General features: G+C 50.0%; 11 protein-coding genes, 1 long non-coding RNA gene, 3 other non-coding genes and 1 pseudogene across 16 annotated transcripts; 8 read left to right on the top strand and 8 right to left on the bottom strand.

The window, feature by feature from the left end:
• Positions 1-1,560: 1,560 nt before the first annotated feature.
• MRPL4 (mitochondrial ribosomal protein L4) lies at positions 1,561-8,769 on the bottom strand. The gene is made up of 9 exons (XM_016207952.2): positions 8,465-8,769; positions 8,313-8,379; positions 8,076-8,226; positions 6,439-6,490; positions 5,354-5,471; positions 4,099-4,205; positions 3,887-3,996; positions 3,731-3,807; positions 1,561-2,435 (listed from the first exon to the last, which is right to left on the bottom strand). The coding sequence occupies exons 1-9, from the start codon at positions 8,519-8,521 to the stop codon at positions 2,290-2,292; spliced, it is 885 nt and encodes a 294-aa protein (XP_016063438.2). The 5' UTR covers positions 8,522-8,769; the 3' UTR covers positions 1,561-2,289.
• Positions 8,770-20,193: 11,424 nt separating this feature from the next.
• Positions 20,194-27,547, top strand: S1PR2 (sphingosine-1-phosphate receptor 2). 2 transcript variants are annotated; one of them, XM_016207956.2, is made up of 2 exons: positions 20,194-20,331; positions 25,043-27,547. In XM_016207956.2, exon 2 carries the CDS (start codon positions 25,085-25,087, stop codon positions 26,141-26,143), a length of 1,059 nt encoding a protein of 352 aa, XP_016063442.1. In that variant the 5' UTR covers positions 20,194-20,331; positions 25,043-25,084; the 3' UTR covers positions 26,144-27,547. The 2 variants fall into 2 exon arrangements, with proteins under 2 accessions (XP_016063442.1, XP_016063443.1); XM_016207957.2 differs by lacking the exon at positions 20,194-20,331 and adding an exon at positions 24,280-24,413.
• A 13,326-nt stretch (positions 27,548-40,873) lies between these two features.
• DNMT1 (DNA methyltransferase 1) lies at positions 40,874-83,134 on the top strand. The gene is made up of 40 exons (XM_016207954.2): positions 40,874-40,990; positions 47,498-47,534; positions 48,239-48,346; positions 48,541-48,760; positions 49,853-49,928; positions 51,228-51,303; positions 54,476-54,510; positions 54,884-54,968; positions 56,398-56,429; positions 57,415-57,499; positions 59,168-59,202; positions 59,706-59,787; positions 61,328-61,362; positions 61,689-61,734; positions 61,830-61,910; positions 61,986-62,095; positions 64,982-65,100; positions 65,400-65,492; positions 66,119-66,270; positions 66,431-66,618; positions 66,723-66,906; positions 68,663-68,760; positions 68,969-69,116; positions 70,149-70,264; positions 70,449-70,653; positions 70,734-70,867; positions 72,287-72,460; positions 72,650-72,871; positions 74,263-74,455; positions 75,709-75,793; positions 75,990-76,118; positions 76,270-76,552; positions 76,876-77,017; positions 78,327-78,493; positions 78,838-79,015; positions 79,694-79,889; positions 80,222-80,388; positions 80,607-80,723; positions 82,241-82,331; positions 82,780-83,134. The coding sequence occupies exons 1-40, from the start codon at positions 40,911-40,913 to the stop codon at positions 82,809-82,811; spliced, it is 4,836 nt and encodes a 1,611-aa protein (XP_016063440.1). The 5' UTR covers positions 40,874-40,910; the 3' UTR covers positions 82,812-83,134.
• On the top strand, positions 47,613-47,776 carry LOC148093347 (U1 spliceosomal RNA). The gene has a single exon (XR_015714524.1). It is a non-coding gene; the product is annotated as a U1 spliceosomal RNA (small nuclear RNA).
• Positions 83,135-95,730: 12,596 nt separating the features above from the next.
• On the top strand, positions 95,731-100,029 carry EIF3G (eukaryotic translation initiation factor 3 subunit G). The gene is made up of 11 exons (XM_016207960.2): positions 95,731-95,797; positions 95,936-95,982; positions 96,507-96,590; positions 96,701-96,789; positions 96,923-96,982; positions 97,800-97,904; positions 97,991-98,180; positions 99,033-99,140; positions 99,269-99,405; positions 99,484-99,590; positions 99,902-100,029. Exons 1-11 carry the CDS (start codon positions 95,778-95,780, stop codon positions 99,915-99,917), a joined length of 963 nt encoding a protein of 320 aa, XP_016063446.1. The 5' UTR covers positions 95,731-95,777; the 3' UTR covers positions 99,918-100,029.
• Positions 99,923-102,183, bottom strand: P2RY11 (purinergic receptor P2Y11). The gene is made up of 2 exons (XM_087816165.1): positions 102,178-102,183; positions 99,923-101,389 (listed from the first exon to the last, which is right to left on the bottom strand). Exons 1-2 carry the CDS (start codon positions 102,181-102,183, stop codon positions 100,229-100,231), a joined length of 1,167 nt encoding a protein of 388 aa, XP_087672291.1. The 3' UTR covers positions 99,923-100,228.
• Positions 102,184-102,899: 716 nt separating this feature from the next.
• PPAN (peter pan homolog) lies at positions 102,900-106,393 on the bottom strand. Its single transcript, XM_016207822.2, has 11 exons — positions 106,244-106,393; positions 105,623-105,724; positions 105,382-105,432; positions 105,104-105,274; positions 104,476-104,552; positions 104,179-104,286; positions 103,966-104,089; positions 103,805-103,883; positions 103,568-103,697; positions 103,335-103,498; positions 102,900-103,253 (listed from the first exon to the last, which is right to left on the bottom strand). The coding sequence occupies exons 1-11, from the start codon at positions 106,271-106,273 to the stop codon at positions 103,045-103,047; spliced, it is 1,245 nt and encodes a 414-aa protein (XP_016063308.2). The 5' UTR covers positions 106,274-106,393; the 3' UTR covers positions 102,900-103,044.
• On the bottom strand, positions 104,362-104,441 carry LOC148093345 (small nucleolar RNA U105B). Its single transcript, XR_015714426.1, has one exon. It is a non-coding gene; the product is annotated as a small nucleolar RNA U105B (small nucleolar RNA).
• LOC148093344 (small nucleolar RNA SNORD105) lies at positions 105,494-105,580 on the bottom strand. Its single transcript, XR_015714476.1, has one exon. It is a non-coding gene; the product is annotated as a small nucleolar RNA SNORD105 (small nucleolar RNA).
• A 359-nt stretch (positions 106,394-106,752) lies between the features above and the next one.
• LOC148093343 (uncharacterized) lies at positions 106,753-108,917 on the top strand. The gene is made up of 3 exons (XR_015714373.1): positions 106,753-106,866; positions 107,666-107,781; positions 108,831-108,917. It is a non-coding gene; the product is annotated as an uncharacterized LOC148093343 (long non-coding RNA).
• A 1,754-nt stretch (positions 108,918-110,671) lies between these two features.
• ANGPTL6 (angiopoietin like 6) lies at positions 110,672-114,359 on the top strand. The gene is made up of 5 exons (XM_087816705.1): positions 110,672-111,256; positions 111,936-112,095; positions 112,651-112,838; positions 112,918-113,188; positions 113,689-114,359. Exons 1-5 carry the CDS (start codon positions 110,675-110,677, stop codon positions 113,877-113,879), a joined length of 1,392 nt encoding a protein of 463 aa, XP_087672831.1. The 5' UTR covers positions 110,672-110,674; the 3' UTR covers positions 113,880-114,359.
• SHFL (shiftless antiviral inhibitor of ribosomal frameshifting) lies at positions 113,020-118,588 on the bottom strand. The gene is made up of 8 exons (XM_016207961.2): positions 118,443-118,588; positions 117,843-117,966; positions 117,601-117,650; positions 115,991-116,029; positions 115,688-115,837; positions 115,183-115,286; positions 114,905-115,059; positions 113,020-114,389 (listed from the first exon to the last, which is right to left on the bottom strand). Exons 1-8 carry the CDS (start codon positions 118,461-118,463, stop codon positions 114,166-114,168), a joined length of 867 nt encoding a protein of 288 aa, XP_016063447.2. The 5' UTR covers positions 118,464-118,588; the 3' UTR covers positions 113,020-114,165.
• Positions 118,589-129,619: 11,031 nt separating this feature from the next.
• On the bottom strand, positions 129,620-153,396 carry LOC107533248 (complement C3). Its single transcript, XM_016207849.2, has 41 exons — positions 153,326-153,396; positions 152,978-153,185; positions 152,332-152,506; positions 152,115-152,185; positions 151,929-152,017; positions 151,750-151,832; positions 151,422-151,509; positions 150,496-150,598; positions 150,275-150,395; positions 149,890-150,005; positions 149,090-149,230; positions 148,800-149,009; positions 148,383-148,592; positions 147,940-148,101; positions 147,548-147,677; positions 146,583-146,660; positions 145,071-145,268; positions 144,771-144,882; positions 144,407-144,495; positions 144,171-144,310; positions 143,554-143,760; positions 142,865-142,916; positions 142,606-142,692; positions 142,231-142,434; positions 141,144-141,219; positions 140,732-140,900; positions 138,381-138,476; positions 138,075-138,228; positions 137,069-137,241; positions 136,740-136,898; positions 135,544-135,603; positions 134,535-134,625; positions 133,237-133,282; positions 132,129-132,216; positions 131,746-131,832; positions 131,440-131,545; positions 130,914-131,003; positions 130,531-130,617; positions 130,358-130,447; positions 130,114-130,252; positions 129,620-129,752 (listed from the first exon to the last, which is right to left on the bottom strand). Exons 1-41 carry the CDS (start codon positions 153,394-153,396, stop codon positions 129,620-129,622), a joined length of 4,989 nt encoding a protein of 1,662 aa, XP_016063335.2.
• LOC107533212 (cytochrome c pseudogene) lies at positions 138,585-139,272 on the top strand (annotated as a pseudogene).
• Positions 153,397-159,951: 6,555 nt separating the features above from the next.
• RDH8 (retinol dehydrogenase 8) lies at positions 159,952-164,327 on the bottom strand. The gene is made up of 6 exons (XM_016207824.2): positions 164,225-164,327; positions 162,500-162,661; positions 161,740-161,919; positions 160,696-160,789; positions 160,302-160,485; positions 159,952-160,200 (listed from the first exon to the last, which is right to left on the bottom strand). The coding sequence occupies exons 1-6, from the start codon at positions 164,325-164,327 to the stop codon at positions 159,952-159,954; spliced, it is 972 nt and encodes a 323-aa protein (XP_016063310.2).
• A 1,760-nt stretch (positions 164,328-166,087) lies between these two features.
• On the top strand, positions 166,088-200,832 carry COL5A3 (collagen type V alpha 3 chain). Its single transcript, XM_087816020.1, has 67 exons — positions 166,088-166,175; positions 170,019-170,180; positions 170,274-170,463; positions 170,538-170,694; positions 171,364-171,468; positions 171,796-171,951; positions 173,663-173,776; positions 173,867-174,010; positions 175,216-175,263; positions 175,337-175,378; positions 175,692-175,754; positions 176,311-176,385; positions 176,475-176,558; positions 176,719-176,775; positions 176,864-176,917; positions 177,105-177,158; positions 177,719-177,772; positions 177,853-177,906; positions 178,094-178,147; positions 178,289-178,333; positions 178,442-178,495; positions 178,654-178,698; positions 178,854-178,907; positions 179,040-179,084; positions 179,997-180,050; positions 180,150-180,194; positions 180,331-180,384; positions 181,736-181,780; positions 181,889-181,942; positions 182,088-182,195; positions 182,876-182,929; positions 185,204-185,257; positions 186,123-186,167; positions 186,396-186,449; positions 186,718-186,762; positions 187,162-187,215; positions 187,313-187,366; positions 187,457-187,510; positions 187,637-187,744; positions 187,911-188,000; positions 188,267-188,320; positions 189,179-189,286; positions 189,373-189,480; positions 189,562-189,615; positions 190,168-190,221; positions 190,872-190,979; positions 191,057-191,110; positions 191,316-191,369; positions 191,480-191,533; positions 191,663-191,716; positions 192,236-192,343; positions 193,024-193,077; positions 193,314-193,367; positions 193,656-193,709; positions 193,987-194,040; positions 194,237-194,344; positions 194,513-194,566; positions 194,956-195,009; positions 195,151-195,258; positions 195,464-195,517; positions 195,599-195,634; positions 196,065-196,118; positions 196,685-196,901; positions 196,985-197,097; positions 198,553-198,621; positions 200,162-200,401; positions 200,491-200,832. The coding sequence occupies exons 1-67, from the start codon at positions 166,088-166,090 to the stop codon at positions 200,635-200,637; spliced, it is 5,250 nt and encodes a 1,749-aa protein (XP_087672146.1). The 3' UTR covers positions 200,638-200,832.
• The last annotated feature ends 13,458 nt before the right edge of the window (positions 200,833-214,290 follow it).

The raw sequence follows: 214,290 nt of genomic DNA, 5'->3' as shown, positions 1-214,290 counted from the left end.
AGTATATTCACTATCTTGTACAACTGTCACCACTATTTAATTCCAGAATATTTCCGTCATTCCAAAAAAAAACCTAGTACCTCCCATCCTTCCTCTCTCCAGCCCCTGGCAACCACTAATGTACTTTCTTTCTCCATGGATTTGCATATTCCGGTCATTTTATATAAATGGAATCAAACAATATGTGCCTTTGTGTCTTTCACTCAGCATGCTGTTCAGAATATTTAACATAAAGATTCGCCCATGTCATAGCATGCATCAGTATTTCTTTCCTTTTTTGGCTGAATAATATTCCATTGTAAGGATATATAACATTCTGCTTGCCCAGTCATCTGTAGATGGCCATTTAGGCTCTTTCCACCTTTGGCTATAGTGAATAATGCTGCCATGAACATTGGTGTGCAAGTATCTGTTGAAGTCCCTGTTTTCAATTCTCCTGTGTATACATTATTCCTATTTACAGTTGAATAATATTCCATTGCATAGATATATCACATTTTGTTCATTCATCAGTTGATAAAAATTTGGGTTGTTTCCACCTTTAGGCTATTGTGAATCATGCTGCCATGAATATTCATGTACAAGTTTTTGTATGAACATGTTTTCAGTTCTTTTGGGTAAATACCTGGAATTGAAATTTTGGGTCACATGGTAACTCCATGTTTAATTTCTGAGGGACTGCCAGACTTTGCCACAGTGGCTGCACCGTTTTACATTCCCACCAGAACTAGACAAAGGTTCAAGGGTTCCCATTTCACCACATCCTTGCCAATACTTATTTTCCACTTTTTTATTATTAATATTGCCATCCTAATGGGTGGGTAGTATCTCATTGTGGTTCCCCAGTCCTTCTGACTTTCCAGTGTACAAGACTAGCATGGTCCTGCAGCATAGGAAACTGGGTGTACCCAGGAGAGCTAATGCCAAGGGAATGTGGTTGATCAGAGTGCTGAGAGCACAAGTCACAAGCTGTGACTTTGAGCAAACCACTTCCCCTGTCTGTGTCTTAATGGCCTCAGCTGTAGAATTGGGATGGTAACACATACCTCAAAGGGTGGATATGAGATTTCAATAAGACAATTCTTGTGCCAAGTGCAGAGTGAGAACAGATAGTAGTATGCACTGTTTGTTTTTTTAGAACTCAGCTCTGAGAATCTCACTTAGCACTTCCTAGGTAGAAATGTGCTTCCTCCTCTGGGTTCCCACAGATCTTGTTCAACTGGCATTACAGCTCCCCTAGTGGCCCTAGGGTGCAAAGCAAAAATTCATGAAGTTTGGATGTCATCAGAACAACTTTGCTTTTCCCTCCACTGCTTTACTCTGTAGTAGAATCTTGCCTTACCCTGGCTGAGAATTCTCTCTGGGACTCAGGCCCAGATCATCATTACATTCAAATCTCTAAACTTAACTTGGTGTCACTGTGGCTGCCTGGCCCTGCACACACAGACAGTTCTGGGTGACTTCAAAGAAATCGGCCATATTATAGTCTGTATTATGACTATTAAAAAAATTAACTTGGGGGGCAAATGACATCAGCAGACTCAAGAATTAGGATACCAGTTTAGTGTTTTTTAAAATGTGTTTATTCTCTCATTTATTGACCACATTGTTTCTGACTCTGCATTCAGGGCAAATCATTGTGATGGAAGCTCAGGTTTGCATACGGCACCTACTTGTGAAATCAAACCCGCATGGCGGACTGAAGGACCATAATAAATGGGACCCCAAACCCTGTCAAGAAAGCAAGTATACAGTGACAGTGCCTGGAAGCCAGGAGGTGCCAGGAGCAGGTTCCTAGGAAAGGGCAATACTCCCCCTCTTCTGTGAGTTCCCAGAGGCTAACTCACTCTAGGGAAGCTGACTCTGGGTCATTTCTACAAACAGCACTGAGGTCACCCCTTGAGGAGAGAGGTACTGGAGCTGCCCAGCACCGAGGAAAGAGCCTGACTTGCTGGATGGAATTATTCACAACATAGCAATGAGCTATTCTGTTTCTCCTCTGTAATTAAAAAATAAAGCTTATCTTGAAAACAGAAAGGAGAACTGGGCAGGAGCTTGATCAGGCTCTCTGTTGAGTTGCCCCTTCCCAGTCATGAAGCCTGCCCAGCCACTCCTCGTGGCCTCAGCTTCCTACTGGGAAAAGGGAGTCTGGGCAGTGCTGCACTTGCAGAGTGGGCGCACGGCCCCCAAACTGGCCAAGGGCTTAGCCTGGCTCAGAGCAGGCACCTGGCATGGAGAGCAGTGCAGAAAGGAAGGCAGCTGATGGTCCCTGAGGCACAGGGTTGGGGCTCAGGGGAAGTCACAGTAGGGTAGGCGGAAGGGGTAGAGGGGTGTGTAGCGTGAGTCCTGCCAGAGCAGCTTCTCCTCCAGAAAGGCAACAGTCCGCAGGGTCAGGACCAGCGTTTGGTGCTTCAGCATGCTGTGCACGTTCAAGCCTGGGGGGCAGGAGTATAGTCAAGGCAGGGCTGTATCCCACATCTGGAGACCCTTTCCCTCCTCCCAGGAGCACTCCCCCTTACAGAGACACCATGGTCTGGCATGGGGTCAAGAGCCCCTGAGCCTGTTCAAACCCTGGCTCAGTACCTCACCACTGGGGAACCCTGGGCAAGGAAATGTCAACACATCACCTAAGAGCCTCCCACGTGCCCGGCTCTGCCCATAGATGGGAACAGACCACAGACAGTGCAAATGAATAAAAACAATGTACTGAGGGTACCCAGTGTGGCTGCAGTTAGTGAGCAAGGAGAGAGGGAGGAGGGAGGGCAGGGATAGGACAAGGCAGGTCTAGCAGGGTCTCAGGGAGGACTTGGGCTTTTCCCCCTGAATGTAGTGAGAGCTGTGGAGAGCTGGGGGCAACAGAGGGATGTGCATGGACTCAGTGCTCACAGGTATCCTCTGGCAGCTAGAGTGGGGGGATAGACTGTGAGGGTGAGGGCAGGAGAGGCTGTGTTGATCCAGGCAGGGGGCTGGCCCAGGGTGGTAAGAAGTAATTGGATCCTGGGTATGTTTAAAGACAGAGCTGCCACTCAGCCGGGCATGGCTTAGCGGTTGAGCATTGACTTAGGATCCAGGAGATCACGGTTCGATTCCCGGTCAGGGCACATGCCCAGGTTGCGGGCTCAATCCCCAGCAGGGGGCGTGCAGGAGGCAGCTGATCAATGACTCTCTCATCATTGATGTTTCTCTCTCTCTCTCCCTTCCTCTCTCTGAAATCAATAAAGATATATTTAAAAAAATAAAAATTAAAAAAAAAATAAAGACAGCTGCCAACTGCATTAGCCGACTGGAGTGGAGGGTGACGGAGTGATGTGGCGCCTAAGCCACTGGAAGGAAGGATGCTCATGAGACCCCTTTGTGCAGCTACTGAGAAGGCAGCAGGACATGCAATCAGGAGACTGGGAGAAAGCTCTGGGAATCAGTCAACACAGAGAAGGGTGTGATGTGCTCAGGACAGATCTGATCCACCTTTCTGAGTGAGGAGCCAGGTGGGGACAGCCAGTGGGCCCTCACACTCACTCCACACTCAGCACTGTGACCGGGGCTTGGACAAATGTGGTATCAGAGCATTTATGAAAGACATCATTCTCCCAATGCTCCGTCTGGGCCAGCTGAGAGTGGGGGAGGGTGGTTACTGTCCAAAGCTACTTAGTGATTGAGAGGCAGATACAGGATTTAAACTGACCCGTGCACTCCCTGGGGACCTGGGGGTGGACCAGTGCCCTTCACTCACCCACAGCTGGGACCAGGTTGCAGGTCTTAAGCCCCAATGTGGCTGTCACAATGTTCTGAGGCATATCCTCATATGCTCTGAAACAGAGGCCAGGAGGTGAGCCCTGTGGAGGATGAAGCTCAGCCTCCCTACCCCCACTCTGCCCTGCATCCTCACAAGTCCACTAGGAGCACGGAGTCCCCCCAACGGCGGTAGCAGGCCAGCTCTGTTAAGTACTGAGGGTCTGCGGTTGGCAGCTCCAGGGAGTCCACAATGTGCAGGTTGTCCTGGTGGGGGTAAGGATAGATGGTCTGAGCCATCACCTCCCTCGCCCCCACAGCCCACACACCCCAGGACCCTAGTGGCTCCTGCTGGGATCAGAGCTGTACCTGGGCCAGCTTGATAGTCAGCGCCACTTTGAGGCCCTGCACCCGCACTTTCATGGGCAGCATGTAGTAGTAGCTTGTGGGGCCCCGGGGGCCATGGGCAACGCCTCCTGTGGGAATAGAAATGTGTAAACAGGTGAGGGCCCCAGCCAGACCTGGAGGTCAAAAATTAGCCCCAGTGGCTGGTGTGGGGGTAGGGAGGCTCAACTCCAGCAAAGAGGGCAGGGTCTCAGGTAGGAATAGAGAAGGGAGGCCTGATTGGATATCACCTGAGACTGGTGACTTCACTTCCCTGGGCCTCTGTTTCTTCAACCATCAAACCCTGAGTGAGGACTGTCTACCTGTGGGTCTACCCTCTACTGGGCCCTAGGAGTACAGCAGAGAACAAGATGGAAGGATCCCTGCCCTCACGCCATTCATATTCACAGAAAGGCTTGACTACAGAGGGAATCAGGGCTGGGCAGGAAAGGGCAGCAAAGGAGTTGGGGGGCACCAGGGAACCCAAAGGAGGTCAGGGATGGCTTTCTAGAGGAGGTATAGCCCCAACACATTAGAAAGAGGAGCCCTAGCCAGTGCTGCTCAGTGGTTAGAGAGTAAGCCTGAGGACTGAAGGCTACCCGGTTTGATTCTGGCCAAAGGCACATACCTTGGTTGCAGACTCAATCCCCGGCCCTGGTCCGGGTGCATGCAGGAGGCAACCAACCGATGTGTCTCTCTCACATCGATGTTTCTCTCTCTCTCTCCCCCTTCCACTCTCTCTGAAAAGCAATGAAAAATATCCTCCAGTGAGGATTTAAAAAAAAAAATGAGCAGAGATGGCCAGGCAAAGGGGAGATGACCCTGAGTCAGTGCTATCTAGGCAGAAAGGGTGTGAAGGGGACATGGGGAGGGGTGTGCAGCCACCAGTGGCTGGAATGCCAAGCTGAGGAGCTCGTACAAAGGCTGCAGGAGTTGGGAGGTTTAAGAAGATCCCTCTGAGTATTATGTGAAGTGTGGGCAAGGAGAGGTGAGATGGGAGGTAGGGCCAAAAGGGGCTATGGTCATAGTCTGATGAGGAGGCCAAGGCCAGAGCTGGCAGAGGGTGGGTGGAGTTGGGGAATAGGGGGATGGGAAAAAGTGGATGACTCTCAGATCTCTACCTGCATGTGAGCAGTGAGGTGGAAGGAATGGGGCCGACAAGACATCGTGCCAGATATGTGTAAAGAAACACCCAGATCCCGAGTTAGCCCAGAGCCTCCTCCTCACCCTGCCCACTTACCTCCTCGCCAGATTGGGGAGCGGATACTGCCATGCCTTGCGCGTCCACTGCCTTTCTGTGGCCAGGGCTTCCGGCCACCACCCCGCACCTCAGCTCTAGTCTTGGTCTTGGCATAGCTCTGTGGACACAAAGTGAGGAGGGGTCAGGTTCATGAGGCAAATGTCATTGCAGCCCCAAAGCACCAAGCCCAGGAATATAGCAGTGACCTAGGTGGACTGGGCCTGCCACTGGGGAGCCAGACAGGAGACACAGAGATTGGGATTCCATCAGGACAAGTACAGATCACTTTTGGAGGGAGGGAAGGATAAAGAAATCAAGAGTTCCCTCCTCCACTCCAGCATTTCAGCCTCAGAAAGACAGGGGCTTTGCTGCCTGGCATACATAGTAGTTGCTCAGTATTTTTTTTAATGATTTCAATGTGGCTGCAACTGAAAGAAAGGCAGAACTTGGGGAAAGACATGGAAAGAGGGAGAGGTGCAGGGTAGAGAATCATGAGGGACTATCAATGCCAGGCTGGTGACTTCATTCTAGGGTGACAAGGAGCCAGGGAGGGTGTGGGCAAGGGGAGAACTCGCCAGATTCTGAGGTGGGCAGATGGAAGGCAGAGATCTTGATTGATAATGGCTTCTTCAATGATCTTGGCATAAATTCCAAGGTCCTCACCATTGTTCCTGCTGACCTCTAAGCCACACTGGCCTGTTTTTGGTCCCTGCCACAAGGCATCTGTATGTGTTGTTCCCACTACCTCCACCCCAGCCTCACTATCCTTCACCTAGTTACTTTTATGCACACCTGAGGTTAAATCCCCCCTTTTGTGGGAAAACTTCCCTAACTATACATTGACAGGTATGACTACTTGATTCACATTCATGTCTCCAACCAAACTATGAACTTCATGAGAGCAGGTATCTCTCCTGTCTCATCCTCTAGCACAATGTCCAGTGCATGGTAGATGTTCAGAAATTTCCTGGCAAACGACTCATCAGTGAATGGTCAAAGAGAGAAGATGGACCCAAGCCCAGTAGTCCAGAGACAACATACCAAGGGGCTTCCTCTGCCCACCTCACCCCACTCAGGAAACTCACAATTCTCTTGAAGTTCTTCTGCCAGATGGCGACCTGGTGCAGGATATCCAGCCTATGGAGGAAGGAGACATGAGACGTCTGCCTCAACTTAAATCTCTCCCATAGTCCCCACCCCACTAGATGAAAACCCAGGTTCCTCCCTTCTAGCACCGCCAGGGCTCTGTGTGATCTGCCCAAGCCTCTCTTTGACCCCAGGTCTCGCCACCTTCAACCCCCCTCCATTCCATTCTGTGAAATGGAGTCTGGCTTCTAGGCCTTTGCACTTGCTGTTCCCTCTGCCTGAAATGCTCTTCCCATGACCCGTTTCTTCTCAGCCTACAGGTCTCAGCCCAAACATTATCACCCAGAGGAGCTCCCTTGCAAAAGAGAGAGTTATACCTTCCTCCTTTCCTTCATTACAGCTTAATGCCACCTTCATGAATTGGTTTGACTCCTTAGCCCTGTACTGTCCCATACACTAGACACTAGTCATGTGTGTGGCTACTGAACACTTGTTTCTTCCTATTGTTTTAAAAAATGTGGCTACCAGAAGAGTTTAAATTACACATTATGTAGCTCACATTATGTGGCACGTTGGACACGGCTGCCAGGGTAGTAGTCTGCCAGGAGTTGGAAAACTATGGCTAGTAGGCCAAATCTGGTCTGCTGCCTCTTTATAAATGTTTTACTGGAACAAGGCCATGCTCATTTGTGTATGTATCATCTATGGCTGCTTTTGCACTACATTGGCAGAAATCAATAGTTTCCATGGAGACATTAGTCTGCAAAGCCTAAAATGTTTATTATCTGACCATTTACAGAAAAAGTTTGCTGATCTCTCCTCTAGACTATAAGCAACATCAGTGTTTATTTACTATACCTAGAATGGAATCTGGCACATAGTAGGTGCTTCATAAATATTTACAGAATAAACAAAATATGTTGTTTTTAAATTTTTTTTTGTCACCCTCTACTAGATGAGGACTCTGTACAGGCAGGGGCAAACTATACAAATAACAGTAAGAGTAATGAATTAATAGCACTTACTATGTGCCAGATACCATGCACATGAGAGACATCATACACCTGGGCAAGCAATAGCCCAGCCCTGGGAGATGGCCCACATAAGGTTGAGATCCTGGCTCTAAAGTGTATAAGCTGTATGACCTTGGGCACATTTCTTAACCTGTCTGTGCTCAGTTTCCTTATCTATAAAATAAGGATAACAGAACCCCTTCCTAGGGTTTCTATGAGATCTAGTTATTTAAAATGCAAATAGCTATGCCAGGCACACAGTAAGAGTTTAGATCCTGTTAGTGACCAGTTTTTTTAAAAAAACAGTAACAGCAACGATAATCAACATTTTTATAGAACTTATTATGTGCCAGAATTAACCCATTTAATCATCACAGCAACCTCTTGATGTTTGACGGAATGGGGGAAGGGAAGTTTTGTGTTCTGCAGGCTGCAGAGTTCTGCGTCCTTAACTCGCCGAAAGGATGTTACCTCTCAGCTCTCAACCTCACCGCTCTGCACTAGGGAAATCATCCCCTTTTGACAGGTGGAGAAACTGAAGCTCAAGCCCTGGTCAACCTGATTCCTAAACCAGCGTTCACTGTCCCTTTGTCACCCAGTTCACCATTTCAGCTCTCGTTCACCTGGGCGCCGTGGAGAAAATGTCGGGGTGCAGCTCGGCCAGGCCTACGCGCTCCTGCTCGAAGCCCCGCAGGGACTCGACCCAGGCCTGCACCGGACGCCGGTGTGAGGGTATGGGAAGCTCGCACTTGCGCAGCACCGGTGCCTGGGGACCTGAAACAATTGGGAAGTCAGGGGTCAGGGACACGGGTTAGAGCTCCCTGTCCCTTCCCCTCCTGGGGCGACCCCGACAACCTCACCCGCGCTCGTCACCAGCTCTGGCTTCTCTGGCGGCTGCACTGCCTCTTCCGCCAGCACGCTCAGGCCCTGTAAACGGTGGGCGAGCGTGAAAGACGACCCCCGGGCCCTCCAACCTTTGTCCTTCGACGCCGCCCCCAATCTCCAGCCTCACCTGGCAGCGGGTGGAAGGCAGCCAGGCCCGCGCCCCGACCCGGACTAGCCGCAGCATTGCGGCGCAGCTCCCCACGCCGAGAGGTCAAGGATCCCTCTGGACGCGCGCGGCGCCTCGCGATTACGTCACGTCCGCGACGCCGCCTGCTCCGCGCGGTTTTGCCGTCGGAAAGGAGAGCGTGCGAGAGCGAGGACGCCGTGGCTCGGCGCAGCGAGCCCCCACCGCCATCCCAAGACTAACTCCAGGACCCCAGTTTACAGTCCTGGCCCAAAGGACCCTCGGCGACACCTGGGAACGCCGGGGCCTGCTCTCCAGAGTCCCCCCTCCCCCAAGAGCCTGTGCTTGTTCAACCAATGAGCGTTAAGTCTGGAAAAGTGACCCGCCCTTAGGGGCGGTCCTGGGGTGGGCGCCTAAGGAAGTATGACCAATGGCTGTTACGGTTTTTGTGTAAGCCGCGTCCTCCCGGCCCCGCCCCCACCTAGCCTCCGAGACTCTTAGTAGTGCTTTTATTCTATCCAATGACGAGGTTTTGTTTGTTTGTTTACAATACAAGCAGAGTCGTATCTCCTACAGAAAACCCTCACGCCTGTCCGCTTAGATCCCCCAGGGCAGGGCTGTGTCCCCCTCAATCCGCTCAAATTAGGTCCGTGTCTCCTAGGCCAGGATCCTTTGCGCTCTGAGACCTGCCAGGACTCTCCGAGGAGAGAGCAAAGTGGAGAGTACACAGATCCCGGATTCTCTCGCTCGTTGCCCACGAGAGACAAGTCCAAAGGCTCATTTTTAGCATTTTTCCACGTTCTCCGCACGACCTCCAAGGGGCGCTACAAGCCCATAGCAGTCTTCCCGGCCGGGTCAGACTTGATCACCTAGAAGTCAGTGCGGTCTGGACCGACCTCAGTGGCCGGAGAACGTGGTCTTTGAGCCATCCTCAGTTTTTCTATCTGGAAAATGGGGCGGTTGTGGGGCTTTAATGAAATAAATAGAGGCGAAGCGTGCCATGCTTGGCACAAGGTGAAAACTTAATACATAGAATTATTATTTATCATTATTATTAAAAGTGAATTTTGTCATTAAAGTGAGGCAAGAGCCAAGGCAAGGATAGGGTTGGACCCTAGAGGATTTGAATAATATGCTAAAGATGTAAGTTTTTTGGGTTGTTTTTTTTTTTTTTTGCATCTGATATATAACATATGGATATTTACATGGTATTAATGAAAACTTACAATGTATTTCATTGTGTATTCTATCCCTGCAAGAATAACTGTGAATGTGTGTTTAAAATTCCACACTCTGCAATTTAAAAAAGACTTTTAGTCCTTTGTTTTGTAGAATTTTATTTATTCATTTTATGTTTGCATGGGTAATTTGCACCTGGTAAAGAAAATCTCAGAAACTATGAAAGGATAACTAGAGTGAAAAATCTATCTTCTACAGCCTCTGTCCCCTGTCTCCCACTGAGGTCCCTTCCCAGAAGTCACCACCACAAACAGCTGTGTGTCTCAGAACCAGTTTATGATTTTACAGACAGATTTACCTCTGTCCTGTGCCAGGGAGTTTAGATTTTTTGTGGTGAATGATGGAATGGCACTTAGTTGCTTAATGATTATATTAGGCACCTACTGTGTACCACTGGTAGCACCCTTAAGATACAGTCCAGTGAAGAAGGCTGAGGGATCAGAATGGGTGAGGGAGAAGGTCTTCAGGGTCTGTGGGAAGCCAGGGGAAGAACTTCTAATGGGTGGGATGAAGTCTCAGAGCTGGCTTCTCTGAAGCTGTAATCTGAGACCTAAGGATTGAGGGTCCATTGGCAGAGAAGAAAGTGTGTTCCAGGCCGAGAGAACAGAAGTTATTGTCTGGAAATGGGGAGAGTATAGCAGGTTTGGGGGAGCTAGACCTTGATGGTCACATGCCTTGTTGACTCATTCATTTATGTCAACCCACCTCAGGGTATTTGCAAGAATATTCCTGCCCAGCCCTAGCCAGTTTGGCTAAGTGGTTAGAACATCAGCCTGATGACTGAAGGGTCCTGTGTTCAATTCCAGCCAAGGGTACATACCTCAGTTTTAGGCCCACTCCCTGGCCCAGGATGGGGCAAGTGCAGGAGGCAACCAATCGATGTGTCTCTCACATCGATGTTTCTCTGTCTCTCTCCCACTCTCTCTGAAAAGCAATGGAAAAAATATCCTCAGATGAAGATTTTTAAAAAAATAAAAAATAGCCCAGCTGGGCGTGGCTCAGCCGTTGAGCATCAACCTATGATCCAGAAGATCAAGGTTAGATTCCCAGTCAGGGCACATGCCTGGGGTTGTGGGCTTGATCCCCAGTAGGGGGCATGCAAGAAGCAGCCGATCAATGACTTTCTCATCACGGATGTTTCTATCTCTCTCCCTCTCCCTTCCTCTCTCTGAAATCAATAAAAACATATTTAAAAAAAAAAAAATCACTGCTTCCTTCCTACCCTACATTCTTTTGCTGCCTTTCCCAGTGTCATTTGTTTGCAGAACTTTCACCAAATACTAACAGATGGCATCATGTTCTTATTTTCCTGATGCTTGTCTGTTTCCCCCAACTAGAATGTCAGGGTTCTTTGTTTCTTTCACTGCTAGACCCTATTGCTAAGAAGGGTGCCAGGCACCTAGTATATTCTCCGTACATAGTAACTGAACAAATAGAATGTAGAGAAAGCACTTTACACACTTTACTCCCATCCCCCCGCCCAGCATATTGATTTTGAGCCTTAATGAAAAAGAGGTAATGACCTTGAGACCTGCATACTGCAAGGCTCAAAGTTTGACCATTTTGGCCTAAGCCTTGGTGGAGGTCAAAGGTCAACATCTCCAGCCCACTCCTGTGGATAAAAGGCTCAACTGCAGGTAACCCCTGTCTCCAGTGTCACCCTTGTGACTCAGAAAGGATCTCTGCTGGCCCAGCCAGAGTGGCCTAGTGTTTGAGCACTGACCTAGGATCTAGGAGATCACAGTTCGATACCCGCTCACTCAATCCCCAGTGGGGGGGGTGCAGGAGGCAGCCAATCAATGACTCTCTCATCATTGACGTTTCTATCTCTCTCTCCCTCTCCCTTCCTCTCTCTGAAATCAATAAAAAAATATATTTAAAAAAAAGAAAAAGGATCTCTGCTTGTCACAAGCATGATAGCAATTTAGGGAGCACACACTGTAAGCTGGAGGGCCCCCCAACATCTGGCCTTTCCTAGCCTCCCCATCGCTGTGCAAGGGCTTTCACAAAGGTAAAGGCTGCAATATGGGGGGCAGCCCTCAGGAGATGCAGAGCATGAATGTAGGCTTGATTGAGGGGATCTGACCTACTGGGGAGAACTGTCTAAAGTGCTCCCCAACACCTGGCTGGCATGGCTCAGTGGTTGAGTGTCGACTCATAATAAGATCACGGTTCAATTCCAGTTCAGGGCACATGCCCAGCTTGCAGGCTCAATCCCCTATAGGGGTCATGCAAGAGGCAGCTGATCAATGATTCTCTCGATTCTCTCTCATCATTGATGTTTCTATCTCTCCCTCTCTCTTCCTCTCTGAAATTAATAAAAATATATATTTTAAAAAAATTAAATAAATAAAGTGCCCCCCACTACCAACTGCCAAAACATCTGTGTGCAGCTCAGTTTGTGGGTAACTGCCAACCCCTGGAGGAGGAGTATCCAACTGAGTCACCCCTCTACCCCCAGCCCCTGGGGATGGGCCTGATTTGCATAGTCATTTCCATTCTCTTTTAGTTACCCTTCAGTTTAACCACAATAGGAATTTGGAGAAAAAAAAAAAACAACAAAAAAAACACAGAACCAGTACACCAATCAAGTCTTGGCAAAAATTCAAATTCTCCTCAGGGCTTGAAACCATGGGCAGGGTACTTGGGCTCACTGGACCTCAGTTTCCTCTTCTGCAAAATGAGGTGTAATTGCCCTTATCTCACATGGTCTGTGCCCAGCTTGAGCCTGTGTGCCCTCAGACACCCACTTCCCACCCTGACCCTGACCCCTACATACAACATCTCCCTTGTCCACTGGTTTCTGTCCAGATTTCGCCAATGGCAGGCACTGAGGGTAGATTGAAAGGCAGGAGGATGGGAGAAGCCAGAATATTTCTTCCCAATTGCTCCTGTCAGCATTTCCCACTGGACAAGGCCTACCTATGTGCTAATATCTAGTCTCACCCTGTTTATACTTGGGTTTCTTATTTGTGTATTAAATCCTTTATTAAATCCTCTCTGTTTGAGATACTTCTATTTTCTGAGGTAAGGCAGCTGTGAGGGATTTTGTTTGTTTTTGTTTTAAGATACAATTTAGATGCAGTAGTCTTCCCTTATCAGTGTACAGTTTTGCAAGTTTCCACAAATATATATAGTCATGTAACCATCACCACAATGGAGACATAAAATGGTTCCATTACCAAAAAATTCTCCCCTTCTGTAGCCAAATCCTCACTCATCCCCAGGCCCTGTCAGTTACTGGTCTGTTTACAGTCTCTATAGTTTGGCCTTTTCTAGAATGTCATAGAAATGGAATCATACGGCGTGTAGCCTTTTGTATATGGCTTCTTCCCACCCCCCGTTTTTTTTAATCCTCACTGGAGGAGGATATTTTTTCCATTGTTTTTTTAGAGAGAGTGGAAGGGAGGGAGGAGGGGGAGAGAAAGAGAGAAACATCAACGTGAGAGAGACACATCAATTGGTTGCCTCCCGTACGAGCCCTGCCTGGGGCTGGGGATCGAACCCACAACCGAGGTACATGCCCTTGACCAGGAACCGAACCTGTGACCTTTCAGTTCACCGGCCAATGTTCTAACCACTGATTTTTTTCCCCCTCACCCACAGAATGAGGATAGTTTTTCCATTGATTTTTAGAGAGAGTGGGAGGGAGGAGGGAGGGGGGAGAGAGAGAGGGAGAAACATCAGTGTGAGAGAGACACATCCACTGGTTGCTTCTGGCAGGAGTCCCAACCAGGGGAGGGAATCAAACCTGCAACTCAGGTACATGCCCTTGACCTGGAATCGAACCCATGACCCTCTGGCGTGCAAGCCAACACTAACCACTGCGCCACGCTGTCAAGGGCCCCTTCTTATAATGTATTTGAGATTCATCCATGTTGTTGTACATAACTAATTCCTTCCTTTTGGAACTAGTGGTTCCAAATATATTCCTGAGTGACCTGTGTAAGGATGGATTGCAGTTTGTATACTCATTCCCTAGCTGGGGCAGCTGCTGTGAGCTTTTCATGAGTTCATATTTGAAAAATGTTTAGGACAGTATATATATATGTCAGCCATTACCATTATGCTGGGGGGGGGGGCTTTGCTGAGAAGGAGGCCTCTGGTGTTCCCCTCTCCCCTCACTGTGCATGCCTCTCTTGTCTGGAAGAGAGAGCCCACCCTTCCCAGGCTGGAAGGGCCAAGACTGCATCTGGTGCAGACGTGGCAGGAACTGGCCTCCACCGGGAGCCTCCCAGCCCATCCCTGAAGCTGAAAGTGGGCCCCAAGCCCATGGATGGAGGAGATGCCTGCCAAGATCAGCATCTGGAAAGCTTCTCTGCAGCCGGGGCCCCTTCCCCCAGTGCCGGGGTGATGATGAGAAAGTTGGGACCTGTCTCAGACACTTCTTTTTATGCAGTTTCTCCTGCCAAAAGCTGAGAGCTGGAGAGCTGGGGGGTGGGGTGACAGTGGAGGCCCAGAGAGGCTTGAGAACAGGCCTGGGCCTCACTGATTTGGGGGAGTTCACAAAAATCAGAGATCAGAGGGTTCCCCTCACCTGGATTACAGAAAAGAACATCCTATATCTCATCAATGATGCACGTGGTCCTGAGTAGTAACCATCACCCTTCTGTCCTGACCTTCTGAGACAGGGAAGGGGGTCACTGCATCAGGACTGGGGTGAGGACTGGGGATGAACAAATTCAAATCCTCCCACTACTGTGTACCTCAGTTTCTTTCTTTTTTTACTTTTTAAAACCCTCTCCTGAGGATTTATTTTTTCCCCCATGCTTTTCAGGGAGAGTGGAAGGGGGAGAGAGACATTGATTGGTTGCCTCCCACACGTGCCCCTGACTGGCGCCAGGGATGGAGCCTGCCATGGAGGTACATGCCCTTGGCCGGAATCGAACCTGGGACCCTTCAGTCCTCGGGCTGGCACTCTAACCACTGAGCCAAACCAGCTAGGGCTTAGTTTCTTCATCCTTAAATGGGGGTGATGGTGGACACACAGAGCAATATACAGATCTCAGAACATAGAAACCCACACCTGAAACTTATATATTCATATTAACCATTGTTACCCCAGTAAAGTTCATTAAAAAAAAAAAAAAAAGCAAAATAAATAAATTGGGATGATGGGGACAGTAAAAAGATCAAAGGTGCCCTGGCCAGTGTGGTTCAGTTGGTTGGGCATCCCCACGTGCACAAAAAGGTTGCTGGTTATATTCTCGGTCAGGGCACGTACCTGGGTTTAGGGCTCAGTCCCCTGTAGGAGTTGCGCAGTAGGTAGCCCATTGCTGTTCCACTCTCACATCGATGTTTCTCTTTCTCTCTCTCCCTTCCTCTCTCTCTAAAAATCAATAAACTGTTCTTTAAAAATAAAAAAGATCAGGGGTTATCAGGGGTTTGAGGAAAGGGAGGATGAAGAGGCAGAGCACGGAGGATATTTAGGGACTGAAACTATTTTGTATGGAAACATGTCACTATATATTTGACCAAACCCACAGAAGGACAAAAAACCAAAAAACCCACAGAAGGTACTACACCAAGAGTGAACCACAGTGTAAACTCTGGACTTGGGGTGATAATGATGTGTCTGTAGGTTCATCATTTGTAACGAAAGCACGTCTGTGGCGCCATGTTGACAGTGGAGGGGGCTTTGCGTGCGGGGGGCAGGGGGTACATGAGCTACCGCTGTACTTTCTGCTCAGTTCTGCTGTGAACTTAAAACTGCCCTAAAAATAAAGCCTATTTAAAACAACGGGATGATGATAATATTCCCCACCTCCCAGGGTTGTGAGGATTCATAGTCGCACCCGGCATAGTCTGTGTCGTGTGAGCATTAGCCGTTCTTGTCAGTGGCCCTATAACTACTGGGAGCTGCTCCAAGTCTCTTCACCTTCATTTTCCCTTCTTGATAGCTCCCCAAGAGAAGGGCCATTTCTTTTCTCTTCCACTGTTCTCTCTCAGGGGTCCCGTAGAGCAGGGCCCAGCTTTCCCCTTGACTCCCCTCACCCCCCAGACTATCAGGAAATCTAGGCCTTCAGTGTTTTCAAGTTCTCCAGCCTGTTTCCTCAGCTGACCCAGCAGAGACCTTGTGTTTCCCCAGAAGTGGGATGTGGGAGGATGAGAAAGGGGACAGAAGTTGCTAGTGGGTGTATTTCTGTGTCTCTGAGGACATCACCGTTGTCTAGCAGTCATGGTCTCCCTAACAGACGTCAGATATGTCTGTGCCGTTGACATCACCCCCACCCCCAGGTCCCTGGGAGAATGGCAAACTGCTGAGCCAGACCAGGCAAATTGGGGGGGGTCACTTCCTCCCCAGCCTTCAGGTCCCCACAGAGGGCTGAGATTTCCGCTCTGATAGCTTCCTGTCGAGAAGAGGACCCAGTTTTCTCTATACTTTGTCCCCTGTGTGTTGAACACCTGGTTTTGAGAGGTTGCCCAGGCAACACACTTGACTTGGCAGAGAATTCAGTGAGATTTTGCTGAGGTTTCAGTGAACCCCAAGATCTGGCCCAGACCTGAGATGGACACTGAAATCTGGCTCAGGAAAAGGAGCATAGTCGCTGTCTGACTTTCCTTATCTCTGTATCAAAGCCATGTTGCTCAGTGTTAGAACTGTCTGCTGGGTGGCAGAAACCAAGGAGGCATCACTGGAGCCAGCACAGAGCATTACATGAAGATATATGCTGTATTTATATACATATATGAAGCTTTAATATATATATATATATATTTTTTTTTAAATTAACATATTTTTTAAAAATACATCTTTATTGATTTCAGAGAGAGGAATGGAGAGGGAGAGAGAGAGATAGAAACATCAATGATGAGAGAGTCATTGATCGAACCCGCAACCCGGGCATGTGCCCTGACCGGGAATCGAACCCTGATCCCCTGGATCCTAGGTCGACGCTCAACCGCTGAGCCACGCCCGGCCAGGCAGCATTAATATATTCTTAATATGCATTTCTTTATTAATAATGTAAACATGTTTATTTTTTAATACTTTTTAAAATCCTCACCTGAGGATATATTTATTGATTTTAGAAAGAGGGGAAGAGAGAGAGAGAGAGAGAGGGAGAGAAACATTGATGTGAGAGAGAAACATCAATTGGGATCAGTTGCCTCCCATATGCGCCCCGACTGACAGGGAATCGAACCTGCAACCTAGATAAGTGCCCTGACTGGGAATTGAACACACAACCTTTCAGTATATGGGATGATGCTCCAACCAACTGAGCCACCTGGCCAGGGCCACATTTATTCTTAGTATAAATTCGTTAATGTTGATAAGTTGAATAATAATATTGATATCATTATTAACAGTGTTTTGTTTATTTATATTTGTTATTATTACAGGAATCATTTTTCAACTAGGAGTCTGGTGATTTATCTTTTATTTGATTTTTCATGTCTTTGTAAATTTCAAAAATTTGGTAATACAAGCTAAAAATTTCAAACACTGTCCCAGGGCACAGGATGAAAAGTTTGACACCCTCTCACCTGTTACCCTCCCCTCCCTGAGGTTAACCGCTGTAACGAGTGTCTTGTGCCTTCCCCCAAAGACAGTCTGTGAGCCCCCAGGCAAATGTGTGTGTATTTATACAGCTCTTATAAATACACCCAGAAGTTGAGGCAAACAATGCAAAATGTTCTACATTGTGCTTTTTCCAATTTAACATGTTGAAGACAGTTTCACTCAGTACAAACTAGACCACTCCATTTTAATTTTGTAATAGGCACTAATGGGCTTTTTTCTTTTAATCCTCACCTGAGGATATTTTTTTCATTGCTTTTCAGAGAGAGTGGAGGGGAGGGGGGAGGGAGGGAGAAACATCTATGTGAGAGAGACACATTGATTGGTGTCCTGCCACACAAGCTCCAACCAGGGCGGGAAATCAAGCCTGCAACCAAGGTGTATGCCCTTGGCCTGAATTGAACCCAGGACCGTTCAATCTGCAGGCTGACGCCCTAACCACTAAACCAAAGCGGCTATGGCAATGGGTCCATTTTTTAAAATATATTTTTAAAATGAATTTCAGAGAGAAGGAAGAGGGAGAGATAAAAACATCAATGATGAGAGTCATCAATCAGCTGCCTCCTGCACATCCCGGGCATGTACCCTAATCAGAAATCGAACTGTGACCTCCTGGTTCATAGGTCAACACTCAACCACTGAGCCACGTTGGCCCAGCCTCTATTTCTTCTTTTTATTGATTGCACTGTCTGGGTATCAAGCAGCTTTAATTTTTTAAAAATATATCTTTATTTATTTCAGAGAGAGGAATGGAGAGGGAGAGAGAGAGATAGAAACATCAATGATGAGAGAGTCATTGATCGGCTGCCTCCTGCACGCCCCCAACTGGGGATCGAGCCTGCAACCCGGGCATGTGCCCTGACCGGGAATCGAACCCTGATAGCCTGGATCCTAGGTCGGTGCTCAATCGCTGAGCCACACCTGGCCGAGCATTTTTTTTTTTACTTATTTAATTTCAGCTTTATTGAAGTATCATAGACATATAAAATTATAAGATATTTAAAGGGCACATCGTAGTGATTTGATACATATATACACAGGAAAGATTTCTCCCATTGAGTTAATTAACACATCCCTCACTTCACATATTTATCTATGTTTTTGTGAGGTGTTTTGTGTGTGTGTGAACATTTAAGTTCTCCTCTCAGCAAATTTCAATGTCATACAGTATTATCAACTATAGTCAGCATGTTTCACATTGGATTCTCAGACCTCACTCATCTTATTGCTGAAAGTTTGTAACCGCTCCCTATTTCTCCCACCCCAGCCCCTGACAGCCACTTTCCTACTCTCTGTTCCTAGGAATTTCACTTTCTTTTTTAGATTCCATATATAAGTGATATCATGCACTATTTTTGTCTTTTTCTGTGACTTATTTCACTTAGCATAATGCCCTCAAGGTCCACCCATGTTGTTGCAAATGACAGGATTTCCTACTTTTAAGGCTGGATAATAGTTCATATATATTTTTTATATATGGAAATATAAGTGGAAAATTATATATATGAAAAAATATATATCACATTTTCTTTATCCATTCATCCATTGAGGGACATTTAGGTTGTTTCCATGTCTTGGCTATTGTGAATAATGCTGCAATAAACATGGGAATGTAGATATGTACCCTTTTTCATAATTTTGCTTTTTTGAAGTATAATACACATACAGAGGAGTGCGCCTACCCTTTTCCTTCCTTTTATTGCACTGTCTGGGTATCAAGCAGGCTTAATTTTTAAAAAATATGTTTTTATTGATTTTTAGAGAGAGAGAGTAAGGGAGAATGAGAGTGAAACATCAATGAGAGAGAAACATCAATTGGCTGCCTCCTGCACACTCCCTACTGAGATCAAGCCTGCAACCCAGGCATGTGCCCTGACTGGAATCCAACCAGCAACCTCTTGGTGCATGGGACAAAGCTCAAACAACTGAGCCACGCCAGCCAGGCAAGCAGGCTTAATTTTAATTTAATTTATTGTTGGAAAAGTTAAACACATTACAATAATATGCACTTTACAACAGTCAAAAGGTACAAAGGAGTCATAGAGTGAAAGCAGCCTCCTCTCCCAGGAAATTTACCAATTTCTTCTTACAATATTTTGGACATTCCGCACACATCCGGTAGAACATCAACTCTTTGGGGGACAGGGAGTTTTGCCTGTTTTGTTTCCTGATTTGTCTCCATCCTTTAGAATAGTGTCTGGCACATACCAGGTGTTTAGTGTATTTGGTAAATAAACATATAAGCAGCTTATTTATGCATTTTCACAACTAGTACCCTCCCAAAAGGTGGAATGAGGAAAAGAGGGGGAAACTCAAGAACCAGATAGAAGACTGGCCCCAACTTGGAAGGCAGGGTGCAACCTGGACCTGCAGGTCAATGACAGCGAGGGCGGGACAGACATCAGAAAGGGCACGGTAGGTTGTTGGTTGCGCCCAGTCTGCTAGGACAGAAGGGGCAGCGCCTGAATTCTGGGATCCTATCAAGGCAAAAAACAGTTCTGTATTTGGGACAGGGCGTGGGGCATGGTAGGAACTTATTTTTTAAATGAACACACAATAGGTGCTTAATGCCTATTTGCTGCGTTGACACATAGTAGGTGCTTCATGGCTCCTTAAATAAAGGGGCTGAGTAAATAAAGGGGATCCGTGCTCTCCTCCAATTCCAGGGTCCCAGGGATGGGCCAAGAGTATATCTACCTGTACTTGGAGACAGCTGTTTCAGGTTCAGGCCACCTGGCCCGGAGGGACGTGAAGTCACGGGGCCGAGTGACGTCAAGCGCCAGCCAGTTCTCACGGGAGGGGGCTGGGAGGGGCGGGGCCGGGGGGGGCGCGGACAAAGGGGCCGGCGCACCACCCCCGCCATCCCCGCGCCCTAGGGCCAGCAGGCCACATCTGGAATTCATTGCTGAGGCCGCCTGAAACAGGAGAGGAGGGCGGGGCGAGGCGGGCCGAGGCGGCGCCTCTCCCTGCCCCCCTTCTCCGTTCGAGTCCCGGGCCCCGGGACGCAGCCGAGCCCGGCGGGCAGCCCTAGCCCCAGCCGCGGCCGTCCCGGGAACGCTTACGCCAGAACGCCTCCGGCCAGGGCAGGGACCCTGGCCCGCCGAGCCAGGTGAGCTTGCGCGGCTAGGGGGAGGTATAAAGGGCGGGTCCGGTCCTCTCCGGTGTAGGGATCCCAGCCGGGGGAGGGAGAGTGGTCCGGCCGGGGGTCTGGGGCTCACCCGCGCGCGCAAGCGCCGCAGGGCTCCTGCTGCACTGAGGGGGTGGTCGTCGTGCGCCCTCTCCCCGACTCCAGGCGGCCCCCGAGGCCTCGACCGTGAACCCCCAGACTGCGCTCACCGCCTAACCCAGCGGCAGGAAGTTGGCGCCGAGAAGGCGGAATCCAAGCCCTTTTGGCCGGAGACTGGGAGGCAGGACAGCGTGCCCGGGGAGTTTGGGGAGTGCGTGGGTGGGTAGGGCGCCCCCTTGGCTGACTCGAGTTGAGCAAAAGGTGCTGCGCGCCGCGGAGCCTCCAAGCCAAGGGGCGGGGCCCACGAAGAGGGCAGTCGCTCATCCGCACATCTGAATCTCTGCCTCAGTTTCCTCAAGTAGTCTTCAGTTCCCCCGCCCGCGGGGAACGTGGCTTTGTTTTGGAAGGAAAGGGAACGTGACTGTGTGGCTCTGGCGCCTCTTCCTTCCCCTGGGGCCCGGGAATGGGGCGTGGGTGCAGGCGCGCGTGGCACGGGCCCCGCTTGGTCCTGGGCCCAGCAGCTTCAGAACCTCGCCCCCTCCTCCCGCACGAATTGACTCACCCGGGGATTTCCACTCCCTCCCCCAACTCTGTTCTAGTCAGATGCTCCGGGCACCACGCGGTGAGCCCACGGTTTCTCTCGTGGCGCGACGCTGGTGTGGCTTCGGAAGTGCGGCTGAGGCTGGGATCTACACCACCACACTCCCAAAGTCCTCTGGGAATATCGAGGCAGGGCACCTGGCAGGTCGGAGAGGAGTCCCCCAACCCCACTTGTAGATATGGAGGTCCCGCGCGCGTTTGGCTGTCGCTGGAGAGGAGGTGCCGCCCCAGAAGCCTGGAGTGTGGATACCGTACATTCCTCTGCCAGATAAGGAGGCCGAGACTGTGGCCCGAGGGAGGGGGCGGGTCCTGTCACTGTTTTCTAGGCGGGCTGGGCTTCGTCTAGTAGGGAGGGCAGCCAGCAGACCCGGGGGTCTCAGCCTCCTTTGCTGATTGGGGCTGGGCTGAGTTTAGGAGCCTCCACTCTCCCCGGTCCACTGGGGCCTCTTTTGTTTTTCGTTGGTTGGTTGGTTGGTTGGTTGGTTCACCCATTCATTCATCCAGCCAGCCATCCCACGTGTTTTCTGAGCACCTTGTGTATGCTAGGTATCATTTCCAAGGGGCTGCAAATGGACTTGGTGCCAGACACTTACATTCTACTATGGAAGCCAGATAGAAAACTAGAAATATTGTACAATTATGCTTTTCAAAATTGCCAAGTGCTGTGAAGATGACAAAGCAAGATACTGTGATGGAAAGGGCCTGGTGAAGGTGGCTAGTATAGACTGGGGGTCAGAGCAAGTGACCTTAAAACTGAAATTTGAAAGATGAGGAGACCCATCCAGGGAACTGAAGACTACTCAGGATTTGGGGGACGGACATGGCACATGGAAGAACAGCAGGGGCAAAAGCTATGAGGTGGGGTTGGCCGGTAGGAGGCCAGTGTGGTTGGAGTGGAATGACCCTGGGGAAGAGTGAGAGGAGGCTAAATGGGCAGGGGCCAGGCCATTTGGGGCAGTGGGGAGCCATGGAAGAATTTGGAACTGAGTGACATGTTGGAGCTCCCCCTGGCTGCTGTATGGAGACTGGCAGTGTAGGAGGGTGACCTGACAGCTGAAGAGAAACCAAAAGAAAGGGTGGGGGGCTGCCCTAGAGCGAAGAGGCACGGGATCAGTAAGTGACTAGAGGGAATTTAACCACATGGCCTGCCTCATTGGAGCTTGGGGGAGGAGCTCCTAGAAGCCACTGAGCTTCCTCCTGCCTTCCTCTCTCCTAATTTCCCCCTGAACAGTCTCCATCTGTTTCTCTTCCCTTCCCTCCAAACCCTGTCACTTGTCCCTCTTGCTCCATTTCAGGCCTGGCCATTCCCTGGTTTCGAGCCCAGTGACCTCTTACTTAGCCACTGGGAGGGAGTCAGGGTCGCCTTGGCCAAGGTGAGCAGGAGGCAGGTCCTGTGTGTAGCCAGGCCTGGGAAACCCACACAGGGAGGAGAAGCAGGCAGAGCATGCATCTGCTAGCCCCAACCTCAGGCTGGCTTCCTCTTTCTGGAAAGCACCAACCTGCCTTAAGCTCCTGCTTTATTTAGCAAAACCCTAGTTGGGAAGATGAAATAGTGTGGGCCTCAGTTTTCCCTTCTCTTACTAGGAGAGCCACACCTCTTGAGGATGGCTACAAGCCTCCTGGGGCTGCAGAAAGTGAGGGTGCAGTGTCCCAGTCTTCCCAGGGAAGAAGACAGATGTTTTGGTCAGTTCCTGGGGTTCAAGGGCTGAACTCATTTCTTATTTCTCCAGGAAGTGGTTATAAATCTTTTTCTTGGCCTCCTGACTGGAGAGGGTGGTGGCCCCACTTCAGGGAAGGAGAGGGTGGCCACGGGACACACCCTGTGCTTCTGGCCCTACTAACAAGGGTTCTTCCCAGGCCAGTGATGGGTCCTTGATTCTCAATTTTAAACCCCAGGAGGGGCCCAGTAGGCCAGGGCAGCCTGGGGGCGTCTGGTCGGGGTGACCTGGCGGTCAGACTGCAGTTCAAACTCTCCCCAGGGACTTTCACATAGTTTTAATTATCCTCTGAAAGAAGTGAGCTCCAGCCTCCTGGAAAGGACCAGATCAGTGGTGGTAGCTGTAGCGCACTCCCAGCTGGGCCAATCAGATGCTGAGGATGGAAAGCTCAGGCCAATAAGTGAATAGCTCAATGCCCTGGGATTGAAAATAAGCCAATCAGGGTGTGGGCTGTTTCTGGCCCGGCAATGGGTCTGGTGGGGCCAAGCCAGCTCCTGGGCCTCTGCAGCGGGCAGAGGGCATCAGGGCGCCAGAGGCTCTGTCCTGCACGGGAACAAGGGGCCTCTGTGTGGAGATCTGGGCAGGGCAGCAGCCCCTGAGGATACGCACAAGCCCTTCTCTGTTCCCAAAGTAGGACGGATGTCCCTTAACCCAAGGGGAGCAGCTGCTTCTCTGTCAGGCCAAGGTCTGGGACACCTCTCTGAGGGGGTGCCAGGGATGGAGATGGCCGAGCGACCCCGGAAATCCAACATCACTCTGGGCTCACTAGGAACCGGCCTAACCAGACTTTTCTGGAAGGTGGCTCCTGACCCACACACACATGGTTCTTGCCAGGCCTTGGCAGATGTGTTTCCAGGGATCTGGGGATGGCTCTTCCTGTGCCCCATCCCCCACCCCCATTTAGCAAATGACTCCCCTCATGAAAGGCGGACACTGCACCGGGGCCTCTGAGATACCTCCCCCACTAAGCTGGAGGGAGGCCTTGATGTGGCCTTGCATCCTCTCTGCACTTCTTCCCGCCCCCTCCTCCACAGTTTGGTTTTCCTTGAGAGGGGGGTGACTCAGGCTTTCATGGAAACAAATACCGTTCCTGCTCCCCACAAGGCTGCACGTCCCCTCACCTGTCACATGACTTCAGCACAGCTGCCCCACCTTCCGAGCCAGGACCTCCCAGACTGGTCTCCTGTGTCTCCCCCATACCATCATTCCCTCCCAGCCTTCCCCACAGCGGATGTGACTGGGGAGCAAGGCCTCCACCCTGTTTGTTCTAGGGACCTTACATCTGGATTTCATCCTGCCTGGGAGGGGAGTGCCAGCGCCCTGCCTATCCCTCTGGACCCTCTCTGTCCAAGGGCAGGGCTAGATGATGCTGATGAGAACAGGCTGTGGGAATTTTGCTTGGCTGGCTCAGGGAACACCCCTTCCCAATAGATTGAGTGGAGGGCATGTAGTCCCAAGCAGAGTGTGGCAGGAAGAAGAGAGCTAGTAATATTTATTAAGTGCTTGCTATGTGCTAAGGGTACCTTGTGCATCATTCAACAGGATTTATCATCACCCCTATGAAGTGGGCTTCCTCCCCATTGCACAGATGAGGACGTTGAGGCTGCATGTCGATTGACTTACCCAAGATCCCCCAGCATGTCGGAGGTGGTGTGGTGTTGAACACTAGATTGTCTTCAAGGGCTATGTCCTTGAAGATGATGTGACCTAGGATGCTGGAACCTCAAGGCTGCCCTGGTTTCTCCCCAGGACCTTATCTTGGGAGCACCCATAGCCTCAAGGGTTACACCCAGTCTGAAATCTAGGGCAGTGGGTGGTAATGAGCAGGGCATGGTGCCATCAGCTGCAAGCATCTCTCTGACCCAGGTTGGCAAGTGGTATGAGGCCCAAGGTTCCAGTGTATTTGAGAAAAGAGGCAAGCCCTCCAGTTCCTGCCCACAGCTCCACCTCTGGGTAGGTGGACAAAGCTTCTGGAAGTCTACTTTGTGTCCTTCATGCCATTTGGGGGAGCTTCTGAGAGACAGTGTAGCCTAGAGGTTACAGAGTCTTTGGAGCGGATCTCTTTGGCTATGCCACTTACTAGCTTTGAGGCTTTGGGAAAGTGAGTTAACTTCTCTGGGTTTCCCATCTGTAAAGCAAGGATCATGATAATTCTGACTTCATGTGGCAACTCAGTGAGGAGTGATGGCCCCGGGACTCAGCCCATAGATGTCCAAAGTCAGAACCCAGGCAGCAGCCATAGCACTGACCTATCTGTCTGTCTCTTCTCTCTGCAGCTCTGACAGCTCCATGGCCTCGGCCGGCCACTGAGCCCCACCATGGGCAGCCTGTATTCGGAGTACCTAAACCCCACCAAGGTCCGGGAGCACTATAATTACACCAAGGAGACACTAGACATACAGGAGACACTCTCCCGCCAGGTGGCCTCGGCCCTCATCATCATTCTGTGCTGTGCCATCATAGTAGAGAACCTGCTGGTGCTCATCGCAGTCGCCCGAAACAGCAAGTTTCACTCAGCCATGTACCTGTTCCTGGGCAACCTGGCCGCCTCAGACCTGTTGGCGGGCGTGGCCTTTATAGCCAATACCTTGCTCTCGGGCTCTGTCACGCTGCAGCTGACACCAGTGCAGTGGTTTGCCCGTGAGGGCTCAGCTTTCATCACACTCTCCGCCTCTGTCTTCAGCCTCCTGGCCATAGCCATTGAGCGGCACGTGGCCATTGCCAAGGTCAAGCTCTATGGCAGCGACAAGAGCTGCCGCATGCTGCTGCTTATTGGGGCCTCCTGGCTCATCTCACTGGTTCTTGGTGGCCTGCCCATCCTCGGCTGGAACTGCCTGGGCCACCTCGAGACCTGTTCCACCGTTCTGCCACTCTACACCAAGCACTATGTGCTCTGTGTGGTAACCATCTTCTCCGTCATCTTGTCGGCCATCGTGGTTCTGTATGTCCGCATCTACTGCGTGGTCCGCTCCAGTCATGGCGACGTGGCCGGCCCGCAGACGCTGGCCCTGCTCAAGACTGTCACCATCGTGCTAGGGGTCTTCATTGTTTGCTGGCTGCCCGCCTTCAGCATCCTCCTCCTGGACTATGCCTGTGCCGTGCGCTCCTGCCCTATCCTCTACAAGGCCCACTACTTTTTTGCTTTTGCCACCCTGAACTCGCTGCTCAACCCTGTCATCTACACATGGCGCAGCCGGGACCTGCGGCGGGAGGTACTGAGGCCACTGCAGTGCTGCCGGGAGGTGGTGGGGGTGCAAGGACGGCAGGTTGGGACCCCGCGCCACCGCCCCCTGCCCCTTTGCAGCTCTAGCTCCCTGGAGAGGGGCACCCACATGCCCACGTCGCCCACGATTCTAGAGGGCAACACAGTGGTTTGAGGGACAAGTGGGCTGACAACCAGGCCATTGCAGAGGGCTCCATGGAGAGGTGCCAGGTGACCTCAGACAGAGATGTGGGGTTGACAAGCAAGGTGGCCCACTCCACAGACCTGGGTAATATTGAAAATATTTTATACCTGGGATGGCCAGCTGAGGCACTGACCTTTGGAACAAAGAGCTGTGGCAGAGTCCTAGAGGCCAGTGCAGTGACTGGCATGATCCCTTCAGAACTGGATTACAGGGAGGTCTGAGGTTACCAGGAAAGGGCCTGGGTAATAGCAGACAGTCACTCAAGAGGAACTCAGGGCAGGAGCAATTTACAACCTGGTACAAAGGATTTTACTTCACGACTGTCTGACCCTGTGCCAGACTTCACCCTGTGCCAGACTCTCCTCTCTGAATTTACCACCCTTGTCATCTTCTCCTGGCAGCCTCAGGCCACTTCCCTGGAACCACTGTCCCAAGAGGCTGGCGACTTCCTCTTTGACTGTTGGGGCAGCCCCAGCTAACAGTTGCCTGGGCCAAAATCCACAGCTTCCCCAAATTTCACCAGCTGGCACTTTGGCCACTTCTTTCCTTTTACTCCACGAGTTGCCAGGAAACCACAGGGTGGATGGGGGGTGCCTGAACCCCATTCTCAGACCTCATTGGCCAGTTGCACTATTTGGGGCACAGAGAAATCACCAAGGGCTGGAAAAACCTGTCTGGGGAACTGAGGAGGGCTCTGGGTTCTCAGTAGCACAGCATGGAACTTAGAAAATTCTGGGGAGCTGTTAGCCCAGGACCCTTTCACCCTCCCAAAAAAACAACTACCCCCAGGCTACTCCCACCTCCAGCCTGAGCTGAGGTACAGCTCTCCTAAGGCAGAGCAGCCTTGAGTCCACTGTGCCTCCTTTCAAGTTGTAGTGAATGGAGCAGGGAGTGAGGGTGCTGAGGACATTTGTGGGGGTTCTCCCACAACCTTCCCCAGAAGGACTTTGCTAAATCCTGTGGATAGATAGAAGGGTCATTGCGGTACAAACATATATTTATGTGTGTCTGTCAGGGTCTGTGTGTGTGCGTGTGTGATGTCTGCGACCCTGTCCCCACCATGTTTCCCCAGAATGGATGCTATTCTGTCGTCCTGTGTCTCTGTTGAAGCTGCCAAAGAGGGGTCCGGCCCACACAGACCCCTTCGTAATTGCTGGCTTATTTCCCCACTTGAGAGCTGGGCTGCAGCTCGCCTTGGGGAAGGAAACCTCATGCCTCAAAATGATTTCTTGTGAATGCAAGGGCTGGGAGGGTCTTTGGGGGGCCAGGAGCCAGTTGGGGGCTTGTCTCTCCTCATTAAGCTCCCCAGATGCCCCCATGCCCCATGTCTGAGGCTGGGCCCAGGCCAATAAACGGTTCAATTTCTCTTTCTGATGTCTGTTGTCTTTTCAGGTTTAAGGTGGTAGTTCTCCCATTAGCACCCTGTGGCTGGGGGTGGATGGAATGGGGGAGGGTGACTGCTGCCCAGGCAACTCACCACCCTTTGTCAGCCTTCCCATTCTGTGCCCCTACCCTAGCCCTGCCCAGACCAAGATTGCAGTGGCTTCTGAGAAAATGTGGTCAACGCTGGCATTTCCCGAGGCCAGTTGTCCGGGGCCTTCTTCCTTTTCTTCAAAGAAAGATCTGATGGTGATGGGGTCCCCTTTCTCCATCCCAAGTACGTGTCTCTCCTTGGGAGCTGGAGAGATGATCTTGCCGCTCATGGGCCCACATGGCCCTCCAGAGCTCAGTATTCCCCAGAGAAATAGCTGACCAAGCACTTTCCAGGCATGAAGACCTGAATCTTCACAAGGTGGTGGGAGTTACTATAAGCTCCTTTTATGGAGATGTGGGTTGAGAGAAGTTAAGTGAGCTCCTCAGAGTCACACAGCCAGTTGGAACAGCACCTGTCTGGATTTGAACTCAGGTGGGCTGACGAGATCCTGCTAGCTCTACTACTGGGCAAGAGAAAGGATCCTCAACCCCCTTTTTGCCATGAAAATGTGGGCTGCTGGCTCCAGGCAGCCCCACCTGGAACCAGGCAAAGCCCTACGGAACACAGTTGAGGGGTGGTACCTAGCTCAGCTTTAAGGTGACACCCCACTCCTTTGCCCAGAGGCACAGGGCCCAGTGGCTCCTTTGAAGATCCAAGGTTTGATTGGGAACACAGAGCCCCAAGCTGAAGCCTCACCTAGCAACACCAGCACAAATACTAAGGCAGCCAGTGGGAGAGGAGTGAGGCAGGCAGCAAGCAGCCAGAGGCTGAAAGGCCTGCACCCCCATTGGAATTCCCCTTGCTCCAGTAGTGCAGAGACAACCTCTGTTTGGAAACCTGAGCCCTAGCTGAGATTGGGAGGAAGAGGCATAGGCCAGGCAGGAATCAATAAAATTTCCCCCAGTACCCACGTGCTACTTCTGTCTCCTTCAGGCCTTTGCTCAAATGCCAACTCCTTGTAGAAGTCTGCCCTGACCACCTTCCCTCTCAGTCTAGCTCCTTGCCTGCTTATCACCTGGCAGTGTATTATATAACAGTTTATCTGTCTTCCCCCATTAGAATATGAGAACCTTGAAGATAGGATTGCATCTGTCTTCTCCACCACTGTGTTCCTAGCATGTTAAACAGCACTTGGCATGTTCCCACTACAGGGCCTTTGCATCTGCTGTTCCCTCTGCCTGGAATGATCTTCCCCCAGACATCCTTATGACTCTTCTCCTCCCTCTGATCTATATTCAAATATCACACCCTGGGCGAGGCCTCTGGCCTCAACATGCACGAGTTTCTTTTCCTATATGCCTCTCTTGCTGCTCTCTAATGTGGAACACATTTTGCTTCATCCTGATTATTTTCTATCTCCCCCTTTAGAATGCTAGTTCCATGACAGCAGGGATTGGTGCCTATCTTCACTGCTTGGCCCCAGAACAGTGACTAGCACACAGTAGGTGATCGATGTTTGTGAGATGAATGAAAGCAAAAGCAAATGATGGTCATATCAGTAAGTGTTAAGTGCTGTGAAGAAAATAAAATAAAGCAACAGTTTTGGCGTACTCTGTAGAGTAGGCACTATCATCAGCACTCTAACAGGTAAGGAAACTGAGGCACAGAGAGGTAAAGTGAACTGCCCAACGTCATGTAAAATATGAGTGGAAGTGTCAGGATTTGAACCCAGGCAATCCTTGATTGAAGATCACAGTCACATCTGATCCTCCTCAGTATCCTGTTCTGAAGATCTACTTTAACTCTTAGAGCCTGGAACAGAAGAGACCAATGTATAGGGATGCAAGATGACTTTCACCTCCTTTCTCCCTAATGAAGTAGTTGGATATTAGGAAGCATCAGAATCATCTGGAAGAACCCTTTAAAATGCAGATTCTTAGGCTCTGCAGTGAGGGATTCTGATTGAGTAGGTCTGGAGTGACCCCATTATTGCATGTTTTTCACCAAACGCCTCCAGGCATCATCTTGGGACCATAGTTTAAGAAAATTCTAGACTCCGTAATCTCAGAACTTTCTGCATTGGTGGAACTATGCCATATCTACCCTGCCCAATTGTGGGCTACTTGGCACTTGAAATTTGGCTAGTGTGATGCAGGAACTAAATTTTAACTTTAATTTAAATGTAAATAGCCACGTGTGGCCATTAACAGTTCTACATTGTGCATCTTGTTTCTGCAGCCTCTGAGCAGCTGAACTCTCTTGGCATTATGCCGCCAATTCAACAAAAATTCATGAGTCTCACCATCATTATTATGAATGACATGGTAGCTTCCACATATATGGGTTTCTCATACAAAAGGATTTCAGAGGAAATTGGTAGTGGGTAAGGACAGATGCCTACTTATTAGCATCCAGGCTCCTGTCTATCTGCCTGCCTGTCCATCCATCCATCCTTCCATCCATCTACCTAAGTCTGTCTATCTATCATCTATCTATCTATCTATCTATCTATCTATCTATCTATCTATCTATCTATCTATCTATCTATCATCATCTATCTATTTATCTATCTATCATCTATCATCATCATCTATCATCTATCATCTATCATCTATCATACATCTATCCACCTAAATACTTTGTTTCCTAAGAATAAAGCATTCTCCTATATAACCTCAGTAAAATTATCAAAACCAGAAAATTTACAAACCTTTATCAGATTTCACCAATTGTTCCATTACTGACTTTTATAGCAGAAGAAAATCCCAGACCACTATTGCATTCAGTTATCTTTTCAGCCTCCTTCAATTAGCTGGGCATCATCCCGTGCACTGAAAGGTTGTGGGTCGGAGCACAAGCCTGGGTTGCCGGTTGCAGACTCAATCCCAGTGGGGCGTGTGTGGGAGGTGGCCCATCGATGTTTCCCTCTCTCTCTCCCTTCCTCTCTCTCTAAAAGTCAGTAAAAATAAATAATAAATTAATTAATTAATTAACAAATAAATAACAGTTCCTGAACCTTTACCTTTTGTGACCTTGACATTTTAGAAAGATATAGGTCAGTTACTTGGTAGAATGTCCTTCAACTTGGGTTTGGCTGATGCTTCCTCATTACATTCAGGCTATGTATTATGCATTTTGGGGGCAAAAATACCACAGAAGTAATGTTTTTCTCAATTAGTCTCATTACCAGCCATGCTAACTTTGATCACTTGGTGATATCTGCCAAGTTTCTCCACTTTAAAGTTACTATTACCCCCTTTGTAACTGTCTTGTGGAGAGGTTCTTTGAGACTCTGTAAATAACCTGTTACTCATCAGACTCTTACTCCTTTAGCATCACACAGAATGGATGTTAAAGGAGTAGGAAGACATCACATCATTTCATTTGTAGATACGCCAGTTTTTATCTTCAAAAGAAAAAACACTTTTTTTCAACGTAAGTGCAATACCATAATTATACTTATCAAAAGTGTCAGTGTTAACATCTCCCCATCTGCCTGTTTTGAGTAATCTTTATTGATTTCAGAGAGAGGAAGGAGAGGGAGAGAGAGATAGAAACATCAGTGATGAGAGAGTCTTCATTGATCAGCCACCTCCCGCAGGTCTCCGAGGGGGAATCAGGCCTGCAACCCGGGCATGTGCCCTGACCGGGAATCGAACTACAATCTCCTGGATCCTAGGTCGATGCTCAACCACTGAGCCATGTCCGGCTGGGCTAGTTAGTGAGTTTCTTAAGTACTGTTTAACAACCTTTCCTTGTTAAGCAATAGACTTAACCACCTATTTAACCTTGTTTAACTGAGGTTGAGTAATTCATTTGTTGAAGAAACAGGTTGTTTGTCCTGGAGAGCTTCATAATTTGCTATTAGCTGATGGTATCCCCTTATGTCATCTTCCTCTTCCCCAAGATTTAACATAGATATTTTTGGCTTAAATTTTTTACGGGTGGTGCTTCCAGCAGGAGGATATGATATCTCAATGTCTCTCTTTTACTGATGACTAAGACTAATCGGGGTTCAGATGCCATCAGTCTGATCCCACCTTTGTAAATTCCCATCCAAGTGTTTTCTAATGGTACGATCATCCATGAACAACTGTTCCCTGGGCTCATCGTTGCATTAGCAGTCTTCAGAGGGTTTCTAATCTATCTCCCCATCTTCACATCCTGGCCAGTTTTCTCATTTGTCTACAAGGCAAATGTACTTTCCCCCAAATCAAACCCACAACCCTGGTGTTTTGGATGACACTCTAACCAACTCAGCTACCTGGCCAGGGCCAGGACGCTGCATTTTTACTCTGTGCCACTTCTGATGTGAACCATGCATGACTTACAGTTTTCAAAATGCTTGTTTGAAGGCTGATACAGGGCCATAAGATACTGCCTTGAGGAAATATAGGACAAGGTCATTGCTTTGTCATTTCCTTGTGGCTAAACCAGTCATTCTTATCCAGGATGATTCCACACCCCCAGGGGACATTTGGCAATTATGGAGACATTTTTGGTTGTCCCACCTGGGGGATGGGAGTGCTACTGGCATCTAGTGGGTACAGAGGTCAAACATGTGGCTAATCACCATGAAATGCACAGGACAGTCCCCCCATGACAAAGGATTATTTGGTTCCAAATGTCAGTAGTGCTCAACTTGAAGAACAGTGTGCATCCCTCTGGCTCCTTCCACCTGGTCAGCTGGTTCAGGACTGCTAGGCGACAGCTGAAAGAATGAGGAAGCTTCTAGAGACATCCCCAACGCCCTGATTGGAGTCTCTGTCCACGTCTCTTTGCCAGGTAGTTTTAATAACTTGGTGATTGCCTTTGGAGAGGCAGTTGTGGTTAATTAGTGTTTATTTCCAGATAGGAGGAGCTTCACGTGAAGCCTCTCTGATTTAATGGCCAGGGCAGGCCCAGGTCTCATCCCTGCTCAGTGTGGTGTGGATGATTTTCTTTGCTGTTCAGGAGCAGATGCTGTTGTGCTTTTTACTTCTTGTGCCAGGAGGTAGGTGACGCACCCAAGGTCTCACCACTGTTTTTCTCTAGGGCCTGGTGGCTATAATGGCTGGTAGGAACCCAGACAGGCTGATGAGGGCTGGGTGGGCTGAGGGAGGCAAGGTGGGATATACATAAATGTCTTGGAAGGAAGGAAGGGGGCCCAAGCTTGGAGTACATGAGAGAAATGGGGATAAGTATCCTGGTGACTTCTATAAAAAAAATTAGATAATATGTATTCTTTTGTGCCTGGCTTCTTTCACACAGCCTAATGTTTTTGAGATTTGTCTATAGTTTTGCATGGAGTTACAGAGGGCTCATTCTTGATGCTAAATATCAGCATTCTGCCCATGGGCCAAATTCACCCCACACCCTGTTTTTGTATGGACTGTAAGCTAAGAATGGTTTTTCCATTTTTAATTAGAATAAAATCAAGAGAAAACAATATTTTGTTATGTGAAAGGAGCATAAAATTTCAATTTCAATGTCAAAGTTTTATTGGAACACAGCCATGCCCACTCATTTACAAAATCATCTGTTGTTGCTTTCACACTACAAAGGCAGAGTTGAGTTGTTGTAACAGAGTATGGCCCAGAAATTCTAAAATATTTACTACCCGACCCCTTACAGAAAGTTTGTGACCCCAGTGTATAGTATTCTACTGCACAAACAGATAACTGTCATTGTTTCTATTGGTGTTAGACATTTACATGGCCTTCAGTTGTTGGCTGTTGTGAATAAAGCTGTTATGAACATTTTTGTATGTCATTTGGTGGATATTCCAGGAGTGGAGTTGCTGGGTCATAGGGCAGGCATATATTTAGCTTTAGTAAATAAAGCCAAATTGTTTTCCAAAGTGACTATACCATTTTGGACTCCCTCAGCAACACAGGAGAGTTCTGGTATTGCTAACACTTGCCAATCTTTTTTCATCCTGGCCATTCTGGTGTGGGTGGGTGTGGGTAGGAGCTGATATTGCATTAAGGCTTCATTTTGCTTTTCCCTGATGACTAATGAGGTTGAACAGCTTTCTGTATGAGTCTGGCCATTTGGATATCCTCTTTTGTGAAATGCTTGTTCAACACTTTTGTCTGCTTAGTAAAAAGGAATTGCCTGTTTTGTTAATCTGAAGGAGTTCTGTGTGTATTGTAGGCACGAGTATGTGCCTTGGTTGGCATATTTGTGTGGCTTGTCTTTAGGGGGTACCTTTAATGAACAAATTCATTTTAATATAGCCTAACATATTTATTTTTCTGGATAATTAACATGCTTTGTGTCCTGTTAAAGAAACACTTGCCTACCCCAAAGTCACAAAGATGTAAAATATAGATGTCTTATTTTAAAAGCCTTCTTTAAAAAAACTTTTTAAAAAATTGTTGTTGTTTTTTTGTGTTTTTTTTTGAGAGAGCGAGAGAAACACTGATTAGTTGTTCCACTTATTTATGCATCATTGGTGCTTCTCATATGTGCCCTCACCTGGGATTGAACCTAGGTGTATTAGGATGATGTTCTAACCAACTGAGTTACCTGGCCAGAGCTTAAAAGCTTTCTTGACTTTGCCTTCCCATTTAGATCTGCAAGATGTATGGAACTGAATTTTGCATAGGGTTTGAGGTAGGGATCAAAGTTCACTTTCTTCCATATGGCCATCCTACAGACCCAGCACCATTTATTGAAATGAACATCCTTTCCCTGCTGCTCTGCCAATTGGTTTTGTTTGATATAAATAACATAGCCACATACTCCAGAATTCAAAAGGGCAAAAATATATTCAGAAAAAGTCCTCTTCCTGCCCACAGCTTCCACCCTGCTAGTTAACATTCCTTATCTCCAGGATGTTATCTGTTTCTTTCCCAAGGGTTTTCTGCAGAGACAAGTATACACATAATTGTACCCCTCTCCCCTTTTTTATATAAACATAGCACACTATGCATTCTGTTCTACATCTGTATTTTATTTTCACTTACAGATAGGAAACAATCTCTATGATATTATGTGGGAAAATATCCTTTTGGTTTTTGTTTTGGGGTCTGTCGTATGAATGGAACACAATTTCTTTAGCTAATCATCACTGATGGAAAACTAGGTTTTCCTCTCTTTTGCTATAAGCAAGGCTCAGTGAATAGCTGTCTGATTCTCATTTTGCACATGTGGGAGAGTGGATCTTAGGAGAAATTCTTGGAAGTAGAAAAAGTGAATAAAAGGGGATGCATTTGTTTTTTGATGGATATTTGCATACTGAGCATTTAATGTAATGGAACAGGCATTATACCTTAACCCTTGAATACTCCCTAAGTCTTTATTGCATGCCAACTATATCCTGGGCACTTTGCTGGACATAATGTAGGGGTAAGACTGACATAAGCCATTACCCCAAAATACGATTGTCAGCTGAGGTAAAGGCTCTGAAAGAAAGAGCTGTAGTTCTAGGAGCCTAGCAGATACCTAATAGGGCTGGGGGAGGAAAGGAAAGGCTCCTTGAAGGTGATGGTTAAGACCAAATAGGAAGAATGATTAGTTTCTCCAAGCAGAAGTTGGCACATAGAGCAGCAGGACTTTGCAAGTTAAGAGAACAGCAGTGCGGAAACCTTGCAAAAATTATCTACAGCTGCATAACAAAAAGCCCTAAAGTCTAGTGGCTTAAAACAATACTTATGTATTATCCTTCAGGGTTATTTGGGAGCAGCAAAACTGAGTAGCTCCAGCTTGAGGTCTCTCATGAGGGTACAGCCAGGTATTGGCTGGAGCTACAGCATCTGAAGGCTTGACTGGGGCTGGAGGAGCCACTTCCAAAGTGGCTTACTTACCTGGCTGAAAAATTGGTTCCTCTGCCCATGGGCCTCCTTGTAGGACTGCTTGAGCATCCTTACAACATGATGGCTCGCTTCCTCCATGACAAGCTGGTGTTGTGATGGCTTCTATGACCTATTCTCAGAGGTCATATGCCTTTGCTACTATCATATTCTCTTTGCCATACAGACCAGCCTTGATTCTGTGGGAGAGAATCATGCCTCCACAAGGGCATGAATCCTGAGAGGAGAGGGATGTTAGGGGCCCCCTTGGAGGCTGGCTACCACAGATCTTAGGCAGGAATGGGCTGGAAGTATCCAGGATGTAGCTCAGCTAGGGTGAATAAAGGAGTGGTAAAAAGCTGTGTAGGGGTTGGGTTTATCCTAAGTGCACTGAGAAGCAATTCAGGTGTGTGGGATGGACTAGGAAGGAGATGACAGGATCAGATTAGGATTCTGAGAAGATCCCTCCCACTGTCATGTGGCAAATAGTTGGAATAGGTGGGAGAGGCCTGAATAGCAACCGAGGAAGGAGGCTGAGTGGATGTCCAGGAGAGAGGTGAAGGTGACCTGGGCTGGGATAGATCAGCTAACTGACTCAAGGACTGTTTGGGGGGAAAAACAACCACTAAGCTTGGCAGCAAGCCTTGAGGGCTGGGGCCTCTGCATGCCTCCGCTGGGCCTTGCTCCAGGCAAGGGACCTTGGTGGCTGTGACTAATTCTCCAGCATGTGGTGTGATTCAGTGCTGACCTTCTGCTGACCATAGCTTAGGACGTGTGACCACCCCTCCACTAGCCCTGACGCTCTCAGCTGCCTGGATCTTGGGTAGGCTGACACCAGCTTCTCCTGGCTTCTGTGGAGTACGGCTCTCTAGCCTTTGTGAAATGTTCCCTCTCCCGGCCTCTGGAGTGTGGCCTTACAACTGGAGGCTGGAATGTGACCTGGAAAGCAGGGAGCTTGAGCCTGACAAGTATTTTCTCATGAGGGGTTTGTGAACACTACCAAGAGGTGGAGGTAGACTGAATGCCCATAAGAGCTGAACTAGGTTTCTTCTGGAAGTTCCAGTCCCTTTGCTAAAGGAATGAGCCCATTTCTAGGTGGGGAAGGGGAGGGTCTCTTGGAGTCCAACTGGTCACTGTGGAGGCTCCTGAAGCCATGAGTGTCCTTTCCCTGTTGATTTAGCTGACACCTTTAGTGATCAAGTAACCACTAGAAAACCACTAAACTCTGGAGTGAAGCAGGTAACTCATGGACTAAAGACAAACCTGACATTGCTGAGCTGATTTGGGCCTCAGTTTCTGTTTGTAAAATGGAAATTACATTGTTATGGGGGAGAAAATAGCTTAATACCTACCAACATTTGTTTTCACTCTGCATCAGGCACCCCCATGTGCTACCTCCCCTGTCCTATTTATTTTACTGATATTTGGATTTCTATAGATGAGTCCTTGGAGCGTAGGCTGTGAAGGAGGCAGACCAGGTACTTGGCCTCTGGAGCTCGTAACCTTTGCAGGGATCAGCACTCTAAGGTCCACAGGCTAAATATGGCCCACCATCTGTTTTGGTAAATAAACTTTTATTGGAACAGCCATACCTATTCATTTATGTATTGTCTATGGCTGTTCTCATGATATAACGGCAGCACTGAGTAGCTGCAACAGAGACATAGGGCCCACAAGACCTGAAATATTTACTATGTGATCCTTCATAGAAAAACTTGCTGATCCCTGCTTTGTTCTAGTGGGACAGACTATAATGGATGTAAAGAGAATCTCTGACAGTAAATGCTATGAAGGATCAGAGTAATTGGATAGAGTGTCAGTGAGGGGTTGCTTCCAGGTGGTCAGGGGAAAGCCTCTGGGTATCAGCAAACTTTAAGCTGTGTGAATCTCCTGGAAGAGTGGCCTGGGTACCCTGGCCAGTGTGACTCAGTTGGTTGGAGCATACATAGTCTCATGACCAAAAGGTGGTGGGCTTGATTTCAGGTCAGGGCACATACCCAGGTTGTGGGTTTGATCCCTGGTCAAGATGTGTATGGGACGCAGTGGATTGATGTTTCTCTCTCTTCCTCTCTCTCAAATCAATAAAAAACATATCCTCAGGTGAGGATTAAAAAAAAAGTGGGCTGGATAGAAGTGACAGCAAAGGCAAAGGCCCTGGGGCACAGAAGAGCTTGAGGGACTAAAAGTAGGTCAGCAAAGCTGGAGCTCTGTGAGAGGGAGAAGGAGACACCTTCAGGCAGGACCCTGGAGTAAAATACTTGGATTTTAGTTCAAGGGCAATGGGGCAATGGGACTTTTAGTAGGAAAGAGGAAAATGGCATGTTCCAATTTTTTTTTTTTTAAAGATCTCTGGATACAGCGGCCTGGGGGATCAGAGGAGGCTGCTAGAACAGTGAGTGAGAATGGTATTCTGGGCTGAGGTGGCGGCAGAGTAAATAAGCAGAAAGACCTGTGTTATATTTTGGAGGAAGAACTAACAGCTTCCTCATGTCTTGTATGTGTGGGGAGGAGAGGAATAAGAGACGGTGTCTGGCTTTTTGCCCCGGAGCAACTTGAGCAGATCCAGTTGGGCTGGAAGCCCAGCTTTAGCATCAACTTGATGGACCCTTGGGCAAATCTTTTTGTCTCTGAGCCTTTGCCCTGTCTGTAAAATGGGTCAATTATCTCTTGGCAAAAGGATTATAAAGATAATCCACCTGAGGGGGAGCCTAGAATAAATGCAGTGTTCTCTTGTGAGCTGAGGCCCCTGAACAGCAGGTTTGCTTATGCCTCCCCTCTCTTCCCCTCCCCTCCCCTCCCTGTTCTGTGAGCACCCCTTTTCCTAAGGTAGGCTAGGGGCCCAGATGCTGGTTTCTGACAGGTCTATGGGACTTGAGTCTTACTCTGGTCAGATTGCCTTCTATCTGCTACCCACTTTCTACCCTTCTCCTCAGCCCAGTACCCCTAGTGTTGTCCCTTTGGCATCCCAGGGCCCGACAGCAGGCGAACCCTGTAGTCACTGTTCTGCATTCAGGCTCGAGCTAAAGACACCTGAATTCATGGTCCCTGCTGCTTACTGGTCTGAGTTTATGATCTTGGGTAAGCAGCCTCTGAGCCGGGCTCCTTTGTAACAAATATCGTAGGCCACAGGAAATGGGGTCCTGATATCTCCCTTGATGCTTAAGAATTAAATTAAATAACTCCTCTAAAGAGCCTGGTACAGCACATAAGTGCTAATTAAATAGTAAATTAATAGCTATTAACTTTGGTCCTACTAATATTTCAGTTCTCCTGGATCTTGCCATGTGTGAGTAATCCATAGCAACCAGAGGGTCTAAGGTCCTTTTCTGGCCAGGCCCACCCTTCCCTACTAGTTGTTGTGGAAATTAGGTTTATGTATGTGTTTACAAACACATTTACTTATAAATTTTGTGATACAAAAATATAAAACTGTACCATGATTTTTAACTGTTTTTAACTTTTGTTATTTTTAACTTTTGTTGTTATGGCAGATAAAGTACTCTTTAAAAAAAAAAAAACTTGACCCTACTTTATTTTTTTATTGTGGTAAAAAAACCATAGTATTTAGCACCTACAGTATTTACAATACTGTACTATACATAATCTAAATACTGTACGTACAGTACAGTATTGTTAACTACATGCACTTTGTTGTGCAACAGATCTCTGGCACTTTTGCATCTTGTAAAACTGAAACTCCATTTCTATTGAACAACTTCCCTTTTCTCCCCTCCCACTAGCCCCTGGTAATCACCATAATTCTTTCTCTACCTAAGAGTTTGACTACCTTAGATACCCCAACAAGTCAGATCATAGAGTATTTGCCTTCTGAGACTTGCTTATTTTACTTAGCATAATGACCTCAAGGTTCATCTAGGTTGTTTCAAAGGGTAGAATTTCCTTTATTTTTAATTTTAATACTCTTGAAATGAGCACAGTTTATAGGTTATTAGAGAAAAACAATTGCACAAATCATATTTGTTTAAAACCCCTTTTAAAAATCTATATTTTATATTGATTGAATTGAGTGGCCCATTCCACTCAGCACAATGATCTCCAGGTCCTATTCTGTAGGCTGCCATTTCACTTTGTTGATTGATTCCTTTGCATAAATTAAGTCTGATGTAGTTCCATTTGTCAATTTAGTTCTTATTGTTTGTGCTTTTGGTATCATATCCAAGAAATCATTGCCAAGCCCAGTGCTGTAAAGTTGTCCCCCATGTTTTCTTCTAGGAATTCTACAGTTTTGGGCTTTACGTTTAGGTCTTTAGTCCATTTTGAGTTAATTTGTATATATGGTGTAAGGTAAGGGTCTAACTTCATTCTTTTGCATATGAATACCCAGTTTTCACAATAGCATTTGTTGAAGACCATTCTTTCCCCAGGTTCTGGTGCTTTTAAAATTTTTAATTTATTTTTATTTTTTAAATATATCGATTTCAGAGAGAAGGAGAGGAGAGAGAGAGAGAGGGAGAGAGAGAAACATCAATGATGAAAGAGTCATCATTGATCAGCTGCCTCCTGCATGCCCCAGACAGGATGGAGCCCGCAACCCAGGCATGTGCCCTGACAGGGAATTGAACTGTGATCTGGATCCTAGATTGATGCTCAACAGCTGAGCAATGCCTGGCTGGGCTCTGCTGCTTTTTTAAAAAAAACCTAAGTCCTCACTCGAGGACATTACATTGATTGGTTGCCTTCTGTACACTCCCCTATTGGGGATCAAACCCTCAACACAGGTATGTGCCCAGACTGGGAATGAACCGACAACCTTCTGGTGCACCTGAGGACACTCAACCAACCAAGTCACTCGGCTGGGCTCTGGTGCTTTTTTTAAACATATAGGCTGTCAAAATGGCCGGATCTCCCTAAACTGGAATCCTTGGGGCCAGTTTTTCCATTGATTTTGAGAGGGAGGGAGACACCCAGATTGGTTCATAGATTGGTTGTCTCCTACATGCGCCTTGATTGGGGCAGGGCTCCAACCTGCAACCCAGGTATGTGCTCTTGATCTGGAATCGAACCCGCGACTCTTTGGGGCACGGGCCGACTCTCTAACTACAGAGAACACTAGCCAGTGCTAGTCCCTTTTTATAGATAGGAAACTAAGGCTGGATCCAAATGACCTGCTCAAGGTCCTTATAGCAGCAAATAGGTGGAGATGGGATTAGAACTAAGACCTTGAACTGAAGGCCTGCAGGCTTGGATCCCTTTGGGATCCTCCCTTTTTATCTCCAGTACACTGGAAAGAATGAATGAATGACTGCCTCAGGCAAAAAGCTTAAAGCAAACGGTGGATCTTGGACAAGCCCACTGCTCCTCGCGGGGGTGCACACCCGCCCCGCGCATGCGCATCCCCTGCACACAGCAGGCTCCACTCCATCTGCCTGCAACTGGTAGGGTCTCTCTCAGCATGGTACGTCCCGCCTTCCCCCATGCCCGGGCTGGGGTGGTACGCGCCACCTCTGCTCACAGCCCCTCCCTGTTGGTTTCCGCGCGAAAAGCCAGAGCTGCCCGTGCTGCCGACACCTCAGCTGCAGCTTCCGAGATGCCTGCCCGCACTGCCCCGGCCCGGGTGCCCACGCTGGCCCCCCGGGCCATCTCACTGCCGGACGATGTCCGCAGGCGGTAGGTGCTGCAGGGGACCGCGAGCTCCGTGGGGTGGCATGGCGCTGGGGGTGCAGGGGTTGCTTCCCCTCTGGGTAGCCCTTGGCTGCTGCTGACAGCCGGACGCGCATGCGTGGGGTGGTGAGGCGGTTGGCGCGGGCTGGGTGGGACTTCCGGTCGCGCGCGTCCGGGGCAGTTTGGCGCCAAAATGGGCCAAGGCCCCTCAGTTCCCTCGTGACTAGAAACTTGGTCTCCTCTGGTCTCGGAGTAGAGCAAGCTCGCTTCAGGGATCCTTTTCCCAGAACAGCCGCAGGCCCTACTTCAGCCTCCGGCTGGGTCGCACAGGAAGTGGGCAGCCCACGGCCTCAGGACACCACTCGGCCGGGCACTTTGGCCTCCACTTCCGGTGCATGCTGCGGGGGGTCGAGGGGCCTGGCTGGCCTGGTGTTGGGGGTGTTTCAGGGGACCCTCTTGACGTTCCCGCAACAACATCCTGATGGCGACCACCAGAGACAGACGTCGCCGGTTGGGGCCCGGGCGCGGCCAGCTCAGGTTTGCGACTGCTGGGGAAGTCGTATTCTGGAAGAAACTTGCCATGCGACGAGGGCCAGGTCTCAGGCAGCATGAAGACTGAATGGGCTTTTCTAGTAAATCGGCACCCGTGAGCCTTGGGCATCAAGGAAGTCTTGCTGGGGAGAACTGGCTGCAGTTTCCAGCATGTGTCTGGAGGGGTGGGGAAAGGGAGTGAGGTGCGATGGCTAACGTCAGGGACAGCTATAGAAATTCTGTGCACACTTCTATAGGTGGCAAGACTGGGCTCCCGCTTTTTGTTAGTGAAGGGCACCAATTTCACTCCTGAAAACTTGCACACCTCACTTGGAACACTAGTCACAATACCCTGGACCAGGCCAGAACACTTCTAATCAGAAGTGAACACACTTTGCCATTTACTTATTTCCCTATGGTTGTGCCTGGCCAATTCTGATTTGGGCCTTTGGGGGTGGAGAGTGTGTGAGTGTGGGTATTTGGGTCTCCTTACCAGGTGTTTAAAGTTCACCCACTTTGCCCTGGCCAGGTTGCTCAGTTGGTTAGAGCGGTCATCCTGTACACCAAAAGGTTGTGGGCTCAATTCCCTGTCAGGGCACATAACTAGGTTGCGGGTTCGATCCCTGGTCAGGGCACATACAGGAGGTAACCCAACAATGTTTCTCTCTTCCTCTCTCTAAAAATCAATTAAAAAAGCATATCCTTGGGTGAGGGTAATAAAGTTCCACCACTATTTAAGCATAGTTAGAGGGGGTGCGTTTTTGAAGAATCTTCATCTCTATTCCCTCCAAGATATAACATGACTTAAAATGGAAATGGAATTATGAAAGTCTCTGGCTTCATGTTAGACCCAATACAGAGACAGTGGGGCCCAGCCTTTATTCTGATTGTGAGAACTCTTTATCTCCACTGGTTTGTTTATGACCTTGGGCATATGTCATAACCAAGGTACATCTGTAGACTAAGGTTATTAATATACCTTATAAAATGGTATTGGAGTGAGAATATGCCTTACACATAAAGGCCCCTGTGTTAGCATTGTATTGGCTGATCTCACTGGCTCAGGGGTTTTATTGGGCCAGACCACTTTTGTTCGGCTGAATCTGAATGTTAGGTGAGTGTTACAATCTGCCATTTACCCTAGGTTCCATATTACTTTGAACTAGAATTGCCTACTGTAGGTATGGAGTTTGAGATTTCTGCTTTAGACCATGTGGTAGACATTGAAATTGTCAGCTTATAAGATCTTCTCAACAGCTCTTCTTATTTTGAATTTTAGTGTGCAAAATACACAAACATGTAATTCAACACTCCCTTAAACTCAGATTTGTAAATGCAGTTATTACTCTTCTTGACTTATGAAAATTAGAGACACTCTATTATAGAACAGGAACCTAAGTCCATTAGATACTCTGGAAGCAAATTTTAGGTCCTTATTTACGAATTTCTGTCACTTCTGCTAACCTGTGTTTGTATGGCAGCTTCTTTTAAAATGCACATATAAGCCCTAGCCAGTTTGGCTCAGTGGTTAGAGCGTCAGCCTGCAGGCTAAAGGGTCCCGGGTTCAATTCTGGACAAAGGCACGTACTGCTTTCTCTCTCCCACTCTTTGAAAAGCAATGGAAAAATATCCTTGGGTAAGGATTTAAAATAAAATAAAATACACATATAGTTAGTTCCATTAAATATGTAATGATAATACAAAGTGTTTTCAATGTTTGGTCTTTAACTTCTTTATTGAAATATTATTTACCCTAAGTCTTCTAAAAAAGCATGCCTTTCAGAAAAAAATGTTCTAAAAAACATTTTTCCACTTGATTTTTCTTAGTCCAAGCTGCCATCATTTGTACAGAAAAATGATAGTCTTCCACTTGCCTCACTTGTCTTCTTGTTGCCACGCAGGTCCATTTTCTGTAAGTGGAAACTGATCCTCTTACAACATAAGTTGGATCCAGTGGTTTTCCTGCCCCTCTCCTCCCTGCCCCCCACTGTCTGGTACACTTGGCCTGAAGTTCAGAATTCCTGTCTACATTCTGAGTCATCAAGACTCAGCCCTTCTTTTAGGTTCTCAGGGCCTGAGACCATGCAGAGTGACCGATGTGAGGCTGGGCTCCACCTACCCCTTCCCCAACGGGGCTCTCTCCCTTCATTCTTAAGACTGCTCAGAAAGACAGCCTCTTTCCCCCGCATTGGAGAAGGGTGTTGAATTCTGTTAGTGCACCTTGCATGCTGCCTTCCAACCCTGGAGTTGATTTGTTGTCGAGCATGTTTTCCTTATCCATTGGATCTGCAGCTTGGTGTACAATAAAGTCTCAAATGCTTGCTTGCCAGACTTTCCCCTTTAATGAAGCCTGGGTTTACACATAATTCTAGCAACCTTCGAACAACTCTGATTAGCTTTTGTAATTATGACAGCTTTCTTATCTGCTAGTCATTCTGTGATTAGATTAAGCCAGGTCTTGAAGTTCTTAACCAGTTTCATGGCTCTTGCTGAGTGGGTATTGAATAGCTACTGACTTAGCTTTTCTAGCTCTCCCCTGCAGTAGGATTCTAGAGGTGTAGACCACTGGGGTTCAAATCCCACCTGCCACTTGCCAGCTGTGTGGCTAACCTCTTGGTGCTTTATCTGTAAAATGGGGTGGAGGTGCCTGTTCTACCAGGGCATTATGAAGACTGAGCTGATAGGTGGTAGAACAGCACCTGCCCAGAAACCTTCAGTGCTTATCACGTGGTGAGCTATATATTTCACTTCCATTAGGGCAGCAAATTTAACTAACATGCAGCCTGGCTGCCATAGCTCGGTGGTTGAGCATCGATCTATGATCCAGGAGATCGATGTTCGATTGCAGGTCAGGACACATGCCTGGTTTGTGGGCTCAGTCCCCGGTGGGGGTGTGCAGGAGGCAGCTGATCAGTGATTCTCTTATCATTGATGTTTCTATCTCTCTCCCTTCCTCTCCCTGAAATCAATAAAAACATTTAAAAAATAATAAAGTACTAACATGTGGATCTTGTACTGAGACAGGTAGTAGCATTGTATATGGTATAGAGATGAGATATATGCTTGCTTATTCCAAACTTTGTCTTTGCCTTGCTTCTCATAGAATGGTCTGGACTTGCTCTTTCTATTGCCACCTTAGCTTTTGTGCCAGCTGTCCACTCCTACTCTTGTTTAGGTATTCTTTTCTTTAGGGTTGAGGTGGCATTCTTTCAACTCAGTATATTACTTCATTCTTTGTATCCTTGGTTTTTGTGTTGCTGTCTACTACCAGGGAGTCTTTTTCCTCCTTGATTTCCCCACTTCCCCACCTCCTTTCTTTCATTCTTGGACCCTTATCTCTTCCGGTCATGGGACTTCTACTTTCAGCAATTGGGGTGTCCACTGGAGATATACCTCCAGTTCTGATGCCCTCTGGAGAACCAGTTCTAATTTCTAGCTGCTGAATAGCCATCTAGATAGCTGTTCACAGAAATATCACTTCTAAAACTCATAGCCTGCTTACTTTCCTTTTCCCCAACCAAAAAGTTCTGAATTTCTGATACTGTATTCATTTTTCTCTTTTCCCTCATCACCATTTATCCCCCCTATACCCTCTTTCACCTCCACCCACTCCATTCCCCCCAATACTGTACTCATTTTCAGTTGCTACCATAACAAATTACCACAATTTTAGTGGCTTAAATAAAACAAATTATCTTACAGTTCTGTAGGTCAGAAATCTGGTATGGGTCTCATAGATTAAAATCAGTGTCAGTAGGCTGCATTCCTTTCTAGAGGCTTTAGGGGAGAATCTGTTTCCTACTCTTTAAGGTAGAATTCAGTTCCTTGTGGTAAGAATGAGGCTCCTCTTCTCTTGCTGGCTCTAAGCTGAAGGCTTTTCTCAGCTACTGGAAGTGATATATACAGTTGGCCCTTGAACAACATGGGAATTAGGGGCACTGACCCCCCCCCCCCCCGCAGAGTTGAAAGTTCACTTTTCTTTTCCTGAAGATATCCTTTCCATTTAAAAGAAAATACTTTTTTTGAGAGTAGAAGGGGGGGAGAGTGATGTGAGAGACACATTGATTGGTTGCCTCCCACACGCACCCTAGGTAGGTACATGCCCTTAACTGGGGGAATTGAACCCATGACCCTTTGGTGCGTGGGCTGATGCTCTAACCACTGAACAACACTGGCCAGAGCTTGAGTTTAACTTTTGACTCCTCCAAACTTAACTACTAAGCCTACTGTTGCCCAGCCGAAGGTGGCTCAGCGGTTGACCATTGACCTAGGATCCAGGAGATCATGGTTTGATTCCGGTCAGGGCACATGCCTGGGTTGAGGGCTTGATCCCCAGTAGAGACGTGCAGGAGGCAGCCAATGAATGATGACTCTCATTATTGATGTTTCCATCTCTCTCTCTCCCTTCCTCTCTCTGAAATTAATAAAGATATATTAAAAAAAATAAAGCCTACTGTTAACCAGAAACCTTATGGATAATGTGAACAATCAGTTAACACGTGTGTTGTATGTTATATGTATTACTGTATTCCTACAGTAAAGGAAGCTAGAGAAGAGGACATGTTATTAAAATCATGAGGAAGGGGAAATATGTTTACAGTATATTGAAAAAAATCCACGTATAAGTGGACCTGCGCAGTTCAAACACATGTTTAAGGGTCATCTGTACTACCATCTGCTGAGCCTTTGCTCCAGAAAGACCTTTCCTGACCAGCCAAATCAGAAGGTCTCTACTTGGCAATGCCCATGTCCAATCACCCAGCTCGTTGCTTGGAACAGGGCCTGGCATACAGTAGGTACCCACAGATGTGAGTGGCGATCAAAACTAGAAGCAGGGTCCACATGCACTTGGAGCAGCCTCTGTATGATACTGGTCCAACAAAGCCTGTTGCTCGCATTCCTGGCTTTGGTGCTAACACTTCCCCTCAGGAAAAGCTCTGTTCTTGTCCTTTGGATTAGTGATAACTAAGTACATATTCTGTGTGGGTGCTGGGTAGGAAGATCCAGAAATAGTGGAGGCCTAGTCCCTGCCCAGTGTGTTCCCACTCCGACTGTCACTTGCCCAGCTGGTTAGACCTGTTGGCACTCAGGCTAGGAACAGCCTCTCCACTCACCTTCCTTTCTTGGTATCTATTCTTGTTCCTTTATTTTTTCCCCCTCCAAAGAGGCAAGATATTAATCTTCAGTAATTAAATCAGACCAATGATTTTCCAGCCAGACTCATGACAGTTCTGTACTTCTGAATGATTAGGTACAAACATTCCAAAGGATGAGCTTTTGGGACAGGTGCCCACCAAGTCTTCTAACTTCATGCATCTCCCTTATGTGTGGGCACCCCTGCTGCCTTTATTCCCCTATTTCATGCATTCCTCATTAGAATGCTGCCATCCTCCCATCCCAGCCTTTAGGAATGTTAGTTGCTTGTTCCCCACAGCATCTTGTGGCCCTGGTCCTCTCATTCTGACACCGACCACACTGTGATGTACCTTCTTATTGACGTCTCAGATCCAACTGGAGAAAGACCACTTATAGTTCACTTAATTTACAGAAGCACCACAACTCTGACCTGCTTCCTTTCCCTTAAAATTATATATACAGGTGGGCAAAAGGAGGTTTACAGTTGTGAGTACATGAAACAGTTTATTCTTATATTACTTTTAATTGTTTATTTGTATTACAACTATACACTTTTTCCTTACTTTTCCCCACCCCCGTATTGTTATAGAACTTTTGTATTATCTCTCACCATCATCGGAAAAACTACACCCCAAAAAGAGACCTCATTTCAATCACAAATGACTTCTTAATGTGTAGGCATTACAGTAGGCATTCTAGACACGGGGTGGGGGAAATGTATTTTTTTCCCTAACACTTGTGTAGGTTAAATTTACTTCCAAAGTCCTTTAAAACTGTGGCATTAATTCTTGTAGGTAAATAAAGTTGCTTAACAAGTGTTTTTCTTTTTCCCTTTTCTTTCCTCAGGCTCAAGGATTTGGAAAGAGATAGCTTAACAGAAAAGGTAATCTCCACCTTAAAAAATTTTTATTACCAAATATGACTGACAGATAACTCTGTAGCTTGTAAAAAGTTTAAGTGGATACTTACCTGGCAGAGGAGATACCATGATCAGGAAGGTGGTTTTCCCAGGGCGAGGCTTATCCATTGTACTCCAGATGTGCTGGCGCCTGCAATTTCCCCAAATTTGGGAAACTCAACTGCATAATATGTAGAAGTGGGGGACTGTGTTCATGCTCTCCCCTGAAAAAAGTTTAAGTGGAATCTGCTTTCTTCTATAAAGTTTTGAGATAACTTGGAAGTATTCTTCTTGTTTAATGTGTTGTGTTAATATACTGCTAATATTGGTTGACTTTTGGTAACCCGTTGACAAGTTTCCCAATCTAGGTTCCAAACCATCAGTCCTGAACTATAACTTGTCATGGTCACACTGTTCTCAAAAGCACAGTTTTGTTCTAATACATCATATATGACCCTGTCTCGCCTCTGAGCTTTCCATTTTTCACCACTCTGGAGATGGTATGATATGATCTTAATAGAAACATCATGAAAGTATCTTGGTGGATACTTAAATTTTTTGGCAGTCAGCATTGCTTGCCATTCAGTCATTGTTATGTGACCAGGCAGCATAATTATTTGTGTATTATACTGTCCATTGGTTAGTAGCTTGGGAGTTTCAGGACTTCTAAATCTGTATCCTTCCCTTAGGAGTGTCTGAAGGAGAAATTGAATCTCTTGCATGAATTTCTGCAAACAGAAATAAAGAATCAGTTATGTGATTTGGAAACGAAATTACATAAAGAAGAGTTATCAGAGGTAAGCAGATTTTTCAGCATTCCGACATCTTGAAAAACGTCTTCTCTTATGTAGCTTGTCTGAGCAGGGAGGTGGACTAATCCCCATTTCTACTTGTTACCTGATAGTTATAAAGGAAATGCGTGTGTTTCCTTATTTTCTTACTGCCACTTGTTTACATTCACTGCTACTTAAATTATCCTTTCCTGCTGTAGGAGGGCTACCTGGCTAAAGTCAAATCCCTTTTAAATAAAGATTTGTCCTTGGAGAACGGAGCTCATGCTTTCAGTCGGGAAGTGAATGGATATCTAGAAAACGGGAGCCATTCAAGTGGTGAGGACCGCAGAGTGGGAATGGCAGAGGAAAACAAGTCGCCCAAATCCATGTCCAAACCTTGCACGCCCAGGAGAAGCAAGTCTGATGGAGAGACAAAGTGTAAGAGCCCTTAACTCGTTCGACCTTGATGGAGACTGTTACCACATAAAGAAGGGGTCAGTCAGACTTGGAGCCATAGGTCCTCCTGGGCAGTACTTTCTGATTTATTTCTTGCGTATACCCCTAACTAGTACATGTACTCCCTAACTAGCTTAGGTATATACTAAATTTTGTCTTTGACCACCAAGTCTTGAGCATTAGATCCCAAAACATGGCTAAGTTTATGAGGTATAAGATAACAGGAACTACTGATACTTATTACCTCTGTTAATATGCCTATTTAAGCTAAACATTTACTTTTAGGCTCCTTCCCAGTTTGTAGTCAAAGTAACTCTTCTGGAATCCTCACAAACAAAAGAGCATGGACTTGAGCTCAGGTCCGCTCTCAGCCACTTCACTTTTTTTTTTAAAGTAGGGTTGGTCAATTTTTTTTTTTTTTTAAACATATCTTTATTGATTCAGAGAGAAGAAAGGAGGGGGAGAGAGAGAGAAACATCAATGATGAGAGAGTCATTGATTGGCTGCCTAGCCCGTAACCCCGGGCATGTGCCCTGACCGGGAATCGAACCCCGATCTCCTGGATCCTAGGTCAGTGCTCAACTGCTGAGCCACACCCAGCTGGGCCAATTTTTTTTTTAAATATATATTGATTTCAGAAAGAAGGGAGAAGGAAAGAGAGATAGAAACATCAATGATGAGAGAGTCGTCATTGATTGGCCGCCTCCTGCATGCCCCCAATTGGGCATCGAGCCCACAACCCGGGCATGTGCTCTGACCAGGAGTTGAATGGCAATCTCCTGGATCCTAGGTTGATGCTCAACCACTGAGCCACACCCGGCTGGGTCCCAGTTCATTTTTTGACGGTTCCGTTTCCTTGCCTGGTTCAGGGGTCAGCCCCTCAAATAAGAGCTTATATAAAATGGCTGGACAAACTGGCAGGTAGGTGCTAATTGCCAACTTTATCAGATTGTTGACTAGAATAAGAGGGGTAAGACACTTAATCCTCTGTATTAACTTGGTGATGCTGAAGAACTGCACCTTTGCTTAAACTTTTTTTATTCATAGGGGCTTTTATTCTTTTTCTTTAAACAGCTGAAACCTCACCTAGCCCCAGGATTACAAGGCAGTCTACCAGACAGACCACCATCACCTCTCACTTCACAAGGGGGTCAGTATATGATGAATTGACAGCTGCCTTTTCTAGTGGCCAACTGCTTTTGGTAAAACATGTATAGAATTAGACTTTCAACATTCCGTAGGTTTTCATCATGCAGCTTTGTTCATTAGACATTTGTGAAGAGCATTTTTTTACATTCAACATTTTGTTTTAGTTTCAGGTATACAGCATAGTGATTAGACAATCATAAAGTGTTCCCTCTTATATTTTCAGTTCTCCCTGATATTTTCAGTATGCACTTGGCACTGTACATAGTTATTACAATATTATTGACTATGTTCCCTATGCTGTATTTTACATCCCTGTGTGAACAGCATTTCTGAATACCTCATCTATTTTTACTCTTACTATAGGAAACCTCAAAAAATTAGGGAGGATAGTAAAATGAACCCCCAAATAACCCAAGACCTTGTGTCGCCAGTTAACAGCTCCTGGTCATCATTTCATTTATACCCCTATATACTTCAACTGGATTACTCCAGGTGGATTACAACTCCATATACCTCCATGTCCCCCCAACTGGGTTACTTTGAAATAAATCTCAGACATGTTATCTTATTCATAAATATTTCAGTAGATTTCTAGGAAACAAGGTCTTTCTCTGACAAATTTTTAGTTCATATTTTACTATAATTGCTAACATTTAGTTAAAAAGGCAAAACATAACATACTATTTTCATGCCTTATAAAGTATAACAATTCCTTACTGTCATATACATAGCCAGTGTTCACATTTCCCCGTGTGTAGCCAACAAAAGTGTGTTTGGTTGATTTGTTCTTTAAGCCTTTCAAGTTATAGACTTGTTATTTTCTTGCCATTTATTTGAAAAAATTGGGTCATTTGCCCAATAGAGTTTCTAGATATGGCTGACTGTATCCTTATGGTGGTTATTGTGTTCCCTTATCTCCATTTCATATAATCTGGTAGTTAGGTCTAGAGGCTTGATGAAATTCCAGCTTTGTTTTTTGAGACATCTTCATAGATGGCTCTATAGACTTCATCAGAGGCATATAATGTCTCTTCTCTGATACCAAGAGCCAATGACCAATGTCTAGATTCACAATTTCTTAGGGTTTACAAAATAGAGGTATTCTAAACCTATCACTCAAAAAATATTAAACTTGAAACCTCTTTCAACACCCTGACAATGAGGGCTTCTCCTTGTAGGAAAGAGGCCATCCAGGCTCTGAATTTGCCCTAAAGAGGGTGGGAGACATGTAAGTCATTCCACACCTGCTGAAGGTCTAGGGTTTGGCTGAGCTAACAGTTGGCTTTACTGTGTTTGATAGCCCTGCCAAACGGAAACCTGAGGAAGACTCTGAAAGAGCCCAATTGGATGATTCTGTCGATGAAGACAAAGACCTGGTAGGGCTGGCTCTTTAAAGTTTCTTTACTCTGCCTTTTTTGGGTACATTTGCTGATAATTGTGACTATATTTGGTCTATCTAAACATACTTAGTGACTGAGAAGGTGTTAGAATGTATCCCTTGACCCAGGGCAGTACAAAGTCTATCATGGTTAGACCTGAGGGCTCAGCAGGCCCTGCCACTCCCAAGGTAGCCCCATAACGCCAGTCTTTTTCTTCCTCTGTCTTCCTTCTACCTCTATCTGACAAGAGTTATAACCCTCAAACCAGCAGATATGACATGTTCAAAGCATTTGCTTATGATGTCAGATAAGTCCCTTTCCACACCTTAATTTCTCTGTAAAAGCAGAATTTTACAGTGGTTATATGTAGTGTAGTAGTGCTTAGACTTTTTAGGTTAGAAAACTTGTGGCTTGCTGAAGACCTTCCATGTAGAAAATATCAGTCTTTGGTACTGTCCCATGTGACTTAAGGAAGGCCAAACCTATGTAATACCAGATGGTGACACACTATCGATTTTCATTTCAGTTTTGCCACCTGATTAGCTATGGAAGTTGAAGGGAAATATATGTAGGCTTATGTGTGGGTAGTAAATGTCTAACTGCTACTTAGTAAAGATGAGTCTCCATGGTTTGTTCTAAGGCAAGGTTGTTCAACATGGCATTACTGATTTTTGGGGCTATGTAATCCTTCACTGTGGGGTAGTCCTATGCACTATAGAGTGTTTAGCAGCATCCTGGACCTCTACCCACTAGATGCCGGTAGCATTGCCCCTTTCCCCTCCCAGTTGTGACAACAAAATCATCTTCAAATGTTGCCAGATGTCTCTGGGGGAAAAGTTGCCCTGGGTGAGAAGCACTGGACTAAGGGGTCACCTGGGGATCACTGGGCTACCAGTATTATTGAGGTAGGCTTGACACTAATTCTTATGTCACTTTATTCTTGGAAATTATGTCACTATTCATGGTCTTTATTCAGATACCTGTAGGCTTAGTCAGACTACTCACTCAAGTGGGAACAGAGTCACAGAGGGAAATAGCTTGCGTAATCATGTGGCCCAGTCTCTTGCCTCCTAGGAAGAATTTTTGTAGGTGAAAGCAAGTTGGCTCTTGTAATGTTAGTAACTGTTTTTGCAAATGCAGCAGTTTTAGAGTTTCTTATACTCTAACCTTTTAGAGGGCTTGCATACCCTGTTTGTTTGACTTCTAAAGAAGCACATGAGAAGCCAGTTCACTGGCAGAGTGTGCAGGGTCTTGGGGGCTTCATGGATGAACACTTGTAAAAACAGTGTTGCCCGGCCGGGCGTGGCTCAGTGGTTGAGTGTCGACCTAGGATCCAGGCGATCAGGGTTCGATTCCTGGTCAGGGCACATGCCCGGGTTGCGGGCTAGGCAGCGGGTCCATGACTCTCATCATCGATGTCTCTCTCTCTCCCTCTGTTTTCCTCTCTCTGAAATCAATAGCTATATTTAAAAAAGTAAAAAATTAAAATTAAAAAACACACAAAAAAAACCCAGTGTTTATTCCAATATGTTAGAGTAAGACTTAGGGTACCAAACCAGTGTTATCAGATGGCATTGGTCAAATAAGTAGTAATATAAAGAATCTTTAGTCAATTTAAAGTCTTAATAATTTATTATGTTTTAAAAACAGGTATTACATGCATCTGGTAAAACTTTCAAACAGAACTAAAGGATGGGCACTACATAGATCTCCCTCCTACCCCTTCCCCTTGAACCTCCAGTTTGCGCAAGCATTATTCTGTTTCTTCTATATTGTTTCAGGGTTTTTTTAATCCTCACCCGAGGATATTTTTTTCCATTGATTTTTAGGGAGAGAGGGAAACATCAATGTGAGAGAGACACATTGACTGGCTGCCTCCCAAGCTCACCCCGATGGGGTTGGGGGGTGGGGAGCGAACCTGCAACCCAGGTATTTGCCCCTGACCAGGAATCAAACCTGCTACCCTTCTTTGCGCAGGCTCACACTGTAACCACTGCGCACACCAGCCAGGGCTCAAGTTATACTACACTAGTGTGTGCGTGTGCGTGTGCGTGTGCGTGTGCGTGTGTGTGTGTGTGTGTGTATAACCTGAGCCCTAGTATATATTACATGTTAGTATAATATGTCAGTATAAAATCTATACTGACATGTTATACTAATTCAGATATATTATACTACATTCCGATTCTCCAGAGAAACAACCAATAGGATGGATATCTATGTATATATGCATATATGAGATTAATTTTAATTCTAGATTCTCCAGAGAACCAACCAATAGGGTGTCTGTGTATACATGTATATATGAGATTAATTTTTAATTAATTGGTTCACATGATTATGAGGCTGGCAGGTCTGAATTATGCAAGACAGGGCCACAGGCTGGAGACCCAGGGAAGAGTTGATGTTACAGCCTGAGTCTAAGGGCAATCTGGAGGTAGAATTTTATATATGTATGTACATATATATTCTGATTTTTTTAATGTGTTTCATATAGTACAGAGAAGTTGTTTGTAATTTACCCAACTTTTCCCCAGTGGTAACATCTCATATAATACAATAGCTAAACCAGGAAATTGACATCAGTACAATCTATAGACTTTATTCAGATTTTACCAGGTTTCATATGAATGTATAGTCACATATATACATGTATGAATTTTTGTATTCTCCACCTCAAACAAGAATCAAATCTGTTTTATCACCACATATTTTTATCTTTTAAATATATAAATACAGCTTTTGTGCAGATGGCAAATATTGTCAACTTAGGGAACTAATATACTAGGGTATCCATCTAAGGAGCTGGCGTCTAATTTAGGTTGTCATCATCACTTCCTGATGTGAGTCCCGAATTACCATTTTGTTTTTTTCTAACATTAAAGAATTCCTGACACAAAGTAGAAGATCTCTGATCTTTTACGTGGCCACACTGGACAATCTCTAGTATGCATTCATGTGCTGGGTTGACTCCTGCACCTGTCTTTTTGTTCTGTGGGTAGGACGTCAGTACTGAACTGATGGTTGCCCAGATCTTCCCCAAACCCAGACCCTCCTTTCCCACCCTCTTTTTAATCATATCAGATGCATTTATTTGGTACTTGGACTTATGGTTTTGATCTTTTTGAAGTGAATATTCTTGTATTTTTCTTCCCTTCTCTCCACATAGGAGGAAAAGAGACGTCGAGTTACATCCAGAGAACTGTAAGAATAATTATTATACCTTTTTGTTCTGTGCAGTGTGTAATCTTGATTACTGTGATGACTTTTCAGAAATCCTTTAAAAAAGAACTATATAGTTAATTGTAACTGTAGATAGCTTAAGGATGCTGAATTTGGGGTCTGATTAACCTTTTGATTCAGGTAGAATTCTCATTGCAGGGAGTGAATTGAGGGCAATTGGCAGTTGTTATCAGAACCAGATCTAAAGGTCATTGTATATTAAATGTTAAAGTAGCATGTTCCTTTTAGGGCTCCTGAGATGAAGATTGCTTTTTGGGTTAGTAGAGGACCTGATAAAAACTGCTTCTGGGGAGGAGTCCAAAAGTCACTCTAGGGGTGTTATTTTGCTTGACAGAGTTGCCAGACCAATCCCTGCAGAAGAACTGGAAAGAGTAAAACCAGGAACACACACGGAAGAGGAAGGAGAAAGAGACGGAAAAGTAAAGCATGGTCACCTCCAAGTTTTTCACTTCTATGTTAATCTCACAGTCCCCATTTGGTTCTAGGAAGGGGGTGGGGAGTGCGTGGGAACAGAATGACTTTCACTAATTATCAAAATGACCTTAACTTTGGCTAAAATGTTTTTCAAACTCATTTTTCTGGTGATTCTCTAAGTGGAAGGTGGGTTGTACTGCTCTGATAGTAGTGGAAGGCCTGAGGTAGCTGGACCTTTGCTATCTCATCAGTCCATCAGAGAGCTTCAGTCTGTCCCCTCACCCACCTGCCTCTCTCACCCATGAGGTCTTTGTGACGATCTCATTTTTAAACATGAGGTACTAAAATTCTACAGCATCAATTAGATATAAAGTTTCATTCTTACTTCTGATCAGACTAGTAGATCTCCAGCTCCTTGGTAAAATCAGAGTTTAAATTTCTGTGAAGCACAGATGTACCACCTGAACCCCCTTGAGAAGAGGGTGGGAGAGGGAATGGGGATCCAACACTGGAAACTTTACCATATGACAAAGACTGATGTTGGGTTGTCACAGGTGATGGAGCAGTGTGGGGTTCTGTTTTGGTTTTCATGTTAAGACATTGATTAGAAGTTTCTTACAAACTTGGGTGGGTGGTGAGTACCTTTATTGGGAGCCTATTAAAGGACGGGTGTCTGTTACTTTGCTCTAATGGAGGATCGACTAAGATGTATGCTAATTCTTGAACTACATGATAACTGAAGCTAGTCTTTAATTACATTCCCTACCCTGATACTAGTTAAAATTAGACAGCAGTTATAGTTGGGATACATGTCAAGTTCCTTTTAGAACAGGCAGTTTTAGTGGGTTAGCTCAATCACCCTCCAAAGAAGCAGCTTTGGGCAAGACTGAAGTTGCTTGCTGATGGTGAGACTCCTAGGATCTCTTCTTGCAGTAGGAAGGTTTATAGTGTGCTTCTCTTAACACCACTGATCTTTGTGGTCTCTTTTTATAAAAAGTGGTTTCTGAAGCTGAACTAGACTTGAGCAATTCTCTGGAGAGGTGTATTTAGTTCTTTAAACTTGGGCTCAAAAAGATGTGTGGTCCATGTTTGAGATAGAACTTTTGTCCGGATTGGGGCATCCTACTTCATTCCTTTATACAGATTTCTAGTTTTGATATAAAAGTTATTATCTATGAGATTGTCAACACTCATGACAGGTGACAGGGATTTGAGGGTAAATACCTCAATTGCAGGATCTGTTCTCCGTTTCTTTAATTTCCTGCCCACTTACCCCACCAAAAAAATTTTACTGTCTTGAAGATAGACAATTCTTACTCCCACCAGCTAGACTATAGGATCAGTTCACATATTTTATTTTCATAGAACATTTTAATAGAAAGATCAGGACCAAATGGGGGGAAACTAACTAGTCTTTTTTTCCCCTGCACTTAGGAAAAGAGACTCAGAAGTCAAACCAAAGAACTGTAAGTATAGTTAACACTTCTTTGTACTTTGTGTTGTGAAGCTTATTGTTAAAATAAGTGTTCTGGTAAAAATGATGGATTGGACAGACCATTAGGTGCATTAACTTCGTGTAGTATGTGGGTGACTGCTATTTGTAGAAGATCAGACCACCACAGTGAAGGCTGAGGTCAGCTGAGATTCAGCTGATCTTGACTCTAGGCCCTTCCTCAGTGGTAATCATACAGCAAGTAGTTGTCCGGTGGTGGTTAAAGGGCACGGAGTGAGCAACTATGTCTATTACCCATAGCTATGAAAATGCTGTGTAGCAAATAGCCCCAAAGCTCAGTGGCTTAAAACAAGCAATTATTGAGTTTACGAGTCTGTAGCTAAGTGGCTGTTGGCTGATCTTGGCCAGGGATGACTGGGCTAACCTGCTTCTGCCCCATGATTTGGTCAGCCTGGGCACAATCTCATGGCAGTGGCAGACCATGAGGACAGAAGTGAAAAGGAACACTTTTTCAAGCTTCTGTTGACATCCAATTGGCTGAAGCAAATGTTGAGACTGAGCCTGAGTGGAGATGGGCAGAACACCCAAACCAAGTGGCAGAGCCCTGGTAGAGGGAGAGGAGAAGATCTCAAGTATGCAGTTGGCTTTGTGATGTAGATGGCACCAACTCTTGCTTACCTACGCAGGGTTGGCCTCTGGCTAGACACATGCACTGGATGCCCATCGGGTCACAAGAAATCAGTGGATTCCTTTTGTCTGTCTTTTTTTTAAACTATATAAATGTTGATGAGATGCCAGTAAAGTGTTGATGGCATTTCTAGATAAGTTCTGAGGTGATCAATGCCTTTCAGGTTTCCTGCAGTGAAGACTTGCCTTTCAGATGGGAAAGGCGATCCGTGCTCTAACTTGAGGAGGAGACTGTATAGGCCCTCATTGGGTGCTTGCAATGGTGTCAGGCTCCCTGAGGTGACGGTTGTGTGCCTTTTGTTTTGTGACAGAACACCTAAACAGAAATCTAAGGAGGAGCCTGATAGAGAAACAAGATCAAGATTTCAGACTGAAATGGATGAAGGAGACGAAAAAGTAATGACTGAGTCTTAACTCTATTCTTTGTTCCCATTTGGTTGGGAGAAATGACATAGGGCAAGATATGAACCCAGAGTCCTGCCCCATCTACCTGTAGGGTGACTCTGGGCAAATTACTTAATCCCTCTTGTAGGGGCTGGTGGTTGTCACTGTATGCCAGTGCCTGATACATAGTGAGCATTCAGTTGTTCAGTTGTGTTTATCCATAATGGTGAAAAGGACCTGTGTGTGCCTTGACTAAGATGTCTTTGGAACCAGCTACTCTGCTTTTAAGATCTCTCAGAGAAGTTCTGACATGTGTCTACCCAGACATGTGTGTCAGCCATGCCTGTGCTGCTTTAATAGTCAGTCTGAGTCTAGTTCCCCCGAATCCCACCGGCCTCTTCACCTCCATTTCAGCTAAGTAAACATGTTTTAGGGTTTAAACATTATACATTGAGACAGGGCTGGGCCTGCATAAAACTACAGGATAGCAAGGTTATCCATAGGGCTGTCCTGCTACCTGAATTCTGGGGGAAGGGGATAAATCTGCTGAGGATCACAGACAGGAATCTCAAGCTCTTTAAGCAGTTTTGTCCCTGTCTGACAGGCTGAACTAGAAGAATCCCAGAGTTGTCTCTGTGGTCTCCTGTCTGTTGAAATCTAGAGTGGAGCCTGAGGTCACATACTACTGGGTTGTGAGCATTCTCACTTCCAACCTGGTTGGCCATAGATGTCTAATTTTGTCCTATGGCACATGACTCTTGGTTTTCCCATCAGCTTGCTCTAACATCTTACTGTCTTTCACCTTTTCTATCCAGATATTGGCTACCTCCCTGTCAGCACTTGCCCTTCAGATCTAAAGAGATCTTAGTGGTATCATCAGACCACCCATGCTCCTCAGAGACTGGCAAGAGATATTGATCACAAGCCAGCATTTTGCCTTTTTAATATTGTTGACTTCTATTTTAATAGACCCATTAATAGATTTGTTGCTTTAGAAAGATGAGTTATACTGTCAAAAAGGTGTTTTTTTTTGTCTGCACGCTCAGAAGATACTAGATTATCCATATAGAACAAGGAGTTGGTAACAGAGTTGGAAATTTTTATTTTTTAATTTTCTATAGTAGATTCTAAGTCATGTGCCACCGCATCTTCTACCTCCACTATCCCAGTGCCTGTCTTCATCCCTGGCCAGATGACAGATGCAACTAGAGGCATTTTGGCCAACATAAGCAAAATTACTGTTTCCTTCTACACTGAATTTTTCTGGGACAGGTTGGCAAACTATGGCCCACAGGCTAAATCTGGCCCTCTGTCTATTTTTGTAAATAAAGCCTTATTGGAACACAGCCATGCCTTTCATTTACTTACTGTCTGTTTTTGTGCTACAGAGGCAGAGTTGAGTAGTTGTGACACAGACCACGTGGTTTGCAAATCTAAAATGTTTGTTTCAGGTTTTTTTCAGAAACAGTTTGCCAACTCCTAATCAACTCTTGTTTGTAAGGGGTGGGGAGCTGAGTTAAAAATTTGAAGCCTCATCTCTACCCCATGTATGCCCAGATTTTCCTGTTGTCTAGTTCCACAGTGCTGTAGTCACTAACTGATACTTCGGATTTGGTCTAGCTTTTTCTCAAAGGCTAATTTTTCCTCCTTTATCTCTCCATCCCTGCTTCCCCCTCTCAGGATGAAAAGAGGCACAGAAGTCAACACAAAGATCTGTAAGTGGTTAAAATGCTTGCACTTTGCACTTTGGTGATGTGCTTTGTGTAGTTTTAATTGCTAAAATAACTTCTAGAGACCTGTGACTAGAGGTTTATAGGGAGTTGCTGATGCTATTGGAAGATTGGATTAGTTGGGGTAGGGTTGGATAAGAAACCAAACCGGGCTGTCTTACCTCTTACCTTCTGCCACGTCTGTGGTGCTCCTGTCACTGCACAGTCATGTATGTCCCTTAGTTTCCAGCACCTCTCATTAGGCCTTCCCACATCTGAGGGTTCACATGGGGCTTCTGAAAGCCTTGTTTCAGGATTACGATTTAGCAACATGCCTTTAGAGCCACCATGACATGGGCTCTCTTGGATGGGAACAATCTGTTTCCCAGATGTATTCTGAATATTTTGCTTTTTGATAGGGAGGCATTAGTTTATTGTTTTTGATGCAAGCTGGCGATACGCATAGTTTTTCTGAGCTAATGTTCGGCATATATTTGTTTACCCAACAGAGCTGCCAAACGGAGACCTGAAGAGAAAGAGCCTGAAGGAATAAAACCACAAGCATCTGATGAAAGAGATGAGGATGAAAAGGTAAGGCCTTGGTTCTTTAATTTTACCGTAGTTTATACATCCCATTGGCTGGAATGTTAAAGTGACTTTTAAAAAGTTACTTTGTTATGGAAATATTCAGACATACCCAAAAATAGGCAGAAGAGGGTAGGAAACTCACATTCTCATCAACCTTCAACAATTATTGACTTGTGACAAAGTGTGTTTTAGCCAAGCCCCACTCATTCTCCTTACCCTCCCTTTACCCTGCTGATAAACCAATCCCAGATATATTACTAAAGTATTTATAGAAGAACTACTTGTAAAAGGAAAGGACTCTTTTTAAACATCACCACAATCCCATCATCATAACACAATAATATTGAGATCTAGCCTTTTTCAAACTTCCCTGATTGCCTCCATTGTGTTTTTACAGTTTATTTGAATCAGGACCCAAACAAGGTCAATATAGTATATTTGGTTGATATTTGTCCTAAATGTCTCACCAGAGTTTCACCCCTCTCCTTTTACTTCCAGTATGTGGAAGGGACCTATTTATCTGTAGTTTCTGGATTCTGGAGTTTGCCATTTGCACTCCTGTTGCATTTAGCATCTTCCTCTAGCTCTGCAGACTGATAGGTCCATATGTTTGATCAGATGCAGGTCTTCTGTTTTCCACAGGATTTCTTAGGTGTTGCATCATACCAGAAGGTACATTTGTCTTTTTGTGGTGTTAAGATTGATTACTGTGCGCAGATGCTGTCCACCAGATCCATTCATTATAAAGTCCCCCTCAGTTTTTCACTTAATGTTTGTAACAGTCATTGCTTAATTCCATTATTTCACCAGGAGCTTCAAAGTGGCGATAGTCTAGTACCATCATTCCTTCATTTATCCAAAATCTAGAAATAAGTTTCCCCTTATATTAGTCTGCTCACGCTGTCATAACAAAATACCACAATTGGGTTGGTATAAACAACAGACATTTTTTTCAATTCTGGAGACTGGAAGTCTAAGATCAAAATGCTGACAGGGTTAGTGTCTGGTGAAGCCTTTCTTCCTGGCTTGCTGACAGTCGCCTTCTCACTGGGCCCTCATTGGCCTTTCCCTGTATGAGCACAAAGGGAGAGTGAGCTCTGGTGTCTCTTCCCCTTATAAGGACACCATTCCTATTGGATTAGTATCCCACCCATATGGCCTCATTTAGTCACTTTCTTAAAAGCCCCATCTCCAAATTTGGGGTTAGGGCTTCAACTTATGAATTGCGGGGGGAGGGCACAATTCAGTTCATAGTACCCCTCATCAGTTATTTACTTTAAGTACTGTTTGTATAGGAAAGCTAAGGTTATTATTTTTTAAATTGGTCTCAAGTCTTTTAAGGAAGTTTTTGGTTATAAGAATTTTGATTATAGGACTTTACATACTAGAGGTGGCTCTGGTCTCTCTAGTTTTTTGACTGCCTTCTTCCCTACCTCTGACTAGGTTTTGTGATAACCACATATATAAAATTCTTAACTCTTAAGCATTATGAAGATGTAAAATATTTCTTTACCCTTCACTCCAATTCTTTTTTTCCATTTAGGAGGAGAAGAGACGCAAAATTACATCCAAAGAACCGTAAGAACTTATTTTTGTCTTTATACGTAGCAGACAATAATATTAAAATAATTATTCTAGAAAGAAAAAGGGGTTTTTAGTGGATTGCCAGACCAGCCTTAGCTTTGAATCTGATTGATCGGGTTCATGAGCAGAGGACCAAGACGCTCAAATTCTTCCCAGTGAGGCAGGTCCCCTCCATGTGGTAAAGAGACACTTGTGACCTAGCACCTTGCCTTAAGGCAGCACCTGGTGCTCATCTATGTCGGGTGGTTTAGGTATGATTTTGACAGTGGATGCTGAGTTTCTTCAGTCATTTCAGAGCATATCTTTTGTCTTTTTCTCAGGACTGAGAGAAAAATGGCTCGAACCAAAACAGTAGTGTCTTCCAAGGTAAACGTGCATCTGGGGACAAAACTGGTGGTGTAACACTAATGGGGTTGCTTAGAGCTGGCTGTCTGAGCACCATTTGTGTTGTGTTCCTCCAGACCCATCTTCAAAGGTGCCTTCAGTGCGGGCAGTACCTGGATGACCCTGAACTAAAGTATGAACATCATCTCACTGATGCAGTAAGTTCCAGCCCTATCTTCTGCCTTTTATTTCCTGTCTCTTGTGTTTCTGCTTAATGGTCCAATGTCTCTCAGGTGGATGAGCCACAGTTGTTGACAAATGAAAGACTGTCCATCTTCGATGCCAATGAATCTGGCTTTGAGAGTTATGAGGCTCTTCCGCAACACAAACTGACATGCTTCAGGTACTGATATGCTTCTTCATTGTGACAGGGCACTTCGGGCACTTCCCTAAAGGTGCATAAGTTCTTAATATCTCTAGCACCTTACCTGCAACATTTCTTACGCTGCTAATACTTGATGGATAAAAGCCACAAAGCCCCAGTAGAAGTATAGTAGATCTTTGCTGGGGGTTGGGTTTTTTTGGAGGGGGTTATTAAAACTACATGTTAAGTATTCAGTTTGTACATATTCTGGAGGTCATTCATTTAAACAAGGGCCAACTTTGTACTAGGTAACTGCACTAGGTGTTACGGATATAGCACTTCAGGTCCCTACTTTCATGGAGGCAGAACAAAAGTTATACCTGTCAGGTAGTAATGACTACAACATATGTAAAAAGCATGGAAAGCAGAGTGGGTAAGAGAAAGAAGTTGTATTTAGAATTGTGGGGAGCCCTGGCTGGTGTGGCTCAGTTGGTGGAGCATAGTCCCGTGTACCAAAAGGTTGCCGGTTTGATCCCCTTTCCAGGTGCATGTGGGAGGCAACTGATCAGTGTTTCTCTAGTCATTGTTTCTTTCCCTCTCCCTCTGCCTCTCTCTAAAAAATAAAATAAATAAATAAAACTAATAAAGAATAGTGGGGAAATGACTTCAGCAAAGACTCAGTGACGAGAACAGGCTGAGGGGATAGCTAGGGAAAGATATCTTAGGAGGAGGGAATAGCAGGTACAAAGACTCAGGCGGGCATGTGTTGTCTGTGGAAGACTCAGTGATGAGGGTGGGGCTGGTGGGGCTGTGGTAGGGCAGGGGGCGGGGTGAGTGATAGGGGATATAATCAAGGAGCAGGTCGCTGGGGAGAAGGCTAGATCACATAAGGCTTTGCAGGCTGTGGCATTGACTCCAGAATTTTTCGAGTGATAGTCCATGGTGTCTGGATTCTCTCTTTGACAAGACTCAAATGAACCCTTGAGTGAACAGAGTCCCCATGCTCCTTAGCACCTTTCATTTAGTTCTTTCCCTCTTGCTGGAGGTGCAGTTGCTTTATTCAGAAACAAAGGCTTAACTTTGTGGTAAATAGCTTGGCTCTAGGACCAGCCTACATCTCCTTTCAGGCCAAGGCACATGCTGTTTTTCTCCCTGGAGAGATGTTGTAGGGACAAGTGGATCACCTCAGTAATATTTGTAAGCCTCAGGTGGACATCAGTTCTGGAAAGCCCTTCCTGACACCCTTGCCCCACAGCAGGTTGGAGGGTTCCTGTCCTGGGACAAGACCCAGTGTGTTTCTTCTGCAGCACTTTTCATACTCCCTGTGGTGGGTTGGTTGTATCCTCCTCTCCAAACAATCAGGATTCGGATCTGTTTGGGGATGCTGTTCATCTGCCAGCGACCCCCAGGGCCTGGCACAACCAAACATGCTGTATTGACGTAGCTGGTGTTCATGCCCTTATGCTGCCTCTCTGTAGCATTCCTCGGACCAGAGGCTGGGAGAAGGCCAGGAGCTGGAGGCAGGGCTGCTGTCGTCAGTAATGTCAGGGCTGGAGTCTCTTGGCTTGTCCTCGAAACAGGGTGTGCTATAGACTCATTCCTATATGGTAGAAAGGTAGCAGTAAGGACAAACTTCCCAGAAATAATGTCCCTTTTAGCATCATAGCCAGGCCACCCTGGTTAAGAGACTCTATTTACCTCTAGTACTTGAGCTGAATGTGGTGGGTGGAAACAAGTCCAGGCAGGGTTCATCCTATGAACCTGTGGTACTTGGAACTTCTCCTTGATGTCACCTCTACTGAGACAGCCCAATGGACTGGGCTCTGGATCCTCGTCTTCTGTGGGTTTTGCAGCATGTGCCCTCCCTTGATATGTGTCCATTTTTCCCACTGGACTTCAAGTTTTGCGAGCAGGGCTATGACCCATGTCTGTCTCCCATACCTGGCATGTAATAGGGGAGCTCAGCTCAAGGTGTTCATTTCCATTTTAAGTTTTGTGAGATTCAGGATGAGGATCTATGACTTCCAAGGCCCTAGGCTGTGGGAGTGTGGTAGGAAATGGTCTCAGGAGACCTGCACAGATCCCGTCTGGCCTAGCTGGAGACTCAGGGATGGCATGGCATCTCCAATGCAGGAGCATAGTCCTTGAGGCCAGCATGAGCAGGTCCATAAGCAGAACCCCTGATTCATGTTCTTAAGTTTGGCATCCTGCTTAATGAGAACATCCTACCAGCTGTCAAGGAGTGTTTCTGGATGGTGGGACCGTGGATGCCCTTAAACCTGAGCTTTACCCCCCCTAGAAGCAGGCAGAAGCCCTTCCTTCCCATATCCCTGATATCTCACTCTTCATGCTTTTATACAGTATGCTTTATTTTATTAAATTTTTTATTGAGGTGAAACTCATAACAAAACTAACCATATAAGAAATATTTCAAAGAGGTAAATCCGTAGAAACAGAAAGCAGATCTGTGATTGGTGGTGGGGAGGGAACAGGGATTGACTGCTTAATGGGTATGAAGTTTTATTTTGTGCAATGAAAATGTTTTGGAGCTAGGTAGAGGTGGTGGTTGCACAGCTGTGAGTAGAATGTGCTTAAGAGCTGATATTTCTGTTAGCAACATGCTAATGGTGGGTGCAGTGAGTTGCTTTCAGATTTCTCATCCCACTGTCTCACTGATTTCTTAGTGTTGCCTTTGCAGACACTTGTACTCTTGATGCACAGGTACTTGATGCAGTTGTACTTCTACCAGAATCAGGTAGAAGCTGTTCGGGTGAGAAAACACTGTACTCATCTAGTGATCTGGAAACCAGAAAGATAAGAGTCTAGGAATTGCACATAGTCCTGTCAGCTTTTGTCTGAACTTGACTCTGTGCTGTGACTTGGCTTCACTGGTCAGCTGGTTAACACTCTTTGTCATCCATCTAGTGTGTACTGTAAACGTGGTCACCTGTGCCCAATCGACACTGGCCTCATTGAGAAGAATGTTGAACTCTTCTTTTCTGGTTCAGCAAAACCAATATATGATGATGACCCATCTCTTGAAGGTAAGTGAAATGCCCCTGATTATGTTTGGGACAGATATTTTAAAAACAAACAACTTGCCTACAAAGTATCTCAGCTGGAACTCCTGCCTCTTCAAGTTAGGGCTTGAGGCTGCTCTGTGAACAGCTATAAGGAAATGCTCTCTGATTTCTCTGTCTCTGAGGACTGCCTGGCTTGGCTGATAAAGGGATGTCAACTTAGGTGGCACTTAGAGGGCCACTTGACCCTGCTGAGATTTTTATGTGAGCCATATCTGAGTCCATTTCCTTTCAAGAAACTGTTTTTCTTTTCCATCTCTTAGGTGGTGTTAATGGCAAAAACCTTGGCCCCATCAATGAATGGTGGATCACTGGCTTTGATGGAGGTGAAAAGGCTCTCATTGGCTTCAGCACCTGTAAGTATGTGGCCAACTGTGGACTGTTCTGGGTTATGAAAGGAGCCTTTGCTTCTGTCTTCCCTGGGGCTTGGTTGGGCTTTGGGACGTCTCACCAGGCTCATATGAACACCACTAACCATGTAACCACGTGGGGCTCTGGGGTGGCCTCTCATATTAGTTATAGCTAGCCTTGGAACTGACCCTCTAGTAATACAAGTAGGTCATATTTTTGCAACTCTAACCCAGACCAAATTTCAAAAACCAGAGATGACCTAAATGAAAGCCCCTCACCCAGTTCTCTAATCAGCTCAAATAGGCCACTTCTTTTTTCTTTTTTTTTTTAATATATCTTTATTGATTTCAGAGAGAGGAAAGGAGAGGGAGAGAGAGAGAGGCAGAAACATAATGAGGAGAGAGTCATTGATCAAGCCCGCAACCGGGCATGTGCACCGACCGGGAATCGAACCCTGATCGCCTGGATCCTAGGCCGACGCCTAACCGCCGAGCCACGCCCTGCCGGGCTAGGCCACTTCTGAATGAGCTAATAACACTGATTGACTTCATAGTCTCATCTCTGCCCTTTGGCCACCATAACTGCCATCCGGTTCAAACTGCTTTTTAAAAATATCTTTTGTTCACTCCAGCCTTTGCTGAATACATTCTGATGGATCCTAGCCCAGAGTATGCACCAGTGTTCAGCGTAATGCAAGAGAAGATCTACATAAGTAAGATAGTCGTTGAGTTCCTGCAGAGCAACCCTGACTCGACCTATGAAGACCTGATCAATAAGATTGAGGTATGAGGTTAGGTTCTGTGTAATCTGGGATTCACACCTGTTTATATGCAATATAGATACTGCTGAAAAACTCGTGTCTAGAATCACCAGAAACTTTTTTAGTTCGATTAGAACAGTTTTGCTTAATCCTAAGAAACTTCTGATGTGTTTTTTCTTAAAGACCACTGTTCCTCCTTCGGTGCTCAACCTGAATCGATTCACGGAGGATTCTCTCCTTCGACATGCTCAGTTTGTGGTGGAACAAGTAGAGAGTTACGATGCAGCTGGGGACAGTGATGAACAGCCCATCTTCCTGAGCCCCTGCATGAGAGACCTGATCAAGTTGGCTGGGGTCACCCTGGGAAGAAGGTAAGGACACAACAGAGTAAAATTGAAGACCTGAGAGCAGGGAAGGCAGAGTGTCTCATGCACTCTTCCCCAGCCTGCAAACATGATGAGAACTTCTCTCCCAGGCGAGCTAAAAGCCGTCAGACCATCAGTCATTCCACCAAGGAGAAGGACAAAGGCCCCACTAAAGCCACCACCACCAAGCTGGTCTACCAGATCTTCGACACTTTCTTCGCAGAGCAAATTGAAAAGGATGACAGAGAAGATAAGGAGAACTCCTTCAAACGCCGGCGGTGTGGTGTCTGCGAGGTAACCTCACCTAGGCTGGGTTCTCCATGTAATTCGAGCACCTCATTTCTTTCTCTTTCTGGCTTGAGATACTCACTGGTCAAATGTGACCCCTGAAACATTAGTTTGGAGAAAGTTGGTGATCTGGGAAGAACTGCATGCCTCACAAAACAGATTGATAAGGCAGCTGTTGAAATTGGTGTGCTCAGATGCTTTGCTCTTAACACCACTGTCACAAACTAGAAAGCCTAGCCTCTGGGTGGCGTTTGCTCTGCTTACATCTCATTGTGCCTGAAAGCCTCAGTGTGAAGGCAGAGGGAATGACTTCCTCAGAGGGCAGGACATCCTCCCAGAAGCCTGTCTTGTCTTATTCTATAACTTTCCCGGAAGAGTGGGGTCTATCCAACTTAGATTTGAAATTTGAGGCCTTAAAAGACCTTCCTGTGAATTTTAAGTATTTTTTTTTTACTTCATTCTGGAGAAATTAATCCTAATCTTCCATGACCCAGATATCGGATATATTTTGGTATCGGTTATTTGACTTATTTTGGATGAAAACTTGGGTGCAAAAATACAACAGCTGCCTTTAGAACTGCCCTGTGTTCACAATGTCCACTGGATTCAGGGCATTTCCTTTTGTCTTCAGTGGCAGCCCTTAACAGGAATGTGCAAAACCATTCCTGTTTTGTTTTTTTTCATCTAGCACATGTATCTAAGCCTTAAAATGTTTTTTATATATACATAACTGGTATTCTTTGTAATCATGTTATGTGTTGATATAGGTAAATCTAGTTAATTTGTTTTGGCTGTTTCATTGTACTGCATTATATGACAGTCCCAATTTACCTCTCGATGATGGGCAACTTTCAATATTATAAATCATGCTGTGGCAGCATCCTTAAACAAGACTTCTGTGACTGCCTCTATTTTGAAGTAGAGTTGCTGGGGTGCGGGTTATAAACTTAACTTTGATATAGAAAACTGTTCTCCAAAGTGGTGCTAGCAACTTAAACCCTGTGAGCAGAGCCATTTTCCCCCACACATTTCAACACCACATGCCCAGCTTCTTAACCTTTGCTAATCTGGGGCGTATGAATGGTACCTTGTTCCTTCAGTATTTTTTGCGGGGGTAATCTTCACCTGAGGATATTTTTTTTCCCATTGAATTATTTTCTTTTTTTTGAGAGTGGAAGGGGGATGGGGGGAGAGAGAAACATTGATGTGAGAGTCACATCGATTAGTTGCCTCCCACATGTTCCCCAACCAGGGCCAGGGTCAAGCATGCAACCAAGGTACGCTCCCTTGATCAGAATCAAACCGGCTACCCTTCAGTCTGTTGGCCGGTGCTCTAACCACTGAACCAGACTGGCTAGTGCACCTTGTTCCTGACTCTCATTTCTCTTACCTCTAATGAGGCTAAATATACAATTTCTAAAATTGTAACTCACCCCCTAGCTGGTTTGGCTCAGTGGCTAGAGCGTCGGCCTGCAGACTAAAGGGTCCCTGGTTCTAGTCCAGTCAAGGGCATGTACCTTGGTTGCAGGCTTGATCCCTGGCCCCGGTCGGGGTGTGTACGGGAGACAACCAATCCATGTGTCTTTCATATCGATGTTTGTTTGTTTTCTCTCCCTCTACTCTCTCTGAAAAGCAATGGAAAAAATATCCTCGGGTGAGGATTGAAAATTTTTTAAAAATAAAATAAAATTGTAATTCACCAAAAACCTGGTTACTAATTGTTACTAATGGCCATTTGGTTTACTTTTTAAATATCTTCCAGGTTTGTCAGCAACCCGAGTGTGGAAAGTGTAAAGCCTGTAAGGATATGGTTAAGTTTGGTGGAAGCGGCCGGAGCAAACAGGCCTGCCAAGAGAGGAGGTAGGCTTGGCCGACGCTTGTTCTGGTAGCAGAGGACAGTGCCAGCTGAGGGCTGAACACTGTGTGGATGGCTGTGTTGAAATGTGCAGAGCAGGCAGTAGTGCTTGATCTCAACATTGTCCCCGGGCCTGTCCTCATTATCTGACCCAAACAGCCCCAGGCGGTTTTACTTACAAAAGAGGACTTGCTTATACAAGTGACTTTGTAGGTGTCCCAATATGGCCATGAAGGAGGCAGATGATGACGAAGAAGTAGATGACAATATCCCAGAGATGCCGTCACCCAAAAAAATGCATCAGGGGAAGAAAAAGAAACAGAACAAGAACCGGATCTCTTGGATTGGAGATGCTATCAAGGTAATGCTGGAGGAGGCTCTCTGTCTTTGTACTGCCACCCAGAAGTGAGTTATCTCCTGGTGTCTCACCACCAGGCCTCTTAAGCAGCCTGAGTCCTGGTCGCTTGCCTCGTGAGAGGAGCAGGGCTGGCTGTGAGGCTGTGGCCTAGGCCCAGGCCTATGACCACACACCAGAAATGTTTTTGTTTGTCTGCCCAAAGACTTGGTTTCCCTTAACTTCCAAAATGGGTAATTGACACAGTTTAAGAGTCGGGCTGCTTCCCCTTTAAAGCTTGTTTTGAAGAGAGTTGTCAACATCCAGCCTGGGAGTCAAGTGTCTTCAGGACACTAGCAGGTTCCCTCCTGGTCATTCTGTGGTCACCTCCCCATCTAAGACTCAGTTCCTTTACCAGAGCTGGAAAGGGAATGTCTCAGCACTGCTTCCTTGATGTTCATAAGCCAAAGATATAGACTGTTCGTTTAGCAGGCGTGAGGCTCCCTCTGCGTCAAGCCTGGACGTGGCTCCACCCTTGCCCTGTGGTGCTGATGATCCAGGGCAGGAGGACAGACACATGTCCTGCTGGGAGGATGGAGAGGTAGACAGGGGCTGGGGCTGTGAGGCTTCCCCTAGGAGGTGACATCTGAGCTGAGACCCAGAAGGTGGGAGAGGAGCCACCCCATGAAGATGTGAGGAAGAACCCGGGCAGAGGCCCTGAGGTGGGAACCAGTTTTCCTTGTGGGAGAAAAGGAAAGAGGCCTGTGTGACTGAGGAGTTGGGAATGGGATGTGGCTTTAGGAGCACAATGAGGAGTTGGTACCCGTGCTGTTACGAAATGCTGGAATCTGATTTGCTGCTGACTGGCAAGGGCAGAGCTGACAATAGAGAGACCATAGGGATGTAGATGTTTTCTATAGGAGCCAGACCAGTAGAACCCATGAATTCTTAATGAAATCATTATGGGTTATACCTTTATACTTAATAAGAACACCATGCAGGTCAGACCTAGCATGGACCTTCAAACCCATCTCCACCTGAAATAAGCTTTGTTTTCAGACTGATGGCAAGAAGACTTACTATAAGAAGGTGTGCATTGACTCGGAAACCCTGGAAGTGGGGGACTGTGTCTCTGTTATTCCAGATGACTCCTCAAAACCACTGTACTTAGCAAGGTTTGTATCTTTCCCTTTGCTGACTTCAGCACACACTTTCTCTTGAACAGGTAGGAGATGCCTGTTTGCAAGAATAGCAACAGCAGCTTTTTGTTCTAGACTGAAACAAAACTTCCCCTAAGTAAACTAAGTAGATTTGCCAATGAAGTTAGAACGTTCTTCCCTTTGCTCTTCTAATCTCTAGGGTCACCGCATTGTGGGAGGACAGCAGTCAAGGACAGATGTTTCATGCCCACTGGTTCTGTGCTGGCACAGACACAGTCCTCGGGGCCACGTCGGACCCCCTCGAGCTGTTCCTGGTAGACGAGTGTGAGGACATGCAGCTGTCATACATTCACAGCAAGGTGACAGTCGTCTATAAACCTCCATCGGAAAACTGGGCCATGGAGGTGAGTGCCCAGAGCCCCTCAGATGTGCTCTTCTCTTACTGTGTGGGCTTATGCCTGACACAGCATCCTTGTCCTCTAAGGGAGGCATGGATCCTGAGGCCCTGATGCCAGAGGACAATGGGAAGACCTATTTCTACCAGCTGTGGTACGATCAAAACTATGCAAGATTTGAGTCCCCTCCAAAAACTCGGCCAACGGAGGACAACAAGTACAAGTGAGTGCTGATACTGGCCCCTGGTGTTGTCCCCCTTCTTGGGGAGGACACCATGCTTCTGTGTGAATCACTAGTTTTTCACATGCTTCCATCTGCTGGGTTTGCTTTCTGGACTCAATCTGATTGTTTTCCTTATTAACCCAAGACCAGCCTGGCATTGAAAGTTGTGTTGTTGTTGTTTTTGTTTGTTTGTTTTCATCTTCACCCAAGGATATGTTTTTATTGATTTTTAGAGAGAAGAAGGGAGAGAAAGATCGATAGGTTGCCTCCTCTAGGTTCTCCAACTGGGAATCGAACCCACAACCTTTTTCGTGTATGAGACAATGGTCCAACCAACTGAGCCACCCAGCCAGGGCCCAGCCTGCCTTTGTTGCAGTGGCTTTAGATGTATGGACAGCCTGGGCACGGAGTTACCTTTATGAGAAGCTCTCATGTCCAGGAGCAGGATTTATCTTTCTATTTCCGGCCTTTTTACATGTTCTTCAGTGTCTGCATCACAGATGTCATGTGTGTTCTTTTGTTTCTTAGGTATCCTCTAAGTGAGATCTTTGATTCTATTTTATTCTAACTGATGGGTGACTGCTTTTAGGGAGTCTCGCTTGTTTTAAATGTTTAGTGCCGCTTACCTTCCTTTCTAACCTCTATACCTCACTTCTTTTGACTAAAAGTGGCACCAGTACCTCTAGAGCAGCAGTGAGGCTGATGGGGCAAGGTGCTTCTGGTGTTTTCCCACTTAACCTGGTGCTGCTTTGACTTGATCTTTTTTTTTATCTCCATTTCTTATTTTTAAAAATATATATATTTCAGAGAGGAAGGGAAGAGAGAGATAGAAACATCAATGAGAGAGTCATTGATCGGCTGTCTCCTGCACGCCCCCTGCTGGGGATTGAGCTGCAACCTGGGCATGTGCCCTGACCAGGAAACGAACCATAATCTCCTGGATCCTAGGTCGATGCTCAACTGCTGAGCCATGCCCACCCAGGGCATTAAATCTCCATTTTAAAGACAGTCTTTAACTGTCCTTTAAGGAACTTTACCAAATACCTCTTTAGCCTTTATAGAGATGATAGTATGAGCCTGCTCGGATATCATGAGTTCCTAACTGAACCACTCTTTGTATTCTTGCTTCTGCTGTCTTTTTCACCATATTTTAGATTCCATTAATGTCTTATGGTTTTTATAGCAAATACTCAAAAGTGAGATAGGCTTGATATTTTCTTGTGTTGTATGTATCTCTGGACTTTGTTCCCAACTAAGTGCTTTCAAAGTATGAACATAAAGTACAGGAAAGCCATTTCCTTCAAACATCTGCAGATATTTTCTCTTGGTCACCAGAGTCTCTGGGTTAAGCCAGCAGCTCTGTTGTAGTCATTACCTGCCACCTCAGGGCCTTTTAGCTTTTGTCCTTTACTCCTTCAGGTTCTGCACAAGCTGTGCCCGTTTGGCTGAAATGAGACAAAAGGAAATTCCCAGGGTCCTCGAGCAGATCGACGACATGGACGGCCGGGTTTTCTACAGCTCAGCCTCCAAGGATGGCATCCAGTATCGAGTGGGTGATGGCGTGTACCTTCTCCCAGAGGCTTTCACGTTCAAGTGAGTTCCCCCTCTGCCTAGGTCAGGGCCAGGCTCCCTGGGCCAGTACAGAGTTGTCTTTGAAATGTCCCCCACCCTGCACCCCTTGTACCAGCTGTTGCCTGAGCCATTGTCACTGGTCAGTCATGCTGAATTACCTACTTTTTAAGGTTTAATGTTCAATAACATGTAACATTTGTTTCTCTGCAGCATCAAGCTGTCCAGTCCTGTGAAACGTCCACGGAAGGAGCCTGTGGATGAAGACCTGTATCCAGAACACTACCGGAAATACTCAGACTACATCAAAGGCAGCAACCTGGATGCCCCTGAGCCATACCGAATTGGCCGCATCAAAGAGATCTTCTGTGTCAAGAAGAACAATGGCAAGCCCAATGAGACGGACATCAAGATCAGACTGAACAAGTTCTACAGGTCAGTGATGCCCTCTGCTCTTCCAGGAGGCAGCAGACTCTTCCAGAAAGTTCTGCCTGAAACAGGGTTATAATGTAGCACACACAGTGATGTTTTAAGAGTTAGAAGTAGCTGTTTTTCTGATTAGTGCTGACAGTGACTCAAATTATATAGTTCCTAGCCTTGCTTTTAGACCTTATTTTAAAGCTGCTGAGTTCTCTCTCCAAAGAAATCCTTAAGCTTCAGTTCAGAGTGTGACAAAGGCAGAGGTAGAATGTCCTGGGCTTTGCCTGAGGCACCCCCAGAGAACCTAGGGTTCTATTTACAAGCTGTGTTGCACCCCCTTCCCCTTGTCCCTCCCAGCTCTCATCTTCCTGTTTCTGGCATTTTTCTCCATCTATACTTTTCCCAAAGTCTTCACTGCACTGAGTCTTTTTCTGGGACCCTAGTAACTGGTAGTGATTAGGACCTAAGCAGAAACTAAGCCATACATACTGATAGTTATAACATTGCTTCACTTTTTGATTAAGTCATCAAAGACTTTCTGAAGTCCTTGTAATAATCACTTGTAGCAATGGGAAAGAAAGAAGAAATTTGACCAGTATAAGTGAGAAAAAGAAGCTCTAGACAGCCACAGCCTTTTTTTTTTTTTAACTTATTTTTTATTTTTAGAGGGAGAAGAAGGGGAGGAGAGAGAAAACATCAATGTAAGAGCAGAACATCAGTTGGCTGCCTCCTGCATGCCTCCTACCCAGGGTTGAGCCCCCAGTCCAGGCATGTTCCCTGACTGGGAATCAAACTGGCAACCTTTTGGTGCATGGGATGACGCCCAACCAACTGAGCCACACAGGCCAGGGTGCGGGCGCAGTCTTGACACAGGGCCAGTCTGTTTGGATTGCAGTGGGGACATGAAGAGCAAGCAAATGATTCAACAAACCTAACTTCCTTAAGGTTTAATGTTTAGTTACGCATAATGGTTGCTTCTCTACAGCATCAAGCCGTCCAGTTCTATGAAACACCCACAGAAGGAGCATTTGTTGCAAAGAATCCTGTTTGTAGTGTCTAGTGCCAACTAACATAATTATCAAGCTGACCTGATTGGGGGGTCATGATCTTTACCCATGGATTCTCTGAGCACCCCCAGGAATGTGGTACTATTTAACTTTGTCAGCTCACAGCAAAACAGAATTGCTCCCTGGCCAGTGTAGCTCAGTTGGTTGAGCTATGGCCCATGCACCAGGAGGTCACCGGTTGATTCCTAGTCAGGGCACATGCCTGGGTTGTGGGCTCAATCCCCAGTAGGGGGCATGCAGGAAGCAGCTGATGGATGTTTCTCTCTCTCCCTTCCTCTCTTTGAAATCAATAAAAACAGTAAAAAAAAAAATTGCTAACAAAGACGCTTCTGCTCACAGGCCGGAGAACACACACAAGTCCACTCCAGCAAGTTACCATGCAGACATCAACCTGCTTTACTGGAGTGATGAGGAGGCCGTGGTGGACTTCACTGATGTGCAGGGCCGCTGCACTGTGGAATACGGGGAGGACCTGCCCGAGTGCCTGCAGGACTTCTCAACTGGAGGCCCAGACCGCTTCTACTTCCTTGAGGTGGTGCTCTGGGCTTATTGGAGGGAGGGGTAAGGGCTCCAGGTCAAACTCTCACAGCCCCTGAGAAAGCAGTTTAATTATACGTTCAAGTCTGAAACTTAATACTTTTGGCTTTTTATTATTTATTCATATTAGCTTTTATTTGAGCCAAACTGACAATTGCTGGGAAGCCAGAGATCTCAAATGCTCCTACATTTGGCTTTTTAAAAAGTACAATGATCCCTGGCTGGTATGGCTCAGTTGGTTGGGTCACCAGTTCAATTCAGTCAGGGCACATGCCCCCGTAGCAGCTTGCTCTTCAGTGAGGGATGTGCAGTAAGCAAGAGGCAGCATATCGATGTTCTGCTCTCACATCAATGTTTTTCCTCTCTCTTCCCCTTCCTCTCTCTAAAAATCAATAAATATAGAAAATAGTACAAGGATACAAATATAATACTTGAGTGTCCTAATACAATGAAAATTTATTTGAAGACTATTAGGTCGCCTCTTCTAGCTCAACCTTAGTGTGAGTTAGGGAAAGGAGCCCCTTTCCCAGGGAGAAACAGTCCTGCCCCTCAGTCCCTTCAGCCAGGTATGTGCATCCAGTTCAGGACCACACACATGTAGCTGGCCCTGGTTATTGAGAAAAGATCCAGGAGTCTGTTAACCAAGCTAATCACTTTTAAATTGTCTGAGCATGGCCTTTCTCTGTTGGCGCACTTAAAAATGACACATGCCTGTTTCCCCAGGTTCCAGTGTAGATAGCTTCATGAGACTGTAGTTTCTTGGTGTAACACTTGCCTATTTTTATTTATTATTTTTTTAAATATATCTTTATTGATTTCAGAGAGAAGAAAGGAGAGGGAGAAAGAGAGAAACATCAGTGATGAGAGTCATTGATTAACTGCCTCCTGCACGCCCCCTACTGGGGATCGAGCTGCAACCTGGGCATGTGCCCTGACTGGGAATAGAACCTCGATCTCCTGGATCATAGGTTGATGCTCAACCTCTGAGCCATGCCAGCCTGGCTTTTGCCTATTTTTAGAATGAGCAGTCCAGGCACTTATATAAAGCAGGAATCTCAATGTCAACCACATAAAATATTTGTACTAATACAACTTATTTCCAGTATAGTAAAATCAAAGTACTTAGTAGTGGCTAATTGCTTATGGACATATTCAGGGAGAAGTTAAATAGATCTTTATCAAATTAACTTGTTAGAGAGGGGACCAATGTGAATCTCCGCCAGAATATTGTGGTTCTTCCCTTCCCAGGCCTATAATGCCAAGAGCAAAAGCTTTGAAGATCCTCCCAACCATGCCCGTAGCCCTGGAAACAAAGGGAAAGGGAAGGGAAAAGGTATGTTATTCCATAGGGTTCTTTTCAAGTCCATTTTCTATAACTCGTGATATTTATGATCAGTGTAAAAGAACAGCCTCTGATGTTGCCTTATTTTCTGTGTTAACAACTCAAAGTGAAGCCATCTTTGAATCAATAAGGTGTTTAAAGAAAGCAAGTCAAAGCCCTGATTTAATTTGTGGCCTATGTCCTCCAGGGAAAGGCAGGGCAAAATCTCAGACATGTGAGCCAAGCGAACCCAAGACGGAAATTCACCTGCCAAAACTGCGGACCCTGGATGTGTTTTCTGGGTGTGGGGGATTATCGGAAGGATTCCACCAAGCAGGTAAAGGCCAGGAGGTTTTTGCTTTGCACAACTAGTAAAACCAGACCGGACATGTTCTGTCTGGAAGAGCTTTCTGTCTCTGGTCACCTTTCTGACTCAAGAGTCTCATTCCAGGATGTTCAGAGCCCATCTTTGTCCCTTTATCTGCCAGGCATCTCAGAAACACTGTGGGCCATTGAGATGTGGGACCCTGCGGCCCAGGCGTTCAGGTTGAACAACCCCAGGTCCACAGTGTTCATGGAGGACTGCAATGTCCTGCTGAAGCTGGTCATGGCTGGGGAGGTGACCAACTCCCGCGGCCAGAAGCTGCCTCAGAAAGGAGACGTGGAGATGTTGTGTGGTGGGCCACCCTGCCAAGGTTTCAGTGGCATGAACCGCTTCAATTCTCGTACCTACTCCAAGTTCAAGAACTCTCTGGTGGTCTCTTTCCTCAGGTAAACGGAACAGAGGTCCCTCTGTTCAGTGCTGCCTATAGGTAACTAGATAGACTGCCCTGGGCTTGCAGTGCTGGGTGTGCCAGGTGAACGGTAACTGCTGTAGCCTTTGCAGCTGCTGAAGTCCATGTTCTGAGGTGAAACACCAGGCCTTTGCCTTCAGGAAATTCACTGCTCACTTTCTGCTTGGCAGAGACCTCAGAAGTTGGGAGGTTCAGTTTCTCTATGGCCAGACATTGACCTTTCAGGAATGGCTTTTGGTAGAGCAGGTCTTTTTTATCTAGATCCAAATGATGACTTGTAGTCTCTCCTGCCTCCCACAGCTACTGTGACTACTACCGGCCAAGGTACTTCCTCCTGGAGAACGTCAGGAACTTTGTCTCTTTCAAGCGCTCCATGGTCCTAAAGCTCACTCTCCGCTGCTTGGTCCGCATGGGTTATCAGTGCACCTTTGGCGTGTTGCAGGTGGGACTCACAGGGAAGGGGGAAAGGTGGGCAGATGAATGTGGACGGGAGGAAAGTCAGCAGTCCCTGGACTGCAGCAAACTGTCTCCAACTGAAAATAAGGCTCAAAGGGTCAGGCCTTAGAGTGGTAGCCTACTGTGCTGGCAAGGACAGGGAGATGGCTGCTGAGGTCTGCACTCACCACTGTGAAGCCCACAGCATTCAGATCTGAAAGCTCAGCCAGTGTCCCAGCAGGTCGACCCCTTAGGGTCTTCTGGAGAGCTATATCCTCTCATGTGCTGAGCAGGGACTGCATGCAAGGGGGCTCTTGGCTGCTTTGTTTCCAGTTCTTTTTCCTCGATAGGGCATGGTGGTGGGCAAGTATGATGCTCCAGGCATCAGTTAGATCTCCATGGAGGGGTAGGTGAGGCCTGGTTGGCAGAACCACACATAGACCAAAATGTTACAGGGTAAAACACGAGTGTTTCCTATGGGTGAATGCAAGTGCATACAAACACCTAGAGAAGGCAAAGGGCCACATTTCAGGTGGCTACCAGTGGCTGTGCCTGCAGAGATAGCAATCTGGGATGACCCATGGGGAGTAGGCCTTATCTGAAAGCAGCCACTCTGTGTATCCATTCACTCATTGTTGGCATAACTAATACTGAGATGACTATCAAAATGGGAGAGAAGGTTGGCTGGAAAGCCATGAGTGAGCAAGTGCCAAGGCTGCCTGGCTCCCCTCAGTTCAGCCTCTGTGGTCTCTAGGCCCACTGGTCAAGCCTAGTTGGCAGCAGTGTTCTGCCTGTATCCATGGGCTGCCAGGTAAGTGGTTAGGCTCTGTGCAGTCTCTTTTGGCCTCTCTTCTCCACAAGTGCTGAGACGGTGGGGTTCCTTACAGTGCTCTATAAAGAGGTAGCTGAATCCCCAGCAGGGTTCACTTCTGTCTTCTCCAATGGCCACCACATGGAATCTGAGGTTCTTTCATCTAGCCTCACTTTTTTTAAAAAATTGATTTTAGGGAGAGAGAAATATCGATTTGTTGTTCGACTTATTTATTCGTTCATTGGTTGATTCTTCTATGTGTCCCAACTGGGGATTGAACCCGCAACCTTGGCACATCAGGGTGACGCTCTAACCAGCAGCTACCCAGCCAGGGCTGGTCTCACTACTTGTTGGGAGTAAACCTGCTCAGTTTAGTTGGGGCCTTTCCAGGTGAGCTGTGCACCAGCCAGCCACTCCAGAAAGTAGGGTGTTGCTGACCCCAGACCTTGATTCAGCCAGTCGGAGGTGCCAGTTGACCCTGTGTTTATGGCTCTCCTGTGCACAGGCTGGTCAGTATGGCGTAGCCCAGACACGAAGGCGAGCCATTATCCTGGCGGCGGCCCCTGGGGAGAAGCTCCCCCTATTCCCAGAGCCACTGCACGTGTTTGCGCCCCGGGCCTGCCAGCTGAGCGTCGTGGTGGACGACAAGAAGTTTGTCAGCAACATAACCAGGTAGGAGCCCCCTGCTCACTCTGCTGTGTCACGGTGTTTGTGAGCATTACCCGAGGAAGTTTGGCATTGGCACTCTGCTACCTTGTCTGAAGTTCTGACCTCCAAGTAAGTACTATATACAGAGCAGTGGCCTGGCTGCTGTCATCAGCAAAACCCAACTATAGCCTATTCCCTTCCCAGACAGAGTCTAAGAAGAATACTGCCTGTGTGACCTCAGGCAGCCCTATGACCTCTGAGCTGGGTTGTCCTCGCTAGAGGGCAGTGCCAGCAGTCAGGGGATGGCAACTATGATTTGATGAACAGCAGTGATGTGTGTCCCCAGAAGTACCAATACTTTATTGCAGGCTGAGCTCGGGTCCATTCCGAACTATTACCGTACGTGACACGATGTCTGACCTTCCTGAGATCCGGAACGGAGCTTCAGCACTGGAGATCTTGTACAACGGGGAGCCTCAGTCCTGGTTCCAGAGGCAGCTCCGGGGCTCTCAGTACCAGCCCATCCTCAGGGACCACATCTGTAAGGTAACATTGCCCAATGGGGGACCTTCCTTCGAGCTGCCTCACAGGAACAACAGACCTGTGGGGAGCCCAGCCAAGGCTTGGGGTGGAAAGCAGGATCTTATCCCAGCCCGCCCTCCAGCTTCTCTGCTCTTGGCCCCTAACCCAAATCATTGTCTTGATGAGCTCCCAGCCTCACTTCCTCCTGCTTCTCTTCTTTTCCCCGCTGCCCATGCCCCTGACAGCATCACATAGTTATGGAAAGCGTCAGTAAGAGCTTTTGCTCTTCGTGGAATAGGCTTGGAATGGTGTGTCTGGTCAGTGCCCTCTGCTGACGGACTTCTCTTGCCATTCCTGTTCTCAGCATGTTGTCCCAAATAGGCCAAACCTGGCCTTTTGTGCCCCCGGCTACTGGCTCCTCATACTTCAGGGCTCAGCTCAGGCATCCTCCCCACACTTGCCCTAAGCTATCCCGTTACCTGTTTCCCCCACATTATTCCACATCCCAGCTCTGTCTCATGGCACATGTATAATCCCCAGGCTATCCATTTGGGTAACTCTTCCCAAATGGAATATAAGCCCCTTGGGGGTTCCTGGTTATGGTGGTGTTCCCAGTGACTAGAGCAGTGGTGCCCAGCCTACTGCAGATGCTCAGATGCTCCCTGAGCTGGGTGACAGCTCGGCCTTGCCTCACTCTTTTAGGACATGAGTGCATTGGTGGCCGCCCGCATGCGGCATATCCCTCTGGCACCGGGCTCAGACTGGCGTGACCTGCCAAACATCGAGGTGCGGCTCTCAGATGGCACCATGGCCAGGAAGCTGCGGTACACCTACCATGACAAGAAGAACGGCTGCAGCAGCACTGGGGCCCTCCGAGGGGTCTGCTCCTGTGTGGAAGGTGGGACCCCTGTTTGTGCCCTGGATGTGGCTTCCCTCAAGTTTATTGTGAAGCCCTAGCCCCCTTGGGTTCTGATTCCCCCACAGCAGTCAGCTCTGGTGTAGGAGCACTGTTATCAGGTTTCCCCGCAGGAGATACTAGGTGCTACTGCTAACCCAGTGGCCCTGGCAGGGCGCACATGCCAAGCCTGGGTATCCCCATGGTAATAGCTGTGCCCAGGGAATGGGACTGTTGGCTGCTCTGTCCCTGGATAGGCTCCAAACGCTATAGGTATCTTCCCAGGCCTTCCTCCTGTTCTGTAACCTTAGCCTCATTGCAGCCCTCTCTTCCAGCGGGCAAGGCCTGTGACTCCACAGCCAGACAGTTCAACACCCTCATCCCCTGGTGCTTGCCCCACACTGGGAACAGACACAACCACTGGGCTGGCCTCTACGGACGGCTTGAGTGGGATGGGTTCTTCAGCACAACTGTCACCAACCCCGAGCCCATGGGCAAGCAGGTAGGTTGGAGGACCCAGGTCAGGCCTGGGAAGGGGACAGGCATGGGTTCAGCAGATTAGAGTGGCCTGTCAGGAGTCAGCACTCCTCACTTCCTGCCTTGATGCTGATGGAGACAGGCTCACTGGCCAAGCCCCAAGGCTGGGCTTCTCCATGGTTTTCCACCCTGCCTGCAATGGGTGGTCTTGTTTCCCTGCCCCACCATGCCTCTCGTCCCCAGGGCCGTGTGCTTCACCCAGAACAGCACCGTGTTGTGAGCGTGCGGGAGTGTGCCCGCTCCCAGGGCTTCCCAGACACCTACAGGCTGTTTGGCAATATCCTGGACAAGCACCGGCAGGTCAGTGGAGTGGCCTTGAGAAAGGGCAGATGGGAGGGAGGCCCCTCTTGCCCCCTGCACAGGGTAGAGAGTGGTTCAGCAGGGAGCACAATTCACACAGGGACACTGATTGGCCTCAGCATTCACAGCAGGGGAACAACCAGGAAGGGGGGTCCCTGTCCCTGGGCCCTGTATGCTCACAGGTCAGGCTGAGTCCCTAAGCATGTTGGTTGCTGATTATAGCTCTAAGGCAGATTTACCCCAAAGGAAAGTTTCAGTGCAGTGAACTTCAGAGACATAGTAGACTAAATGTGTGGTGGTGAAAATTCACTATTGCTAAGGGTTGAAATGAACCAATAATTCCTCACTGATTCTTAGGGTGTTAGATTGGCTTTTTTTTTTTTTTTTTTTTAATATGTCTTTATTGATTTCAGAGAGAGGAAAGGAGAGGGAGAGAGAGATAGAAACATCAGTGATGAGAGAGTCATTGATCAGCTGCCTCCTACACACCCTTGACTGGGGATTGAGCCTGCAACCCGGGCATGTGTCCTGACCGGGAATTGAACCCCGATCACCTGGATCCTAGGTCGACGCTCAACTGCTGAGCCAGGGCCGGCCAGGCAGCTTTTTTTTTTTTAATTTTTTTTTTAATCTTCACCCCAGGATATATTTTTTCCCATTGATTTTTTTTTTTTTTTTTTTTTTTTTTTTTTTTTTGAGAGTAGAAGGGAGGGAAGGGGGAGGAGAGAGACATGGATGTGAGAGACATCAACTGGTTTCCTCCCAGACGCGCCCTGACTGGGGCTGGGGTTTGAATCTGCAACCCAGGTACGTGCGCTTGACTGGGAATGGAACCTGTGACCCTTTGGTGCATGGGCTGATGCTCTAACCATTGAGCAACACCAGCCAGGGCAGGTTGCCTTCTTATTTATTTTTTAAAAATATATTTTTATTGATTTCAGAGAAAGGAAAGGAGAGGGAGAGAGAGACAGAAACATCAATGATGAGAAAGTCATTGATCGAGCCCACAACCCAGGCATGTGCCTTGACCAGGAATCGAACCCTGATCGCCTGGATCCTAGGTGGACGCTCAACCACTAAGCCACTCCTGGCTGGGCTAGGTTGGCTTCTTAAATGAATGTATTTCTATCTAAGTAATGCACACACTTCGCTTAAAAAGCTAGCAGAGCCTGGGGGTTATAGTGGAAAACTCCTGTTTCATCCCTTACCCCCAATCCTTTTCTTTGAAAGCAGCCACTAAGCTAGAAATGAAGCATGTTAACTTCCATGTCTGGATCTTTGCCTTTTTCAAAAGCCCTTTAATGTCCCCCTTCTCTGTGGGTGGTTTTGGACAAGTTGTTGTTTGGGGTGGATGAGGTGATGGGCAGGTCCAATGGGTCATTGTGGTGGAAGGGCTTTGGGCACCCATGTGAATATGAGACCAAGGGCCCAATGTCCTCATTGCACTGATGCTGCAGGGGAGGCTGATGGTGATCCTAGCTGTGCCAAACTAGGCATCACCCTCCTTCTCTCTGCAGGTGGGTAACGCTGTGCCGCCACCCCTGGCCAAAGCCATTGGCTTGGAGATCAAGTGCTGTATGTTGGCCAAAGCTCAAGAGAGTGCCTCAGGTATGGTGGGCTGGGGGCAGCCAGGGTAGAACTCTAGGCTCTGGGACTCAGGGCGAGTCACATACCCTTCCTAGTGGCCTCATTTCTCTCTGGGCTGCTGTGAGATGGAATGACACACATGTTAACTGCTCAGAGCAGACCTAGCACATAGTGAGCTGTTGGGTCTCAGGGCACTTTAGCCTGTCCTGCTGGGTGGGCCTAGCTCAGGTGGGCCTGCTTCAGCCTCTAATCTAGGCAGTCTGGAAACTTCTAGGGAACCACTTTGAGCAGCACTCACTCTCCCTGAATATTCATTCAGAGCTGCTATAGGCTCTTTTACAGTCAGCCACTAACACTGATGCCTGGGCATTAAGGTAGTTCCTGACTTCATTTGTTTATGATGCTTGCCTGTTGTATTGTGATGTTGTATATATTCTCTGCAGTAACTTTCCCTTTTCTTTCTCTTCAGTTAATATCGAGGAGAAAGCTGCCAAGGACTAGTTTCACCCTCCCATTGCCCTTGTATCTAGCACCAGGGATCCCCAATGTGCACTGATGTTGTATTTTTAACATGTTGAAATCTGTCAGTTCAAATGTGTTGTACACGGTGTTTGTGGCCTTGGCTGACATGAAGCTGTTCTGTAAGGTTTGCTTATCAACTAATGACTTAGTGATCAAATTGTGCAGTACTTTGTGCATTCTGAATTTTAAAAGTTTTTTATTATGCATTATATTAAATCTACCACTGTATGAGTGGAAATTAAGACTTTATGTAGTTTTTATATGTTGTAATATTTCTTCAAATAAATCTCTCCTATAAATCATTTTGGGTGGTGACTCATGAAATACAAGGGACTTCTGGCTGTTTCTTGATGACTTCTGGATGAGAATGGGCTTGTTAGTGCTGAAGGTGGTCCCACAGAGGTGTTTGTATGATAACTTCATGTGTCCCATGTGTGTGTTGGGGTGGGTGTTAACTTGTGAGACTTAGTTTTGGTCAATGAGATGCAAGAACTTGCTAGTATGGCTTCCAGTAAGGCCTTTTAAAGGAATAGTCTTAGTTGACCTAACCCATGGCCTTGTAGGCCTTCTTTGGAGTGGGCTGTGGTGCCTGGCAGTGCAGCAGCCATCTTGTGACCATGAGAACAGAAGCCCCTTGGAGCAATAAGAGAGGAGTTAGTTGGAGCCCTAGCCTGTCACTCCCAGATAAATCCCTTATTGCTTAAGAACCTGCTAGGTGAGCTTTCTGTGCCTTCAGCCTAACTCAATCCTGAATTCTAAGATGAACAAAACTTATCTTTGTGTCTTTGGGAAAGGACTTGCTTCTTTGTCTTCTGCTTTGCTGGCATTTTACAGCATCAGTCACCAGCCTCCAGACCCAGAGGGCCACCATTAGGATGTTGAGTGGCACCTGCTCCACCACCTGTACATGTACTTTAATAAATGGTGTCCTCAGAGGCATTTCAACTGAAACTTCACTCAATGAGTCCCAAATGTTTTAGTCATAAGACAAAAGGACTAAATGTAATTGAAATGCAAATTTTACAAAGTCCCTTATAGTAAGTAGTTAGGTGTTTGCCTCTTTTTGCTGCAAACCGCACCACACTGAAATATTCTCTTCCATCATTTCCTTCAGGGAAATGTCTCAAGAAGTTCTGAGATTATTGAGTATACGTTTTTTTATTTCCATTTCAAAATATGTGGCCAACCTACCCCTCTGGAGAGGCCTTAGCGCTCCTCCTCTAGCAATGCAAACTTTCCTTTAGTCTGCCCTGGCTTTTACCCCTGTAGACCTTGTCAGGGGAGTAGTGAAAGTCTTGTTAGCTTTTTTAAAGGAGTGATTCAACACTTCCATGTGTCTGGTGGCCACTGGAATTCGTTCCTTCTCTCTGTGGTGACACATGACTTTGTCTTCCCTGGGAGTTGTGCTGGCATTAGATTTTTCTCCTGTGTTATTTTCACCTTGAGTTATATCTTTGCCACATGAGATTTTATTTTTAGGGATTAGGTTATATTTGTCTGCTTCTGTTTTTCAGAGCCTTTTTTTTTTTTTTAAGGTTCTTTTTTTTTAAAACAAACAAACAAACATACTTATTGATTTCAGAGAGAGGAAGGGAGAGGGGGGGAGAGAGAGAAACATCAGAGTCATTGGGAATCGAGCCTGCAACCTGGGCATGTGCCCTGACCGGGAATCGAACTGCGATCTCCTGGATCCTAGGTGGATGTTCAGCTGCTGAGCTGCACCCGGCCAGGCTTCAGAGCCTATTTAGAAAGGCCTTCCCTGCCCCCTAATCATAAGCTTGTGTTTTCTGTATTTCTATGACATCTCTTTAAAATGTGAATCACTTTTGTAAGGATGCAAACAGGCATCTTGGCTTAGTGTTTGAACAGGTAACAGGTACATGTGGTAAACATAATAGTTCAATATGGTATCTGGTAAAGTTCCCCCATTGGAGACTTTTTAGCTATATCTTCTTTTTTTTTTTTTTTTTTAAAGCTAAAATCTCAAAAGTATATTGTTAGTATGGTGAAAATTATCCTCTTTTCTGCATCCCAGGCACCTTGAGACAACTGAATCCTTATTTCCTTCCAAAGTGATTCTGTGCCTAAGTACAAACTCATGTCTCTGCTACAAATGATAGCATTGATTAAAACTGCTTTGTGCCCTGGCCAGTCTTGCTCAGCGGCTGGAGTGTTGGCCCTCAGACTGAAGGGTCCCAGGTTCAATTATGGTCAAGGGCATGTACCTCGATTGTAGGCTGGATCCCCCAGTGCTGGACGGGACATGTGTGGGAGGCAGCCAGTAGATGTGTCTCTCTCACATCAATGTTTCTCTCCCTCCCTCTCTCTTCTACTCTGAAAAAACAGTGGAAAAAATATCCTTGGGTGAGGATTAAACTGCTTTGCACCTTGAAGGCTGTTCTGCTTAGGAATCTCATCAGTTCCCTGATTATTTATTTTTGGTTAATCCTCACCCAAGGATATTTTTTCCATTGATTTTTTTAGAGTGGAAGGGAAGGAGAAACATCAATGTGAGAGAGACACATAGATTGGTTGCCTCCTGCACGTGTCCCAACCGGGGCTGGGGATCGAACCTGCAACCCAGGTATGTGTCCTTGACCAGGAATCGAACTGATAACCCTTCAGTGTACAGGCTGACACTCAGTTAATCACTTCCCTTCCCCCACCTACATGCAACCTCTCTGGTCCAGTTCTGTCTCCATATGGGCATTTGTGTCTGGCTTTTCGCTCAGCATGTTTTTAGGATTCATCCATGTGGCTTCACAGACTTCAGGGGGAAAATTGACATCTGAATGAGAATCCTTTCTGAGAACAGGGTTGGTACTTCTGGTTCTTCAGATATTTCTTTATATTCCTCATGGCATTCTCAAGTTTTCATGTAGATATTGTAAATTTCTTAACTTGATTTATAGGTATTTAGTCCTTTCATTACTAGCGTAAAGGGGATGTTATTTTCCAAATGGTGGTCTTTTGCCCACAGAAGGATAATTGACTTGTATTGATTATTGACTTTGTATATTGATTATGTATTTTAACCTAGCCAACTTACTGATTTATCTTATTTTGTGGTACTTTTATAGTTGAGGTCATTTCAGATATATAAGACGCTACCAAGAACAATTTGAGGATTCACTGTAGCGTAAAGAGTGGAAACCATATGTTTCCTGCTGTGGCTCAGCCATGGGTCTCAGCTGGGTGGTGGGTGAAGTTCCAGGGGTAGCCCAAGTGACTGGCTGCCTGTGAGGTATATCTGCTTCCATGTACCCCTAGAGCACTGGCCTGGGCCAGGCTGTGGGCCAAGGCAGGGCACTGAAGTGCTTGGGTGGAGCAGAGGGAAGGGACACAGCTTCCAGCAACTTCTGCTCCCTGGCCTGCTGGCAGGGAAGTTCTTTTCATCTGGGTTCAAGTTCAACCTTTTCCCAGGAAGAAAAACCTGGTGGAATTGGAACATTGACAAGAATGATTGTATACTTATCTGGCAGAGGAGATACCATGATCTTGAAGGTGGTTTTCCCAGGGTGATTTATGTAAGATTCTATAAATAAAGCTATATTCCATAACTTTTGGGGAAGTTAAAATAGTGATTGTAGTAGATTGATGTACATTAATCAACAAAATCTGATGTTGAAAGCCTTGTTACCATTTGAGGTGACTATTATTAAATGCCACACTTTGAAATCATTCATAGGGGAAAACCCAAGCCTTTATTCTCTTTCCAGCAGGAATTGTATTTAATCATAACCAGACGGTGCCTGCCAATAAAGAGAAAGCTCTATTTCCAATAGAATGGCAGTTTATAAATTCAGGCGAAAGAATAGATTTAGATAACCATTCTGCAACCCCTAATGATCTAGGTTATTCAGCCAAGAATCATGACTGGGTTTTTTGTTTTTGTTTTTAACCATATAAACCACTTTTAAGTGCACAATTCACTGCATTCGCATTATTGTACAACCATTACTACTATTTCCAGAACATTTTTATCTTCCCAAACAGAAACTAGCCATTAAACATTAGCTCCTCATTCTGCCCACACACAGCCCCTGGTAACCTCCATTTCAGTTATCTTGAGTATATACCTAGGAGTGGAATTGCTGGATCATACGGAAATTCTATGTTTAACTTTTTAATAAACTGCCAAACTTTTCCACAACGACTAAACCATTTTACATTCCTACAAGCAATGTATAGGGTTCCAATTTCTCTACATCTTCTCCGCCACATTATTTTGTTTGTTTTTTAAATAACAATCATCCTAATGGATGAATTAGTATCTCATTGTGTGTGTGTTTTTTGAATTTTTTATTTATTGATTTTTTTTTTTTTTTTTTAGAGAGAGAGACATCAATTTGTTGTTCCACTTATTTATACATTCACTGGTTGATTCTTGTATGTGCCCTGAATGGGGATCAAACCTGAAACCTCAGCATATTGGGATGACACTCTAACCAGCTACTTGGCCAGGGTCTCACTGTGGTTTTGACTTTTGTAACTTTTTTTTAAGTAAGCTAATTTATTTATTTTAAATGTATCTTTATTGATTTCAGAGAGAGGAAGGGAGAGAGAGAGAGATAGAAACATCAATGATGAGAGTCGTCATTGATCGGCTGCCTCCTGCACACCCAGGACTGGGGATTGAGCCCGCAACCCGGGTATGTGCCCTGACCGGGAATCGAACCGCAATCTCCTGGATCCTAGGTCGATGCTCAACCACTGAGCCACGCCCGGCTGGGCTGGTTTTGACTTTTGTATGTATGTTTATGTGTTCTTAATTTTATTTAAAAAAATTGTAAAATTACATACAATAAAATCTACCATCTTAACCATTTGTAAGTGTACAGTTCAATGACATTAAATACATTCACATTGTTTTGGAACTGCTTCCAGCATCCATTTCCAGAACTCTTTCCATCTTGCAAAACTGGAACACTGTTCCCATTAAACACTAACTCTCCATTCCCCTCTATCGCCCCTGGCAGCCACCATTCTACTTTCTGTGTCTCTGAATCTGACTCCTCTAGGGACCTCCTATAATTGGAATCATATAGTATTTGTCCTTTTGTGACTGTCTTATTTCATGAACATAATGTCCTCAAGGGTCAACCATGTTTTATCATGTGTCAGAATTTCCTTCTTTTTAAGACAGTCATGAGATTAAAGATGGTGACGGACTGAGTGGAAGATACACTGACACTCTCCCCAGACCAAACTGGAATTACAACTAAAATATAGAAAAACCATCCTGAATAATCAACTGCAACTGAAGACAAGCTGGAGAGCACCCTCATAACCAAGGAGGAAAAGTGGAGACCGCACAGAGACCGGTAGGAAGTGCAGAGGCGCGAGAGGCCTGGACGGGCTCCCACAGGCAGCAGCTGAAGGTCAGGAAGGAGATCTCAGCTGTGGGAGGTTCCCACTGAGGACTCTGGGGATGCCCACATAACATCTGGCTGTGAAAAGCAGCCCGGTTTCTGTCTGGCAGGGAGATACGGCTGGAAATTCAGGCACCCTCTTAAAGAGCCAATGCACAAAGTTTCCTGTGCAGCTATTCACCTTGGGCTCCAGCAGAGGGAGGGCAGAGTGGACTGGAGCTGTGTGAGGAGAATCTAGGGTTATGGGCTCTGGAGATAGAGCTTGGAGGACACCCCTCTGGATTCCTGTGCCAAATGATTCCCCCATACTGCAGAGGACTTCTTTCTTAGGCAGACATTTTGCTGCTTTTGCCTGTTGGGGGACGCAATTGCCCCACCCTTCTGGAAAACCTCTTGCCCTACCCTAAGAAGTTTCTAAAGCCTAAGGCTCATTAAGAGAATCAGATTAATCAGCCTGCAGGCAGAGGCAGACCTCAGAGTGCTTTGAGTCTTTGCCTGATCTTTGTCTGGACCTGGGCCTTGGAAAAGCAGACTTTGGTGTGCATCTTGGTCCTGTCCAACTGCACCCAGCCCCAGCAGAGGAGACCTCAAGCTGAGAGTTGTTGGTAGCTCCAAACAGGGTACTCAGGGCCAGTCACAAACTTCATCTGACATCAGCCTGCACCAGAGACCCTCCAAAAAGAGAGTCCTAGCAGGCCTACCTGTACATAGAAACAAACCCAAACAGACAGCTAAAATGGGAAGAATAAAAAACACACAACGAGCCCCAAATGAAAGTACAAGAGAAGTTTAAAGAAAAAGAGCTAAATGAAATGGAGATAAGCAATCTATCAGATATAGAATTCAGAATACTGATTGTAAGCATGCTCAACAGCATGAAGAAAGATATGGAAACTATGAAGGAAATTAAGAATGACATAGCAGAAATAAAGAATACATTAGAAGGAATAAACAGCAGATTAGAGGAAGGTGAGGACTGGATCAGCAAATTAGAAGACAGGGTAGAAAAAAATCACTCAATCAGAAATCCAAAAAGAAAAAAAGTTAAAAACCAGGAGGACAGTTTAGGGGAGCTGTGGGACAACGTGAAATGTAACAATAATGACAACTCTCTCATCATTGATGTTTCAACTCTCTCTCACTCTCACTCTCTGAAATCAAAGATATATTTTTTTTAAAAGGCAAGAAAAATTTTTAGTAAACTATCTAACCCTACAACTTAAAGAATTAGAAAGCTCCCCTGTGAAGCAATCCAGACCCGAACTCTTGTTTGCTGAGAGATTTTTTTTATTTTATTACTGCTTCAACTTCATCAGTTGTTATTAGCCTATTCAGGTATTCTGATTTTCCTGATTCAGTTTTACATGACCTCACTCATATGTGGAATATAATGAACAAAATAGATCCAGAGACATAGAAGGATGGAACAGACTGACGAATCTCAGTAGGAAGGCAGGAGTGGGGGGATTGGGTGGGGGGAGATTAATCAAAGAACTTATATGCATATACGCATAACCCATGGACACAGACATAGGTGAAGGCCTAGGGGTGGGGGGTGGATGCGGGGATCAATGGGTAAAAAAAGGGGATATCTGTAATACTTTCAACAATGAAGATAAATTTAAAAAAAAAGACTAAGTCATATTCCCTTATACAAATAGGCTGCATTTTGTTTACCCAGTCATCGTTCGGTAGACACTGGGTTTGCTTCATGTTTTAGCTATTGCGAACCATGTTGCTATGAACATGGGTACAAATACCTGTTCATGCCCCTGCTTTCTAGTTCCTTTGCTTATCTATTTAGAAGTGGGATTGCTGGATCATATGGAATTTCTGTGTTTAATTTTTTGAGGAATTGCCATACAAGTTCCCATAGCAGCAGGTTGTTTTCAATGAAATAACTTTTAAGGCACTGCTGAAGCCTCTGTGCATGCCTCCCAGATCCTCGTCTGCTTCTTCCCCAGACTCAGCCACTATAAGAGCGTGGCTATGTCTCCTTCCCATCCATGGTTTTCAGCAATTACCACATCTGCACGTCCATTAACTTTGTATTCTGTGTCCTTATTTATTTATTTATTTATTTATTTATTTATTTATTTACTTACTTACTTACTTATTTATTATTATTTTTTAAATTCTCACCCAAAGATATTTTTCCCATTGCTTTTCAGAGAGAGTGAAAGAGGGAGAGAGAGAGACACACATCGATGTGAGAGAGACACATTGATAGGCCGCTTCCAGCACGCACCTCAACCAGGGCCAGGGATTGAATCTGCAACTGAGGTATGTGCCCTTGGCTGGAATCAAACCCGGGACCCTTCAGTCTAACCACTGAGCCAAACCGGCTAGGGCTGTATTCTGTCTTTAAAAATAATAAATAGCTCAGTCAGCATGGCTCAGCGGTTGAGCATTGACCTAGGATCCAGGAGATCTCTGTTCTATTCCTGGTCAGGGCACATGCCTGGGTTGCGGGCTCGATCTCCCGTCGGGGCGTGCAGGAGGCAGCCGATCAATGACTCTCTCATCATTGATGTTTCTGTCTCTCTCTCTCTCTCTCCTTCTCCTTTCCTCTCTCTGAAATCAATAAAGATATATTTAAAAATAAAAATAATAAATAAATGCTATTCTACTACACATATCTGCTACCTGCTTTTCTCCCTCAAGCATGTTTGGAGTTTTTAGAGAAGGCCAGTTGTAGAAAAAGTACAACGAATTCCACAACAATCAAAATGAATGGTCAGCATTGTTTCTCATTTCTGAACCATGAGGAAGCCTCTCTAATGCCCTGTCATTGTCACAATGACCATTATCATGCACATGTGTAATGTTCCTGTGGGCTTTGTCAACACTCACACGTAGCCATCTGCTACTACTAATAGAAAACTCATAATGTCAACTTATAGTCACTGGGCTGTGAGGCCCTGGGGCCAGGCCCCGCTCTGGGTACACAGCTCTGCTCCTCACTGGTCTGCTGTGCTCCCTGCCAGCCTGCTTGGCACTGTATCTGTCTGCTCTACTTGTTGGTGTTTCAGCTCAGCCAGGATATGTTTCTATTGATTTTTAGAGAGATAGGAAGGCAGGGAGAGAGAGAAATATCAATTGGTTGCCTCCTGTACATGCCCCAACCAGGGATTAAATCCACAGTCTTTTAGTGTGCAGGACGACACTCTAACCAATTGAGCCACCCTACTAGGGCTCTGTTTTTTAAGATTTGAGCCCAGTTAGCTACAAGGAGCCCTTCTTAGTAGCTATCATCTTTCTCAGGGTCCACAGGAGACAGTATCAGACAACCACTAACCTAGTACCAACTCTATTCCAGTCCTGGTTCTGAGGCTGGACACATAGCAATAAGATCCACCAATACCTCCCACACTGCCTCAAGAACAAGGCAGGCAGACAAACTCCACAACAAATGAGGTGATTTTTAAGAGTGAGAAATGCTACAAATAATTAAAACAGAATTGGGATAAGTGACTCTGAACCTTGCTTTTTTCTCTTCCAAATTTTATGATAAAAGTGCACAGGTATGTATATTTTTAAATATGTTTTCATTGATTTTAGAGAGAGAGGAAGGGAGAGGGAGAGAGAGAAATGTTGATGAGAGAGAAACATCAATCAGCTGCCTCCTGCATGACCCCTAGTGCAGATCTACTGGGGATCCAGCCCACAACCCAGGCATGTGCATGACTGGGAATCGAGCTGGTGACCTCCTGGTGCATGGGACCACACTTAACCAACTGATCCACAATAGCCAGGGTGAAAGTGCCCAGATCTTATATGTGCAGCTGGATTCCTTTTACATGTGTATTTATCTGTGTCACCAACCACCAAAATCAAGATGTAGAAAATTCCTGTTACTCTGGAAGAATGCCTGGTACCCTTCCCAAATCCATGCCCTCCCTGCTAAGAGATCGTCACAGTTCTGATTTCTGTTACTATTGATTAGTTTTGCTTGTTTGAGAATTTCACACAAAGGGAATCTACAGTATCTAGCCTTTTGTGTCTGTGGTGTGCATCCATGTCATTGGGTGCAGCAGTTGTTGTCCCTTCTTTATTGCTATATAGTACTCCATCATACAGATGGACCACAGTTTATTTTTGTTGGTCCCTTCATCTGTTGGTGGACTTTTGAGTTGAGTTATGGGCTGATTGTGTTCTCCCAAAATTAATATGTTGAAGCCCCAACCCCCAGTACCTCAAAATGTGAATATATTTGGAAAAAAGGGCCTTTAAAGAAGTGATTGAGTTAAAATGGGGTCATTAACCCAATATGAATGGTGTCCTTGTAAGGATCACATGAAGACATCCGGAAAACAGTCATCAATAAGCCAAGGAAAGAGGTCTCAGGAGGAATCAACCCTGCTGCCACCTTGATCTTGAACTTCTATCCTCTAAAACTGTGAGAAAATAAATTTCTGCTGTTTAAGCCATACAGACTGTAGTACATTGTTACGGCAGCCCTAGCAAGCAAATTCAAGTTGTTCTGGGATTGGGCCATTGTGAATAAAGCTGCTATGAACATTCGTGTACATAATGTAACACGGCTTTTTTCCAGACATGCATTTCCATTTCTTATGGAGAAGACCACAAGTGGAATCCACATTATGAGTTATAGCAAATGCCCCTGAAGCTGCTGTAGCTTCCTGAGGAGGACGTGCCTCCCCCTGCGCATTGCAGGGCTGCTGTTGCTCTTGCCCTGGCCGCTGTCCTATGGAGATGCTGGAGGTGGGACATGTTGGTGCCAAGGACAGCCAGAGGCGGGCTCGGGGACTTTTCCCCATCCCTTCTTACTCAGGCTTCTCCCCACTGCCCATGTTCCCTCAGGCCCCCTTTTACTTACCCTTGTGAAATAGCTCACCTTTTTATAAAAATGTTACAGGCTTGATATTTAAGAAAAAGTATTCCATACAGAAAAATATAAAAAAAGGAAGTAAAGATGAGGCCAAATCGAAACACGTGGAAGCGTCCATGTAGAGTGGCTAATGTGGTCTGGGCAGTGCGGTTTCTCTCCACGGGTGGTGCTTGTATGGATGAGGCAACATTTAGCTAATTCCTTATTCATGATGGCTGTGTAGTTTTCAATTTTCCAATCCTTTAAGCCAAACTGTGCTGGACACTTTCTTAGAAGTTAATGCACTTCAATGTGTATTTCCTTAGGCCAGTCCTAGGAGACAGAATGCAAGTTAGTAGATATGTAAAACATAGTAAAATACATTTATATGTTACATCTCACATGTATTACATAAATACATACTACATATTAATATCTAAAGCACATAAAGTAAAATTTATATTTATGTATATATTTATATTTAAATCAAAATAATATATACACATGGTAAAAATTTTAAATGTAGCAGAAAAGTCTAAAAAATAAGCTTTTCTCCCCTGATGCTTTCCTATCAAAGCATCCCTCAGGAACAGTTTGCTATTTCTTTTCTGAAAATAGTTTGCATATATCTACATATCTCTGTGCTATTAAAGATTTACACAAATTGATTCCTATAACATAAGCCATTTTACATCCTGCTTCCTCCTCTTATCTTGGAGAGTTTTTTTTTAACATGAACACAAATAGATCTACTTCCTTAAAGACTGCATAACATCTCATGGATTATGGCAGAATACATTTTAATCTATTTAATCAGCCCCTATGAATGGGCACATAGGTGTTTCCAGTTTTTGGTATCATGAACAATACTGCATGGATATTTTATTCTCACATCTTTGCAAACATTTACAAGTTTTTATCACAGGTTGAATTACTAGCTGGCTCAAAGGAAAATATATCTGTGCAGTTTAAGTTTAGTAGATGTCAAATTTCAATCCAAAATGTTTGCATAATTTCATGTACTAACAATGTGTGTGTCTTGTTTCTCTACATCTTTGCTACCATTGGGTAATAGCATTTTAAAATATATATATATTTTTGCCCAGCCGGGCGTAGCTCAGCTGTTGAGCGTCGACCTAGGATCCAGGAGATTTGGGTTCGATTTCCGGTCAGGGCACATGCCCGGGTTGCAGGCTTGATCCCCAATCCAGGGAATGCAAGAGGCAGCCGAGCAGTGACAACTCTCTTATCATTGATGTTTAAACTCTCTCATCATTGATGTTTCAACTCTCTCTGCCTCTCCCTTCCTCTCTCTGAATCAATAAAGATATATATATATTTTAAAAAGGTGAAGGACCTAAATAGACACTTCTCCAAAGAGGACATACAAATGGCCAAGAGACATGAAAAAATGCTCACCCTGCTGGCATGACTCAGTGGCTGAGCATTGACCTATGATCCAGGAGATCACGGTTCGATTCCCTGTCAGGGCACATGCCCAGGTTGGAGGCTCGATCCCCAGTGGGGCGTGTGCAGGAGGCAGCTGATCAGTGACTCTCTTCATTGATGTTTCTCTCTCTCTTTCTCTCTCCCTCTCCTTTCCTCTCTCTGAAGTAAAAAAAAAAAATGCTCAACGTCACTAATCATCAGAGAGCTGCAAATTAAAACAATGAGGTACCATCTCACACCTGACAGAATGGTTACCATCAACAAATCAACAAACAAGTGCTGGCGAGGGTGTGAAGAAAAAAGAACCCTAGCACACTGCTGGTGGAAATGCAGACTGGTACAGCCACTATGAAAAACAGTGTGGAGTTTCCTCAAAAAATTATAAATGGAACTGCCATTTGACCCAGTGATCCCACTTCTAGGAATATATCCTGAGAAGCCTGAAACACTAATCAGAAAGAACTTATGCACCTCTATGTTCATGGTAGCACAATTTACAATAGCTAAAACCTGGAAACAGCCCAAGTGTCCATCAGTAGATGAGTGGATAAAAAAGCTGTGGTATATTTACACCATGGAATACTATGCAGCTGTTAAAAAGAAGGCCGTCTTACCCTTTAAGACAACATGGATGGACCTGGAGAGCATTATGCTAAGTGAAATAAGCCAGTCAGAGAAAGACAAGTATCACATGATATCACTTATGTGTGGAATCTAATGAACAAAATAAACTGACAAACAAAATAGATCCAGAGACATAGAAGCATGCACCAGACAGGATTCTCGGGGTTGGGGGGGAGGGGGGGGGTGGCAGGAAGAGATCAACCAAAGAATTTAAATGTATATATACATATACACCACGGACACAGAGGATGGGGTGGGAGTGGGGAGGAGGGGGTCGTCAGTGGGGAGAAAAAAGGGGACATCTGTAATACTTTCAATAATAGAGGTAGATTAGAAAAATAAAGTAGTTATCGATAGGTAAGTGGTTATTGCCATTCTATTATATTTTTAATCTTTCTTCTTCTTGTTCCTAAAGAAGTCCCTTTAATATTTCTTATAATATTGGTTTGCTGGTAATAAATTCCTTTAGTTTTTTTCTCATCTGGGATTAAAACTTTTTTTAATGGTAATGGGATAAGCCCTGAGATGCGCCGCTCACATACCAGACATCTCTGACTGTAGGGGGCGCTGTGGGACACCCGGCGGGCTGGTGTAGGCCACGAACCGGAAGTCTCATTCTCTCCTTCCGGTCTCTGGCCCAGGCTTGGGCTGCGTGGAGGAGATTTTGCAATGCCTACTGGAGACTTTGAGTGAGTTGAGGGTCGGGGAGAAGGGCTCCGGAGGCGATTTGGGGGTCCTAGGGGGTGTTATGGGCCTGGGTGCGCCCAGGCTGCCGGAGGCGGGCTTCGCTGACTCACCCCTTTTCCTCCACAAACTTGTCCCGGCAGTTCGAAGCCCAGCTGGGCCGACCAGGTGGAGGAGGAGGTAGAGGATGGTGAGTATGCCTGGTCGCCTCGGGTCACCGCGGCCAGCCCCCAGCCCGCTAACTACCGCCTGCTCCAGCCCCCCACCTTGGCACCTCCGTCCGACCCCGCATTTCCCTTCACGGACGCCTCTGCCGCGCCATTCTTATATGGGCCAGGCTATCGCCAATTCCAGATGTTCACTGGCCAGCCCCTTTCTTCCATGCCACCGCCCAAGTCCCCACAGCCACTCCTCTACTCCGGGGAAGAAGTTGTAACAGTCTACCTCCTGCTTTTGTGCCAGCACCCGGATGCCTTGGTGGCCCGCCCCTGCCTTCATGCCAAGGGTACCCTGTCCTTGCCATTGCTTGAGGTTATTACAGCCAGCTCAGGTGTCCCCCGCACGGCTATCCCAAGGCACTTCCTGGCCAGTCCTCTGGCCTTGGCCCTGCCTTTGTGAGCTCCTGGTATGGGCATCATCCCAAAGGTCCCTTCTTTTTAGCTTGGGAACTCCTGCTCCACCACCTCATCCCTCTCCCCACACTCCCTTTCACAGACAAATGTGTCACTAGTGAGCTCCTCAAGGGGATCCCTTTGGCCACTGGCGACAGGAGCCCAGAGCCTGAGCTACTACCAGGAGGTGAGTGACAACCTCCACTCCATCCCTGAGCCACCTCTCTCCCTAACCACATTCCTCCCTAACCCCCATTGCATATGGCTCAGTTCCTTTCACCTCTTTTCCTGTCCCAGCTCCACTTCCGCCTCCCAAGGAGGTGGTCAGTGGAAACATCAAGACAGTGACCGAGTATAAGATAGATGAGGATGGCAAGAAGTTCAAGGTGAGGCTGGGTGAGGAGGTGGGGTACTTGGACCAGGAGGGGGTGGCATGTGTTGGGTGGGTTGGTGAGGAACATCCCCTGGGCCCAGGATCCTTGAGGTACAGGAAGCCCAAACCTCTCCTCTCCCATCCAGATTGTCCGTACCTTCAGAATTGAGACCCGGAAGGCCTCAAAGGCTGTTGCAAGAAGGAAGGTGAGACCCCGCTCCCTTTTCTTGGGCGTCCCTGAGGGCTGACTCAGAGGAATTAATTCTTTTTCCCAGTGCCTTTATTTTCAGAAGTGAGGTATAACTCATTTACCTATTTTGTTGGAGGAGAACTGAGGCCTAGGGGGTTTGCACTCTGTTGGGGTCCCAAAAAGTCCAGGATGCAGGAATGGGTGAGGTTGTTTCTTACTCTACTTGGCTTCTGTACCATGAGGAACAGAGCCAAGCGCTCCCCTAAGGTGGTCATAGCAGAAGAAGCAATAGCAATAAGTAGATCTGGCACAGTTATCTGTGCACTTTGTGCCAGGCCTCATGCCATATGCTTTGTAGGAGGAGTTTTCTCGTTTGGTCCCCATAGCAATGCAGGGAGGTGGGGAGCATTTATGGTCCCCACTTTATAGAAGAGGAAGCTGAGGCTTAGGTTGTTCAGCTAGCCCTAGGCCCCTTGAGGTTGGGTGACCCCTGCACACCCCTGAGCATCACTCCTTGGCCTACCACCTGCATGGTCCCCCAGGAATTGTTGGCTGTGTAGCTGTTTCCCCCTGAGCCTCTCTTCTCTCATTTAGAACATGGGGCTGAGACCTGCTTGGTGTCTTGGAGCTGACATGAAACTAGGGCCTGGCATGCTCTCAGGAAATAGGAACTGTCATTGTCACTGCTTTGGGGGAGATGGGGACTGGACATTTGGAGAGGGTGGAGAATGGGATTTAAGTTCAAGACACCCTGAAAGGGGCTACTGTAGGTCTGGGGTGCAGAGTGATGCTACTGTTGCCCTGACCTGTCCCCCACTCTGCCCTGAGCCCAGAACTGGAAGAAGTTTGGGAACTCAGAGTTTGACCCACCAGGGCCCAATGTGGCCACCACCACAGTCAGTGATGATGTGTCCATGACTTTTATCACCAGCAAGGAGGTAAGTGGTGCAATAGGGTGGGGTCATGGTGGCCAGGGTGGTGATGGGGCTGTGCCCCTCTGAACTGCCTCCCTCTGCCCTGCCAGGATCTGAACTGCCAGGAGGAGGAGGACCCAATGAATAAGCTCAAGGGCCAGAAGATTGTGTCCTGCCGCATCTGCAAGGGTGACCACTGGACCACCCGCTGCCCTTATAAGGACACGCTGGGGCCCATGCAGAAGGAGCTAGCTGAGCAACTGGGCCTTTCCACCGGCGAAAAGGAGAAACTGCCTGGAGGTGATATGATCTGGGGGTGTGGCTGGCAGGTCATTGAGGACGCTGGGGGTGCTGTATGTGCCTGGAGAGTCCTAGGTTGTCACTTGCTTTGTGTGAGCGGGCTGTCCCTTTTGTAGCTATCATCTTCCACACTACAGCATACCATTGCAAAAGCTGTGATCACAGTCCCTGTTTTGTGTGTGTGAGAGACTACCCAGGTAGGTGCTGTGACTGCTGGTGATGTCACCTGTCTCTTTTTGTTGGGAGCTGTGAGAACCACCCGTGTGAATGCCTGTTTGTAACTACACTGCATAGTTGGGAGATGGTGGACCCTTGTATGTGAGACTCTCCCACTGTGTTCTGTGTCTGTCTGCCATGAACATGGCTGCCTCCCGTGCATGTGTTTCTGTGTGTGCAAGTGACACCCATGAGCAGACTCACAAACGTGACTGTCGACAATCCATGTCCTTCAGCATGATTTGCTGATGGTGTTTCCCACAACTCTACATCTGACTTTTGTGTGTGTGGCATACTTGTTAACTGCCGTGTGTGTGGGACCTGGAGACTGTCCTTGCCCTTGACTGTGCTTGTGTTCCTCTATGTTGGGTAGGGAGGCATTCCTCTAGCTCTCAGCCCTGTGGGCTCCTCAGACTGTATCAACACCTATGGTTTCTTGCTCTGTGCTGCCGGTTTCCTGGATGTGACCTTTATGTTGTCATGGCCACCAGTTCTCTGAGGGACCAACTGGTTGCCTGCGGCTTTGACAGACAGTGCCTAGGCTGGGTCAGGGCTGAAACTGCCAGCATCCTGGGTGGTTCTGTCCCTCTGCTGTGCTAGGGTGAGGACTGACCCAGCTGTGCTTTTGGTTTCCAGAGCTGGAGCCTGTCCAGGCAGCCCAGAACAAGACAGGGAAGTACGTGCCACCGAGCCTGCGGGACGGGGCCAGCCGCCGTGGGGAGTCCATGCAGCCCAACCGCAGAGGTGAGGCAGTGAGGGCACCCTGATGCTTGCCTGTGGGCAGGCTCCTCCCAACACCCAGTGATTATCCTGTGGGTAGGGCCCAAGCTCGCCCGGCCACTCACAGCTGATTCTCCTTGCCTGATTCCTAGCTGATGACAATGCCACCATCCGCGTCACCAACCTGTCAGAGGACACCCGTGAGACAGACCTACAAGAGCTCTTTAGGCCCTTCGGCTCCATCTCCCGCATCTACTTGGCGAAGGACAAGACCACCGGCCAGTCCAAGGTGGGCTGGCAGCCATCCGTGGGGAGGGGTCATCTGGCTAGCTGTGCCCTGAATACTCTTCTTCCTCTCCTTCCCCAGGGCTTTGCCTTCATCAGCTTCCACCGCCGTGAGGATGCTGCCCGCGCCATTGCCGGAGTGTCTGGCTTTGGCTATGACCACCTCATCCTCAATGTCGAGTGGGCCAAGTAAGACCCCTCCCCTGTCCAATCACTATGTCACAGTCGACACTCGGACTAATTGTGGCCCCACACCAGTTTAATAATTACCAAGCCTGTTTTGAGGTGCAAGTCATTTATTGTCCTTTTCATCTTGAGGAGGGGCCAGTGCCATCCCAGGCCTGGCTGGTCGCTGCTGGTCTGGCTTCATGTGTCCTTTCCCTTGCCCTACCCCCAGAGGCCCCAGTTTTGTGTGTGTATGTGTGTGGGGGGTTGGGGATTCCTTTTGGGGCCTGAAGCCCCCACACTTTCCCTTCTCATCACTCCTGTTTTCCTCTCAGGCCATCCACCAACTAAGACAGCTGTGACTGCTGCTGCTGTTTGGTCCCTGGCCCTAGGATCCTGTGGCAACAGAAGACGGCCTCCGAAAGCAGGGGACTACAAGGGCAATAAAAAGGTTCCAATGGCTGCCTTATGTGTGTCCTGTTTATATAAGAATATTGACCACCTTGCGGCAGCTCGGCTCCATCTTCCCCCTTCGTGGGTTTGCTCTCCAGTCTTGCTCGTGGTTAGTGCTGTGGGCAGAAATTCTTGCCACTTTGGCCTGGGTGCTTCCTGCTCCCATGACAGGCCTTTGTTGCATAAGTGGCTTGGGTTCTGCTGCTGGGTCATGGGCTCAGCTCAGGGGACTGGGGCCCCAAGGTTTTGGTGACTGTGACATTTAGGGGCAGGGCTTGGCTAGAGCTCTCAGTGTTCTCTGGGGCCTGGCCCTCCCTGCAGCCAGGGCAGCAGCCTATGCTGGGTGCTACAGCCATGTAGAGCAGTGGGTGGATGCAGATGGCCAGGGGCACAAGGCCCCGCGTCACTTGATGGCCCACATAGGACCTCAGGTCCAGTGCCTCCACAGCCTGAGCTATGTCGACAAAGGATGGGCAGCGGTTTCTCCAGTGCTTCCGGGCAAAGATGTTGATTACCTTTGTGACATAGTAGGGCACATAGGAGCTAGCATAGAGCACCACACCACTGGCCACCAGTACTGCCACATGCATTTTCTCGGCTGCTGTCATGCCATGGCTGCGCAGCATGGCCCGCCCAAGGGCGCTGTATGCTGCCAGGGTGAGCAGCAGTGGCAGCCCACAGCCCAGTGCCACCAGCACCAGGCTGTAGGCTGTGTAGGCCTCCAGCTGGTTGTCACTCGCAGTTCCCAGGCACTTGATGCAGGCCTCAGGCCTCGCCACAATGCAGTTGCCTTCCTGCTGTGGTGTCGTCAGGTGGGAGAAGCTGAGTGTGGGTGCAGCCAGCAGGGCTGCCAGCACCCAGCCTACAGCACTAATAGCCCAGGCGTGCTTGGGCCGCAGGTAACTGCGGGTGAAGAACGGGTGCACGACACCCAGGTAACGGTTGAGGCTGATGCAGGTGATGAAGATGACGCTGCCCAGCATGTTACAGACAAAGAGGAAACGCTCCAGGCGGCACAAAGCCTCCCCATAGCGCCAGTGTTTGGGTGGGTAGAAGTAGGCAGCCAGTGGGGGCAATGTCAGGGCGTAGAGCAGGTCGCAGACAGCCAGTTGGGCTGAGAAGACCACAGCTGGGTGCCATGGGCGCTGTTCCTGTGTGCCGAAGCGGTAAAGGGCCAGGCTGTTACCAGCCACTGCCACCAGAAACTCAGTCACCAGCACAGGCCACAGGAAACCTTCCTGGAAGCCACTGAGGATTTGGTCAGCAGCTGCCGAGATGTTGGCTGGGCAGTGTGGGACACCTGTGGATGAGGGTATTGCTGAGTGAACCCTGTTCCTCAATGTGGCTCCTGCCTTCAGAGCTGCACTGTGCTATGGCATCAGTCCTGAGTACCTGCTGTGTGCCAGCCTACATGACCCCTTTGTATGCAGATATTTGCTAAGTCTTATTTACTCCCAGGAGGGGCACCAGCCTCAGGTCCTTTTTACAGAGGGAATCAGGCCTAGAAAGGTCAGAAGCCCAGAGTTCACTTGGCTCTCTCAGGGTGTTGCACCCTCAAGAACCATGGGGGGATTGCTGCCCTTGCAGGACCCAAGTAAACTAGTAGTAAACGGAGCTATCAGGGCTGGGGGGTGGAGAAACAGGAACCCATGGGAATCTCAGACCCTACTGCAACCCTCCAAGCTCAATCCATCAGCAAGTCCCCACCTTCAGCATCTGTCATTCCCTTAGTACCATGAGTGTCCAAACCCACGTCACCTCCCACCTGGACCAGCAACGGCCTATGCCCTGGTCTCCCAGCTCCCCAGGTCTGTTCTCCCCAGTGCCTCTGGAGAGCACCTGTGAGCACCTAAGGTCACATTCCTCTGCTCACAGGCTACTACTCTAGGGCTCCCTCTATCCTGGGAGGAAAAGCCAGTGCTTGCTCCATTCCATGAGACCCTGAGGGATCTCCTGCTCCCCATGACTTCCAGTCAGCTTCATGAATGTTCGTTAGGCACATTCTGCCTCTGGGCCTTTGCACTTTGGTGATTCATGCAAAAGCATGAGTCACAGACATCCTGAAGGCTTTTTCGCCTTTGGTTCTTATCTCCCTAACATTGCCACGGCACCTCTTAGACCCCTTCCCTGCTCATTTTCTTCTCAGAACAGCCTATACCTCCATCTGATCGCTGTTTCATTCAAGTAAAATCCCCAGGGAAGAGTCCCTTCTGAAGGCAGGGAGTGCTGGCTTGGGGCTCCCCAATGCCCAGAACAGTACCTGGGGCACTCCAGTGTGGGGAGAGCAGAGCCCTGCAGTTAATTCCCTCACTCCCCCCTGCCCCACTTAATCTCAGCTTTCTGAGAAAGGCTTGTTCCCAGTGGATCCAGCAGGCTGGCTACTATGCTAGGTACAGACCCTCCCTTACCACAGACCGTTTCTACTCTCACTTCTGCCTTACTATCTCAGCTCTTTGTTCCAGGGCTCTGGGAGGAAGCTGCCTTTCAGAAACGATTCTTACATCATCTCCACCCCCAGTCCTAGGCTGGGCTACATGGGCTAGGGTCCCTGTGTTCCCTCCTTACCTGAGGTTGTGTCTGCCATGGCCCTCGCCCTGCCTTTGGGTCTGAGGCCCACAATGCATCCTGGTCCCTCCCCCAGTGAACAGCAGCCTCTTGGCCACTGCCCTCACAGCTCCACCTACAGCTCAGAGCAAAACTAGTTAGGTCTAGTCAGGCACCGGCCACCCATTTCCTTCCTCATGGGACTTTCCAGACTTGGCCTCTCTGCTGGCAGGAAGCCTGAGTCTGAGGAAGACTGGGGAAGGGCCAAGGGGCTACTGGCCTCTCTGCGCCTTTGGCCCCTGGTCCCCCTGCCTCATTCCAAACGCAGCCTCTGACTCATGGGAAATCAGTGTTTATTAGACTGGAGATTGGGGAACCAGCTCCTTTATGAAAGGAAACTGAGGGCTGCACCCGCATGCCCATGTAGAAGTCCAGGGCAGCATCTCTGGGGCCCCAATCTGGGGCATTCCGCTGCTCAGCCTCAGGCCACTCTTTTAGGTGGCTGTGCTCGGCCTCGGCCACAGTCCTGAGCAGCCCCTCGAGGCCCCAGCTTGGCCTGGGTCCCCCAGGGCCTGCCCTTGGCTTTTGGAGGTCTCTGGTCACTGCTACGGTCTGGTCTCCGCTGTTTTACCTGCCGCTTCTTGCTTGGGGGCCCAGTGGGCCGTCTCCGCCGGGACTTTGGGAACATGTCTGTGAGGAAAGACTGTGTCAGGGTCACCAGAGCACAGAGACAGGTTCCAGTGCCCAGCTGCACTGATCCCTGCCACGCACCTTCATCAGGCTCCTCGCCCACTGCCTGGCGGAAATACTCAGCTTCATCCTCCTCCTCCTGCTGGACAGCCCCCTCTGCCTCTGGGGGGGCCCCGGGATCCTCAGCATCACTATCCCCATCGGCCTCTGCCCTTGCCCGCTTCATGCCTGCTAGGCTCTTCTTCCTGAAGGAGAGGAATGTTGATCAGTGTGGCAGCCTGCACCAGGACCCGCCTCACCCTCTGACCACACACCTGTGGGCCTCTCGCTGTTCCTGCTTACGCTGGACATTCTGGGCCTGCTGGTCCTGCCTCTGGGCCTTGAGTCGCAGCTTCTCCTCCTTGGCTGCCAGTATGGCCTGCAATTCCTCTTCTGTCTTGTGCACTTAGAAAGAGGTGGTTCACCAAGATTCAGGGGTGCCCACTGCATCTAACAACCCACCTTGGAGGGCCTCAGACCCCAAGCACCATGCCTCCCAGCCCTGTCCTCACCGAAACTATGGAAGAGCACGTTCCCCTCCCCAACGCCCTCCTGGATCTTGATAAGCTGCAGCGTCATCCGAGGCCCGATCTGGAGGGACATGGAGAAAGAGTCAGTCCTTCCTCAGGGCTGGGGGCTGCCAGAGGAAGTCATCACAGCCACTGGGCCTCACCTCAGTAAGCCTCACAGCGCTCTGCTGGGCCCGCATGTTGCCACGCCCCGCAATAGCCTGGGGCAGCTCCGTAATATTGTGCTCTCCATCAGGCTCTGCCTCACTCTCTGACAGCCCTGCACCCCTGTGCAGGGGACACACAGCTCAGCAGGGGATCCCAGGCTCCTGGGGTCCCCTGGACTGTGGTAGCCTCTAACTCCACCCCTTTCTCACGTGGCCAGCAGCTCGCTGATGTCCTGCAGGCGGCTCATGTTGGGGAACTTCTCTTGGAGAAGCTTCTTCATCCCACGACTTGCACCCACAGGAACGACTTTGATGCTACTGTAGAGGCCAGAGTGAGTGAGGAGAGGGATTAGGGGTCACAGGGTGGGAGACCAGGCCTAACCTCTCCCATTTTCACAGTGTGTCAGGGCATTTACTTTGAGACTGAGCAATCACTGAGTCTCAGCAGCAGCATTGTCATCAGCCACACACAGAGCAAACTCGCCCCTCCCCAGCCCCTGTACTCACTAGTGGCGGAAATCCAGATCCTGGGAGTCAGGGTTGTAGTTGATGAGAAGGCAGCGCTTGATGGTATTCAGGTTCACCTGGAAAGATGATGAGGGCATGGTACAACAGTTGCCTTTAAACCTCACTGCATTGCTGGAGCCCAAGCCAAGCCCTGCAGGGACTGATGGAGCTGCGAGTGGTATCCATGGACTGCTGGCTAGAAATCCTGGTTCCAGCACCCACCAAGGCCACCCATTCCAGACTCCCTGATGATCGCATCTAACAAGCAGAATTTGAGACCCGCTGGTGCCAGGGATTAGGAGCTGCTGTCTTATATCTAACCTCAAACTAGTAACTTCACTTGTCAGCCTGTTTTCTTCCCTAAGATGAGGCCATGATGACACAGGTATACTGCTTAAACTAGCACTCAATAAAGCAACATCAGCATTTTCCACCTGCCAGATGGGAAGGTAGCTCATAGGGAGCCTCCTGTCCCCGTGACACACAAGAGTGAGACTTGACCTTGGGAGCCAGAGCTCTCAGCCTCAGTGCTGAGAGGTGAGAACTGAGCAGTCAACCCTAGGGCCTGTGTGGTACCTGCTACCTGCCCCATCCACCCACACACGCCACCATGGAAGGCCCTGCCCACCTTGTGCACGTTGATGGAGGGAAAGAGGTTCTGGAACATAGTGGCCATGAGCTTCACGTGCATGCCATGGGGACCAAAGCTGTTGAGCACCAGGAGGGGAGGGTGGACGAACTGCTGCTCGTGCATGCGGTGGCGGCGCAGTGAGGAGACCACATCACGCGTCAATGTGTACTGCAGGGTGGGGTGAGGAGTGGGTGCCCGCCAATTACACATGGCTGGCATCATTCCCAAACCCAGCTCCTATCCCACATGGTTCTCATACCACCTCCGAGACTTACCTTGTTGACTCGGAAGGTCAAGGTGGGGCCTCCTGGAAGGCGCATTAGCTTCTAAAGAAGAAAGGAACAATGAGAATGGAGGTGTCTAGGTAGGGAACAGGAGGAGTGGGAACTTTTGCCCCATCTCTTCAGAGCGTTTACTTTGAAGCCAAAATCATGGCAGCTCAGAGGCACATTGGTTCATCAAGAGAGTTGGGGGAGAAGGAGGGTGTGGGGAAGATGGGTGCAGGAATCCACTCACAAAGTAGATATTGGTCTCCGTTTTGCTCAATATCAGGAAATGTGTGACCCCAAGGGGCCCAGCCACTGCTACACAATCCTTCAGAGAATTTTTCTTTCGTATCTGGATATTAGAGAAAAAAAAATGATCAAAGACATCCCTTTTTTGAGCAAAGACTATAAGCTTAAACTGTTATGCCCTTTCTTGCATCTACCCCTTCCGAGAAGGGGGGAATGGAATGGCCTTGGCCTCTAGGGTCAATCAGACTTGAATTCGAGTACCGCCTCTGTCCCTTGCTTACTATGCATCGCCCCGTTTTGCAGATGAACCAACTGAAGCTCAGCGAGGTTACCTAACTTACTGCAGGCCTTTGAGAAAAGTCAAGTTTCCAACCCAGCTTTGCCAATTCCAGAGTCCCCTCTTAATCACTAGCCTCAGGCACTCAGCCAAGCTCTAAACTGAGTGTGTTCATCCGCACGCCCCTGCTGCTGCCTCACAAAGCTCTGAGAGGCAGGAATGATGGTCCCCATAAGGGTCCCTTTCTCCAGCCAAGGAAAATGAGATCCCGCGAGGTTGAAGCCACCCCCTGCAGCCTTGAAGACCCGATCCACGGCAGGTGGAGGCGGGCTGGAGGGTGCAGACCTGCAGGCGGGTGGCGGTGAGTGGCTCCATAACCCGCCGGAGATCCAGGCTGAGTTGCCGGACGCCGCGACCCGTGCGGCCCCGAGCGAACACGAACGAGTGCGGCTGCGCGGCGTAGGCCTCGAGGTTGCGTTGCTGAGCCTGGGCGCGAGCGCGCTTCTGGTGCCGGGACTATAGGGGCGAGAGGCGAGACGTGAGCCCTGCGGCCTGCGCGGGGCCCGAATCCCCACTGCCCACCTCCCGGGTCGCCGCACCTCACCCGCCCCGACTGCCCCATGCTGGCGTCTCCTCCACGAGGCCCTCCTGCCGGCCGCTTCCGGCGCCGTGCGGTTCACTTCCGGCACCTGTGAGGTGATCACGTGAGGCGTCGCTGCGCTGTGACGTCACCAGATGGGCATTCGCACCGGATGGGGAGGGGGGAAATCATTGGCTCTATGGCTCTGGAGACAGACACCTGGTGCCTGTTTCTATGGAAACCTGGGCGGGGCCGCGCTGCTCAGGGACCTTGTAGGATCTCCGAGCTATGAAACACGGGTTCGAATCCCTCCTCCGTCATTTCCGACATTGGTGCGATTTTGAGAACCACTTTCTGCACCCTGGGGCTCCTAATGTATCCTAAAGTGGTATGATAATCATTTAATTCCTGACCCGTGCATTAAGAGAGACGATGTATGCACAGTGCTTGGTGCACTGGCTCCAGGAGCTTGGGGAGCAAGGAGAGAAGGGGGCCATGGCCTATTACTCATTTGGGCCCCCAGCTCCTGAGGGCCAGCTGTCTTCCCCAGAGGGCCCTGTCTGCGTATGGGCTGAGGATGGAAACTCCACTTCACCTTCTGGAAACTCAGGGCACTGTGGGCACTTGGTGAAAAGTTGATCCCCTCCCAGTTTCCTCTCAAGGCCCCAGAGTGGCCTCAGGCTTTTGGCTTCTTCCCCAGAACCTTGGGGTGAGGCAAAGGAACACCCCCAACATCTCCTTCCCTGTCCCATTTGCATCCTCTCCCCATCTGCCTCCCTTCTTGTCCGTCTCTCCCTCCCCAATTCTTCCCCCACTTTGTCTCCTCCTTCCCATCCTAGCCTGCTCTCTGTCTCCCTCTCCAGCTTTGTTTCTGCCATCAATTCTCTTTTCATCACCTCTAAGTTTCCATCTTTCTCTTCTCTCTCTCTGTCCCTATCCCCATTTCTCATATCCTCTCTCTCTGGCCTACCCATGTCTCTCCCCGTTTTCTCCACATCTCTCCCCTTCTCTGTCTTTCAGACGCCCCCCCTCCCCGTCAGCCTCTCTCTGACTTAGAAGGTTTTTTCTCTCTCTGCTGCCATTGGGGGAAGCCAGAGGGGGCTGTGGGTGGAGTGCCAAGGGGCCCAGTGTGGGGGGCCCAGCCTGGCAGCCTCTCTTAGATCTGGGAGGACCATTTCCTCCTTCAGCCCAGGAGTCCACTCAGGTTACCAGTTCAGGACAGTAGGAACTGGGAAGAAGGCTGCTGGTTGAAGAGGCTTTCACACAGCTTGGAGATCCCAGACGTGTGCTCTGGAGGCTCTGCGTGAGTCTCTTTGTACCCCTGAAAAATGGCTGTATGGTTACTTCTGCCTGTTTCTGTCCCTGCATGACTTGCCCAGTGTGAGGATGTGACAGTGTGTGTGGGAGACAAATGGAAACATGTGCGGGGTGGGGGTGGGAGTAGGGGCAGGTATCAGTGCCTCACCCTGTACTTGATCTGCATCTTTGCGCTTGTCTGTGTGACCCTGTGTATCTGGATGTGTATGTGTCTGACACACAGATACAGACACACTCAGCCCACAGGAATTTTCCTTTAAGTCGTGATGTGTATGTGTGTGAACGTATTTTGAACACACAACTGCTGCCTGAATCTGTGTTGCTTTTCCAGTTGTGCCTTTGGCAAAAGGAATCTGTGCATGCACGTGCTAGGCAAATACACAGACACACACACACGCTCAGATTCTATGTGTCTACCTTTGCTGCTTCATGCAGTGGTTTACATATCTTGTTATGCGCACATGGGAGTATGTGACTGTGGAGATACACATGTGCAAGTTTTGGAGCCAAGCTACCTAGGCCAAATCCCATTGTGGACCCTTTTGTTCTGTGGGACCATAAGCAAATCACTGACCCTCTCTGAGGCTGTTTTCCCTGCTGTAAAATGAGGCAATGCACAGAAGCCAGCTCAGGTTGTAAGGATTAAATGAGATAAAAGGTGTAAAGAGTTTAGAGTCATGCCTGACACACAGCAGGTGCCACTGCTGACATTGGCTGTTGTCCTTTTCTGTGCATGTGCATGTATCTGTGTCTGATGCTGGCTTCCTGGGGCTTGCAGCCTCCCACGCTCTGTGTTCTGCTTTGGGGGGAATGTCCAGGGCACTGACCTGTGTTATCAGGCTCTGGTGGCCTGGGCAAGGAGGTCTGGCAATTCAGCCTCAGTTCTCATGCAGAAAATGCTAAATATTTACAGTTGGAGCTCCTGGGCTCAGCATCATAGCTCTAGTCCCAGGCTCAGGGGGGAGGGCTGGGAGGATTGGGGGGTTACCAAGTCTCCTCCCCCCTGCTCTCTCACTGGCCTCTTCCTTTCCCCAGCTCAGAGGCCCCTGCTGGACCCTTGGCTCCTCCTCCGACTTCTGTGCCTGCTACAGGCCTCCTTGCTGGATTCAGGATCTTGGTGGTGAGAGGGCAGGAGGGTGGGAGGGCAGGTGGAAGCTGATTCTGTCTGTTGGGAGACTTGGGCCTCTGCTTGGCTAAGGGCCTTCCCAGGCTTCTTCCTCACCTCAGGCTGAGATCCTGGTAAGCAGTGGGTGTTATACACTCTAGCTCCAGGCAATGTAGTCCATTTCTGTAGTGGGGTGCGTAGTGTCTTCAGTGTGGCGGGGGAGGGGGCTAGGAGAGGACTTTGCTCTGCCCTTGGGAGCTCCTGCTTGATATGTAGTTCAGTCTTGAATGTGCCTTTTTTCAGCTCAGAACCTCTCCTGGTTCCCACATGAGTTAGAGTAAAACCCAAGTCCTCCTGGAGGCTCTGAGGGTCCTGCATACTTTGTCCCCTCACCTCTCTACCTTACCTCCTTCCACTCTTCCCCTGGCTCACTGTTCCAGCCTCACAGGCATCCCTGCTATTCCTTGGCATATTGAGCAAGCTCCCACCTCAGGGCTTTTGCACTTGCTGTTCCCTTTGCCTAAATGCTCTTCCCTTTCTCTCTCTTCTTTCAGGTCTTCACTCAAGTGTCATCTTTTCTTTAAATAGAGGCCTGACCCCTGTATTTAAAATGGCCCCTGCCAACCCAGGACTCCCACTCCCTTCACTGCTTGAGGTTTCTCCTAAGCACTTATCACCATCTGACCTATCCACCGTCCATTTTCCCAACCAGGATGTTAAGTTCACCAGGGCAGGGATTTTGTCTGTTGATCATGCCTGTGTCCCCATTGCCTGAAACAGCTCCTGGACACAATAGGCACTCAAAGAGTGTTTGCTGAATGTATGAATGAGGCCATGTGTGTGATGATAAAGACCATGGGACATATACTTGTGTTGTCACCAGGGCATGTGGGTTAGGTTATAGTAGGACTTGGTACAGATAGGGGTGATGTGTGGACACGTGAGATGTATTCTGAGTGTCGGCAAGTGCACATGGGAGGCATGTATGTCCCCATCTCAGAGGCTGTGAACCCAGGAATGAGGGCAGTGGGGGCCTGTGTGTGGACCCTGTAGGGTCAGGGGTAGGTGGCCACAAGTATACACCCTTGAGTGAGGACACTTGTAGGTCACCTGTGTAAGTTGAGGGACACCTGGGGGACACAGCAGACCTGGGACATGTGGGTGTTGGGGTGCATATATCCCAGCAGGCACTGCTTTGATCTGAGGATGTGGGAGATGGGCGTCCACTACTAGACTGAGTTAGTGAGACTTGCCCCTCACCCCACCTTACCCCGTCCCACCCATGCTTCCCCTGCTTCTGCTTTAGCCTCCTGAGGTTCCTTCAATACATCTAGCCTCAGGGCCTCAGCACATGCTCTTCCCCCTGCCAGTGCCGCTCTTCTCCCCCAAACATCTCCATGGCTTCCTCCTTCTGGACTTTGTTCAAACGTCACCTCCTCCAGGAGGTCTTCCCCCCTCTCAGATTGCCCCATGTCTCTCCGCTCTTTAACACTTAGTGCTATCTAAAACACTTTATTAATTTCATACTTAATTTTGTTCCTTGCACACAAGGGCAGGTGTTTTGTTTTGTTTCTGACTGTATTCCCAGTTCCTTGAACTGAGGCCGGCACACAGTAGGCACTCCATGAATGCTTGTTGAATGAACGCAGGTGTAAACACACGCACTGGGAGCAGTCGGGTTTGGCCTGGCCTGAGAGTCGGGGGGAGGGGGGGGCGAGTCTGCATTCCAGGGACCCCCTCTCCTTCCCGTCCGTCCTCTGCCTGCAGGTCTGTCATGTGGGCACCCGGGCCGCGCACGCTGCAGCTGCTGCTGCTGCTGCTGCTGGGCGCGGCGTGGGCGTGGGCGGGCGCCCCGCGCTGCACCTACACCTTCGTGCTGCCGCAGCAGAAGTTCACGGGCGCGGTGTGCTGGAGAGGGCCAGCGCCTGCGCGCCCCGCGCGGGAGGCGGTGAACGCCAGCGAGGTGGCGGCTCTGCGCATGCGTGTGGGCCGCCACGAGGAGCTGCTGCGAGAACTTCAGAGGCTGGCGGCGGTCGACGGCGACGTGGCCGGCGAGGTGCGCGCGCTGCGCAAGGAGAGCCGCGGGCTGAGCACGCGCCTGGGCCAGCTGCGCACCCAGCTGCAGCACGAGGCGGGCGCGGAGGCGGGGGCGGGCCCGAGGGCGGAGCCTGCTGCCGCGCTGGCTCTGCTCGGCGAGCGCGTGCTCAACGCGTCGGCCGAGGCGCGGCGAGCAGCCGCCCGCTTTCATCAGCTGGACGTCAAGTTCCGCGAGCTGGCCCAGCTGGTCAGCCAGCAGAGCAGCCTTATTGCCCGCCTGGAGCGCCTGTGTCCCGGGGGCGCGGGCGGGCAGCAGCAGGTAATGCACGCGGTACCCCCGAAGCCACTTCCTGTGCATGTTGCCTGGAAAATGGGCCTCCTGCAACCCCCAAAGTTTCTTATCTGCAGTTCCCAAATCCGAGAAGTTCCAAAACCCAGATTCCTACCTCTCCTCCTAGAATTCATTTGGGTCAAAACGCTACTGGTGGCTACTTAAAGTCTTTACTTACCCACTTCATATGAATATTCTTACAGTCTTGCAATCAAGCATATTATGTGGATAAAAACCCATGTTATGGAGGTGTTATGTCATGTACAATACAGACCCTATATTACTGTTTCTAACTCCTGCCATATTATTCTGAATTCTGGAACGTGTCTGACCCTGGGTTTTGAATAAGAGATTGTTGCTCTGGGACAGTCCCTGCCTTACAAGGTTGCTGAGAGCATTCAGTAAGTTAATACTCATTGTTGCAGGCACTCATATTATTAATACTTTAAAGAAAAGGATTTGGAGGCACGGATTGGTTAAATTGTGCATACCAGAGCAGGAATTTAAGCTCAGCTGTCTGCTCTTGACAGCTAGAATTAGGCATTTGGGGAGGATCAATCCATATCCCTCCCTGACCTCCTACCCATCTGGATGCTGAGAGATTTAGGAGCCCAGGGTGGCTTGGGCTGAGGGTTAATGCAATCACATGATTCTCTTGGTCACCCAGGTCCTGCCACCACCCCTGGTGCCTGTGGTTCCGGTCAGTCTGGTGGGTGGCACCAATGACACAGCCCCAGAGTCCCAGAGAGACCAGACCCTAAGACAGCAGGGGCCCTTGGCCTTTGCCATGACCGCAGGGCACCCTGCTGTCCCCACCAAACCAGCTGGTAAGATGAGGGCCGGGCTGTTGGGCTGGGGGGTGAGAAGCCAGGGAACTTCTAGTGCAGCATGAGTAGAGGGAAATAGGAGTCAGGATTTTAATGGCATATTCCTTTCATAGTGAGAGGACTGGAGGAAATACTTTTAATCTGGTGACCAAACAAGGGGCTATGGCTCTTACACTGATAAAGACCAAAATCCTTACTGTGATGTGAAAACAGGAGAGGAGGCACTTTTATTTTAAGGAGGGGTCAGGGTATTTAAGATTGCTACTTTGGTGAGAACTTGGGTTGGTTCAGAGTGCCATATTCAGGACTCTTATTCTGGTAAGGAGACCATAGAACCGGGATATAAGAACTCCAGGATCTACATGTGCCTTAGTGAGAAGAGTGACTGAGTCTTATTCAGGTAAGGAAATCAATACTGAGTTACTTATTCTGATGAGAGAATGGGAGAGACAAGATTGTTGTTCTGGTGAGGGGACCAGTGTGATTTAGGACTCTTACTCTAATAAGGGGTTGGTTGATCTGGGCTGTACTTACCCCATATTTCTGTGCCCACAGGCCCATGGCAAGATTGTGCAGAGGCATACCGGGCAGGCCACAGGCAGAGTGGAGTGTATGAGCTGCGACTACGCCGGCATGTGATATCAGCATGGTGTGAGCAACAGCTGGAGGGTGGAGGCTGGACTGTGATCCAGAGGCGGCAAGATGGCTCAGTCAACTTTTTCACTAACTGGCAGCACTATAGGGTGGGTGCAGTTTTGTAGGGGCAGGGCTGGGCAGGGGAAGGGACCTACTCCTAACTTCCTGACTTTCCTGCCCTGCCAGGCGGGCTTCGGGCAGCCTGATGGAGAATACTGGCTGGGACTTGAACCTGTGCATCAGCTGACCAGCCGTGGGGACCATGAGCTACTGGTGCTCTTGGAGGATTGGGGGGGGCGTGGTGCACGTGCCCATTATGATGGTTTCTCCCTGGAGCCTGAGAGTGACCACTACCGCCTACGGCTTGGCCAGTACCATGGAGATGCGGGAGACTCTCTTTCCTGGCACAATGACAAGCCTTTCAGCACTGTGGATAGGGACCGAGACTCCTATTCTGGTAAGGACCTCTTATTCTGGTAGAGGGGAAGGGTGGGTGATAGGGGAGGTGGTACTTCTAGTGAAAAAATGGAAGGGGTGGGTAAGATTTCTGTCTGGTAAGGATCAGGGTATGCAAGAGAACAGAGGACAGGACTGTTTTTCTGGTGAAGGGCTGGGGAGCTCAGTTCATTCTCTGATGAGGCAATAAAAGTCAGGACTCCTGTTCTGGTGAAAAGCAGGGCATGCATGTGGGGAGTGTGTGAGAACTAGGACTCTTATTCTAGAAAGGAAGTAGAGACCCCCCCCCCCTCGGTACAGGAATGAGAGGTAGAGATCCTAGTTTGCAGAAAAGGTAGGAATAATGTAACTTGTACTTTGGTAAGGGGATAGGGAAGGAATTAAGGCCATTACTCTGAAGAAGTGAGGAGCCAGGGGATATCTAGCTAAAGCCTTGCACTAGTAAGGTACTAGCAGAGGCTTTTATTCTGGTGAGAGGACATGAACTCTCTCTCCCCTCAGGTAACTGTGCCCTGTACCATCGGGGAGGCTGGTGGTACCATGCCTGTGCACACTCCAATCTCAATGGTGTGTGGCACCACGGTGGCCACTACCGCAACCGCTACCAGGACGGCGTCTACTGGGCTGAGTTTCGTGGTGGGGCTTACTCTCTCAAGAAGGCTGCCATGCTGATCCGGCCCCTGAGGCTGTGACCATCTGTTCATCTGTCCCCCAGGTCTCAGGGGATGTTTGTCAGCAGGAGCCCAAGTTGTCCTGGCCACACATCCTTTGAGGTTCAGTATGAGCCATGTCCCAAAATCCTTCCCACTGTGGATCTGCTCCCTAGGACCCTGAAAATAGGACCCAGGAATTCCCCTGCCAACATCTCCAAACCAGATGGCTCCCCAAGGGCACTTAGATCTCAGTTTGAGCTCATATTTTATAACAACACAAAATATCTACAGACTGTGTCTGGTTTGCGTCTGCACCTGGCAGGGGTCACTCCCTGTGCCCGCCCTCCTCCTCCTCCTCCTCTTCCTCCTCCTCCTTCAGGTCCTCCAGGATGAGGTTGTCCAGGTGTTCTAGGAGGCCCCCCTGGCTCAGGCAGGTGGCCACAGTGGAGCCACTGCTGATGTGGGGGTTGCTGGGGTGCAGGACTTTGGGCAGGTGGTTCTGCTTCCGGCTCTTGGGGTGTGCGCAGGATGTCCCAGGCACGTGGGGCTCTGGGAAGGGAGGGGTTCTGAGGTCCTGGGGCTTGAGATCACATGAGACTCTGGGGACAAGGGGGCTGAGGCCAAGGAGGCTCTGGGGAGGGAAGGAGCTGAAGCTACAGAGTCAGAGCTATAGTAAATTCAGAGGTGAAAGTCACAGGTGTCAAAGCCACAGGAGACCCAGGGACATGGGCGTCACCTGAAACTCCAGAGACAAAACAGGAGCCAAAAATACACAGAACACAGAGGCAGAGGCCACTGGGGTGTGGGCCACTGGAGAAAAATTACGGAGCCTCATGGGCAAGATCATGGAAGGTGGCTGATCCATGGGAGGTAGTGTTGGAGGCCACAGAGACCGTAGGGTGGTGGGTACAGAGGACATGGAAGAAGGGGCCAGTGTCATGGGAAGTGGCCATGGGGACTGAGACCTTGGTACTTAAGGCCCCAGAAGTTGATGTCCTAGGAGTCAAGGCCAAGTAGACTGCCCAGAGTTGGGGGAGGCCAGGGAGGACACACCAGGCCCTTACCTCGCCGGTTGTAGCAGTCAGCAGCTGAGCAGGAGTGGGTGTGAGTGCTGCGGTGATCCGTGTCCCGGTCCCAGCGTGGTGGGAGGATCCGTGTTGGATGCACAGGAAAGCCACACCCGTAGCAAGGGGATGGGGACTCCATCTGTGCCCAGCCCCTGCAGTTGGGCAGGGCCATGAGTGTCTGAGGGTGAGGGTCAGGCTGGCTGGGGTGGGGCCAGCGCAGGGCTGGAGTGGGGCAGGGCCAAAGGGTGGGGCAGGGTGGGGGTCAGCACCCTCACCGGAAGTTGTGCCTGCACTTGGGGCAGTGGAACTCAGCCACGCCCCACATCTTGTCACTGGGTACTGGCTCATAGCGCTTTCGGCATTTCCTGCACCGGGACACCTGTGGGTGTGGAGAAGGGAGCAGGCTTACTATCAGAGGGGAGCTCTGGTAGCTTGATATTGGCGACAGTGGGAATATTTACACCATGGAAATTGGTGAACACTACAAATCTGGGGTCCCTCCCAGCCTATCCTTCAAGAATTGGTTCAGAAGCCAGGTTTGAGGTAATGGTTGCAGAGTCAAGTTTGATTTCTGTGGTAGCTGTCAAACTCTGGGGTAAGGGTTGAGCTCCTCAAGTTGAAGGTCAGAAGTCCAGCTCACGGTTGGGAATTGGGATCTGAGATCAAGGCTGAGCTCTCAGAGGCTGGTGTTCTTAAGAGCTTCACATACTGAGAATAGGGGTTGGAAGTGGAGTTTAGAACAGAGTCAAAGAGAGTCAAGGTCAGGGTTTGGGTTATCACCTCCTTCCGCTGAGGCACGCGGCGCCACCAGACATGGTCACAGGAAGAGCAGGCAAACTGCCGGTCCACGGCAGGGATAAGGTCTTCCTGGGCACGTTGGAACATGCGTAGGTTGGCTTCCGTTAGCGGCAGGAGGGAGGTCGCTACTGCCTGGGGAATAGGGGGTGGGTGAGCACTAGACATAAACATGTCAATTCTACTCTCCCAACAGATGGCCCCCCTCTTGCCCCTATGATGTACCTCTCTCTCCCCAGTGAATGTCCTCCCTGTTCCACCTCCCCCATTCCCATATCCTGGACTCACCTGGATGTCTTGGTCCTGCTTCATGTTCTCTGGTGGGTCCTGGGTAGAGATACCAGGGGCAGAGGCTGGGGATTCAGCTCAGGACTCTTTCACCTTGTTTGTTGGGGGAGGGTCCCAGTCCCATGTAAGAATAGAGTGTCCCTAACTCACAAGGAGCTGATTGAGCAGCGCTCACTTACTGAGAGCCAGGTGCATGAACCTCAGTTATCCTTATAGCAGTTCTGAGAGGTGAACATACTTGTTGTCCCCATTGTTCAGATTGGGAAACTGAGACCCAGAGTCAGGAGAGGGCTTGCCTGAGATCACCAAGTCAGTATAGTGAAGCAGGACTGGACCCCATGCTCCCATCCTTGTTGACATTGGGACAGGTTGCCTCTTTGAGGCCATGCTGCTTTAGGCAAAGTGTTCCAGTTCTGGGTTCAGACAGAAGCATGTTTGAGTCCCTGGCTCCATTACTTCCAGTTGTGGGAATGTGGCCAACCCACCCCCTTGGGTCCCTAATGAGGGGCATCTCAGAGCCCAGACTCTGACTCTGAGTGGAGTTCAAATCGTAGCTGCCACCTGCATGCTGTATAATCCTGGCCAGTGATTTCATCACTCTGTGTCTCCATTTCCTTATCCATAAAACTGGGCAATAAATAATAGGACCTGTCCCATGGGGCCACTGTGGCAATGAAATGAATCAACAGGTTAAAGTCCTGGAGTCCTGCTGCAAGGGAAGTGCTCAATCAATGCTACTCTTTGCTATTTTTAGTATCTTAAAATATGTTTTTACTGATTTTAGAGAGAGGAAGGGAGAGAGAGAAACACTGATGTGAGAGAGAGACATCTGCCTGGGGATGGAACCCAAAACCTGGGCATGTGCCCTGATTGGAATCAAACTGGTGACCTTTTGGTACACAGGGCGACAGTCAACCAATTGAGCCACATCAGCCAGGGCTCTTTGCTATTATTTTTATAGTACTCTTTATAGGTATAAATGTAAAGGGTATAATACATATTTTATTATACTCTTTAACAACTCTATGGTGGGCCTTTCAGGCAGGCAAAATCCACAGTGCAGCAGTTACCAAAGCCATCTGAAGAGCTAAGTGGCCATGATATTCCTGTGCCTCAAAGCCTTTCGTTCGTTCATTCATTCATTCATTCACTCATTCATTTAACACATGAGCTCCCCTGCCCCTCTCTTTTCCGCCATCGCCTGCTCATCCCAGCCTGTTTGTGTTCCTTTGCTCAGCCATTCCCTCTTCCGGGAAGGCCCTTTCTGACCCCTCCATCCCCAGGGATCACTATTCTCCAGTCTTGAAGAGTTGGCAACATATCGTCCAGGAAGCTTTCCCTGACCTCTAGGGCTCCTCTGTGATGACATTAATCCTGGCTCGTGTCACTGCCTAGTTTCGTATCTCTCTCCCCCATTTAATACCATCAGTGTGTAATGAACACCTACTGTTTGCAGGCTCCCTGGCTGACAAACAACTGAGAAGTAAATGGGGTTGGACCATGAGTTGTGAACTGGCAGTGCACTGAGGGGGCTCACCATGGATGGGCTGGGTTCCCTCTGTCCTCCCTCCCCAGGTACCCTGTCCTTTGAGGAGAGGGAGGCAGTTTACCTGGGCATCCAGGTCATTACTCAGTTCCTGTCCGTCTTTCTGCTTTACCCCTGGTGGGAAGAGCAAGTGTAAGTGAAGGGCCCTTGAAGGATCCTGTGGGAGTTTCAGGTCCCCAGAGCCCCAATAAAGAGCCTCCCCAAGACAGGATCTCAACGCCTCTTCCTACCTTCCTCACACACCACGCTCCCCCCGCCCACGGAACCCCCACCAGGCCTGGGACCCCAGCTTGCCCACCCGCTCACCATACACGATGGAGCGGCCCACTCCAGTGTGGTCGCTGCCAAATTTCCTCATCAGAGTCCCCGCCTTCTTGGAGGAGACCTTCCCATGAAACTTCTCTCGGAGGCGCCTGACACTCTTCTCCAGCTGGGGTGGGGACAGGGGGGCTCCGATGGGGGAAGGAGAAGAGCGATCGCCCTTCCCCCATTTCTAGGCATCCTTCTCCCGGTCAGAACTTGACCCTCAGTTTTGGCCTCCGCACCTCCCACTTCCATCCCTCCATGGCATTTCCTGAAAAAGCCAAAGTCCCCACCGGGCATTGGGGGAGGGTGCGGACTGGGGCAAGTGACTTAGGCTCAGGAGGAGGCCGGCCAGGCATCCCCTGGCCTTTGACCCTAGACACTGCGGTCCCCGCAGTTAGTCCCGGAGGTCTCACTTCGCCCTGGGGGAGGGGGCAGTCGCTCTCCTTCCTGCGGGGATGGGGCGGGACTAGAGCCAGCTGGGGAAAGGTGTGGGCTTTGGCTGGAGTTCCGGGTAACTGCGAAGCCCCCTCCGCGAACCCGGCCCCGGCCCCTCCTCGGCGTCTTTCGTGGGCCACCGGCCCAGCTGTAGTCATCTCCTACCTCCACACCTTCCTGAGACATGGTGGCGACTACGCAGGTACCCGCAAGGGTCCGCACTGCGCGCTCCGCACCCCCTGCACTTGGGCGCGCCCGGCGGTCTAGCAGCGCTCAGAGCAGGGGGAGGGGCTCCGGGCAGGCTCCGCCCTTCCTTCCCGGCCCCCCCCCGCCCCTCTTCTCTCGGTTTCCTGGGTTTTGGGGGGGGGTCGATGCAATGGCTCCGCCCAGGTTCCGCCTCTGCTCTGGCGCCCCACACCCAGGAGGGCTCCTGGGGTCTGCACCCCGTGGCGGAGTGCGCAGACCTCGGGTGTGGAAGGCGGCGCGGCCTCTGCAGTCGGTCACATGTCCCCACGCTGCGCGGGGTCCGCGTCTTCACGTCCCTCGTGGGGGCGGGGCCGTACCGAAGGCCGCAGCAGGCCTCAGCGCCCCAGCCCCTCAAGCTCGCGCTCCCCGGCTCCCCCCCCCTCCTTCCCCAGGAATCAGACGCTAATTAGGACCTGGCCCCTGCGTCTCCTACCTGGCCAGGTCCACTCTCTGAACCTCAGTATAATCCTCTGTAAAATGGGGATGATAGTGACTACCTCCTGTGTGTGTGTGTGTGTGTGTGTGGTGTGTGTGTGTGTGTGTGTGTGTGTGTGTGTGTATTTGCCAGAATTCAAAACCCGGGTAGAACGCTTAGTAGCAGCGCCTGGCATGCAAACTAGTAGGTGAACTAGTCACTGGGCCACCTACGCTGTTGGTCCGAAGGGACAGGCTTTGGGGTATGGGGGAGGTGCTTGTAAAAATACAGGTTCCTGGTCCCAGCAGTCAGGCGGAATTCCGCTGTCAGCGGTTCCAGGGATTTGCATTGTAAATCTGAAGGTTGAGAACCCTTGGGTCCAAGACGATTCTAACCCATCCCGCACAGGGGGCTGCAGGGGCCCTTAGGTGGGGCTCTGGCCCAGCTTATAGGCGACAGGGATGTCTTCTTGGAGGGGGGAACCCCTTGAAGTTTGAGGTTTTAGTTAAGTGAAAAAATAGAGTGGGGAGAAGGAAGCAGCTCGTGCAAAGACACCGGCATCAAGAGAGAGCCAGGTCCTTTAGACCAGGGCTTCTCAACCTCCTCACTACTGACATTTGGGGATGGAGGGTTCTTTGTGCTGGGGCCTGTTCTGTGCATTGTAGGATTTTGAACAGCATCCCTGGCCTCCACCTTCTAGTGACACCCCTCCTCCAGTGGTTGACAACTGAAAATGTCTTCAGACAATGCCAGATGTGGACGGGGGTGGGGGGAGTGGATAGGATCGCATTAGCATAAATGATTTAAAAAATTTTTTCCAATTGTGCACCCTTATCAGTGAAACTTCACTCCCAGATGGATATTTATTTATAAGTAATATACAAATGCAGTTATGCCAATAGATTCTGTAGAATATTTTATAATACTATATTTATTACATATAGATATTCTTTAGCAAACAAAAAATGAGATTAAAAAATAGGTGCTCTAATGTTTTTCTATTTGACCTCCAAATCTTTGTTTGTGGGTGTGGAGACTACTCTATTCATGAATATAAATGGTTCATGGTGCTTTGTGACAGAATGGTGGAATTTCAGGCAGGGATGGAGGCCTATAGGCTGTATGGAGGACTTGGGATTTTATCTGGAGGGAAGTAGGGAGATCTGGAGGAGCTTTCCCATTATAGTTGCCAGTTACTACATAATCAATGGAGGGGGAGGTTACAGCTATGTCCTATCCCCTGGCTAGGTAGGCACTGAGTGGACAGGAAACAGATGGGAAGTTGATCCAACTATGGCAAGAATCAGGACTGCTAGATTCTCATAATAATGGCCACCATATCGAGTGCTTATTCTGTGCCAGGCACTGTTCCAGGTACTTCAGACAGAGCATGGAACAAAAGAAAGAGCTGGCTTTCTAGTGGGGGAGACAGACAAGGAACAAATATATAATAGGACAGGAAATAAGTGCTAGGGTGAAACATGAACTGAGGTAGGGAGATGGAGAAAGGGGGGGTCAGGGAAGGCGGTGGGAAGCGACATCTAAGGGGAAGAGAGTTCTAGACAGAGCCAACAGCAAGTGCGAAGGCCTTGAGGCGGGAGCATTGGGCTGTTGTTAGCAGTTGTAATAGTTCTCTATGGCTGCCTAAGAATCCTCAAACTTATTATTTCATACAGTTTTGTGGGTCAGGAATCCAAGAGCGGCTTTGCTGGGCTTTTCTAGCTCAGGGTCTCTCACAGGGTTGCAGTCAAGGTGTTTGTGGGCGCTGCAGTCATCTGAGGGTCTGACTGGGGCTGGAGGATCTGCTTCCCAGGTGGCTCACTCACACGGCTGTCAGGTGGATGCTGATTGTTGGTGGAATGCCTTAATTTCTCCCTACTTGAGATGCTTGAGTATATTCCCATCTTGCCAGTGGGCCTCCCCCCACAGAGCAAGTGATCCAAGAGAAGGAAAGCCAGGTGGAAGTTGTATCTTTTTATGACCTAGCCTGGGAAGTTACATTGTATCACTTCTGCTGTCACCTTCTGAACTTTAAAATTGAGTCACTAGATCCAGCCTACGATCAGGTGCCAGGGAATAAAGACCCTGCCCTCTCCTCCCACCCTCCTATCTCCTGCTGGAGACTCATTGACTGCACCAGAAGGCAAGAAGGGCAAGGGGGCTGGTCATGCTGTCAGTCTTTCGCGACACAGACTTGGAGGTAGAAGGGTGGGAGTTGATCTGGAAGGACAAAAAGAATATCTAACCAGAATATTGGTTAGATATTAACCAATAAACAGAAAAGGAAACATTCCCAGTGATCAATGGGGGTGCTGCCTACCCACCAACAATTTTGTTTGAGATTTGGAGCCATCTTGACCTGGCCAGATATGGCTTATACAGTGGTGTAAGCATTACTACATTTTCTCCTTTGTCTTTATAAAAAGATGTGGAAAGGGAGAAAATGGTTATGCTGATAATAGTGATAAGCAGTGTAGCCTCTGACACTTTAGTATAATTGAGTCAAAGATGGAGCGATGTTTTTGTTTGTTTGCTTGCTTTTTTGTTAATCTTTACCTGAGGATATTTTTGCCATTGATTTTTTATTTTATTTTAGAGAAAGTGAAAGGGAGGGAAGAGACAGAAAGAGAGAAAGAGGAACATTGATGTGAGAGAGACATTGATTGATTGCCTCCCCACACACCCTGACAGGGGCTGGGGATTGAACCTGCAACCCAGGTATGTGCCCTTAACTGGGAATTGAGCCCACGACCCTTCGGTGCCAGGGCTGATGCTCTAACCTCTGAGCCACATCTGCCAGGGCAAAGATGGAGCTTATTTGATCCATCCATTCATTAATGTGACAGACATGTAGTAGGTGCTTCTAATGGGGAGGGCATGGTACTGGGCACCATTTCTGCCCTTCCAGAGTCATGGTCTTAATGGGAAAGAGAAACATGAAGCAGATAATATTGTAAGCAGTTATTTAATTATATTTATGGTATATAACCCCCCACCTCCCTTTCCAAATGGAGATATCCATGAGAAAGAATAACACGTAGGAACATATGGGTAGGGTGGTCAGGGAGGGCTTCATTGGGGAGGTGCCTTTTGAGCTGAATCCGAACACTTCCTGAAACAGTGTGCCAAGTGTTTTAAACTATGTATCTCATTTTATCCTCATAGTAACTCTATGAAGCTGGTAGTATTCTTATAAATGGAAAAGCAGTGGATTTTTGTTTGCTTGTGTTTTTTTTTTTTCTCATTGCAAGAACCTGCTCAAGGAGTGTATAGGAGTTACCTAGGTGAAGAGGTTCAGGGCAGAGGGAGCAGCATGTGCAAAGATCCTGGGATGGGAAGGGGCTTGGTTCATTGCAGGAAGCTAAAGGTCAGTGTGGCTGGGGCTTAGTAAAGAGAGAGAAGAGTGGAGGGAGGTGAAGCTCGTGCCAAAAGTAGCAAATCTTGACCTTCAGCTGGACCCTTAGAGGTGTTTTTAAATTATTTTTTTATTTTTTATTTTAAAAATATGTTTTTATTGATTTCAGAGAGAGGAAGGGAGAGAGAGAGAGAGATAGAAACATCAATGATGAGAGAGAATCAATGATCGGCTGCCTCCTGCATGCCCCCCACCAGGGATTGAGCCCGAAGCCTGGGCATGTGCCCTGACCAGGAATTGAACAGGGATCTCCTGGATCATAGGTCAATGCTCAACCACCAGGCCACACTGGCCCGGCGACCCTTAGAGGTTTAAGCTGGTGACCATACGTTTAATTATGGAGGAAGTGGATACAATTGGAGCATGTGTGTGCTTTTAGCAACCTAGTCAGTTTTTCCCCTCAGTTTAACCAAATGAAGAAATTTGGGAATGCCCAAAGTTGGAGGAAATGGGCAATCTCCAAACTGTTGGTAGAACCTTTGGAAGGGCAACTTGGCAAAACCTACTAAAGCATTATGCATGCTGAATTAACCATTTCTTTCATTTTCTCTATTCTGAGCCTTTGACATCTGGGGCCTTGCGGACCCTGGGGGCACTGCCCCTCCCTGGGCACCATAAACCACCTGTGGACATTTAAAAAAAAATCTTTTATTGATTTCAGAGACAGGAAAGGAGAGGGAAGGAGAAAGTTGAAACAATGATGAGAGAGTCATTGATTGGCTGCCTCCTGCACACCCTTGACCTGGGATCGAGCCCGCAACCCGGGCTTGTGCCCCGACCGGGAATTGAACCACGATCTCCTGGATCAAAGGTCTACACTCAACTGCTGAGCTACACCCGGCTGGGCCACCTGTGGACATTTTTGCATGCAGATCTCCACACCATCTTTCCTTTCTACATTGCATATTTCTCTAACAACTGAATTATTTTTGATGACAAACTTCCATCACTTTTGTAATTAGAACCAAAATATACACAATCACAGTACAATAAATCCAATTATTTTTTTAAAACACCATGCATGAAACCCTGAAAAAAAAAAAAAAATATATATATATATATATATTTATTTATTTTAGAGAGAGAGAGAAAGAGAAACATCGATGTGAGAGAGAAACAGTGATTGGTTGCCTCTTTTGAGCTGAATCCGAACACTCCCTGAAACAGTGTGCCAAGTGTTTTAAACTATGTATCTCATTTTATCCTCATAGCAACCCTATGAAGCTGGTAGTATTCTTATAAATGGAAAAGCAGTGGATTTTTGTTTGCTTGTGCTTTTTTTTTTTCTCATTGCAAGAATCTGCTCAAGGAGTGTATAGGAGTTACCTAGGTGAAGAGGTTCAGGGCAGAGGGAGCAGCATGTGCAAAGATCCTGGGGGGGGATCAAACCCGCCACCTTTTGGTGTACACTCCAAGTAACTGAGCCACACCAGCCAGGCCATGGAAAGCTCTTTTACAATAACATTTAACTAGTAAGAAGTAATTTGGGATTTTATAATTGCGTAGTCCTCAGTAAATAGAATGTCCTTTGCAACACAGAAATTTGTTGTTCGAGTTTTGCGCAATCAGCTTCAAACACATTTCCAGGAATACATTATGTGCAGAAGTTGGGTAACTTGTCTGGGGCTCTGCTCAAATGAATTTGGTGAGTGGGGAAATCACAGTGGCAAAAATACCCTGTGTGTATCCAGGGCTTGCTGGATGCCAGGCTCTTCTGTGGAGTGTCCTCTGGGCTCAAGCCTATCAAGACATTCCTAAGCCTTCTTTCTTTTCCTAAGCCACTGTCCCTTTTTCAGATGAGGAACCTGAGTTTCAGAGCAATTAAGCTAACTGTGCAGGACATCCAGCTTATAAGCGGCATAGCCAGAACTTGAACGCAGGCCAGCTGACTGCAATGTTCCTTCAAGCTGAAATTGAGGATGAGAAATGTAAAGGTCAAGGGATGCACTTTGGAACCAGACAGGCTGGGTTTGAGTTAACTGCTAGCTTTTCTATCAGTTTCTTAACCTTTCTGGGCCTCAGTTTTGCCATCTACAATGGGAATAGAATTGTGAGGTTTCCACCAGTTGATACAGATAAACCACTTAGACCTGTGCTGTCTGATAGGGTAGCCACTGGCATTTGAGCCCTTGAAATGTGGCAGGTCCTAATCCAGATGTGCTGCCAGTGTCAAATGCACACTGGATTTGGAAGATGTAAAATAACACATCAATGACTTTTTATATTGATTACGTGTTGAAGTGATAATATTTTGGATATATTGGTCTAAATAAAATTATTATAGTTAATTTCACTAATTTCTTTTTACATTTTAAATGTGACAGAAGATTTAAAATTATATTTGCATTATATTTTTATGGGATTTTGCTGACTTAGAGGATTCCAAGGAAATAATAACTCTCTAAAAAGCATGTAGCGATTTTAATGACTACATCACCTTGATTTTTCTAAGGTGTGGCTCGTGGGAAACAGTTCTCTGCTCCAGCTCTTGGCCTGGAGGCCCTGTCTTTGCTACTGGCAGTAGAAACATCCACAGCTAACCTTTGATTCTACATTCCGGAAGCTCGCAGGGAAGGTACTGGGAAGGTGCAGGAGGCGCCTACACCAACCCCTTAGCTCTGAAAGCTGGAATGACCAGCTTTTTATCTCTTTAAATTTGAAAATTGAAAATTGTGGATAGCTACCCCCACCAAAACAAAACAAAACAAAACACAAAACAAAACAAAACAAAACAAAACAACAACAGGATACTTTACCTTTTTCCCACCTGATGGCAAAAGTAAAGCATGCTTGTTTTTTGGTGTGTTTTTTTTAATCCTTACCTGAGGATATTTTTTCCACTGATTTTTAGAGAGAAAGTGGAAGGGGGAGGAGAGAGAGAGAGAGAAAGAGAGAGGTGAGAGAGAGACATCAATTGGTTGGTGGGGCTGGGGATTAAACCTGCAACCCAGGTACATGCAGATTCAATTAATCTGTGGCCTTTTGGTGTGCAGGCCAATGCTCCAACCATTAAGCCATGGCAGCCAGGGCGAGCATGCTTCTTCTTCTTTTTTTTAAATTAAACATTAAGAAATGTTTGATTTAGAAAGAGGATGTCTGTAGACACAGGAAAAGAAAACCTTAAGTTATTGTTTTCTTGTGACCATGGAGATGTCTGCAAATGAGGAGGCAAGGGGGACACAGGATATGTGAGAAAATTGTGGACAGCTCTGGTTCCTGGGGAGGGACAAATGTGGGGGCTTGTAATGAGGAGCACCACGTTCTCTTTCCTGTATGTCTCCTTTCAGGGGAATTCTTTTGCTAGAATTTCTTCATGTATTCTTTAATAATAATAATAATAATAGAAGAAGGTATCTCCTCATTGCCCTTGCCCCTGGGATAGCCCCCATTAAATCTGATGTATATTCATCAAGATTTTTTTCTTTGAACTACTTATTATTCTATCTGACTTCATAATAATGCTATTCAAAGGAAAACAATAGTTTTAAAATGTGTCCAGATTTTTAACAAGCAGATTTGGGGTCAGAAGAGGAACTTTGTTGCTGGGCACTCCACAGACACCATTTTGGTGCCTCTGTCTTTTCATTTTTAAAATGGGAAGAATAGCAACCCCCTTCTCATGGAGCTGCTGGGAGAAGAAACGACGTTAATGTGCGTGAAGTGCTTAGACCAGAGCCTGCCCTAATAGGTGCTCAGTAAGTGTTTGTGTTGATTCTTGTTATAAGAAGCGGATTCAGATCAGAGTCCAAGATATTTCTCTGCCACTTATGACCCAGAGCCCAAGGCTGAGCCCATGGAAGCTTTTTGTTTGCTCATCCATAAAATGGGATCATAGCACTTGTGCCTGTTGTAGGATTAAATGAGAGAATGAGACACACAGGAGATACCCACTCTGCTTCAAAGTGTCCCAGGAACATCAACAAAAAATCACAGTGCTCCACATCCTGGTTGGGGGAGAGGGAGCGTCTGGGCAGTATTCCAGAAGGAGGTGGCATGTGAGGTGCGAGAATCTATAGGCCTGGAGTTGGGGTGAGAGAAGAGGAAAAGCTGGACTAGGAGTTCTCAAACTTTCAGAGCCTCAGGATCTCACTGGATTGTTAAAAGGCAACTTTCTAGTGCACATCCCACACCTACTGGAGATGCCGAAGCAGCAAGAAGCCACTTGCTCCAGAGAGACATGGGGTCTTACCCATTTAATAACTGCTGAGTGCCAGGCATTACTGTTACATAAACTTTCCCAGGGCTGAGAGACCAAAGAAAGAGGCCAACAACTCCATCATTACATCAAGAGTTTAGTAAAGCCCTAGTTGGTTTGGCTCAGTGGTTAGAGCTGCGGCCTGCGGACTGAAGGGTCCTTGGTTCACTTCAGGCCAAGGGCACGTCCCTGTCCCCTGCTCTGGTGGGGGCTCGCACAGGAGGCAACGGTGTCTCTCTCAGTTTGATGTTTCTCTCCCCCCCCCCCCCCCCCATTCTCTCTGAAAAGCAATGGAAAAATATCCTCAGGTGAAGATTAAAAAAAGAAAGTTTATTAAGGGAACCTCCATACGTGGGTGGTGGCAAGATGACATGGATATCCTCCATGCCATGTGGCAGGTGCTAAGGGGTTATATAGGACAGGGCAGGATAGCTATGGGTCCTGGGCATTGAGCTGCCCCAGACAAGGGGAGAACCTAAGGAGAAAATGCCTTACATACTTGCTAGGGCAGGGCCAGGGCCTGGGCCTGGGCCGAGCATGCAGCATGTCTGGGGTTTAGGGTAGGAGCCAGGCAGTCTCTGAGGGAATTTATGGGAAGCAATCTCTGTACTGGACCTAGCCTGAGGGTTGGGCAGCGGTCAGGCAGTGGTTACGTCATGGGATAGTCTTTCCTCCATAATTACTCAGGTAGTGAGGAAAACTGACAAAAATCCCTTGCCTCAAGGAGCTGATATTCTAATGGAGGCAAGTGATGGGAAGACCTACTGAGAGCTGCTGCTGTGAGACAATGGGGCCGGGTGGATGTGTAGACAGCATACAGGGAAGCTATGGTTGCCATTCTTTTCGTTTGTTTGGTTTTTGTTAATCCCTACCCACAAAGCCCGCAGGTGGGTGCCATATCCGAGTCTCCATCAACCTGGCCCCCACCCCATCCAACTTGCAGGCCCACCCAAGTTGTTTCCAGTGGCTTTTCCATACAAATGGTTTGTCTTGGCTCAGGCTTCAGACTTTCCTAAAATCTCTCAAACAAGCAGCATCTGGCAAGCCCTGTACCTTTTGATAACTGGCCCCAGGCCCAGTACTATCCTTAGCTGGCCTTGGTTCACATCTTGACCTCTCCTGGGCACCTCCAAGCCCAGCATAAGTAGCAGCCAGCTGCAGATCACTTTGTACGCATGACGGGTGGCCCAGGGCAGGACACAGGTGGCAGTTAACCTTGGCTTGCACCTCCCAGGAGGCCGTGTTACCAGTGATTTTGGCCACAAAATGGCACCAGTTGTTACTGATGAAGTTGGACCTCCGTTCTTGAGTTTGGCAAAGAAAGAATTCAGAGTCTAGAACTCAAATTATAAGAAAAAGTTTATTCTGAAAGTTACAGCGGTAGTTAAAAGTGAGCCATAGAAGAAATGGGCTAAGGAAACAAGTTACAGAGGCAAAAGAAGGGCCCTTGGAGCTTAGGAAAGTACACTCAAAAAGATCTGAGCGGATGTGCTCTGGGAGTGAGTGAAGGGAGAGAGTGCTGGGTCCTTGTTTTGAGGGTTTTAAAGATTGGAAGTTTAGGGGAGGTCTTAGGTGAGGATCTCAATCAGCTTTATGTTGATGCATCAAAATGAGATTTATTCCCCTGACTTCCTCAGTCCTTAGGTGTGGTTGGCACAAATGGCACTAATTGAATGTTTTAATCTACCTCGAGGAGTAGTGTGATTTAAGCTATTTACCATCTGGTTAGGGAGGAGAAGTGTAAAACATTTACTCTTAAGTGTCCTTGGTTAGGGCTGGAGCGTTAGAACAATGGGAGCCTAGGAGGGCTTTGAGCAGGGGTTGCTGTGACCTGATTTTCTTCTGACTGTTGTGTACATTCTAGCAACTCCACTCCCTCCCCATGGCCTTTTGTCTGGCTCATTGATAATAAGACTAATGAATATTTATTGAACACGGACTATGTGCTAGGCACTCACAACAACTCTCTGAAAGGAGTAATGTTAGAGATGAGGAAACCAAAACACAGAGAGGTGAGCCCCACATCTCCATTCTCCTCCTCAGGTTCTCTGCCATCAAGTCAGTTTCCACCCATCAGCTGAGCTGGGCCTTCTGCCTCAGGACTGGTTAACTCCCCTGCAGCTCAAAACCTTCCATGGCTCCCCGCTGCCCTGGAAATGACCAAGCCCTTTAGCCTGGTATTCAAAGTCCTTTATAAAGTCAGCCTGCCTGGCAGCCTCCTCAGCCCCATCTTTCTCTTCCTCCCTTTCATCTTCAGCCCCTCCTTCATACACCAAGTTCAAGCCATCCTGGATGTCTTGCAGTCCCTCCAGCACTCCTGGGGTGCGTGTCCCTGGGCTGCTGCCTTGGCTTCGCAGGTTCCCCACTCCCACCCCAGTCCAAGTTGATGAAACTCACTCACAACCCCCCCTTGTCTTGTCTTCCCAGTTGCCTGGGGTCACCCATCAAGCTTCCATCAGGACCAGGTGCAGGGTGAGCACCAAATTTATTCATCAATTCATTCATCCATTCATTCACAATAATTTCTTGAGCACCTACTGTATAGCAGTCCCTGATATAGAAACTGGGAATATCACAGTGAGCAAGACAGATACAGCCCTGGTCTTAAGCAGATGACATTGTTGGGAAGGGGAAACACTCATTTAACAAACAAACCAATAGGTACCATACACAATATATTTATAAGTGTTATTGAGGGAGTAAAGCAGAGTAAATATTAAAGCAAGTATCTTTGAGGAGGTGACATTTAAACATCTCTTCCAAATAAGGGTTCAAGCTATGCAGATATCTGGAGGAAGGGTGTACCTGGTAGCGGGGAAGGTCCTGAGGCAGGAGTCAACTTGGGTGTTGGACAGACACAAGAGGCCAGTGTGATTGGAATGAAGTAGGAGAGAGGGAGGAAGCAGGTGCAAGCAGTGCCAGGGCAGGCTGTGCAGGCCCCAGCTGAATGGTGAAACAGGAACAAATGTCTGGAGCTTGGGTGTGATATTCCATGCTCTTTATCTGGGGTTAGGCCCAGTGGCCTGGGCCTGCTTGGAGACAACCCTGAGAGCAGCAGAGGCCTCAGGGTCTCAGGACTTGCAGCCTTGAATGCTCATGTACTCTGAAAATCCCTCCAGCTGCTCCAGCAAATCCTTCTTTTCCACGTCCCCATTCACCGGCCAATGCATGAGGAACGTCTCCTTGCCCAGGACATAGGTGTAACTGTGGGCAAGGGACACAGAAAGGTGAGGAGAGCCTGGTGCCCCAGAGGCATGGAGACTTCCCTGCCTGGCAGCCTCCCAGAGCCTCTAGTCCACTCACCTGGGGATTAAAAAAGTTTCCCCTTCCTCTGACTCTTTACTGCCCTCTGTTGGAAAACCGAGCCTACATCTACATCTGTAATGTCTACGTGGATGGCATTCCCTAGAGCTGTGCAGTGCACAGCCTGCACCTCCATTCAGTGCAGCTCTCAAACCCAAGACTCCTGCTGACAGATGCAGTAGAAATTTTGGTACCAGGGACTGGGCTGTGGTAGGGAAGGGGGCCCGGGCCTGAGTCCCCAGGGCAGGAAGCCCACACGCACTCAGATTTGATTCTCCACAGGTCTGATGTGTGGCCCATGATGAGGTATGTCTCTTGTTCTTGCAGCTCTAGGGAGTCATGGCAGGTGGTGTGGGCGACGAATTTCTTCATGGTGAGTGGCATGGCAGCAATGTCCGTGCCTGGAGGAGAGGAAGCCCAGTGTGCGATCACAGGCCTGCCCCTCCCCCACAGTGCCCCCCCCCCAGTAGGGACCCACCCCCTCTCTTCGGCCACCTGGGACGTACCGCTCTTGATGATGCCTTGGAGCTGCATGTTGTAGTAGATGTAGGGGTTGGAGGCAGAGGCCTCCACGGTCTCCAGCCTGGCCTTGTACACTGGGGAAGGCAGGGCGGGAGGGCTTGTGTTGGTGCCTGGCCAGCAGGTGGGCCTCCTGCTTCCTGCCATACCAGAAACTCACCGAAGTCCACGCCTGCCTCACAGGCCGCCTCCTGGAGCTCCTCCTGCTTCAGCCACCTGCTGTCCTTCATCTGGGTCGGGCACAGTTCTGGAGGGTGAGGGGACCAGCTGCTCTGGCTGCACTGGGGGAGGGGGCTTCCTTCCGTCAGGCCCCCATCCGGCCCCAGGTCTGTGGGTCTGGCCTTTCTCCAGCTTCGCGGTGCTCGCGTGTATGTGTGTCAGTCTGTCTCTGGGTCTACTTTTCTCTCTCGGTCTCTCTCTTTCTACCTTGCTGCCCCTCTCTCTCTGCCTAAACTCAGCCCAGCCGGCACTCAGGAGTGACAAAGGGCGCTCAGGAGGGACCCCAGCCTGGCAGCCCCGGACCGAGTGTCCCCATGACCTCACCCTCAGCACATCTGCAGACGTCTCTGTGGCAGATCTTCCGCAGGTCTGATCGCTCACTGGGAAGGTTGTAGAAGGCGCTGCACCTCCGGGCTGCGAGAGGGGCGCGTGCCTGGGTTTGGCTTGGGCCAGGCTTCGGGGATGGGGTGGGGGGGCTGGGGGCCGCCTGTCTCCGCCCCCAGCGTGTAGGTCCCCTGCAGACCCCTCCCCACCTGGCCCTGCCCAGCCACCCCTCAATAAGCCCCTCCCTTTTGAGGACCCCGCCCCTTCTTGCCCACCCGGCAGGCCACACCTACTTCTTTCCAAACTGGGTCCCAACCCCTGCCAGGGCCCCACCGCTTTGGCCATCCAGGAAGGCCACGGCCCCTGTCACCACACCCTGTAGGTCCCGGCTAGGCCCCGCCCCCATGCCCGGGGTCCTCCCCGCCCCGCCCCGTTCCCCTCCCGTGCCCCGCCCCCGCCCCCTCTGGGCCCCGCCCTGCGCGGGCCCCTCGCGCGGGAGCCGCGTCCCCCCGGCGCCCCGGCTCACAGGGCTCGTAGTAGTCATAGACCGTGACCTGGGCGGCCTGCAGGAACTCCGCCTGCAGCATCCTGTGGACGCGGAAGCCCAGCACCGTGTTTTCCTCGTGGGAGAGCTGGGGAAGGGCGTCCGCACTGAGCTGGCCCGGGCACTGACCGTCGGGCACTGCCCCCGGGGCCGCTCCTAACCGCTGACCACACGCGCGGCCTTCGCTGGGAGGCGCTGCCGCCAGATGGCATGGCCGTCTGGCAACACCGCCCAGGAGAACCTGGCTGACCGGGGTTCTCTGCCCACCAGGATGCTCACAAGCCTCACCTTATCCAGGTAAAGGACAACGGTACTGTCGCTGGATTTCGTCTTGGTCTCGTACTGGAAAGCATACATCTCCACGTCGCTGGTGAGCTGGGCACAGGGTGAAGAGTGCTAGCTAGAGACCCCCAAGGCCCGCAGCCCTAGGAGCTCCAGGCAGTGTGAGGTAATTCTCAGAACTCCTAGTCTTTGTCTAATCAACCTCAGTGTTGGGGAAACTGAGGCACAATTACGGCAAGGATTTGGCTAAGGTCAGGGAGGGAGATAACCAGAAGTGACCAGGGGGCACTGGCAAGGGGTAGATTCTGCCCTGGGACAACACTGGGAGTATGGGCTATTGCCAGGGCACCCTATCCTGCTCAGCAGCGGGCAGGTGGGACCTATATTACCTGTTTGAGGTCATCATGATGTGGGTAAAAGCCGGTGAGCAGGGAAACCTCCATGATGGTCATTGTGGCCTCTCGATCACCCAGGAACCTGGGAATTTCACAGCTCGTCTCTCTTCCTCCAGCCTCCCCTCCCCCCATGCTTCCACTGCCATCATCTCTCCCATGGACCAGTGCAGTAGCCTCCTCCTGGGTCTCCCCATCACTCCTCTGCCCTCAAAAGCATACAGCTTTAACAAACAGGAATCAGATATGTCCCTTCCTTGCCTAACAACCTTTACCAAACACCTTGTCTCACCCTACCACCTCACCTTCTCCCATCCCAGCCCTCATTTGATTGCTCTTAAGTTTCAGTCTCTCTCTTGCCACTGGACCTTTGCACATGTTGTCCTCTCAGCCTGGAACCCTCACTTCTCCCTCTTTACCCTGAAACATCCCTTCACTTTTGCAGTCTCAGCTGATGTATCACTCCCTCTGGTAAGCCTTTTCCAGTCTGCTCGCTGGAGCATTCTCTAACTTGCCCTCCTGTAGCTTCTTGGACCTTTCCTTTGCCACATTGAATCACAGTTGTCACTTTACATTGATTCTGGGTGATTATTTGGTTATTGTCTGTCTCCCCTGGTAAGCTGTCAGCTCCACCAGGCAGGGAGGGGCTGCCTTGCTCACATCTGTGCCCCCAGCTCCTAGAACAGAGCCTGACACTCAGCAGGTGCTCAATGCATGTTTTTATCTGGGAGAGGACATTTGGGAGACAGAGCAAGACTGGACTGGGTGCTGGAGTGTTGAAAGATGATGAAGGGTGAGGAAGAGCCATGGGGCTTGCAGCCAGCTCTGGGTATCTGGGGCATGTTCATTGTCATAGAGCCCACAATCCCAGCACATGGCAGGAGGGGGCTGGATGGTAGACAAGCATGGGAGGGCAGGGTAGGAGGCAGAATGGGGGGTATGCAGGGGAGGGCAGGATGGGAGGTAAGATGAGGGGACAGGCATGAAGAGGCAGGCTTAGCTGGTTCCCACCCTCCAATTAGGACACAGGGAGAGCTGCTAAGGAATCTGGATACCAAGAAGTGAGGCCTTCTTTTCCCCCAATCCAAGATCCTGGTGCCCTGACCTTGTTTCCATCCGGAGTTGAAAGGTCTCTTTCCCTTTTTTATTTTCTGCAGAGAGAAGGCAGAAGTTTAGAGGCTGCTTAACACAGCCTCTGGAGCTAGCTTTCTGGGTTCAAATCTTGACTCTTCTGTGTGACTTAGGGCAAGTTGCTTAACCTCTCTGTGCTTTGGTTTCCTAATCTGATCATAATATTCCCAACCCACTAGGATTGTTGTAAGGATTAGGTGAGTTAATACGAGTAAAGCACTTAACACAGTATCTGATATATGCTTTATAACTGTCAATTATTATTATTATTATTATTATTATTATTATTATTATTACATATCAAGAAATGGGGCCCAAACCAAAGCCTTAAAAGTCCTGGGCCTGGTGAGATTTGTTCCTCCTGCTCCTAGCTCCTAATGGCAGTGTCCTCTCTCCTCCTTCTTGGTCCCCCAGACTGGGAACTCTAGAATCCCACCATTTCTGATCATATCCACAGACCCCAGCATCTTCCACCGGACCAGTGCATTCAGCTCCTCCTTAGTCTCCCAGCTCCTACCCTTGCCCTCTGCTGTCTGTTTCCCTCACAGCCACCAGAGGGAGCCTATGCAAACCCGTGCTAGGTCCTATCCCTCCTCTGCTCAGAAGCCTCTATGGCTTCCACTGCACTCTGTCCAAACACTGAAGTCCTCACCGTGGCTCACAAGCTCCTGCACCATCTGCTTCTGTCACCTCTCCAACTTTTTCTCTTAAAACTGTACCTCTTGCTTCTCTGTAGCCACACTGACCTTCTCGCTGTTCCTCAAACCATGTGAGCTCATTATTGTCTTGGGGCCTTTGCACCTGCTGTTCTGCCTGCCTGGAGAGTTATTCTCTCAAATCCTTCATGGCTCACCCTCCAACTTCTTTCATGTCTCAGCTCAAATGCTACATCCTCAGAGAGTTTCTCCTGGACCTCCTCCAAGTCTGTGTCATTTCTTCCTGCTTTAGTTTATATGATACTTACAGCCAACTGCTATTATGCTAGTTATTTTTAATAATGTAGATTCATTTATGTTATAAATAAACAACAGGAGGAGAGTAATATATTTTTATTGTTGTATCATTGCTTGTCTCTCTCCACTATAGGAGAAGAGGGGATATTTTTCTTGTTTATGCCTATGTTCCCAGGGCTAGGAAACAGGGTGTGGCACATAGTAATTGTTCAATAAATATTTGCTGAATGGCTGAATAAAGCAATAAATGTGTTTATTGAACCATAGCTAAAATAAAAAATAAAAAAGAAGGATTGGGCATCCTCAGGTCCAGGCTTACCTTCCAGGGCACTGTGAAGAGTGGCATTCAGGTGATAGAGGTTGCAAGTGTCCTCCCAGGACTCTGGGGACCTGTGGTACATGGTCAGGACCTGCCAAGGCAGGGAAGGTGTCAGAGCCCATCTGTACCCATTCCCTTTCCTCCTCGGTCCAGTCCTTGCCTGCCCAGGTCTCTGCCTCTGTGGGGAATTCACAGTCAAGTCTGTCCCCCTCAATCCCTGAGTGCAGTGGCCAGGATACCCTATAGAGTCTAGACCAGTTCTGTGTAACAGAATCTTCTGCAATGATGGCAATTGTCTCTGCCTGTCCTGTCCACTAGCCACCTGTGGCTACTGAGCATGTGAAATTTGGCTAGTGTGATTGAGGAAATGAATTTTAAGTTGAGTTTAATTTTAATGAATTTAAATTTAACTGAGTCTCAAGGAGAAGTGTGACATGCCCAAAGTCACACAATGATGGGAATTCAACCATGACTGTATTGCTGGAAACAAGAGAACAGGCTGCCTTAAATTTGGTGCACAAGAGGGCTGTTCTCCTGGGCCCAGGGCATGGGGCTGGAATATGTAATGGAGCTGCTGGCTCAGATATTGGGCAAGGGCGGAGTTAGCCTCTGGGGATTGGGAAACATCCTGGAGGGAGACTCTTCCCTTGGTGGGGCAAGGAAGGAGACACTTCTTCAGGGACTCAGCATGGGAGGGGCAGAGGGGTCCAATGACTGACCTCTGACCTCTACCTCCTTTGACTTTTGACTCAGCAAGTGAACAACATTTCTGACCCTCTATTTCCCCACCTGTTGCATGGGGTCTTTATTTTTACCAACTTCCCGGAGTAGGGGTGCAGTTGAAGTGTCCTTAGCTTGGTTCATAACAAGTAGCAGTGTCCTAAGTAGTAGCTAAATTTTTTTTGCTGATTTTAATCTTGTCTTGGAGCCTAGACTTTCCTCTATCCCCACCAACTAGGGGGATCCTGGGCTCCAGCTAATGATCTCAGAGATGGGACACCCGACCTACCGAGATGGTGCCTCTCCCGCTGCCACTGGCTTTGATCTCCAAGTCATCTTGAGAAGAAAACTGACGGGAAGAGGGAGGAGGATTTGAGGACAGAGGAAGCAGCAAAACATGGCTCAAATGCAGTGGGGGGTGGGGAGGAAAGACGGTTTTACTTTTCCTTCTTGATAGAGCATTTGTGGTGTCCACTCTGTCACAAATCAACTACAACTGCTGACTCAGGCTGTGTCCTAATGTACATCTCTCCAATCTGTCCACTTTGCATTGTCTCCAAAGTTCCCCATGTGTGAAGCCCCCAGAAGACCTTTTCCCTGGTATCTGTGCATCTACTCTTGTTTCTTTCATGTATTCTTCCCTCATGAGCCAGATCAAAATTTTACAAATTCACATCCAATCACATTACCCCAGCTTAAACCTCATTGCTATTCTTGGGAGACTCCTGCCTCATGGCCTTTGCACCTACTGTTTCCTCTGCCTAGATATCCACAAGGCTCACTCTTTTCTTTCCTTAAGGTCTTTGCTCAAATATTATCTTCTTGGTGAGACCTTCCCAGCCCATCCTATCTAAAATGTCAGCTCCTTGATGTTTCCATCTCCCTTCCTGCTTATTTTTTCCTCATAGCTCTTGCACATTTAACACACTACATATTCTACTTATTCGCATCTCTTTATTGTCTGTCTTCTTCACCAAGATATAAAATTCTACAGGGACAGGGATTTTTTTGTCTTGTTAAAGGCCATATTCCCAGTACCTAGAACAATGCCTGGCACACAGTAGTGCTCAATAAAGATGTATCAAATGATTGAAGGTAAGTATCACCTCCTCCATGGAGTAAGGTCATGGACATTACCTTTCTCCATACACCAGCTTATTTTCTCCTTTACATACTTATTTCTTTCCCTTGTTTTAGAAAAGCTTAAAATAGAATATATTTATTTTCTTACTTTCTTTCTTCACTGTAAGTTCCATGAGAGCAGGTACCACAGATCTTTTATAATGTACCCCCACTGCTCAGGAGAATGCTTGGCACACAGCAGGTGCTCAGAAAATGTTTGTAGAATAAATGAATCAATCCATTGGCAGTATAGCCAATGGTGTGAGATAATCTTGGGGAAGGAGATTGGCAGGGACATCATTCTTGGCCTCATACCCCGTGTCACCTTTGTGTGGAATTCTCGTCTGCCACTGAGTGCCTTACCTTTGCTGACCGCTGCTGGTAAGCATTGTCCTGATTGATGACCCACTCCACGTCCAAGGATCTCTTTGGGGTGCTGATCTGGATGCGGAGATCCTGGGCGCCCTCGAAGGGGACAGCTTGGCGGAAGCGGGTGAGGGCCTCGATGGCCACCACCGTGGTCTGAGCGTTGGGATGGGGGCCTCAGATCAGCACCACAGACAGCGCCCCGGGTGCCGAGCCAGCACCACGGACAGCTCCTAGTGGGCAGCCGGTGGCAGCACCTTGGCTCGCCCCACCCGTACCCCTCCCCCGTCCCTGCCCAGCCCCCACCCTTCCGAGGCCGGGGTCACCTGGGTGGACTTGAAGCCTCCTCCCAGCTCCCGCTTCTCCAGCAGCCACTTGGCGATGGCATGCGTCTCGTTATGCAGACCCAGCTGCAGCTTCTGCATCAGCGCATAGGCGGTGGCCTCGATGGTGTACAGGGAGTTCCAGTCCCTGTCCTTTACTGGCCAGTAGTTTTTGTCTAGAAGATGTATGCCCACCTTGTCACCCAAATCTGGGCCCTCCTACCTAAACCTGTCCTCTCCTTGTGTCATCTGGCCCAGCTTTTCTCATCTGCGATTTTATTGAGCACTTACTTTATGTGAAGCTCTGAGGAGGCACACGGACATTGTATTTTCTGAATCACTCTAAGAGAGAGACTCTGACTATTTAGAGATGGGGAAACTGAGTTAGAAAGAAGCTTCTCCAGGTCCTTCTAGCCTCGCTGAAAGGGAGTTCTCCTAACTCCACTCCTCTTGACTGGGGGGTGGAGAGGGTGGAAAGGGGCCTTTGGGGATCAGATAGAGCAGGCCATAGCAGGCAAGCCCCTCTCAACTCCCCACATTTCATGACCTTTCTATCCTTCACCATACCAAGCACTTTCCCGCTTCTGGGCCTTTCATGTGCCATTCCTTGGTCTTCCACAGAGGTGAGCCTTCCCATCTTTCATTTCAGCTGAGGAGGTCCCCTTCTCACAGAGGCCATCCCAGCCCCCCAATCATACTTCTCTTGTCATCTCTCCCACCCATTTTGTATGTCTTTTCTCAGCACTTATCTCAATTTGTAATTCTCTATCCATTTGCCTTCTGCCTGACTCTCCCAGGCATAGTGGGAACTTTGAGGGCAGTGACTATATAAGTCTTATTCACCTCGGCTTCTCAGGGTGTGAGGTCAAGGGATGGCACACCATAGGTGTTCAATAGATGCTAAATGATGAGTCGTGCATTGCTGGATCTGAGGTCACACAGTCTCCCTCCCCCACTCCCATGACTGTGGTTAATACACAAGTTGCTGAAGAAGTGGCCCCACACTCACTACGGCTGGCAAAGCTGTCCAGGCGGTCATTGGCTCGAGGGCTCTTGGTGAGGGCCAGGGCATAGGAGGCTATGGCTACGGCAAAGGTTTTCTGAATGTCAGGGAGGCGTCTCTCCAGGAAGCTGCGGGCTTTCTCCATGCTGGCAATCAAATTCTAGAGAGTCAGAGAGAGGAGGCTAGAGGGAGGATCAGAGGAAAAGGGTCTGGGAGTTAGAAGAGAGAGATGCACTGAGAGGGACATGAGGGTGGGGGTGATCCTTGGGTGCAGAGGATAGGGCAGGATCTGCCCTCCTCTTTGGGTCCTACCGGTATCTTGTCGCTGCACAACTCCTTCCCCTCATCCAGGGCAATCAGAACAAGAGCTGTGAGGGATACATCTGCCTCAGAGCCTCGGTAGCCACCCTGTCGATGCAGAACCACACCCATGACCCCCTTAGCATCTTGGAGACACCTTCCCCCACCTCTCCTGCCTGACCTTGCAAAGCTCCCAGGTGCTCAACTCTGGGCTAAATGATGCTGAAAGCAGGATGGAGGGGGGGGGAGGGAGAGAGAGAGAAAGAGAGGGAGGGAGGGAGGGAGGGAGAATCTTGAGATTTGCCTCTGTGGGATCTGCCTTACTAACAAGAGCTAACAGCCATAGGGAGTGCTGTGCCAAGCTTGCTACACTGTCTCAGAGCATTCTTGCAGCAGCTCCATTTTACTGATAAGAAAACTGAGAGTCAGTTTAGAGAGCAGGATGCTGGGCTTGTAAGTAGGAGCCTCCATGTTGCGTGCAATGTTGAGAAAGGCAAGGAGATTTTTGTTCAGAAGTGTGCCCAGTGCCATACTCTAGGGAAGGGAGGCAAGCATAAGACTGGGCCAAATCTCCCTGTTTTTTTTTTTTGGGGTGAAAGAAAGGTCAGGCCCCTGGATTTTCTTACACAGATGCCAACGAGAACAAAGGCATAACCTGGGGAGAAGCCACACTGATGGAGTATTTGGGGAATCCCAAGAAGTCCATTCCTGGAGCAAAAATGATCTTTGCTGGTATTAAGAAGAGTGCAGAAAGGGCAGACTTGATGGCTTATCTCAAAACAGCTACTAATGAGTAATAGTTGGCCACTGCTTTATTTATTACAAATGTCTCATGACTTTATTATGTAGCAGAGTCAGATCAGGGATGGCTGACAGAACGTTTCTTTGGGGCAGTCCTGAGTTAAATAGTATTGGCTCGTGGTTAAATGAATGTGATCAACATTTTGAACTTTGACGGTCATTTGGGTTCAGCAAGTGTTGTCACTGGTCTCCCCTTCTAAATATATGGCTGGACTTGATTCGAAATGTTCAACTTTTTGCAGAGATGGTGAGTGCCATCTTGAAACCTGCAGGTTGGTTTCATATTTAGATTTATATAACTGGCTGTATGAATATGTTTGAATACTGAGGAAGTCCCTTCCGTCTTAGATCAGCAGGACTCACCTGTGTTTCAACTTGTGCTCATTGGCCTGTTACAGGCAAGGGCTGGCGGTGAGCTGGCCATGTCCACTTTATCTTTTTGGTCCTAACTATGCCAATTTAATGAAAATTCCTGTATCTAAACTGTTGCCTTTTACTTAATGAAAGGCATTTTAGTGTGGTTTATGGATAATATCAAATAAAGAATATTTAAAACTTCTCACATTTTCTAGATGATCTATAAGGTCAGGGTTTGTTACAGCAACCCTAGGAAACTAATACACCCCCACAGCCTCGTTCACAGGCCAATGAAGCCTGTGAGCTCTTGAATCAGGTTATGTCTCTCCCTTGCTCAGAACCCTCTAAGGCTCCCACCTCACTCAGAGGAGAAGTTCAAGTCCTTCCTGCAGGCCTCAAGGCCCTGCACAATCTGTCCCACCATCTTCCTTTCCTTACCTCCCTCTCACCCCTGCTCACTCTGTTCCAGCCACAAAGGCCTCCCTGCTGTTCCTCAAAAGTATTGGGCACAGCCCAGTCTCAGGGACTTTGCACGTGCTGTTCCCTGTGCTTAGAAGACACTTTCCCTAGTTAGTCACGTGACTTGTTCCCTCACCTCCTCAGGTCTTTGTACAAATATCATCTCATGAAACCTTCCAAAATTACACCCACATCACCTCAATTCCCCCCTTTCCTGCATCTTGCCCCATGTCACTTCTAATGTGCCATATCATTGGTGTCTACATTGTGCTTATGGCCTGTCTGCCCCTCACTAGGATGCCTACCCCATGAGGACAGGGATTTTCATCTGTTTTGTTGGCCTGGGGTCCCCAGAACTTACAGGAGCACCTGGCACATTGTAGGTGCCTGATAAAGGTTCATTGGTGGGAAGAGACTCAGATCTATGAGCTCGTGAAAGCTGTGTTTGAAACTCCTCTCTGTAGCACCTTCCTGTACCATGTCAGGCTCTTGCTCACACAGTTCTGACTCCTTAAGCCCTCCCTTCCTCTGAGGGTGCAATCTGACTTTGCTGGGTTCATTCATTCTTCCAGAGTTTTATTCAGCAAACATTTACCAGCTACAACAGATTAACCTGTTTCCCTCCCTGGAAGGACTCACAGTGTAGAAAAAGCAAACCCTAAATAGACTACCTTAAATCCTTACTGAGGCCCTCAGGGGCCTGAAGGCAGGCCGGGGGGTGGGGGGGTGGGGGTGGGAGAGGGTACCTGCATGGATGCCATGATTATGGGGCCCTTTTCCAAGAAGTGCCCGTCCTCCGCCTGCCTCTGGGTGATGATCCACTTGGCAATGTCACAGAGAGAGCTCAGGTTCACCACACTGAAGGTTGTGGTGGTGTAGGCCAGGGCGAAAACTCGGAACACGTAGCTCGTGAGCCTGTGGGGTTGGCAAGGGGTAAGTGATTACTGGGAAGGGCAGCCAAGGGGGTTCTAGGATGGGGCATCCACACTATGCGGCACCTGCACCATGGACCACACTGCTCCTGACTGACCCCTCATTTGTGTGGAGTGCCGCTGGCCCGCACACTGCCCGCCCCGGGACCCCGCAGCGCAGGTGCTCCCGGGCCACCAAGCCCTAGGCTGGCCCCTTGAGCCTCCTCCGGGCCAGCAGTCTCCTTACCAGGTGCTTCCCGGGTTTCCCTTGTGGATGTGGTAGGTGCCGTCTGGGCTCCGGTGGGTCAGCATCCGGGTGTATCCTGGGGAAACAGGTGGAGGCGGTCTTGCCGGGAGAATGAACGTTGGGTGTGGCTGGGAAGTTATCAGGCATAATCTGGAGGGCAGGCTGTGGCTGTGACTTGGGGACTGCATTCCCCCTAAATACAACCTGGAAGAGGGGCTTATAAACTGTATAAAGTGGGAGGGGCAGGGCCCAGACCAAGCGCTCAGAGGGATCATGGAAGGCGAAAGGGAGGAAAGGGGGTACCCTCAGGGGGCACCACCTGGGCATTTTCTTGGGGGCTCTTTTTTGGCTGCAAACTAAGGGTGTCGGTGTGTCTGCGTAGCCTCAATGAGGTCACACCTGGATGTAGTCTGGTGGGGACACCTCTCAGGTGTATTCTGAGCATGGCCGTTTGCCTGTTATCTGAAGGTTACCTGAGGGTTTGCTCTTTGAGTGCAACATCGGGGTGACAGTGTCTGGGTGTCACTGGGGATTATGTTGAGAGCGCCTGAATGGCGAACTGGGGCCTGAGAGTAACTAGGAAGAGGGGGCCAATGCCCAAATTAACTCGAGGCCTCTTGTTGGAATTAGAGGCATTCACCTCTGGTTGTTACCTGCAGGTTTGGGTGTCATCCTGGGAAATGTCAGCATTCAGGTGGAACGGGGAGGGAGGCCACCACCTGGGATTATTCTGGAGTTTTCTGCCTGGGGTTTCCTGGGGTTGGCACTAACTGAGTGTAACCTGGGACAGTGTCTGACTAGAACATACCATGGGGGATTGCTGCGTTGAGGGTAAACCAGGGTGTCTGTTATCAGACTGTAACATGGGAAGGGGGTCTGGGTGAAGGAATAACCTGAGGGGTGAAGGGTCACTGTTGGGGATCACCTGTGGGTTGGTATCAGGTTGTCATCTGGGAGAGGAGTCAGATTTTGGTTGTTATTGTCTGGAAGGACCCCATGGGGCCTCCCCCAAACCTGGGGGTACCCTAGTCACCCTCCCAGGGAGTCCCAGACCCTTATCAAGGTCACAGGAGGGCACCGCTCTCACCGCTGACAATGTTCTGCATCACTTGGTCCCTGTGCTCCACCCCGATTTTGCCCCACTGGCCCGTGGCATCCAGATAGCGGGTCAGGATGATCACAGGTGTCAAGCTGCTTAGCGTCTGCTCAGGGCAGCCAGTCGGGAGCCTCAGCAGCTCATGTGTTTCTCTGGCTGTCAGGCTGCCCAGGATTGTCTCTCCAAGGATGTCACCTGTCAGATGGGCAGGGTCACCTCAGGAATGGCCTACACCATCATGTCTGCCTGATCACTCCTTGGGGGCACTCTCAGCCCCTCCCGCTGCTGTGCCCAGGTGGGCCCTGGAGGAGCCAGCTCCCTTCTCTGCCTTCCCCTCCTCCCAGGAGCCAGTGGTACCCTAAGCACCTTGAACGCTGACAAACACTTCTGCCTCTGTGTTGGGCACCTTGTTCAAAAGGTCTTTTCTTGGCACCAGCTCAGTCTGGGTCTGACCTGAGCAGACACAACCTTCTGTGACAAGCAGGTTCTGGGGCTGGGGAGGTCAGAAGGCCCAGAGCACAGGGGGGGCTCTGACTGCCCACCTGGCCTGAGCCCCTCCTTTAAGACCTCCCTCTGCCCTAGCATGTCCCCAGGGTTCCACATTCCCCTTGCAGACCCCACAAACCTTGTGGGTTCAGGACGATGCTATGGGATATTTTTTCTATCTTCCCCCCTTCCTGTGGGAGGCAAGGGGGAGGCAAGTTAAAAACAACAATAGCAAAAATGACAATCGCAATGACAATAGGAGGAAGCATTGCTCAGCTAGTGAGAGAACATACTCTGGAGCCCTAATATCTGGGCCCAAATCCTAGCTCGTCTGCCTCCTAGCTGTGTGGTCTCAGGCAAATTACTTAACCTCTCTGTGCCTCAGTTGTTTCATCTGTAAAAGAGAGAGAATAGTTTCTACTTCCTAGGGTTGTTCTGAGGGTTCAATGAGTTAATATTCTTAAAGTGCTACATTGTAAGGGCTAAACATGTGCTTGTTAAGAAAATAAAGTATTATTGATGGGTCATGCATGGGTCGTGTGTAATTTTCACAGCTCTCTGATTATTCGTGGGTATGATGATTACCCCCATTCTGTAAATGAGAAAATGGAGCCTGAGAAAAATTAAGTGAGTCGCTCAAGGTCACACAGCCGAGACAAGATTTGAACCCAAGCCTGACTCCAAAGTTGTGAAGTGGGGGCTCTGAGACTGAACTTTCATATTCTTCCTCTCACTTCACTCCCACCTGGGAGGCCTGTTTGTTGGTCCGGGGCCCGCCTGCCCCTCCCATGATCACCCAGGGGAAGCACAGTGTGGGGTGTCCATTACCTGGACCACGAGTGTCTTCTTCACGTGGTCCTGGATGCCATAGCCCACGACCTTGACCTCCACGTCCACTTTGCCTGTCTCAAGTGGGAGAAGCACGAAAGGCACCATCTTGGAGGAGGTGGCGGGTATGACCACCACCTGGCGGGACGGGGCTCCCGGCTTCGATGCGCTGCACAGCGGCTCCTTGTGCGGGAACTCCACGCGGACCTGTGGCAGGGTGGGCGGTTAGGGGGTCCTGAGGCACGGGTGGCCCAGGACCCTAGAGTCATACTCCCCTCGTGCCCCCGTCCTGAGAAGCCTGAGTAGGTGACAGCACAGCAGAGGGTTTGATAGCAAAGACCCCACCTGAGTAGGGTTCAGACACTTTCTGCCTTTTATGTGCTGTGTGATCGCAGAAAGCCCTTTGACCTTTCTGGGCCTCAGTTTCCTCATCTCTGAAGAACAATAATCGCACCCATCTGCTGGGGTTACTGCGAGGCTTAAATAAGAAAATCCCTTAGAAGTTTTTCAAAAAGGCCACCACTCTGCTGGCCCCTTTGAATAATGACACACTCTGTCCCCCTTATAAAACACACTGACAGGTGTTTTGGCAGGAAGGGGAGGGCCGGAGGCTTCACCTTGACCGGGCGGCTCAGGAAATTGTACAGCACAGCTTGGATCTGGACCTGCTCGTTCCTGACCACGGAAAAGGGCAGCTTAAGATCCACGAAGAATGATTTCCTAACTGTCAGCTCAAAGGGTTTCGAGACGCAGAGACCTGGAACCAGGAGGTCACGTTGAAGTTAAGCAGGAGCCCACTGTCCTGGGACTGGACGTTTCCCCGTTCTCTCAGCATTGGGCTTGTGGAGGTCACCTTGTCCAGCCTTGAGGCTGACGGCCACAAACTGCCACGTGGTCATGGAGTCTGGCATGTTCACAAGAATGTTGTGGTGGGAGGTGCTCCTGGAAGTGGCAGGGTGGGGACATCACTGAATTGGTGCTACCTGGACAGAGCCTCTGTCCAGGGGTCCTAATCACTGTGGAGGGCTCGGTGGGTCACCCCATGAGAGGCATCATCACTAGAGGGTCATCATTTTGGGGGAACCACTGGAATCTGTATTCCCGTCCAGGGAGGTTGCTATCATGGCACTATGCTGAGAACTCAGTGTCACCACTGGGGGCACTGGCCATGATCGATGTCCACTGATTCAGATGTTGGCATGGGGAGGTGGTCCTACCGCGATTCACTTTTTGGCAGAGTAAATGTCCTCCAGAGCCAACTTTCTGGGAACAAGGTCCGGACAGGCAGGTCCTCCAGGAAGATGTCCTCGAAGTCCTCCTCTTCATCGGCTGCAGGGGCAGGTGTGGGCTGGGATCTCCTTTGCATCTCTCCCTTGGTCAGCCCAGCAGGCCCTTTAGAATGGTCCTCCCATCCAATTTCCCCATGGCCCCTATGTCCCCCCGTAACCCATCCCATGGCACTCCTTGCCTTTTGGTAGAGGCCCCCAACCCCCTGCTTCCTGCCGTGTCCCCCTCACTTGTTCCCAGAAGCAGCTGATCCTCCCGGTCCTCCCGAGTCAGGGTCTCGGACAGATGGCAGCAACTCAGGAAAGCAGCGACACAGGCTGACCCATGGCGGACATGCCGGGCCCTCTCCTTGCACGACAGCCCCACAGGGTTCTCCTGGAGCCCAGCCTTGCAGCACTTTTGCTCCAGCTCTGTCTTGAACTTGCTCACTGCGGGCCAGAGTCAGAAGGACAAAGAGGGGCTGGGCAAGGTCTGAGGAGGCTGGGAGCAGCCACCTCGATGCGTGTAGACTTGGCCTTGATTTAGCCATAACCCTCGCAGATGCTGGTCCTGGCACTTTGCCTGTGTCTTCCTCCTAAAACTTCACATTGAACCCATATTGGGGGTTCTGATCGGGAAGCTGAGTGACAGAGAGGCCAATTCACTGGCCTAGGGTCACACACCTCACAGCGGCAGAGCTGGGCCCAGGATCCATGCTACTGCTGCTTCCCCTCCCCTCCCCCTCCTTCCTCCCCCTTTTCCTCCCTTTAACAGGGATCGGTGAGGCCATGCCACTCACAAGAGATGCCACTTGGGCTCCCAATTTTCATTATGTATTTTAAAAACATAAAGCTCGCTGTAAGGCATGATGTCAAGTTGAATGCTTCTAAATCAGCAAACCGAAGGAATGCACTTACAGAGAAAATTAGACCCATTGACAAACGTATTGTCCACCATATAACACGGTTAGAACATCTATAGTTAAATAACATAACTGATCATTACCATAAATAAAACAACAGTTCATATTATATACTTCCCCCAGAAGGTTAGCATGATTTTTGATATTGAAATTAGAGTTAGGGTTTTAATCTAGATTTTTACTGGATTTTGCTTTTATTTGGATCCACCAAGTCCTTAGCCCTGCTCAAAGAGACGGAAAACTCTAGCACTCCTGGGATACATGCTCCCCACGCCCACCAGGTGCCTCCGTCTTCCTCGGACTCCAGGCTCAGGGTGGGTGTTACCCGCTGGCACGCAGCACCCGGTCCTCCTCTTGTCTGCATTCCCCCTGTGTCACAGACGCCTGACACCCAAAAGCTGTTTCCCAGACTCTCTCGCTGCTAGAGTTCTGGATGGGATTCGATTCTGCCCCTGAAATGCTCCTGTGAAATAGAAACAGGGGCCACTCCCCCCGCAGCAGTGGTAGCTAATGAGTGGGCCTCAGTCTGTGTGTCTGTTTAATGGGAAAGATTCCACGTTCCACTCTCAAGCCACCAGCCTCATGAGGAGTGTCAGCAGAAGTTTCCTGAGATTTCACGCATTGCAAGACCTGCAGTGGGGTGATCCTGAGTCCCAACAAGCAGCCTTCAAGCTTCCACTCCTATAGCCCAGTCAAACAATTTTGAAAGCACAGAACTCCTACGATTAAATCCCCCCTCCCTGCTTGAAGTACCTAGAATGGTTTCAGTTTTCCGGCTTAGGCCATGATGAATACAGTGGGTTAGGGGGCCAAGAGGGGCACATCCAGCTTTAGCTCTGACCTGCATTCCTCTTGGTCTCCAGGCTCTTCAGGGAGCGGCGGCGGCGGCTGGGAGGGGGGCTCTGGGGGCAGTGCCAGTCTGGGGGTCAGAGGGGAGAATGACAATTTTCAAGGTCATATCAATATCAACACCCCTGATGAAGGTAATTGGGTGCTCGCTGTATGCCCAGTGCTTTATGTGCATCACTTCATTTAACTCTACGGGTACCTCCGGTTCAAGATTCACCCCTGAAAAGTTACGCGGCCTTCAACAAGTCACAAGCTGTCTGGGTGTTTCTTTCCCCAGCTATAATCATAGTTCTACCGATGGGATCACGCATCCAGAAGTACCTAGCACAGGGGCCAGCTTCTAGGAAATAGAAACTCTTACTAATATATCTATTTATCGCTGAAAGAACACACTCCTAGTTGTCCCCAATGTCCATTCTCCTTCCCTCATCTGTGGCAACTAACCCTCCATCTTTATGTCTCACTCAGAATGAAGAGCACGTTTCCCAGCTTCCCTCGCACCTGCCGGGGCCCTGTGACTGAGATCCGGCCAGTGCGACAGAAGCGTCCTCTCATCCCCTTCCCTTCACCCTGCTGCCTGGAATGAGGCTCTGATGAGGCGTCAGCTCCGAATACGACGGCAGGACAAGCTAGAAGGAACCTGAGTCCCAGAATGGCCTCCAGGTGCGTAGAGTGAGAAATAAACTTCTATCTTATTTAAGCTACTATTATCTTTATCTCTGACACACATGGACAAATTGATATCTTAACCAACACAGAGTGACACTTGTATTGTTACCCCCATTTTATGGACAGAGAAATTGAGACTCAGAGAAGAAATGTGACTGGCCCATGGTGACTGTCAAGATCCTGGATTTTAGTCTGTCTGTTTGATGCCAGACCCCGTGTTCTTAACCACTAGACAGTGTTGCCTCCATTCCTGCCACCCTCCTGTCCCCTCCTGTCCCCTGCCTGTACCTGAGCTTGCCAGGGTGTCCATCCCTGTGCTCATCTTCAGGTCCAATCCAGCGTCCTTGAACACGGCAAGCCTGTCTTTCCCACTGCCTGCTGTGCAGCCAATGTCATGCTCCTCCACCACATCCCAGACCTGGGGGTCCAGAGAGGAACCTGCATTTGGAGGCTGTGTGGCCCTCCAGGGAAGGCGCAGCAGTGCGCTGTAATCGCTAGCTCAAGCAACAATTCTCACACTATCTCCCATTTGTTGAGCCCTTACCACCTGCCAGTCTCTATACTGTGCACTAGCTACTTGAATCTTTGCAATCGATGTTGTTCTTTTTACAGTTGAAGAAGCTGAAACTCCAGCTAGAATGTCCAGGCAATATTTTGACCCCAAATCCACATGTTCTCACCTTCTTCTGTGTGAGCTTGTGTTTGCTGTTCAAGACATAGACAGCCTTGTCCACGGCCACCAGCCCCACTGTGGCCTCTGCATCACCTGTCACCTTTATTTCCACCCGATTGTTGGGCTCCAAAGAACTGTAGGATTCTTCACTATTTAAGCCAACCTTCAGCTGAGCCAGGAAAAAGAGATATGTCATCAAAAGGGGCTTATGGGCTTCTCCAAGTCTACTTTCAGGTTCCCTACAACTCTGATGGAGCATTAGGGAACTCCACCAGGCCAATCCCAACTCCACACATTTACTTGCGTCATCTCCACTCCCTAGTCAAGCTTTTAAAGCCACATCTCTTCCTCTTACACTCACCTGCCCCTAGGCTGGGAGCCCTTGAACTTGGACAGACCCTCTCCCAAAATTTCTGATGGCGATGTACAACTTCAAGGAGTTTGGCTCACCGTCCCCATGCATCTGTCATTCACATCGATCCATATGGAATCGGTCACCAGTTCAGGGTCCTGGCCTGTTCCTCTGGGCAGTAAATAAAAGGCCACGATGCGGAAGGAGGGCAGCATCTCTGAAGTCACTTCAATAATGGTTGACGTGTAGACACTCCCATGACTTTTTAACTGATGTTTGGCAGACACAATCTGACCCTTACTCAGGACCTTAAAAATAAGGGAGGCCAAGGATGAGAAAGGTAGGGCCAGCCCACAGGAGAGGTCTTCAGCCCCTTTGCTTCAGTTCCTTGGCCTGAGCCCACCCCGGATGGTTCCCATCTTCATGCCATTGTTCATAGTTCCTCCAACTCAGCTAGCCAAGACTGTTCCAGGGAAAGAATTCCTTGGCTCAAGCCCTGGTCCTCAGTCCCTCACCAGGATGGTGAAGTGAGTGATCTGCTCCTGGGTTGCAGGGTCCTGATGCCTTGTGTTGAGGTTCAGCTGGAGGTTGCCGCCAACTTCTGTGGCAAGCATCTTCACATCGATGTGCAGGAAGTTCCCTGACCCATTCTGAGTTGAGTAAGGCAAGGCCGTCATCCTGGCTGATGCCTGATCCTCTGGCCGAAGATCTGCATCAGTTTGCACCTGGGGAGATGGACGGGCAGCTAACCCTCAATCCTTTCACTTACCACAACCCCACCACTTCTGCCCCATCAGGTTGGTACCAGGATAGGGAGCTGCTCCAGATTTGCATCTGTGTTGATGGTCAGAGTGGCCACCCCATCGTCTGAGGTGTACACTCTGTGATTTTTGCAGCGAACGAGGACTTTGGAAGCTGGGGACCCATCAGGATTGGAGACGAAGACCTGGGGTGGAACATGGGGTGAGAAAAAGGACAGGCCTGGGGGTGGCCTGGCGTGAGAGGTGGGAGCTGTGAACGCGACCTGGATAGGACTGCCTTGTAGAGCTGTGTGTTGTGCACTGAGCAACGCCAGGGATACCATTCATACCAGTCTTTATGAGTGGCACCCCGAAGACGGCTGCAGTGCCCAACCACAGGTGGTGGCCCTGGGTACTGATGCGCCCGTGGGGTGAGGATAGCATGGAATTGGGGGAGGAGAAGGGAAGAGGGGACATGGAGGGCTTGAGGGAAAGCAGAGTAGGACTGATACTAAAGTAATGCCCATCAGACATCTCAAGGTCACCCCAAATGAATGTAGGAGAAAACAGCATGCCTGCTGTGCAACGGTAGGCTCAAGATAAACTCCCGAGTACCAGGTTCCAGCCTGACTGTGACTCCTAAGCCCCCAGAGAGGCGTTGTGGAGCCATCACTGTGCTTTGGGGAGACCTGGGTAAAGACTTGAGGAAACCTTGGGACTAATCTGGGGGGCATGATAGACTCAGCTCTCAGAAAGATGAGTTGTGGGGAGCAGGTGAGTCCAGTGTGGGTTTTTATTTTCTGAATGGGCGTTGTTTGAGGGTGGGGCCCCTGAGTCCTTGGGTGGAGTGAACCCAGACCCTGACCCTAAAATGGAAGGGCATCCCAGGCTTGAAATACTGGGGTGTCCTGATGAACTTGATGTTGTATGGGCTCTGGACGATCTTCACACCTGAGGTCTCGGCCTGGACCATCTCGCCCCCTGTGGAGACAGGAGGAACATGAGGTTTGCGGAGCAGGTTTAATTTCTTGGGTGAGCGGCAGGGCTGCTGGTATGGGGGGCCCATCTTGGTGATGACAAGGAAAGACAGTAACACAATTTCAGCTCCTGCCAGCCCTTCTGGCATTTTCCTATTTCTCTGATGAGGAAACTGAGGCAGGAGTTTGCCTCAGGTCACGTGGGCAGAATGTCTGGGCTGGGAAGGAACACACTGTCCTGAACTCAGCCATGGGCCTGGGTGAAGGTGGCACCTGAGGAGAACACGGTGACGTTGACGAAGATTGAGGCCCCTATGAAGTCCTCTTCTGGGCCTTGGAATGCAGCCATCAACATGTCCTTCTGGAGGGAGATGTGGCCCTGGCCTTTAGAGATCTGCTCTCGGGGCAGGAGAGAGGAAAGGAGATGGTTTCTTGGGGGAAGTGAAGGAGGATTGGGGGCAGGGGAGGCTGGGGAGAGGTCCGGACTTGGTCACCTCCACCCTCTGCAGGGAACTTTGAATGGAAATCCGGCGGGAATCCAACGTCACCCCGAAGATGGCCAGGGCGTGTCCGTCCACCGGCTTGTTGAATATGTACCTGGGGGATAAAGAGCTGTTCCACTGGCTCTGAAGCACCCGCGCAACCCCACGTGGCTGCAGAGATGGCCCATCCATCTCCCAGGGCTGCAATGATGGCTGTGAAACTTTGGGAGGGGCAGAGGTGGCCTCTGGAAACTTCAATGGTTTCATTGCTGACCCACAAAATCCTGGGAGGTGGCAAGTATGTCACATAAGGCCTGTTGGGTTGTAGGTGTGGCTTGTGCAACCTCATGAGATGGTAGAGGTAGCTTGTACAACCATATGGAGCCACACAGAAGTCTGGACAAGCCATGGGGTGGCAGAAGTGGCCTGTGCAGCGTGGCAAAGCTTCAGGAATGATCTGTATAATGTTACGAAGTGGAAGACATGGCCCTGAGAAGCTTAGCTGGACAACATAGCCTATACAACCTCACAGAGCTGTGGGGATGCTCAGCAAATCCCGTAAGGCAGCAAATATGGCGTTTGCAATGTCATAGTTCTGCAGAGATGATCTGGATAATCTCACAAGACGCCGAAGGTGCCTGTGCCACCTGGTGGACCTTCAGAGATGGCCCGAGCCATGAGATGTGGTACACTCCACTGGGTGGACAGGGTGGCCTGTACAATGCCAGAGCCTGAAGGGATGGCCTGCCCAGCCTCACAGGTGGCAGGCGTGCTCTGTACAACCTCATTGGACAATGTGGGTGACCAAGAATATCTCAGGGGTGTCAGAAAGTGCCTTTATTATACCCCAAGTGCTATAGAAGTGGCCTGCTTCTTACTATCCTTCAGTTTCTTGGTGTCCTTGATCCTCTGGCCGGGCTAAGAGTAAGGGCACTCACCAGGCTTGGATTTCCACACTCAGAGCTTCATTACTGAGGTAGAAGAAGGTCTTCTTTGGGATCAGCCGGACCTCAAAAGAAGGAAGCACTGGGTGGGATAAAAGGCAGTGGACATCCTCAGCAATTCACCATCCTCCCCTTCCCCTCCCTGTCTTGCTCCATCCCTGGTGACTCTGGCACACATGGCCCAAGGGCTGGTACACGTGGCCCTGTTCACCAGCACCCAGCTCAGGCCCTGGCACACAGCAGGTGTGCCGCAAGGCCTCCTTTGAGTCTCCAGCCCTGTTTCTGGCGTGTCCCGCCCCACCCCCCCCCACCCCCTGCTCACCATACTCCTTCACTTCAAAAGCTGCTTTGAACTTCTGCTTGGTTGCACTTTGGTAACTGGCTTCAATGCGCCAGGTCCCGAGACTGAGGCACAGAAAGTTGGGAGGGATGGAGACTGAGGAGACCCTCCCTCCCTCCCTCCCTCCCTCCCTCCATCCCTGGGGCTTCCCAGTAGGGCACCTGATGAGCTCTGGGAGGTGGAAGGAGCTTGAGAAGAAACCTTCCTTGGCCAGCAGATCCTGGCTGATCACAGCGATCCCTTCTGGGTTCTGCAGAGACAGGGGGTAGGTGGTTCATGCCCCCAGGCCCCCAGCACCTGATATAACCCCAGAGTCTGGGATCCACCCTGCCAACAAGAGAGGCCACCTTGATGTCCAGAGTGAATGTCCTGGTCACAGGATCCATCTTGTGGTTCACAGTGAACACCCGGTACTGAACTAGAGGAGGGAAGGCTGAGTGTTGGACAGAGTTTGGGGAGGGGGTGAATTCACTCTAATCTTGGGCAGTGCGGAGACCTTGGCACTGGGGGAGGCTGGGGGTGAGAGTCGACATTTGCCTCAGGCCAGGTGCTCAGAGGCTGTACCTATGTGCTCGGGGGTGTAGATGGTCTTGTCTGTCTGGATGAAGATGTAGCCAGCATGGGGGGCCACCAGCACAAGCTTCTCCATGGACGAGGGGGTGGAGGCAGGCGCCCAGGTTGCCCGGATGATGACATACTGCTGCCCTGGTCGTGGGGGGTATACCAGGCTCTCGGGAACCTGGGGAGAGATGCCCACACTCCTCAGGCCCTGCTGGGCTCTCCATCCCTGGGAGCAGAGCCGTGGGCCAGATCTTGGGAGAAGCAACTGAACGGAGGCTCTCTGGCTCTGCTTTTGGGAGCCAGGTGGCCCTGTGTGGCTGTGCAGTTTCCTCCCGCACAGGGACATTCCTCCCAGGGGAGATGTAATCCAGTCCATGCTCAGTTTTCCAGGTCACCAGCAGAGGGCGCCTTTTTATTAATTAGCACAGAGGCATCATATAGGCTAATCGTGGACCTTCTTGGAGCCCAGATTTAAGGGATTTTGGCTTTTTAAATGGACAGAGCATAAGAGGAGCACTAAATATATCCAAGCCCTGCATCTATTCCCTAGTATCTCTTGTGGGAAGTCCCGCTAGAGTCTGCCCCTCTCCACTCTTGCTGCTGGCCCAGAGCCTCCCTTTGTGGCCAGCCATCCTGGCCTGTCACCTACCATCACGGTTGCCTGGTTCATAAAGTGGTTTTCTGGTGAGAGAATGAGCTGGCTTCTGGCCACCTCTGTCTTCTTCATGGGGAAGTCCCACACAGTGAGGTTCACCTTGAGGGTCCCCGTAAGGGGCTGCCTGGAGTCCGAGTGAGCTTGCACGTGGATGTTCTCAGGACTGCCGACCCGCAGGACTCGGGGGGTCACCAGGATGTACCTGCCGGTAGACAAACACAGGCACAGGGGGGCTCCAATGGGGGAGACAACAGCAGAGACAGATGGGGTCCTATGCAGGGAGTCATGAGGAAAACAGATGTGTAGGCAGTTAGAAGGTTCCCCTCGGTTTCCCAGACTCACAGTGGCTCAGCATGGGTGAGGGGGATCCCCAAGAGGAACAGAATCAACCCCAGGGACCAGGGCACGTCCATGGCAGTGGGAGAATGATGTGGGGCCACTGGCCACAGATGCCTGTCCTCTTGTCTGCCCTTGCTCTGGTCTGTTTGCTTTGGCCTGTCCTGGCTTAGTTAATATCTAAACGGATATGGGAGGGGATCCCCATAAACCCAATGGGAGCAGAGCGGGCTGCTCCTCCCTTCTCAGCCAAGCCTCCATTGGGGGGCTGGGGACAGTTGCACTGACCATTGTTCCAGTTCCCGGCTTGGGGGCCTGAGTGGGGGGGTGTCCTTCCCATGAGCCATGAGGCCCTGTTCTGAAGCCCTGCCCTGGCCCAGCAAGAAGCCTAAGCCAGGTGGGTCAGGTCACTGGACTCGGGCTTGGCGGGGATAGGCTGGAAGGGGCAGGAGGAGACAAGCCTGTCCCTGCCTCCACCCTTGTGAAATTGGCCAGAGTTACTGGAAGCACTTCGGGAATAATGTGTTCGTTTCCCAAGCACGGAGCAGGCATGTGGCGTTCAGCCGTCTGGTCCCAGGATCCGCCATCATAGGCCCTTCTGAGAAATGCACCGGTCAGATCCTTTTGCTCTTGATCTTTCTGCACCCAGCACATCCTGCAGGGTTTTCTCCTTGGTTGGAGGAGACAATGATGCTTGGTAAACTGTGACGATTGTCCATTGTTCCTAAGCCATGCCAAGCTCTCTGGGCTCCTTTTCCAAAGGCAAATTATACATATTAAACCAGGGATGAAAACGCATCATGCTTGAAGCATTCCCGGAAGAAAGCATTTTCTGTTCTGAAATAATTCTCTCTGGCTGTTTAAAGTGCCCATTAAAAGCCCTGAGCCCACTTCGTGGTGTCTGCCTGTTAGAAGCAGGCGGGGTTGCAGACAAGGTTGTCTGGTTTTTCCTTTTGTGAAGTCAATGACGCTAGAGTGAGGAGTCTTGCCTATTGGAGGGCCCCAGATCTCCCCAAACAATGATAATGTACGTTTATGCAACAAAGATTCATTAAGTATTTACTAGGAGCCCAGCCCTATCTACATGCTGGGGACGCAGCAGTGACCACAATAGACAAAATCCCTACCTGTGTGGGGAGCACAGTGAAGGGAGCCTTACTAAGGGCCTCCGGTGCGCTTTCTCCTTGAACCTCCTCGCCTGCGGTGAATTGAGTTCAGGGCGGGCCGACTTCCCAGACTGTCTTTGTAGAGCACTGGAAACCCAGGTGTGTTAGAAACGAGGGCGGCAGCTAGAATCTAGTCTTTTATTCCCCAAGCACTTATTGAGCATCTACTATGTGCCAGATGCTATTTTACATGCTCTGTGTCCATCCACATAAGTCTCACAGCCACGCTGGAGTAAGAATTAGCACCCGCTGTAAAGATGAGGAAACTGAGTTTCCAGGAGGGTGAGCCACTTGCCCTGTCACATGCAGATGAGCTAAGAGGATGGGTGATGCACTTAAGGCTGTGGTCAATAATCTCTTAGGAAGCAAGGAATGAAGAGAATCCAATTAAGGCCTGGATTGGTGAAGCAGGTGACATCTAACTTAGAAGGTTCTAGAACTTTGGTGTTCATTTGGGGTGGCTGTTCCAGGCTCTTAGGGAATCTCCACCAGTTCTGTTCAGCTCTCCCGTGGCTGGGGTGAGCTCTCTCCTTCATGTCCTTGTCCCACACCATGTGTCCGTGTCCCCCCTCCTCTGTCCTGGGGGCTCCCAGAGTTCCGGGACAGGGTGTCATCCAAAGGCAAGTGGTGCAGAGGCTCTATCCTCAGTTCCTCCCACCTTCCCTCCAGGCTGGGCTCCCTCCAGCAGTTCCAGTGGCTCTGTCTTCCGAGTGGGAATCCTTGCCAGGGAGGCACATCTGAGCCTTTTTTGAGGTATGCTCAGACCTGTGGCTCCCTTCAGTTTTTTTTGACTTGGGGTGGTCCCAGGAAGGGAAAAACTGCCCTTGGGTGCTTATGAACAGCCGAGGAGACAGGAAACACTTTGAAAGCAAACGAGGCGAGGGTGTCTGTTGGGATGTGGCCTTGCCATCCAATGAACAAATGGATGGAGGCAAAAGTGGGTATTGGGTGAGTGCTCAATAGCAGGAACTCACACTGCTGTCCCCTCTACCCCACCCTAACCCCAGGTCCTCCCAAAGAAGAAGGTTAAGCATTTGTTCAATTACGGTGTGTTGGGCACCTATTGTGTACCTGGCCTTGTCGTAGGCGCTGGGAACCCAACAGTGAACAGGACAAACCCTCGTGCTTTCGGAGTAGACATTTACTGCAGCCACGTTCACCAGGACTGTCTCTTTTAATCCTCTCAGCAACTTAATGACCTATGGACTCGTTTTGCTGATGAACGAACCCAGGCACTGGAAGGCGAAGCATCCTGCCCCCAATTTTGCAGCTAGGAAACTCAGGCACAGGGAGGTTAAGTGACTTTCCCAGGGTTACACAGCAGTTAAGTGATTGAGCTGAGCTGCTGAACCGAGGCTTAAGAGGGAGGGGGAGGAGGGCCCCCCGCAGAGCTCACAGCCAGATCGAGAGGTAGGGAGAGGAGCTGTGGGCTCCACCCCGCCCGCCCCAGCCCTTAATGGTCAAGTTCAGTTTCTCGCTTGGCCACGAGAGGGCGCCAGCCAGCCTCGGGTGAGACGCGAGAGCCGCTGGGCCCCGCCCGCAGGAATGCGGCTGCGGGAGGGCGGGGTCGCGGCTGCGAGCCCGGGCCAGCTGCTGCTTCAGCTCAGATTCCGCCAGCTTCCTTTCCCTGGAAGCCCGGGTTTGGAGCAAAGAGGCTGGGGCGGGAGGAGCGGCCTTGCGGGGACGCGTGGCCTCTGTTTTCACCTCCTCCCCCCCCTCCAGGGCTTCCAGCCGGGGCTTCCCGGGAAAGGCCGGGCTGGACCCAGGAGGCAAGTAATAGTACCCATATGGACATCACAGCGAATAGCTGTCATTTCTGAAACAGCAGCTAAGCTCTGGCACATAGTAGGGATTTTCTCTCCAGCAAATCCTGGAAACCGAGGCTTTTCCAGATGAGGAAACCGAGGCTCAGAGAAGTGGCCTTTCTGGCTCAGGTAGGAAGTGTAAAGAGCTTCTTAGCTGGGCTGCTGCTGCCAGGAGGTGCCCAGCTTGGTCACTTCCAGTCCCAGCTCAGGCTCCTCCGGTCATTTCTTGGTTCCGGAGGGCTTCTGATCATTCCACTTGGTTTCCACAAGGCTTCAGGAACTGGCCTTGCTCCCTGACCCCTAAGGGCATTGCATGCCTTCCCTCCAGGTCCAAGAAGGTCTTGGCTGGAAGTGAGAATTTTCAGAAGAAGCTTGTTGCTAGTCTTGGAGGAAATATAATTCTGCAGTCAGGTTTAGGGTTGATTATAGGGTCTGAAAAAGCACTGTGGAATTACGATGATATCTGCCCCAAGAACTCACAGCCAGATCAAGGAGGACTACCCGTAAATAAGCAGATGTGAGGGCCAGAGGAGCCTCCTAACCCAACTAGCCTGGGGAGTCAAGGAAGGCTTCCTGAAGGAAGTGGCATTTAGGCTGAGACCTGGAAGTCTTAGTGAAGTAAGAGTAATCAGGTGAAGGTTAGGAGTGGGAGAGAGAAGACAGTTTTGTTTCTGGGGGAGGGAACAACCTGTGCAAAGACCTGGAAGAAAGATGGGGCATGGTGGCTTCAGGAGCAGAAAAGGATCTTTAAATCCTTCTTATTAGGTCAAGGAAAGTCTCATTTTAATGCATTAATTTACCCACCCTTTCCTTCCTTCATCACATATTTGAGTGTCTATCATGTGTCACATAGGTATTGAGAATGCAGCTGAGCAAACAGACAACCATCTCCTCCCCAGGAGGCTGACATTCTAGTGCGTGGAGATGGGCAAGAAACAAACCGTGTACATAGCTGTCGTATATATGTCGGTGATGAGAAATAAGATAGTCTAAGGGGCTAAAGTGACAGGGTACTATCTTGTGGTGATTAGGGAGGACCACTCTGAGTTGGTGACATTTGCACACCTGAAGGAGGTGAAGGAGAGAGCCATGTGGCTATCTGGGGAAAGCAGGCTAGGGAGAGGGAACAAGTGCCAAGGCCCTGAGGTGGGAGGGCGCTTGGCGTGATTGAGAAACAGCAAGGAGGCCAGTGTTCTCAGTGTTCCCGGAATGAAGCAGGTGGAGGGGAGAGAGTGGGAGATGATTTGAGACAGGTATTCAGGGATGAGATCATGTAGGAGACCTGATGGTCGGTGATCTGAATCTAAGTAAGAGGGGACACCGTCAGAGAGTTTTGAAAAGAGGAGCGATGTTACCTTTCTGTTTTAATAGGATCACTTTGGGTATGTTCCTTGTTACTATGACTTGAAATCCAAACTTCATCAGTACAGGACTGGTTGCGTAAATTATTGTCCTACGCAATAGAATATTGCAGCTCCGCAGAAGACTGGACCTGCCTGCTGGGACTAATGTGAAAAACTTCTAAGACATGGAAGGAAAACTTCTAAGACATTCAAGGAAGGAACTCAAGTTCGCACTATGTGTATGGTATGATGCTTTTTGTAAAAAAGTAAAAAAAAAAGTATATATTCAATTTTTTTTCCATTAAAATGTTTATTTTAAAAATTGTGATAAAATATACAGAACACAAAATTTCCCATTTTAACCATTCTTGAGTGTACAGCTCAGTGGCATCAAACACATTCACATTGTTGTGCATTCACATGGTTGTATCCCCACCATCTGTCTCCAGAACTTTCTCGCCTTCCCAAAGTGAAACTCTGTCCCCATTAGGCTCTAACTCCCTTTCCCCTCACCCATCACCCACTGTCTGTCTCTATGGACCCTATTCCTCTAGGGACGTCCTATGAATGGAATCACACAGTATTTGTCCTTTTGTGTCCAGCTTATCTCACTCAGTCTAATGTCCTCAAGGTTTACCCAAGTTGTAGCCTGTGTCAGAATTTCTTCCTTTCAAAGGCTGAATGACATTCCTTTGCATGTGTGTATATACCACAGTTTATCAATTCGGCAGTCTTTTTTCTTGTACAATGAGAAAGAAAATCTGGATAGATAACTCCAGCAAGTTATAACAGGCAGGGGTGGGGGATCAGGAATTGGGCAGTTGAGAATAGGAGAATTGTTTTAAAAATATCCTTTAATTATGTTTTAAAAAACACACACATTGCGAACATTTTACTTATTCAAAAATGTTTTTTTCAGGATCCTCTGGGCTGCTATGTGGAGAATGGGTTTTAGGGGCAAATGCAGAAGGTGGGAGGGGAAGGGGCTGCTGCAATACTCCAAGGGAGACGTGATGGGGGCTGGGCTAGTGTGGAGGCCAAGGAGGTGTGTGAGGTGGTTGGTTCTGAATATATTTTGCGGGTCGTGTGAACAAGATCTCCTGCTATATTGCTGTGAGATGTGACAGGTAGGAACTAGAGATAACGCCAAGATTTTTGGCCTGAGCCACTGGAGGAACGAACTTGTCTTTGTTAAGATGGGGCAGGCAGGGACCAGGTACTAGTGTTGAAATAAAGAGGCAAAGGTCAGCGTGTCTCTAACATCTTTTGAACTTCTGCCAACCTGTCAGCTCCGTGGCAGAAAATAAAAGAGCAGTAGCATCCAGCTAGATTTAATAAGAGCCCCCTACCCCCACCACTGCGTTTAATTGTACAGTCACCATCTGGATTGGTGACGATTCTTCCGTAAATGCATCTGAAACTGACTCAGGGTGATTTAAGCTGCAAAGGAATTTATCGGGTGGACACTGGGGGCTCATGCAATCACCAGCCTTGGAAGATGAAGTGGAACAAAGGGATCCTGGCCTGGTGGCTGAGCTGGTTGGACCCTGGTCTGTGCACCAAAAGGCAGGGGGTTCAATTCCTGGTCAGGGCACAAACCTAGGCTGCAGGTTTGACCTCCGGTCCAGGTGCATGTGGGAGGCAACTGATCAGTGTTTCTCTCTTTCTCTCTCCCTTTCTCTTTTTCTGAGATCAATAAAACATATTCTCGAGTGAGAATAAAAAAAGGAACAAAGTGGGGGTGCACTTGTTTTGTCTGTTGTTGTTGCTATTAGCCATTCTGAGTGTGAGGTGGACCCTGTTGCTTTTTAATTTTTTTACTTAGACACAAGAAGTTGAGCTTTATTAAGTGTTTAATATAGCGATTATTAGTGGTTACAAATCTATATTTTGTGAAAAAATATATGTACATTACTGGTGTGTGCACAAATACATTTTGCTGGCGGAGTGTGCGTGGAGATCCCCTAGTGAACCCAGCTCCATGCATGTGTTTGGGGGGGAGGGTGATGAGGTGTCTGGATCATTTTTGCATTCCCAGGCCCCACATAATGAAGTCCTAAGAGATAGTCTGTCTCACAGACAATGCCCCTTCCTCCAGGAAGCCTCCCTTGCCTTTCTAGACACAGCACCAGCTCCCAGCTCTGGACTCCTCAGCCCTGGGCCCTAGGTTCCTTCTCTGCCCACCGAGGGTCTGAGCCTGGAGGCTGAGCGACGCCCAGGGACAGGGCGGGTCAGGCCGATTTTGCTGAATGAACGAGTGAATGAATGAAGGCCTGTATGGCCTCTGACCTGGGTGTGGACGGAAGAGGCCTGGCTGCTCAGGAGTGGGGAGGGTCGGGCGAGGCTCCCCGGGGCCAGACCCGAGGGCGAGGGCGGGGGCAGCCGCAGGCCAGGCAGCGCAGGCCCAGGCCGAGGAGGCGAGGCCAGCGGAAGAGCAGGCGGTGGGCCGCGCGCACCCACAGGCGGCCCGAGGGGTCGGCGGCCCGGAGCGCGGTCAGCGCGCGGTAGCGGGCGTTGGTCTGCAGGCGCAGGGGCGGCCTGGCCGAGCCGATGACCTTGACAATGGCCTGTGTGGTGGAGTCCTGAGCTCCGGAACCCAGGGACGGGGCTTCTGTAGGGTGGGGTCCCCTACATGCTCAAGGGCGTCTTGGGGCCGCGCCCCCCTCACCTGGGCCACATCCTGTGGGCTCTGCCCTACGGAGCAGAAGAGCTCCCTGGAGGCCGGGAGGTAGAGATCCCTGAAGTAGTGCAGGGTGTCAGGGTCAGGGCCTGGGAGCTCCGCCGCGGACACCTGCTCCAGCAGCTTTCCTTCGAAGTCCGTGGCCACCGGGCCGGGTTCCACCAGGGAGATGCTGGGAACAAGGACGGGGAGGGGGCCCGGTGCTCCAGCACACTCACGGCTCCATTTCGCTCATTACCGTCCCTCTTCCCTTTTCGCCCTCATGTCTCCCGTCATTGTTTCATCCCTCCCTGTGCACCCATCTCCTCGCTGCCCCCATTTCCTCGCCTGCCCCATCACCCCTCCACTCCCCCACCCTGCCCAAGGGCTCGCCTCGCCTCACAAGATGTTGAACTGGAGCAGCTGGATGGCCAGGCTCTCGAAGAATCCTTCCAGGGCAAACTTGGAGGCCGCATAGACGTCGTTGAACACGACACCTGAGAGGGTTGGAGGAAGGCGGGCCCTTTGGGGCCTGGGTGATGGGTTTTGTGGGTCCAGGGGGAGGGGTCTTTGGGAGACAGAACAAAGAGGGTTTGAGGATCGGAATGAGGAGCCATCTGGGGCCAAGGCGGTGGTGTATGGTACTGGGTGATGGGCATGTGGCGCCAGGATGAGGTTGTCCTGGGGTGCCAGCTGCCACTTTTCCCCAGCAGTGCTCCATCTGCCCTTGGCCCAGGAAATGCTCTTACTTCCCTCCTTCCTCTAAACCCTGAGGGCTACTTGGGTCTGGATCCCCAGGGCCCCTGAGGGCGAGTCCTGTTCAGCCGGGTCCTTATCAGTCCTGCTGAGCAGTGAATGCGGTTGGGTGAGGGGCCAAAGGAATGGGCCAAGTAAACGCAGCTTCTCCGCTGCAGGGCGGTGAAAAGGGAGGATTCCTTAGGGGACAGCTGGGGAGGGGGCATATCTGAAGAAATGTCCAAGGGAGAAAGGGAGGCTAGAGGGTTCGAGGAAGAGAAACCCGGGAGCATGGAGGTGGCGAGTAGGTGGCCTCCACTGCAGGCCCATGGCAGACGTCACTGGTCAGTCACTGTTCTTTTCTGAGGAACTTCAGAATCCCAAACCTAGACGCCCTGGGGCCTGGTGGGAGGGTTTGTCAAGGAGGAATCTCAGGAAAAGGGGTTCTGATGCTTTTTTTGGATTCTGGGGGGTGGTTGGGAGAGATTTTTGGAGGTGTTCAGAAGTGGGGCGCAGATGGCCATCGGCAGCACCTGTACTGCTGCTGCCGAGTCCCGCACCAGTCACTCTCCTCCAGAGCTTTTCCTTCTGAGCTTCAGAGCCCTTCCCAGCGCGGGCTCCTGTGGAATATGAACTAAAACCTGTTTGCCATCCTTCCAGCTAAGGAGAGCCAGGCACGGGGGGTTCCCAGGGGTGGCACCCCAGAGCTTACCCTGCAGCCCCATGACACTGCTGACCACCACGACGTGGCCCTGTCGCCTTCTCTTCATGCCAGGAAGCACAGCTTTGACCAGGCGGACAGCTCCAAAAAAGTTGGTATCAAAGACTTTCTGCATGGTAGCCAGGCTGAGCCCCTCCAGGGGCCCCACCAGGCCCACTCCAGCATTACTCACTGGGGGGGAGGTGCTGAAGGTTACTTTAAAGTCCCCCCACCATTCCGGTGTCACTCCTTCAGGGACACTCCCCGAATCAGCCCACCCACCCACTCCAAATCCAGGGTATCCTGGGTGGACAAACGTGGAGCCTTGATAATATTTACATATAATTCAACATTTGCTATAGGGGACCCTGAACCCTGGGTGGGAGGAAGCACTTCTGGGAACAACCTCCCCTTTAATGTTTGAGTGATTCAACTCTGACCCCAAATTGCATCCAGCCATACCCACCCTCCTTGGGTATGTTAAGGAGTTATGAGCTCCTCTTCACCATGCTCCCTTCCCCAAATGACTCATCAAGCCACATAGGATTTTCTCCATGTGTGAGAAGTTTTCTGCAATAAAATCCCTCTGTGCAAAGATTTCAGTTTATTTCTTGTAGCCCTACTAAGACTTTGGTTCTTGGCCAACTGGTCTACCCCTTCTGTTCAGGGCAAGAGGATGCTGGTGCCCAGACACTGCAGGGCCTCGCTGTGGTGAGAGTGTGTGCTTAGGCCAGGGAGGGGGCGAGTGACCCCAGGGACTTCTCAGTCTCACCCAGCACGTCCACTTCTCCTCCCTGGATGCAGCTGAGACATTGGGCCACTGACTCATCACTGCACACATCCAGCTGGGCCACAGTGAGGGTCTGACCCAGAGCCTCCCCGGCAGCTGCCTCCAGTGTCCCCTTCTTTCCCATATCTCTCATGGTGGCCACCACTGGGGACAGAGAGCAGTTGAGCAGGTACTGGCTCCTTTCGCCTACGTATGGACTTGCATATTTCTATGATCTTGCATGAGCAGTCACAGAGGGATGAAACCCACAGGTTTGCACACCTACATTCACCACACATCCACAAATGCACACTTGTGTACATATCTTTACATGCTTATCCATCCATCCATTCATCCATCCAACATATTTATTGAGCATCTACTACATACCATGTCCTATTCTAGGTACTGAGGCTATTGCATAAAATAAGATAAAGTTAGTGCCTTCATGGAATTCACAGCTTAGTAGGTCAGACAATAAAGTGAACATAAAACATATCTCCTTGAGAAAATAAATGCATATACACCTAGGGTCAACATATGTGCTATGTGCACATGCAAGTATGATAGACGCATTTACATCATCAACATAAGTTCTGACTTATTGAACACCTACTATGTGCCAGACACTGTGCTAAACACTGTTAGAAGAACCATCTTGATTCCTTATAAGAACCGTATGATTAGATCACTGACTTATTTTCCAAAGATGGCCACAATGCTTTTCATCTAGAACCTTGCTGCTTCCCCATCAAGACATAAATCTCTTGTCCCCCTCTTTGAATCTTGTGACTAGCTGTGAACCAGGGTTTTCCTCATTTCTAAGATGGGGTAAATGATAGCGGCCACCTCAGAGGGGTGATGTGGGTATTAAATAGCTAACCAGATGCAAAACATTTAGCCTGGCACATTGTAAGTGCTCAATAAACACCATCCTTTAGCAGTGTATACACCCTGCCTGCCGCAGGGACACACACAGCTCAGTGGCTGTCCCGCATACTGGCACTCAGACGGTCACACTCAAAGCTGTGCATGTGTCTAAGACAGAGGACAGAGAGCCAGCTGGGAGAGCAGCTCTGCCAACTGGGACAATGCCCTCCCCCCTGCAGCCTCCTCTTAGGTAAGAGCCCTTTGCCTGCTTGGACTCCAGTCTGCTCTCGGCCAGAGGTCTCCATGGGTGGGCTGCAGACGGGCAACTGACTTCAGAACTGCAGGAGGCCAAGTCCCTAAGCCAAGTCCTTTAGGACCCCTTGAGCCCTCCAGGTCAGATTCACTTAAGAGGCTTATCTTGGAGCAGTAATCTGGGGAGGGGTGGGGGAAGGGAGTCCTAAGTGAAACCTCCCTGCCCAGCCCTTCTAAAACTGTCACCCCCCCCCATTCCCCTTGCTTCATTTTGTTTCTTAGCACGTCTATAAAAATTTTAAATCTGCATGTTGCCTTCCCTCCCTCCCCTCCCCCACTACACCACTATTGGAGCAGAGATTTCGGTCTGTTTTGTTCACAGCTGTTTTTCCAGCACCTAGAATAGTGCCTGGCATCCAGGAGATGCCCAAGAAATATTCACTGGATGAGGGGTTGATTCATAAGGAGAGGTAGGCAGGGGGCTTCCACTTGTCCTGGGTCCTCCCCAAGCCCACAAATGCAGCTGGGAGGGAAGGGCTGGTGGAAATAGTGCCAAGGGGGCTGAGGGTCCTGGAAGCCGTGCCCACCCTGCCCTGGGCCCCTTACCCTGGTAGCGCTGCCTGGAGTCATGAGCCAGCTGCACTGCGAGCTCCAGGCCAATTCCAGACGAGCAGCCTGAGATCAGCACAGTCCGGGGACGGTCAGCCATGTTGACCCCCCCGGATGCATGGACTCTGCTGGCCAGCACCTGCTCCCTGCCACCCATCTCCCTAAACATCTTTGAAACAGGCCCCCTGCAGGGCAAAGGGCCCCCTCGAGCCCCTGATTCTGAACTGATCGGGGGCAGGCAGCTGGGGGGAATTCCTTAACCCCAATACACCCTCTTTTCTTTATCTGTAAATATTTCTTCTCACTGCTACACTTACAATGTGGAGCTTTTTATTAGGCTTGTAAATTATTCAGGGCTGGGGGCAGTTTCAGGGAGCCTGGGGAATTACAGGGGTACTCTCTTGCTGTCTCTATTCTGGGCAAAGAATCTCCGATTGGAGGGAGAGAGGGAGAGAAGGTGACAGAGTGTGGTCTCAGAAGGGTCCTTTCAGATGTGCACAGAAATGTCAGAAGACAGGGTGAGATAGAGCAGAAACTTCCCAGCAAGGCAGGGCAGGGCAGGGCAGGGCAGAAACTTTATGAGAACCTTAGCCTCAGATGTCCCTGGGGAGGGAGGAGGAGCAGCCTGGGGAGATTCCCTCTGCTCCCCCCACCCTGGGAGCCCCCACCTCCCTCTCAGGCCAGATGGGTCCCCACCCCCTCCTCTCCAGGGACACAGAGACTCTTTGTCTGAGGAGCCAGGGGCTGGGAGGGAGGCACTGCTGGCTTCTCTCTTGGTGGTGAGGGGGGAGTTCAGGGCCCAGGATACGCCCCTTGGGCTCCCCCCTGTGGAAGCTTCCTCAGATCACACACGTCTGCTCTTGTTCAATTGCGCAGACAGCTTCACCTGGTCCCCTGGGGCCTCTTCACACTGGGGGGTCCCAGTAGGGTGAGGGGGGCTCTGCCTCACCCCAGAAATGGCAGGGGACTGCTCCTCCCTGTGGCAGTGCTCCACATTTCATGGGGGTATGTGTGAAGATTTGAGGTTGGGGCCAGGGCATCCATCTGGGACCTGAGTGGGGGAGAGGAGGGCTAGGCATGGAGGTGGGACCCTTTATTTGAAGATTAAGAGTTTGGGGGAAATCAAGGCCGGTGCTTGGGAATCTGGGATAAGGTTGGGGGTGGGGCCTGGAATCCAATTCTGGAATTTGGGAGGATAGATGAAGGTTTACGGCAAGTCTGGAAACTTCATTTGGGAATCTGGGGCGAGGTCTGAGGTGGGGCGTGGACCCTTTATTTGGGGACCTGAAGGGAAGGTGTTGGGGTGAGGCAGTACCTCTTCTGTGGGGCTAAAGGGTTGGGGCAAGGCAGGTGGCAAGAGTCTGGTGTGAGCCTGAGATCCCCTTTAGGGGCCCTGGGTGACAGAAGGAATTTGGTATAAAGCTATACCCCCTGCTACCAGGGCCTGGGTGGAGGCTGAAGTTTGAATGAGGCGAAGATCTCCTTTGAGGGGGCCTGTTAGGAGGAAAGAGTTTGGGGTAAACCTGGGACCCCAAATTCTAAGGCTGAGTGGGAGTGACCCTGCTCCTCCAGAGTGGGGTGGGGCCAGAAGGGCCCAGCGCGGGCCAGGGCTCCGCCCCCAGCTGGCCAATCAGCGCTCGGCACAAACTTCCGAACTTCCCCTCGGCCGTCGGCCGCTCGCCTCCGCGGTCCCGCCCGGCCGCGCGCCGCAGAGCAGGGCGAGGCCAGGGCGGGGTCGGGGCAGTCTCCCGCCGATCCCGAGCGGAGCTGCCGCCTCGGGTGCGCGGCCGAGCCCGTGAAGCCGCCACTCCCGGCAGCCGCCCCGGCTGGTCCCGCATCTTGCGTGCGGGCCCCGCGGGGATGGGGAGTCGCCGGGGCCTAGGCCAGCCGCAGGCCGGCCTCTGCCTGCTCCTGGCCTCGCTGCAGCTTCTGCCCCGGACACAGGCCGGTGAGCCCGGAGGGAGGGCATAGGACCAGGGCGCGGGATCCGGAGAGGCCCCCAAAGACCGGGTGGAGTCGGGAAGGGGGAGGCGTGCGCGTTGCGCGTGGCTACAGTGTGCGAGTGTCGGGCTCTGCGCGACTGTGGGTGTGACAGCTGGGCGAGTGCGAGGAGATGTGTGACCCTGTTTCTCTGGGGGGTGCATGGGAATGAATGCCATTTATAAGTGTGTGCATGCGTGAGTGTAGCGATGTGCGTCTGGCCATTTGGAGTAAAATTGTGTGTATGCTTGAGTGAGAGTTGACGATGACTGTATGGGGATGGGTGACGGGCTGAGCCCCCAGCGAGTGTGTGATTGTCAGCTGTGGACGTGCAAATGTGTCTGTGTGTGTGTGGGGGGCGGATTTTGAGAATAATTGTATGCATTACGCTTTATGATTGTGTGTCTCTGGGTGACCTCATGCGGGGTGCAGTGGTGATTTTGGGGCATAAGTAATAGCCCAGAGGGACGTAAGTGGATGATTCTAAGGGTGATGGTGAGTGGGGCGTATGGGAGGGGGCTAATCGTAGGTTCAGACTTCCTTTTGCGTCTCCCCAAATGGGTTCACCCTACTCTCCCTCTTCTTCAGCCCCCAATTGGCGCGCCCACCTCCTCTCCCCAACTCCTTTCCCCTCCCCCACCCCAGCTCCCCAGAGCCTGGATCAGCACCATGGACAGGGCCCGGGGAGGGCCGGGTGAGGGGCGAGGCCGGGCGGGGCGGGGGGCGGGGCGGGGCGGAGCGCTGGCGGGGGCGGGAGTGGAAGTTGCTCCCCCCCGTTGAGCGAGCCTGGGGTGTTTTTCCCAAGGAGTTTCTCAGGAGCCCCCCCAAGGGTCTCGGGGGCCGCCGGAGGGGTGAGTCAGCGCTGACGCACGCCCAGCTGCGCTCGCCTGGCTGGGTGCCGCGCCCGCCCCGCAGGGTTCCTGGTGCGAAGCACCCGGGGGTTGGGAAGATGATAGTCCCTCAAGTGAATGTCTAGAGAGCTTCCCTGGTCTGAGAGATCCCAGGCCAGGCCCTCTTGGAAATCCTTCCTAAGGTAAACTCAGTCCCCCAACACACACACACACACACGCACACACGCACACACGCACGCGGGCCACTGTCTCTGAAGTTCAGGGAGGTGCCTGCTCCCGTGGATAAGCCCAGATTGGCCTATGCCCCATTCCCATGCTCACACATCCACACAGTTGTTCAACCTCGGCAATTTTTCAGAATGCAAGCCCCTGGGACATCAGGAATGTTAAACACCGGTGCCCAGGCCCAGGCAGCCCCATCAGTCACCCGCCACATGGCCACAGCTTTTGTCACCCTCCTACACTTTCAAACTCTCACATATGCTTCCACTGGCATCCATACAACACAGTCAGCATTCACAGCCAGTCACCCACACGGCTTGGCCACACTCTCAGGTATTACCACATTCCCCCAACTTGAGTCTAAATGCAATCACAGACTCGCCTGCCGCACCTCACTGCGGGGACACAGAGCCACAAGTCAAAGAACTGAACCGAACCTTTCCATCAATGGCCAAATACCCACACACATTAACACACCACAGATCGCTGTCTTAGCCACTCCCTGGTCCATTGAACACCACACACATGTACAATCTCATGCACGTGCACAGAGGCACATATACCCACTTGCACAGGCACTCACATCTATGCTCCCCTACACTTCTGAGGGTGTCCCAGCCGTGTCCCAACCTGCTCCCTGCTTGCCCCACTCCACATCCTAGATCCCACCCAGTGTCTCCCTGGGGCCCTGACCACCACAGTGGAGAGTCTGTGGGGGAAGGGTGGGCTGGGTCCTTGACAGACCCCCACCCCCTGGCTTGCAGGCAAGACTCAATGCCTCTTGTGTGTCTCCTTGTCACGAAGCCAGCCATGAAAAGAAAGGGAAGTCAGTTTCTGAAAGGTCATTTAAGAAGGGACACAAGATTGAAGCAAGAGGCATTTGGGTTAGATGCTGGGAAGGAGTTTTTTTTAAAATTTAATTAAAAAAAAAAAGTTCTTTTAAATTGACTTTAGAGAGAGAGGAAAGGAGAGAGAGGGAGAAACATAGATGAGAGAGAAACATTGATCGGCTGCCTCCTGCATGCCCCCCCCCCGGGGACTGAGCCTGAAACCCGGGCATGTGCCCTGACCAGGAATCAAACCGTGACCTCCAGGTTCATGGGTTTACGCTCAACCAGTGAGCCACACTGGCTGGGCTAGGGAGGACTTTTAAAACATGAATGAGTGACTGGTAGAGAGGAGGCTTTTCCCCACTGCACAGAGACTGGAGTCAGGTTGAGGGGAGAGCCTGGGAGAGCCACACTGAGATAACAGATCTCAGGCCTTCCCTGGGCCCCAGCCTGGAGAGGGGTCAGCTGGGATGGTCAGCGCACGAGGGAGTGACCCTTGTGGTTAGCAGAGCCTGGGAGCCCAGATCTTAGTCCCAACGGTCTATAACACAAATACCTCTTAATGACAGCCCAGCCGCGGAACAGGCAATGAGAGCTGGGGCTGGTGATGGCAGCAGGATTGAGGGGGAAGGGGGAGAGAGGGGAAGAGAGAGGCTGCTTCAGAGCTGGACATGGAGAGACCTGGAAAGACCGAGACAGAAAGTGGGGCAGAGAGAGGGTGGGGTGGGGGGAGAGAGAGAGAGAGAGAGAGCAGACAGGTTGGGGGCAGGAGGGAGCTGAGGCTGAAACGGGCTCTATGGAGTAGGGAGAATGACAAGTCTGACCCAGGAGGAGTTAGAATGGGGTCCCTCATCCAAGCCCCTCTCTCCCGCTGGTCTGGCCCCCTATCCTGGCCCCCAATGGTGAGGTCAGCAGAGCCGCCCCCAGGGTGAGGTCATGGGCAGATTCAGTAGAATCTGGCTCCTGCCAAGAGGCTGGGTCAGGGGGTCAGTGGGGCGTCTGCTGGGGGTGGGGAGGAGAGATCAGGCAGGGGCTTTGGGCCAGGGGTAGCTCCCGCCTACCCCTGCCCAAGCCATGTGATTCCACTTACTGCTGCTCAGTCTGGGCTGCATGGGGCAGGACTGGTGGGACTGCTTGGATTAGGCTCTGGTTGGGCCAGACCAGTCCTTTTCTTTGCTGAGATGAGAGGGAGCAGGTCAGAGGGAGGAGGTCAGGGCGGTATCAGAGCTAGGTAGTCCTAATGAAGACAAAGAGGGAGATAAAATGGGGAGGCCACAGGTCAGATGAAGGAGACTGGGACAGGCAGAGGGAGGAGGTCAGAGGGCGGAGGTCAGAGGGCATGGCTTGAGAAAGAGTGGTCAGAAGGAGGAAGCCTGAGTGCAGTAGTCACAGGGAGGAGGCCATGGGCGATGGTGGTCAAGGAGGAGATCAGAAGGAAGTGGTCAGGAGAGGTGGTGGCCAGAGGAAGTTCACTGGAAGTGGTGGTCAAAAGAAGAGGTCAGAGGGCGGAGGTAGGGAAAGAAAACACAAGGAGCCCCTCCTCTCCAAGTGGGTTTCCCCTGGCAAGGGGGCTTCAGGCCTGGGAAGCAGCCTGGGAGCTGGTGCGGGGGAGGGCAGAGAAGGGGACAGTCTGGCTCTGGGGCTCAGGCCAGGAAGCTTTGATTCATCCCAGAACTAGGTCAGTGTTTTTTCTCTCACCAAAACCAAGGGAAAAAACACAACAAAACAGGAGTCAACAGGCTACTGAAGCCGGAACAGCTGTGGGGGAGAAGGGGGTGAGGGTCCCACACCTGATTCCTCTCCCTAACCCATAAACACAGTTGGGGAGGGCTGAGTCCCCAAACCTGAGCCACTCACACGGAGTCCTGGGCTTGTTTTAACTGCCCTGCACTCTGCTTCTTTCTGCAGCAGACCCCGTGGACGTGCTGAAGGTGCTAGGTGTCCGGGGGGGCCAGGCTGGGGTCCCAGAGGGGCCTGGCCTCTGCCCCCAGAGGGCCCCAAAGGGCGACCAGGCATTCAGGGTGGGCAAGGCCAGCATCCTAGGCATCCCCACCTGGGAACTCTTTCCAGGTAAGTCAGTGTGGGAGGGGCTGGGGATCATCCTGGGAACACGGGTCACTGCCAGGTCATCCGAGCTGCCCCTTTCCCTCTGCCCCCCATCAGATGGACACTTTCCTGAAAACTTCTCTGTGCTGATCACTTTTCGGGGCCAGCCAGCCAACCAGTCTGTCCTTCTATCCTTTTATGATGAGAGTGGTGCCCGGCAGCTGGGCCTGGCCCTGGGGCCGGCTCTGGGCCTCCTCGGTGGCCCCTTTAGACCCCTCCCTCAGCAGCTCAACCTCATGGATGGCAGGTGAGTATAAGGAGAGTGAGGATCCAAAGAGTGGTGGGGTGAGAAGCATCCCCCACTGAGGCTTCTCCCTGCAGGTGGCACCGGGTAGCAGTCAGCGTGGACGGTGACATGGTGACCCTGGTGGCGGACTGTGAACCTCAGCCCCCTGTGTTAGGCCAAGGACCTCGATTCATCAGCACAGCTGGAGTCACTGTGCTGGGGACCCAGGACCTCAGAGAGGAGACTTTCGAGGTAGGTGTTCAGTGATAGGGGAAACTGAGGCAGAGGGCAGTGGAAGTTTTATCCACAGCCTGATCTGGAGAAGAGATTAGAGAAGGGGGACATCCAGCTCCGCTTACCGCCAGGAAGCTGAGAGAAGGGGCACCGCACATCACTGTGCATCTCTCCGGTGTGTGACTGAGGTTCTAGAGCCACGTGGTAATTTGTGCTGCACACACTTGGCCTGTGGTGGGGGGGTAAGGTTGTGGTGTGACTGTGTGTGGGGTGGTTATGCTGTTGGGTGCCTGCAAGGCACGGTGTTGTGCAGCCGTGTGACAGGTGTGTTTTTGGTGCGGGGACGTGCTGTAAGTGATTGTGCCATGTGCCACCTCCAGGGGGCCAGGGGCCTCCTCTATCCTGTTGCTCCCCTCCCCAGGCGCCTGGCAGCAGAGAGCGAAGGGACGGATGTGCCTCTGATGGGATGGATGTTGTGGCGTGTGGTTCGCAGTTGTGATTTGCTGTGACCCTGATAGAATCTTTCTTTTCTCAGTTTTGAGGGGCAGAGGGGTCACTAGGGCTGTGGCAGGGCCACCCCCTCCTTGTACTTTGGTGCTGTGGGTGGAGAAGCACCAAGCCCCTGTGCTTGGAATGGGGTCAGAGGCAGCCCGTGGCTCCCTTTGCTGTCTCCCACCCTCTCCCCAGGGAGATATTCAGGAGCTGCTGATAAGCCCGGATCCTCAGGCTGCCTTCCAGGCCTGTGAGCAGTACCTTCCTGGCTGTGACCACCTGGACCCTGCAGCCACAGGGGTGAGTAAGAGGCTTATCCTGAGGTCACAGGCTGAGTCATCCCTGCTCCGGGTCTCAGGAGGGAGGGAATTCTGAGCCCCATCCATGGGACTGAGTGACTCCTGCCCTCAAACAGATTCTAAGCATGAGTGACCTTGACTTCAGGTCACATAACCAGGTGACCCTTAGCTCCAGATAATATAATTGACCTTGACCTGGGGTCACAAAGCTGAGTGAGCCCTGGTTTCAAAACACAGGATCAATAGATCATGTGCCAACATAGCCCCAGGTGGCCTGATGAGGCCTCCACTGAGGGCCCCTGGGTCTGATTGGGGGTCTCTTTCCCAGGTCCCCCAGGGTGAGCCAGAAACACCTCCCCCTCAGCGGAAGAGGAAGGGGAAGGGGAAGGGGAAGAAAAAAGGGCGCGGTCGTAAGGGGAAGGGCAGGAAGAAGAACAAGGAGACCTTGACCCCAGCTCCTACTCTTGGCTCCCTGGAGAACCAGGTAAGGGGCCTGCAACCTCACCTCTGATTGCCGACGGCTGATTTCTGGTCTCTGATTCCCACTGACAATTGGCAACTCATTGAAGGTCTTGCTTCTAGTCTCCAATCCCTGACTTTTGATTTATCTTAGCTGACTGATGAATGGGTGGCAGGGAGAGGGTGCTGGTCCTGCCTTACGAGCTCTCCATGTCTGCCCCCAATTTCTGGGGGACTGGAGGGAGGGGGCACACCCAGATGAGTATCTTATTATTAGAAGGGTCTTGATGAGGGTTACTGTTTAAGGGTAGCTGGGGTGAATGATGGGTTCATTAGTGTGTCATTGCTTGGGGTTGACGGGCTGGGGTCATTGGTAAGGATTATTTACTGGGGATCATTAACCGAAATTGGGAGCAGTATTTGATCCCTCTGGTAGAGGTTGCTGGTTGGTGGGGTCACTGTAGGGAGATAATACTTGAGATCAGTGTTTGAGGGGTTCCTAGTTGGGGGTCACTGTTGGAGGACATTGATGGAGGCCACTGTTGATGTTATTAGTGTCACTAGTTTAGGGGTAAATTGTGGGGGTCATTGCTGAAGGTCATTACTTGAGGAGGTCATCCATGGGGGAATCACTGATTGGAAGGCACTAGTTGGAGGAGTGACTTTCAGGGGGTGCATGGATGAAATAGTTAGTTTGAGAGACTGCAATGGGAAGTCATGGATGGGTCATTGGTTAGTCAAATCACTGTTTAGTGTTGGGGGGTCATTGTTTAGGGAGCACTAGTTGGGCTCACTATGGGTATTCATTGTTCATTGTTGGATGAACCGGTCGGGGAATGATTATTAGGAATCACTGGTAGGGCCTATTAGTTGGGGGGATCACTAGTTAGTGCTTATTGTGGGGATATCACTGGCTGGAGTCATTGATTGGAGAGGTTACTGAATGAAAGAGTAACTGTTTGTAGCCATTGATGGGGGCCAATGATGTAGGTTATTTGTTGGGGACATTGGTTAGGTTTCTTAGTGGAGATCATCAATCGGGGGTCATTGATAGGGGTAATTATTTGGTTGGTCACTGGGCAGGGGTCATTGGTGAATACCATTGGCAGGGGCCTTTGGTTAGGGTAGGGTCACTGATTGTACTACATCTGCTCTCAATATTAGCAGGGAGAAAGAAGTTATTACTTCAGGCCCAGGCTGCCCCTGGTGTCCAGGGGTAGCCTGCCCCTCTCCAGTCCCTTCCTCAGCCACCGCCCCTTACCTTGGCTCCCACTCTCTTTTTTGTGCTCTTGACTCAGTTCCTCTGCAGCTGTCCAGCCAGGAGGAGCTGCCACTCCCTCAGTGACTGTGGCCTGGCTGGCTGACTGCTGAGCTCGCCTTGGGAGAGAACATGTGGGATAGGCTTCCGGGAGTCTGGCCCTGAGTGCTGGACCTTGAACTTGACCATTGGGCTCTGGAGCCAGCCCGCTCTGTTTTCCAGGCTTCCCAGACCTGGCTCAGCCTTACCCCTCCTGCACACATGAGGGCTCCCCCTGCTGGCTGTCCTGGTCCAGCCAGCACCCCTTTGCCTCCAGTGGCCAGCCCCCTACCCCACATCCCTCTTATGTTTCCTGGGAACCCTCCTATATCCCCTTCCCCAGACAGCGCTGGAAGGAGGGCAGGGCCAATCTCCTCTGCTTCCTTTTTGTCTTAATTGGCCTGACCCTAAACCTGATACTCCCTCGTCTCTTCTCCAGACCTCCCCTGACATCCCCAAGACAGAGACAACAGCTCCAACTCTGCCTCCGACTCCCATGCCCTTGGCCATCACCACCACTGTGACTATTGGCAGCAATGTCACCATCCTCGAGGTTGGTGGGAAGTGGGTGGGGCTGGAAGGGAAGGTCCCTGGGCAGTGGTGGTGGTCAGGGGCAAACTTTGGTCTGTCCTAACATCCTCAGGGGGGGCTGGACCCTGACGGTGGAACTGAACTGGGGACCCTGGAGACTGAGTTATCCAGAGAGGATGAGGAAGGTGGCCCCACCATGGGCCCTGACTTCCGGGCAGCAGAACAGCCATCGAGGGCTCAGTTCCAGATCTTTCCCGTGAGTCTGGGTCACTGGGTTAGGCACAGGGGGAGCCACACATGGTCAAATTCTCTCTCTCGCCTTTTAAAAACCTTGCTTAGAGTGCCTTCCCACCACCCCAGTTCAGTTGACAAATATTTATCTACAGACACTGTGCTAATGTGACAGGCATTGTGCTAATAGATGGCTCTGTGGGTGGGGTGATTCATTCAACTTCTAGTTTAAGCATCATGAGAAGCCTCTGGAGACGGAACATAATCTGCTTCCGAGCGTTGAAGGCTCCCTCTGGCTGCTGAACAGCACGCGGACTGTAGGGGGAGCCAGAGGGGCAGCAGGGACACCAGTAGCCTCAGCAACAGAGGGTGGCGCCCCGGGGGAGGGCAGTGGAGGTGGGGATAGGAAAAAGTGGACAGATTTGGGTCATGCTCCGTTTTGGTCTTGCTGCTGGAGGTGGAGAAAGATGTAAGGATGACGGTAGATTCCTGATGGGACCGTTGAATGCGATGGGAAAGCCGGAGGAAGGAGCAGGTAGAAAGTGCCAGGATCTCATTCTGGGTGTGCTAAATTGGCAACCCCTGTTTGGCATCCAAATGGGAATGTCAAGCGGATAGATGGTTAGTTAGAGGATTCTGGAGTTCAAGGCAGATGGTCTAGGCTGGAGATAAAGACTCGGGACTGATCAACAGAGAGATGTTATCTTTAGCCAAGGAATTAGGTGAAGTTGCCCAGGAAAATAATGCAGGCAGAGGAGGCGTCAGGTCCTAGCCTTGGTGCTGCACAGGGTGGAGGTGGAGAATCCTAACGAACTTACCCTGAGTGCCTGTTAGATGCCAAGCGTTGTTCTAACTTATTCATATTTTCATGGGATTTTATACAGTCCTCACTCAGCCACCGACTTTGCAGGGGAGGCCATAGAAGCTAAGTAAGTTGCTGAACATCTATTAGCTAGTGAGAGACAGCCCCAGGTTTAGGGCCTCACAACAGGCCCTGGAGTTGGTGCTTTTACCTGACGCAGCGGCTGAGCTGCTCAAAACACACTGGGTGGAGGAGGGACAGCAGAGGCAGCTCAGAGGGCGGCCTCTGTGAGCATGCGAGCACGTGTGTGCGCGTGTGCGTGCGTGTGTGCGTGTGCGTGTGCGTGTGTGTTGAGTGTGAGGTTGGTTCGCTGGGAGTTCTTTGAGTTCCAGGGCTCACAGGTCCTTTCTCTCCACCCCCTGTCCCAGGGCGCTGGAGAGAAGGGAGCAAAAGGAGAGCCTGCGGTGATTGAACAGGTGCGGGGCCTGGCGCTGGGAGGAAGTGGTGGGATCGGGGCTAGAATGGGGGTGACGCTCATTTCTCCTTCAGGGACAGCGGTTTGAGGGACCTCCAGGAGCCGCAGGACCTCGCGTGAGTCAGGGCTGCATTGCGGTCTTCCCCCCTTTCTCTTGCAGTTGGGGTGTCTGAGCCCTGGGGGTGAGGAGCTGGCATGTGGTATTGTCAGGCCATTTGAAGACTATTGGACATGTGAGGCTCAAAGGATGTCGACATAGGGGTTGGGTGTAAAGGGGATTGATGTGGGTCAGTGGAGTATTAGGGGGCCAGGCGTGGCTCAGTGGGGGGGTGGAGAGGTCGGCATGGGCTCAGGGTCAGTGGTGGGTCAGAAGTCAGCCTGGTTCAAACTTTGCACTTCTCATGACCTCTGTTCCTCTGTCCTCAACAGGGGGTGGTTGGCCCCTCAGGCCCTCCTGGACCCCCAGGATTCCCTGGGGACCCCGGCCTCCCGGTAAGAGACTCCCCCAGGGCATATGGTTCTGGGGGAATGAGGTTTCAGGCTGCAGACTGGGGCTGGCAGCATGGATGCCTGAACTCAGGTCTGGGGGCTGGGACTGGGGATACCATCCTGGAGCTGGTGCTGACCTGACCCCTCCTGCTCCTCTCTCCCCATCTGTGAATCATCACTCTGGCTCTGGCTCTGGCTCCTCTTCTGTCTCTGGGCGCCTGTCTCCTGCTTTTCCCCCTCTGTCTCTATCTCTGAGTTTCTTTTTTCTCTGTTTTTCTCCCTGTGCCTCTGTATCTCTGTTTCTTTATCTCTTCTGCCTGTCTCTCTGTGTTTCTGTCTCTGCCACTTCTTATGACACTCTCTCCCTTCATCTCTGCCTTTCTTTTCCCTCCCTCCTTCCCTCCCTCCCTCCCTCCCTCCCTCTTTCTCTGTCTCTCTGTCTCTCTCTCCTCTATTTGTCTCTCCCTGCCTCCCTGTCTCCATTTCTCTGCCTCCACCCCTCTCCATCCATCTCTCTCTCTCACCCCTGTCTCTCTCTGTCCCCTTCGGCCTCTCTTAGGGCCCTGCTGGCCTCCCAGGAATCCCCGGCTCTGACGGAATCCGGGGTCTACCAGGAACTGTGATCATGATGCCGGTAAGGAGCTAGGGTGGCACAGCCGGGGGTGGTGGTGGTGGTGGTGGAGCCCCTCCTTGGGGCTCCCCTCACTACCAGTTGCCTGCTAGTTCCAGTTTGCAAGCGGCTCCCTCAAAGGACCCCCAGTCTCCTTCCAGCAGGCCCAGGCTCAGGCAATACTGCAGCAGGCTCAGGTGCGTGGAGGACAATCCGGGCGGGGGGGGGGGGGGAGCCATCGAGAGAATGGCAGAGATGGGGTGATGAAGGGCAGGTATTTGTCCCCTGAAGATCCCTTTGGGAGGGTGTGGTGGAGGCTTGTGGGAGATCTGAGGCTCTGTTGCCCTGTCTTTCCAGCTCTCCATGAAAGGCCCCCCTGGCCCAGTAGGGCTCACTGGACGCAGAGGCCCCGTGGTGAGTAAAGAGGCTGCAGGAAGGAGGCAGCTACGTCACTGGAGAGGGGAACCCACCCTAATCGCATTACCCCATCTCTTCTTCCAAGGGTCTCCCTGGGTATCCAGGCCAGAAAGGAGAGATGGGAGAAACGGGGCCACAGGTGAGACTGGTGGGGCTGGGGACAGGATTCCTGGGAAGGGTCTTCCCACAGGATAAAGTACTAGTCGGGGAAATGACAAAGGGGCTGGGACACACTTGCAATTACTGCCCTTCCTAGGGAATGATTTAAAATAAGTCCTTCCTCCCCGTCATTCTTCTTCCCATGTCTCCTTTCCCTTCTCCTCTAGGGCCCCCGAGGCCTTCAGGGACCTGTTGGGCCCCGTGGCCGACAGGGCAAGATGGTAAGTGACCCCTAGGTCCTCAGATCATCTCTTCTCCATCGCTCAGCACCCAGCATGAGCCTCAGCTTTGTGCTTCCAGGGTCTGTTGGTGTCATTGGTGGGATAAGAGAACAGGACAAAGGATGGCAGCTCCACTGAGTGTGTGACAAAAGAGCCCAGAGGCAGGGAGGATTTGCCAAAGGAACTGAGGCTTGAGCTGAGGTCTGAGGCAGAAGCAGGCAGACAGGAGAGGAAGGACATTCCAGGAGAAGGAACAGCACGTGCAGAAAAGTCTGGCACGTGGGGGAGATGACGAACAGGACAGCTGCAGATTGTTTTAAGTGCCGTGGAAAACACACAGCAGGGCAGTTGATGGAGACTGAAGATGACGGTTCTTAATTTTTGTGATGCTGGTGACTTGGACTAGAGAAAGGGAATGGTTATAAAGAGTAAGGGATGGGTTTGAGGTACACTTGGAAGGTTAGAATAATACACACAGAAGCTCCCAGCACAGGACTCTGCATGTGGAAGGTGCTCAATGAATGGTAGTAGGTATCTTGATGATGTGACCTCTCCCACAGGGCCGCTCTGGAGCAGATGGGGCTCGGGGCGTCCCAGGGGACACGGGACCTAAGGTAGGTAATGGGGACGGGACTGGAATTGAGGAAATGTCAGGGTCAAGGATTCGAGGCTCAGCTGGTGTCTCTTTGTGCAGGGCGATAGGGGCTTTGATGGCCTTCCAGGGCTGCCCGGTGAGCAGGGCCAAAGGGTGAGTGTGTGAGGTCCCTCCCTCATGCCCCAGCCCCCTCCCAACATTCACGAGCCCATCCACACCCCCAGTACCAGAGCCTCCATTCCTGTGTGAGTCCTCACCCTTCAGTCCCATCTTCTTTCCTGGGGGGCTGGTTTCCATCCCCACCTTTCCACACCAAACTCCCTTCTGTTCCCCACCCCAGGGTGACTTTGGCCCTATGGGGCAACCTGGTCCCCCAGGAGAAGATGGTAAGAAGGTAAGTTTGGAAGGGAGTTAGGAGATGGTTTAGGTGGAAAGCCAGAATGAGAGTCAGAGAGTAGAGTATTCAGGGGGCAAGATGGGGAGTGGTTCTCCAAGGGTCCTTCCTCCCCCCTCCCCAAATGATGCTTTCCCACAGGGAGCAGAGGGACCTCTGGGGCCCACTGGCCAGGCTGGAGAGCCGGTGAGTGTCAGGGACCCCTGGACCCTTTGCCTGGTGCAGGGGATGGAAGGCAGGACTCATGGGGCCTCAGAGCAGGCAAGAGGGGAAAATGTTCCCACTTCCTTGCAGGGCCCCCGAGGACTGATTGGCCCCCGAGGCTCCCCTGGCCCCCTGGGCAGCCCGGTGAGAATGCCTCCCTGCCCGCCGTCTCGCCTTCCTCTGCATGGCCCCTCCTGCTGCCTGGTCTCTCCTGTGCGCTCACCTTTCCACCCGCACCTCGTGTCTCAGACGCGGGCTCCTGCGTGTGCGTCTGCCCCGTCTCACAGCTTCTCCTCCCCCAGGGCGCAGTTGGAATTGATGGTGCTCCGGGTGCCAAAGGAAATGTGGTATGTGCCCTACCCTCTGACCCCGCTGCTTTCTGACACTCCGACCCCATGACCGTTCATATCCTTGTCTACTCCATGGCCCCCCAATGTCAACTTCACTGACACCTCAACGCCATGATCCCTTCCAGCTTCACAAAACCCCACTTTCTCCCCAGGGTCCTCCAGGAGAACCAGGCCCTCCAGGACAACAGGGGAATCCTGGGTCCCAGGTTTGAGCTCTTTCCCAATACTGCGGGTGGTGAAGGTCAGCCAAGGTCATAGACCACCCCCAGCCTCCCCAACTGCAACACTCACCACCCCTTTCTCATGCTTTCCTTTGCCCTCTTTTTTTATGTCCCCAGGGACTTCCCGGCCCCCAGGGACCTATTGGCACTCCTGGGGAGAAGGTGAGTGACAGCTCTGTCTCCCTCCTCCCCCAACCACGTCTTGTTTCAACACTGTCTGCTTCCCCGCCCAGCCCCTTTCGTTAGCTATGGCACTAAGCCAGATCACACAAGGGGATATTGTCAGGATGCAGGGGACCCCTCAGAAGCCAGTCATAGAAAATATTACCACCGCTCATGGGTCAGGAAAGCCCTTTCTCTGGGGTCCTGTGGTGTCAGCTTTGTTCCTCTGCACACGTTTCCGTCTCCCTTGGCAGACAGGCTTCTTTCAGCACAGACTTTAGTGTGTCCCCAACCATCATTTCTACCTGATTTTGAGTTGCTACCCCAACAGCTGATCCTAGTTTCTGTCAGGTAAGTTTCAGGAGAGAATCTGATTGGCTCGGCTGGGCCAAGTTGCCTGCCTCTGTTTGCAGGACATAGGGGGTCACCTCATGCTTGCCAAGGTCCATTTCTCTTCAGATGAAGCTGTGGGTGGGAGGTACTTCGAAAGAAAGGGGTGTGGCTAGGGAGCCCCCACTTCAACATGTTTTTCCATCCTTTGTCTCAACTCTCTCAGAGGCAGAGGATTTCTATTTATTTATTTATTTATTTATTTATTTATTTATTTATTTATTTATTTATTTTTTATTTTAGTTCTCACTGGAGGATATTTCTTCCATTGCTTTTCAGAGAGAGTGGAAGGGGGAGAGAGAGAGAGAGACAGACAGACAGAGAGAGAGACATCTATTGCCAAGCAGAGGATTTCTGAGGCTCAGAGAGGGGAGGGGGCTTAGCCACAGTCACAAAGCAAGTCTGGGCAGAGCTGGGGTTAGATTTCCTGGCACGAGGGATCTGTTTGTTCTGGAACCCTGAGGTAGCAGAATGCTGGGCTCTGACACCCTCTGTCTCCTCCTACTGTTCATTACCTTTCAGGGTCCCCCTGGACACCCAGGAATTCCAGGCCTCACAGGATCTGATGGCCCTCCGGTGAGAACTGGATGCTGGAAGATGGAGGAAGAAGAAAGGGGAGGCTTGGGAATTTGGGTGGTAGATGTAGGCTTCTGACAACTTAATATTTTTCCCCAGGGTCACCCAGGCCATGAGGGCCCCACAGGAGAGAAAGGGACCCAGGTAAGTGATCTGGAGAGAAGCTGGGTTGGGAGAAGGGTAGGCAGGGCCAGGAGTCAGGGGCTAATGAGAGAGATGAGGGCACTGAAACCATGGAAGGGGGAAGGACAGGATGGCACTAATCTTATCTTCATCTCAGGGCCCACCAGGGTCAGCAGGCCCTCGGGGATATCCTGGACCTCGGGGCGTGAAGGTAGGTGATACTTGGGGCCTGCAGGTAGGGGTGACTCATTGGCATTGGCTTTGGGGAACCTGCTCCATCAGAAATATCTGCATGTGTGTTGAGAGGAATCAATCTGCCGGGCAAGGTGTAGTGGCAGAGTGTGGTTTGGGTCTGAGGGGCAATATATGGGTGTGTGTGTGTTACTTTGGAGCTGAACAGCCAAAGGACAGCATTGTGGTGTGGTCGTTGCCTTGTAGTTGAGAACAGTTAAATCCATTTGAAGCTGAACCCACTTCACTGTAAGCACATAGGCCACGCCCAAGGCCAGGTCAGCACATTGTAGTTAAGCAGAGGTTGTTTTAAAGCTCAAGCCCAGAGTCACATGATCTACAAGCACAGCAATGGGGGGACAGCCAAGAGCTGCACTGTGGCTAAATAGAGGGGCACTGTTTACATCGGAATTCACATCTGTTTGGTAGCTAAATCCAGTTACACTGTAGCCAAGTACCAGAACACTTTACCTGTGGTCTAAGAACAGAGTGTGGTGGTAGCCAAGAGTCGTCTCTTTACGCTTTTGCATTGTAGGCAAGCTTAGTTACACTATAACCAGGGAGGAGGCTATATTATAGCCGGCCACAGAGTCCTGTGGGTGGCCAGACTCAGATTAACATTGTAGTCAGGCATAGTTATATGTAGTTGAAACCTTTGTTACAGCTGAATCTAGTTACATTGTGGCCCAGGCCAGAGAACAATTGTTGCCAAGCTCAGTTACGTTGTGGTCAAGTGCATCTCTCTGTACCCGGAGACAGTCATGCTATTGTCAAAAAACATAGTTAGATGGTATCCCAGTGTAATTTCATTGTAGTCTCTGAGCTCAGTTACACTGTAGCCAAGTGCAGCTTTCCTTGGGGCGGGAGCCCAGAGTTTGGTGTGAGTGGCACTGAGCAATCTCGCTGTAGCCCAGCACACACTGGCCTTGTTGTCAGGCACAGAGTCGCATTGTAGCCAGTACAATGGGAGCATTCCTTTGCCTTTAGAGTGAGGCTGGGGCCTGGAATGCTCATCGTCCTTCTCCTGCCAGAGGCAAATGTGGACACAGTGTCCCTGGGAGACGGGAATTAATTACTTGGAAATTTGGCCTTCCCTGCACATCCTCACGCAGATGACCTTAGGAGGCTGCCAGTGAGAAGGGGAGGGAGAGAGGCAGCTTCTTGCACACCACACTAGTGGGCTTTGGGAAAGATCATTTCCTCTGGGCCTGCCCCCACCCCACTCCAGTCCAACATCTTCTTGGGACTGTCCTGGCTGTTTTGGGGCAGGGGGCTGAGTTTGGGGCCCTTCTTAAGCAGGAGAGGGACCTGAGAGCTTTTTTATTTTTCAGGGTACCTCTGGCAACCGGGGCATCCAAGGGGAGAAAGGCGAGATGGTGAGAAAGAAGGGGATCCCTTGGGGGGAGCCATAATAATAATGGGGCTCAGCCTGTGTCCCTTTCCGGAAACCCTGACCTCTGACCTCTGTACTCTCTCCCATTCAGGGAGAGGATGGCTTCCCAGGCTTCAAGGGTGATGGGGGGCTTAAAGGCGATCGGGTAAGGTGATCTCCAGATGAGGGGTCTTGTGGGTTTGGGGGACTTGGGGAAGATAGGGAAGGGGTGAGTTGGAGCTAAGACAGAGGGCTGGAGGGAGTAAGAGTGACAAAGGAATTGATATTAGGGTCTCTCCTTTCCATTCCAGGGGCACCCGGGACCCCCAGGTCCCCGGGGAGAGGATGGTCCTGAAGGGCTGAAAGGGCAGGAGGGGCTGCCTGGTGAGGAAGGGCCCCCAGGCTCAGCTGGGGAGAAGGTGAATGCACCCGGGTCACCCCCTCCAGTGTCCCCTTCGGCTTCTCATCCTGTGGTCACCGTGTTCCCTGGCCTTCTGCCCTCTGCCCTCTGCCCTTTCCTCTCCCTCCTCAGGAGGCTGCTGTCCTCACCATCTCCCCTAACCCACAGCTCAGCATTGCAGAGCAGTTCCCCCGCATTACCTGCTTTTTATTCCCATAATCAGCACATGCAACAGGCATTTGTTGTTGTTAATCCCCACCCCAGGATATTGATTTTTAGAGAGTGGAAGGGAGGGAGGGAGAGAGAGAAACATCAATGTGAGAGAGACACATCGATCTGCTGCCTGCCACACGTGCCAGGACAGGGGCCAGATATCTAACCTGCAACCCACATATGTGCCCTTGACCGGGTATCGAACCCGTGACCCTTCAGTGTGCGGGTTGACACCCTAACCATGGAGCCACACTGGCCAGGGTGCAATGGGCATTTGAATCCCCATTCTACGGACAAGGGAACTGATATTTGGAATGGTCGAGTGAGCTGCCCAAGGACAGGCCCCTCCCAGGCAGGAGCCAGGATCTGAAGCATGTTGCCTGAATCTCACCCTGCTGCTCCCTCCACCGGTCCCAGCCATCCTGCCCTTTCCCCTCTGACCTCCAGGTTGCAATTTCTGACCTTTGTTCCATAATCTCTCCACAGGGCAAACTTGGAGTGCCAGGTCTCCCAGGTTACCCAGGACGCCCAGGCCCTAAGGTAAGAAGCTAGGGGGCTGAAGGTGAGCAAGGGCAGGGTGCAGAGACTGATTAACATCTGGGGGTCTGGGCTGCGGCCTAGGGGGTGAGCTATCCACCCCCTTGGTCATTGACAAACAGCATAAGATATGGGCTTTGGCAACAGAGTTGGGCTCAAATACCCATCCATTAGCTTCTATGTGACCTTGGGCAAGTCGCCCCTTACCTGTTAAGTAATCCTGGGCGTTTCTTGAGCCCATTTTTTTCAGTTGCAAAATGGAGATACCAGTGGTATCTATTTCATCTGTTTGGTTATAATAATGACGATTTTTATGATAAAAAATTTATAGGATCCTTCTTACTTTATGTGACTGAAATCGGTTTAAACATTCAGCAAGGAGGAGAATCATAAAAAATACAGATCTTACAGATCTTGAATTAGTTATAACTTACAATAAAATGTACTTAGATAAAAATGTACATCGCTTGCCAGTGGTTTGATGGATGAAGCTACTGATTAGACATGTTTTCTGCCAAAGCTACACCCATATTACATCACTAATGATTTATCATTTTTGTTTATATAACGTGGAGTAGAAGCTTAAAGACACTTGGGAAGAAACCTTGGTGTAGAATCGTCCCTGAGTTTCAGCTTTTGCCCTCTCAGTCTGGCACAGTTATCTTGCCCGTGCCTAATTTGACAACATTTTTTTTTAGTGGCTTCCCTTCATATCGAGTCTGTTACGTTTAACTTAGACTTGATGGACATCTTTCTTTTCCTTTCTACATTTCATCAGTTTCTGTAAACTTTCATTAAGTCACATGACTCCAGTAGCAAGGGCGACTGACATAATTAGGTTTGGGGATAAACTCAAAGCACCATAGCTACGGATAAAACTCAGTCTGTGGGAGAAGTTCATGGAAGTCAGAGCAAAGCCACTGAGCCAGGACCTGTCAGTGTGTCTTGGGCATGGAGCAAAGCATCCTGGGAGGCAAGGTGTGTCTGTTGAATCGAGGTCAGTGTCATAGTCAGCTCAGGCTGCTGTAACAAAAACACCTTAGACCGGGTGGCTTAACCAACAGAAACATTTCTCACAGTTCTGGAAGGGGGCGGTCTGAGATCAGAATGCCAGTGTGGTTGGGTTCTGGGGGGCTCTTCCTGGTTTGTAGACAACATCTTCTTTCTGTAGCCACACATGCTGGGGGGGGGGGGCGGGGAGAGAAAGGGAGGGAAAGAGGGGGAGAGATCTAGTCTCCTCTTATTTTAAGGGCAATGATCCCATTCATGACGGCTCCACTGACCTGACTTAACACCCCCCAAAGGCCTCGCTTCCCAGTACTGTCACAATGGGGATTAGAGTTTCAGCATGTGAATTTTGAGGGGGACTATTTCAGTTCATAGCAGATAGTAATACTCAGAAATAACAATAATGACAACTAACATTTCTCGAGCACTTACGATGTGCCAAGCATTGTGTAAAACACTTTCTACCCTTTACCCTACTTAAGCCCCACCAAAGCCTTGTGAGGGGGATACTGTTGGCTGCAAATAAGGAGACTGATTCCAGAAGAATGAAGGCATTTTCCCAGGGCCACACAGAGGTGGATCAGGGATTCAAGACGCAGTGAAGGGTGGGAGGGGACTCAGAGCCTGTGCTGCTTCCTCCAGGTGGAGGGAGGACACCCCCAGGATGCAGCACAGGGTGGGCTGGAGCCCCTCAGTTAACAAACGGTGGGGAAGCGCCCACTACGTGCCAGGCAGTGGGGAGTGAGAGCAGAGCACTATGTCCCAGTGGGGAAAACAGATGTAGGATAAGTAAGCAAGTGAACGAGGCTGTTTCGGTACAAATATTACGGGAAAACAAAATAAGACAATGTGATAGACAGAGGGTGACTCAGGACGTGGTGGTCAGGAGCGGGCAGGAAGCCAGATGCGTGCATGACACTAAGTGGTGGGGAGGAGCCAGCTCTGTGGGGACGGAGAGAAGAGCGTCCAAGGCCAAGGGAGCAGCCAGTGCCAAGGCCTCGGGCGGGAGACTGTTGGTGTCTGAGTGGCACTGAGGAGGCCAGTGCGGCTGCAGTGGGGTGAGCAAGGGGGAGAGTGAGGGGGGAGGAGGGCAGAGGGCTGCTCTGGAGGAGACAGGGCTGGAGGGTCACAGAAGCTTCTGGAATCAGTGGCATGGGAAGGCCTGAAAGGATGGGGTGGTTGAATCGGGGTGAGGGACCAATGGGGTGAGGGATGCAGCAGCCACACTCTGCACCCCATCTTTTCTCTCCGCTGCTTCTCTCTACTCAGGGATCTACAGGCCTTCCTGGTCCCCTGGGACCCTTAGGAGAGAAAGGGAAGCGGGTGAGTGGTGATGGGCAGGGGGAGGGGCTTGCGGGGGGGGGGGATGACAACATCTTGGCTGTGCACGATGGGGGGGGCGGGGGGGGGCTGAGTGCCTGTGTGTGTGCCTGGAAACACTTGTGTGCACACTTCTTCCCATGTGCAGTGCAGGGCACATGCAGGTGACCCCACTTGGCATCCTGGCAGGCGTGTCTGTGCCTACCTGTGCTCATGCGTGCCTCTCAGTGCAGATTAGATGGGGTGTGGGTGCTGTCGCCTGTGGGTCCGTGGCTGAGTGTCCGGGGCATGAGCCTACACACAGTGTGTGACTGTGGACATAAATGAGTGTGAGGGGCATGCCTGCGTGTGTGAAAGGATACGATACACACGCATGCGTATCTACTGAGGGACTGAGCACACATTCATGCATTACTTGGCTCTGCGCATTGCTGCTGGGTAAAGGGACATCGTGTGTAGGCACATGAGTGCATGTACGAGTTGTGCTTATCAGGACTGTGTCCTCGCAGAAACCCACGCGTGTTTACATGGAGTGTACACGCATCCAAGGGACATATTGCGTGACAGGCTTCACGTGGCAGCCTGAGGTTGCGGCCACCCGGTGCCTGTCCTGGTGGCATGCAGCCGTGTGTGCAGCTGTGGCGAGCAGGCGTGCACGTGGGGGGCATGCTTGTGTGGGCGGGTCCTGGAGGTGCGAAGATACAGGTCTGTGATCTTCGTGCGTGTGCGTGTGCGTGTGCGTGTGCAAGGCTTGTGAAGAGGTGGTGGCAGATGTCTTTCCAGGCCTGTAGGGGGCGCCATCGCGTGTCCGCGTCATGTGTTTGCGCCCTAACTCTCTTCTGCTCCCCTCACCTGATCCATTTTCCAGGGGAAGGCAGGGCAGCCGGGCCTGGAAGGAGAGCGGGGCCTGCCTGTAAGAAACGGACGGCTTCTCCCACCCCGCGCGTCTCGGGTCTGGGGGCGGGGCTGCGAGGAGGGGCTGCGCAGGGGAGTCGGGGGTCAAAAGTGGGCGAGGGAGAGGACTCGGGTCGTGTCTGTGTCCCCGGCGGGGCCGGAGGGGAGTCGCGAAGCGGGGAGACCTAGGGGGCTCCAGCTCGCCTCCAAGCCCCCCACTTCTAACCTCTGCTTCCTGTCTATTCAGGGTTCCCGTGGAGAGAGGGGGCAGCAGGGTGCCACAGGGCAGCCGGGCCCCAAGGTACGGGTGCGGGTGCGCGGCCACCAAGCCCAGGCAGGCCCTGTGCGCGGGCTCGCAGCCGGTCCCAGCCCCGCCCAGCCCCGCCCAGCCCCGCCCAGCCCCGTCCAGCCCCGCCCAGCCCCTCCCAGCCCCGTCCCAGCCCGGTCCCAGCCCTGCCCCAGCCCCGCCCAGCCCAGCCCCACCCCGCCCAGCCCCGCCCAGCCCAGCCCAGCCCAGCCCCGCCCAGCCAAATTGTTCTGGGGCGTGAATCTCATTCGCTCTGTCCTAGGGCAACGTGGGCCAGGACGGGGCCCCTGGGATCCCTGGAGAAAAGGTGAGTGAGTGAGTGAGTGAGTGAGTGAGTGAATGAGTGAGTGAGTGAGTTTCTGGGTAGGAGACAAATCCAGGAGGGAGGGAGATATCATAATGCAGTGGAAAGAGCACAGCTTCTGAGGTCAGGGTCATGAGTTCAAGTCCTACCTTGGCCACTGACCCGCTGTGTGACCTTGGGCAAGCCACTGAACCTCTCTGGGCCTCAGTTTCCTCCTCTGCAAGATGGAAATAACCACAGTCCCCACCCCAAGGGCTGCAGTGGTGAACAAAACGACTGCTGTATGCCAGGCTCTGTGCCTTGTATGCAGAAGTTGCTCGATATGTGCTAGTTCTTGTCATTATGTAGGGTTCAGGGGTGCCAGGCAGGAGTGATGAATAATGACTTCTGGTTCCATTTTAGGGCCTCCCAGGCCTACAGGGGCCCCCTGGATTTTCTGGGCCAAAGGGTCCCCCTGTAAGTGAGCTCACCCTGGCTGGGTGGGTAGGAGGGGGGCTGGGGAGTGGAGAGGCTCCTTATTTGTGCCTCCACTCTCTCCGACCTTGTCCATCAGGGCCCCCAGGGGAAAGAAGGACGAACTGGGCACCCTGGACAGAGAGGAGAATTGGTGAGTGACCACTTGACCTCTGACCCCATTAGGCTTTCCATTCTGCCCCCCTCCCCCGTGTGACACCTCCTTTTAATTTTTTCTCTCCAGGGCTTTCAAGGTCAAACAGGCCCACCTGGTCCAGCTGGCGTTGTGGGACCTCAGGTCAGAGTGGACCCCCCAAGTTCCCCTAGTTTTGTACCAGATGGAGGATATTTGGGGGAAAGTGGATTTCAGACAGACCCCTACCCCAGACCACCTCCGTTCAAGATGGGCCTCCTTTCTCTCCAGGGAAAGACAGGAGAAGCAGGACCTCTAGGCGAGAGGGGGCCGCCAGGTCCTCCAGGACCCCCTGGTGAACAAGGCCTCCCAGGACCGGAAGGCAGAGAGGGGGCCAAGGTGAGACCCTGCCCTGTGGGAGATCCTGGTGGAGTGGCCCTGAAGGTCCCTCAATGGCCCCATGCCACCTGAAGGCTCAGAATTAGCCCCACAGGGGGTAGACTCACAAATTGAGAGGAGACAGCCTTTCTCTGGAGCCTGACCCTTCTCCTCTGCACTCCTGCAGGGGGAGCTGGGGCCACTGGGGCCCCTTGGGAAGGAAGGACCACCTGGACCTAGGGGCTTCCCTGGCCCCCAAGGAGCCCTAGGGGACCCTGTGAGTATCCTTCGGGGCCCTCTTGTACCTGGCTGGGCTGTGAAGTAGAGAAGGAAATGAGGGGCTCAGGGCAGGGACATGGTGACAGCATCTTTGGTGGGGACAACCGTGAAAGTAAAGGAATGATAGCAGGAGGGACCTGGAGGAGACTGACCCCTGAACCTCAGTGTCCGGAAGGAGGTGGGAACTGTGAGCCCCCCAAAATGAAGACAGAACCTGGGGGTACCTGTGGGGGTCTTTTGACTGTGAATCATCTCCTCCTTCAGGGACCTACTGGGTTGAAGGGTGACAAGGGCCCCCCAGGCCCCATTGGTGCCAATGTAAGTGGAACCCCATCTGCTGGGTGGGAAGCAGGGTGGAGGGAAGTTGGGGTGTCTGGGAAGCTTGACATTAAAATATTAAGTCCACTATTTTTGCAGTCAGACAGTCCTGAGTCACATCCAGCTCTGTCACTGGCGGGTAGTCATGCTACTCTGTGAACCTCAGTTTCCTCACCTGTAATATAGCCCATCTCATAGGTTATCGTATAACTCAATGAGATGTTCCCTCTGACACATGCTTACCTGCGTGCCAGACAAAAACATATAAAACCTCCTTTCTCCTGGAGGTTGTGTTCTAGTTGGGGAGACAGGAAATCAGCAGTGATGAATACCCCCAAAACAGCAGTGCAGAGAGAAGGGAAGAGCAGTTGAGGTAGGCAGGTCAGGGAAGGCCTCCTGAGAAGGTAGAATTTGAGTTGAGACCTGAGGAGGAATGGAAGGAGCCCTGTGGATGTCTGGGGGAAAAGAATTCCAGGCAGAGGGACAGCATGTGCAAAGGCCCTGAGGCTGGACCATGTCTGGCTTATTGGAGGAAACAGCAAGGAGCCCCGTGTGGCTGGAGGGGAGTAAGTGAGGGTGAAAGTAGGAGGAGGTGAGGGTGGGAGGGGCCAGGGGCGGGTTGTGTGGGCTGCCAGGAGGACTTCTCTTTTTTTCTGAGGAGGGAGCCCTGAGGGCTGTGGTTACAGAGGGAAGCACTTACCCTGACTTAGGTGTTCACAGAGTCCTCTGCCTGCTGCGTGGGCAACAGTTTGGGTGCCTTCTGGTAATCACCTAAACTCTGCCTGGCAGCTTGAAAACCTCCAGAAATGAGAACTACTGCTATTGTTATTTTTCCTGACACCTCACCCCTGTTTTCAGGGCTCCCCTGGGGAGCGTGGGCCTGTGGGCCCAGCAGGAGGCATTGGGCTTCCTGGCCAAAGTGGAGGCCAAGGCCCTGTTGGCCCTACAGGAGAGAAGGGGTCCCCGGTAAGTGCTCTGCCCACCCCAGGCCCTCCACTTAACAGGACCCCCCTCTAGCCCTAGCGCCTGACTTCCCTCCTACTCTCGCACAGGGCGAACGTGGGCCCCCTGGCCCCACTGGCCAAGACGGCATCCCAGGGCCCCTGGGGCTCCCCGGGCCCCCTGGAACTGTCGGGCCTTCTGGAGAGGAGGGGGACAAGGTGAGAGTTCATGGAGAGGGAGGGCTGGGGAAGGCTGGGGGCCAAGGGCTGGGGTCCTCCCTCATCCTGGTTCCTCTGCAGGGGGACATGGGCACCCCTGGTCACAAGGGGAGCAAAGGCGATAAGGGGGACGCGGTAAGTAAGGGGTCCCCACTTGGGGGTGGGTCCTCAGGGAGGGGAGAGGAATGTGGAGGATGGGTGGGTGGGGCAGAGGGGAGGCCATGGAGCTTCCTGCCTTCCTGAGCTTCATCTTGACACCTGCAAGTAAGAAGAGCCACTCAAACTACCTGAAATGAAGCGGCCAAGTCACTGGGGCCCCAGGAGGATGGGAAGGGCCCTGAGGCAGTTACTCTCTCCTCTGCTCTTCCTTGGTGGCATGTCATTCTCTCTGGGGTGACTCTGCGGCTCTGAGGCATTGCGTCCCCAGCTTCCCTTTGGGACTTCAGCCACAGCTGCCAGCATCAGTCCCTGGGTGCTGGGGGACTTCTGGGGAAAAGCCTGATGGGCCCAGCTTAGGACAGATGTCTGTGTCTGATCCCTTCAGTTGGTGGCTAGGTGGACAGGGTTGAGGTGTGTGTGCAGTTGTGGCTTCCCGGTGGGGAGAGTGGGCAGGGGACAATGATTGACATTTCTAGTTCCACATCCCAATCTTGAACTTTAGAGGTTTTCAACTGTTTTCTCCTCCAGGGCCCACCTGGACCAATAGGGATACAGGGTCCTGTGGGACACCCAGGTTCCCCGGTAGGTGCTTCCAACTTTGTGACCATCTCCTGAATTCCTGATGGGACAGTGTCCTACACCTGGACTCAGGCTCAGGCTCAATTCCAACCATAATCTACTCTTCCATGCTGACACCCAGTATGAACTCATCCCAGAATCTGACTCAATCTGAAACAGCCCCAACCCTGGACCCCATCTCGGCCCCAGTCTCAACCCGCCTGTGACCTTAACCTCAACCCCAACTCAAACCTTATCTTCAAATGCCTCATTAGCTAAATCCTGACCCAGTCTTACCCTAACCCCAATCCTGGTGTACCCTTCAGTGCTGACCTCAACCTGAGTCCAAACTCTGAACCTGGCCTTGGCCCCAACCTCAAGCCCAGCCCTAAATTCTATCTCAACCCCATCTCAACCCTGCTCATGACCTTGACCTCAATATGAACCCGACTCATCACCCAATGTTCATCTCAAAACTTTGACTCAACCCTTGACTTTATTCCCAAACTCTAACCCTTAACCCACACCCCTAACTCCAAACCTAACCCTGACCCTCCCCACAGTAAATCCCAACCCTGACTCCAACCATCAACCTCGATCCTGACTTTGACCCTGAGCCTATTTCCAGCCGTTGACCTGGACCCTAACTTTGCCCGGCCCTCTTCTTCTCCCAGGGAGCAGACGGGGCTCAGGGACGCAGGGGACCCCCGGGCCTCTTTGGGCAGAAAGGAGATGATGGAGTGAGAGGCTTCGTGGGGGTGATTGGCCCCCCAGGCCTGCAGGTGGGTGTCTGAGTTTGGGGGGCACAGACTCTGGTTCTCACCACCCTATGCCCCAATCTTGCTTCTTTTTTCCACAGGGACTGCCAGGCCCTCCTGGAGAAAAAGGGGAGGTCGGAGACGTGGGGTCCATGGTATGGACAATGGGGGAGAAGGTAGAAGGGGGAGGATAGTGGCAGGGTGAGGGTGGCCGTTAGATTGATGTTGGGGAGACATCACAGGCCACATTGTCATTTTAAGGATCATTCGAGTCACAAGCATCAAGGGTGGTGTTTGTGGCTACGGGAGCATTTTGGGGGGCCTTGGGAGTCACATGATGCTATTCTGATTGTCCCACAGGGTCCCCATGGAGCTCCAGGTCCTCGGGGTCCCCATGGCCCTAGTGGATCAGAGGTGAGGACCCTGGGGCTAGAGGAAGGGCTTCAGAGGTGGGGACATCTTTTTCCCAAGAAGGGGAGATTGGAATCCCACAGTCCCACCTCTACCCCTTGCTGTCTCTTCAGGGCCCTCCAGGGCTGCCTGGAGGAGTTGGTCAGCCGGGCGCTGTGGGCGAGAAGGTAAGAAAGGACAGTGGACTCCACAGGGTGGGGGAGGCACAACCAGTCCTGATTGGCAGTGGCTGTTTGGGGACCCTCTCCCTGTCTACCAGGATCGAACCTTCCCTATCCTCACTTTGCCTCCTGTAGGGTGAACCAGGGGAGGCTGGAGACCTAGGACTCCCAGGAGCCCCTGGCATCCCTGTGAGTGGCTATGTCCTGTGCCCCTGCACCCATCCCAGGGAACCCCTGGCCCCTGGGCATCTCAGGCCAACTGACCTCTGGGCAGTCCTAAGTCACCCACTGACCCAGCACTTATGGGCATCCTGAGTTATCTTGATGACACCTTGGAAGGTGTCAGTGCTACATACAGGTTGTACACTGCACAAGGGTGTGGGACCAAGGGGGTAGATGGGGCTCAGATCTAATATGACCCTGGCTTGGGGATGAGCTTCTCACAGGGGGCTCCTATTTGAATTCACTCTAGAGTGGTACATGGACTAGGCCAACCTTGCCATTGACCTCTAGGCAACTGGACAATCCTGATCCCTGACTCCTATGAGTCCTAGATCCCCTTGACTTCTTACCCTTGGGAGTCTAGGCTACTCTGATCCCTGACCCCAAGAAAATCCCAGACCACCCGGATTCCTAAATCCAAGTGTGCTAACCTTGACCTCTGGGGAGTCCAGGCTCTTCTGACTTCTGACTTCTGTTTCTGTAAAGGGACCCAAGGGAGAAGTTGGTGAAAAGGGGGACTCAGGCCCATCTGGGGCTGCAGGACCCCCAGGAAAGAAGGGCCCCCCTGGAGAGGATGGAGCTAAAGGGAACGTGGTGAGTCTTGGGGGAGGTGGAGGCAGAGATGGGGGAAGGGCACTCGTGTCTACTCAAACCTACTTCCCAACTGCCAGTCAGGTGTCCGTTTCTCTATTGTGTTGATCCTATGAACAACCCAGAACATGGCTGAATGAATGAATGAATGAGTGAATGAATGAATGATAGAATGAATGAATGATTGAATGAATGAATGAGTCAACATGAAAATACAGTGATTATATGTCATTGGGAGGGGACTTGCTTCCACATGGAATCATTCTAACAATGCTGGGAACGACAAGGTGAAGATTGGCGCTGCGGTGGGATTTCCATTGGGCAGAGGCTGAGACCCTCCTGCCCCGCGGTGGGGCGCGGTGGGGTGGCAGGGCAGTGGGGAGCTTCAGTGTCTGTGTGGCCGCGATGTGGGCCTCTCCGCCCCCACCTGCTGTGTCCCACTGGGTTAGTTCTCCCCGTGAGTCCCGAGCTGGGGGCTGCTGGGCCAAGCGAGCGATGCACCTGAGGCTCCTAGCGCGGCACCTGCCCACATGAAACACTAGTGCGCTCTCTGCCGGGTGGACGTGTGTTCTGTTCGCATGTGTCACCAGCAGCCAGAACTGTGCCTGCGCCCCATGCATCTGTGACGTGAGTGAGTGAGCGTGCAATAATTCTGAGATGTGATTACTTATTCTGTGTTCCAGGGACCCACGGGGCTCCCAGGAGATCCAGGACCCCCTGGAGACCCTGGAGTTTTGGTGGGTGTGAGCCCTCCTGCCCCCGCCAAACCCATCAGATTCCCTGATTCTCACCCCCACTCATACTCACAGGTCCCCCCTCACCCCCCAGAGACCTGGTGTCCTCATGTCCCTACCCCATAGGCCTAAGCAAGGTCGCTTGAACAAATAACCTTCATTATCCTCCAAGTCTCACCCCCAAATTCTCATGTGCCCCCATGATCCCTCCCAACTCTGACCCCTCTCCCCCACCGCAGGGTCTAGATGGTCCCCCGGGGGAGAGAGGAGACCCTGGTGATGTTGGAGGACCGGTGAGTGAGGAAACAGGATGTGATGCTGGGAGTGGGGGCCGGGCTGGTGAGTAGGTGCATTGGGGGCCAGAGGAGCGGGTTAAAGAGGCACCCAGGGCCCATGTAGGTGCACCTGCTTTGTCTCTTGGGGCCTCACCGTGAATGTGAAAAGCTTGAGGGAGGAGGCAGGAGGCGGGTGTGCTGGATGAGTTTGTGTAAAGCTGTCTTTGAGTCAAAGGCATCTTGAAACGTTGCCATGCTCAGCCAACATTAGCTCATGCTGTTCTGGTGCTCTTATCATCTCCACAGGGTCCTCCTGGTGCTTCTGGGGAACCCGGTCCCCGGGGGCCCCCTGGCAAGAGGGTGAGTGATCACCTGCCTCCTAGCTGCCCTTGCTCCAACCTTGTCCCACTTACCCCCACAGACCCCCACAGGCTTCCACTCACCCCCACAGGACCTCGATCATCCCCACATGTCCCTCGTCGCTCCATAGGCCTCCCACCCCCACAAGTCCCCACTTACCCCCACAGGCCCCCACTCACCTCCAAAGACCCCCACTCACCCCCACAGGCCCCCACTCACTCACACAACCCCCCACTCATCCCCAAAGGGCCCCATCTAATGGTCTCTCCCTTCTTAGGGTCCTCCTGGCCACATGGGGCAAGAAGGCAGAGAAGGGGAGAAAGGTGCCAAGGTGAGTGCCTCCTGCCCAGGGAGGCGTCCCTGGCCTGACCCCTCAGCTAACAGTTGGGCCACCAGAATGAGGAGGGGCTCTGTGACCACCACAGGTGCCCCAATTCCCTCCCTTTCCCTGAAGGTTCTTGGTTAGGGGGTCAGGAGGCAGGTATTCCCTGACTCTCTGCCCCCTCCCTTGCTCCTGTCCATTTTAGGGGGAGCCAGGTCCTGATGGTCCCTTAGGGAGGACAGGCCCCGTGGGAGCTCGAGGGCCCCCTGGACATGTCGGGCCTGAGGGTCTTCGAGGGATCCCTGGGCCAGTGGTGAGTGGGGCAGGAGCAGGGATGGGGTTGGGGTGGGTCAGGCCCTCCCCGTGTGCTCACACTTTATAACTTCTCATCGCAGTTGGGAGGGGCTGACCCTGGTAGGGGTGGGGGCATCCTCACTGGGTTCTGGCAGCGTGCAGACCCCCATGTTCTGTTCCATCCCAGGGTGAACCAGGCCTCCTGGGACCTCCTGGACAGATGGGTCCTCCTGGCCCCCTGGTAAGAGACTTCTTTGTCTCTGAGGCCCTGGCACTAAGAACCACAGTGACCACCACGTGGCCATGGCGCTGCTGAGCAGGCTGACCCTTCACTGACTGTCGACCCTGACCATGTGTACTACGTACCCTGGCCGCGCATCTTGATGATCTGCATTGGCCACCACACTGCTCTCCACCGCGGAGCATTCATATTGGCCACCCCCCAGCCAACCCTGTATTATCCTTCATCCCTCCTCCCTCCTGACTATCCCCACGGTCACATCCTGGCAATTTCCCTTTGAAATCTGGGAAATTTTCCGTTTGACGCCCCCCCCCCCCCCGCCATTCACCCACATGGACCTTGAGGTTTTATGTTTGAGTCTCACCAACTGACTCTCCCTCTCCTTCCAGGGGCCCTCTGGCCTCCCAGGGCTGAAGGGAGATGCTGGCCTCAAAGGGGAAAAGGTAAGGCCACCTCCTTCCATTATTTCCCTCCCCCTTCACCTCCATTTCCTCCTTGGCCAGAGGGCTGGGAGCCTGGGGTCTTACCAACCTGCACTATCCCCGATACCCCTTCTTCCTCCACATGCGACTTCTGTCCTCCAGGGCCACATCGGATTAATGGGCCTCATTGGCCCCCCTGGAGAGGCTGGTGAGAAAGGGGATCAGGGATTGCCAGGCGTGCAGGGCCCTCCTGGCCCCAAGGGAGAACCCGTGAGTGTGTGGGAAAAGGGCCCTCAAAGGAGGGCACAGTGGGGAGGCCGGTTTGCTTTGGGCTGCATTAGGGAAGCCTGGGTCTGGAATGATAGCGCTGTCTGGGGAGAATGGGGCTCCATCTGGGGACTTGAAGGCTGGAGGCTGTGTCTTGAGGGGACTGGAGGGGACCATGGAGATGATGACTCTGATGTCCTTTCTCCAGGGTCTCCCCGGTCCCATTGGCTCTCTGGGCCCCCCTGGGCCCCCGGGCGTGGCAGTGAGTATGAGGGGCCTGTGAGGTGGGGGTCGGCATGGTGAGCCAGCCAGGACTCCATCTCTCCCTGTCTCTGCTCCACAGGGCCCCCTGGGACAGAAGGGCTCAAAGGGGGGGCCGGTGAGTACTCCCTGCTCCCTTGGGCTCCCACGTTCCAGCTCCCCACCCCTTGCTACACCAGAGCCCTCAGTTCCTTTGCAGTCATTCATTTATTTAGTGATTCAATCACGCATTCAACAAATACTTATTCAGCACCTACCATTGTATTTCATCAAATCTAAAATGCCATCAGTTGTAAGATGCACCATTATTTTATAAACTGCTATGAAAGAAAACAATTCTGCCAAATAACTATGACTTGCCAGAGATGGTAAGACGCTGATTTCAGAGATGTTAAAATATGGAAAGAAAATGGTATTTTATTCTTGGTGCTGACAATGCCATGTCCCACCCCAAGGGCTCTAGGTGTGTGTGCATGTGTGTGTGTGTTGGCAGGAAGGGGTCTCGTCTCCATAGACTGAGTTTACTCCCAAGTCATTTCTCCCTACAGGGATCCCTCGGCCCCCGTGGAGACACTGGCCCCCCAGGCCCCCCAGGTCCCCCGGTGAGTTCCCCAGGGATGAGGGTCGGAGTGTCCCACTGGGTCCCCCAGTGCTCAGAACCAGGTGGGGCACACACCAGACGTTCAGGGGAGGCAGGGCACACACCAGACGTTCAGGGGAGGCAGGTGCCTTGAAAACCAAAGAGGGATCTGGGCTGTGTGTGGTGGGGGGAGATTAGGGGGACATCCATGGGACGCTGACCAGGTCTCCTCTCCATTCTGTCTTCCCCACCCTGTCTCTCCACCTCTCCTGTCTCTCCTGGCATTTCTCTGTCTCTGTCTCTGTCTCCAATGCTTGTTCCACTATTTAACCTGTTTTCTCCCCTCCCCCCCTCCTTCTCTCTATTGTGACGTCTTTGTACTCCTCTCGCGCCCTCTGAGTCTTTCTGTCTCTCTCCCTCCTGTGGTCTCTGTCCCCATCTCCCCCGCCCCTCTCCCTGTCTGTCTCGCTCCCTCACCTTTCTCATCTCTCCCGCCCCTGCCTCTCTGCCTGCCTGTCTCTCATTTCTGCCTGGATCTCTCCCTCTCTTCCTCCCTGGTCTCTGCCCTCCATCCCCATCTCTGCTCAGGGTCCCCCCGCAGAGCTGCACCGGCTGCGCCGGCGCCGGCGCTCTGTCCCAGGCCCCAGGGCGCTGGAGGCTCCGGAGGGCGGCCTGGAGGAGGTACTGGCCTCTCTCACGTCGCTGAGCCTGGAGCTGGAGCAGCTGCGGCGCCCTCCGGGCACTGCCCAGCGCCCCGGGCTGGTGTGCGACGAGCTGCACCGCAACCACCCGCACCTGCCGGACGGTGAGGCCCCGCCCCGCCCCTCCCCTCCCCGGGCGGGCGGGGAGCCGCGGGGCCCGCCCTCACCCGCCCCTGGCTCCGCGCAGGGGAATACTGGATCGACCCCAACCAGGGCTGCGCGCGCGACGCTCTCAGGGTTTTCTGCAACTTCACGGCGGGCGGCGAGACCTGCCTCTACCCCGACAAAAAGTCCGAGACCGTGAGTGCCTCGGGGCGTCGGGGGGAGGCGGAGGGGGCTCTGGATGCATCCCACCCCCCCCAGCACCCAGGAAGGGCTGTTCCCCCTCCCTGCCCCCAACACACACACCCGGCTTTGTCCTTCCTTCGAACAACATTTATTGAGCATCTAGTGTGTGCCAAGTGCTGGGGCCTCAGCAGAGAATTAAAACACCACCACCTGAGCTTTATGGGGCTTGCCTCCTACGAGGAAGACAGGCACCGAAAGCTAGTACAGAAATCAGGAATGCTGGCCAACCTTCAGCGCTCTGACAACTTAGATGCACTAACTTACAGAGCCCTAACCACCAGCTGTGCTAGGTCTGTCATCATCCCCCAGACAAGGACACCGAGGCCCAGAGAGGTGACCAGATTACCTATGACAGTCTGGCTCGAGTCCCAGCCCCTAACCACCAGGCTACCCGCCTCCTGACCTGCTATCTTATAGGCCCGGTGGGCTCGCTGCCCTCCAGGCTGCAGGCTGAGAGGGGAGATCTCCTGGTCCCCCCGAAATCCTGGGCATCTCCACCAGGGAGCCCTGAGCCTAACAGCCTCGCACACCAAGCCCCAGGCTTAGCAGTGGAGGGCAGGGGGAGAGCAGCACCAGCTCTGGACCAGGGGATTGAGATTCGAGTCTGTCACCTCAGTGTTTTAATCTGTAAAATGGGGCTCAAGCAATTATCTACCCCATAGGGAGGTTGTGCAATCGCAGTACCAATGCACATATCAGGAAATACTGATTAAGCACCGACTACGTGCTAATATATCTACCACAGGTAAACACGCAGCCAGCACAGGGCCTACGAAAGTGCATAATCATGGCTTTTTCTTTTGAATCATGCTCTTTTTCTGACACATTATTATTTTTAACTGATCAGAGCCCCAGGTTAGTGGCATTCAGACCTCCAATGTGTGGGGGCTGGAGTGCTGACATCTGCAGCCTGACCCCTCACCAGCTCGCTTCCTCCTGCTCAGAGAGAAGCTGGAGAGGGGAGTGAGGAGGGGTCTTGGTTTGGGTTCCCCACATTTTGGGCAGGTCATTTATTTAAGAGGCAATCCCAGGAGGCAGCAGAAGGGGAGAGGGGGATGTGAGAGGGGTCATGGGAGGCAACTAGTATTGTTAAAATGTCACCATTGGGCACCCAAGGCTCGGTTCCACTGAGGACTTCTGGGAAACCGGGGGTGGGGTGGGGGGGGGGGGGCGCCTGGAAGTTGTCCATCCTGTGCAAGCTGCCCACCTCTCGGCCATCTCAGGTGAGGGCTGCCTGGGAGCGGGGCCCTCCCCTTGGGCCTGCCCTGTGCACCAGCCAAGCCCTCTCCCATGGCCAGACAACAGCCCCACAGTCCCGGGTACTTAAGGCCTGCAGCCTTCACTGATGGGAGGGAAATGCAGAAAGGACTTGTGGGCACCTGCTCCTGACCCTCCCTCCCCCCCCAGGTGAAACTGGCCTCCTGGTCCAGGGAAAAGCCGGGAAGCTGGTATAGCACGTTCCGTAGAGGGAGGAAGGTGAGTTGCTGAAGGCCGAGGTGGCAGGTGGTATGAAAAGTCACAAGAACCAGTGTGGGGAGCTGGGAGAGGGGCTCTGAGGGTGAGAGGGAAGGACAGACCCGCCTCTGCCTTGTTGGTGACTTGCAGGCTGGTGTGGGGGGGGGGTGAGTGGGGCAGCGTCGGATCTGTGATGGGGAAGCATGGGGCATGGCGGAAACCCAGAGGCAGTGCTGGGAGGACCTGAGGCTCCCTGCGAGCAGTCACAGCTCAGCTGAGGCCTAAAGAATGAGTTAGCAAGTTCAGGAGGACAAGAAGGATTGTGGCAGGGAACAGCATGTGCAAAGGCCCAGAGTCAAGGGAGGGTCTGGTGAATTTAAAGAGGAAAAAGCCACTTGCTCTGCTTTAGAGACTGCGTGTGAGGGGCAATGTGGTTAGAGAAGAGGCTGGGAGGTAGATGAGGGCTAGGCCCCTCTCCCCAGAAAGACCTGTGGGCAGTAGGGAGCCATTGGATGTGTTTAAGTGAGGGAGGAGCTCAGATCAAAGCTCTGTGTTAGAAAAATGCCTCTGGGGCTGGTAGTGGTGTTGGTGAGACTCGAGGCTGGGAGACCTGGAAGAGAGGGATGCATTGACCCAGGCGAGTGAGGAGGGGGTCCAGGCTGGTGCTGGTGCCACGGGGCAGAGAGGAGGACATGACTTGGAACAGTATCAAAGAGGGCAAGTTAATAGGACCCAGTAATGGATGCACCGCAGGGGAGGGAGGAGACAGGTACGATGCCCAGTTCCTGCCTTGGGGAACATGATGGCCGGTGAGGTTCCGGGATTTGTAAAGATCAGGTTTAAGGGGCATTTCTTGACTTGGTGAAGTTGATATTGTACTGGCCATATAACCAAGGGAACAGACGGACCAAGGAAACAAAGCTGTAGAGTGATGTAAGGGGGTATCTTGGTTTGGATTCCCCCCAAACAGGCCCCGAGACAAAGATTCAATTGCAAGTAGTCTATCTAGGAGGTGATCCCAGAAAATATCGGTTGGGGGTGCGGAAATGAGCCAGGAGAGAGAAGGGAGTGAAGGATGCGCTGCCCAGCGCAGTCTCAAGCCAGTGATGTGCTAATCACACACTTTATTAACCCAGCATATCCAAAATATTGGCACAGCAATATAAAGATTATGGAGGCAGTTCACTTTTTTTTCATACAAGTTCTTCAGAGTCTGGTGCATATTTTACACTCACGGGACACTGTAATCTGGAAGCTAAATGTCACTGAAAATGCTTGATCTGTAGTTGGATTTCACAAGACCTGCAGCGGGAATAGAAGAGCCCCTTCTCAGTGGGTTCCAAACCTAAGCTTTCTGATAACCGGGTGGGGGCTCGGTTAAGAGTTATGAATTTAAGTGAAGAATTTGAATGAAATCATTAAATAAAACATGAACATTACACAAGTACGGTTAAGAAAGAAAAAGAAACTTTCTCAGTCTCCCGAGGCACATTTTAAGCGCTGGGTAGCTCAGGTGCGGAAGGGCGCCCCGGGGCGCCCACCCTGCGCCTTGTCCCCCCAGTTCTCCTACGTGGACGCGGACGGGGCGCCGGTGAGCGTGGTGCAGCTGACCTTCCTGAAGCTGCTGAGCGCCACCGCCCGCCAGAGCTTCACCTACTCGTGCCAGAACTCGGCCGCCTGGCTGGACGAGGCGGCCGGCGACCACGGCCGCGCCCTGCGCTTCCTCGGCACCAACGGAGAGGAGCTGTCCTTCGGCCACACGGCCGCCGCCACCGTCGCCGTCCCCTACGACGGCTGCCGGGTAAGGGAGCGGGCGGGGTGGCCCGCGCGGGGCGGGGCGGGGCGGGGGGGCGCCCTCCGCCGACTCACCCCGTGCGCCCCCTTGGCCAGCTCCGGAAGGGACAGACGAAGACCCTCCTGGAGCTGCGCTCCTCCCGCGTGGGCTTCCTGCCCCTGTGGGACGTGGCGGCCTCCGACTTCGGCCAGACGAACCAGAAGTTTGGGTTTGAACTGGGCCCCGTCTGCTTTAGCAGCTGAGCCCCGGCGGAGGGCGGGGCGCCCAGGGAGCCCCATTCGGGGCGCATTGGTGCTGCGGCTTTGAGGCCACCGTGTTTATCGTCTCCTGTGACTGTGGGGTCCGAGGGGAGTCTGCTCGCCATGGCCAAACGATTTTCCCTCTCTGTGTCCGGAGGCTGCGGGCTGGGCCCCTGGGGCCGCCCCCCCCGCCCCCCTGCTGGCTCTCCCCGCTCCGCGCGGTCAACCCGCAGCTCCCCGCTCACCCCCGCGCAATGACCTTCTGGTTCCGAGCTGATGGATGCCCCCACCTGCCTTTCCCGTCTCAGGCAGTGCCCCCAACACCCCTTGGTGCTACCCTTCCCCATAGTTAAAGCACTGGACGTCTCCTGACCCCAGGCGGGGCCCCTTCATTCACCCCGATTTCCAGGTGGGCTCAGCGGGAGGGAAGAGGGGCTTGGGCGGCCTGAGCGTGAGGTCCCTGCTGCCGCGGCCCAGCTCGGATGCAGGCCCCTCGTCTCGCGCCGCGCCAGGTGGTCTGGGGACCAAGATGCGGGGAAAATCAGGATCCTAATGGTGCTGCCCTATTTATACCTGGGTCCACATGAAAGGGAAACTCCCCTCTGTTGTCTATTTCATCTGCTTCCTCCCTACGGAAGGCTGGGAGGTGATGAAACTCTAGCCTGCCCCCCCCCCCCCAGGGCATGATTGGCACCTCAAGTCTGAGAATAAACCAGTGAACTGTGTCCCTGTCTGTGTGCTTCCTCTGGTGCTGGCTGTGTCTTTCTTAGGGTCTGGCGCTTGTGTCACCTGAGGTATTGCCACCACCTGTCTTAATTAAGTGTGTCCTCTGGTGGAAGTGACTGGGAGGGGGAGAACCCAATTATAAAGGGACTCACTGGAGATGGTGGGCCTGATAACTCAAGGAGAGTTGAAAATACATCTCTAATATATCTAGATCTCTAAGAGAGTAGATCTTAACTTTTCTCACCACAAAAAAATAAATAATTATGTGACTTAATACAAGTGTTAGCAAATCATTTTGCAATACCTACATGGGTCAAATCAACACATTGTACACTTAGACTTACATCTTATAGGTTATATATATGTCAATTATATCTCAGTGAAGCTGGAAAAAATGAGAACCCATTAGGAAGGCATCAACCTTGAAAGAAGAAAGAGGAAGGAAGGAAGGAAGGAAGGAAGGAAGGAAGGAAGGAAGGAAGGAAGGAAGGAAGGAAGGAAGGAAGGAAGGAAGGAAGGAAGGAAGGAAAAAGGACAGTCAGATTTTTATGTTAGTCTTTATTAGTCCTGGAGACACTGGCTGAGCTGAGGAGATGCATCAAGAGATGAAATGGGATGTGGTTTTGATGTGAGATGAAATCACTAGATGCCAAAGGCCTGGGTGGCAAGTCAGGGGATGAGTTAGGGGTAAAGAGAATTGAGTTAGGAGTTGAGCCTTGAAGTGAGTTTGGGGTTGGCATTTAGGGTCTGAAAATGGGTTGAAGAAGCGTTGATTTGGAGGTTGGTTTGGAGTGAGTTGAATGAGTTTGGGGTTGTGAATTAATGATGGGATCTGTTGAGTTGGAGGTTGGATGGTGAGTGGATTGAGTTAAGGGTTTGGAATTAGGTGTTGGGTTAAATTGAATTAGGGTTGATTTGAGAAGTAGGATGAACCGAGTACAGGTAAGTAGCAGTTACTATGAGTAAGGGGTGGGCATTGTCAGTTTGGTCAGTCAAGATGGGATCAGTTAAGCTGAGAGATGAGTTTGTGGTGGCATGAATTGGGGGTTAGATGTTGGGTTCAAGTGTTTTTATTTTTTTAATTTTTGATTTTTATTTTTTAAAAACAGATTTATTGAGATGTAATTCAATACCATATAATTCACCCATTTGAAGTAAATGGTTTTTAGTACATTCACAGACTTGTACAACCATCACCACAATCAATTTTAGAACATTTTCATCACCTCAAAAAATGCTATATCCATTAGTAGTCACTCTCCACTCCCCCAGCCTCTCAACAGTAGGCAAGTACTAATCTCTCTGTCTCTATGGATTTGCCTATTTTGGACATTTCATATAAATGGACTGTTACAATATGTTGCCCTTTGTGTCTGGCTTCTTTTGTTTAGCATAATGTTTTCAAGGTTCACGCTACAGTATGCATCAATACTTTGTTCCTTTTGTTGTTGAATAATATTTCATTGTCTGGCTATACCACGTTTTGTCTACCAGTTGATGGAGATTCACCTGTTGATGGAGATTGTTGAGTTAGGAGTGATGGCGGGCATGTGTGTTGAGTTGGGTCAGGTGGGGTTGGATGGGTAGAGGTTGTAGGTTGGGGTGAGTGCTTCCCCCAAACCCAGAGCTTACCCTACTACTCCTGCCACCAGCCCCCTAAGGTCACCTGAATTTATCTGTCTTGGATTTCCTTATTCAATAAATGTCACTAAGAGTCTTACCACCATGAAGAATGTTGCTGTCCAGAGGTTGATTGATGAGTTCATTCACTCATTTATTCATTTGTTTCATTCCATTGAGTGTTTACTCAGTGCCAGGCACTGTTCCAGATGCCAGGGATAGGAGAGCAATGTGGTGTTTGCCCACAGAATCTCACTCCTGAGGGAGATGATAATACTGTGTAAATGTGATTTCAGGTAGTAGTGGTTGTTGTGAGGAAAATCAAACAAGGTACATGGCTAGAAAGTGATGGGGTGGGTGGCTATTTAAAATAGGGTGGTCAGGAGAGGCTTCATTGAGGAGGTGACATTTGAGCAGAGACATGAAGGATATGAGGGAAGAGCCATGTGGAGTCTTAAGGAGCCGTAAGGAATTATTCCACACGCAGTGAACTACCCAGAAACCCTCACAGACCCGTGAGGGCTCTTGAGGGGATGCTGTTTCTCTTGGCTGCCTTGTCTCCTGATTTGTTGCGTTTGCTGATTTCTTCGCCCTGTGTTCTCTTCTGTCAACCGAAATGTAGACACGGTCCTGCTTTCCTCTCCCAAACATCTTTCACTCAACACATATGGTAACACCAGTGCTGTAGGTTATTTTCCTCTTCCTGGGCACACCTGAGAACACATTTTCTAGCTTCCCTTGCAGGTAGATTGGGGCCTGGCATGGGTAGCCATAAAACCTCCTCCGTAGTCCTCCATGATCTTTCTTCCCATTCCATGGTGACTCCATGGTGACTTTGGAGATCTCATGAGTAAGATGGAGGGTCATATATGAAACTAGAAAGGGGCCTGGTTCCCCGAGTTACTACTTGGAGGATGCTACCAAGGAGATCTCCATCAGATATGACCAAGAAATAACTTGTTTTAAGCCCTTGAGATTTATTTTTTTTTAATTCCTCACCTGGGGATATATTTTTCATTGACTCCGAGAGAGAGAGGAAAGGAGAGGGAGAGAGAGAAACATCGATGTGAGAGAAACATCCATTATACGCCCCAACCAGGATCAAACCTGCAACGTGGGGATGTGCCCTCACCAGGAATCGAACCCATGACCTCTTGGTGCATGAGATGATGCTCCAACCAATTGAGCCGCACCAGCCAAGGCTAAGCCCTTGAGGTTTTTAAGAGTTGCTTGTTACAGCAGCTAACATTCATTATCCTGACTAATACAGTGACGGCATCTAACTTTTACTGAACGTCAGCATGTGAGTGTGTATGTGAATGTGGAGGCGTCATTGTAGGACAACCAACAAGTTAACACTGAATATGGAATATCCTTATCCTCAAAAGCGCCCACCATTGTGGATTTGTCACTGGAGGTGTACTGTCCCCAAGTCTGGATTTCCTGCTGTCCTGCTGCCCTTTCTCTCCCATCGCTCCCTCCCTGGTGTCTCTCCTTGCCTACCCTCTTCACCCCCTTCCTCTAAGGCTGTCTACACTCAGATCAAATTTATCTCACCTTCTTGTGAATAACCTGTCACTCAGCCCTTCTTCCTTACAGACCACATCTGCAAGTGCACATGATCCGTGATTAGTTCACCTAACACTATTAATAACGATAATGATGATAATGACCGGGCATGTACATGCCAAACACTGTTCATCAAATGTTTTCCCTGGATGAATGTATTTGTTCCTTCTCGCATCCTTAAAGGAAATTGCTGTTACTATCCTCATTTTGCAGATAAAGGAACTGAGGAACAGAGAGGTGGAGAAATTTTGCTAAACACAAATCCATCATCTCCTTTGAGAGAATTTTTTCCTATCCTTTTAAAAAATTACCTCCACCCTGGCTGGGTGGCTCACTTGGTTGGAGCATCGTCCTGCACAAAAAAGCCTTCGGGTTCAATTCCCAGTCAGGACACATCCCCGGTTGGCCAGGGCATGTAAGGGAGGCAACTGATCCATGTCTCTCTCCCTCTCTCTCTCTCCCCCCTTCTCTCCCTCTAAAAAAAAATTCAATAAACATCTCCTCTGATGAGGATTTTATATATATATATATATTACAGCCAATACACAGCCCAGGGTTTGAATGCAGATCAGCTGGCATCAGCTTTTGCAATTCCAACCCACCTTGGTGCAGGTATTTTGGAGGGGAGGTACAATTAATAGTGTAATAAGAACTCTTTAATTAGCTAAAAAGCTCGTTAAAGAATTAGAAATCGGGCGCTGCTAAATTAAAGGGTAATTGACAAAGGTGCGAGGAGGGACTTCTGAATCTCGCAGGCTCGCTCAGCTCAGCTCTGTGTATTTACTCAGCAGCATTGCTGGCACCCCGGCGGCTGCTGGGAAAGCCCCCAGCTGATTTGCATATTCAGCGGCCATAATTAATCAGGGCTTGTGCTTCCAGCGCAATTTCACCCGCTGTTCTGAGCAGGGAGCTGGGTGAGGCAGCCAGCTTGGGGGCACCTGGGGCTTTATACAGACACGGTTGTGGGGAAGGGGGTGGAGCAGCAGACTTTGCACACAGCCCCCCCAAGAGCCCAGGGAATCAGACCCTCATCTTGTCTCTTGCTTCCCCCTGCCCTGCCACACACAGCAGCAGGCCACATCCAGCACCCACAGGCAGATGCCTAGGGCCAGACCCATGTTATAACACGCCCTACACTCTCAGCCAGATCAGACACATTGACACGGACAGCAGGCCACACACACAGTTGCACACACCCATTTGTGCCTGGACACACGTCCAGAGCCCATACACACAAACAACTGTGTTCACAAACTCAAACTCAGAGGTGGAGCCACATCTGCAGGGAGACACCCATTGTCACACAGAGACATGCTAGGCATGCAGAGGGACACATAGTCTGGCACAGGGACATGCTACCAACACATAAGCTACATACACAAACCCAGGTAAACTCCATCATGACCATCTCCAAGATCCCCACACCCTCTCCACACAGTCATTCAGTCATTCATTCAAGAAATATTTATTGGGCACCTACTATGTGCCAGATGCTGTTCTAGGCTCTGGGGAACCAGCAGTGAACAAAACAAAGATCCCTGCCCTGGTGGAATTAACACTCCAGTGGGGCTGACAAGCAGTAAGCAAATACATATAGGGTATGTCAGGTGGTACCATGGGAAAAAAATCAGGCAGTGAGGCAGACGAAAGGCCTCCACCAGGAAGGCATCCTTGAAGCAGCTGCTCAGACGGAGAGAGGGAGGGAGCCGTGTGATGTCTCACACAGTCATGCCCAGGCAGGCGCCACGTAGATTCACAAGGGCAGCTGTGTGGCCTTGTGTCCTGAGTGCCCCATACACCAGAGCTTGCTTTTGAGAGGGTGGGCCTGGACCTCCAAGGTAACAGTGGAAGCACTGGGAAGACAGGGCAAGCTGAGCAGACCAAGGACCATTGACCTTGAGAGGCTGCCCTATTCTTCCTTGATGGTGCTCTCATCTCCTTTATATATGCTTACCCCGGGTATATTTCTTATTTTTTAATTTTATTTCTGTGGTTTAAAAAAACAATAACCCCACATGTAACGTAAAGTTTACCATCTTAACCATTTTTAAGTGTCCAGTTCAGTGGTGTTAAGTATATTCATATTGCTGTTCGATAGATTTCTAGAACTTTTTTATCTTGCAAAACTGAACCTCTGTCCCCATCAAACAGAAACTCTCCCCTCTCCCTCCCCCAGCCCCTGGCACCCACCATTCTAATTCCTGTTTCGGTGAAGTTGACTCCTCTAGGGACCTCCTATAAATGGAATTATACAGTATTTGTCTTTTTGTGATTGGCTTATTTCACTTAGCACAATGTCCTCAAGGGCCATCCACTTTGTAGCGTGTGTCAGAATTTCCCTCCCTTATAAGGCTGAATAATATTCCGTTCTATAGATCTACCACACTTGTTTATCTGTTCATCCATTGATGAGCACTTGGGCTGCTTCCAACTCTTGGCTACTGTGAATAGTGCTCCTATGACCCTGCTTTCAATTCTTTTGGATATATATTCCCAGAAGTGGGATTGCTTGATTGAATATATTTCTTTTTAAAAAATTGCTTTCATTGAGGCACACAATATACGATAAAACACACTGATCTCAAGTGCTCTGTTGGATGATTTTTGACAATTGTCTGCACACCCTGAGCAAGAAGTAGACTGTTTACAGCACCCCAGAGAATTCCTCATGCCCCTTTTTATGCCCCTTCCAAGAGCTCTTCTCGGATACATTCCTAGTGTGACAAAACCGAGGAATGAAATATGGAAGGTATCTAGAGGCAGTGTTGTGTAGTGGTTAGAGCCAAGCCATTTGGGCCACGTTTCTTTTTAATTTATTGTTGACAGCATTCTATCCAGATGTCCCCCACCCCCCCGCCTTTGCCCCCCTCCACCCAGCTCCTGCCCCACCCAGGCCTTCCCCACTCTATTGTCCATGTCCATGGGCTATACCTATATGCATATATGTTCTTTGGTTAATCTCATCCCATCCCCCCCTCCCTCCCCTCTAAGAGCTGTCATTCTGTTCCATGCATCCATGCCTCTGGCACTTGGCCCAAGTTTTAGCCCTCCACTGTGACAGGTGTGACCTTCAACCCTCTGAGCCTCAGCCTTCACAGGTACAAAGTGGGGCCAATAATAGCACCCATAGCATCAGGCTGTGTGAGGGTTCAGTCAGTTGAATTAGATCAAACACTTAGAACAATGTCTGCCGTGTGGCAAATGCTGTCGAAGGGTCGCTGTCATTTTGAAAGACACATGTAGAGAGAACTTGATAATGAACTGTGTGCACCACCCAGCCTAAGAAATGAAGCATCGCGCAGTTAATGCCCTCTGCATACATTTCTGCCATTACACCCCTCTCCTTTCCCCACCGAGGGTAGATAAATGAGTGAAGAATTTTCAAAAAAAAAGTAAATTATGCTAAAATATGCATAAGATAAAATTTACTATTTAACCATTTTTGTGTCCAGTTCAGTGCCGTTAAGTACAGTCCCATTGTTGTAGCCACCACCAGCAGCCGTCCCCAGAACTTTCTCACCCTCCCAAACTGAGACTCTGCCCATTCACACCAGCTCCCCCTCCCTGGGAGCTCCTGGTCCGAGGTTTCTCCATGTTTTCAGCATATGGGGCGGTATCCATGGATGACACACAACATGATTTGGCAAGTTTTAAACCACAACTGGTACGGTATCGAGCATTTTCTTTTGCAACTTGCTGTTATTCAACCGGGTTTTCTGTCTTCTCCATGTAGACACAGGCATTTCTGGTCCTGGCCGGCCTTTGAATGTCTCTTGAAGTGCTTGCCTCAGCACAGTTCTCCGTCCCCCTAGTCATGAGCTTTCGGGGTTTCTGTTTGCTCCGCTCACGCATCCCAGTGTGACTGCTGTGCGCAGGATGGTGCCCCTGGGTTTAGAACACATAAGAATGGACATCCTGGGTGGCCGTCCTGAGTCAGATCTTCATGCTGGTTGCCCAGACCTCACTGTGTCCTTTCCTCTTATCATGCTCCTGAGGCTCCCTTTTGGCCCCAGGATGAATCTAGTCCTTCTGTCTGGCAGCTCTGGCCTCCCTTGTCATCATACCTCATGAGGAGACCTAGCCTCCCGCAGTTGTGGCCTCAGGGCCTTTGCATCTGCTCTTCTCTCTGTCCACCGTGCCCTGCTGGCTCTTACTAATCCCTCAGGTCTCAGCTGCAGTGTCATCCCCTGACCCTGAACCCCTCAGGCTAGACCAGGGCCGCCCAATCACACTCAGAGAACCCTGCCCATCCTTGCATGCACCACACTCTTAACTTTCTTTTTTTACTCACCTTAGTACACACTGAGAGAGGAGAGAGAGAGAGAAAGAGAGAGAGAGAGAGAGAGAGGTGAGAGAGAAACATTGATCAATTGCCTTCAGTACGTACTCTGACCAGGAATTGAACCCACAACCCAGGTAGGTGCCCTGACCAAAACTGAACAGGGCCACACTCCTAACTTTCCATTACTTGATGACAGAGGCTGCCTTGTTCATAGCCACAGAGTGAGTCCAGGCCGGGCCTGGAGGGAGCACCTGGTCTCTACTTGTGTATGAACGGAGGAGTCCTTGCATCTACCTCCTGGCTGGGGCAGGGGCTGCACAGAGACCTGGGCTCCCATCCCAGCCCACCAATTCCTGGCTGTGTGGCCTCAGGCAAGTGGCTTAACCTTTCTGAGCTACTCACTGTCCTTTCCTGTAAAACCCTTCCCAGGGCTGTTGCAGAGGTTGAAATGAGTGAGCCCCAGTCAGGCCTGGCTCAGGGTAGAACACTCCTGGTAGGAGCTACTGTGGTCCTGAGCCAAGTTCCGGCCCTGTTACCCTGGCCTGGGGCCTTGCTCCTTCCTGGCTTGGCAGAGCCGGGAAGCAACACCAGGTCTCCTTGTCCAGCCAGCTCATCCCTCGAGTCCCAAGCCTGTAATGAGAATCACATGTGCTGGATGCCTGCCCAGCCCCTTCCTTCTGCCTTCCCCTCCTCCCCCAAAGGGGCCCCCTGAGTCATCCTGTTTAGCCTCATTCCCACGCTGCCCTGGCCTGTGATACACATGTCAGAGGGTGTGTCATGTCATGGGTTTCTCTGTGTGTGTGTGTGTGTGTGTGTGTGTGAACTATCTGTATGTGCCGTGTGATTGTGTCTCAGTTGTAGGTGTGTGTGTGTTTCGTACAAACTATGTGCTTATGTTGTGTGTCTGTGTGTTTTGCATATGAACAACTTGCCTATTTTGTGTGACTGTCTTTGGGTCTGTACATGTGTTAAGTACATGTCTGTTTCATGACTCTCCATGTATGCCAGAGGTGGGGAACTCTTTTTCTTTTTCTAAAAAATATATCTTTATTGATTTCAGAGAGAGAAAGGGAGGTGGGGAGAGAGAGAGAAACAGCAGTGATGAGAGAATCATTGACCGGCTGCCTCCTGCAGGCCCCCTACCGGGGATCGAGCTGCAACCTGGGCATGTGCCCATAGCCTGGTGTTGAGTTCTTAGTGGGAGCCCAATGAGTGGGGATGGTTCTCATTAAAGAGATGCAGTGCTGAGTAGGTCATCACAAATAGCCTGGAGTATTATGGCTTCGTGAATGATGAGGTCCTCTCCAGACAGGTCAGGGGAATGAACATTCCAAGCACATATCAATCAAGGTTTCACTGTAGGAAACAAGGACCCAAACCAAGGAACTTTGTGCTCACAAAACTGTTGGAAGTCTGGCAGATGGGACTCTAGGCTAAGTCTATAGGATGACTTGCTACAGAACATCACTTCTGAATTGGCCCACCTAGGACCTTCTGTCTCTGTTATTTAGAGGAAGGTGGGGAATCACCCTCTGGGAACCACTGACTTCAAAAATACATCACCATAGCCCTAGCGGGTTTGGCTCAGTGGTTAGAGCGTCGGCCTGTGGACTGAAGGTTGGATTCCGGCCAAGAGCACATACCTCAGTTTTGGGCTTGATCCCCGGTCCTGGTCAGGTCGGGGAGCATGTGGGAGGCAACCAGTCGATGTGTCTCACATAGAGATTTGTCTTTCTCTCCCTCTCCCTCTCTCTCCCTCTCTCTCTCTCCTTCTCTCTCTCTCCCTCCTCCCCTCCTCCTTCTCTCTGAAGAGCAATGTAAAAAATATCTTTGGGTGAAGATAAAAAGCAAAACCCCCAAAACATCACCATGATGGATAAACACAATGTGGCCCACCCATACAGTGGAATATTATTGAGCCATAAAAAGGAAGAAAATTCTGACATGGATGAACCTCAAAAACTACGCTAAGTGAAAGAAGCCAGATATAGAAGGACAAATATTGCATGATTCCACTTATATGAAGTACCTAGAATAGGCAAATTCATAAAGACAGAAAGTAGATTAGAGATTACAGGGACTGGGGTGGAAAAAATGAGGAGTTATTGCTTAATAATTATGGATTTTCTGTTTGGGGAGGTGAGAAAGTCTGGAAATAGAGAGTGTTGATGGTTGCACAACACTGCAAAAGTAATTGATACTACTGAACTTTACACTTAAATATTATTAAAATGGAAAATTATATGTTATATATTTTACAACTTCAAAATTAATCACATTAAATATACCAAAAAACATGGAACAAAGTACTTTAAAGGGTGAATTGTATGGTATGTAAATTATATCTCAATAAAACTATTTAATAAAACAGTGTATTACAAGAGTTGCAATTTAGAGATTTGGAAGTTACCATCATTATCACTTGCAACTGCCTCTCAACAAAAGCTGGTGGCACTGGTGACTGGAGACAGTAACATTCCTGCAGGAAGACCCATTGTCTCCATGATGTGTTTTCCACATGCCAGTGCAGTGCAGAAGAAAGATGACCTCCACCCACTTCTCCCACCCACATCTCATGTTTCCACTTGATAGAACCTAATTGGCACACAGAAGTCTAGCTGTAAGGGAGTCTGGGAAACATAGTTTTTAGCTTTGCAACCTCTGTAGTATGGGACTGCACACTAGGAGGTTGGGATGGTGCCTCAATGCTTGTCATCTTTTGGTTTGGCTTGTACAGCATTCTTTCCCTCTTCTTTCTGTCTTTCTTTTTTTGTTGTTGTTAATCCTCACCTGAGGACATCTTTTCCATTGCTTTCTCAGAGAAAGTGGAAGAGAGGGAGGGAGGGAGGGGGAGAGAGACAGAGACAGAGACAGAGAGAAACATTGATGTGAAAGAACCACATTGACTGGTTGCTTCCCACAAGCAACTTGACAGCAAGTGGGGGGTAAACCTGCAACCCACATACATACCCTTGACCAGGAATTGAACCCGTGACCCTTTGGTGTGTGGGCTGACACTCTAACCATTGAGTCACACCAGCCAGGGCTCTTTCCCTCTTTTAATGGTAAAAGCTCCGTATCTTCCCCTAGTTCCTTTATTTTCTATCCAGTATAGGTTAGATGAAACTAACTTCACTCTCTGGATCCACAGGGTGATCTACAGTGAGGTCTGGCCAAGCCATATAATCCATTGCTCCAAACCCATGATTGGCTCAGGGATGGGCACATGACGTGGGATGGACCAATGAGAGTCATTACTTTGTGAGCTCTTTTTGCTGAAGTTGTTGAGCTTGGAAGATGTAAGTTCCTGGGAGCCATATTCGGCTAAAATGGAATCCTTTGTAGAGAATAACAGAGACAAGAAATGAAAGAGACACAATCCTGATGATATAACAGAACCCCTGGATCCAGCCATGCCTGAATTCCATTATCCCTGAATTTTTTTTATGTGAGCGAGTAGGTATCTTTTTTTGTTTACGATTGTTCAAGTTGCCTTTCTACCACTTGCTAGCAGAGGAGCCCTGACTAATATATAGAGATGTGTCAGCAAGAGCAAAGGCGTGCTAGACATGCATGCTATAGATTCATTCACTCATTACATTCTTTTTGATCATTTTTTCTGGTCAGGCCTTATGCAGGGTGTGGGAAAACAAATGCCTTGACTGTGTCCTCCTCTGGCTGGACACACAAAGGGGTCACAGGAGAGTAGAGGCAATAACTGCTCAAGCACCAGTTAGGAAAACCAATTAGCCAGGTGATAGGAGTTGGTGGGGATCCAACGTCCCTGCACCCAGCCTCCTGCACATTGTGGAGAGCAGACTTTGCCCAGTGCCAGACCCTGAGCCACCTGATCCATCAGTTTTGCTGCATGAGGTCCTTGAGAAGCTCATCTCTCTTCAGTGATGGTCCACAATTCTGACCACTACACTAACCACAGAAGAAGGCAGACACCATGCTCATCACAGCATTGGCCATGATACTGACCTTGAACTGGACAACGGTACAGCCAGGACACTGAGTATGACCCTGACCACAGTATGATCTGATCATAATTTTGACCATAGCATGGCCCGGTAACTGTCCAAAGCAAGGTCAGAACATGACCAGGGCAGTGATTGTGATTCAGAGCACAACACAGCCAAGGAAATGGTTACCACACTGACCACAACACAACCAGGAATGACTGGTAGAGACCACAATATTGACCACAACGCCGACCCCAGTAGAACCAGGAAGCTGGTGGCAGCCCCTATCACAGTTCAATAGGACACTGACCACAACATGTCCAGGACACTGAGATTGCCATTGACCACAGCTGTGGTCATGACCACAGCACTGAATGTATTGGCCAGGGTCTAGTTGCAGGAATAAAGCGAACACCAGGTAGTTCAATAGAAAAAATTTACTATGTGGATTTAAGCAGAGGTGTTAGTTAAACTTTAAGAACAAATAGGAGAAGGTGAATCGGCTCTGGGTTAGAAAGCACAGGGATGAGGTAGTCAGAGTCTAGGGGCTGGGGCCACCTGCCAGGAGCTGAACCACGGTGGATTCTGTCCACTGGGGTTGAGAGCGCAGAGGAGACACAACAGCCACTTCTAGAGACACCCAAAGTGGAGAGAGATGGAAATATGCTCTGGCTTCTTTCTTCCCACCTGCCAGTCTCCCTCCAGGCCTCCCATTGGCTGAGCCTAGCCTGATGCAAGGGAGCCTGGGATATATAGTTTGCAGGGGTCACCTGAACCTAGAAACTGTAGTTTTCAGGGACCATCTTCCTCAAAACAGAGAAAGCTGGTTGGGAATGTACTTAAGGGCATATTGACTGATGCCAGTTACACAACACAGGCTATAGCTTGACCATGACAATGACCATCTCAAGGGCCAGAGCCCAAGGAGGACATTGTTCACAGCCTTGAAACACAGCACTAACAAGAAAGCCACTCAGTAGGAAAGGGACAAGTAGCACCCGCCCCCCCCCCAGTGTTGACCGCAGCCCACTCTTGGCCAAGAGCTTGAGGGTTGCACCAACCACCATCCCTCTCCTACCCCTTGCCTATGGCAGACTTGGCCTGAGGAGTCAGCAAAGGACCAGCTCCTGTTTGGAAAGAGGAGGTAGAGGGACAAATGAGATGCCCTTCCTGGCTCGGCTTCTGTTTGTGTCCCACATCCCATGGCCAGTGTCCTCAGCCCCGTGCTTCATTGCAGTAAAGCCCTCTGGGGACTGAGCACTGGCTAGGTGCTCTATTTGCCCACCAGCCACAGATGTCTCGGCAGCTCTGTGAGGACACAGGTCTTCTGAGGGAAGGAATGCTCTTTGCCTGAGGTCACATGGCCAAGAAATGGCAGAACCAGGGTTGAACCCAGGTTCTACCGGACTCCAAACTCTTCCTCTTGCTTTGACAAAACCATCCATAATGTGCTATCTGCCTGGCACACAGAAGGGTCAAAAAAAATGCCAGGCC

The sequence above is a fragment of the Miniopterus natalensis genome, chromosome 4, assembly GCF_054644295.1.
Source record: "Miniopterus natalensis isolate mMinNat1 chromosome 4, mMinNat1.hap1, whole genome shotgun sequence".
Taxonomy (NCBI): Eukaryota; Metazoa; Chordata; class Mammalia; order Chiroptera; family Miniopteridae; genus Miniopterus; species Miniopterus natalensis.
The sequence above is the reverse complement of the archived record's forward strand: the minus strand, read 5'-3'. Positions and strand labels throughout refer to the sequence as shown.

Excerpts from the sequence above, each read along its gene's own strand:
- RDH8 (XM_016207824.2), bottom strand. The coding sequence starts at position 164,327 with ATGGCTGACCGTCCCCGGACTGTGCTGATCTCAGGCTGCTCGTCTGGA. Across the intron at positions 160,486-160,695 it reads CTGCTCCAGTTCAACATCTT|CATCTCCCTGGTGGAACCCG; the intron begins GTGAGGCGAGGC and ends CCTTGTTCCCAG. Across the intron at positions 160,201-160,301 it reads GCCCACAGGATGTGGCCCAG|GCCATTGTCAAGGTCATCGG; the intron begins GTGAGGGGGGCG and ends TCCACCACACAG.
- ANGPTL6 (XM_087816705.1), top strand. The coding sequence starts at position 110,675 with ATGTGGGCACCCGGGCCGCGCACGCTGCAGCTGCTGCTGCTGCTGCTG. Across the intron at positions 111,257-111,935 it reads GCGCGGGCGGGCAGCAGCAG|GTCCTGCCACCACCCCTGGT; the intron begins GTAATGCACGCG and ends TTGGTCACCCAG. Across the intron at positions 113,189-113,688 it reads GGACCGAGACTCCTATTCTG|GTAACTGTGCCCTGTACCAT; the intron begins GTAAGGACCTCT and ends CTCTCCCCTCAG.
- LOC107533248 (XM_016207849.2), bottom strand. The coding sequence starts at position 153,396 with ATGGACGTGCCCTGGTCCCTGGGGTTGATTCTGTTCCTCTTGGGGATC. Across the intron at positions 148,102-148,382 it reads ATGACAGATGCATGGGGACG|CTGAAGGTTGGCTTAAATAG; the intron begins GTGAGCCAAACT and ends TTCCTGGCTCAG. Across the intron at positions 146,661-147,547 it reads GGACACCCTGGCAAGCTCAG|ACTGGCACTGCCCCCAGAGC; the intron begins GTACAGGCAGGG and ends TCTGACCCCCAG.
- EIF3G (XM_016207960.2), top strand. The coding sequence starts at position 95,778 with ATGCCTACTGGAGACTTTGA. Across the intron at positions 96,591-96,700 it reads GCCTGAGCTACTACCAGGAG|CTCCACTTCCGCCTCCCAAG; the intron begins GTGAGTGACAAC and ends TTCCTGTCCCAG. Across the intron at positions 96,790-96,922 it reads AGGATGGCAAGAAGTTCAAG|ATTGTCCGTACCTTCAGAAT; the intron begins GTGAGGCTGGGT and ends TCTCCCATCCAG.
- PPAN (XM_016207822.2), bottom strand. The coding sequence starts at position 106,273 with ATGGAGCCACTCACCGCCACCCGCCTGCAG. Across the intron at positions 104,553-105,103 it reads CCTCCATCAACGTGCACAAG|GTGAACCTGAATACCATCAA; the intron begins GTGGGCAGGGCC and ends TCATCTTTCCAG. Across the intron at positions 103,499-103,567 it reads GAACAGCGAGAGGCCCACAG|GAAGAAGAGCCTAGCAGGCA; the intron begins GTGTGTGGTCAG and ends CCTCTCCTTCAG.
- S1PR2 (XM_016207956.2), top strand. The coding sequence starts at position 25,085 with ATGGGCAGCCTGTATTCGGAGTACCTAAACCCCACCAAGGTCCGGGAG.
- MRPL4 (XM_016207952.2), bottom strand. The coding sequence starts at position 8,521 with ATGCTGCGGCTAGTCCGGGTCGGGGCGCGGGCCTGGCTGCCTTCCACC. Across the intron at positions 4,206-5,353 it reads CTCCCCAATCTGGCGAGGAG|GAGGCGTTGCCCATGGCCCC; the intron begins GTAAGTGGGCAG and ends CTATTCCCACAG. Across the intron at positions 3,808-3,886 it reads TCCGTGCTCCTAGTGGACTT|AGCATATGAGGATATGCCTC; the intron begins GTGAGGATGCAG and ends CCTCTGTTTCAG.
- COL5A3 (XM_087816020.1), top strand. The coding sequence starts at position 166,088 with ATGGGGAGTCGCCGGGGCCTAGGCCAGCCGCAGGCCGGCCTCTGCCTG. Across the intron at positions 187,216-187,312 it reads CTGGGCCAAAGGGTCCCCCT|GGCCCCCAGGGGAAAGAAGG; the intron begins GTAAGTGAGCTC and ends CTTGTCCATCAG. Across the intron at positions 189,481-189,561 it reads CTGGAGAGGAGGGGGACAAG|GGGGACATGGGCACCCCTGG; the intron begins GTGAGAGTTCAT and ends GTTCCTCTGCAG.
- DNMT1 (XM_016207954.2), top strand. The coding sequence starts at position 40,911 with ATGCCTGCCCGCACTGCCCCGGCCCGGGTGCCCACGCTGGCCCCCCGG. Across the intron at positions 65,101-65,399 it reads TGATGACCCATCTCTTGAAG|GTGGTGTTAATGGCAAAAAC; the intron begins GTAAGTGAAATG and ends TCCATCTCTTAG. Across the intron at positions 76,553-76,875 it reads CTGGTGGTCTCTTTCCTCAG|CTACTGTGACTACTACCGGC; the intron begins GTAAACGGAACA and ends TGCCTCCCACAG.
- SHFL (XM_016207961.2), bottom strand. The coding sequence starts at position 118,463 with ATGTCTCAGGAAGGTGTGGAG. Across the intron at positions 117,967-118,442 it reads TGTCTCAGGAAGGTGTGGAG|CTGGAGAAGAGTGTCAGGCG; the intron begins GTAGGAGATGAC and ends TCCCCACCCCAG. Across the intron at positions 117,651-117,842 it reads GGGCCGCTCCATCGTGTATG|GGGTAAAGCAGAAAGACGGA; the intron begins GTGAGCGGGTGG and ends TCTTCCCACCAG.